This window comes from Lithobates pipiens, unplaced genomic scaffold (assembly GCF_037356315.1).
Source record: "Lithobates pipiens isolate NorthernLeopardFrog02 unplaced genomic scaffold, aLitPip1_a1.2 Scaffold_16, whole genome shotgun sequence".
In the NCBI taxonomy this organism is placed as follows: Eukaryota; Metazoa; Chordata; class Amphibia; order Anura; family Ranidae; genus Lithobates; species Lithobates pipiens.
In genome coordinates, this window is record NW_027507748.1 from 375355353 (window position 1) to 375643710 (window position 288358).

At 44.4% G+C, this 288358-nt stretch overlaps 3 protein-coding genes across 5 annotated transcripts; 1 reads left to right on the plus strand and 2 right to left on the minus strand.

Moving 5' to 3' along the window:
• Positions 1-19334: 19334 nt before the first annotated feature.
• LOC143982973 (multidrug and toxin extrusion protein 1-like) lies at positions 19335-151036 on the minus strand. The gene is made up of 17 exons (XM_077482157.1): positions 150731-151036; positions 148815-148916; positions 148555-148623; positions 124509-124657; positions 113029-113071; positions 95853-95897; positions 94847-94944; positions 81887-81984; positions 76995-77108; positions 76826-76893; positions 76630-76738; positions 45030-45105; positions 39945-40014; positions 33639-33771; positions 31960-32054; positions 26697-26760; positions 19335-20430 (listed from the first exon to the last, which is right to left on the minus strand). The coding sequence occupies exons 1-17, from the start codon at positions 150842-150844 to the stop codon at positions 20228-20230; spliced, it is 1650 nt and encodes a 549-aa protein (XP_077338283.1). The 5' UTR covers positions 150845-151036; the 3' UTR covers positions 19335-20227.
• A 16195-nt stretch (positions 151037-167231) lies between these two features.
• On the minus strand, positions 167232-228558 carry RAD51D (RAD51 paralog D). Of its 2 annotated transcripts, none has more exons than XM_077482161.1 (11): positions 228501-228558; positions 202042-202125; positions 199991-200052; positions 197812-197930; positions 192508-192589; positions 191105-191239; positions 189352-189447; positions 181019-181109; positions 180760-180830; positions 173448-173606; positions 167232-172134 (listed from the first exon to the last, which is right to left on the minus strand). In XM_077482161.1, the coding sequence occupies exons 2-11, from the start codon at positions 202121-202123 to the stop codon at positions 172051-172053; spliced, it is 981 nt and encodes a 326-aa protein (XP_077338287.1). In that variant the 5' UTR covers positions 202124-202125; positions 228501-228558; the 3' UTR covers positions 167232-172050. The 2 variants fall into 2 exon arrangements, with proteins under 2 accessions (XP_077338287.1, XP_077338286.1); XM_077482160.1 differs by lacking the exon at positions 228501-228558 and adding an exon at positions 206825-206977.
• A 3847-nt stretch (positions 228559-232405) lies between these two features.
• Positions 232406-277977, plus strand: LOC143982974 (uncharacterized). Of its 2 annotated transcripts, none has more exons than XM_077482159.1 (11): positions 232406-232506; positions 238558-238740; positions 247873-247934; positions 250471-250534; positions 250975-251149; positions 257273-257335; positions 268645-268716; positions 268835-268891; positions 273429-273488; positions 275450-275502; positions 276306-277977. In XM_077482159.1, the coding sequence occupies exons 3-11, from the start codon at positions 247889-247891 to the stop codon at positions 276403-276405; spliced, it is 690 nt and encodes a 229-aa protein (XP_077338285.1). In that variant the 5' UTR covers positions 232406-232506; positions 238558-238740; positions 247873-247888; the 3' UTR covers positions 276406-277977. The 2 variants fall into 2 exon arrangements, with proteins under 2 accessions (XP_077338285.1, XP_077338284.1); XM_077482158.1 differs by lacking the exon at positions 232406-232506 and adding an exon at positions 233680-233895.
• The last annotated feature ends 10381 nt before the right edge of the window (positions 277978-288358 follow it).

Here is a 288358-nt window from a genome sequence, read left to right on the forward strand (position 1 = left end):
AATGATAACTCCAGCAGGCAACCATGCTGCTGCTCAGCTAACCGGAAGTGACGACCTAGAAAACCCCAACCCTGGCCCTGACAGAGGAGGAGGGTTATTTAGTCTCCGACTCCTCCCACAAATACAGGCTGGCCTACAGCCAGCCTTCCAACATATTTGACCCAGACAGGCCAATAGGTTTATATAGCCAGGAACGACTCCACAAGCCCAGCCACAGATCCCGCGTTCAGCCGGTTCCGATGAACAAACCAACACAAATGTCTGGGGGTGGCATCTTCTCCAGGTGGTGGGAGACGGCAAATAGCCCTCCAAATATCATGTTCTCTGCTGGGCCATAGTCTGTGGGCAGGAGGCGAGCCCACAGCCCCCTCCAAAACACACAGTGACAGTGGGTTCTGTCACACTAACCATAGGAGAAGCGCTACCTAAAAAGCTCAGGCTGGACTTTTCCTTTAAAAAAAAGTGCCATTTGTTTTAAACACTATGTTGAGTTCTTATTCTCTTTGAGGAGTCAGTAGAAGTACTTGGATTGTTGTGGTCCGGATCAGCGTGAGAGGAGAAGGTGTCCAGGTGGTTATCCTTGGAGCATCATGAGAAGGTGGATTAGACCTCTTAAAGTGGAAAGTGCATGGTGACCTATTGTTGTGGTCCGGATCAGCGTGAGAGGAGTAGGTGTCCAGGTGGTTATCCTTGGAGCATCATGAGAAGGTGGATTAGACCTCTTAAAGCGGAAAGTGCATGGTGACCTATTTAGACACGATGGGTTTGATTTACTATCAAGGACTTTGATTTATGGATTTTTTTTGTTCAATAGAATCAGTGTAGCCATTGGTATTGATTGCATCTATCACATTGATGAATCATTTGTAGAAGAAGCATCAAATATTTCATGATCATTTAGTTTTAAGTTGTGCAATACTATTTAAAATATTGAATATTGAATATTGGTAAATATGGGAAACACATTACAGTGTGAGCAGCAACACTAACTACTTGAGTAAATGGGATTAATTATTGAAAGCACTAGTTGGGTTGCGCAAAGAATTTTGTGTTTGACATAACAATATGAGTAATGCCGCGCACACACGATAGGAATTCTCATCGGAAAAAGCTCTTATGGTTTTCCCGATATAATTCCGCTCAAGCTGTCTTGCCTACACACGGTCACACCAAATTCCGATAATTTATAACGTGGTGACGTACAACACGTACGACGGGACTAGAAAAAGGAAGTCTAAGCCCTTGTACACACGGTCGGAGATTCCGACAACCAAATCCGTCGGAGTAATTCCGACGGATTAATTCCAGAAGAGGTCCGTAAGTGATGTTGCATACACACGGTCGGACAAAGTTGTCGGAAAATCCGATTGTACATAACGTGATGACGTTATTTCGTTACGACGGGACTACGTTCAGGCTAGTAGCCAATAACTTTGGTCTAGGAATTTGATCTGAGCATGCGTGGCACTTTGTCCGTCAGAGTAGGGTACACATGATCGGAGTATGTCCGGTCGGAGCATTTTGTCGGAAGATTTTACCGGAAAGTTGGAAAAGTTGGTCCGTCGGATATTCCGACGGAAACAGTCCGATGGAGACCACACGCAGACGGAATATCCGACAAAACGGTCCGATAGGACACATTCCGTCTGAATCTCCGGCCATGTGTACAAGGGCTTATAGTCAGTTGAATCTGAGCATGCATGATTTTTGGCGTGTCGGAATTGCATATACATGATCGGAATTTCCAAAAGAAAGTTTTTCCGTTGGGAAAATTGAGAACATGCTATCAATTTTTAGCTGGCGGAAATTCGGACAGCTAAATTCCGATGGAGCATACACACGGTAGCATTTTCCGATGAAAAGCTTTCATTGGTCTATTTCTGGCTGGAATTCCAACAATCGTGTGTACGCGGCATAATTAAACCTTGAGAGTTATCTCACCAAAATGAAATTCTGTGCAGATGTCTGAGAAAATCAATTAGCCAATCACAAAAGCAAGAAATTACATTTCTGGGGATGTTGTATAGAACACCACAAGGTTGTTATCTTGTATAGATTTTTTGAGAGTTTTAGAAAATTATAGCAGCTTCCAAATGAAACGTAAAATACATTTTTGATAACATTAAGCTTTAAACTGGCTTTGGTGGACATTCCTTATGCTGTATTTTTTTTATATAAAGCATAATTTCCCTTTAAATATGTCACTGTGATTTGGTTGGTTGGTATGTTTGTGCACATGGCTTAGCAGAGTTTAGAGGTGACTTCATTGCCTTGAGCTAGAACAAGGCTGACCACATTTTTCTTTGACAAGGACTAGAACTGGACTGGAGCTAGAGCAAAGTTGAAATTAGAATGAAGGCAAGGAATTCAACAGCTGCTCTTTTCAGTGCTACTTTATGAGACCATCGTGTGGACCTGAACTAATTTATTGTCCTGTCACAGGGACAAAGACTGCTGTGGAATTTTATTATAGATTTTTTATATAATAACAAGTATTCACAGGGAGTCTAGTAAAGACTTTTAGTGATTAATTTGGAATATACAATGTCACAGCATTACTGGACTAATAAGTATCATAGTTCTTTCATCCTAACACTAAACTATTCTATAAAACATTTGTGCTAGTCACAGACACACTGTTCTGACATGGGGCACGAGACACTGACGATGTAGGGGATGAGGACAGGATGGCACAGTCAATCATATTTGGTGGACATTCCCACAGGTGAGGGGATTTTGGATTTGAGTCTATAATTCTATATACTCTCTGACCCAGACTGACCTTAAAAAGTCCACATGGCAAACCCTACTAGGCTGACCATTAGAGGAGGTCCCAAAACACACCAAGAAACTGATCTTCATATTTTTGGCTGCCAGGATAGCAATAGCTAGGTCTTGGAGGTCCCCTTATATACTACCTTTCAGGAGAACATTGACTGGCATAACTAATAGGACTTACATGACTTTGAGAGATAGGAAGCATCTCTTCATATATCTTTCCTTATCTTTTCATCTTTTCCTCTTCTCTCCTAATCTTTCATCTTCTTTTGTCCCTCCCATGTATATGGTATCTGCACATATGGGCTACAGTTTTCATTAGCACTGTCATCACAAGCTTTTTCACACCAGGGTTACCTTTATTATTACCTTTTTGCCCACTTTACCATTCTACCCTCTCTCAAGCACAACGACAAGGATTTGAAAATATGGTGATGACCCAGTTTGTGTGTTATACAAACGTACAAAACGTTTTGTAATTTCTGTTGAAAATATGGTGCATGAGCTTATATGACAAATTTTGTATAACTGTTTCAAAAACAAATAAAAATTTTTGGAAAATGAAAGCTGTGACAATAAACTAATAAGAAGCTTGCCCAGCAGAGTAGAGAAAGTTCAGTTCAGTAATCCTTAATCCCAGCCGAACTTAATTACCTTCCTACTGTTGCTTTGTAAAAACAAATTTTGGTGGGGTGGGTATCTATTTCTAGCGTGTCTTTTATAAAGGTGGCCAGTATGTAATGGTTTTGAATCAAGCCATCAAAAAACTGTTTAGTTCACAGACACAGTGTACAGAGCCGATCCGAGGAGCTCTAGTCATGTGGTCACTGATGACCAATCATAGTGATCACAAAATGTAAACAGTGCCAATGATTACATCTAAGACCCCCTTCTTCTAAATGGTGAAAGGGAAAGGGAGTAAAAGATCATTCATTAGTTCCACAGTGCAGGAAGCATTAGATTCAGGGGAGCAGGGGGTTTGTGGGATAGTTTTCTAACCCTTTCATCACCCCCTTCTCTACAGTATATCTCATCCCTATCCTGCAGTGACTGGTATATTAACCTCTTTTCTCCCTTATCCTGTACAGTATGTAACCTTCACATTAACCCCTTAGCCTACTCTTCCCTCTGTGTACATTATATGCCATATCTAGTGCACAACCAAGTCATGTTCTAACCACCATTTGAAAAAAAAACTGTGGCAAATAATAAGATCATGTTGCTTTTCAAAAAGGGGTCATTTCAGGAATGTACTGTCCTGGCATTTTGCTGTTTTTTTCTTAGAAAAACAAGGAAATATTTTTTTCATAAATTTGGGGGTTTTTATATAGTAAAAAAAAAAAAAAGAAAAGAAAAGAAAGAAAACAAGTGGTTATTAAATGCCACCAAAAAGTCCGGTTTCAAAAACAGATAAAAATTAATTTGGGTACAGTGTTGAAGGACCTATAATTTGCCTGGTAATGGAAGGGTATAAAACAGGCTGGTAATCAAGTGGTTAAGTAGGACGCCAATCTCCACCCCTTGGACAGGAATGGCCAATAGCATCCTCCTCCTTGGCCCCTTTCACACGGGCACCTCCGTTTTGTGGGGTCAGCTTGCTCTGCGGGGCTTATCCCCGCTGCCGGCGGATGACAGGTCCAGCTCTGCACACTGTGCAGAGCAGAGACGGACACAGTCCTGCTCTTTTCTGTGGGGAAATCAGGGGAAAATAGACCACCTGTCCATTTTTATATGATCATATCCGATCTGAACCACCAGATAGATGGAAAATAGGACCACCATCAGCCTGGACTTTGCGAACAGGATCGGATAGTGGCGTTGTCAGCTAACATGTCAGCGGTGACATCTGGGACTCCATAAGGATGAATTGAGGCTCTGATCAGGTCCGCCTGAAAAACTGACTGGCGGACCTGACAGGACAGCCCATGTGAAAAGGACATGAACTGAGCCCTAGAACTTAAATATATTTCTTTGGCATCTGTAGCTGAGCACATATGCTTTGAATAATTTGTGAGCTTAAGCAGTGATTTCTGGAGCTGTTTGGAGCGGTCAGCATGAGGGGAAAAAAAAGCTGATCAACGGCTTCTGTCAGAGGGACATCAGTCCCTCACACAGAAAGCTGCAGCTGCATTTTCTGTGCCCACTAGTGGCAGCTGCCAGTGCCCACTGTGCATCCTTCCAGTGCCACCTATCAGTACCCAATGCTACCTACTAGTGCCCACAGTGCCACCCATCAGTGATCAGTGCCCTTCAGTGCCACCCATCAGTGTCACCTATCAGCCCTCATCAGTGCCGCCTATCAGTGACCATCAGTGCAGCCTATTAGCGCCCATCAGTGAAGCCTCATCAGCATACATCAGTGAAGAAGAAAAATTACCTGTTTTCAAAATTTTATAACAAACTATGAAACTGTTTTGTTTTTCCCCCCAAATTTTTTGTCCTTTTGTTTTATTTAGTGAAAAATAAACCCAGCAGCGATTAAATACCACCAAAAGAAAGCTCTATCTGTGTGATGTGAATAAAATAACAATTTCATTTGGGTACACTGTAGCATGACAGCGCAATTGTCATTCAAATTGTGACAGCGCTGAAAGCTGAAAATTGGTCTTGGCAGGAAGAAGGGTTTAAGTGCCTCGTAAGCAAGTGGTTAATAAGTGATTACCGTATTTAAAACACACTTTTTTCCCCTTAAAAGCAGGGGAAAATTGTGGGTGCATGTTATACACCGATCCCCCACCGATTGCGAGCTCTTCTGCTTTTTCTGCCGGTCTCTGCAGCTTTCGGCTATTTTCGTCTGTTCTCGGTGGCTTTCGAAAGCCGCCAAGAACGGCCGAAAATAGCCGAAAATGGCCCAGTGTGGCCGAAAATAGCTGAGAACAGCCGAGAGCTACCGAGCGCCGCCGAGATACACAGGACATCCAACCTGTATCTCGGCGGCACCATTTTTAAACGGGAAGCCTGCAAAAGAAACTGACAAGGCTGCAAATTACTGACAAGGCTGCAAATGACTGGGAAGGCTGCTAATGACATGTAAGGCTGCAATGGAAGGCTGCTAATGACATGCAAGGCTGCAATGCAAGGCTGCAAATGACTGACAAGGCTGCAAATGACACTGACAAGGCTGCATTGATGGGCATTTAAATGTATGTTTTTTTTTCCTTAAACTTCCCTCCTAAAAGTTTTTTTCTTTAAAATTCCCTCCTAAACTTGGGGTGCGTGTTATACACCGATAAATACGGTACATTTCCTCTGTTCTCAGATGCATAAGAGCTGGGGGTAGGAGAAATTGCAGCACACTGGTCTTCCCAAAGGCTGTGCTTGGGGGGGTATCAGAACTAGTCTGATCATTGAAGCAGAGCAGGCTGAGTTCCCAGCTCAGCTAGAGAACTGACCATGCAGTGTTCTCCTGCTTAGTGTGGTCAGTTTTAACAGGAAAGCAGAGGGGTTGGCAGGATCACCAGGGATTTCACTCAAAGGAAACAATAGGAAGATAACAGGAAACTTTTTCGCACAAGTACATGGTATAGCAGGCACATATCAGGAATATGACATGTTGGGTTTACATATTCTTTAAATATAAGCAGAAAACTATGAAGGCCACCTTTTTCCTGGAATCTAAAAATTAAGAGTTTTGTTACCAATATGGCAGTAGCTTACCAAGCGGTGAGTGAATTCTTCCCTAAGTAAAGACACTGACAGGGTTTGTTTGTATAATTGCTATTGCTAAAGGCTCTATAGCTAATTCAAACAATAATGGAGATAACGGGCACCCTGCCTAGTGCCTCTAGATAAATTAAACAAATCTGATGTAGAGCCAATAATTTGTACACAGGCTCGTGGGGTACAATATAATAGTTTAAGCCATCTCACATATCCCTCCTCCAGGCCATCCATCTCTGGAACCTCCCATAAATATCGAGAGGCAATACAGTCCTATTCCCCCTACTATCTGATGCTATCTGTAAATTGAGAAACAATCTTCTCAAATTTGATGTCGTGGACCTACCTGGAATAAAACCCGATTGATCTGGGGGTATCAACTTTTCTATAACATTATTTAGTCGGATAGCCAAGACCCTTGAAAACAAATGTTCAACAATTAAATTGGCCAATAAGACTCCAGCAGTAATGAACATAGTAGTGCAGCGCTAAAATACCCTCTATTAAATAAATATAAAGTCTCTCAAAAATGAGACGCATAACAAGAGTCTTATTAAAGGAAACTTTGATAGCAGTGGTCAACAGTGATGTATTCCTCTGTAGTGATAGAGATACATGCAGTAGATCCTGGCCTGCTTGTAACTGATCCAAAGAGGAATCACCTGCAGAATTAAGAAGTGAAACAAGGCGGAGGATCTGGCTGACAAGCGCCTGGAGATTGAGATACTATATGCATGTAACCCCCTGGGGGTACAGGGATCTGGTGAGTGGGGACCTGAGGGGGCGAGCACAGAAGTCACCGATTTTTCTTTGAATGAGCACTAAAGTCACCTTATCGTCTAGTCGTATGAAGATGCACTACATATAGAACTTTCTCCTATGGAATTTTTTATGATATTTTGCAGATTTTGCACATTAGAATATAAGGAATTTTGAACACAGCTCCTACTGCACTTTGGTTTTGCACAGGTTTATCTATTTATTCATTCTTTATTTTTACTTTTATTCTTATGCACATATATACACTTTTTTCTTGTATTTTTTGCATTTTTGCACACTTTGGATCTTTTTGCAATTTTGCACATTTGTTGTGGACTCTATTCAGTATCCAATCATTCCAGTGGACTTGATTGAGACACCAGTTACACTTTTTTGGCGATTCCTAATGAAGATTGAATGAACCACACTGAATGCGGACTGAATGAACTATATAAAGACATTTAAGTGTGAAGTTACACTGATTTACAGAGGATAATACTGTCCCTTTAACCTTATTGGTTCTTTTTAATTTTTCAAAATGTTCTCTATGTTTTAATTATGCAGTAATGATGTAATATACCTCACCAGCCTAAATTATCCCTATTACATAGTACCCTCATATATTTAGTAGGTGCATATAGAAAATAGGGGGGTCTCTCAGATTACTCCCTGTGGTAATCACCATACACCTAAGTTACGGAAAAGTACATAGAATTTCCTAAGTCTCTTTTGGACTATATAGTCCTGTTCTAGATATCAATGTACTTCTTATAATGTGGAGGACTCTGTAACTTCTTCCTGTCTTAGGCGGGCCATTGGCCCAACATAGCAGAGAGACCTCAGAACACCTCTATATGATAAGGGTGTACCCTATAACACATATTTCTGAGGTAGTGTCTGGGTCCCTATTTATATAGCAGCTGTAAATTCACGGCCTCTTGGTGGGGGCCGAGAATCTGTGGGACGGCAGCAACCTATCATACTAAAACCTCAGCGTGGCTTTCTTTATTTGTATTTGTCTCTTGTCATGTGACTGTGTGTCCGCCCCTTGCTGCACTACGTTGCGTCATGTCCTTAGTGGCACTGATGGTGCAGTGAGGGCGGAAGTGATTCGCTGAAGGTTCCGTGACCGTCTCTTGTCAGGTGACTGTATTCTGGTCATGTGACCATGTCTAGTGACAGAATGTTGTTTGTTTGACTAGTACAGCGTTTGTGGATCGTGCAATACTATACCAAAGTTACAACAATGATAGTAAGTAAATCTATAATCCCACATTTTTAATAAATATGTTCCCGACCACTACACCATATTATCTGATTGCAGGTGATGGTAAAGATGATGTCATGATCAATAATGTTATTTATGGGATATTGACAGGAAGGATTTAAAGTGACCTCTGAGTTTCTGTCTTTTGATTGGTTAGTGAGTTCCAACTAAGGTCAACTCAGCAGGGGGTAACAATTAGTGGGTGGTTATGAATTAGCAAATGGTTGCGAGGGCCTCTATATCCGCTGATGAAGTCCCGTTCAGGACGATACGCGTGCGGGAGGACCCTGGAATGTCACTGCAACCACCTTACTGCATCTTATCTTGTGGAACGTTTTGTTCATGTTTACAATCCAGCACTAGGCTTTAGTGCTCTGTATGTGAGTACCTGCCCATTTGTAATAAATCTAGTTTTTTATCCATACGGTCTGCACTATATATATATATATATATATATATTTTTTTTTTTTTCCATTTTATGATATCTTACTTTGGGAATGCGAGTTATCCTCGATGACAGCACCATATTAATCAAGAAGCCGTGTCTTATCTATTTGGCCCACCTGAACTTTGGTGTGTGACCACTGGAAGTGGCGAATGTCTATTTGACCTATCTGTTCAGTCAGGGGTCTATACTTTAAGGTGAGCGGTTTGGCTGTCTGGTGTTGGAATCACTGAGTCGACACCATAAGGATATCTGCATGTATCTCTATCACTACAGAGGAATACATCACTGTTGACCACTGCTAACAAAGTTTCCTTTAATAAGACTCTTGTTATGCTTCTCATTTTTGAGACACTTTATATTTAATTAATAGAGGGTATTTTAGCGCTACACTACTATGTTCATTATGTCTATATGAGGTTTTTGTTATATTTGCCGTTAGTGTTCAGCAGCTGTTTTATTCATTTTTTTTAAAAAGAAGTCATTATTTTGCGCTGACTGACCTTACATTTGTTATAAGACTCCAGCAGTGAATTACCTTGATCTGGTTTAGGTATTACTATAATACTAGTATCATTCAAAGAGCTTGGGAGTTTAACCGCTTGCCGACCAGCCGCCATCATTATACCAAGGCAGATCGGCAGGATTCCGTGAGCTGACGTAGCTATACGTCGGCTCCTTTAAGTGGGGTAGCAGGGGTAATTTCCTCTAGGTCAGTCCCCTCCCCCTACAATTAGAAACACACACAGGGCACACCGTTAACCCCTTGATCTCCCCCTAGTGTTAACCCCTTCTCTGGCAGTGACATTTTTACAGTAATCAGTGCATTTTTAAAGCACTGATGTCTGTATAAATTCCAATGGTCCCAAAAATGTGTCAAAAGTGTCTGATGTGTCCGCCATAATGTCGCAGTCTTGATAAAAACCGCAGATCGGCGCCATTACTAGTAAAAAAAAAAAAATTATAGTAAAAATGCTATACATTTATCCCCTATTTTGTATTTTGCTATAACTTTTGTGCAAACCATTCAAGAACGCTTATTGTGATTTTTTTTTTTACCAACAAGATGTAGAAGAATACATATCGGCCTAAACTGAGAAAAAAATTGCTTTTTTTTTAAAAAAAAAATGGGGATATTTATTATAGCAAAAAGTACAAAATATTGTTTTTTTTTCAAAATTGTCGCAAATTTTTTGTTTATAGCGCAAAAAATAAAAACCGCAGAGATGATCAAACACCACTAAAAGAAAGCTCTATTTGTGAGAACAAAAGATTGTCAATTTTGTTTGGGTGCAGCGTTGCACGACCGCACAATTGTCAGTTAAAGCGGCGCAGTGCCGAATCGCAAAAAATGGCCTGGTCATTCAGCATTCAAATCTTCCGGGGCTGAAGTAGTTCAAGGAATCTAACACCTTCAACAATTCTGGCAATAATATATGTACATATATCCTAAATATTTCTGCTGGTAAACCATCGGTACCTGAGGCCTTCCCATTAGGAGATTCCGAGACTGCCTTAATTAAAAAATCTCTATGTTGTTTTATTTTAAAGGAGAACTTGCTCTGATATAAATTACTATATAAAGGTGCAGAAAGAGGATGAAATGTCCTCTTGATTATGTGAGACGTCTCATATTGACGTGTACAAAAGGGACCTAATTAGAGTGAGTCTGAGATTTGGCAATTACTGCCAGCATTTTCCTATTCCTTTGTCCTTCCTCAAAATACATACTCTTTGCAAAAAATGTAGCTTGTTCAGCTTTTTCCATAACTGTCCTTTTTATATATGTAGCAATGTCCCCTTTGGTCTAATGAGAACCTCCACAATTAGGGACAGTTGACATCCTTCTGTGTAGAGTGGGGTACAAGGAATGATGAGTGTAATGCAAGGTAGATTCATGGGCGCCAGACACTTTTTGAATGCAGAGAGATTTATTTTCTCTTGAACAGAATTGAACAGACACCGGGACTTCTATAGATAGACAGCCATGCGGGGAAAAAGCATCCAGCAGGACACCACATCTGCATTTGTAGAATCGCGGTCTCCTATGGCACAGTTTTATAACAGTTTCTAACACAAGTTGTAACAAACTTCTGTGCTTCCTCTTCAATCATTTATTGTAGATCTCCACTCCACTGAGCTCCCAGTTTCTCTCACTGGATCCCCCGAGCTCTTCCAACCTTCTCACTGAGTATCTTCCTCAAATGTCACCCCCGCTTCCCTACTGGGTCCCTAGATTGGCACTCGCAGATACTACTCAAGCGTCACCCCACTGACCTACTCGGTCCCTGGCTTAGCACACAAGGCTGCTCTGCAAGCGTCGTCTCCGCTGGCTGGGACCCTGGCTTGACACCTGCTGAAGTTTCCCAATTCTTCACCATCCCCGGTTGATGAGACAACTGTTCCGGTACTTGCTTTACCTACTCACTGTGGCCCCTGGTAATAACGGTGATTAGTCCCTTAGTGGGAACAGTTTCCCCTCTACCTCTGACCAAGACAGGTTCTCCGGCCGGGAGAACTGTCACTTCTGGTTGGACTGCAAGCCGCAGTCCCAACCCTGCACTGTTTTCTTGCTTCTGGATAGGCCCTCAGAAAGCCTAGCAACCAAATGTCCCGGGATAGGCCTCAGGCCCTGGCCTAGCAGCACAACACGTGTCCACCCAGACAGCCATCCAGGTGGCACAGAACCGCAATCACCTGACTTCACCCAAATATATAGGTTATCCCAGCAGGCAAAGGGATTTAAGAAACCCCTGCCCATTGGCTGAGATACCCCATATACCTCTATATAGGTCCTTGCATTGCCCTTGACCTATCTAATGTCACCAGGTACCCAGCCACCTAGCGACAGCAGAGGGAAGTGCAGCAATTACAGACTTAGGGTAAAATCAATTGATCCCTAACAATTAGCCAAGGCAACTATACCTGGCAGGTAAATTTAAGAGCAAACCATGCCTAAACATCAGGGTGCTACATATAATTATTGTGTGTCTTTCCAAACTGAATGATTTATTGGTGTAGGATTCTGAATATATTGGAATTCTTTTTTGTTGCACCTCTCCGGAAAGTCTTCTGTGGAAGACTTTCTTCCACATTTATAACGCTTTTTCAAAATCACACATGTCAGCAGTTGCGTGAGGGTGTCATTAACAAATAATGGAACTGCTGTATATCTGCTAAAGGGCAGTACGTTTCTGTCGTGTCAGGAAAGGGATTTTGCATGCATTCCTGACACACACAAATGTGAACGCAGGCTAAATGTCTCAGTTACATTGGTGGTCAGTGTAAATCTTCTCATTAGATTGCGGCTTGGTGTAGAATCTTTTCATTCATACTAGTGGCCAGTGTGAAGGTCCCCCTTACATTAGTGGTGTCATGGTTCTACCGTGCCATGCAGACAGCCAGGTGCAGTCGCACTCCAAGTGGCTCAGGGTGGTATTGAACTCATGACTGTCAGTTGTTGCTCCTGTTTCTTTACCTCTGAGCCACACCTCAGTTCTATTCAGCCTGCTTTCCAGACATGCCTAGTTTAGCATAAAGTACTGTGGGCAATTCTCTGTTTTGTACCTGTCACTCCTGGATCAGCTGAGGCAGGTTACCCAATTAGCTGGGTATAAAACCCTGTCTCAGTCTGAGAGCTTTGGCAGTTCATTTTGTCATGTTTGCCAAGTGTTCTTGTGCTCCTGTCTTCTGTTGCAGAGTTCCAGTGTTCCAAGACTGACCCCGGCTTCAGACCCTGGCTTTGTTTATCGTTATCCTGACTTCTGGAATCCCTGACTGCGGCTTTACCTTGACTATCCTTTGGCTATTCCTGTGAAGCCCCCGTGCACAGATTCACAGCCCAGGTAGCTTATCTCTTTGTTACCATAGGCTGTGTTTATTTGCAAGAGTGAGCGTACATCTCTGCGCCATGGACTCCAACCTAGGTAAGCTCTTACAAGCGGTTAGTATAAATCCCCTTTACATTGATGGTCAGTGTAAATCTTCTCATTACATTGGGGCTTGGTGTACAATCCTTTTATTCACACTAGTGGCCAGTGTTAAGGTCCCAGTCCTTACATTGGTGGTTACTGTGAATGCTTCTATTACAATAGTGGTCAATGTAAACACCTATTACATTGGTGGCCAGTGTTGAAAATCCTCTTTATATTGGTAGTCGGTAAAAAAATCATCAATGATGGGTCCTCTCACCACCCCAGACCATGGTGTGCAGGCAGGTGGATAGCAGTATTACATTGGGGGCCCCAAGAAAATGTTTTCCCTGGGTCCAATCAATAATAAAGACGGCCCTGATCATGTAACCCCAATTCCTGTAAGTTTCTAACAAAAGGAATTTCTACCCATGAGGCTGCTGGGAAACAATCCATACCCTGATTACAGATACTATTGAAATCACAATTGTCAGTAATGGTATACCAGTGTCTTCTGTCAAAAACATGCTAATCTTCCTCAAAACCTCTGAGCTATATGGCAGAGGGGTATACACTGAGCCCACAATATATACTGTGGAGAATAAGGTACACACTGATAAGACATACCTACTCTGTGGCTCTATCAATGCCTGCCTGCAAGAAAATTTAATCATTGAAGATATCAATATACTAGTGCCCAGTGGCGGCTGGTGGATTTTTTTTTTTGGAGGGGTGGCAAACAGTGCCCAGTGGCGGCTGGTGGATTTTTTTTTTTGGAGGGGTGGCAAACAGTATGCCCCCCCTCCCCTGTAGGTCAGTAGCATGCACCCCATCACTGGTGGCTACCTCCCATTCTCCTGTTGTTCTCCTGTGGACTTTTATTCCCACAGGTCATCACGGAGGCTTCTGTTTCCTCCCTCCTCAGCAGCCAATTGGGAGTCTTCTCTTTTTGGCCAATCAGAAAACAGGTCTCACAACCGATTCTCATTGGCCAGATTGAGGATCAGTGTTTCAACAGCAAATATTCATTCACTGTTGTAACACACCTGAGTGGAATCGGAGCGCATCCTCTGCGTCCCAAGACCACCCGACTTTGAAGCCTATTAGAGCCTTTGGTCTTTGGCTCTAATCAGGTGCTTAAAAAAAACAACTCTGCAGCTGTATTTCATGCACCCAGTGCCCTGAATGGGGCCAGACGCATGAATAGGGGGTGGCCACATCGGCCATGGATAGATCAGCTCCATTACCATATAGGGGGGTGGAGTGAAGAGAGGAGGCAGCGCCCACTGCTAGTGCCTCTAGCATATGTAGAATATACGGAATGATATTGAATAGGATTCCACCCATTCTGTAATATTGATGTAGTATCCCGAGTAAGATGCTTTCCTGCAGGCAGACAATTGACGGATTATATAGGGCTAAGGTAGAAAAAATGAATGCTATTTCAGTAGTAATTTTTTAAACATTAGTATACATAAAATAATAATTCCATAGTACTGTCTCAGAGGTCTCATGCTATAATCAATAAACCAGTCAATCTTATCCATATTATCAGGTATAGCAACATTATTATGACAATATTTATGTATAGGCCAAAAAAACAAAACAAAAATAAAACACTTTTTTTGTAGGAAAAAACAGGGGGTAAAACAAATCCAGGCTTGATCTAAACATCCCATTCAATTTAACAACACTTCAGTATGATACCAAAAGAAAAAGGAAACAAAAGAAGAATTATAAAAAAATAAAGGTTGCTTTTCAACTGCTTTTAGCTTATTATTACAAGAACATTCTGATTCTCACAATGTTAAAACACCATATCAACTAGGCACCCTATTATAATGAGAAGACAAATGTTGCTCATCTTTATCTAACCAAGTAGTAGACACTTTAGGATTATCATTCTTAGCGACAATCCTTTTTTGCTGGAATTTTGTCCGGATACAGCATCGCATATGACATTTGAAGATTGTGGAGTTGCTTTTTAACCTTTCATTGACCTCTCATTTTTTTGCAACCCCACTTAATAATCTGGATAGAAGAACATTTTTGAGCCATTTACTTCTATATTGCCCCTTGTTCTGGCCAAAGTCAGAATGTTCTCCTTGTCTCTGAAATGTACATCTACTCACGTTTTGTTTTTTAGAGAGTTGCATGCATCTGCCCCTGAAAAGTGGTATTATCCACGAAACGCATCAGGCTTTTAGGATGCATTCGCATGCCTACTGATAGGAACCTACATAAACTAATTATGTACAACCAAATAATCAGACTGTTTCTTACCATTCATTACACTGCATAGTGCCATCTAGATGACGTGTACATAGATGAATCTGCAATGATTCTTTTTAGCCATATTAAATCTCTTGTCAATTTTATATGTCGTCCCTTTGATATGTATATGTAATGTATTCATGAGGTCAATACCATGTATGTGTGTGTATACATGTTAAACCTTTTTTAATTTGTGCATCATTGTTATGTATTGTCAGACTCAATATGCCAATTAAATATACTTTTTTATTATCTCACCCCCACAAATCAATAGCTTCATTTAAAGTCTCACCTTCCTTTTTCTCATACATTTACAATGAGGGGGTATGGAAATTTTACCGGGGGGAGTTGGTCTAGACCAGTGATGGCAAACCTTGGCACCCCAGATGTTTTGGAACTACATTTCCCATGATGCTCCACTACACTGCAGAGTGCATGAGCATCATGGGAAATGTAGTTCCAAAACATCTGGAGTGCCAAGGTTGGCCATCACTGGTCTAGACAGTATCCTATGTGCACGCCCAACAGAAAAAAATGCGGAAAATAATTTTTTATCAAAAATCTTCAGCAGCAATTGCTCCATAAACTCAGTGGGGTTGCTCTCCTCTGTATGCTCTGGGAGGCCAAGAACCCTCACATTATTTCTACTGAGCCTATTTTCAAGATCATCTATATGATTAGTATGATGTTTTGACTGAAGGTCAAGCTGAATAAAAGCCAGTGTATCCTCAATATTACTAACTGTCCTCTACAGCAGATGTACACGCCTGCACCTTTTGCATACCATTACGTAGAATAGTAATCTCCTCAGGCATGTATTGAAACTGATTTGATACGGTGCATGAAGTAGTATTACATATCTGTTCTGCCTGAAACACATCCTTCAAAGGTTGGCTCTCCGGTCTGAATATACTGCGCATTTTTAACATTTTAAACATTAATTGTACTGACAGTTCTACCTCTTCCTCCAGGTCTGTATGCCCAACCCTCCCCTGATACTTATGGTTGCTGTAATCTGCACGGGGATATCCTGTTTCTCCATAGGGCATGCTGATGTTTGGGGTTGTATGGAGGGCGCAGAGATTTCTGAATTTGAATTCCATGCAAAGCTGTGTAATTTCTCTGCAACCCCTCCATCTTTCAAATAAGAGTGAAGAGAGGGTAGTCCAGCGCCATCTTGTGCTTCTAAGCCAGGCGTTGTTCCATCGCCAAGTCGTTGCTCTTGTGACAGAGCCCAGCTTCAGTGTTCTTCTGGAGAAAGTCCACTGCTGGCAACCTTATTTGGGGGCCCCAGCACTCACAGCTTTAGCACCAAAACAATTCCCAAAACGTATACCGGGCATGTACCTTGCGTTTTCTGGGAAATTTAAGGGTGCTTGAAGGTGCTCAGAGATGCTTACAATAGTCCAGTATAGGGCCCAGTAACAATGGATATTAACACCTCATCCACCTTCAACACAAGAAGCCAGCCATGCTGACTATCCAGGAGCGATGGATCCGTTTGCGCTCTGAATAGGCTAGAGCGTACTGCTCCAAGTAGGCCCGAGTGCCAGCCGCGCTGGCTCTCCAGGAGCGATGAATCCGAGCTGAGTAGGTGAACATGCCTGAGCATGAAGCTGAGTAGACCTGAGCATGTTTTCAAAGCCCAGCAAAGACCCAACACAAGTTCCACTCAGTCTCCAAGCATGGGGCACCCCAGCACAGCTTCCCACAGCAGTTCTCTTAGCTGTTTTTCAAGCTGGTAATCAGCAGGTGCAAAGCTAACAACGTCCGCTCACATGACCAACCTAGCCACGCCCCCCCCCCCCGAAAACCCCCTAAAACTATTAGAGGGTTTAAGAGGAGAAAGGGAGGATAAACTTTCCTTGTATGCAGATGATGCTCTACTGTTTTTGGGAGATACAGATCACTGACTTCTGTTATGACATTAATAGAAACTTTTGGTTCTTTTTTCAGGTTTTATTATAAACTGGCATAAATATGTATTAATCCCAGTAGATGAGACATCTCCAATCGTACAGCAGATGGCTAATCAGATTAAAATAGTGATGTCTTTTAAATACCTTGACATATGGACTCCCTTAAAATAGAAAGCAATGTTTCCCCCTGCGTATGGTACTTTAAAGGCACAAGAGTGTCACAAAGTCAAGCCTAAAATATAAATTTTTAATTGTATCAAAAATGTATCTCTCTCTCTCTCTCTATATATATATATATATATATAAATAATTATATTATAAAACAATACTGGGTTCACTGGAACTAAGGAGCCAAGACCAACTCCTGAAAAACAACCCCGAACCATAATACCCCCTCCACCAATTGATATGGACCAGTGCACAAAGCAAGGTCCATAAAGACATGGATGAGGAAGTTTAGGGTGGAGGAACTTGACTGGTCTCCATAGAGTCCTAACCTCAACCTGATAGAACACATTTGGGATGAATAAAGCGCGGAGTGTGAGACAAGCCTTCCCATCCACATCAGCACCTGACCTCACAAATGCACTTCTGGAGGAATGGTCAAACACTCCTATAGACACACTCCTAAACCTTGTGGACAGCATTCCACCTAAGAAGAGATAAATATCATTTTAGTTCTGAATGTAAAAGGTAGATGTAACATGTAACAGGCCTGGTCTTCTAAGTAAACCCTAATTAATGAAACAGGGAATACGTGGGTTTCAAGTTAACCTTGATTAAAGCATAAGGTCGCCTTTGTAATATGTTACATGTTCCACTCGTATTTCGGGTGGAACATTTAACATGCTCCAGCTCCTGCCTCCTCTCCCCCTGATCCTCCCTCCCCGTGACAGTGGGCACCCTCCCTGCACCTGCCACCACAATTTAAAAACGGCATGCCTGTACATGGCTCCTCCCACATGGCCACATCATATATTAACTAATTAATTATTAACTAATTCTACGAATTAATAAACCACATCTACAGTCAACCTCTGTCTGACGGTGTGTAGTTCTCAATGAACTGCGAGGGAGCTGGTGAGCGTCCTCATAGTTTTTATTGATTCTTCCTTCCTTTCAGTAACTGTCTGCCCATACGAGGTGCAATGCCTTATAGGCTGCAGAGTAAAAAATAATAAATGGCAAATTTTGTCATTTTTAAAAAGATGTGAATTTATTATTTCTTTGTAAAAGGTTAACTTAGCCTTTAACGCTGCACTCCAGCTAACCACTGTGTATATAGTACAGCTAAAACATACGAGGCGTGGCTATCCAGAGACACATTGAGAAGCGGCACCTAGCGTGGAGTACACATGACCATCAGTGTAAACGCGTTGCGGGCAGTCGAACATAGCGAGAGGTATGGTCACAGTTGAAATGGAGCTACAAATTTGGGAAAATGGAAACAGAGATGCAGGAAATGTTGGTGCAAGTGTACGGAATAGAAACTATGAGCAGAAAATTAGTTTACTACCTCAACAGCGCCCTTGTAGCTTACTGAGAACTACAAGCCAACAGCCGTAAAGATGGAGCCCCCCACAGACGCATTTTAAAAAAACATTGTGACAACAAGTCAGGGAGGAGGTTTCCCGCTTGCTGTCACAATGAGGGATCAAGGGATTTGGGGGGGGGGGGGCAGAGGCTGCTGCATCTGTAACATGGTACACCCGGAGTATAGGTGTACCATGTTACAAAAGGTGAACTTTTTCGTACCTCTGGGACATACAGCATCTTCAAATTCATAATGATAGGGTAATGCTGGCATCTTTTAGGCAAATTTAACACTACCAAAAGTAAAAAAAAAAGCAAATAAAGGAAAGCCCCCCTCCCCCCCGATATAACCCCTCCCTGTCAGTCAGACTCCAGTTTTTGCTAGTTTTTGAAGGTTATGTTCATGTCTGTACAGTGCTCTGCATGAAAGTGGCTAACTTCAAGGAAAATTTACACTTGAACCTGGAAAATATAGTTCTATTGGTGTGAGACTCAGATATATCACACTTGTAGGTATGTGATTAGTCCTATTCTGCCTTTCCTTCTATCAGAAGTAAATGAGGGAATGGCCTTGAGTATGGTCAAGAGTCAAAAATTGGCTTTGGCCGTGCTTTCAGAGACCGATTGCTTCACATTCGCCAGTGCAGACTTTCTGTTCAAGGTTGCTTTGGTATAGGTATGGGTAGTTGGTAAATACATAATCGCACTACATCCCAAGTAAATTTACTTCAGAAAAGTATAGGTTTGGGGACTTTAAAGGTGCTTTTAATGACATATAGACAAAACTGTTAAAATCATTACAATTTATTGAATAACATAAGTTAAATGTTCCACAGTAAAAACAAATATCTAATTTAGTATGGTCTCACTGTCGTCATTTCTTGGGCTTCTTCAGGGATGAACCCCCTGTCAATCTTCAACTACAGTTGATCAGCAGCATGAAGTGATGAGGTTATGCTAAGAGAGGGGGTCTCTAGTGATAACAGGAGGCACAAAAGGACCTAAAAGGTGTATTTTAGAAGAAAGCCACAAGAGAGCCCAGTCATATATAGCAAGGATATTCCAACAATATCGCTGACTGGCTTGCATGAACTGGGCTCACCACATGGCTCCTGCAACTTTTTTCAAATACCAAACCAAGAGAAGCACATGCACACCTCTGCATGTTTTATATTGCACTGCATTTTACATATATGACCCACCTCGATGGAATGTGCTCTTGCTGGAACTGCAACAAAAATCATCTTTAAGTAAAGAAGTACACAAGTTGCTGCAGTTAGTTTTACGAGGTTAACATTATTCTAAGTGTACAATTAATGGGGGGGGGGGGGGGGGTTAGATTAGCCGAGTTCATAGAGTAGGGGTATAGTAGCCATACCATAGTTTATCTAGAGCAGAAGTCAAATGTGTAAGGTTCCCAAACTTTTTTGAATTTGGCCATGGTTGCCTCAGAGTTTTGCTGGTTCTTCATTGGGTAGAGTCTAGTTTTGTTCCCAGACAAAGAATTTTAGACAGCTAAGCTTTAGCGGTTAGTTATCTCATGGCAAACAGTGTCTGTACATTATTATTATTATTATTATTATTATTTTTTTAATGCAAAGCAATAAAGTCCACTAGTATGAAAAGACCCTTACTATACAGTATGGCATGCATAACTGCACTGTTGCTGGTGGCATTGCAGCTAGTGCTGTTTAACAGTGAATTTTATAATAAGTCCAATAAACAAAGTTGAAATAACCACAAGTGCCTCTAAACTCCGTCGGATGATGAGCCACTTCAAAGCTTGCCGGTCCTCTTCTGCCACATCTGACGTATCTTTTTGTTGGAGCTCAGTTTCACTACTGCTGGAATGTAGGGCAGCATAGTTGGTCAGTTCCCTGTCATCTATCAGGAATAACAGAGACCATTAACTATATAATCTATGATAGTATTAAAGAATAAGCAGAAGGCAGAATTGCATACTTATTGTTTGCATGACTTCCACTACCAAGGCTGGACAGTGTATGCAGACCATGGATTTCTGTGACCTGGCAAATTTTCTATTGAATATCGTTGGACTGCAATCACATATTCAAACTGTTGAATTGCCAACATTTGGAAATGTAAAAGTAATTTTGAAACTTTGCTCCTAATCTACCAGAATATGTTTAAACTAGCACAAAAAAGTCCAAATTGGGTGCAAAACCACACTGAAATTTGCTCATCTTTACTTCAGAGGCAGTTTAAATTGGGTTTGTTTAAAGATTCTTAATATTGGAAAGGCATTATATATCATGTTCATTAGGATTAATTAAAAGGAAACAACAGTTTTTTTTTGTAACACCTTGATTAATTACCAATAGGCCAGGTAGGTGTGATGATGCTTCCTCAGGGGATGTGTCCTTGATAGCTTGGGCTAATTGAAAGAAAATCGAATGACACTGCATGCAAGGCCACATTTGCCAAGAAAATATAAAAGGATTGATCCCAACTTGGGATTGTTATGAAGGACAAAAATGTATGTGCCTTTAGGGTCCAGTGATGAAAATTCACCTTTGGCTGGGTGGCATTCAACCAGAAAGAGGAGTGGTGCTGGAGCTTGGAAGGGTGGGTCTGAAGAGGACAGCACCACCAAAAAAAAAAAAAAAAAAAAAAAGAGTATTCCAGTGAAAGCTGTATCTTTTTAAAGGTCAGATTCATCTTTATAAAAACAACAAAAAAGACAAAGCAATAAATGTACATGTTTTTGCAAGAAAACAAATGTGCATTTATTTATTTTCACAGGAGCCTGCAAAGCATTGTACCCACAATCAGTGGATCGTGGGTGCAATGTCAGGCTCCTGCAAACTTCCTCCTGCTTTCTGTCCATGCCTCTGTATAGGTTTCCAGTTGGAGAGCTGGAGGAAGTGTCAATGGACTGAGTGCAGTGATTATTGCACTTCAGTTGCATTGAGAACTATTCTGTCCCCCACTGTGGCAGATGGGACTTGAAATTCATTCATTCACTCTGAATGAGTGAACTGGGGGACTGCTTGGGATTGTTATTTTCTGCATGAAAGGGATAATTATTGAATGCCTTTTTTGTCGTTAATTAATCCTAATGAACATGATATATAGATTGCGCCTTGATTAACGCCAGGTCTGCAGTCAAACATAGACTGGAAGTACACGACTTCATCATCAAGAACAATGTAGACTGCCTCTTCATCACCGAAAGCTGGTTAACCTCTGACTGCAACACCATCCTCACCGAATTGGTGCCGGAAAACTACAGGATCCTAACCGAACACCGGATAGGGAAAAAAGGAGGAGGCCTAGCAGTGATCTTTAAAGGTCACCTGGATCTCACTAAACCATCATCTCAGAACCCAGTGCCTTTTATGGAAACCCTGACGCTAAATCTTCAACCAACACCCCATGACACCACTCATATTCTACTGTGCTACAGACCACCAAGACCAAAGTCCAATCTTCTTTCACCCCTCACAGAATCCTTTGCAATGCACACCCTAAAATTAAAAAATTTCCTGGCACTCTGAGATTTCAACCTTTGGGCAAATGAGCCTAAAGACCCCAATGCGACTTCCTGCATCAATCAACTAGAAGAACTGGGTCTCCAGCAACTGATCAAGACTCCCACGCATGGGTCAGGACACACCCTGGACCTCATTTTCAAACAGAACATTGACGTCAACATACTCCACAACATAACTCTGCCATGGACGGATCACCACCCCAATAAATTCAAAATAGCTACCAACATCACCAACGAAAAACGGAAACCTGTAACAACAACGCACTGGACCAGATCGCATAAAAAACTGTACTCCGAATCCTTCAAATCCACTCTGTCCAACAAGATAACTACAATAACATTAAACCACTCTACGGAGGAAACACTCAACTCCCTGAACAGGGCATTGCTGCAATCAGCAGACTCGGTAGCACCAAAACGCAGGGCTCTCATCAGGAAGAAAAACTCTGGATGGTTTAATAGGTCCCTCGCCGTACTAAAGCAAGAACGCAGAAGAGCGGAAAGAACATGGAGAAGAAATACCACAGAGGAAAACCACTTTAACTACAAAGGTCTCAGAGAATTATCGGAAAGCAATCTTCAAAGCCAAAAAGGACCACTTCTCATATACAATCTCAATGGCCGCAAACCAACCACGGGAACTGTTTAAACTGGTTAATCAATCAATTAATCCGGTGTGCCTAGAACCCCCAGAAAGTGAATCCCAGGATTACTGTGACAAACTGTCTTATTTTTTTATCGATAAAGTCAAAACCATCAGGGAAACAATTTGTCAGAAGAAAACATCCAACCTCAGCCAGCAAATACATAGAGGATGTCTGCACCAACATACCGCAACCGCCGAAATTTTCACTATCCCCAATTACCGTAGACACCGCAAAAAACATCATTAATAAACTGCGTGACAGTACCTCACCTATTGACATCTCCAAAACACTACTGAAAGAATGCTCCGACATCGTGGCTCCAACCATAACCCACCTCATAAACCGATCATTCCACGAAGGGATTGTTCCCAGCATCCTCAAACAAGGCATCGTCAAACCTCTACTCAAGAAACCAAACCTGGACCCTCAGGATCCAAACAACAGTAGGCCAATTACAAGCCTCAACACCATTTCTAAGATCATGGAAAAAGCTGTAGTACATCAGCTACAACTTCACCTGGATACTCACAAACTCCTGGACCCACTGCAATCAGGCTTCCGCCCGGGTCATGGAACAGAAACAGCTCTCCTCAAGATTTGGGATGACGCCCTCGAAGCAGCAGATGACGGAGAGCCGTGTCTCCTCGTACTGCTAGACCTAAGTGCAGCGTTTGATACAGTAGATCACAATACTCTACTCGTCCGACTCACAGAAGTAGCCGGAGTCCAAGACATAGATCTCCAATGGTTCGCGTCCTTCCTAGGAAATCGGTCACAGACAGTGAAACTAGGAAAATTCCTCTCCGAAACTCGGGCAGTCACCTGCGGAGTCCCTCAAGGCTCTCCTTTATCACCCGTTCTCTTCAACATTTACATTCGCCCACTTCTCCAAATCATCAGATGCTCAGATATCTGCTTCCACTCTTACGCTGACGACACGCAACTTTATTTCTGGATCAATGGAAAAAAAGATCACCAACAACAACTTGAAAACTGCCTCAATTCAATAGAGGACTGGATGACCACTAACTCCCTCCAGCTGAACGAATCAAAGACAGAGCTTCTTATCTTACATCCAAATCATAAGCCCGCAACCAAAACCTCCTGGTCTCCACCAACCGTCTTTGGGCAGACTATCTCCCCAAAGACCAAAGCGAAGAGTCTCAGGGTTATTTTAGACGCACAAATGTCAATGGATTCGCAAATAGGATCTGTAGTCAGTGGATCTCACCATCTGCTACGCATGCTTCGCAGACTCATCCCTTTTATCCCAAAGAATGACAAAGCAGTGGTAGTTGGAACAATCATTAATTCACGACTGGACTACGCAAACTCGCTTTACATAGGATTACCACAATATAAACTTGCGCGATTACAACTGATCCAAAACACGGCGGCAAGGCTGATAACAGGAAAAAAACCCTGGGAATCCATCTCTCCTTCGCTGAGGAGCTTACATTGGCTAACCGTAAAAAATCGGATCACGTTAAAGACCCTTTGCCTCACCCACAAATGCGTGCATAGAGAAGCTCCGCAATACCTAATGGAGAAAATAAATCATTACACACCAAACCGCAGTCTTCGATCAGCCAACAAAAACCTCCTCCTCATGCCCAAAGCCCGGTATAAATCCAAGGGGGATCGGAGATTCGCTGTCCAAGGGCCTCGGCTATGGAATGCTCTACCAATCAACATCCGCCTGGAAGAAAATCACCTGGCTTTTAGGAAAAAACTCAAGACCTTCCTCTTTTAGCAGATGATCAAAGCTCGCCACAGCGCCTAGAGGCGATTCAGTTCGCATTGTGCGCTATACAAGTATTTCATTCATTCATTCATTCATTCATAATTGTTACTAGTACCTGAACTCCATTTGCTGCTGTCTTAAAAAAAACACCTTGTAGAATTTCAGACAGGAGGCACTGCCATTTTACCACAAACAATACAATATTCTCTTTAAATTGACTTTTACATACAAAATCAATAATAAAGCAAGCAGGCTTGTACATATAGGGCCCACTGCTTGTGCTTTAACACAAATGTTTTCCTGTACAGTACTAAGGAGCACTACATGTTTTGACAATGCAATGCACCACAATCCACAGAGCATTTACATTTGTGTGTTGTGGACATTGTTTCTACAGTAAATGGGTGTTGCGGTTCCCTTTAAAATAAATTTAAAAAATGCACTTGGTGAACTGAAAAAATGTGACCAATAAAAATGTGACCAATAAACATACATGTGTATATGACCAATAAACATACATGTGTATATGGAACAAGATATAGCTCCCCATATCTCTATATAATAAACTCAGTAACAAAGCATTGATGTATATAAGATTGTTTACATTAGATTGATCAAGCTTGATATACAAAATTTTTTTAAAATTCTAAATCTGCAGTCAATCACGGGTTTGAAAGACATATCATACCAAGGAGCAGATTGTAATCTCTTGCTTATTTCTGCTTATTCAAATTTTCAATAAACATATTGAAACAGAAAGACATATCATACTGTCTTACATGTGTAGCGCAGGCTCCTGAAGAGCATGCGCTATGTGTTTTTCAAAGTTAAACTTTAACCAAACTGCAGTTTGGTTTGGGTCTATTTGTCTAAATTTGACTTCTGTGTCAGTCTGACTGGACTGTGAGATGTTCAGCCTGGCCACGGGGGGCACTGTCTCTGGTGGCAGGCGTGGAACTATGGTCTGGTCAGGAGCTTAAATGACTCTGTCTTGGAGTGGCCCTCTTGCTGTGCCTTCTGGGAGAGGGTATTTAGGATGCGGACGTCCCGTGGTTCGGTGTTCCGGTCCAGTATGAAGTGCTGATTACATGGTCCTGGTCCTCCTGACCAGCCCCCAGGAAGGCTATGGCCTGGGGTGCGGATCCACCCGACTGTAATGCCTTGGGGCTGGCTAGCCCAGGGCAGGGAGGCAAGGCGAGGATTCTGAGGTGGATGGGTGCCATCTCTGGATTGGGAGAGACCCAGTGTACTTCAGGCATTCCAGGGGAGGACTCTTTAGAAGAACACCACGTACAGGTTGGTTTTCTTGGCGGGAGCCTGGAGGGGTTGAAGCAGCCGAGAGAGTCTGGTCTTGTGGATATCGCCAAGCAGGCTGAAAGATCCAGGTATCCCACGAGTGTTCTACAGCTTGGTTTCCCTACGTGTTCTGCAACAACATCTGTGACAAAGACTTTGTTCCTGAGTGGGCACCTTGTTGGCTGTTGGGCCTTGTGAGGGAGGGACTGTCCAACCTGAGTGTTCATCCAGTTACGAATGGCTATTCTCTGGATGCAGTCAAAGTAAGCAAGTTCTTTAAAGTTTTTGGACTTTGACATTGAGAGTACCTGAACTTCCTTTCCCAACCCTCTGAAGTTGAAAGACTGTTCAATGGTTTGAGTTTTTGCAAATAAAATCCATTCAAGTGGATCTATTGTCAGTCTCAAGTTACTGGGTCATCTACCATGGGACATCCCCTAGACGTGCCACAAGGACAACAGAAGGTAACGGTAAGCCCAAAAATAACCAGCAGCTCCTTCGGGGGTTAGTGCTACACATGTCAAAAAGAATTGTAATTCTCCAACAGGGTTTCTGTTTCAGACACCCCTACCAGATAGCAATACTAGGCCCTGGATCCCTGATGCCTCTATGCAAACTGCATTGCAATTGAACAATATATATTGATTTAGGACCTGTCACAGCTTGTGATTGGACAATGACTGAGCAGGGACACACCAATGAGATCATCACTCTGCTCTCTTCCCCTCTCAGGAAGCTCTCGGTGTTGGATGGACAGCAGTGTGCAAACCGAACAAACTATGCATTCAGTATTCACAGTAAATTCTTAATAAATTAAACTTTCACAACTGATTTACCGCATGCTGTATTTATCGCATTTTATTTGTCGTTATTCAACTTTTAGTGAATTGACCAATTTGCTATGTATATTTTTGTTTGGCTAGTGCCAAAATATTACAAAATTACATACCTGTGGGATTAATACCATGCTCAAAAAATCCAAGGTTCTTTCTCAAGCCTACAAGTTCCTTAGCCTAAAAAGCAAAGAACGTATGCTATAGTAAAATATAAACTGACAATAATATTCTACATCTAGAAAGAAAGCAACAATGACAAGTCAGCCTTTAGAAATGTGTTGGTTGAACTGATATTAGTTCTGGACCATACCATACTCCATCATGAAGGACGGTAACACAACAAGTCAAAAGGTGGTTTGAATAAGCTGACATTTTAATTGGCAATATGTAATTAAAAGCATGTCTAAATATCCAAGAACAAAACGTTAAATACATTGTAGTTTACCAGTTGATTAATATGGTGGCTGCATTTATTTTATTTCTTCAGTTTTTTTATTTTCATCTGGTGATCCTGCTACATTAAGGTCGAACATGAGTTTGACCTGAACATTGGCTGTTCGCCTGTTCGCCGAATAGTGAACAATTTGGGGTGTTCACTGCAAATTTGAAAGCCGCGGTACACCCTTTAAAAGTCCATGGGCGAAATCGAAAGTGCTAATTTTAAAGGTTAATATGCAAGTTATTGTCATAAAAAGTGTTTGGGGGCATGAGTCCTGCCCCAGGGGCCATGCATCAATGCAAAAAAAAAGTTTTAAAACCGGCCGTTTTTCAGGAGCAGTGATTTTAATAATGCTTAAAGTGAAACAATAAAAGTATAATATTCTCTATAGTGGCGCATGTTTCCCGTGTTTAGAACGGTCTGAGAGCAAAATTACATTTCTAAAGGGGAAAAAAGTCATTTAAAACTACTCGCAGTCCCCCTACATAATTTTTTTTTAAATTTTGGTTTGGGGTTTCCCTGTGGGGGAATCCCATGCCCTTTTTTTTCCAATTACTTTTATGTGTATTGCCGGGACCGACAATTCATTATTCATTAGCCGTGAGTTTTAAATGACTTTTTTTCCTGTAATTTTGCTCTTAGACTGTTCTAAACACGGGAAACATGCACCACTTTACAGGCATACTATGGACACATCCCCAGGACGAAATTTAAAGGAATATTTAATTTTTATTGTTTCACTTTAAGCATTATTAAAATCACTGCTCCCGAAAAAACTTCAGTTTTTAAAACTTTGTTTTGCATTGATACATGTCCCCTAGGGCAGGACCCTGGTGCCCAAACACTTTTTATGACAATAACTTGCATATAAGCCTTTAAAATAAGCACTTTTGATTATTCATGTTCCTGTACCATAGACTTTAACGCGGTTTGCGTGTTCAAACTAATTTTTTGCCTGTTCTGGATGTGAACCAAACCGGGTGGTGTTCGGCTCATCCCTATTCCTGTCCTGTATCTTTCAAGGCACAGTGTTGTCACCCTAGGACATTACTACAGAACACCTTCTATTCCATCTCTAGGGGGTGTGGTTCTGTAGTCCTCAGAGATAGCTGGGAATAATGTAAAAGATGTGTAGCACCAGAGGTTATACGCTCACAAAATTTCTATATGGTATTTTTCTGCATTAGCAAGCAGAAATAAAACACTTTTCATAGTATAAACAGACCAATAAAAGGGGCAAACAAGAGAAGCTCATTGTTAGAATGTGCATTTAATTTTGAAATTGCAGTGTAACTTTTACCTTTTAGGACCACACTTGCATACAGTGCACTGTAAAATGCACTGCTGTTGTGACCTTGTGGTTAATATATTTACAGCACGGAAAATGGTCTGTTATGTCCATCTAGGCACTGGAATTCATAAAATACAGACAAAACCCAACATTAGTGGTTGTGAGATGTGTGAAGTGCATAGTGCTATAGTGTCGCTATGTGTATGTTTGTGTGTGTGTGTATATATATTTCACTCATGAAGTTCAATTACTTAGAACCCCATACATTATATTATATATATATATATATATATATATATATATATATATATATATATATATATATATATATATATATATATATATATATATATATTATTTAGCAGAGAATCTAGAGAATAAAATGGCGATTGTTGCAATATTTTGTGTCACATGGTATTTGTGCAGCGGTGTTTAAACACAACTTTTTGGGAAAAAAATTTCATGAATTAAAAAAAAACTAAAAAAAGTTAGCCCAATTTTTTTGTATGTGAAAGATGATGTTACACTAAGTAAATAGATACCAAACATGTCACGCTTTATAATTGCACTCGTGGAATGGCGACAAACTACGGTACCTAAAAATCTTCATAGGCGATTCTTTCATTTTTTTTTTACGGTTACCAGGTTAGAGTTACAGAGGAGATTGACTGCTAAAATTATTGCTCTTACAATCACGGCAATATCTCACATGTGTGATTTGACCACCGTTTACATATGCGGGCATGACTTCCATATTCGTTTTCTCTGCTGCGCGAGCTCACGGGGACGCTTTAAAAAAAAAAGTTTCTTATTTATTTTTACATTAATTGTGTTTTAAAATAAATTTGATCGCTTTTATTGCTGTCACAAGCAATGTAAGTATCCCTTGTGACAGTAATAGGTGGTGACAGGTACTCTTTATGGAGGGATCGGGGGTCTAAAAGACCCCCGATCCCTCCTTTACATTTCAAAGTATTCAGAGCTCTGAAAATGGCGATTCTGAATACTGTATATTTTTTTAATCCGGTGCCATTGGCAGCCGAGTAAACAGGAAGTGACATTGTGACGTCGCTTCTGTGTTTACATTCAGGAGGTTGTTATGCCTGGAAAGCCAATCGCCCGCTCTAAAAAATGGTAGCAGGACGATGCCTGCAGCTGAGGGCATCATCCCGGTATAACCCCGAAAGCCGAGGCCGCATATCTGTGTACGCTCGGTGGGAAGGGGTTAATAATTATTGAGCCTGTTTATTTGTAAAGAGCATTGATAGGAGAAATACAATGATGCTGGAGCAGTCTCATATATATGTATCTTATCGTACTCTACAAAAAATATATTTTTTTTTACAGTGCATGTATTTAAAGAATTCACCTTATATAGATTTATATATATTTTTTTTTTCTGCTTCTGGCTTTTCAAGATTTATATATTTTTTTTTTTTCTGCTTCTGGCTTTTCAGGCACAGTGCAGATGGTTACAGGTATAGGTTAGTTCTGGATGACAGAACATGCAGCAGCTGTCACTTTTTATGTTTTACTGAAAAATATAAAGGCACTGGTCCAAAAAGGATAAAGCAATAAAAGAATAAAGCAGAGGCCCCTAAAACTCCAGGATTAGCTATTTTATCTTTGGGCATTGACTTGTTCCCAAAAGTGACCAGGGGGATAGTGTCCCATGTCCAGGACCAGGAACCCCCCACACTGAAGGAAATAATAATGACAACTAACACGCACGTCACCTATGAAATTATGTTCACTTCATCCCAAGGCAGATTCCAAGCATCACACAAACAATGGAAACCGTGGACTGACTGGTACAAAGCAAAAAAGTTCTAAATACTATTGAGGATTTGCAAACAATTACAAGCTCTCGAGCTATGCACACATATGTTTTGTTTAACTTCAATTGTTTACTTTTCCCTTTTCCTTTTACTATTGTTCCACCCATAGTAAATTCTGTTCTAAACAGTTGTACTTTCTGACTCAAGCAATAGCTATATTCTTATAGATGTGGGTAAGCTAACAAGCAATACAAACTTTGAATTAGGCATAAGCACTGTGAGAGGAACACTGAGTCTTCCCTCCCAGGGCACTGCGAGTACCCAAAGGGGTGTCGGAAGGGGAGATTCACCCTCTCACAATACGATGACAATAAAGAAGTCACTTTTGAGCCTACAAAATGGCCCACTAAATATTGTAATGTATAAGTGACTACATATTGCTTGGCTATGTATAAAAAAACAGAATTACGTTCAAAATGTATGTACCATTTTGTTATTGTATTATACACTTTCATGATATATTCTGTACCTTACTCTTGGAAAAATTCAATAAAAATCTATTGAACATAAAATAAAGCAGATGCCAACAGACCATGGGTTTTGAGACATTCTAAACTGCAGTGTATATGATATACAGTCTGCATGAACGATTATCAGAACTAATAATAAAACTATTAAAGAAAAAAAAAATCTTTAAATTAACCAAACAAATGCCATCAAACCGGACATGGCAGATTCAGTAGCTGTGTTCTGATCCCCACAACAAAACTGTTAGTTTAAAGTTCACCTTTTGGAGCAAGTTACACCCGTATTCAAGGTATAACGTGTAAAATACTCCAGCGGTCCTCTCTGCACCCCCTGATCTCCTGCCCCCATCACAGTGAGTGAGAGTTCTTCTCCACTGTCACTATGACTTTTTAATTTTCTATGCAGGGGTGGCCCATCCATTAGGGGCACCCCGACACCACCTCCTCTCTCATGGCCACCCCCTATATGCAATGGATAGATTCTTGCATGGCATGAATCTATCCATGGCTGCCGCGGCCTCTCCCTATTAATGCATCCAGCCCCTTTCAGGTCACCAGGCGCATAAATTACAGTGGCCACGTTTTTTTTTTTTAAACACCTGATTAGAGCCAGAGGCTCCAATAGGCTAAGATAGGGTGGGCTCAGGACACAGAGGATGCGCCCGGAGCCCACCCAGGTGTGTTGCAACAGAGAATGGAATATTCGCTGTTGCAACACTGATCCTCCTCCTGGCCAATCAAGAAGCGGGTCTGATACCCATCACCCGATTGGCTGAAAGGACAGGCGACTCTATTGGATGCCTAGGAGGAGAAGAGGAGCTGCCCAGACCCACCGATGCCTGGATGCTCGATCCCGACCGTCGCTCCTCGGATGCCTGCCGCCTAGATGGAGCAAGTGCCAGTTGACCGACCGGCGGACATCGGGGGGTTTGTTTGTTCACCGCCCCCCAAACAAAAAAATCACCAGCCGTCACTGTTTATAAGGGTTTTTATTGTGTTTTTCCAAGTTGTTTAACAATGGTACAGAAAATGATACACAAGTAAGCACATTGGAAGTCTACTGTTACTTGTTAAAGAGAATTCCAAGTCCCGTTTGTTACCACAGCAGACAGCCTGTGGTTTTCACTGAACTATGAGGCCACTGATGAGTGCTTCCATAGTTCATTGACAAGCCCTGAAGCTTTCAAACAGACAGCCCATACAGAGTTACAGGCTTTTTTTCCTGCAAAAATACTGTATGTATTAATTTTTCCCAAAACGTGAACTTATCCTTTAGGAGACTGGATGGTCTCTGTTACAAAGCCTCTCTAAATACCATGTAAAGATATAAAATATAAATACCTTTTCTGTCACGAGGTTCCAGTTTACATTCCAGAAATATATAGAAAAGAAGAGATCAATACAAGCAAACCCAGAAAGCATTCCAATCCAAAAACCTGTTGAAGCAAATATTAACCTTTATTTTTCTAATTAAAAAAAAGGATTTTTCAATTACATTTCTGAATACATAACATATATAATAGACAAAATATACCAATACAACATGCATAACCTCTTCATTTGGACTACAAGTAAATCTCACATTTTCACAGTCCATTAAATGTCCATTTATCTTGTGCATAGTAAAAAATTATCCATCAATCATAGATTTTATTTTTATGAGCAATCTTTTGCTGATTTAATTTTCAATGATTGCTCAACACAGAGGAAAAAGACTGATTTGGTTGGATTCTAAAGCATTTTTCACCAAGACCAATTTGGGCTGAAAACAATAATTTACTGATCAAAAGGATCATCAGTGTAAAAAAATGTTGACGATAAGAAAGCACATTATGTGTATCCAATTAATGCAGTAAGGCACATTCTGTTGATGACTCATTTAGGAAAAGTACTGCATGTCCCAAGTCATGCATGATTTCCTCTCTTTGAAGTTAAACATGCTGTTCTTACACTACATCTAAATTCTTGACCAGTTCTTGGCTGGAAATAAACTTCAGAATTCCTATTGTCAATGTTGGATTCACAGTTTTATAGCTGTAAATACGTTAGTTGGTCTTTCTTGAAGCCAATAGCTCAATCTCCAATTTGCTATCCAAAACACTGGATTCATTTATATGGGTCTGAGAGCTATGGAACCTCTCTCAGTCATTTCTAGCCGCTAGTTCTTTTTACCTTTCTAATTGCATTATCCTCTTTTATTTTATGGGGGAATTTATCAAAACTGGGGCAATCAGAATCTGGAACAGCTGTGCTTGGCAACCATTTAGTTTCTATCTTCAGCTTGTTCAGTTAAGCTTTGAAAATGAAAGCTAGAAGTTGATTGGTTGCCATGTACTGTACAGCTGCTCCAGATTATGGCTGCTCCAGTTTGATAAATTCTGTGTCTTCCCTCTCAACACCACTTATAATTCACAAAATAACATAGGTCCAGTCATATCCCTGATTACTGAGACACAAGAGCTGTAGTAGACTTGTTTCTCAGTCTCTATTATAAAAGAGCACCTGAAGTTAAAATGGTTGTAAAACTCTAACATGAAAAAGGAACAAAGCATATTCCCCTATAGAGTGTGACTGCTGTCTGCCGCCTGCCTGCTGTGCTATCTGCCCTCCAATCAGTACTCAGGTTCCAGTCAGCTCCCTGCTATGTAGTCTGCAGTGTGTGATTTACCTGCCTGCTACAGCTCAGAAATCTACATAAAAAGGTGTGCTTTGGAAGGCCGTAGAGAAGAGACAGCAGCAGATAATCAGGTACAACTTAGGCAGTCACTTCACTGAGTAAATGCAAAGGTTTACAACCACTTTAATAAGCAATAAGAATACTCATTGTTGTTGGCCCGTATCCTTGCACTGCCATTCTACATTTACCAGGGAGTGACTTTAAAATGTTTTGTTTTGATCAATAAAACCAAATGTTAACAAAAGAACATAAGCAAAACCAGTTTAAAATTTCAAGTCACTAAAATACTGATGCAAGTTACAGTAAAATTAAAATATCATTCATAAAATTACTTTTTAATTACCTTTTATACCTAGTCCCAATGTAAGCATGAGGGGTACACCAACTGGAAAACTGATAAGGCAGTAACCTACAATAATTGCTAATGCCCCAATCTCTGGCTTCCCAATGCCTCTAAGCAGTCCATTGAAAACACCCTGTACAAAAGAGAACATACACAATTGAAGGAATGCTATATGTTTGGTCAGAGAATATTAAAATGTATTATGGTTTTGGCAGTGAGCCCTGAAATACATATACAAGTGGCACATTTCATGTGATACTAAACACACACTGTTTAATTTACACTGTCCCTTCTATTTCTGTATGTGAATGATGGCACTGTAGTTATTTTAATAATAACAAAATAAACTAGAAAATGCATTTCCCGGAGAAAATGCGTGGGAATGCTGAATAGCATCAAAACTTCCTCATCATATTGCCCCCATATTCCTCTATTACAAATCAGTACATGGTGTGTCTGTGCTCTCCCCCACTGCCCATCACTGAGTATAAGATGTGTTGGTAACCATGGAAACAAAACAGACAACAAAAGCCTGGCTGCCCTAAATTTAATGAAATTTTCTGAAATGATGACTAAACTTAAACTTTAAAATGTTGACAAAATATTCAGCTATCTGGCTATATCTTTTCAGTTTGATATCTTTTACAGTTTTTGTGAAAAAGCTGTTTAAGTTTAGTGATAATTTCAGAAAATTTCATTACATTTAGGGCAGCCAGGCTTTTGTTATCTGTTTTGTTTCCGTGGTTACCAAAGCTTCTTAACACACAGTGATGGGCAGTGGTGGAGAGCACAGACACACCATGTACTGATTTATAACAGAGGAATATGATGGGGCAGTTTTGATGCTATTCAGCATTCCCATGCATTTTCTCCAGGAAATGCATTTTCTAGTTAATCATAATCATTTTTTTAATTTTATTATTCCGTACATTTTTTGGCTCTGCGTAAGTTCTGCATACTTTCAGCTATTAAAGCCATTCAGCTTTTGAAATGTTAAGCTCTTTCAGCTGATGTGTGCTCTCCTTCAATTTTTTTACTACTATTTATACTTTTTAAAATATTAAGCTTTTTAACACTTTTGTTTAACATTGAAGTCAATGAGAGCATGCTTAAAATCCGTAAAATATTTTTCCGCTGCCAAAAGTTTCAGCTCCTTCATACTTTCACCTACAGACGCCAAACAAACTTTAAAATGTTCACAAAATATTCAGCTATCTGGTTATATCTTTTCAGTTTGATATCTTTTTCAGCTTTTTGTGAAAAAGCTGTTTAAGTTTAGTGATAATTTCAGAAAATTTCATTAAATTTAGGACAGCCAGGCTTTTGTTGTCTGTTTTGTTTCCATGGTTACTAACACTTCTTATACACAGTGATGGGCAGTGGGGGAGAGCCCAGACACACCATGTACTGATTTATAATAAAGGAATATGATGGGCAGTTTTGATGGGGCAATATGATGGGGCAGTTTTGATGCTATTCAGCATTCCCACGCATTTTCTCTAGGAAATGCATTTTCTAGTATTCTTCTATTCTAAATAAGTACATGGTGTGTCTGTGCTCCTCCCCACTGCCCATCACTGTGTATAAGAAGTGTTGGTAACCATGGAAACAAAACAGACAACAAAAGCCTGGCTGCCCTAAATTTAATGAAATTTTCAGAAAAAAAAATAATAATATATAAAAAAATAATAATAATATAAATATAGCCAGATAGCTGAATATTTTGTGAACATTTTAAAGTTTGTTTGGTGTCTGTAGGTGAAAGTATGAAGGAGCTGAAACTTCTGGCAGCAGAAGAAGATTTTATGGATTTTAAGCATGCTCTCATTGACTTCAATGTTAAAAAGCTTAATATTAAAAGTATAAATAGTAGAAAAAAATATGAAGATGAGCACACATCAGCAGAAAGAGCTGAACATTTTATCCAAATAACAATTTATTTATTTTTCGTAGACTCATGAAAAAGAAAGCAGTACAAGCATATAGTAGCAGCAGTATGGCTCCCAAAATGTGAGAGGTCAAAAGCAAACAGACAATGCAAAATGACACAGAATGGGGAGGTGCAGCAAAATTAAGCAGTCTGACCAGGGGTGTGCATCCGGACAGAAGACACCATAAGTCAGCTATCTGTGCTAGCAACCACGTGGCCACCCAAGGTCTGCTACTTAGCCTATACGCCAAATTCGGAACAAAGCAAAGACCATCAGCATTATAAACAAAGAGAATAAGAGAGAAAAGAATAGAAAGAAGTAAGGTAAAGGAAATAGAACGCCAGTGGTCTACATCACCATACCATCACTGGTTCGCCATCAGACCTCCAGCAGCCACCATCTCCCCCAGACCAGGTTGTGCTCCTCAAGCCTATCTCTCACCCTGGCAGTCATTTTCTAGAGCTAAACATTTAAAAAAATGAATGGCTTTAATAGCTGAAAGTATGCAGATGTTACGCAGAGTATACAGCTGTTACATCATTTCCCAGCTGGTCTGCTGGTAAACAAAAGCAAGAGGAGCTGCTAGTCCTTTGCTGTTGGTCACATGTTATATAAAAAAATAATAATAACAGTCTTTACAGAGTAAAAATAATTAGTATTAAACAGTTTTAAATTGTCATTACAAATATACTGTATATTTGAAATTAAATCTTTATTATTTTGTGGAAATAACATGGTGTAGGTGGATTTCTGCCAGTCACTGGCCGAGTCACGCCCCTCCAGCCTCTATCTTAATAAGAGGGAGGTGAAGCCACCATTAATCTAGATGTAATATCCTGCCCCTATTGTGTCTAGCTGGTTAGCGTGCATGGAGGAGGAGGAGGGAGGGAGTGGTCTGTCATTTACCACTGTGAATACACTCACATGCACATGTGTGACTCTATAGTCACATGGGCTGCTCAGATGTGATAAGGAGGAAATGTTCAGGATAGAAACTCCCTGAAAACTAAGCAAGTGCAGAGTTGCCACCACAGCTGCAAAACCCCTAGCTGAATTGGGGACATGAACAGAAGGTGAAGCTAGAGAATAGTAGGATCAATCAGGTTTTTTGCAGAATAAAGAAAACAAATCTCATAGTGACTGAGTGAATATGAAAAGCATGTAATACACCATTTATTCATAGTTTTTTTTTATGATGTGGGTATAGTGACACTTTAAGGGTAACTTCTGATTAGTAATAGCTGTTCTTCCTCTATAGCATTGCAATAATCTTTAAAGAGATTAAAAGAATTACATAAAGTGTGTAAAGACTACAACAAAACATCTTCATTTCCCTGTAGTTTATTACAGTATTCTCCAACCAGTGGTCCATGAATCACTGATTGTTCATGAGAAAAACTGTGGTAGTCCCCAGGGATTCTGCTGCAAATCAACATTTTGGTGGATATATACTGCCCAATGTTTTCAGTGTTAATACTGTCAGTGTGCATTGATTCCCGATGTCTCCTCTGTAGTTGCAGCTCCTGTGAAGGTGCCACACAGAGGGAGGTGCCAAGAGTAGTGCAGAGAGGGGGAGGTGAGAAAGGAGGGGACTTCCAATGGCAGCGCTGATCACAGACTGTGGTAGAGAGCACTGAGCTTGAGCACATGGCTGGATAAGGAGGTGAGAGCCAATGACGAGTCTGAGTAAGGCAGCAGTGTGATGCAGAGTGCAGGGGCCAGAGGGCAGCAGGAAGCCAAAGCATTGTGTGTATAAGGCAGCAGCGTGATCCAGGGAGAGAGGGGCAGAGAGCCAGAGCATTGTGTGTATAAGGCAGCAGCGTGATCCAGGGAGAGAGGGGCAGAGAGACAGAGCATTGTGTGTATAAGGCAGCAGTGTGATCCAGGGGAGGGGGGCAGAGAGTTGGAGCATTGTTTGTATAAGGCAGCAGTGTAATCCAGGGTGAGAGGGGAAGAGAGCCGGAGCATTGTGTGTATAAAGCAGCAGTGTGATACAGGGGGGAGAGGAGCAGAGAGCCGGAGCATTGTGTGTATAAAGCAGCAGTGTGATACAGGGGGGAGAGGGGCAGAGAGCCGGAGCATTGTGTATATAAGACAGCAGTGTGATCCAGGGGGAGAGGGGCAGAGTGTCAGAGCATTGCGTGTATAAGGCAGCAGTGTGATCAGGGGGAGGGCAGCAGAGAGCCAGAGCATTGTGTGAATAGGGCAGCAGTGTGATTCAGGGGGAGGGTGGAAGAGAGCCTGAACATTGTGTGTATAAGGCATGTAGAATTCATGTTAGTGGTCTGCAGGTTTCAAAATTGTGAGTTTAGTGGTCCGTGAGGTCTGAAAGGTTGGCGATCACTGGTCTCATTAAGCTTTCCAAAAACCTACTGTATATTTCAACATACTCAGATAAGTAAGACACTAAGTATGAAACGGGGAAACAGCAAAGCATGAACTTTGACTCAAAAAGCAGTCAAAGCAGCAGGTATTATTATACATATACAGTAGAAATATAGAAAAGGTCCCATCTGAACTGGACCTCTCTCCATTCTTTCTCTTCTTCTTCCCAAACAGAGTTCTGTTTTTTTTTAATAACATCCATGGAAGAACCATACAAATATTCTTACAGTAAATACACAACAGTATAATCAGTTTATCATCAGTATTACAGCAGTATACAGTGGCAGCCCATACATAGGGGGCTCACAGGTGCCGCCCCCCTAGTCACAAAAAAAAGGTCCTTTAAGTGCACCGTGTTCGGGTGCTGGACACAGTGCACTATGGGAAGTGTGATTCTAGGCAATCACATGATTGCAGACAAGATGCTTCATTTGCCTGGTTTTGACCTGCCTTGTGGTGCAATGGAGTGCGCCTGAATACTTCCTCCCGTACTGTTATTATGCTTGCCTTGTTTTTGATTGGCGGTGCTTTCCCTTGGCGTTACTTCCAGTTTCCCTGCTCAGAGTGGACTGAGAAGCAGTGCGATCAGCATCAGCCTGGTGAAGCTGTACCTAAAACAGGTGGCCTATCTAATGTGAACTGGAGCAGGTAGGGGGAGAGGAATACACAGCAGCACCGTGCTCGTGTTATACTTTGAGCTACGGATCGGATTGTAAATACATCTGATGTGAGAGGGAGCACAGACAGTATTTCATGTGATGGAACAGCAAGTTGGAAGTAAAGTGAAGTGAAAGTCAGAGGGAGTAAAGCTCTCTGCTCTGCTCTCTGTATTATGATCACTCTGACTTGCTGACATCCGTGGATGAGCTGTGAGTGTTAACCATTTCTTATCTGCTGCAAGGACATGCTAGACTGCTGCTTTCCTCTATCCTTGCAATAAATCTTATATAAAGTGAAATTCTATCCTCTGGAGTCTGCTCAGTCTCCATGATTTACTTACACTGGGCACAAAAATCTGACATGCCATATGCTTGCTGACAGAGGTGTAACTGACACCCATTCTGTTTGCAATGAGGTGTCAGTTTAATCCTCAGGATTCAAACTGAAAATTCACTTTCAACTTGCTAAGAAAAAAATAAATAATCAAGAGTATTAGTGACCACTTGCCAGGCCGGATGTCCTGGTCACTCACTGGATGAGGATAGTGATGACGTCAGCCGCCGGGTGTATTATACAAAACCACAATGATGGGGAGGCTGATGATCATCCTCCTCATCATTGTATAATACGCCATCGATGCGTCATCGATATCCTCATTATATAATACACCCGTCATCGCTATCCTCATTATTGTATAATATACCTGTCATCTGATGATGGGTATATTATACAATGAGGAGGATGATAATAATGAGTGTATTATACAATGATATGGATGATGATGGGTGTATTATACAATGAGGAGGATGGCAATGACGGGTGTATTATACAATGATGAGGATAGAAGTGACGGGTGTATTATACAATGATGAGGATGATGATGATGATGATGATGATGATAATAACCTGATCTGTGAGGCTGATCTGTAATGCTATATACCCTGATCTGTGAGGCTGAGCTATATACTCTGTGCTGTGATGCTGAGCTGTATACCCTGATCTGTGATGCTGAACTGTATACCCGATCTATGAGGCTGAAATATATAACCTGTCCTGTGATTCTGGGACTGTATACTCTGCCTTGAGCTGTATATTCCTGACACTATGGGTGGAAGCAAGTGGAATACAGGAGACAGAGTGGGTGGATAATATAAGGGGTGGAACTTATGAGAAGTGGGAGTGGTCAAAAAGGGAGGGCGGGGTCTGACGCCCCCCCATCCTAAAACTTCACCAGTTTATGTATATGTTACATATCTTAAATAGAGTAAATAGTGCATCTCACCCTTAAGTACCCTAGAGGTAAAAATATCAAAAATAAATATATACTTACAGCCGGTGAACTAACAACATAAAAAAAGGCACAGATAGGCATGGTTTGGGACACCAGAAATATAATAGCCCTAAAAAATAAATAATTTCAGGTCAATGCAGGACAGATTAATTGTAAAAAATTCTTAATTGTTATTTATAGGCAAAAAGTAAGAGTGGGCAACTGTTTTAGAAAGACAATGACCAGTATATAGAGACACAGCTTAATAAACAGTGCCCTAATGCAATCTAACAGAGTATGGTATCTATCTATAAATAGTATTTATAGTTACACAAAGTGCAGGTCGGAACTTTACAGACATAGAGACAAACTTTCCTTCAAGCTGAATCTACTGCAGTGTACTACGATACCGACCTGAGGTACAATGTCTTCATCCACCATATACAGTAGGTGAATAGAGGCTGTTTCTTATCTGCTAGCATGCACCTAAGCACTGATCATTGAGCTGTGTCAATTCACACAAATATTTTTTTTAACCCAACTTTAATATTTCTGATATGTGTCTGTTGTACCATGTACTTGTGTTAAAAAGTATCCCGCACTCTATCTATTGATTTCTTTACCTGAAATACCCGGTGATCCTGGCAGTCCCCCTGTTTTCCTATTTCAAACTCACCACACTAGGCATGACAGTATATTCATCTCAGCATGGTCAGTTTTTCTGGCTGTACATGGAGAACAGACTGCCTGTCCTCCAGTGATAACACTGGTTCTGACATGTGCCCCACCCCATACAGCCATTCACTCGGAAGATCAATGTACTGCTGTTTATCCACCCCCACCTCTCCAAGTCCCTTATGCAGCTACTTTTAGGCAGGTGTGAAGAAATGCTGTGAAGTGAGAGTGCTTAAAGCGGTTGTAAAGGCAGAAGGTTTCTTATCTTAATGCAGTCTATGCATTAAAATAAAAAACCTTGTGTGCAGCAGCCCCCTCAGCCCTCCTAATACCCATCTGAGCCCATCTCAACCCAGCGATGTTCCAGGAGTGTCGCAGCTGCCCAGGACTCTCCTCCTCATCGGTAGCATTGAGCCATTGGGTCCTGCTGCTGTCAATTAAAGTCAGTCAGCCAATGAGGAGAGAAAGGGGCAGGGCTGAGCCGCAACTATGTCTGAATGGACACACAGAGCTGTGGTTCAGCTTGGGTGCCCACATAGCATGCTGCTTGCTGTGTGGGCACTCAACAGGAATGAGGGCCTGAAGAGGGACCCAAGAAGAGGAGGATCTGGGCTGCTCTGAGCAAAACCACAACACAGAGGAGGGAAGTATAAAAAAAATTTAAGCTAAGAATAACAAGGGGACGTTACAATTGATTTGTTTTTTTTTTCGCAAAAATATATATTTTGTTTATCAATCTAGAAAAAGCGAAAATTAGCAAACAGAAGAATAATCTAAATCAAACCAATATTTGTCATGAATACTCTATAGCTTCAAACCAGCATCAATTCTTACACTTGCACACATTGTAAACTTGCACAAAATCAGAGATTTTTTAGGATTAGAGTCAGGTGCATGATTAACCAATTGTGCCAATCAAGTGCTAATGACCATCGATGTCATATGTTGGTTGAAACACATAGGTTTATTTACTAAAGCTGATTTGTGCAAAATTAGGCTCACTTCTAGATTCTAAAACAATCAGCTTTCGGGTTTTATTGCCAAAGCTTAATTGAACAAGCTGATTGGTTTCAGTGCAGAAGTGAGCCCAATTTTGTACTCTCCAGCTTTACTAAATTAACCCCACAGTCATTAACTGAAACAAAAAAAGTTGTGTAGGAGGCTTAAAACTGAGTGAGAAACTGACAAACTCTGCTACTAAGGTGAGGTTGTGGAAGACCGTTTCATGTCATAGGTCATACACCATGGCAAGACTGAGCACAACAACAAAACACTGCATCAGCATTTAAAAGCAGACTGGGGGTTTAAGATGTCTTCAAGCATAAAGAAATGGGCAATATTGAGGACGGTAGACACAGTGGTTGGCCAAGGAAACTTAATGGAGCAGAGGAAAAGCTGACTTCCCTTCAATATTGGAAGATGTTCTGCAGTTTTATCAATACAGAAGTGGTGCAAACCAGTGGGACCCAGGTACACCCATCTACAGTCCAGAGAAGTCTTGCCATAAGTGGTCTTCATGGAAGAATTTCAGCCAAAAGGCCATACCTCTGATGTGGAAACAACCTACAGTCGTGCCAGTAGTGTCACTACTGGCTGCCTCCACCTTATTTGAATTTCCTGTGTCCCCTACGCTCCGGCCGTCATGTTTAGTGTCCGCGCCCTGTGATTGGGTGTATGGGGGTCATGTGTGGTGTGGGGCTGGCCTGTCTGAGATCGCTCCTTAAGTCCCACGTCCGCACATGACGCCCAATCACAGTGCGCCAGGAAACACTGAACATGATGGCCAGAGCGTGGGGGAGACAAGCACTGTAAAGTGTGAGCCACCAGGGGGGCTGTTTTCTCCTCCTCCTCCTATCTTCCAGAGTCCGGACCTATGCAGGACATGAAGGTGAGGCATGGATAGGCATGGATAGGCATGGATGGACACGGGCTGGGGGGGGGGGGCGTAGGGGTGCCGTATATGTAGTGTCAGTATAGGAAGACTGTAGGCAGGACAATATAGTGGTCAGCGTAGTGTAGTGTACTGTGTAGTATAGTCAGTGTAGCAGTCAGTGTAGTGGTCGGTGTAGTGTAGTTGGCAGTGTCGTGGTGTGGACAGTATAGTGGTCAGTGTAGTGGTGTGGAAAGTATAGTGGTCAGTGTAGTGGACAGTATAATGGTCAGTGTAGTATAGTGGACAGTATAGTGAACAGTGTAGTGTAGTGGACAGTATAGTGGTCAGTGTAGTGTAGCAGTCAGTGTAGTGGACAATATAGTATAGTGGTCAGTGTAGTGGACAGTATAGTGTAGTGTAGTGGACAATATAGTATAGTGTAGTGTAGTGGACAGTATAGTGCACAGTATAGTGGACAGTATAGTGTAGTGGACAGTTTAGTGGTCAGTGTAGTTCTCAATGTAGTGGACAGTATAGTATAGTGATCAGTGTAGTGTGTAATGGTCAGTATAGTAATCAGGTAGGTCAGTGCTATTGTATTTGAAGGGACTCAGGGAAAGCTAAAAGTCTGCAGGTTAGGGGGCGCAAATTACTTGTCTTGGCCCGGATGCTGAAAACCCACGCTACGCCACTGCCTACAGTACCTGCAAAGTTCCTTCACAAATGTGCAACTTGTATGCAAGTGTACCTAGAACAACTGATACTGTTTTGAAGGCAAAGAGTGGTCACACCAAATGTTGATTTGATTTCTAATATGTTCATTTACTTTCCATTTCGCTAATTGATAAAAAAAATTGAATATTACCGTAAAACTTCTGAAGAATTATTTCTGAAAGCATTCTTAATTTACAGCATTTTTTCATAACTGCCAAAAAACATTTGTGTCTGCCTGTCTGTCTATCCATCTATCCTATAATTTTTTTCTAGTTTAAACTGAATGGATTTTTTTTTACAAGGCAAGGGTTCACATATACTTTAGGTCCAACATGATGATGAGATAGAAGACAATTCTTAAAAAAAAAAAAAAAAAGACAAAGGGTTCTTTTCTATCTAAGGTTTGATGGTGAATTTTGCCATTCAACCAAAATTCTTTGAGAAATGTTCTATTTGTGAAGCAAGATTTGGAACATTCGTTCAGTGAAAATTAAAATCTGCGACGTTTACCAACATCTGTCTGTCAACGAGAAAATGTCTCCAACATTCACCTTCAGCATGTTTGGACTATACCTGGTCAAGCTGCTGTATTGTGTCAATGGTTGTTTTCATATAAAAAATAAAAAGGATTTGATTTACCTGCTGCTGAAATATTTAATTTACTACTTATTGCTATAGGGTTACTAGCCTACATGTCTGGTGTATTAAACTGGTTAGACGTGGAAAGGGGGTCATGCTATAATTTATTTTTCGCTTACTTGATTTTTTTTTGTATGTATGTTTGCTTAAAAGACAACTGTCCTAGGATAAAAAAACTGCATAAAATCTACGTTACTGCATGTTGAAGAGTTACAATCAGCAAATTCATCTGCTGGCTTAAAAGCAGTGTGAATGTACTTATGAAATTTCGTGACCATTCACCAGCTGCACATTTTGTAAATAGAGTGCATTGAAAAAGTATTTATACCCCTTGAAAATTTTCCACAATGTATTTTATTGGGATTTTATGTGATAGACCAATACAAAGTGGCACATAGTTGTGCAGTGGAAGGAAAATGAGAAATGGTTTTCAAAGTGTGGGGTGCATTTGTATTCAGCCCCCGAGTCAATACTTTGTAGAACCACCTTTCACCACTTACAGCTGCAAGTCTTTTTGGGTATATCTAGACTCTAGAGAGTGGAATTTTTGCCCACTCTTCTAAAAAGTATTGACCCAAGGGGGCTGAATACAAATGCCCCCACACTTTTCAGATAATTGTAAGGAAAAACATTTATAACTTTCCTTCCACTTCACAATTATGTGCCGCTTTGTGTTGGTCTATCACATAAAATTCCAATAAAATACATTTATGTTTTTGGTTGCAATGTGACAAAATGTGTAAAATTTCAAGGGGTATGAATACTTTTTCAAGGCACTGTAGGATAAATGTGACGTGGTATGCCAAGTAAATACTGTTTGAATGTCACTTGGGTAAATAGCAGTAAAGAACTCACTGTGTGAATTTACCAGTAAATCCTTTATAAATATATCCCAAAAAACAAGGAACTTTTTGATACTTTTTTGATGTGGCTTGGCTGTTCAGATATGTAAAATGCTGAATAATAAACATTATTTCTGTGTGGACTTTAGTTGATATAACCGCCAACTCAGTGGGAGATCTCTCTGTTGATCTCTCTGTTGATCTCCGCTGAGCCGGTGGAGGACAGGTCCTTCTCTGATCACTGAGTGGGGAGGGGCTTGTCAAGCTCCGCTGGTGGCTATGGAGAGATCGGACGAAAACAGACAGCAAGGGACCAGAAGCAGTTGCAAAGAATTATAATTATCTTAAAAAAAAAACAAACAGCCTTGTTCATTTCTCTAAAACCATACCAGTATCACATACTTATCATTAGTAAATATTTCTCCAAGTGGTTTCTTCAGGACAAGGAGTAAAATGAAGATTATCGGTGTAAATAAAGCTGGAAGAAACAGAAATGATATATATACATGAAGATCTGGATTCTACATTCTACACAGTCAAACAAGGATGCACAAAACTCCAATATACTAACAGCGTTTGGGATGATCTTCCACAGCAGAACATTTATTTCAGCATTTGATACATTGCCAAATGTACAGTGTTTTTTTTATTTCTTACTCACATAAGACACATAAGGAATTGTTACTTGGTGGGACCAGAATTCAGCAGTTTAAAAAGGAGCAGAGCTACATTAAAGTGGTTGTAAACCCATTACAACCACTTTAAACTACTGGTAAGCCTAGATTAAGGCTTACCTGTAGGTGCAAGAAATATCTCCCAAACCTAAAAGGTTTGGGAGATATTTGCAGAAGTAGCGGCACCAACGTCTAGGGCGCAGGCGCACTGTGCAAGCCGTTTCTAACGGCGATCATGATGTTAGTGGCGGCATCAGCGCGCATGCGTGGGAGTGACATCATCGCAGCTCCGGCCAGTCACAGTGCTGGAGCCAAGATACCCGGAAGTCACTCCGGGATAGATGGCGGCACTGGAGGAAGCGAACGAGGGCTGAGGCGTGGGCTTCGAGCTCAGGTAAGTAATTCATAATGAGCTAGTATGCTATGCATACTAGCCCATTATGTGTTTGTCTTGCAGGGTGTATTTTTTTTTTTTAAGAGGCTTTACTTCCTCTTTAAGACTCCTTTCACACTGAGGCGCTCAAAAACTGCCCATAAATTGTCCGGCATTTTTGCGACATGCTTTTTTTTTTAAGGTCAGTTGTCACGTGACCTTAAAAAAAAAAAAATGAGCCAATTTGTGGCGCTTTTGCAGTGCTTTGGAAGCGCTTCCCACACATTTCAATGGACAAGGGGTGCTTTCTAAACATGCCCCAAAGATGCTGCTCCAGTGTGAAAGCACCTGAAAAGCCCCTCAGTGTGAAAGGGGTCTAAAACAAAGCTTTCATGTGTACCCCCCACCATTTATTTATTTATTATATTTAACAGGGTATATACAGTAGTAAGGTGGTCTTGATCATGTCATATACAACACAATATTCAGAATGGGGCAGTCAGAAATATGTAAAGTATAACACAGCGTACAGAGTCTGGCAATCAGGGCTATTTAAATCCCAAATCCAACTAAAACATTTTATTTCATTTTGGGAAGAAGAGGGTGGATTAGAGCCTCTGTTTGGTTTCTATTGCTGTCTGTGTCTCTGTTAAAGAGATTTCTCCTCACTTCCTGCCAGGACAGAATAAAATCTCAGACCCTGGGACACGCAAAAAAATAAAAGCTATTATTTAGCAAAGTGTAGTAGAGATACAAATTTCTGACAATGTTTAGTTGAGATATTTCTTAATTCATGTGTTTTTCCAGAGTACAGGGAAGTGAAAACAAGTGTTAGACAGCTATAATCTTAAAAAGTTTTCCATGCACAGCATTTAGCCCTAATGTGCATATAACATTTACAGAAACAAAAAGAAAGACAAATGGAGAAGAAAAGAAATGTTAAAATTAGGTAAAAGTAACAAGGGGGGGGGGGGGGGGGTGCATAGGGTGACCACATTTCCAAACTGGCATTCAGGGACAATTTTGCCAAGGACCGGGGGGGGGGGGGGGGCGCAAATGTAGTCTCAAGATTGACGGCGGATTCAGAAGTGGGGGGTATTTGTTGGGTAAATGGCTGGTGCTAGTACTGAAATTATTCTGACACCATGCTTAGTATGGTGTCAGGATGATCAAATCACATTATTTCTATTACTACATTGTAATATAAAATGAAATAGTTCAACTCACCATAACGCTGAGGGAACCCTGAGCTTGTCATTTGCCACCAGATGCTGCTTGTCACTTGCCACTGTCTCCTGCCACCAGATGTCACTTGCCACTGTCTCCTGCCACCAGATGATGCGTGTCACTTGTCACCTGCTGCCAGAGAGAGGGCAGGGAAAGAGAGGGGGGAGAGGGGACAGGGGAGAGGGGACAGGGGAGAGGAGACAGGGGAGAGGAGACAGGGGAGAGGAGACAGGGGAGAGGAGACAGGGGAGAGGAGACAGGGGAGAGGAGACAGGGGAGAGGAGACAGGGAGAGGGAGACAAGGACAGGGAGAGGGAGGGGGGACAGGGAGAGGGAGGGGGGAGAGGGGACAGGGAGAGGGAGGGGGGAGAGGGGACAGGGAGAGGGAGGGGGGAGAGGGGACAGGGAGAGGGAGGGGGGAGAGTGAGACAGAGGGGGGACAGGGAGAGAGAGGGGGGACGGAGAGGGAGGGGGCAGAGAGGGGGGACAGGGAGAGGGAGGGGGCAGGGAGGGGGGACAGGGAGAGGGAGAGAGAGGGAGCTCAGGGAGACAGAGGGGGGAACAGGGAGAGAGAGAGGGTAACAGGGAGCGGGAGAGGGTAACAGGGAGAGGGAGAGGGTAACAGGGAGAGGGAGGGGAGGGAGAGGGGGGACAGAGAGAGAGGGGGAGACAGAGTGGGGACAGGGAGATGAAGGGGGGACAGGGGGAGAGAGAGAGAGAGAGAGGGAGGGAGGGGAGAGAGAGGGAGGGGAGAGAGAGGGAGGGCAGAGAGAGGGAGGGGAGAGAGAGGGAGGGCAGGGAGAGGGAGGGCAGGGAGAGGGAGGGCAGGGAGAGGGAGGGCAGGGAGGGGAGAGAGAGGGAGGGGACAGGGAGATGAAGGGGGACAGGGAGATGAAGGGGGACAGGGGGAGGGGGAGAGGGAGGGCAGAGAGAGAGAGAGGGGACAGGGGGAGAGAGAGAGGGGACAGGGGGAGAGAGAGAGGGGACAGGGGGAGAGAGAGAGGGGACAGGGAGAGAGAGAGAGGGGACAGGGAGAGAGAGAGAGGGGACAGGGAGAGAGAGAGAGGGGACAGGGAGAGAGAGGGGGGACAGGGAGAGAGAGGGGGCAGGGAGAGAGAGGGGGCAGGGAAAGGGGGGACAGGGAGGGGGGGACAGGGAGAGGGAGGGGGGACAGGGAGAGAGAGAGAAATGGGGGACAGGGAGAGAGAGATGGGGGACAGGGAGAGAGAGATGGGGGACAGGGAGAGACAGGTAGGGGGGACAGAGAGAGAGAGGGGGGCAGGGAGAGAGAGAGGGAGGACAGGGAGACAGAGGGGGGGCAGTGAGACAGAGGGGTCAGGGAGAGAGAGGGGGGACAGGGAGACAGAGGGGGCAGGGAGAGGGAGAGGGGACTGAGACAGAGGGGGCAGGGAGAGGGAGGGGGACAGGGAGACAGAGGGGGCAGGTAGAGAGAGGGGGGAGGGAGAGGGAGGGGGGGAGGGAGAGGGAGGGGGGGCAGGGAGAGGGGGGGCAGGGAGAGGGAGGGAGGGGGCAGAGAGGGAGGTCAGGGTCTGGTTAGCGACAGTGCTCAGCTCACTCACTTGCATGGTCGGGGGGGGGGGGGGGCTCACAGTCAGCGGCTTCCCGGTGAGTGTCACAAGCTTGCCCAGGCAGGCATGCTGGATGGAACAGTGTGCGGATCTCCCCTCGGAGGATGGAACGGCAGCAGCCATTGGAGGACTTCTGTCCCCGCCCACCACCAGCGTGACCGTGACCTATCACAGTAGCCAAAGGAAGTTCTCCAAGGCTCTGTGCTACAGGTGGTGGGCGGGCCAACAACAGTAAAAAGCCGCCCTCAGGACTCAGGAGGAGGAGATTCAGAAGACGCTCTCTGGCTGCTCTCTCTCTCTCCCTGCTGCTGTGGCTGGAGGTGGAGGTGGGTGGACTCAGAGTGCTGTTGCTAGACGCGAGGCGGGGCGGCCCTAGCAACCAGTTAGGCAATGTTTATTGCCGCGGCTGTGTGTCTTTACTTCATTCCGGGACACTGTTTTGTCCCGGAATGAAGGTGCCCGGGACACGGGACACAGGTATCAATTAAGGGACAATCCCGGGCAATCCGGGACACGTGGGCACCCTAGGGGTGCATTAAGAATAATTGTAAGGTACTGGGATTATGTTCTCTTTTTGGTTTGCATGAACTTCTGACAATGTTTTATTCTGGTCTGTGCCTTCCTGTCCCTGTCTCCCTGTAACAGCACCGCCATTTCAATATCATTTGGACAGTAGGTGAAGAAATATGTTCTGCTGTATGGGATACTATGATTCTATTGTCAAGAGCTGCATAGAATATTTGTCTCTTACAGTTTAAAGTGGTTGTAAACCCTTACAAACCACTTTGACCTACAGGTAAGCCTAGATTAAGGCTTACCTGTAGGTCCAAGAAATATCTCCTAAACCTACACGGCTTAGGAGATATTTACCCGAAGACAGCATAGCGATGCATAGTAGTCCATTATGCTTTACCTTTGCAGGGAATCAAAGAGGAAGAAAGCCCATCAGGGTTTACTTCCTCTTTAAGTAAAAGGCATCAAAAAGTACTGTGCTTTGCATGTGCTCAGCAGGGAAGAGATAGGTGCTGAAGCAACTGGTTAGGTGGCTTTTAACAGTAGCAGCAAGCCCTATTATCCCACGTGTTTTGTGCATATGCTGCACAGGCAGTATATCCTCCACTTGGGCCCCGAGGTGACAGGCTCAGAGCAGTTGCTCTTTTTGTTCTCAATATTAAAGTAGAACTAAAGGCAAACTTTAAAAAAAATGGAATAGAACATTTGGAATAAACTTTTAGCATCCTTGTCCCATTGAGGAGATTTCTCTATACTCCCCGTCTTATAGCCAAAACAGGAAGTGAGTGAAAATCCCTCAGTGAGCGAATTCCTGGTTGCACCAGGGTCACCAGAACTAGTGGAAGATTTCCCCACTACTCCAGTTCTAGGCAATAATAGTAAACAACAGTGGCGGCTGGTGCTCCAACAGCAGTGGCGGCTGGTGCTCACCCTGCCAGGTCTGCACTTACCCCATTCAGGTCGCTGGTGGCTTCCTCATCTTCTCATTCTGGCCAATCTGGAGCAGCTTGACCAGGTATAGTCCAAACATGCTGAAGGTGAATGTTAGAGACATGCTCAATCGATTGGTCACCTGCTTGCCTGTCCGCCCGCCAGCCACGCACTTATCCTATCCAGTTTGCAGCTTCGACGGCTTCCCCCCCGCAGCTTCGACGGCTTCCCCCCCGCATCTTCTCCTGAGCCCCGGTGGTCGCTTCTCTTCCCAGCCAATCAGGTCTTAGGACTCCCAGCCAATCGGGTCTTAGGACTCCCAGCCAATCGGGTCTCAGGACCCGCTTCCTGAATGGCGGGGAGGAGAAGCAGGAAGACATTAGCGAATATTAATTTTCTAATGTCACATAAGTGGGTGGGCACACCCTTTTTGAAGCCAATTGGAGCCTCAGGCTCTAAGCATGTGCTTAAAAAAAACCCCCAATGAAATCCATGGATCCGACGACCTGTATGGAGATTAGGGGCCGGGTGCATGGATTAGGGGGCGGTGCCCCTGCGCCCCTTGTGATCAGCCACAGTTAAACAGGTAAAATAGAGAGGGTGAATCTCTCTTAAGCCTGGTACACACTATTAGTTTTTTATGTTCAACCCAGCGGATTGTAATAAAAAAACCTGTCAGCTCCGGTCAGAGCTGCTGTGCTAACGATCCGACGTTAGTACAGCAGTCTCCCCCACTGAGGGACTTTTTTTGTCGGCTGGCATTCGGGCCATGTGTACAGAGGCTTTACAAGAGCACAGACAGCAATACAAACCTTATAAATGTTCTAATCCCTCTCCACTCCAAAACTTAAAACACGGTTTGCCTTTAGTTATACTTTAAGTCGATTCTGCCTCCCATGACAGTGGCATTCTTTCTTCCATAAATACACAGAATTTTTGAGCCTATATTAACATGTACCTATAAGCAAAATATTATTATTTTTTCATTTTGGATAGTGCAATGGAGGTTTTTTATTTTTTTTGCTATCTCTGCACCATAGGGGAGACGTTTCCTCACTTCCTTTTCCATAGTCAAAACAGTACGTAGAGAAAATCTCTCCAAAGTATGGGAGCCCTGGGTTGCCACCACAGTCAACAGAACAAGTGTCCCCATTGTAATTATTTATTTTAAAAAATGAACTATATTATAGGTATCAAGTAAAAGAAGGAAGCCAAGGGTGGCTAAGTGAAGGTAAGAAGAGGGGAAAAAAAGGGGGGGGGGGGATAGGATGAAGAACAAATGGGAGCCGTTCTAACAACCAGTACCTAAACTGTGCAATTAGATAACATTACAAATAACCATAGGCCTGTTACTGAGAAGATGCCTGTGGAATGACTTCAGACATGTATGAAGCATAATCCCGTGAGCACTGGAAATCATGCCAATAAAAGTATGTTTTATTCAATTGCCCCTCTTTATGACTCATAGCCACCCTCAGGTGCTCCATGTTATTAATTTTATTTACCACTGCAAGCCACTGGCCAATAGTAGGGGGTCAGTACTTCTTCATGCTTTCCCCTCTATTACTGTTTTAGTGTCACCCCAAAATTTGAGACTTTTACATTCACTTTCAATGATAATGGTAAACAGGTCAAAGGGTAAGGGTGAAACCCACTAATGGGAGCACAGACTGCAATAAAAACTGAAAGCTGTCCAAAACTCTCTAAACTCTATCCAAAACGAAAAACATGTTTTACCTTTCGTTACATTGTAAGGTTATGGGTACTGTCTGTAGCACTGCCACTGGAGTATATATAGATACATAACATACACCAGTATTTTTAGGAGCAGCAATGCCAGCCTACACCTTCTTTCAAAACAGTTGTGCTGGACTGTTCCATGTGCATGCAGCACTCATGGTAACACACAGGTGTGGGGGTGTAATACTGTAATAAATGTATATTAATGCAGTTGGGACATGAGAACAATATGTCTTGTACAACAAAGCTTTGAAAGGACTTTGATGCGAAGCAATTACATTGTTTACAGCCAGCCTGCAGTAAACATGGCTAGAACAAGGCATACGGTCATCATTATCTAACCAGCGGGACTCCAGAGCATATTCAGTTTCCCCCTCACACCTGGCCAGCATGGTGCCTGAAGGGTGATGAATTGATTGGATGGACAACCTGTGATAATGTGCTTTGGGAGAGGAACAAACATTTCAACGCCCCCCCCCCCCCCCATTAGGGTGAGAGTTAGACCTGTAAGACCCCTTTCTTCCCTTGTTACCCCATCTTCCCTCTCCTTATTTATAACTGTAATCTATCCATATTGTAATAAATCCAACCCTTATTCTAAAAATTAGCCATCCTTTTATTGGAAACCAGACACCTCAAACAAAGCACATTTTACCTACAAGACAGAAGTGCTGAGATTCACGGTTCCGTAAGGACGAGCAGGACTTCTATGAATCTATGAATCTCTCATTGTAAAGTCAGCCAATAATGCCACAGAAACCGGTAGCGCTGCAAGTGTGGTGAGTCTTTTCTATGGATATGCGAAAGTTTTGAATGATATCAGGTAAAAGTGGTAATGAATGAACAATACCGAATGCTAGAAGAGCGATTTGTTTCTGAGTTGTAAGAGCTAAAGGCAATTGAGTTTGGTTTGTTGCTCAGTGCAGTCAGGGCTGTCTTTACCGTGGGGCAAAAAGGGCATTTGCCCAGGGCCCTGTCATTGTTGGGGGGCCCTACACTGCCCGCCCCTTGAGCCCCTTGCTGCCTGCTGGAGTAAAGCCACCTCCAGTGCTGGCCACATGCTGGCTGCTCACTACTGTCACTTGGAAATACACAAGTGGTCGCTCTCTCATCCCTCGGGTATACATATTGATCTATGAAAGCAGAGGATGAAGGGAGCAGGGACTCTGCACAGGGGAATCCGCTTCAGGGACTGGCAGGCTGCACGGACATTGGATCACAACATGCAGAGAGCAGCATTTGGGACAGAGGAAAACTCTGTACTGGAATTCGGGGGGGGGGGGGGGGGGGGTTTGTGGGAGGAGAGCCTTGAACTTAGGGGGAGTGGAGCTCTGTACTGGAATCTGGGTGGCAGGAGAGCCGTGCACCCCTGCACTCTGCACCCACCACACCCCTGCACTCTGCACACCTCCAAGCCTGCACTCTGTACATAGTACACCCCTCTATGCTAGTGCAGTTTGACCATACCCGCAATTTGCTGAGGTTGTGTAGTAAGCTCTAGCAACTAATCAGTGAGCAATAATGATTTGCAGTAACCTCTAGAATCCAATTAGTGAGCAGTAATGATGTTCTGTAACCTCTAGCAACTAATTCTGTGAGCTGTAATGATGTGTTGTAATCTCTGGCAGCCAATCACTATCTCTGCCTGATCTGCTGCAGTAAACTCATTTTGAGTCTAGCTGGGGGGGGGGGGGGGGGGGGCAAAAAAATCTTTGCCCAGGTTGTACAATCAATATTAAAGTGGCCCTGGGTGCAATGTTGGAATGTTAGTACTTTTAGAGTTGTGGATTCTGTGGATTGTATAGTTGTGAAATAGAACTTGTATATACATGCGTTAAAACATATGCCTCTGCCAGTTATCATTCATGTGCAGATGAACCTCTTAAAAGCCAGTGTAATGTACTATTGTGTCAGCAACATAATAGCAGAGGGGGGAGTGAGAAGTAGAGGGAAACATCTCAGGGAGGACATAGAGAAAATTAGTGAAAACCTTCTAAAGGTTGCAACAGCCTCCAGTATTGAGATGGATGAATTTTCGGCTACAGCAGGCAATTTGTCAGAAAGAAACAGTGAGCTACAAGAACAGCTTCAGAGGTGCAGCATGGACTGTGATGTGAAGAGCAAACTTTTATGCCGCGTACACATGATCAGATTATCCGGCAATCCTCCCGTGCGTGGGCTCCAGCGGACTTTTTCGTTACAAAAGTCCGGCAGACTTAGAAAGAAGCTTTGACTCAAAATTGTCCGCCGGACTCAGCAGTCCGGCGGACAATCCGGCCGTCTGTGTGCTAGTCCGCTGGACTTTTGAAATGAACGGACTTGACCACACACGGAGTAAAGTCCGTTCATTTTGAACGCAGCGCCAGGTAGACGGGACTAGCGCAGGAAGTCAATGTCACTGCCTCCATCAGCCAGATTGACAACTCGCTGGCCCCGTCACCTGGTATGGACTTAAAGGGGAAGCCCTACACCAAAAAAAATGGTGTACTGGTCCCCCCAAAAGTCCATATCAGACCCTTATCCGAGCACGCAGCCCGGCCGGTCAGGAAAGGGGGTGGGGACAAGTGAGCACCCCCCCGAGCCGTACCAGGCCATGTGCCCTCAACATGGGGGGGTGCTTTGGGGAAGGGGGGCACTGCGCCCCCCCACCCCAAAGCACCTTGTCCCCATGTTGATGAGGACAAGGGCCTCTCCCCGACAACCCTGGCCGTTGGTTGTTGGGGTCTGCAGGCATGGGGGCTTATCGGAATCCGGGAGCCCCCTTTAATAAGGGGGCCCCAGATACTAGCCCCCCACCCTATGTGAATGAGTATTGGGGTACCATGTACCCCTACCCATTCACCTGGTGAAAAAAAAGTGTAAATAAAAAAACACGTCTTACCTCCACTAGTAAAAGAGCTAGTAAAAGAGCAGAAGATAGCAGAGGAGTCTGGCGAGAAGACCCCTCACGACAGAAGACCACCGGAGCTGTCCAATAAATTATTTTAAAAACGTGTTGTTTTTTATGTACACTTTTTTTCACCAGGTGAATGGGTAGGGGTACATGGTCCCCACCCCCTTTCCTGACCGGCCAGGCTACGTGCTTGGATAAGGATCTGATATGGACTTATATGGACGGTTTTTCGGCGTAGGGCTTCCCCTTTAAGTTCATACCAGGTGACTGGGCTAGCGAGGTGTCAATCTCGCCGATGGAGGCTGCGAAATTTACATCCTTAACTAGTCCCGGCTACCTGGAGCCACATTCAAAATGAACGGACTTTTCTCCGTGTGTGGGCAACTCCGTTCATTTCAAAAGCCGGAAAAGTATGATCGTGTGTGGGCAGGTCCACACAGAAAAGTCCGGTAGACCTCCACTGCAAAGTCCGACGGGGTGTCCGCCGGACTAGGTCCACCGTACTAAGTCCCCCTGATAGTCCGATCGTGTGTACGCGGCATTAGAGTCATTGTGAATAAAGTTGTCAAAGATGAAAGTGTTGGTTATGTCTTTAGAAAGAAAAAAATTTGAAAATGCAGACTCCCAACTTCTTACTAAAGAGCACTGAATATTATCACACAATGAGCACAAACGAACATGTCAATTGGCCAATATCTGCACAGTCAACAAGAGGAAGGGCTGCAATAAAAGACAGTCAGCTATTGCACCTATAGCTTTGAATCAGAATAACAGTGTGATTACAATCCATGAGAGACTTACTTTGTGCCAGATTCTGGGTGAATTTAATACCCTGGAATCCCCAGTGAGTCTGTTCAATAAATTTGAGGCTCTAGAGTTTAAATTCCATTTGAGTAATGAGGATGCATGTTCTCTTCTGAAAGCATGGCTACCAGGATCTTTGGCAGGCCAGTTATCTGCACAGGTTAATGATAACTCAGCAGGTGCGGAGTAAAGAGTTCCTGTGTATTGTGGACAGTCGTGATAGCGGTATGAATGATTTACAACAAATGAAATTTAGGAGAGGAGATGACCCAATATTGTTCTGCAGTGAGAATCTTGCATTTTATATGAAAGTGTTCAACTGTCCTGACTTATTGGAGGATGAGGCAAGTTTCATATACTCAATGGCCAATACCAATAAGTGTTATGTAAGCTATCCCACTAGAATGGCTCTGAGGAATGCTAGGTCCTACCAAAATTCTGTCAATATCCTGCAAGACTTCTGTCAAGAGTCCATTACTAGGGAGTACGGGTCAAAGGCAGATGTATCCATAACAGACGCATAGGAAGGCAGAGAGCCTTCAGACATTATAAATGGAATAGACATGCACAGAGATTTTGTAAAGCTCCTAACATTGCTAGCATGGAGCAAGAAAACCCAGAAATACAGGTATCTGAAATGAAAACCCCCCACCCAGAACAGGGACAGCATAGCGCACAAGCCTGACATGAAAGACAGCACCCAGGACAGATCATACAGTTCTGAAGAAGAGATACCGTATTTTTCCGTGTATAAGACGCTACTTTATCCTTAAATTGTTAGGCTGAAATTCGAGCAGCGTCTTATACACGGTCAGTCAGCCTGGGAGAGAGCCGCGCGGGTGCATAGATGGTGCGTAGCTTACGAACGGCTTCCTCCAATCACGAGCTGTATGCTAGTGACGTCAGCTGGAGGTAGAGGCGGAGGTGGAGAGTGCGCAGATGCGATCCCGTTCGACGTGGAGACTGCGCAGATGCAGAGAGCGGAGCGTTTTGAGCCCAAGATGTCACAGAATACCGGTAATAAAAGTAAGAGACTGTCCTATTCTTCAAAATTCAAACTCAGTGTAGTTAGCTATGCAAAAGAGCATGGAAATAGAGCTGCAGAGAGACAGTTTGGACCTCCCCCCACTGAGAGTATGATCAGACAGTGGAGAAAACAGGAAGAGCAACTCCTTAAGATGCCAAAAAAGAAGAAGGCCTTAAGGGGAAAACCAGCAAAATGGCCAAATTTGGAGCAGAGGCTTAAAACTTGGATTTTGGAGCAGCGCCAGAGTGGCTTATGTGTGTCAACCAAACTTATTCAATGTCAGGCAAGAATGTTTGCAGGCGAAATGAACATTGTTGATTTTACAGGAAAGGCAAAATGGTGCTTCAATTTCATGAGGAGAGAAGGGCTGGCCATGAGAACACGAACAAAGTTAGCTCAGAAAATGCCACCAGTTTACGAGGATAAAATCCAACAGTTTCACTCCTATGTCATAAAACTTCGGAAAAAATATGATTTTGAACCAAGTCAGATTGCAAACATGGATGAGGTCCCTCTCAATTTTGATGTGCCTTCCAACAGAACTGTTGATGTGAAAGGAATCAAAACAGTGCCAATAAAAACAAGTGGCCATGAAAAGACACACTATACTGCTGTGCTTTCATGCTGTGCAGATGGTACTAAACTGCCTCCTATGCTTATTTTCAAGAGGAAAACCTATCCTAAAGAGACCATACCACCTGGCATTATTGTGCAAGTTCAAGAGAAGGGATGGATGAATGAAGACATTATGGCCATTTGGTTTGCAAAGGTTTGGTCCAGAAGACCTGGAGGGCTCTTAAAGAAGCCAGCTCTGCTTGTCTTTGATCAATTCCGAGCACATTTAACAGAAAAGACTAAAAGGGTTGCATCAGATTTGCGAACACACCTAGCAGTTATTCCTGGTGGACTTACAGGTCAGCTACAGCCACTAGATGTTTCAATCAACAAGCCATTTAAGGTCCTGATGAGAGAAGAATGGAGCAGATGGATGCAAAAAGCAGGTGATAACTTGACCCCGGCAGGAAGAGTGAAAAAACCAACCATTACCGAGGTCTGCAATTGGGTCCTAAACTCATGGCATGGCGTCAAACAAGAGGTGATTGTGAAGTCCTTCAAGAAATGTGGAATCAGCAATGAAATGGACGGAACTGAGGATGATCTCACATATTTAGACAGTGACTCAGAAGACAGCAGTGATGCAAAAGAAGTTGAAGAAATTCTGTCTGGAACTAGTGATGAAGAAGATGCAACAGAGGTTGAATAAAGTGATATGATGCATAATATACTGGTATGTAAACTTTAATTACTAAATAAAACTGTGTTCTGTTTTACCTGTTTAAAATATGGATTTCTTAATTCTGGGTTGCAAAAGTGGGGGGCGTCTTATACATGGGGGCGTCTTATACACGGAAAAATACGGTAATAAATGACAGCCCATCCCCTAAACACAGCCAGCAACATTCTGGCTTGTATGTAGTTTGATGCAAATTGCATTGCCATTTTTCCTATGGCAAAGTTTACCAATACTGCCTGCTTAGTATAGGAAAATATGGCAATTGTTTCCCTAGCAAAACAATGAGAAAAGGCTTGGGGGACTTCAAAATTCAATTGTTGTGATAATTGTGTGTAATAACTGTCTTTGTGTTCTTTTTCCAGAGACCATGGAAGAAGTTAAACTAGTTTGGATACTAATACTAATGTTTGTGTTTTGTATGCAGGTCCTTCAAAGTGAGAACAACAGTGGCCACATTTAGCAGAGCAGGGGTTAGGTTAATGTAAATGCATAATCGATCACATGGTACCATGAGCTCATTAATTAGTAATTGTTTGCAAACAATGAAAAAATTCAATAGTAGTCAGGCATTAATGGATTAACTGATTCCCGACCAGCCACTGCAGTTTTACTGCAGCTGAATGGCACCGTGGGTGAAACAATGTTACCTCACAACGATCGCAAAGAATGGATTTGTTTCAGAACCGATCAGTCTCCAGGCCCAGGCCAATGATTTCTGACCTGCACCTGCTGATCGGTTCCGATAAATGAAATGCTTCCCCTGCCTACTAGTGTAAACACAGGCAGGGGAAGTGATGTCATCTCCCACTCTGGAATTATTTTCCGTTACAGAGAGAGGAGAGAGGATATCCAAATGTTAGTTGCTACACTGACATGTAGGCACACACTTCACCCCCCCAGTTAACCCCTTCACTCCCTTTCACTGTGTCACCCAGTTCAGTGTTCATATTTTTCTTTGATCACTCTAGTGGTGTCATTTGTGACACTAATCAGCGTCAGGGTACTTAGTAGTAGGCCCAGATAGGTCTAGGGACCTCCCTAAATGCCTCTAATAAAGGTGTAACCCCTTGATCACCCCATCACCAGTAATCACCATATTAGTGTCACGGGTGACCCTGGTTAGTTGGTTATTTTTTATAGTGTCAGGGCACCCGCTGTACAATACCTAATAAAAGGATTAACCCCCTGATCACTCGGCAGGTGATATCAGTTAGGTTTTAGTGTCAGTTAGTGTCTGTGTCATCCCAGGCAGCGTCAGATTAGTGCCAGTAGCGCTAACACCCACGCACACACCATACATCTCTCTTAGTTGTATAGTGGCTGAAGGGATCGATATCTTTGATCTGATCAAGACTATATTAGCGTCCCCAATAGTTTAGGGTTCCCAAAAATGCAGTGTTAGCGGGATCAGTCCAATTGAGGGTACACTAGTGAAGTCGCCTACATGTTTCTAAGCATGACAGATGAGAGTGAAGGGAAACTCGCCCATCCGTCAGATTCAGACTTAGAATAATGTATGAACCTGGAGACAGCAGTGGCACCCTGACAGATGGCTCTGATGACGGAGTAGTGGTCCCTGCCAAGGTCAGGCATGCCCGACCCGGTTCTTCTGCTGTCGAGGTGCAAGAACCGCAGGGCTATCGTATGGAGCAGAGAGCCAGTACTATACAAAGAAGTCGTGGCAGCAACTGAATAGGGGGAAAGCATAAATCAGTGAGAACTCAAGTAGTCCACCTGCCAATCCTCTACTCCCGGAATGAAGACTGCTGATAGGCACGGAACATTCCTTTCTGCCCAAGTTATGGTTCACCTTTGACTGCGCTGCGAGACTCTTGTTGCCCCCTTGGCGATTGATATAGGCCACAGCTGTGGCATTGTTGGATTGGATCCTGACAGGACAATCCCGTAACCTGAAAGTCCAGGCCTTCAGAGCCAGACGCACTGCCCGATTCTCTAGGTTGTTGATGGGCAAGGCTCTTTCAGTTCTTGACCACTGTCCCTGGACAGTTGTCTTCTCTAGTACTGCTCCCCAGCCTGAAAGGCTGGCATTTGTCGTTACCACTTTCCAGATAACTAGTCTGAAGGATCTTCCTTTCAGCAGATTCTGGGTTAATAACCACCAACTGAGGCTTTGGGACACCCTTGGGGACTGCCGCATTGGCAAGTCTAAAACTTGACAAAGAAAAAGAAGAGAACTGCGCAATCCCTAATATTTCTATTAGGATTTAAGCCACTCTACCTTAAAAAAGTGTATCTAGTGATCTATAATTCTAACACACCAAACTTATGACTAAATAAACCATAAGACATTACTTATAACTAAATACAATAAACATATATATTGCCCCTCATAGGTTGTGAACCAAAAGGGAAAAGATGTACAATTCTAAATCAACGATTCAAAGAAAAAAAGCATGTAAAGTAAAATCAAACAGTACTGAAAATGTATGTGATAACATAAAGTCCATTAAAAGTCCAACTGGAGAAACACCCTGTGTGGAAGGGATCTATTCAATCGTAAAACTTTTCAATCAACGTGAAGTAAAACCAGGTGCACCTCCACCAGACAAGTAATAATAGCCCCTTACCAGATGTCCCGGTAGGGAGCGCTTAATCGCAAAATAGGTCTGAAGATGGATCAAACTTGAGCCCTCCAAATGGAACACTTCAACGTAAGACAGGTTAGGAGATACGCCAGTCATAAACCATCCAGCAGGGGGAAACGCTATTTGAAGCGGGACTTAGATGTGTAGCATTGTAGAATCAAGGAAGGTTCACCATAGGGAGGAAAAGATGCTCCAAATAGTGTAAAATCATTTATTAAAACGAAAATATAAAACAAGAGATGCACTTACAAACATGAAAGAACATCGGGCATATCATCAAACTGGGCAGGCGTCGGCCGATCGCGAACACCAATCGATATCCCTTCTGGTACCAGTTCACATGAGGCAAGTCAGCGTGTCACGCCACCCAACGCGTTTCGTGAAAAATTCACGTCGTCACCCCAGGTAACTGGTTGAAATGCATGCTTTGCTCCAAACGAGCCACCGACTGGTCTATTAGCAATAGATCCTCTAGGTACGCCAAGACTCTTATGTCCTGTGCCCTTCACCTGGCTAAAGGTGGGAGCCAGGACTTTTGTAAACACCCGGGGTGCTGTAGCTGGCATGAGGCAAGTCTACAAACAGGAAATGCTGCTGTTCTACCTCGAACCGCAGAAACCTTTGGTGAGCAGGAAATATAGGGACATGCAGATATGCATTCCTGATGTCGATAGACGCCAGAAATTCTCCTCCTAGTAGGATGGGCACCACTGACCTGATCGACTCCATGCGAAAGGAGTGGATCTTCAGGAACCAATTTACATTCTTTAGATCTAGAACTGGTCTGAAATCTCCATTTGGTTTTGGTACCATAAAGAGGTTTGAATAAAAACCCCAATCCTTGTACTTCTATGGGGATTTGTATGATCACCCTCTGAGCCAGTAATCAGTCTAGTGGTCGAAATAGAGATTGCCTTTTCCTTTGATCTTTGGCAACGTTTGACCTCAGAGAACGAGACAGTGGAAACCTCCGAAAATTCTAGGAACCCTAGGTACCCTAGGAACACTGTGGAGATGACCCATCTGTCCTGAATTTCCTCTTGCCAGACCTCTGAGTTATTGCAGAAGTCTTCCCCCCACTCTGGCAAGGGGGGGGGGGATGCCCCTTCATGATCAGGCTTTGAAATTCTGCTTTGCAAGACTCCACCCCAGGACTTCTTTTGTGCCTGGGCGTGACCCCTGAGTCTTTCCTCTAAAGTCAGATGGTGGAGGCCGTTGCCATTGCCTAGAGGCAGATGCCCCTGGCATAGGAGAAAGAGTGCAGGGTGTTTATACTTTCTTTTGACTGGCAAAAGAGTACTTTTCCCACTAGAAATCATTTGGATGTATTTGTTGAAATCATCTCCAAATAGCCGATCCCCATGAAAAGGAAAACCAGTCAGGAGCTTTTTGCATGGTGCTTCAGCTGACCAACTTTTTAACCACAGGATCCTTTGCATGTGTACTAGCACAAGTGCAAGGCGGGACGCCTAGCGAATAGAATCTTTGGCAGTTTGGTCAAATCCCTGGCTTGTTGTACAGGAACCTCTTTAAGTGCCAGTTTAAACTGGTCCTTTAGGGGCTGACAGATGCCTATTGCAGCGACTGCAGACTGAGTAACGGCACCTGCCAAGGAAAAAAAGAGGATTTTAGCAGGAATTCCAACTTTTTATCTGTTGTATCCTTAAGCATTTGTGCATTGTCTACTGGACAAGTTAGACTTTTATTCACATGGGATAGAGTGCTGTGAATCTCTTTGGAGGGAGAAAATGCTTATCCGGGTGATCCCATTCAGCATAAATAAGCTGTTCTAGTAATGCATGGACAGGAAACGCATGCAAAGGCTGTGAAGGTTTCAAGGAACCTAAAGAAATAGAACTTTCAGCTGACTTCCTTAGGGGTAGCTTGAAAGTGGCACGAACCATCTCCGTAAGACTGTATCGGCAATTTTTCAGATTGCAAGGCTGAAAAAGGTTCATCCACTGTTGTCTCCTCTGTAGAAGAATACTCGGTTTGCCTTTCCTCCTGATCAACTTCCTATCCTTTTCGATGAAGGATGTGATTAAAGCCGCTAATCTTCCTTCTAGGCCCTGCAGGACAGAGGAAATCCATCTTCAGTCACATATACAGTGGCTGAGATGTGAGAAGCAGCTGCACCACCAATTGGTTCCAATGACTCACCCTGGCTTGCTATATCTGGTATTTCAGGAGAGGATGACAGTGTAGAGGCACGGCTAGAATTCCCAGTGCCTGGGTGTGGGATTTTTGGTACCTTTGTGGTGTCTTTTTTAGGAGCCATAGTACCGAGCACAAAAAGCAGAGGCACTATGTAAATGCACAACTCGCAGAGCAATAGTCTAGCAAAAACAATGCTTCTAATAAAGTTCAGCTTTGGTGCCAAGTATAAATGTTATTTCCTGTACTGGAAATGCCTGTATGCATCCTTACATGCCATACCGCAGCTGTTAACTGAGAATCGTCTGTGCCTGTCTCTGTCCCCAGCGCCTGCACTGTGTGCTCTTCATGAACTTGCATCCTGCACATGGTGGCGCGCCTTAAGCCATGTCCCCTGTCATTCAACACGTCCTCTCCCCTCCACGTTACGATAACCTGAACCCGATCCCGGGATTTACCTGTTATTTTGGGGATCTCTATTTCTGTTGGTATTTCTCAGTGTTTGCATTGAAGGTTCCATTTACGTCCTATATTTTTTGTCTCTTGATGTTCTTGCTCACCGTAGCAGTGTACCATTTTAGTCCTTGCTTAACTCATATTAGGACACAGTTAGATCCCAGTTGGGGTGTCCTAGTGTGATGACCACAATACAGACCTAACACTGCTGTTAACCATTTCTATTTCAATCTGCTTTGTAATCAACTGTCTGTAACTACAGCTTGTATGCTTGTTCAGTTACTTGGTTATTTTCAACTTTATATGTTACTACTGTAATGTTTCCCGCTTTATATGATTTGTTCTGATCACAAAATCTTAATAAAGTGTTGTTTCAAAAAAAAAAAAAACTAGCCGCAGTTTAAGCGCGGAACTGCATCACTGCTTTGATCAGTGGAGACCCAGCGAGAGGGTAGGAAGGGAGGGCTGGGGAGGCGGGATTTAAAAAAAAATTATGAGATTCTGTGGGGATAAGCGAATATAGGGAAGCCACCCCCGGTGCACCCCCCCCTGGGGGGTACAAACTGCTGATGGGGGGGAAAGCAAACATGCTGTTCTCTAGATGAGGAATCCCCCTGGCTTGTTGAGACCACACAAATGCTGTTAGCTGGGACACTGAGCTGACTGAGAAGCGACATACTAAGGTATGTGCATTTACTCCCTCTAGTGGAGACTTTAAGGCATGACAACATTTTACTCATGGAAGAAACAACCATAGGTGGACTTTTTACAGTTCCTAGACTTATTCCCTTACCTTATCCTCATTGCAGGATACTGCAGAAGTCAGACAGATCCAAACTTCACCCATCATGGCGGGCTGCGTTTAGCAAAACCTTCAAGGACCGGGTCCCTTTTTATTGGGGTTCCACTCCCTTGGACCTGTATAGCACCCCTCAGGAAAACTTTAGGTAATATGAACATGACCAAAAAGCCCTGGGTCTTAGGGTCCAGCCCTGCAAAGAGAGGCGTTAAAGGCAAAACCTTGTGCTTCGTATACAAGGCCCGAGTACCATCCATCTTGGCCTCAGTGGCACTTTGGATGGATCTGGTCTGTGGAGGCTATTTAAATCCAACCTGGATCCCTCCTGGAGCTCTTCTGAGCACATCTTCTCTCATGACCAACACTTTTGACACTGGGAGAAAAAAACTGAGGTACCCCTTGATAGGAGGAGGGATTATATAGGGAGTGAACTTTCTGTATTGGGTATACCAGCGTCCATCACCTGAAGGAGCCTATATACCCACATAGTGATTACTATGGTGCTCTGTGCCCCATGATGTACGATAAAGAAATCTACATTTTGGGAACCTGGAGGAGGAACAGCAAGCCATACTCGGGGTGGCAATTGGAATATATGCAGAGCGTTATATGGATGGCATAAGTGGAATCCCACCACCCACTACACCTAGGTTGATACAGAGCTTTTAAATGGCCTAGCCCAAAGAAAAGAGATTCGGATTTTCCTCAGCCTCTAGCAGAAATGATGGAAAGAAATTATATATTGTGACGGTATGCGAGGTGAGATACATGACAATAGGTACATTTCACCTTGCATTTGTTCCGTTGTAAGGGACTGAACCGGAATCCGACCCGGTTTTTCCAGCCTTCGTGTCAGGCTGGGTCCCGGTCTGGATGTTTGGGTCCACTGGAGTCCATAGTCAGCTGGACCTTAAATATCCAGGAAGAGAGCACAGCAGGGCTCTGGTTTTGAGACTCAGAAAGGAACCTGAGTGAGAGGAGCTCTGGTTGTTAGACTAAAAAGGTTTGCTTTTCCGCCTGTTTTGTGGGTGACGGGGACCAGCCCCGCACTGTATAGAGAGGAGATTATTTGTTTAGTTAGCGCCGGACGGCAAGGATTTATTTTACTGTTTGTTTTATTTTGAAAACCTCCTGCAAATAAACTTGGCATCCGCTTGATTTTTAAGAAAGTGCCTGTTTGCTGACTGTCCTTCAGAAAAGGTGATCCCCACGACGGAATTCTCCCACACGTATTGGATTCAGCGGGCACTTTCTGAAGATGGAGGAAATGATAAAGGCCCTGCTACAGGCCAATGCAGCTCAGTGGAAAACCAACCGCCAACTCGCAGAGGCTGCTGCAGCACAATGGGTGGCCCAGCAGGAGCTGCACCGCCAAGTCGCAGAGGCCCAGCAGGAAATGAACCGGCAGTTCGCAGAGACTCTACTGGAACCGAAAAAAGGGCCCTCACGTCCTGTGCCAGTGGAACCAAAGATGGTAGTGCCTCCTACCACCTACAGAAAATGACACCTGCCGATGATGTTGAGGCATACCTTGCGAATTTTGAGAGTGTTTCTGTCCGCAAGGGATGGCCAAAAGAGCAGTGGGCGGGTCTGTTGCCCCCATTTCTAACGGGAAAACCCTAAATGGCCTATTTTGATCTAGAACCAGATAACGCCCAGGACTATGAGACGCTAAAGAGAGAGATACTCGTACGCTTGGGTGTCACCATAGCAGTCCCAGCCCAGCTCATGCATCAGTGGCCCTACTCCAGCAACAAGCCACCCCATTCACAAATGTTTGACCTGGTCCACCTCACCAGGAAGTGCTTGCAGGCAGAGACCTTGACAGGCCCTCAGATCGTGGAGTGTGTGCTAATGGATCGGTACCTGCATTCGCTCCCTGCTGCCCTGAGGAAGTGGGTCCGACAGGGGGACCCCAAAACTGCAAACCAGTTGGTGGACCTAGTGGAAAGGTACTTGTGAACCCATCTACGCCCCACTTCGGTGTCTCTAGGCATGCAAGATCGCCCAGCGGTTCTGGTAACACTGTTCAGGGGTTCAAGAGCATGGGGAAGGTGGATAAGACTGTTCTTACAACTGATGAGACTGTGGGTCCTTGACCTGGAGATTGGCCAAAGAAGCCAGGAAGGTCTTTGGGGCCGTTAAGAGGACCGGGGGTAGGCCACATACAGCGTTTCCGTTGCCATGCATTAGGGCATATTGCTGCAAACTGTCCTATAGATGATGAACCTAGGCAGTGTGATTATGCTTTTATGAAAAGACGCATTTTTCTGTTTTTGCACAGGGCGCATGTACTGCATCACTTCAGAGTCGCATTGGAAAACAGATTTGTGTTATTTCAGTGGATGGAAAAAAACTCACAGCCTTGCTAGACTCTGGTAGTGTGGTGACCCTAGTCAGCAATGATTGCGTGAACCCCACAAAACTACACCCCAGTACTATTGGCGTAATTTGCATCCATGGGGACACACGGGACTACCAGACAGCGGTGGTTGAGGTTGATACCCCCTGGGGCAGTGTAACACATTCAGTGGGGGTGGTACCTTCACTGCTTCATAAAGCTTTAGAGGGGAGGGATTTTCCCAATTTTTGGAAGCTATGGGAGAGCAAAGAGAGGCTGGTAGATGGAGCTCCCCCTGCTGGGGAAGCGCCGGAACTCTCACCAGAACCTTTTTGCCAAAGGGAAGGGGATGCTGTTGGTGGAATTGAGGAAGCCGGAGATCCTCTTCCTTTCTCTGTCATGGCTAGGGAGCCAGAGGACCTAGAAGCTAGCTCTCAGCCTGAGGGTAACGAACAGGAGACCCCCTCTGACCCTGACATTGAGAGTAGCCAGATTGTGGTACCCGAGGTCAGGAGAGAGGATTTCTGTACCGAGCAACTGCGAGATGCCACCCTCATGAGAGCCAGGGAAAATGTTAAGATGTTGGATGGGGAACCCGTAGATCCTAACTGGGGGGTGTCTTTCCCCTACAAGGCCCTTAAAAACAATTTATTGCATCAAGTGGTAAAACGTGGAGAGGAAGAGATAGAACAGCTACTGGTTCCCAAACCCTTCTGTAGGCTGGTGCTAGACCTGGCCCGTGGTCATGTAATGGGGGGACATCTCGGTATTGAAAAAAACAGGGAGAGAATCGCCTAGAGATTTTTCTGGCCCGGGTTGCATGCAGATGTCAAGGGGTACTGCGAATCATGCGCCGAGTGCCAAATGTCGGCACTGTTGCCCTATTTTCGCAGCCCTCTTTTCCCTCTACCAATAATCGAGGTTCCCTTTGAGAGGATTGGCATGGACCTGGTGGAGCCGGTTGTGAAATCTGCCCGGGGTCACCAGCATATTCTGGTGATCCTAGACGATGCAACGCGCTATCCTGAGGCCATACCCTTGCGCAACACCTCTGCTAAGGCTATCGCCAAGGAATTGGTTCAGGTGTTTAGTTAAGTGGGGATTCCAAAAGAGATCAGTGTACCCCATTTATGTCCAGGGTTACCAAGGAATTGTGTAAATTATACAAAATTTTCCATCTCCGTACTTCTGTCTACCACCCCCAAATGGATGGTGTGGTCGAAAGATTTAATAAAACTTTGAAAAGTATGCTGAAAAAGGTGTTTAAGATGGGAGAAACCGATTTTTTTCTACCATATCTCATGGTCGCCATACGAGAGGTTTTGCAGGCATCCACAGGCTCTTCCCCCTTTGAGCTTTTGTATGGTAGACATCCCAGGGGGCTTCTAGATGTCGCCAAAGAAATGTGGGAAGGAGAGGCCATCCCATATAGAAGCATCATAGAGCATGTCTCCTTGATGCAGGATCAAATCGCAGCTGTCCTGCCCTTGGTGCGAGAACATATGGTGCGAGCCCAGGAGGCCCAGAGAAGGGTCTATGACCAGGGTGCAAAGGTCCGTACTTTCAGCCCCAGGGACAGAGTCTTAGTACTGGTTCCCACGGTGAAAAGTAAGTTCCTAGCCAAGTGGCAGGGTCACTTTGAGGTTGTCGAAAGGGTGGGGGAAGTAAACTACAAAGTCTACCAGCCAGGGAAAAGGAAACCACACACCAAATTTACCATCTCTTAAAGCCCTGGAAGGACAGAGAGACTTTATGGTGTTTGTGCATAAAAATAGAGACTTTCTCCCCCTTAATCGGACTGACCAACATGATCCAACATGACATTGTGACAGAACCAGGGGTTCACGTAAATGTAAAACCGTATAGAATCCCAGAGGCCAGGCGAGAGGCAGTTTCGAAGGAAATAAAAAATATGTTAGAGTTGGACGTGATAGAAGAATCCCACAGTGAGTTGTTGAGCCCCATAGTGCTGGTCCCAAAACCTGATGGCACTATCAGGTTTTTTAACGACTTTAGGAAACTCCAAGTTCGCTGCGTACCTGATGCCCCGGGTTGACAAACTCGTGGACAGGTTAGGACAGGCTTGCTACATAATGACCCTAGACCTAACGAAAGGCTATTGGCACATACCGATAACTGAATCGGCCAAGGAGAAGACTGCCTTTTCCACTTCTGAGGGCTCGTTTCAGTATAAGTGGATGCCTTTTGGTCTGCACGGAGCCCCTGCATCATTCCAGCGAATGATGGACAAAGCCTTGAGACCACATCGCCCGTATGCAGCTGCGTATTTGGACGATGTTGTCATCCACAGCCCAGATTGGGAATCACACCTACCCTGTGTACAAGCGGTGATAGATTCCCTTAGGAAAGCAGGTCTCACGGCTAACCCCAAAAAATGTGCCATAGGCCTGGAGGAGGCCAAATACCTTGGGTACATTATTGGCCGGGGAGTGGTCAAGCCACAGACCAATAAGGTTGAGGCAATTCAAAAATGGCCCAAACCGATCAATAAAAAACAAGTGAGGGCCTTCCTGGGCATTACAGACGGTTTATACCCAACTTTGCCACCATGGACGCCCCTCTGACTGACCTGACAAAGGGTAGAGGGTCGGTCATGGTTAAGTGCAATCCCGAAACCAAGGAGGCATTTCAGAATTTAAAGCAGGCCCTTTGTGGGTTACCAGTACTAGTGGCCCCCCAACTTCAGCAAGCAATTTGTTGTACAGATGGACGCTTCTGAGGTGGGCCTAGGGGCTGTACTGTCACAGAACAGGGATGGTGAGGAGCACCCAGTTGTTTACCTGAGCCGGAAGCTGAACAAGCATGAAAAGAACTATGCCATTGTAGAAAAGGAGTGTCTTGCCATTAAGTGGGCCTTAGACTTCCTTAGGTATTACCTACTAGGGAGGTTGTTTAAACTGGTCACCGACCATGCTCCCCTAAAGTGGATGTGTGACAACAGGGAGCAAAATGCCCGTGTGACAAGGTGGTTCCTGGCTTTACAGCCCTTTCGGTTTACGGTGCAGCACAGGCTGGGAAAATTCCGAAATAACGTAGATGCCCTCTCTCGCATGCACTGTATGGTTGGGTCACGTGCTCAGCCACAGGGGCTTGAGCAGAGGGGGAGGATATGTGAAGGTATGCGAGGTGAGATACAGGACAATAGGTACATTTCACCTCGCATTTATTCTGTTGTAAGGGACTGAACCGGAGTCCGGCCCGGTTTTTCTAGCCTTTATGTCAGGCTGGGTTCCAGTCCAGATGTTTGGGTCCACTGGAGTCCATAGTCAGCTGGACTTTAAATATCCAGGAAGAGAGCACAGCAGGGCTCTGGTTTTGAGACTCAGAAAGGAACCTGAGTGAGAGGAGCTCTGGCTGTTAGACTAAAAAGGTTTGCTTTTCTGCCTGTTTTGTGGGTGACAGGGCCAAGACCCGCACTGTATAGAGAGGAGATTATTTGTTTAGTTGGCGCCGGACGGCAAGGATTTATTTTACGGTTTGTTTTATTTTGCAAACCTCCTTCAAATAAACCTGGCATCCGCCATATTTTTAAGAAAGTGCCTGTTTGCTGACTGTCCTTCAGAAAAGGAGATCCCCACAAGCTAATTCTCCCACAATATATATATTAAATAAATTCCTTAGGTGTGTAAGGACATCCTGGAAATGGAAACTTTAATGAGGTAGTGAATAGGATGAACACCACTATGACGCAAGCCAAAATGGCAGCTCTTGAAGCTGACACGCTTATCAAATTTGAAAAAGTATGGCATCCGTGGATAAAAAATTAGTTACCATCAAATTTTAACAAAGAAGTTCTATTACCATGGTAGCTGACCCGATGGGTAAGTGATTGCAGTATATGGATTCTGAGTGATATGGCATCCCTCGACTGGATCCTGCGGAATCTCTCTTCTTCCCTTCCTAGTTTCTTCTCTTCCTATTTTTCCTTTCTTCTCTATCTAATCCTATTATGATTTTGAAGCTCTTTCCTACTTAAGAAGCTAATTCCTCTAATAAACCATACCATTAATACACGTTATTGTTATAGTAGTAATTATAGTTGAATACATCATTTACATTGTATTGAATATATAACTCTGAGCTTCATTACTTCTGTTGGATATTATGTACTTAACCTATTGTCAAATACTCTATTGTATGTTCAATAAAATCTTTTTGACAAGGAAATGGACACTTTAAATGACCGATATGGACAATAGGCTATTAAAAGTGACTGGTAAAGGAGATTAATAGGCACTATTATCAGAATGATGCTAGTAAGTGAAAGTGTGGGAACTGTAAATAATGGTTGTAAAGGGTTAGATGCTTGAATAATTGTGCTAATGGAATGTAGTCAGGTGCTAGCATTGTTATCAATTGAAAAGCGTTTAACATAACTTTTGGGGTACTTGAGAGGGCCATGACAAAAGCTTATATTCTTCTCTATCTTACTTACACCATTCAGTAAATTTAGGGGTGAAAGTGAGAGAAAAGAGAAGAGATTTCATATACATATATAGAAGCCTTAAATTAAGAACTTATTGCTAGTTGTCATTACTTTGGCCTGTGCACGCACAGCTGGTTTTTGGGTACCTCCTGAGTGTTTTAATGACCACACTATGTGTCTCTTGCAGTCTTGCTTTACTTTTTGGCAATGAAGGGTGCACAAAAGCAAGTCGCAAAATTCTCCAGTTTGCTGGAACGTTTTTTGACATATGCACCAGACATATGTAGCTATTGTGTGGTTGGTGGCATACACAACGATTTGTGCTGAAATGTCATAAGTGACACCTTGATGTTTTTCCCATCTCTTGAGAGAATTATACCAGTATAGCTGGTAATGGTACCCATCTGTAATTTCCTCTCTTTGTCTGATAATATCATTTGGGAGTATATTAGGTTTACTGTTGTTATGTATATTATTTAACTTTGCACTGAGGAGGTTAGCATATTGCATGGTGAATGTATATATAATGTTGGTGTGATTTTTATGAGGGCAATGGGGACATGTTATTTACATCCATGTAGAACTGTGAGTGAATGTGGAATGTATGATTTCCTGATAAGAAAAACGCTCTTGGTCCACCATCAACTATATTGACAAAGAGGTTATCATCAACTAAATGCTTTCATACCAGAACATCACAAGGAATGGAGATAGACCAATATCAACTTTTTTTTGCATCTTGTGGCAAACGTTAGTGTGCCAATCAGGCACAATAGGAGGAGATGTAATACTGGAAAAAATTTATATTAATGCAGTTGGTACAGGAGAACAATATGTCTTGTACATCAAAGCTTTTAAAGGACTTTGATGTGAAGCAATTACAGTGTTTACAGCCAGCCTACAGTAAACATGGCATAATGTCATTATCTAACCAGCGGGACTCCTCAGGATAGTCAACTGGCCCCTCACACCTGCCCAGCATGGTGCCTGAAGGGTGATGAATTAGATGGACAACCTGTGATAATCTGCTTAAAGGAACGGAAAGTTGAGCCTGGGAGAGGAAGAAACTTTTCAATGGCCGTGATGACCAACAGCCCTCCAGCTGGGGTGTGGGTCTCATTTTTCGATAAAAAGGACCCTGGCCTGAGAGATTCATAGAGAATAGGTGTGTGTTAGACCTGTACGACCCCTTTGTTCCTGTTACCCCAACTTCCCTCTCCTTATTTATAACTGTAATGTATTGATATCCCTATTGCAAGTAAATCCAACTCTTAGGCCCCTTTCACACTGGGGCGGGAGATGCGGCGGCATTAAAGCTTTACCGTCGGATTTGCAGCGCTATTCGGCCGCCAGAGGGGACGGTTTTACCCCTGCTAGCGGCCCAGAAAGGGTTAAAAACAACCGCAAATTGCCTCTGCAGAGGCGGTATAGCCGCCGTGCCCCATTGATTTCAATGGGCAGGAGCGGTGTGTATACCTTCACTGCTCCAAAAATGCTGCTAGCAGGACTTTTTACCATCCTGCCAGTGCACTGCTCCAGTGTGAAAGCCCTCGGGGCTTTCACATTGAAAAACACAGCAGCGGCTGTTTCAGGCCGGTTTGCAGACGCTATTTTTAGCGCAACAGTGCCTGCAAAATGACCCAGTGTAAAGGGGTCTTATTCTAAAAAGTAGTCAACCTTTTATTGAAAACTTGACACCCCAAACAGAGCACAGGGGCTGAATGGACCCATATGGTTTCTCTTAATCTTTCACACTAAACTGCAGTACATAGATGTGAACCAGCCAGGAAAGAATAACATCTCTACCTAACATGCATTTCCTTGCAGCAAGAGACAAATGTAAACAGACCCTTCAGGAGAAGTTAAGGCACCAGAATAAAGACAGCATTTAGTAGAAAAACCCTGGTACATGCAATAAAATCCACACTTTGTAGGCATGACACAGGGTGTACAATAAATTTTAGTGCACAAACATGTCAAGATTCAAAACTACTTCCACCCGACAAATGGCAAACTACAGTACGTACAGTGCCTTGAAAAAGTATTCATGCCCCTTGAAATTTTCCATATTTTGTCATGTTACAACCAAGAAACTTAAATGTATTTTATTGGGATTTTATCTGATAGACCAACACAAAGTGGCACATAATTCTGAAGTGGAAGGAAAATGATAAATGGTTTTACAAATGAATATGTGAAAAGAGTTGGCATGCATTTGTATTCAGCCCCCTTTTACTCTGATACTCCTAACTAAAATGTGGAACCAATTGTCTTCAGAAGTCACCTAATTAGTAAATAGTGTCCACCTGTGTGCAATTTAAACTCAGTATAAATGCAGCTGTTCTGTAAAGCCCTCCGAGGTTTGTTAGATAACCTTAGCGAACAAACAGCACATAAAGGCCAAGGAACACACAACACAGGTCAGGAATAAAGTTGTGGAGAAGTTTAAAGCAGGGTTAGGTTATAAAAAAATATCCCAAGCTTTGAACATCTCACGGAACAGTGTTCAATCCATCATTGAAAAATGGAAAGAGTATGGCACAACTGCAAACCTACCAAGAGATGGGCGTCCACCTAAACTGACAGGCCAGGCAAGGAGGGCAGAGAATCAGAGAAGCAGCCAAGAGGCCCATGGTAACTCTGGAGGAGCTGCAGAAAGCCACACCTCAGGTGGGAGAATCTGTCCATAGGACAACAATTAGTCGTGCACTCCACAAATTTGATCTTTATGGAAGAATGGCAAGAAGAAAGCCATTGTTGAAATAAAGCCATAAGAAGTCCCATTTGCTGTTTGGGAAAAAGCCATGTGGGGGACACAGCAAACATGTGGAACAAGGTTCTCTGGTCAGATGATGCCAAAATGTAACTTTTAGCCTAAACGCAAAATGCTATGTGTGGCAGAGAACTAACACTGCGCATCAACCTGAACACACCACCCCCACCGTGAAACATAGTGGTGGCATCAGTATGTCGTGGGGATGCTTTTCTTCAGCAGGGACATGGAAGCTGGCCAGAGTTGATGGGAACGCCTCACAGTTGGCCCACATGCACTGGTGGTTTTATCCTGAAACCAACAATGCGGCCACTGCCCTGGAGGCATCTGTGCTCACCTCCTATGAGTCCCTTCAAAACTTGATTCATCGTATGTCCCTTAGAGGGAGGGAGGGCATGGCTATACTAGCGATGACACTATAGATTTTTAGGCTCACTAAAATGCTGTCATTCAACGAACGCAATACCTACTCACCAAATACCCCGCTATTGGGGAAATCCAAATTTGCAGAAATTTTACCGTAGAACTGATGGGGGGTTTTGGTCTAAACGGGGAGTGAAAACGATCATGCACCTATTTTCAAATAATGTGTTCCACCCTTTTGAGGAATTTCGTCTGGAATATAATCTACCCAATACGGCCTATTTTCTATATTTACAGATACGTCACACTGCTGCAACGCAGTTTGGCCTTCGTAACATAGTTGTTCAACTCACTCCACTAGAACGACTGCTGACAGATTCTTCTCACACTAAACTGGTTTCAGCATATTATAGATCCCTCCTACATTCTACAACTCATAGGCTTAGCAGTACGGCTGATAAATTGAGTGCTGACATCCCTGAATTGACGGAGGACATCTGGCAGGAAGTTCTTCCCCTCCAGGTCCCCTCAGTTATTTAAGGTGATACAGACAAAATTGTTATATAGATCCTACTTTACACCATGTTTACTATACCAATTAAACAGATTGCCCTCTGCAGTATGCCTTCGATGTGGTACGACAGATGGCACATTCTTCCATCTGATATGGGAGTGCACCCCGATTAGGAAGTTCTGGTCGGAGGTCACGGCCTTCATCAGCTCCTTGACCCAGATACCCAATATCTGCAACCCTCTGTGGATGGTGCTTACTGGGATATATTGATGATGAAGGTATATCTAAAAATGTACAAACCTTTCTGCGCATAGTATTGTTCTATGCCAAGAAATCAATAGCTATCCACTGGAAGTCTCAATCCTCACCCACCTTAGCCTTTAGGATCACTACCATTAATCGTGCAATACCATTATATAAGTTGACGTATGAGGCCAGAGGATGCCCAAAAAAATTTCTTAAGATTTGGGGCTCTTGGGTCAGCTCCAAAAGTACCATACCACCGACTCCTTGTAAGAATAAATGAAGCCCCTTGCTCATTCCTTGACTCCAATTAAGCAGAATGGACATTGAACCTTTAGGTTGTCACATATTCAATAAATGTATGCCAGTTTACCAGATTAGGTAATGGTTTAAGCGATGTTCACTTTATCTCTAGTTTGTTTTCTGTATTGTTTGTTGTGTATGAAAATAAATAAAATTATACTTAAAAAAAAAGAAGATGGATGGAGCCAAATATAGGGCAATCTTAGAAGAAAACCTGTTAGGCCGCGTACACACGGGCGGACTGTCTGTCCAACTTAGTCCGCTGAAACGTGTTTCAGCGGACAGTCCGCTCGTGTGTGGGCTTCAGCTGACTTTTTCAGCGGACAGTCTGGCGGACTAAGTCTTTCGGAATTTCCGTAATACAGTCCGTCCAACTTTGGTTTCAGCGGACAGTGCGCTCGTGAGTAGGCAAGTTGGACGGACTAAGTATGGCGCATGCTCAGAAAGGATTTACACGGCTGAAGGTTACATTGCAGTGTATTGGACGTCGTATTTCTAGTCCCGTCGTACGTGCTGTACACGTCATCGCGCAAGCTTTCAGCGGACTGTCTGTTTATCGTGTGTGGTCAAGTCCGTTCATTCAAAAGTAGGACGGACTGTCTGCCGGATTGTCTGACGGACTTAGTTGGCCAGACAGTCCGCCCGTGTGTACGCGGCCTTAGAGTCTGCAAAAGACTTGAGACTGGGGAGGTGGTTCACCTTCCAGCAGGACAACGACTCTAAACATACAGCCAGAGCTACAATGGAATGGTTTAGATCAAAGCATATTCATGTGTTAGAATGGCCCGAAATCCAGACCTTAATCCAATTGAGAATCTGTGGCAAGACTTTAAAATTGCTGTTCCCAGATGCTCTCCATCCAATCTGACAGAGCTTGAGCTATTTTGCAAAGAATGGGCAAAAATGTTACTCTCTAGATGTGCAAAGCTGGTAGAGATATCCTCAAAAAGACATGCAGCTGTAACTGCAGCAAAAGGTGGTTCTACAAAGTATTGACTCAGGGGGGCTGAATACAAATGCCCCCCCACACTTTTCAGATATTTATTTGTAAACATTTTTAAAAACAATTTATAATTTTCCTTCCAATTATGTGCCACTTTGTGCTGGTCCATCACATACAATCCCAATAAAATACACTTACGTTTTTGGTTGTAACATTACAAAATGTGGAAAATTTTAAGGTGTAATACTTTTTCAAGGCACTGTAAAATGTTTAAAAGTGATGCTTTAAAATTCTTTACAGATCATCAGTGTAGATTTAATCATGAATGATGGCCCTAGAATTCATCACTTGTTCGTGGTGATACCTCGCATGTGTCGCGCAATCATTATTTACATATGCATGCTAGACCTATGCTGCATTTGAATTTTCTTGTATATGCAAGGACTGGGGTGCTTTTAATGTTCCTAATTTTTTTATTTTATTACAAATTTTTATTTACACTTATTTTTCTTTAAACTTTTCCATATGTAACAGAGGAGATCAGGAAACACATGTTCCTCCTCCTCCTCTGTGTGAAGGGATCCCAGCCATTTACTTCTTTCCCAGACTCCCTAGGGGAAGGGGAGAGCCAGTAACCACAATGACTGTTAGCGTAGGAGGGAGAGGGTGTTGCTTCTTAGCACTGTAAAAGTGATTGGGTGGCTGTAGAGCTGTCTGGATCCCTTTTACTAAACAGACGCTTGCTGGCTGTAAAAAATGACACCAAGATCATGGCTACAACTACAGCTATGATCTTGGTATAATAACTTGTTGAAAGGCTTTATTATATAGATATCGCAGTAAGAAAGTGGTTAAAGCCCAGTCTATGAAGATGACTGTTTATTGATTACTCCACCCATTTACTGCAACAAGTGATTCGTAGAAATGATTATTATATATAAATGCATCACTACATATAGTGTATGGTCAATATAAGGATTATCATAAAAAACATACCTACTAAAACCATGCTTAATTTAGCAGATCTCTTTGCTTGATCAGTTTCTCCAGCTCCTAAGAAAATGCCAACCCTGATGCTTGCAGCCATGCCAACAGAAAAGGGAATCTGAAAAGTGCTATATATTTATATATAGGTACAAATAGGCAATATGAACACAGACTTCACAGTTTAGATTTAAATGTAGGTATTTACCTTCTGGATTAGGCATATTAACTGATACAGAATGGATTGTCCTCCAAGTTCCACCAAGTTAATAAGACCTAGATGTATATAGAAAATAAGGATAACGTATCTTCATCTCTGTAAGGGATTGTGTTATCTGCATCACAATGTGTGCAATTGAACAAAACTGTTTGGTTACCTGCTAATATCATTGCAATTTGATAAGCCCAGAATTCAAAGCTCATTATCAGAATGCCAGGAATGCCCAATGCTAGGAAAGGCCACCAGTCTTTCAAACATTCTGTTGTCCAACCTGTAAATAAAAATAAAACACGGAAATTTAAACCCTGCTTGTAAAGAAATGATGATGAGATTTGAAATCTTGAATACAAAATGAACTCTGTGTATGATTAAATATATAGGTTAATATCAGTTGAAACATTGAAAATTGATATTTGGTGGAATCACACAGGTACCAAACCACCCCCCTTGTTACATCATTGTTACAAGATTTAGCTTTTGGCAGAACATGGATAGTTCATCCTGCATTCTGAACTGTTCAATCTAAAATTGTAGTTTCTTTACATTTTTTTTTAATATGGAAAAGCTAATGTGTCACGTATACAGTCAGGTCCATAAATATTGGCACAGACACAATTCTAATATTTTTGGCTCTATACACCGTCACAATGAATTTGAAATGAAACAAACAAGATGTGCTTTAACTGCAGACTTTCAGTTTTAATTTGAGGGTATTTACATCCAAATCAAGTGAACGGTGTAGGTATTACAACAAATTGTATATGTGCCTCACACTTTTTAAAGGACCAAAAGTAATTGGACAGATTAACAATCATCCATCAAACTTTCACTCTTTAATACTTGGACGCTGGGTTTCATCCCTGGTGATACTCTGCCAGGCCTCTACTGCAACTGTCTTCAGTTCCAGCTTGTTCTTGCGGCATTTTCCCTTCAGTTTTGTCTTCAGCAAGTGAAATGCATGCTCAATCGGATTCAGGTCAGATGATTGACTTGGCCCGTGCATAGCATTCCATTTCTTTCCCTTAAAACAACTCTTTGGTTGCTTTTGTAGTATGCTTCGGGTCATTGTCCATCTGCACAGTGAAGCGCCGTCCAATGCGTTCTGAAGCATTTTGTTGAATATGAGCAGATAATATTGCCCGAAACACTTCAGAATTCATCCTGCTGCTTTTGTCAGCAGTCACATCATCAATAAATACCAGAGAACCAGTTCCATTGGCAGCCATACATGCCCACGCCATGACACTACCACCACCATGCTTCACTGATGAGGTGGTATGCTTTGGATCATGAGCAGTTCCTTTCCTTCTCCATACTCTTTTCTCTTCCCATCACTCTGGTACAAGTTGATCTTGGCCTCATCTGTCCATAGGATGTTGTTCCAGAACTGTGAAGGCTTTTTTAGAAGTTGTTTGGCAAACTCTAATCTGGCCATCCTGTTTTTGAGGCTCACCAATGGATTACATCTTGTGGAGTCTTCTCTTGATTGTTGACTTTAACACACATACACCTACCTCCTGGAGAGGGTTCTTGATCTGGCCAACTGTTGTGAAGGGTGTTTTCTTCACCAGGGAAAGAATTCTTCGGTCATCCACCATAGTTGTTTTCTGTGGTGTTCCGAGTCTTTTGGTGTTGCTCACCGATGCATTCTTTCTTTTTAAGGATGTTCCAAACAGTTGATTTGGCCACACCTAATGTTTTTGCTATCTTTCTGACTGGTTTGTTTTGTTTTTTCAGCCTAATGATGGCTTGCTTCACTGATAGTGACAGCTCTTTGGATCTCATATTGAGAGTTGACAGCAACAGATTCCAAATGCAAATAGCACACTTGAAATTAACTCTGGACCTTTTATCTGCTCCTTGTAAATGGGATAATGAGGGAATAACCCAAACCTGGCCATGGAACAGCTGAGCAGCCAAATGTCCCATTACTTTTGGTTCCTTAAAAAGTGCGAGGCACATATACAAACTGTTGTAATTCCTACACTGTTCACCTGATTTGGATGTAAATACCCTCAAATTAAAGCTGAAAGTCTGCAGTTAAAGCACATCTTGTTTGTTTCATTTCAAATCCACTGTGTTGGTGTATAGAGCCAAAAAGTCTATAATTGTGTTGATGTCTCAATATTTATGGACCTGACTGTAGATTTGCTCAAATGGCTGGTGTTAAGTAAATTGTACACTATATTACCAAGTATTCGGGCGTCTGTCTTTACACGCACATGATCTTAAATGGCATCCCAGTCTTACTCCTAAGGTTCAATATTGAGTTGCCCCACCCTTTGTAGCTATAACAGGTTCAACTTTTCTGGGAAGGCTGTCCACAAGGTTTAGGAATGTGTCTATAGGAATGTTTGACCATTCTTCCAGAAGCACATTTGTGAGGTCAGGCAATGATGTGCACAAAGCAAGGTCCAAAAAGATATGGATGAGCAAGTTTGGGGAAGGAACTGGCCTGCACAGAGTCCTGACCTCAACCCAATAGAACACCTTTGGGATGAATTGGAGTGGAGACAGTGAGCTAGGCCTTCTCATCCACATCAGTGCCTGGTCCTCACAAATGCGCTTCTGGATAGCCATGGATAGCCTTCCAAGAAGAGTTGAAGCTGGTATAGCTACAAAGGGTGGGCCAACTCCATATTGAACCCTACAGACTAAGACTGGGATGCCATTAAAGTTCATGTGCATGTAAAGGCAGGCGTCCCAATACTTTTGATGATACAGTGTAATTGTTTTATATAGCAGCTTTGCCAGTTATGTGGTGGCTGCATTCAAATTTCTATTATTTTTCAATACTGAATCCATCAGATCAGCATTTTTGGGAGCCTACTCGTTTTTCTTGGCACAGGTTTAAAGTATTAGTTCACCTTTACTGACTGCTAGTATTTGCCAAAAACCTCCTCATAAATTCTTAATACATTAACAGAACTCCTTGAAGTTTGGAATTGGGGACACTTTGGGAGAAAAGCGATCACCAGCATGTGCTTACTATGCGTCAGTTATAAATGAATACAGGACTAATCGATACCAATCGCTCACTGTATTCATTCAGGAAAGGAAGGGGCTTGTAAATATGGGGGGCTGGCCCTAACTCTCCATCTTGAAACAGATCCTTCCTTGCCCCACCACAGTTTTATCCAGTAGGAGGAAGAGGAGGAGAGCCGGCAGAGCCGCCGAGGGGAGCACACAAGGGGTTCATTGCTTCAAGTGGGGGATCAGAAAATGAAGAAGGTTAAAGCCAGGATGGGATGGGTGGCACAACTGAAACCAATCCCCCATGGCTCTCCCTGCAGCAGCTGTAGTGGGTGGGAGGGAGAGGAGAAGCCGGCAGCATTGCAGGGGGGCCACACAGGGGGATCGGTGCAGCAGGAGGGTGGTGGTAAATAGAGCAGAATACAAAGAAGGGGAAGGCGCACTGACCTAGTGCATTACCATAAAACAGCTTTATTTAAAATTGAATCAAATAGCAAAATGGCTACTCACAAACGAGTATTGATCACAGGCAAAATCAATACAAATAAATCCATCGCACCAAACGTTTGGCGACTCCAGACCAGATGTCCGAGGAATTTGATGAGTACCTCTACGGAAATGGCTAACGCGTTTCGGGAGTGACCCCCTTTCTTCAGAGCCAAAGAGGGCTATGGTCTCTCGCTGGAGGCTGCCAGTAAATATATATAAAAAGGCCTCTAAGCCCATGAGGTAGAAAAGGTCAGAAAACTCCACCCCAGGTCAGACAGGTCAGAAAGCTCCACCCCCCCCAAAAAAAAAAGGGAGGGAGAGAGGCGACTACAAGTGTCGCATCTTATGCGGAAACGCACGCGTGTGCTCATGCACACGTGTGTGGATATACATATGTACTCCTGTTCAATAGAATAATACTAACCGCCACATACGATAGAGATTTTTTGTGTTAATATCTGCCACATAGAAATTACTGATGATCTTAGTGGTACACTCGAGGGGGAAGGTGCTACACCGAATTTCATTTTATTTTATTTTATTGAAATACATTTAGTGCTGTACACAACCTAACAGGAGGGAGAGGAGAAGCTAGCACTCGAGGGAAATTGGAGCAGGTGGATTAGTGAGACCCAGTGCCATAACCGATTTGAAAACTGGTCTCCAGGATTCAGCCTGGATTTTCAATTAAATCTCTGGACAGCCCAGCCCATTCTGGGATGGTTGGGAGGTATGCATTAACATGCTGTACTTTTTTTTTTTACCACTTTTTGCAATATTTTTTACTTTTTGCTATAATAAATATCCCCCAAAAATATATAAAAAAATGTTTTTTCCTCAGTTTAGGCCGATACGTATTCTTCTACATATTTTTGGTAAAAAAAAAAAAAAAAAAAAATCGCAATAAGCGTTTATTGATTGGTTTCCACAAAAGTTATAACGTCTACAAAATAGGGGATAGTTTTATGGTATTTTTATTAATATTTTTTTTTTTTTACTAGTAATGGCGGCAATCAGCGATTTTTATTGTGACTGCGACATTATGGCGGACACGTCGGACAATTTTGACACATTTTGGGACCATTGGCATTAATACACAAATAATGCATTGATTACTGTAAAAATGTCACTAGCAGTGAAGGGGTTAAAACTAGGGGGCAGCGTAGGGGTTAAGTGTGACCTAATCTGTGTTTTTTTACTGTAGGGGGTGTGGCTTGGTGTGTGACATCACTGATTGTCATTTCCTATGACAGGGAACAGATGATCAGTGACAAGATCACTAGGGGAGCACCCGTTCTTCAGCTCTGTGACCCGATCGTGGGACACCAGCGGGTACGGTCACGGGGCTCAGGACTGGGTCGTGAGTGCCATTCTGCTGACGTATATCAGCGTGAGGTGGTCCTTAAGTGGTTAAAGAATGCTTACTTTTTCTGATGCTCATCAGAAGTTTTCAGGCTGCAGAGTACAGCATGTTAATTTATTGAGGATGCTGTAATGTATAGGGGAGTTTTGGGCAACAGTCAGAAGAACTAAACCTTAATTTCATTAATATAATATAACAGTACACATAAATGAGACATGTCTTACCTGGCCAGGATGCAACATGCAACTTTGTCACTTGAATATAGATGAACAACAAGATGAATTCAAAAACTGATCCTATAGTTATTGCCAAAGCACCACCCCTAAAGGATTGGAATCAAACAGGAAGTAAGCATTCTCTACAAAAAATAATTTTATAATTGAATATATTGTTAAATACGTGTCAAGCCTTTTAGTTGTACTAGCCTGTGCATGTATAGCCAACAAATTATATTTGATTGTTTACAATCTTCTTTACAAAAATGTGACAGGGAGTCTAGTTGCTTTTTTAGTGTACTTGCCCCACCCAGAAAGCCCAAGAACTGTGCTAATAGATATGAATGGCTGTGAGCACCTGAACTTGGGTATATGCCAGTGTTTGTGTAAATGTAGCACTGCCCCCTTGGGAACTGCTTGGATTTACTGCCTCATCTGCACTTTCATGACCCTGGGAAAATTCCAACCCACCTGACACTCTGGGTTCAGACATCTTTGCACCATCTTAAAGTAATAAGTCAAACCACTCAATGAGTTTATATTCTATTAACATTTACTGAATAACTCAAGGAAGATTTTGTTGCACAAAGGAGGTAATAGATCCACTGAACTTCGGAATAACAGTTCAGGAGAAGATTCTCTCTGATGAGAACATTCTCTCTGATGATAGCAAAGATCCTTGAAATATGTAGTCCGGGTGCATAGTCATACAGAGTAATTGCCATTCTGAGAAACTACTAATCCCACAATCCCTGGGTTGGCTCACAGATATGATGTTAGTTAGTGATGCTGGGAACTAGAGGGACAATATAGTAGATAGAAATGATGGGTAATCGCTATGCCCTGCAATTGTAGTCCACATTGCCACATAAACATGAATACAGTATACAGACATATGCAAACAATAGAACATTTTATATTTTTTGCATACTCTTCTATGCTATACTTGAGTTTACATGAGCACTGGCATATACCAGAATACAGCCATACACAGTATTTTATATTCATGATGTGTGTGCATAGCACCTGGGATTTCTGAGAGGGAAATGCTTTGGCATTTTTGTTGCGCAGGCTCACTCGCCCATGTGCAAGAAGCTTAAAGAAACAGTAGCATACTGTTAATCTTCTAATCATGTCATCATGTGCAGCACCCCACACGTTAGTACAGGGTGTGTTAGAATTTAGAGTAGGTAAAATATAGTTTGGTTTAGAGCCAAGTCTGAGCCATGGAATCTGGGTCAGGGTTCAGTAAGGTTCAGGGCTGGATGACTCATCCTGGTCAGCTCTCTGGTGCCTCCCCCTGGTATAGGAGGTTGGAGAATCTTCTAGAATTAGGTGGTGGAGGTTAGGAGAAGCTGCCTTAAATATTTATGGAGCCTCAACAAATCCTCAGAGGTAGGCTGGTGGGGGGCTAAGACCACGCTATAAATAGACATGGGCCATGCCAACAGGGCAGGCGGTTGGAAGATGGAGGCTGTTGGTGGCCCTCAGGGGTACCCCCTAGTCTGGGGGGAGGTGTACTGCCTTGGGCCAGGGCTCAAGTGCTGGAAGGATCCTTCAAAAAATACACAGGACAAGGCTTTCCCAGATGCACAGGAGCAAGAAATGACAGAGTAGCAACACTGTTGGGGACTAACACGGGGGGGGGGGGGGACTGCCTCATTTAGCCAGCCTCCCTGAAGACAGCGGTGCTCTTAAGTAGGGATGAGCCGAACACCCCCCGGTTCGGTTCGCACCAGAACTTGCGAACGACCCCCGCGTTCGGTACGAACGTTAGAACCCCATTGAAGTCTATGGGACTCGAACGTTCGAATTGGAAAGTGCTAATTTTAACGGCTAATATGCAAGATACTGTCCTAAAAAGGGTTTGGCGACCTGCCTCCTGCCTCAGGGGACATGGGTCACTGCAAAAAAAAGTTTTAAAAACTACCGTTTTGGCGGGAGCACTGATTTTAATGACGATTAAAGTGAAAAAAAAAAGTGAAATATTCCTTTAAATATGGTGCCTGGGGGGTGTCTGTAGTATGCCTGTGAAGTGCCACGTGTTTCCCATCTTTAGAACAGTCCCTGCACAAAATGACATTAAACGGAAATAACACCATTTAAAACTGCTTGCGGTTTTAATGTTATATCTGGTTCCTGCAATATGGTTGAAAATCATTCAGAAAAATGGCATGGGTAGCCCTCCCTGCCCATTACCAGCCCCTTTGGGTTTCGTACGCATATTAAGGGAAACCCCGTACCCATATTAAAAAAAAAGGAAATGCGTGTGGCCCCCAGGCCCTATATACTCAGAACAGCAGTATACAGGCGGTGCAAACAAGACAGGGACTGTGTAGGTTTGTTGTGTTAAGTTGAATCTGTTTGTAATTTTCAACTGGTACATTTTTAAAGTGTAGCTCCAGTCAAAAAAACTATTTTTAAGCTTTTTGGAAAACATAGGGAAGGGTTATCACCCCTGTATAATTTGTTTTGTCGTCCATCTTTTTTCATCTCACTTGCTGTTGTCTCCTTCCGTTTGCAAGTAGGAGATGTTTGTAAATTGGATGTTTGAAAGTAGGGGCCTGCCCTATATGCTCTGCAGAAATGGCGGAACAAGGTGTTGGTTTTGCAACAACATTGTAAGCCCTCAAAGTGACTCTTGGTGGGCGCTGGAGCGCCCTGCTGTGAACGATTATATCAAGAATTGTAATTACATGTCATTGTTGAACAGTAGTAGAAAAATTGACCTTTGGTGGTTGTGGTGCTGGTGCCACAACACTATAAGTCCTCACCGTTACTCTGGGTGGGCACAGGAAGGGGCCCTCCTGTGAAATATTATATCAAGAATTGTAATTACATGTCCCTGTTAAACAGGGGCAGAAAAATTGGGCCTTAGGCACTGGTGCCATCACACTGCAACCTCTGCCATATACTCTAGTTTTATTGCAGGAATTAGCCCTGCTGCAAAGCATTGCATCAAAAATTGTACTTAAACGCCCCTGTTAAACAGGGGCAGAAAAATTGGGCCTTAGGCACTGGTGCCATCACACTGCAACCTCTGCCATACACTCTAGTTTTATTGCAGGAATTAGCCCTGCTGCAAAGCATTGCATCAAAAATTGTACTTAAACGCCCCTGTTAAACAGGGGCAGAAAAATTGGGCCTTAGACACTGGTGCCATCACACTGCAACCTCTGCCATATACTCTAGTTTTATTGCAGGAATTAGCCCTGCTGCAAAGCATTGCATCAAAAATTGTACTTAAACGCCCCTGTTAAACAGGGGCAGAAAAATTGGGCCTTAGGCACTGGTGCCATCACACTGCAACCTCTGCCATATACTCTAGTTTTATTGCAGGAATTAGCCCTGCTGCAAAGCATTGCATCAAAAATTGTACTTAAACGCCCCTGTTAAACAGGGGCAGAAAAATTGGGCCTTAGGCACTGGTGCCATCACACTGCAACCTCTGCCATACACTCTAGTTTTATTGCAGGAATTAGCCCTGCTGCAAAGCATTGCATCAAAAATTGTACTTAAACGCCCCTGTTAAACAGGGGCAGAAAAATTGGGCTGCTGGCATCACCCAGAACCAAAAATGTTCTTCCAACATATCAGCGGAGGAGGAAAAGGATAGACAATCAACATAACAGGACAGTCACTCAGCATCAGCATAGGCAGTCTTGAAGGGATGTGGTATTTCAAAAAAAATTATTCGGTTACATCAGCTTCAGGTGCTTGGTAGCTGTGGGTGATCCAAGACTGATTCATCTTGATGAAGGTCAGTCGATCAACTGATTCGGTGGACAGGCGCACCCTGTGATCGGTAACGAAGCCACCAGCAGCACTGAAGGTGCGTTCCGAAAGAACGCTGGATGCAGGACAGGCCAGTAGCTCAATTGCATACTGTGCAAGCTCTGGCCAGTGATCCATCCTCAAGACCCAGTAAGCCAGAGGATTTTCAGTGGGAAAGGTGTCCAAGTCTGACCTTGCCCCTAGGTATTCCTGCACCATGTAAATTAGACACTGGCGATGGGTGCTGGAACCAATCATACCTTGGGGCCTGCGGACTAAAAAATTGTCTGAAAGCATCAGTCAGACGGCCACCTTCTCCACCGCTCCTTCTGACTGATGCCTCAGCAACACGTTGTCCAGGACCAGGAGTTTGTGACCTCCCAGTCTCTGGGAACGCGTTGCACAGAGCTTTCTGCAAGGCCTCCCGGAGATGTCTCATCCTCTGCTCCCTCTGCGATGGCAAGATAAGGTCGGCAACCTTACCCTTGTACCGTGGATCAAGGAGAGTGGCCAGCCAGTAATGGTCCCTCTCCTTGATCCGAAGAATACGAGGATCCTTCCGCAGGCTTTGCAGGATCAGGGAGGCCATGCAGCGTAGGTTAGCTGAGGCATTCGGTCCGGAGTCCTCTGGGTCACTAAGGACAACATGATCCGCAGCTACCTCCTCCCAGCCACGTACAAGTCCACGTGTTTCTTGGGACTGTAAATCATCCCTATAAGACTGCTGCTGCTGATGCTGATGCTGAGTGCCAGCCTCCACCTCCATGCTGACACAATCATCCTCCTCCTCCTCTTCCTCCTCCTCACCCTCTTCCTGTGTGATGGGTGGCACAGCAGGAACACTGTCTGGATAAAGGGGGCCTTGAGAGGCAAGGAAGTCCTCCTCTTCCTGCCTCAAGTGCCCTGTCCATTATTCCACGCAGCGTATGCTCCAAGAGGTGGACAAGAGGTACAGTGTCACTGATGCATGCACTGTCACTGCTCACCATCCTTGTGGCCTCCTCAAACGGTGACAGGACAGTGCATGCATCCCTGATCATGCCCCACTGGCGTGGTGAGAAAAAACCAAGCTCCCCTGACCCTGTCCTGGTGCCGTAGTCGCACAGGTACTCATTGATGGCCCTCTGCTGCGTGTGCAGCCGCTGCAGCATGGCCAATGTTGAGTTCCATCTGGTGGGCATGTCACATATAAGGCGGTTCTTGGGCAGGTTCAACTCCTTTTGGAGCTCAGCCAGCCGAGCACAGGCATTAAATGATCGGCGGAAATGCACACAGACTCTCCTGGCCTGTTTCAGGACATCCTGTAAGCCGGGGTACCTGCCCAAGAACCGCTGCACCACCAGGTTAAGGACGTGAGCTACACAGGGCACATGGGTCAGTTGTCCCTGTCGGAGGGCGGAGAGGAGGTTGGTGCCATTGTCGCAAACCCCCATTCCTGGCTTAAGCTGGCGTGGCGTCAACCACCTCTCGGCCTGCCCCTGCAGAGCTGACAAAACATCCGCCCCAGTGTGGCTCCTGTCCCCCAAACAAACCAGCGCAAGCACGGCATGGCATCGTTTTGCCTGCGTACTTGCGTAGCCCCTGCAACGCCTACGGAGCACCGCTGGTTCTGAGGACAGAGCACTGGAAGAGGCCATGGAGGAAGAAGAAGAGGAGGGGGTGGAGGAGAGAGGTGTGTCACAACCAATAGTAGCATTTTGGAGGCGTGGTGGCGGAACAACCTCCAACACTACTGCACCTTGTCCTGCATCCTTCCCAGCAGCCAGAAGGGTGACCCAATGGGCCGTGAAAGACAGGTAACGTCCCTGTCCATGCCTGCTGGACCATGAGTCAGCGGTAATATGCACCTTACCGCTGACCGCCCTGTCCAGCGAGGCAAGGACATTGCCTTCCACATGCCGGTAGAGAGCCGGAATCGCCTTCCGTGAGAAAAAGTGGCGTTTGGGGACCTGCCACTGAGGAACCGCACATTGTACAAACTCACGGAAGGGGGCCGAGTCTACCAACTGAAAAGGCAGCAGTTGAAGTGCTAGCAATTTAGCCAAGCTAGCATTCAACCGCTGGGCATGTGGATTGCTGGGAGTAAACTTCTTCCGCCGGTCCAGCAGCTGGGGCAGGGACATTTGCCTGCTATAATCGGATGTGGATGTACCACTAGCAGAGTTCCCGGAAGCACTTGGCTGTGACACACCTAATTCTACACCTTCATTCCTCTCAGAGCAGGTTTCAGAGAGGACTGAAGGTCTAGTGGGGTTAGAGATGCCAGCTGATGAGGAGCAAGGAGAGGTCCGCTTTGTTCTTTGGTGTGGGTCTTTCAGGTACGCTTGCCAACGAGCTGCATGGCAGGTCAACATATGTCTGGTCAAGCATGTGGTGCCCAAGCGGCTGATGTTTTGGCCACGTGAGATACCCTTGAGACATATGTTGCAAATAGCAGCGGTGCGATCTGATGCACTCGTCTCAAAAAAGGCCCACACCAAAGAACTTTTAGAATAACGCGCAGAGGAAGCGCTCTGCGCAGGCGGAGCTCTGCGGTGTGATTCCGTCGGTGTGCTGCCCCTAAGCTGGCCCCCGGAGGGCATCCTGCCTCGTTGGACATGTGCCTCCTCCTCCTCCCTCCTTCCAGGCACCCACGTGGAGTCAGTGCCCTCATCATCCCCTCCCTCTTCATCGCTGTAGCAAACCTGGCAGTATGCTGCAGCTTGTGGAACATGACTGCCAGATTGCTGTGCTTCTTGAGCATCCTCTCTCTCTGCGCTCACGCTACTGCCTTCCTCTAGCTGAGTGTCATCATCAGAGCCCACCAAACACTGGGCATCCTCCTGGAGCATGTACCCAACACTGTGCTCAAAGAGTTCAGGAGACTCCTCAGGAGGACGTGGTGGGTCTAGGGAAGGAGTCACTGATGATGACATTGAGAGGAGGGACGACGATGTGTTGGCAGCTGCTTTTCTACTACCCTGAGACTGGGTGAGAGAGGATGAGGAGGATGAAGAGGGCTTGGTCATCCACTCTACCAAGTCGTTGGCATGTTGCGGTTCAACATGTCCAGCTGCAGAAAAGAAGGACAAGCATGTCCCATGGCCACGTGCTGATGACAATGCACCGCGTCCACGACCAGCACTGTTGTCTCTAGACACAGAGCCTGCTTGCCCTCTTTTATCGGCTCGCGCCTGTCTGCCTCTCCTTGCTGGCCTTCCAGACATGGTAATGGCCTGAAGGGAGTTGGGTAAAACAGTGGTTGGGTAGTTTATATTGTGCTGGAGGCACACAACACCCACTAACTCCTGCAGATGCCTTTTTTATAGAACAGCAGAGTTAAAGGGGTATATACAGATGTATACTGTGCTGTGCTGGAGGCACACACAACTTCCAATAACTCCCGCAGATGACAATCGGGCCCAAATAGAGAACAGCTATGTAGGTGGATAATAGCGGTATGTACTGGGTACAGAGCACGCACACAGCACGCACTATCTCCTGAGTGACACTACTGACTGCAAGCTCTATTGTTAAAGATGGACCACTAGCTATATAGGTGAGGTGAATATCACGGTGTATACTGCGGTCAGGGCACGCAGACAATAACCAGAAAACAGCAGAGTTAAAGGGGTATATACAGATGTATACTGTGCTGTGCTGGAGGCACACACAACTTCCAATAACTCCCGCAGATGACAATCGGGCCCAAATAGAGAACAGCTATGTAGGTGGATAATAGCGGTATGTACTGGGTACAGAGCACGCACACAGCACGCACTATCTCCTGAGTGACACTACTGACTGCAAGCTCTATTGTTAAAGATGGACCACTAGCTATATAGGTGAGGTGAATATCACGGTGTATACTGCGGTCAGGGCACGCAGACAATAACCAGAAAACAGCAGAGTTAAAGGGGTATATACAGATGTATACTGTGCTGTGCTGGAGGCACACACAACTTCCAATAACTCCCGCAGATGACAATCGGGCCCAAATAGAGAACAGCTATGTAGGTGGATAATAGCGGTATGTACTGGGTACAGAGCACGCACACAGCACGCACTATCTCCTGAGTGACACTACTGACTGCAAGCTCTATTGTTAAAGATGGACCACTAGCTATATAGGTGAGGGGAATATCACGGTGTATACTGCGGTCAGGGCACGCAGACAATAACCAGAAAACAGCAGAGTTAAAGGGGTATATACAGATGTATACTGTGCTGTGCTGGAAGCACAGCACAACTTCCAATAACTCCTGCAGATGGCAAGTGGGCTCAAATAGAGAACAGCTATGTAGGTGTATATAGTGGTATGTACTGGGTACAGAGCACGCAGACAGCACGCACTAACACTACTGACTGCAAGCTCTATTATTAAAGCTAGATCACTAGCTATATAGGTGAGGTGAATATAGTGGTGTATACTGCGGTCAGGGCACAGACAGTAACCACTACACAAGAGCAAAATAGTAAATCAGCCAAAAACGATTGGTGTGTAACTGTGTTGAAGGTACACAGAACACCCACTGCTTCAGATGCTAACAAACACTACACGAGGCCGCCTGAAAGGCGGCTTTATATATTGTGGGGCGTGCACTACACAGGCTGAGCTATGATTGGCCACAGGCAGGATGCCTGTGTCCAACCATTGCTCTCCTCGCTGCTGGCGCTGCGATTGGCCAAGCATGCGGGGTCACAGTGCATGCTTGGCCAATCGTGAGACAGCAATGCATTGCGCCATCGCAGTGCATTGTGGGCCACATGAATTTTGCTGCGAACGGCCCAAACGTTCGGAATTCGGCGAACGCACGAACGACCGATGTTCGAGTCGAACATGCGTTCGACTCGAACACGAAGCTCATCCCTACTCTTAAGTCTTCATTCCTTCCCTAAGAGATCTCCTGAGATTTAGCCAGGTGGACTGGTAAAGAGTCAGTCACTACAGGGGTTTGCTACAAATGTTTAGACAGTGCTAAGCTAGGCAACAGAGTCCTGATTGGCTAAGACTGCTAACCCTTCATTTTCCACTCTGATGCCCTGTACACACGATAGGATTTGTGATAGGACCTTGTTGTCGGAAATTCTGACCGTGTGTAGGCTCTAACACACATTTTCCATAGAAATCTCTGTCACACAAAATTTGAGATTCTGATCGTGTGTACACAATTCCGACGCCCAAAGTGCCACGCATGCTCGGAATCAAGCCGAAGGGCAGCTATTGAACTTCATTTTTCTCGAGTCCCCCCTTTGTATGGCACACTCACAGATGGGTGCATTTTTAGGAATTAATTCTCCCTCAACAATCCTGAAGAAGTGGATTATCCTGTTTGGATTTGTATAACAGTATAGGTGTGACCAGGCCTAAATTTTGAGGTGGTATGTTTGTATTCCTTGTTATACGATTATACAGTGCATCCGGAAAGTATTCACATTGCTTCACTTTTTCCACATTTTGTTATGTTACAGTTTTTTTGCCAAAATTGGTTAAATTAATTATTTTCCTCATAATTCTACGAACAACACACAGCCAAGATAACAAAGTAGTGGCTACGGGACTCTATGAATGTCCTTGAGTGGCCCAGACTTGAACCCGATTGAACATCTCTGGAGAGATCTGAAAATGTCTGTGCACTGAGATTCCCCATCCAACCTTATGGAGCTTGAGAGGTCCTGCAAAGAAGAATGGGAGAAACTGCCCAAAAGTAGGTGTGCCAAACTTGTAGCATCATACACAAAAAGACTTGAGTCTGTAATTGGTGTCAAAGGTGCTTCAACAAAGTATTGAGCAAGGGCTGAGAATACTTATGTAAATGGGATTTTTTCCTGTTTTATTTTTAATAAATTTGCAAAGATTTCAAACTTCTTTCACATTGTCATTATGGGGTATTGTTTGTAGAGGAAAATAATGAATTTAATCCATTTTGGAATAAGACTGCAACATAACAAAATGTGAAAAAAGTGAAGCGCTGTGAATACTTTCCGAATGCACTGTATACAGTGCCTTGAAAAAGTATTCATACACCTTAAAATTTTTCACATTTTGTCATGTTACAATCACAATTGTAAATGTATTTTATTGTGATTTTATGTGATAGATCAACACACAATGGCACATAATTGTGAAGTGGAAGGAAAATAATAAGTGGTTTTCAATTTTTAGTTTTACACATAAATATCTGAAAAGTGTGATGTGCATTTGTATTCAGCCCCTCTTACTCTGATACACCTAACTAAAATCTAGTGGAACCAATGGCCTAAATAGCCACCTAAAAAGTAAATAGAATCCACCTGTGTGTAATTTAATCTAAGTAGAAATACAACTGTTCTGTGAATCCCTCAGAGGTTTGTTAGAGAACCTTAGTGAACAAACAGCATCACAAAGGCCAAGAAACACATCAGACAGGTCAGGGATAAAGTTGTGGAGAAGTTTAAAGCAGGGCTAGGTTATAAAAAAAATATCCCAAGCTTTGAACATCTCACAGAGCACTGTTCAATCCTGTCAGAAACCATGAAATCAGACCAAGACAGAAGTACAGTTAAATCACACTTGTTTAATAATAAAAGTAAAAAGAAAAAATTTAGTCAAAACATAGCCAAAGTTCAGTAACCGGAACGGATAGTCAGCCAAGCCAAAAGTCAGGGATCAATGTATTGGAAACAGCAAGCAGGATCCGGAGCCGAAGGGATGTCAGCAAAGCCAGTCTTTAAACAGGAACAATGTCTCTGCGATGTTGGCCAAATCAAAGGCAGAAATCCTCTGGACTGGATGGCTTAAGTAGGCAGAACTGATGAGCAGGAAACCATCAACAGCTGAGTAACTGTGGAGAGATAGGAGCTGGCAATTAGCCGACAGCTGAGCAGCCACCTCTGAGAAGGAAGGGCTGAGCCCAGCCCTGACAAATCCATCGTCTGAAAATGGAAAGAATATGGCACAACTGCAAACCCACCAAGACATGGCCGTTCATCTAAACTGAAGGGCCAGGCAAGGAGGAGAGCATTAATCAGAGAAGCAGCCAAGAGGCCCATGGTAACTCTGGAGGAGCTGCAGCGCTCCACAGCTCAGGTGGGAGAATCTGTCTACATGGAAAACTATTAGTCGTGCACTCCACAAATCTGAGTGACAGGAAGAAAGCCATTGTTAAAAGAAAGCCAAAAGAAGTCAGTTTGCAGTTTTCAAAAAGCCATGTGGGGGACAGAGCAAACATGGAAGGTGGTGTTCTGGTCAGATGAAGCCTGTTGGCCTAAAAGCAAAACGCTATGCGTGGCAGAAAACTAACACTGCACATCAACCTAAACACCATCCCCACCGTGAAACATGGTGGTGGCAGCATCATGCTGCGGGGATGCTTTTCTTCAGCAGGGACAGGGAAGCTGGTCAGAATTGATGGGAAGATATATGGAGCCAAATACAGGGCAATCTTAGAAGAAAACCTGTTAAGAGTCTGTAAAAGACTTGAGATTGGGGCAGAGGTTCACCTTCCAGCAGGACAACGACCCTAAACATACAGCCAGAGTTACAATTGAATGGTTTAGATCAAATCATATTCATGTGTTAGAATGACCCAGTCAAAGTCCAAACATAAATCCAATTGAGAATCTGTGGCAAGACTTGGAAATTGCTGTTCACAGACGCTCTCCATCCAATCTGACAGAGCTTGAGATATTTTGCTAAGAATAATGGGCAAAAATGTCTCTCTCTAGATGTGCAAAGCTGGTAGAGACATCCCCAAAAGATTTGCAGCTGTAATTGCAGCGACAGTATTGACAAAGTACTGAAAAAAATTGAAAACCATTTATCATTTTATTTCCACTTCACAATTATGTGCCACTTTATGTTGCTCTATCACATAAAATCTCAATAAAATACATTTACGTTTTTGGTTGTAACATGACAAAATGTCGAAAGTTTCAAGGAGTATGAATACTTTTTCAAGGCACTGTAGGTATAATGCACTGTTTTTTTTTAACCCCTTGAGATCCACGATATAGCCGAATTACGGCTACAGAGCAGATCTGCTTTGCTGGGAGGCCGTCAATAAACGTCCTCCCCTTTGCATGCTCGCCAAGCCCCTCTGAAGGATGTGCATGATGTGCGCTGTGATCACAGGTTAATGAGACTCGGGTGATCACAGATCGGAGTAAGGGTCGACCCCGGTCCCTTACCATGTGATCAGCTGTCAGCCAATGACAGCTGATCACGTGATGTAAACAGAAGAGCGGTAATTGTTTTTTTTTTCTTCTCACGCTGATAGGTGCGTGAGGAGAAAAAAAAATGCTGATCACCAGCTTCTGTTGAAGGGAAGAGGCAAAGCCACCTCATATGTGCCCACCAGTACCGCCTGCCAGTGCCAGGAATCATTGCCCACAGTGCTACAAATCAGTGCCCATCAGTACATAAGTGCCAGTAATCAGTGCCACCTATCAATGCCCACAAGTTCCACCTATCAATGCCCACCAGTGGTGCCAATCAGTGCCTTATCAGTGCCACCTAGCAGTGCTGCCCAGTGCCATCTACCAGTGCCCATTACTGTCACCCATCAGTGCCCATCATTGCCACCCAGTGATACCTATTAGTGCCACCTATCAATGCCCTTCAGTGCCACCCATCTGTGCCACCTCTCAGTGCTAACCAATGCCCCCTATTAGTGCCCATCAGTGCAGCCTATCTGTGCCCATCAGTGCAGCCTCATCAACCTACATCAATGGAGAAAAATTTACGGTTTGCAAAATGTATTAACAAAATATAAAACGATTTTGTATTTTTTATTTTTTTTATTTGGTCTTTTAATTTTTTTAACAAAAAATAAAAAAGCCAGAGGTGATCAAATATCACCAAAAGAAAGATCTATTTGTGGGAAAAAAAAATTATAAAAATGTAATTTGGGTACAGTGTTGTATGACTGTGCACTTATTCAAAGAGTGACAGCTCTAAAAGCTGAAAATTGGTCTGAGCAGAAGGGGGGGGGGGGGGGGGGTAGGTGCCCAGTAAGCAAGTGGTTAACATTCAAACAGTTGTTTTTATATATGTACCTAAAAAGGCTGACTGACTGGTTATTTTTTTCTGTTAAGAATACATTTACAACCAGTATGATGTATTGCAATATTTCATTACATAACTATACAAACCAGTGTGTTTTTCTGGCCATGTAAGCCTCACATTTTGGTATATTATAATGATGAACTGCAGAAAACAGTAGTAAAAGCACTTACATGACTCCAATCTTTAGAACAAAAAGCATCAGGTAATTCACAATGGCATTGACAATACTTCCCAATAAGCTTATTAGGATTTGAGGCCACATTATCTCCTATTAAAAAAAAAAAAAGTAAGCAAAACAGAATCATAAACATTAGAAATAATCCTAGTGCAAGCAATACTACAATACCAAATAGGGGAACTTATCTGTATTTAGAACAAAGCCAAATTGTGTAGTACATAGCAATCCTTTTAGCATAAAAATACTTGACTGTGCAATGACTGCAGTGATATCACCTTATTAAAGGATAGGTCCTGGTTGCTACCTAAATGCCTCACCCCCTAGTATAATAACACTACATATGATCAGCCCATCCCTGGGTCGTATGCTGTCCCTCTCTTTTAGGTCTGTGCAGATGGGCTCTCTATGGAAGTCCAAATTACAGACTCAAACATGCACAGTACAGTGACTATAGAAAGAGATGACCAAAACTGGACCGAGTAGTAGATCACAGCATTGGGACCCAAAGATCAAATGACTTGAGGAAAACAGAGTTGCTCAGAAAGATGGGGGGCTTGCATAACAGTTGCAAGAAAGTATACTGTAACTATCAATGTTTTCTCAATTTACAACTTGCTATTTCACATTCTTGTCTTTGACTAGAACATCAGATGGAGCCTTTCAGAGGTAGAAGGAGGACTTGGGTGCCCAAGTCTCAGTTTCAGCTATTGATCTCTGTAAACAAGCCTTTTACAACAGCCCGTAAAGAGATACAGTAAAACATGTTCTCACAACCTAAAAGCAATAGTTCACGTTTACATAACACAAAAAAAAAAAGCTAAAATTAATTTGCAGTCCTGACCTTAGTAAAGTAAGAAAATAATATAGGCAATTCTTTACACATTCCATTTGAATTGCAGTGGAATTATTTTTTTTGTACTCGGTTAAGATGCAAACTGTACTTAGTGGCATTAGGAAAAAATAAAGCTACTTTATACAGCATTTGAAGCAAGAGGTACCTGGTTTTGCAAGTAACGTAGCTCAAGTTGGAAAAAGAAGAATGCCTACATAAAAAAAAAAGGTAAGTGCTGTTATTTAAAATTGCCACTTGTCTAAACATACAGTATTCTTACAAAAGGTAAAGTCAAAATCAATGGTTCTCAACTTTATTGAGACTAGGGCCCAGTTCTTCCAAAATCTTCCATGCCCCAATAGTAAAAAAAATAAATAAATAAAATAAAAGCTGATACTATTATACCATGTATTGAAATGCTTGAAGGCTCTGGATGCGACTATGGGGGGATGGAGGATCTGGAGGGGTTAGGGGACACTGCCGCAGACTTCGTAGTCCTGTAGGGGGGTAATCATTCTGGGGGTAGCTGGGGGCAACTGTGGGGAACATGGGTTCCCTCCAGGAAGCTGTGGGATTGGCAGGTGCAATGTGAGATACTAGAAGGCACACTGGGGCACTATAGTGGCTCTGCAGTCAGCTAGGGAGCACTGAGGGGGACACTGTGGGACATTGGCCGGCACTGTGAGAAATCAATGACAAAAACACATTTTTAGTAGAGGAAGAGTTAACCCTTGTACACATGGTCGGACATTCAGACAACCAAATCCGTTGGATTTTGTTCGACGGATTTTGTCCGAAACTGTTGCATGCACACGGTCGGACAAAGTTGTCGTAAAATCCGATTGTACATAACATGATGACGTTATTTCGTTACGACGGGACTACGTTCAGGCTAGTAGCCAATAGCTTTGGTCTCGGAATTTGATCTGAGCATGCATGGCACTTTGTCCGTCGGAGTAGGCTACACATGATTGGAGTATGTCCGATCAGAGCATGTTGTCGTAAAATTTTATAGACAAGTTGGAAAACTTGGTCCGTCGGATATTCCGACGGAAAGAGTCCGATGGAGACCACACACAGTCGGATTATACGACAAAACGGTCCGATAGGACACATTCCATAGGAATCTCCGACCGTGTGTACAAGGGCTTAGAGTTTTTTTTATTGATACCTGTGCCTTCTCATCCCAGTAACTATTAAAGCCCCAATTCACTGTACAGACCTCACAGGGACTGAAGCTAAGGAACAATGGAGTCACTTGCAGGTAGGGATGAGCCGAACACCCCCCGGTTCGGTTCGCACCAGAACTTGCGAACGACCCCCGCGTTCGGTACGAACGTTAGAACCCCATTGAAGTCTATGGGACTCGAACGTTCGAATTGGAAAGTGCTAATTTTAACGGCTAATATGCAAGATAGTGTCCTAAAAAGGGTTTGGGGACCTGCCTCCTGCCTCAGGGGACATGGGTCACTGCAAAAAAAAGTTTTAAAAACTGCCGTTTTGGCGGGAACACTGATTTTAATGACGATTAAAGTGAAAAAAAAAAAGTGAAATATTCCTTTAAATATGGTGCCTGGGGGGTGTCTGTAGTATGCCTGTGAAGTGCCACGTGTTTCCCGTGTTTAGAACAGTCCCTGCACAAAATGACATTAAACGGAAATAACACCATTTAACCACTTGCCGACCGCCGCACGCCGATGTACGTCGGCAGAATGGCACGGGCAGGCATAAGGGCTTACATGTACGTCCCTTGCCTCCCGCGGGTCGGGGGCCCGATCGGGCCCCCGCCCGGTGCCTGCGGCGGTCGGTATTCGTTCGGGAGCGATCCCGGACGAGGGGACGGCCATTCATTCATGGCCACCCCCTCGCGATCGCTCCCGGCGAATGAAATTGTCCGGTGACATCACTTCCTCTCCTGTAATGTAAACACAGGAGAGGAAGTGATGTATTCTCTCCTCCGTGTCGGTAGTTTTCGTTCCGGCACCGAGGAGAGAGCATCGGTGAGTTGCACAAGCACTACACTACACAGTAGAACATGCCAGGCACACTCACACCCCCCCTTTACCCCCCGATCACCCCCCAATTACCCCTGCCCCCCCAGTCACAGTGACACCAATTGCTTTTTTTTTTTTTTTTTTGCATTGGTGTCATTTGTGACTGTAATAACTGTTAGGGCAGTTAGGGTTAGCCCCCTTTAGTTCTAATGTGCCCCCCTAACCCCCCCAATAAAGGTTTAACCCCGTGATCACCCCCCGTCGCCAGTGTCACTAAGGCAGGGTTCACATTGCAGCGGTTTATGAGAACGAATGTGATTCGCACCGCACTGCAGTGCAAATCACATCCGATCTCTGTGCGATTCGAGTTCAGCCATTCGCCGCACCCGCCGCACCCGCCGCAAATTCGCACGGGACCCTTTTTTTGGCCCGCAGCAGAATCGGATCGCATGGGTGTTCACACCATGCGATCCGAGTTTGCAGATCGCACTGCGATATGCGAACTGATCTGGGGGTGTCAGTAACATTTCACTGACACTCCCAGCAGTTCGCATAGGGCAGTGTGAACTGCCGCCGGGAGGCATGCGATGCGGAAACCCTGCCGCGGATTCGTGGCGTTTCCGCATCGCTCCAGTGTGAACCCAGCATAATAAGCGATAATTTTTCTGATCGCCGTATTAGTGTCACAGGTGACGCTAGTTAGACAGGTAGGTATTTAGGTTCGCCGCAGCTTTTTATAGCGCCAGGGACCCCCATATACTACCGCATAAAGCCCCCTGATTGCCCCCTAGTTAACCCTTTCACCAGTGATCACCATATAACTGTTACAGGTGACGCTGGTTGGTTAGTTATTTTTTTATAGTTTCAGGGCACCCGCCATTTATTACCTAATAAAGGTTTAACCCCCTGATCACCCGGCGGGTGTCATTTGTGACTGTAATAACTGTTAGGGCAGTTAGGGTTAGCCCCCTTTAGTTCTAAGGTACCCCCCTAACCCCCCCAATAAAGGTTTAACCCCGTGATCACCCCCCGTCGCCAGTGTCACTAAGGCTGGGTTCACATTGCAGCGGTTTATGAGAACGGATGTGATTCGCACCGCACTGCAGTGCAAATCACATCCGATCTCTGTGCGATTCGAGTTCAGCCATACAGATAGTATGGCTGAATTCGTGTCGCACCCGCCGCACCCGCCGCAAACTCGCACGGGACCCTTTTTTTGGTCCGCAGCAGAATCGGATCGCATGGGTGTTCACACCATGCGATCCGAGTTTGCAGATCGCACTGCGATATGCGAACTGATCTGGGGGTGTCATTAACATTTCACTGACACTCCCAGCAGTTCGCATAGGGCAGTGTGAACTGCCGCCGGGAGGCATGCGATGCGGGAACCCGCCGCGGATTCGTGGCGTTCCCGCATCGCTCCAGTGTGAACCCAGCCTAATAAGCGATCGTTTTTTTGATCGCTGTATTAGTGTCACAGGTGACGCTAGTTAGGCAGGTAGGTATTTAGGTTCGCCGCAGCTTTTTATAGCGCCAGGGACCCCCATATACTACCGCATAAAGCCCCCTGATTGCCCCCTAGTTAACCCTTTCACCAGTGATCACCATATAACTGTTACAGGTGACGCTGATTGGTTAGTTATTTTTTTTATAGTTTCAGGGCACCCGCCATTTATTACCTAGTCTCACTAGTGTACCCCTAAATTTAGGGGTGTCTACTTTCCAAAATGGGGTCATTTGGGGGGGGTTTGTGCCATCTTGGCATTTTATGGCCTTCAAAACTGTAACGCCCTTAGAAAGCCTGAAGGCGGTGCTTGGTTTTCGGGGCCCCGTACGCGGCTAGGCTCCCAAAAAGTCCAACATATGTGGTATCCCCGTACTCAGGAGAAGCAGCAGAATTTATTTTGGGGTGTCATTTCACATATGCCCATAGCATGTGTGAGCAATATATCATTTAGTGACAACTTTGTGAAAAAAAAATAAAAAAAAATTAAAGTTTGTAATTTTCCCGCAACTTGTGGCAAAATATAAAATATTCCATGGACTCAAAATGCCTCTCAGCAAATAGCTTGGGGTGTCTACTTTCTAAAATGGGGTAATTTGTGGGGGTTTTGTGCCATCTTGGCATTTTATGGCCTTCAAAACTGTAATAGGTAGTGAGGCGTGAAATCAAAAATTTACGCCCTTAGAAAGCCTGAAGGCGGTGCTTGGTTTTCGGGGCCCCGTACGCGGCTAGGCTCCCAAAAAGTCCCACATATGTGGTATCTCCGTACTCAGGAGAAGCAGCAGAATTTATTTTGGGGTGTCATTTCACATATGCCCATAGCATGTGTGAGCAATATATCATTTAGTGACAACTTTGTGTAAAAAAAAAAAAAATAATTTTTTTTTGTCATTATTCAATCGCTTGAGGCAAAAAAATAAAATATTCAATGGGCTCAACATGCCACTTATCAATTTCCTCAGGGTGTCTACTTTCCAAAATGGGGTCATTTGGGGGGGTTTTGTACTGCCCTGCCATTTTAGCACCTCAAGAAATGAGATAGGCAGTCGTAAACTAAAAGCTGCGTAAATTCCAGAAAACGTACCTTAGTTTGTAGATGTGACAACTTTTGCGCAAACCAATAAATATACAATTATTGACTTTTTTTTTTACCAAAGACATGTGGCTGAATACATTTTGGCCTAAATGTATGACTAAAATTGAGTTTATTGGATTTTTCTAATAACAAAAAGTAGAAAATATCATTTTTTTTCAAAATTTGCGGTCTTTTTACGTTTATATCGCAAAAAATAAAAATCGCAGAGGCAATCAAATACCATCAAAAGAAAGCTCTATTTGTGGGAAGAAAAGGACGCAAATTTTGTTTGGGTACAACATTGCATGACCGCGCAATTACCAGTTAAAGCAGCGCAGTGCCAAATTGTAAAAAGACCTCGGGTCATTTACCAGCAAAATGGTCCGGTCTGAAGGTGGTTAAAACTGCTTGCGGTTTTAATGTTATATCTGGTTCCTGCAATATGGTTGAAAATCATTGAGAAACATGGCATGGGTAGCCCTCCCTGCCCATTACCAGCCTATTTGGGTCTTGTACGCATATTAAGGGGAACCCTGTACCCATATTAAAAAAAGGAAATGCGTGTGGCCCCCAGGCCCTATATACTCAGAACAGCAGTATACAGGCGGTGCAAACAAGACAGGGACTGTGTAGGTTTGTTGTGTTAAGTTGAATCTGTTTGTCATTTTCAACCGGTACATTTTTAAAGTGTAGCTCCAGTCAAAAAAACTATCTTTAAGCTTTTTGGAAAACATAGGGAAGGGTTATCAGCCCTGTATAATTTGTTTTGTCGTCCATCTTTTTTCATCTCACTTGCTGCTGTCTCCTTGCGTTTGCAAGTAGGAGATGTTTGTAAGTTGGATGTTTGAAAGTAGGGGCCTGCCCTATATTATAGCGGTATGTACTGGGTACAGAGCACGCAGACAGCACGCACTATCTCCTAACACTACTGACTGCAAGCTCTATTATTAACCACTTGTTAGCCCAATGTTTGCATAAAGTGAAAGATGAAGTTATGCTGAGTAAATAGATATCAAACATGTCACTCTTCAAAATTGCACATGCCCGTGGAATGGCGCCAAACGTCGCTACTTAAAAAATCCCCATAGGCTACGCTTTAATTTTTTTTTTACTGGTTACATGTTTTGAGTTGCAGAGGAGGTCTAGGACTAGAATTATTGCTCTCGTTCTAACATTCTCGGCGATACCTCACATGTGTGGCACATGCGAGCACATGGGGACATGGGCGCTTTAATTTTTATTTTATTTTTTTATTGTTCATTTTACTTTATTTATTTTAGTTTGACATTTTTTTTCCCCAAAAATATATTTTTGATCACTTTTATTCCTATTACAAGAAATGTAAACATCCCTTGTAATAGGAATATGGGGTGACAGGTCCTCTTTACAGTGAAATCTGGGGGGTCAATATGACCCCACATCTCACCTCTAGGCTGGGAAGCCTGAAATAAAAAATAAAAAAAAGATTCTGGCTTTGATCGTACTGGCGAGTTGGTAGAAGCACCGGAGGGCGGTGAGGGGTGGGGGGCGTCTATGGCTGGGTATTTCAGGGTATCACCGAGTATGGCTGGGTATCTCTGAGTATGGCTGGGTATGGCAATTTATGGCAGGGTATTACAGAGTATTGGCGGGGTACTACAGAGTAATAGCAGGGTACTGCAGAGTATTGGGGGGTACTACAGAGTAATGGCAGGGTACTGCAGAGTATTGGGGGGTTACTGCAGAGTAATGGGGGGTACTGCAGAGTAATGGGGGGTACTGCAGAGTAATGGGGGTTACTGCAGAGTAATGGGGGTTACTGCAGAGTAATGGCGGGGTACTGCAGAGTATTGGGGGGTACTGCAGAGTAATGGGGGTTACTGCAGAGTAATGGGGGTTACTGCAGAGTAATGGGGGGTACTGCAGAGTAATGGGGGGTACTGCAGAGTAATGGCAGGGTACTGCAGAGTAATGGGGGTTACTGCAGAGTAATGGGGGTTACTGCAGAGTAATGGGGGGTACTGCAGAGTAATGGGGGGTACTGCAGAGTAATGGCAGGGTACTGCAGAGTAATGGCAGGGTACTGCACTGCAGAGTAATGGCGGGGTACTGCAGAGTAATGGCAGGGTACTGCAGAGTATGCACTGGTATTGCAGAGTATTGGCAGGGAATTGAGGGGTTAAATTCGGTGAGCAGCGATGTGGGCACTGCAGATGCAGCCCACATCGCTGCTGACACCGATCTCTTTCCCCTCCGCTGTACCGATCGGTACAGAGAGGGGAGGGAGGAACCGGCGTCATAACATGACGCCGGTTTGTTTCCAAGTGATCACTCCGTCATTTGACGGAGCAATCACGTGGTAAACGGCCGCTATGAGCGGCCGTTTACCGTGATCCGTGATGCGCCGGGTCCTGTGGACCCGGCGGTCACGGATGTTCTCGAGTGCGCACACCTCGGGGCACGCGAGAGCAGAATTCTGGGAGGCCGTTAATTAACGGCCTCTCAGAGTTAAACAACCGCCCTGAAGCCGTTAATCGGCAATGGGCAGTTGTTAAGTGGTTAAAGCTAGATCACTAGCTATATAGGTGAGGTGAATATAGTGGTGTATACTGCAGTCAGGGCACAGACAACAACCACTACACAGCAGCAAGATAGGAAATCAGCCAAAAACTATTGGTGTGTACTGTGTTGAAGGTACAAAGAACACCCACTGCTTCAGATGCTAAGTAACACACTACACGAAGCCGCCTCAAAGGCGGCCTTATATAGTGTGGGGCGTGCACTACACAGCCTGAGCTATGATTGGCCACAGGCAGGATGCCTGTGGCCAATCATGGCCCTCCTCGCTGCCGGCGCTGCGATTGGCCAAGCATGCGGGGTCACAGTGCATGCTTGGCCAATCATCGGGCAGCAATGCACTGCGCCAACGCAGTGCATTATGGTCCGCGCGCGCGTCACTCGAATTTTGACGCGAACGGCCAAAACGTTCGGAATTCGCCGAACGCACGAACAGCCAATGTTCGAGTCGAATGTACATTCGACTCGAACACGAAGCTCATCCCTACTTGCAGGAATGAAAAAGTTTACATAAATGTTAACTATTTCTCATACTACCTAAAATAAAAAAAATACATGTAGATAGGCTTTAACGCAAACTTAAAGTTGAATATTGAGCCCAAGTCTGATCCTTCAACCAGACCCTTTTTGCAAAGAAAACAAAGTCCATGAATATGACCTGTTTAAAACAATAGGTTTATTCAACAAGTGCATTCATCATCAGCTACCTTGACACGTTTGGTAGAGTAGCCTGCTGCTCATGCTTGTATGTGTTGTGCCGTACACTTATTGAATCACATGAGACAAGTCATATTCACTCCTGTTTGTTATAACGATGAATGGTTGTAGTGGGCCAGGAAAGGTCCAGGGACCATCAGTACACATGGTTGAGCAAGAATTGAGGCCGATCTCCCTAGTGACAGCTGACTTTTAAAAACTCTCTTTAGGAAATGGCAGCCAATTAACCACTTCAGCCCCGGAAGGATCTACTACCCACATCCTGACAAGGCCATTTTTTTGCGATATGGCACTGCGCTGCTTTTACTGACAATTGCACGGTTGTGCAACGTTGTACCCAAACAAAATCGAAGTCCTTTTTTTCCCCACAATTAGAGCTTTTTTTTGGTGATAATTGATGACTTTTTTTTATTTTTTTGCACTTTAACCGATTCCCGACCAGCGCACGCCGATGTACGTCGACAGAATGGCACGGGCAGGCATATTGGCGTACAGGTACGTCCAATCTTCAATGCTGCCCTGCCATCGGGAGTGCGCAGCCGGCGGCACGCTCCCGCTCTGGTCGGGACCCCTGTGAGTCCGGTCGCGAGACTTGCGGACTCACGGGACGGCTGAATGGAGGAAATGCAGTGTAAACAGCATTTCTCCATTCTGCCTAGCAACTAGTGACGCTGATCTCTGCTCCATGTGATTGGAGCAGAGATCGGTGTTCACTAAATGAAAGCCCAACCCCCCCACAGTTAGTAACACACCCCTAGGAACACTTAACCCCTACACTGCCACCCACTGGTTAACCCCTTCACTGCCAGTGTCATTTACACAGGAATCACTGCATTTATATAGCAGTGATTACTGTATAAATGACAATGGTCCCAAAAATGTGTCAAAAATGTCCGATGGGTCCCCCAGAATGTCGCAGTCACAATAAAAATCGCTGATCGCCGCCATTACTAGTAAAAAAAGAAATAATAAAAAATTATTAATAAATATTTTTGTTTATAGTGCAAAAAAAAAAAACGCAGGGGTGATCAAATACCACCAAAAGAAAGCTCTATTTGTGGGAAAAAAAGGACGTCAATTTTGTTTGGGAGCCACGTCGCACGACCGTGCAATTGTCAGTTAAAGCGACGCAGTGCCGAATCGCAAAAAGTGGTCTGGTCTTTGACCAGCAAAATGGTCCGGTCTGTAAGTGGTTAAACAAAAAAATAAAAAAGAGCGACAATTTTGAAAAAAGAACAAACAATATTTTTTACTTTTTGCTATAATAAATATCACCAAAAAAATGTACAAAAAAATTAAATTTCTTCCTCAGTTTAGGACAATATGTATTCGTCTACATATTTTTGGTAAAAAAAACAAGCTGGGTTCACACTGGTACGACAAACGCTCCGACATTGAGAGCTCATGTCGCATGACATCTCCAAATCAATGATTCCCTATGAGTGCCGTCTTAACTGGTCCGACTTTGAAAATGTTTCCTACACTACTTTGGTCCAACTTTGGTCCTACTTCAGCCCACTGAATATCATTGAAGTAGGATCAAAGTAGGCTCCTTGTCCTATCCAACTGCCACTGTGCCCCATCAATTTCTGCCACTGTGCCCCATCAAATGCTGCCACTGTGCCCCATCAAATGCTGCCACTGTGCCCAATCAATTGCCACTACCGTGCCCCATCGAATGGTGCCAGTGTGCCCATCAATTGCTGCTACTGTGCCCCATCAATTGCTGTCAGTGTGCATCGCCTGGGAGTCGGGACTTGCCTGTCTCGCAGCGGGTCTAATCAGGGCACCTATTAGAGCCTATGGGCTGAGCACCTGAATAGGGGGCGGCAGCGGTGACGTTATAGATAGATTCATGCTATACGTGAATCTATCTATGGTGAGAGAGAGGGGGCAGTTCTCCTGCGTCCTTTATGGACGCACAGCCAATGTCCGACACAGTGATTACAGCAACAGTAAAAGTAATTTATGTCACGCTGGAATTGTTTTGATTGTCCTTTGACAAAAGTCAGAGCAAAATCTTGTTATCTTGTTCATTCAAGTCAGATGGAAGTAGGTCTAAACTACCTGGAATCTCTGGGTTGAATACTCGACCTAGAAAAATCCTCCTTAAAACCATCAAGGAGATTACAGTACTTGGGGCTGGTCATAGATACCGTACAGAAGAAGGTATTCTTACCCCAGACAAGAATCAGTTCCCTTTTAGGACTAATTCAACTTGTCAAAACAAAGAAAAATCCTTCCATTCGGCTGTGCATGACATTGTTGGGGAAAATGGTGGCCACCTTCGAGCCTTTCCCTTACACGCAGTTTCACTCAAGACTGCTAGATGAAGACCTCCGCAGCATGCTGCGAGCCCTGCCCACACGAGCGGACATAGAAGCTCTGCCCATGAGAGCTTACATACAGGCTCTGATTCTTCGTATTGAGGAGGCCCACAGCAAGGACATACAGGAGGTAAGGGCAGAACTGCACACGATCACAGACCATGTTACCTCCGGCGAGTCCCTCCTTAACTCGCTGGAATCTAGGGTGCGGATACTGGAACATGCCCAGGATACCCACTCAAGTGTAGCCCAGGAGATGCAACTCCATTTGGAGTAAATGGAGGACCGCCGCAATAACTTGCTGCGGGGACTCTCGGAGGCCACAGGACCGGAAGATTTGCCAAAGACTAACGGCTATTTTCCATAGGCTCTTAGATGATCCGCCTCTTACCCTGGAAATTGACAGGGTGCACCGCACTCTGGGCCCAGAGTCTGCGGACCCTGAGAGGCTCCGAGGCGTCCTTTGCTGCCTACACCGTTATACCCAAAAGGAAGTTCTACTCCGCAAGGCCTGGGACCATGGTGACATCGAACTTGACGGGGCACACATTCAGATACTCCCGGATCTGTCCAGGGCTACGCTACAGCGGCGCGCTATATTGAAACCGGCTCTAGAAGTGGCAAGGAGGCATGGCTGCACATACAGGTTATTTCCATTACGACCGCTCCTCATTCACTCTGCGCACACCAGCGGATCTCCCAGCGTTTTTACATTTCTGGGGGCAGAGCCGATCCAAGTGCCAAACTGGCTGCAGAGGCTCCCGGGTCCCACCGGTCGAGCGGGTCCATCTCGGAATGGGTCCAACATCCGGCTTGCCTGCAGAGATCCAGAGGTATATCCCGTCCTGTATCTAACGGCGGTCCACGTGAGTCATAAGAGCATCACATAGCCCACCATACATGCCCTGTTTGCCAAGATGCTCCCCGGCGGATAGGCTCCGCGTGTTCGTCTCCCCCCCTTCTTTGCCTGGTGCCCGGCCGTCTCCAATCCCACACCGGGTGGCCGCCCTATTACCAGTGTTCAGCCGGCGTTATCAAGGCCAAGTACACCAATTCCACTGCTGCAGCGGAGTCTGGGGACGATCCGCCTTCTTGGTCATGATTGGCCCTCTGACCCCGCAACTCCTGGCACGGGGCCCCAGGCTGCCTCTGGACCCTCTACACCCGCACACCTGTATGACCGCCTGCTGCACAGGGAGCAGTCCGTTCTGGAGCTGGTCTGTCGGGGGCCTTCATGGGTGCTCGGGGTGTCTCTCCCCTCCTTTGTTTTATGCTTCCCTGTGGTCAACATCTCTTGTTGTGGGGGGGGGGGGGGGGGGTTAGAGCCCACTTTACCTCCCCACAGACCAGGATCTCCTTTCATGGCCACAACTTTCTCCTGGCCAATGCAGGTTGGGCGGACACGCTTTACCAGATGACATTGGACTGCCAGGATCCCCCTGCGGTGAGTGGTCATGTGAGTGGTGACTTTGGTGGTCCCGGTCAGCTGGCAGGGGGGGGGGGCGGGCTGGGTTGCATACCAGTACTGGTTCCTGTCTGCTAAGGACCCGACATGTTTCTGCTTTAATGCACTGGGTCCAATGGGGGGATGTTATATGCTCCCCTTGGGGTGCGGTTGCGGTCCGCGGGCGCGGATTCACTGTAGGGGGTGCTGTCGGGAGGGGGGTTGGGGTGTGGTACGGTGGTCTCCCCTTTTCCCCTGACTCCTTGGCTGTCTCCCCTGGACCACTTGACAACACCCGTGGATATACTTACCCCAGGGGGCCGTGGCCTCGGGGGGGAGGGGGAGCCACATCAGTAATCTTGGGAACTTAAACCATTTTAGTTTAATTATGTTATAGCCAGCTGGGATAGTTATCAGATTTGACATAACGTCACCGATTGGTATGTTTTGCATGTAATTGTGATCCGCTTGCGCCTAGGGGATTCTCTCTTTTCATGAATATTGTTCCTGTTCACACAGACATCTATTACAAGTTCACACTTTCACACACAACAAAGGTCTGGAGGTCTGGGAAGGGTGGGGGCTCCCCATGTGGTCCCTTGCTAGACACTCCTCCACTTAGGCAGACGTTCTTCCAGCTAGTCCTGGTGGAGGTTAGTGCAGCAGTTTTGCTGAAATCTTGCTGGACAGTGTCCACTGAGAGCATATCCGCTCTTAGACCACCTACGGTCACTCTCGAGAGCCCACCCTTGCTCTTCTCTCTCTTACTCTCATTTCTTCCTGCTCTCTGCTTTTCCTTCCCCCCAACACTCCCCTTTCCCACCCCTTCTACCTCTTTGTCCCTCCCTCCCCTCCACCCTCCCACGAACATGGATGCGATCCAAGTGGTTACCTTAAAAGCCAAGGGGCTTAACGTCCCAGAAAAGAGAAGAATGCTGTTACATGATATGAAATGTTTAAAAGCTAAACAATTTTTGATACAGGAGACGCACTTCCAGGAAAACAAGTTCCCAATCTTAAAAAACAGGTTTTATCCGATAGTGTATCACGCCACCCACTCAGAAGCTAAATCCCGAGGGGTCTCTATTCAGATTGCGGCAGGGATCCCGTGGTCTCTGGTCGAGGTGAAAGCAGATCCAGCGGGGCGATTCCATTTCCTCAAAGGGTTGATTGGGGAGGTGAAGGTGACTATTGCGAACCTCTACACCCCAAACAGCCAACAAGACTCTTTTGTTAAAAAACACCTGGAAATACTTCAGAACTTCTCTGAGAGCCAACTTATTATAGGAGGCGACCTAAACATTCCACTGATCCCCACAGAAGACACCTCCACGGGTACATCCTCAACTCCCCGAGGGACACGTAAAGTAATACACACGGCACTTCACGCCGCAAGGCTAGTGGACGTATGTCGTATTTTTCACCCCGGCGAACAGGATTATACTTTTTTTCTCCCGTACACACCAGGCATACTCACCCATAGACCATTTCCTGATACTGCACAATCAGCTCAAGGCAGTGAGGGACACAACCATAGGGTCCGTTACCTGGTCAGACCATGCCCTGGTTACAATGCAATATGCTTTGACTGATTATCCGGGAGGACAGAGAAAGCCGTGGAGACTTAATGAGAGCCTCCTCCAAGACCCAGAAGTACTAGTGGATGTCAAAAAAGAAATTACCAACTATTTTCACACCAACACTACAGCAGACTGTGACTTGGGACTGGTCTGGGAGGTGCATAAAGCTGTGATTTGTGAGGTGCTGATAAAGCATGGCATGAAGATCAAAAGACAGAGGACTGCCCAAACAACGCTTTTACTCGACAAACTCCAAAAACTAGAGGCTATACACAAGCAGACTCCGACCAGGACCTTAGGGGGCGAACTAGACACAGCGCGTACACGGTTGACTGATCTACTCCATTTCAAAGCCAAGGCGGCATTACAGATCTCCCGTAAAAAGATATATGAATCAGGGAATAAATGTGGCAGACTTCTGGCACAATCTCTACAGACTCAGACATCGGCATCCACATATACACACCCCAACAGGGCAGAAAAAATCCCTACCCCAACAAATAACACAAGAATTTAAATCTTACTATGAGACCCTATACAACCTGAATACAACCCGACCAACTCCGGGTCGTATAATGAGATATGTAGCTGACTACGCAATGCCCACCTTATCGTCCGAGACACGGAATCTCATGGACAAGCACATAACTCTGTCGGAAATACAGACTGTAATAGGAAGCACTAAAAAAGGCAAGGCTCTGGGGCCAGATGGCCTCTCGGTTCAATACTACAAGACTCTTCTCCCATCACTAGGTAATCACTTGGTAAAGCTTCTGAACGATCTCCGTAAAGGGAGCAGGTTCCACGACACTACGCTTCAAGCCCAAATAGTGGTAATCCCCAAGGAAGGTAAAGACCCAGCTCATTGCGGAAGTTACCACACAATATCTTTGCTGAACATGGATCTTAAGTTGTTCATGAAGATTTTCAGCTCCATATACCCTACATCATAAACCTAGACCAAGTAGGCTTTGTTCCATCTAAAGAAGCAAGGGACAATACCACCAAGGTCTTGAACCTGCTACATCAAGCCACCCCAACCAACACACCAAGTGTCTTTCTCAGCACTGATGCTGAGAAAGCCTTCGATAGGGTAAACTGGGATTTCATATTTGCCACACTGAAACATTTGGGCCTGGGAGGTACCATGCTGAAATGGATCTCAGCAATATACACAACACCGTAAGCGTGGGTTAGAGCAAATGGGGTTCTATCAGACCTGAATGATAGAATGACAGAATCTTTCATAGCATCCACTATGAAACATAGTGCGTCTGATATGCTAGCCCATTGCTGGGCCTGCTGATCAGGCAGAATCTTAAGTATCTCCACAAACTGTTCCTTAATGGACTGAGATACACCAATTGCTGCAAGAACCGTCTGCGATACTGAACTTGCTAAAGACATATTGCTTTTGGAAAGAAGTTCCAACTTTTTATCTGTTGGATCCTTTAACATTAGCGCATTATCCATTGGACATGTGAGACTCTTGTTCACTGAGGCAATCGCAGCATCAATTGCTGGAACCCCCCATTTGGTATAGAAATCCTCTTCCATAGGATAAAGTGTGGAGAATCTCTTAGGAGGATAATATTGTTTATCCGGATGTTCCCATTCAGAATACATACGCTTTTTTAGCCATGAATGAATAGGAAAAGCATCCCCAGATGGGGAAGGTTTTAGTGATCCCAAACCAGAGGTGGGTTCATCAAGAGCCTGCGCTGCAGTCAGCAAAAAGGTTGAACGAACCAATTTAGTAAGAGAGTGCACAAGCAACCTGTCTTGTGATGCTACTCCTTCTATATTAGGATCCTCAGAAGAGGATATATTAGTATCTTCCAAATCTCTTGGAAGATCTTCCTGATCCCCTGCCCCTTGCACCTCAATAAGAGGGTCCTGAGCACTAGATGGGGATCTGCTACTTTTGGCCCCACTATGGAGGGGTATCATAGCATCAATCTTCTTTTCCAAATTACAAATGCTAGAAGAGAAAACCTCCTGTGTGATATATGCAGGGACAGAAGTGTCCAGTGCAACAACAGTCTCCCCTGACGGCTCAATCTGACCGGCCGCATCACTCTCAGTGGAGGATGACATTCTTTTGGAAATGGATTTAGTGAAACCATTGACCCTTTAGAACCCTTAGAGGAGTTCCTGGTCCCTCTTCCACTCATAGCCTGAAGCACAAAAGCAGAGACACTACCAAAAAGAATGTACTTCCAGGTACCCATCCAGGTACTAACGAGGCCCGACAATGCTTAGCCTCCGAGATCATACGAGATTGGGCGCTTTCAGACACACAGCTGTTTCCAGCATCAGGCGATGAGTGCTCAATACAGCCCCCAGTGGTGACACATAGACATGACAACATTATAACTTAAAAGGAGAAATTCATAAGAAAATCTCCACTTACCTTTCCGCTGCAGGGTTATCAGAGATAAACCCAATCTTCACCCTTCACTGTGGGCTCCAAAACCTTCAGGAACAGGGGAACCTAGAGGTTACCCACAATCCTGGACCTACAACAGTACCCTGCCAGTAAAAACTTTATGGCCTTACAACCAAAAAGTACTGGATCCCAGGGTCCAGCTCTCTAAAAAGAGAAGGATTCGCAAGCAAAACCTTGTTTCTTCGGACACGAGGCCCGGGTACCATTCCTTAGGCCCATGAAAGGACACTCTGAACGGATCTGGTCAGCATGACTAGCCCCAGCAAGGATTTCTCCAGTGGAGCTCAGCACAGCACATCTTTACTCGCGACCAACACCTTAGACACTGGTGAAAAAACTAAGGATTCTCAGTAGTGGGAGGGGTTATATAGGAAGTGCACTTCTTGCCTTAGGGCGGGCCAGTGTCCATCACCTTTCAGTGGCCCTATAACCCACATAGTAACTACTATGGCTCTGTGTCCCCTGATGTATGAAAAGAAAATGCACTGATTATTGTATAAATGACACTGGCAGGGAAGAGGTTAACACCTGGGGCGATTAAAGGGTTACATTTTCCCCAAGGAGGTGCTATCCAACTGTGGGGGGAGTGGACTGATGGGGAGTAGAGAGAGATCGCTGTTCCTAATCACTAGAAACAGACGATCTCATTCTACTCCCCTGACAAAACGGGGATGTGCTTTGTTTACACTGGCATAACCCCATTCTGCCTCTCTGTGGAGTGATCATGGGTGGCCGGTAAACATGGACCCCCTGATTGGCTCCCCTGCTAGCGAATGGCCATGCGTGCGTGCCGCCTCCACAGATCGCCATGTACGCGCTCGATGTATAATGACAGCGTTTCACGTAGCCGAGCCAACCTGCCGCAGTATAACGCAGTTGGTCAGCAAGCGGTTAAAGTCTTTACCTCACAAGGATATAACGTTTAACAAAGTGAAAAGGAGGTGACGTTGTTGCTTAGGCTGCAGGGGAGTCCTACAGTGGCACAGAAGTAGGCATTTAGGGTTTGAGGGTATTGGGACACTTGTTTTAATGGCAGCTCTAAAAGGATTAGTAGACCAAAACTTAACTATTTACAGTTTGGCTATAAAGAATATATGAGTAACTAACAATCTACAAAGTGGTGAGTCTAAAGCTCATGCCTTGAATATGGCCTAGAAATCGAGCTGAAAACAATGGTTAAGAACAGTAGAAGAATTAAAAGGCTAAAGGAAAGTTATTGTGAAGGCCATCCCAATTGTCCCATATGAATAAAAGTCCTGATTTTTAAGCATCAAGAGCAGATCAAAAATGCATCGAAATATATCTATAAAGTAGTGAATGTGACGTTCATCAAATATTTATTGCAGGTATATCTTCCTGGTTTTCTCCTACACTCCAAAGACATTGAGGTTAATTGCCTTCTGTCTAACTTAGTCCTAGCATATGTGTATGTACATTGTAAGCATGTGAGATAGGGACCTTGATTGTCCTTGAGGGCAGGGACTGATGTGAATGTCCAGTATTATATAAAAGTGCTGCATCAATTGTCAATGCCAAAAAATGCCAGTAATAAATGTTTATCACATTCACTGCTTTATAAATATGCCCCCAGGTCTTGCTGAAACATAAAAATGTGGGCCAAGTCTTGGAAAGAGTTTGGAAGGTGTAATTGTAAACAGTCAGTATTTTAATATAAATGATATCAATTGATACTTACTGGAAGGGCTGGAATTAGGACCAAAACACACAATTCAGTCTCCCTGTTAGGATAAAGATGTATTAAATAGTTTATATTCAAATATTCAAGCAGTTTAGTTTCAAGAGCAAAAACTAACCCTAGCAGAAGTAATTAAGAACATAGAAATCCCACCGTCAACTTTCAAATGTGTTAAAGAAAAAAAACTACTGAGTATTCTATTTGGCTGATGTCACATGTTTGGCTAACCCTAGTTAAAGGCTAAGTTCAACTTTTCCAGAAATAGCCTATGCAGTCAAGGGGCCCCAGTAAATAATACAAATCTGTGCAGCTTTGTAATATGATCATTCATTCATTGTTTTATCTGTAGGCCATTTGGGTCCCCTCAAAATCGTGGCTTATTAAGTCCTAGATATTAACCGGCACATCTTGTCTCATTGCTAGGACGTGAAAACTGTTGGTTCTCAGTTCTGCAATCATAGGAGCGAGCATCCAACAGTTTTCACATCCTAGCAACTAGTCGGGACACAAAGGTTGGCAATAAGGAGTTTATTAGCTAGGCTTCTGAGGGGATCAAAATGACCTGCAGGTAAACCAATGAAATTGAAGAGGAAGCCCAGCCCTCCGCCCATGAAAAATTTAAAGTGACTTTAAATATATGGAAACTTACCTGTGCAGGGACCCAGCGATGTCGGCACCCCATCCGATCTTTGGATGGGCTGTCAGGTGCAGCTGCCGCCATTCCTGGTAAGGGAACCCGGCAATGAAGCCTTTTGGCTTCACAGCCGGTTCTCTACTGCACATGTGAAAAGCGCGATGAACTTTCTAATTGGTCCGGCGGCAAAGGAAGGAGGAGGGGGGCCAAACCTTGCAGAGACCGGGCCCCATCTCCTGGAAGTGGGGAATGGTACCTGTTAAAAACCAGGTACCTTTTCCCTCCTCCCTCCTGAAAGGTGCCAAAATGTGGCACCAAAGTGGGGGGAGGAAACGGATAAGCGGAAGTTCCACTTTTGAGGAATGGCAGCTAGCTGCTGTCATAACAACGATATTCCTCTTCAAAGTTAGGACGTATATCGGTGTGCGGCGGTCTGGAAGTGGTTAATGATTAGTTTAATCAATTTACTTAAGTACTGGAACATTTTCATGCTAGAATAGGTCAATTTATTTTTTTTGAATTATAGGAAATATTACAACAAGCCTTGTTTCATGGGGCTAGTTGACATTTTCAGATATCTACTCTTAATAATTCACTCAAAAGCATGCCAGATTGATATGCTCACCTCTATTACTCTAAGCTGTTATTAACCTACAACATATTTAAGCTGAATACCAGACAAATATAAAATAGGCAAATAAATTCAGCTCTGACATTAATACATCATTATTTTTTTATTTTTTTATTGTAAGCAGGTATACATACCTTATTTTGACCTGGTATAAAACACTACTGATTGTCGGAACGAGAGCAAAAATTATAGGGTCATCATTTACTCTTACCTCTAAACCTATAACCTGTAAAGGCTTTTAAAGAGACAGTTTTGGGCAGCAAAGTTTATTTCTGTTTCATGGGTGTGTGTGCAATTGTAAGGCTTAACATGTATTTTATATTTTACAAAAAATATGGGTAATATATTGTAGAGGAAAGAAGAAACGGGATATATTCATGTTAGGATGTTGGCAGTCCAAAACATACAAAAGGTTTGTACAACCTACACCGTAGTGCAGGATTAGAGCACCCCCCTTGGACTTTTTAGGCAGAAATGGTCATAAAGATAATTTTATAGTAAAAGGCAATATAATGCCACTTTTATTAATACAAAACATAAAAACTTGTTTATATATAGACATAGACAACAAGGCAAATAATGCAAAACACACAGTAAAAAATTAGAAAAAATGGTGGTTGTTGTGGAAATATTGAAATTCATATATCAAGAAGCTTTAAGGAAACCATTGTGAGGACTTTCTAATTAAATTACGGTGCCCCGTGTATATATATATATATATATATATATAGTTACAGGAACATGTGTACTTAATATATTTTGGGGTTTAATCCTGAGAGGTGGGCCTAGTTACCGTTTTCTGTATCTCAAAAGATCAACGTCTTTTGTCTGCATAGTAACTAAGTTACACTATTGTCTTTAGAGTGAGGAGCAGACATTGGGGCTGATTTACTAAGAAGAATGCGTTGCTCTAGTTCATACCTTAATTTTTGTGCTGGAAAAGTCATTAACCGAACGTGAGAACTGCCGCACTTTAAAATGTAAAATGATAATAAATATATAAACTGCAACTGGTGCTAGGGTAATTGTGGTTTTCTCATTGATAATAGTGCACACCCAATTCATTTGGTTCATTTCATCTTATTGGATGTGTCTTGTTAGGCAATTAGTAGGTGTTCTCAGTTAATTAACCCTTTTGATGCTTATCTCATTCCCATTACGTCTAATATATCTTTAAAATTAGTTTTTTTCTATTTTTAACTAAATCTTTCAATACATTACAAAGAACAAGTGTTTCTAAACCCAATAAATTTATATTTTCAGATCTTGATCTTTAAAGGTGACCATACACTGCAATCGGTTAGATCTTAAAAAAATTAGATTTAGTGGAAGAGCCTGTTTGATTTCCTAGAATTTGAAATAATTGTTGTGCGTCTTCCTATTACCTATTTTGACGAAATATCGAGTTGTACAGAGATTGGCCAATCAGATTGCATAGTGCATGACCATCGTAAGTGCCAAATTTGGAATGTAGATGTGCCATGATCCACTTGTATTTTCCTAACAATATTGTGTTTCAATATCTTGCATTATACAAGGCACATGAGAAACCACCTTTTTTCAAGACATGCTAGAGTGATCAGGAATCTTCAAACTACAGCTCTCCAGCCGTTGCGGAACTACACATCCCAACTCTGACATTTACAGACATGACTAGGCATGATGGGAATTGTAGTTCCTGAACAACTGGAGGGCTTTAGTTTGAAGACCCCTGTGCTAGACTATTATTATGCCTCCAGAATTGGGAGTGAGGCATCTACCCAACTTCTCTCTGCTGGTGGACACAATTACCTACATCTATAGATATATATTTGGGCAGCACAGTGGTGTAGTGGTGTGCACTTTCACCTAGTAGCAAAAAGGGTCGCCGGTTTGAATCCTGCCCACGACACCATCTGCCTGGAATTTGCATGTACTCCCTGTGCCTGCGTGGGTTTCCTCCAGTTTCCTCCCATACTCTAAAAACAAGCTGGTAGGTAAATCGGATTCTGTCTAAATCGGCCCTAATATGTATGAATGTGTGTTAGAGACCCACACCATGTTAAAAAAAATAATAATAATTTTCTTAATTTTCAAATAAGGATCATCACTTCCTTAGAGAACAGTGAGCGGGGCATGGTGGTGGAAAGAAATTAACAGCAGTACAAGCAACTTCCTGTAGGTGCGTGATGTCATTCTTGTGTGCTGGCCACTGGAACCAGACATGCGCCACGGGTACATACCTACGTGTGCAAAGTAGTTGCGCATCTCAAATACACAGCGGTCGCGCATCTAGATGCATTTGGCGCATCATTTACATTGCAACATCCTTTTTTTGTATTACTTACTTACTTTGTAATTTATTAATAACATCATTGCTTTAAGAGTTTTATCAGCTACGTTATATTTGGTAATATCTGATTAGTCTAACGTTTCTCTTCTGTATAAATAAATTAGATTGTTATCCTTTTTGCGAGTTATCATTCGTTACTGATTTTTCTGGCTGCAACTGCATTGGTTGATTCTTATATAGACAAGGTTGTACTCACTTATTTGATGTATCATTAAGCATATAAGTGAGGTAGGCAAACATTGCCATGTCATTGTACATCAAAATATATTTGTCAAACCCAACAAAAGGTAAGTATGCCCTGTGCTACCAGAGACGAGCTGTGGTCAGTCAATAGGGATTTCTTGCATATAACCCAACATGTTTCAGAATGAACAATGTGTATTCCTTCATCAGGGAAGATTATGTCTGAGTGACTTTAATTCTCATTGTCTGAAATGTAAACATAGTCGCATGATAATCACACTGTAAACCATGATGTGAACATAGAAAGCAATACAAGAGTATAAATTTGGTATATAATACATGTGACCATTCTAATATTCATACGATGATTGTACAATAAACAAAAAAGGAAACACAAGGAATAAAATTAATGGGAACTCCCAAAGTGACTGAAGCAGTCCGCAGAGCAGAAGATGGGTGGGCGTGCATCCCAGAATGAGCAAGCTGCAAACATCCACAAGAAATGCCTTGTAGGCTACACCAGCCAAAAGGGTATCAATATCTAAAGCAAAAAAAGCAATTGGAAGAGCGTATTAACACATACTTCCTAAACTTAAAATATCAGCAGACAGGATGAGTGTTGCATAGAAATAAGATAGGAGAATCAGGTATCTCATCACCCTCACTATGAGTACAGTACCTTTTAACACACCAATGCAGATAACCACACCATGGCAGCATTGCTCAATCAGAGACATGCGTGTCAGGTGTGTCCACTTATATATGGAGTGAAGCCTACCCACCTGGTGGTGTAAGCAGAAGACTCCACAGGGGACACGTACATCGCCATCTAGTAGACCACGACAGTCACAGTGGGCAATAAATGATTCAAAAACCTCAATGGAGAAACATACAAGAACAAAAAACAGTGATCGATTAAACAAAAATGATATACATAGGAAAAAGCAAACGGAGAGGAAGAAAAAATATAAAATATAATGGGAAAGAAAATAGCCAAGGATATGGAATACCAGGGACACCCAGATCTAAAATTAAAGATTAACTTATAAAGAATTCTGTATATGGTATTATATTTAGCATGCGGTTCTCAGGATGTCATGGCATAGGGGCACACAGCAATGTCTCAAAGAATTAATTCCTCTGGAGTTCAAGACTCTCAATATCGGAAATTAGAGGTTTAAGTCGCATCCCTCTGACACAAAACCAGGGAGGAAGGGCTTGAAGTTAAATGCCTCATTCAAGCCTGGTGGCAGGGTGGCTTTGAGGTTGTAGTAGTTGCTTATAGAGGTTGCCACCTCTGTGGCTAGGATGTAGGCAATCCAAGGCCAGAAAATTTACCTTAGGGATAGACACAGCATGGACTGAGGCCATGTGTCGAACAATGGGTACATCATGATCACCTTTGTGTATACTTGATATAGGTTAATATATGCGTTTCCAAAATGAATTTATAGTTTTCCTGACATAGTAACATCCACAGTCTCAAGAGAGTAGCTATACCATGGCGGGGGTCCTGCAATTTACATAATGTTTAGGGTGAAAAGTGTGACCATTGGGTAACCGAATATTTTAGCATCTGTTCATATATTGACAGTAGGTACATCCCCCGCAAGTATTAACTTGATACCAGTTTGTCGCCCACAGAGGGCCCCTCCTGTAGGCGACAGCTGGTACCTCCGACACAAAAGGAGCAAGCAAAGGATGACAATGAGAATTAATAATCTTCCCAGATGAAGGAATACACATTGTTCATTCCGAAACATGTTGGGCTATACGCAAGAAATCCCTATTGACTGACCACAGGTCATCTCTGGCAGCACAAGGCATACTTGCCTTTTCTTGTGTTTGACAAATATGTTTTGATGTACCACCATTTTTTCTAATTTTGTACTGTGTGTTGTACATTATTTGCCTTGTTGGCTAGGTCTATATATAAACAAGTTTTTATGCTTTGTATTAATAATACCATACCAACCATAACCCACCTCATAAACCGATCATTCCACGAAGGGATTGTTCCCAGCATCCTCAAACAAGGCATCGTCAAACCTCTACTCAAGAAACCAAACCTGGACCCTCAGGATCCAAACAACCGTAGGCCAATTACGAGCCTCAACACCATTTCGAAGATCATGGAGAAAGCTGTAGAACATCAGCTACAACTTCACCTGGATACTCACAAACTCCTGGACCCGCTGCAATCAGGCTTCCGCCCGGGTCATGGAACAGAAACAGCTCTCCTCAAGATTTGGGATGACGCCCTTGAAGCAGCAGATGACGGAGAGCCGTGTCTCCTCGTACTGCTAGACTTAAGTGCAGCGTTTGATACAGTAGATCACAATACTCTACTCGTCCGCCTCACAGAAGTAGCTGGAGTCCAAGACATAGATCTCCAATGGTTCGCATCCTTCCTAGGAAATCGGTCACAGACAGTGAAACTAGGAAAATTCCTCTCCGAAACTCGGGCAGTCACCTGCGGAGTCCCTCAAGGCTCTCCTTTGTCACCCGTTCTCTTCAACATTTACATTCGCCCACTCCTTCAAATCATCAGATGCTCAGATCTCTGCTTCCACTCTTACGCTGATGACACGCAACTTTATTTCCGGATCAATGGAAAAAAAGATCACCAACAACAACTTGAAAACTGCCTCAAATCAATAGAGGACTGGATGACCACTAACTCCCTCCAGCTAAACGAATCAAAGACAGAGCTTATTATCTTACACCCAAATCATAAGCCCGCAACCAAAACCTCCTGGTCTCCACCAACCGTCTTTGGGCAGACTATCTTCCCAAAGACCAAAGAGAAGAGTCTCTGGGTTATTTTAGATGCACAAATGTCAATGGATGCGCAAATAGGATCTGTAGTCAGTGGATCTCACCATCTGCTGCGCATGCTTCGCAGACTCATCCCTTTTATCCCAAAGAATGACAAAGCAGTGGTAGTTGGAACAATCATTAATTCACGTCTGGACTACGCAAATTCGCTTTACATAGGATTACCACAATATCAACTTGCGCGATTACAACTGGTCCAAAACACGGCAGCAAGGCCAATAACAGGAAAAAAACCCTGGGAATCCATCTCTCCTTCGCTGAGGAGCTTACATTGGCTAACCGTAAAAAATCGGATCACGTTCAAGACCCTTTGCCTCACCCACAAATGCGTGCATAGAGAAGCTCCGCAATACCTAATGGAGAAAATAAATCATTATACACCAAACCGCAGGCTTCGATCAGCCAACAAAAACCTCCTCCTCGTGCCCAAAGGCCGGTATAAATCCAAGGGGGATCGGAGATTCGCTGTCCAAGGGCCTCGGCTATGGAATGCTCTACCAATCAACATCCGCCTGGAAGAAAATCACCTGGCTTTTAGGAAAAAACTCAAGACCTTCCTCTTTTAGCAGATGATCAAAGCTCTCCACAGCGCCTAGAGGCGATTCAGTTCGCATTGTGCGCTATACAAGTATTTCATTCATTCATTCAATAAAAGTGGCATTATATTGCCCTTTACTATAAAATTATCCTTATGACCATTTCTGCCTAAAAAGTCCAAGGGGGCTGCTCCAATCCTGCACTACGGTGTAGGTGTACAAACCCTTTGGTAATATATTGTGTGTTCGCACTAGAATTAACTTAAGTGTACAGTATTTTTACAAATACATGTGTTTGATAAAAGTTCATTGGGAACTACAAGTTCAGGAACAGATGGGACCTGTTTATTGATTCACAGATCACTGTGAAGGATGCGGCTGTGTGGATCTGAACTTGTGGTTCTCAATAGACTATGAGGGTAATGATCAGCACTCTTGTGGGCCATTGACACTTCCTGTAGCAGAGTAACTGAAACACATAAGGAGGTATGGGTGGAGAGCTGTAACGAGTGTCTGCAGGAGCCTGACATTGCAACCACAATCCACTGATTGTGGGTGCAATGTTTAAGTTGAATGGGGAATTTGTCTTTAACATTCAGCTCTGTTGCATAGCAGAACTAAAACATACATAAGCAATATTTTTTAATGTTTTGTTTCTCATTTCCATTCAACCAAACCTCACAGATGGACCAGTATCTGGGTTGATACTATGATTGTTACAGCATTAATGCCTAGGTCTAAGTTTCAGGCTTTCACATTGGTCCCTTCTGTACTTTATTCAACATGTAAAGGTTAGAAAAATATATCAATATTAGAAATATACTTTATTCAGTCTGTACATTTTATACACTGGGCAGAAGGGTTGTGCCCAGCCCTTGAGCCATCTGAAGAAATTTATTGGTTTGGATTAGAATGCTAAACTGTCTTCACTAAAAGTAATATTCTCTTCTCTTGTCTATTGCTACATGTAAAATGCTGTGTGGCACCTGGGAATGCTTCATGAGAATACACCTTAAGACCTAGGATCATTATTTATAGCATAGGGAAGGGTGAAAACCCTGTATTTGCTCTCTGTGTCCCGTCTGTGCAAAATTCTCTGAAGTGTTACCTTTACATACTCTTTTAGCTATTGATTGTACTTCCTGCTTTGACTTCCTAAAAGGACAGGTTCAACTTTAGCAACATGTTACATGTTACACACATATTTAGGGTGTAACATATATAATGTTGCAAAGCTCCATCACCCCTTACCCTCTATCCCCCCATGACAGCAGGCGGAGGTTTCTTTCTCCTAAAGTATGCACCACTTTACAGGCAGCGTAAGAGCACCTCCAGGCATTATATTTGAAGGAATTTTTCATTTTTATTGTTTCAGATTAAGTGGGGTTCACACTTTAAGTGAAACAATAAAAATGAAAAATTCCTTTAAATATAGTGCCTGGGGGGTCCCCTTAGTCTGCCTGTAGAGTGGCACATCTGTAGCATGTATAGAAAATGCTGCAGCAAAAATTATATTTCTTAAGAAAAAAATTTAGTCAAATCGCATTTAAATTGACTCATGGTTGCAATTGTTGGCACCCGGGTATTTAAAAAAAAGAAAAGAAAAGAAAAAAAAAAAAGGCGTGGTGTCACCCCCTCCCCCCAGCCCAAATCCATACCAGACCCTTAGCCGAGCACGCAGCCTGGCAGACCAGGAAAGTGGGGGGGGGGGGGTGAGGGCCTCTTCCTGACAACCCTGGGTGGTGGTTGTGGGAGTCTGCAGACAGGGGGCTTATCTGAATCTGGAAGCCCTCTTTAACAAGGCCCAGCCCCCCCCCCATGCGAATGAGTATGGAGTATATTGCACTCCTACTCATTCCCCCAAAAAAGTGTAAAAAAAAAAGAAAAAAAAAGGAGTAGACAGTTTTTGACAAGTCGTTTTTTTTTTACGTTTTGGTGCGGGGGTTCCCTTTAGAATCCATACCAGACCTGTAGATCTATCTCACGCCGCCCGCCGCACCACCAAACCCCCAAAAAAACCTCTGGCCTCGTTGAGCGCTGGGACTGCCTGCTCCTCCATCTGACATTTGTTAAATAGCTCAGGGGTGGCATCACCCTGCTGACCCCACCTCCTTGTGAAATCATCGACCCAGCATGCCCCAGAGGGTGACGGGGGCTCATAAAAAGGTCGGGTATGGATTTTGGGGGGGGGGGCACGTCGTTTTTTTTTGTTTTGTTTTTTACGTTTTGGTGTGGGGGTTCCCTTTAGAATCCATACCAGACCTGAAGGAATTTTTGGAAATTTCTATTGCCGGCATTGTTTTGTTTACATTTCAGCTGTCAGTGGAGAAGCCCGTGCTGTGTCCCGATATCTCAGTGTGAAGTGCTGGTACTAATGCTGCCCAGCTCTGCCCTATTGTTTTGTACAGATGACTCACCTGCAGACCTTGTGTTTACATGTAAATAACCGGCATTCATATGTAAATAGCTGCGGCTGGTGGCATTGATATGTAAATAAAGGCAGCATTCATATATATATCATGCCCCCCCTGCAGTGAGGAGATGATGTGCTGTAACCTCTAGCAACCAATCAGTGAGCAGTATTACTGTACAGTAATCTATAGCAACCAACTTACAAGCAGAAATCATTTGCTGTAACCTCTAGCAACTAATCAGTGAGCCGTAATGTGTGCTGTAATCTCTAGCAACCAATCAGTAAGTAGTAATTATATGCTGTAACCGCTGGCAACCAATCGCAATTGCTGCCTGATCTGATACAGTAAACTGATTTTAAGTCTAGCTGCCATTTATTGTATGTCTCAGAGCAGGTGGAGAGTAAAATTACATGAGGGGGGGCCCAAGAAAATTTTTGCCCAGGGTCCAATCAATATTAAAGATGGCCCTGGCCATGACAACTGATCAGTGATAGGGAGCGTGGTCAAGTACAGCATGTGAGCAGCTGCTTTTTACAGAGCTCCCAACATATATTCTAATTTGACCTGGTTACCAGCATCGTAGGCTACCTGCTTTAGCTCCGAGCAATCTAGGACACCCGCAGCAACTCCCGGACCGATTTGCCTTTGTTAGATTAACATGATGGCCCGTAGAAAAAAAGAAGAGGGTACACGGCAGGATCAACAACATGGCGCCACAGAGGCCCTTCCACAGCACACTCATGGTGTGTAGAAGAACAAGGAGGCTGCAAGTAAACCACCTAAAACCCCTAAAGATCCGGCTGGGGAGCCTCCCAAAGACATGGAATATTATGCTCAGAAGCTGACAGAGTTGTTTGAACAGGATGGCTAGTCAGCGGATGATAATGTTTCAGATGCGCTGGATAAAGAAATGGCAGAGGTGGAAGAAGGGCAGGGAGATGCCACCATTACAGTCCTGACAACTGTCTTGCTGAGCTGGAGGAGGATGAGGAGAATGGAGAGGAGGAGGGAGAACAACCGACTTTAGCAGACATTCTGAGGGCTGTTAAACATAACAAGTGCACTGCCTCTGTTAATAACCTGCAAGAATGATTTGGAGGATTAAAAGAGGAGGTCATTCTGATAAGGCAGTATCTGCAAAAGATAAGGGAAAGGACAACGGCTGCAAAAAGCAGAATTAGTGAGACAGAGGACAAGCTTCCCCCTCTTCTCAAGGAGACTTAATCTACTACCTGCCTAGCCAAAGCTACTGATATGCGGGCCGCAGACTTTGAAAATCGTCTAAAGCGAAATAATTTACGCAGTAGCAATTCTCAGTGAATTTAAGGTGTTCATGAGATATTTTGTTCTAGTTTTGCCCTTTGCATGCTTTATCCTTGGAAATAGTTGCTCAAAAATATAAGTGCTGCTGCCGAAAAACAGATGACAAATGATTGTGAAGAGTGGGATTTTTTTGGGAATGATAAAACGTATAAAAGTCCAGGAAAAAGATACTTCAGCCACATGTGTTTGCTAAATGTAAATGCATCCCCCCCCCCAAAAAAAAAATCAACAATTTTAAGTTTACAATTTTGTGTTGCGACACATTTTTAGCTGTCTTGAGCCATAGGTTGGACACCCCTGTTCTAAATGAATGCCAGCTAAGGCTTATAGTGTATACAGTAACATCAGAAGATGTTTCAGGACTCTCACTTTTATTCTACATCTAGAACATTTTTGTATATGAACACTAATGGATCTTCTTATATAAAGCTAATTTATACAACATTTAAAATAATTTAAATAAGCCTATGGAGGACACATACATTTTCCAACAAACTTATGCTATATTGGAGATGTTTTTAAAGAAATAAAGCATGTATTATTATATTTGTAATACTCTACCATGCCCTTCTAAAGTAAACAACAGTACCTTGCTAAGTATTTGTCCAGTCCACAAAGCAGAAGGATGTTCTCGGTATTGATATAGAAGGCCCAGCATGGGAAACATGCCAGAGACAAGATGAGGATTGCTCGCTGGACAACGACCCCAATGTATTTCAAATTTTTCCCTCCATAAATCTTAAAGACGGTTAAAAGGTTAGTTGTATAAAAATGTTATGCACAAATACTTCATGTTTTAATTTAAAACACAAGATGAGCATATTGAGATCTGTTATATGCATTTATTTTTTATATGAATGCAAAGGGTACCCGTATTGTATGAAGAGAGACAGCACACACAACGGGGAACTCCCAGTCCAATTTTCAAGATCCTTTTTCAGGTGATCAGGCTCAGTGTTATCCTTACACACTACAGCAGAAACAAGTAAATGGTTTGAGCCGATAACTCTGTAATCCATATAGTGATTTTAATAGTTGGTTACAAAAAGTGACAGGCAAAACACTGACGCATTTCGACAGCCTTAGTCGTAGCATGTTGAAAATAAAAATGACAATATATTTAAACTCATATAAGCTCCACCCCAAAATCAATTTGCATGGTACATTGAAGCAATTAACTGAATCTATGATTTATCATTATTGATATGTTTTTTCTTTGTGACTCGTGTATGTAGGATGATCATGTATAGTACTCCACTGTGCTTTTATATAATTTGAAACATGTCATGTGATACAGTGCCTTGAAAAAGTATTCACACACCGTGAAATTTTCCACATTTTGTCATATTACAACCAGAAAACGTAAATGTATTTTATTTGGATTTTATGTGATAGATGGTAAAAAATGATTACGAATAAATATCTGAAAAGTGTGGCGTACATTTCTATTCAATCCCTTTTACTCTGATAACCCTAAATAAAATCGAATGAAGCCAATTGCCTTCAGAAGTCACCTAATTAGTAAATAGAGTCCACCTGTGTGTAATTTAATCTTAGTATAAATACAACTGCTCTGTGAAGCCCTCAGAGGTTTGTTAGAGAGCCTTGGTGAACAAACAGAATCATGAATGCCAAGGAACACACCAGACAGGTCAGGGATAAAGTTGTGGAAATGTTTAAAGCAGGGTTGGGTTATAAAAAAATATTCCAATCTCCAAACTGTTTCCGTGGCTGTAGCGAGAGGGGCACGCACTTGCATATTTGGTGGACCTGTCCAGTGGCACAGTGCTTCTGGACTGAAATATTTTTGGTTTTGTCCACTCTGTTCACCAGTTCATTGGATCCTGATCCAGCATTAGCCCTTCTCAATTTTTACCAGGGCCCAGATACGCCTTGCTTTGCAGGTCACCACCGCTGCTAAACAAACAATAGCTAAAGCATGGAAGACATCTACTCTGCGTTTGACTGAAGTTAAGAATAGAGTTACGCAAGGAATGATACATAGTAAAATTGAAGCTACTGTTAAAGATACTGTCCCTAGACATACCAAGATTTGGCAACCGTGGGTCGATCACTACTTACCCCCACATTTTGACCATCGGTTACTAGTACCATAAATCCCAGCCCCCCCTGAATAACAACCTATTCCTGATCCTTGGTAGCTGTTTAGGAACCGGCCGGCCGACTTACCCACCCTTCTGATCCCTCTTTTTTCACTTCCTCTACGATCCCATCCTGCCATCTCTCTCCCCCTCTTCCACTTTTCTTCTCTCATCTCTTCCCTTCTATTTGCCTTCTTTTTCCTATTTCTCCCTTTCTTCATCTACTCTTTTCGCCTTGTACTTTGATTTCTGTCTTAAGGATGTACCCAACTGTGATAAAGGTTCACCCTAGTGATGACCCTGGGTATAACCAGTTATGATTTGTATGTTTAGTATTTGTTTGCAAACACGAAATTAGATGTTCTGCTTTCCTTTTGAATATTAACATCCTGGCCTTTGTTTAAGATGTTCACGTTTTCTATACACTTTAAAGGTCAGACCATGAGAATATTTGTTCTCAAGAAGCTGTATATTATATTACATGGCTTTTATGTCACCACTATTACAACTTGATGCAGATCTAGGTACTATCTGTTATTATTTTTTCTTAATGTTGTGCAAGACGAATTGTAAACTTCTCTGCGTTGTATGTACCTTGCATTAATAAAAATTTTTGAAAAGAGAAAAAATATTCCAAGCTTTGAATATCTCGTGGAGCACTATTCAATCCATTATCCAAAAATGGAAAGAGCATGGCACAATTGCAAACCTACCAAGACATGGCCATCCACCTAAACTGACAGGCTGAGCAAGGAGAGCATTAATCAGAGAAGCAGCCAAGAGGCCCATGGTAACTCTAGAAGAGCTGCAGAGATTCACAGCTCAGGTGGGAGAATCTGTCCACAGGACAACTGTCAGTCATGTACGCCACAAATCTGGCCTTTATGGAAGAGTGGCAAGAAGAAAGCCATTGTTAAGGAAAGCCATAAGAAGTCCTGTTTGCGAGACGCCATGTGGGGGACATAGCAAACATGTGGAAGAAGGTGCTCTGGTCAAATGAGACCAAAATTAAACTTTTTGGCCTAAAAACAAAACGATATGTGTGGCAGAAAACTAACACTGCACATCACCCTGAACACACCCCCACGTGAAACATGGTGGTGGCAGCATCATGTTGTGGAGATGCTTTTCTTCAGCAGGGATAGGGAAGCTGGTCAGAGTTGATAGGTGATAGATGAATTGAGCCAAATACAGGGCAATCTTAGAAGAAAACCTGTTAAAGTCTGCTAAAGACTTGAGACGGAGGCGGAGGTTCACCTTCCAGCAAGACAACGACCCTAAACATACAGCCAGAGCTACAATGTAATGGTTTAGATCAAAGAATATTCATGTGTTAGAATGGCCCAATCAAAGTCCAGACCTAAATCCAATTGAGAATCTGTGACAAGATTTGGAAATTGCTGTTCACAGATGCTCTACATCCAATCTGACAGAGCTTGAGCTATTTTGCAAAGAACAATGGGCAAAAAATTCAATCTCTAGATGTGCAAAGCTGGTAAAGACATAACCAAAAAGACTTGCAGCTGTAATTGCAACAAAAGATGGTTCTACAAAGTATTCACTCAGGGGGGCCAAATACAAATGCACGCCACACTTTTCACATATTTATTTGTAAAAAAAAACAAATTTGAAAACCATTTACCGTATTTTTCGCTCCATAAGACGCACCTAGGTTTTAGAGGTTGAAAACAAGAAAAAAAAATATTCTGAACCAAATGGTGTACTAAAATATTTTCCAGTGCCCATGAAATGCAGAGTGACCATTACCATAGAAAGTAATGGCAGGGTATTGCAGAGTATTTGCAGAGTATTGTCAGAGTATTGGCAGGGTATTGGCAGGGTATTTGCAGGGTATTGGCAGAGTATTGGCAGAGTATTGGCAGAGTATTGGCAGAGTATTGGCAGGGTATTGCAGAGTATTGGCAGGGTACGGAAGAGTATCGGCAGGGTACGGAAGAGTATCGGCAGGGTATGGAGGGATTGCTGTGACTGCACTTGTCACAGAGCAGCGCTGTGGGCACTACACATGCAGCCCACAGCGCTGCTGCCATCCGGTCTCTCCTCTCCTCATTTGACAGAGCGATCACATTGCAAACGGCGGGTGCACCAAGATGGCCGCTGCTCCGGAGCTAGGCCGAAGCCGCGGCCTTTCCTAAGGCCGAGGCTGTGGAGTGCTGCGGAGCGCTCCGGAGCGCGGCGCCAATCGTATATGCGCACCATAAGACGCAGGCACATTTTCCCCCATATTTCTGGGGGAAAAAAGTGTGTCTTATGGTCCGAAAAAGAAGGTATCTTATTCCTTCCACTTCACAATTATGTGCCACTTTGTGTTGGTCTATCACATAAGATCCTAATAAAATACATTTATGTTTTTGGTTGTAACATGACACAATTTCAAGGGGTATGTATCGTTACATAGTTACATAGTAGGTGAGATTGAAAAAAGACACAATTCCATCAAGTCCAACCTATGTGTGTGATTATATGTCAGTATTACATTGTATATCCCTGTATGTTGTGGTCATTCTGGTGCTTATCTAATAGTTTTTTGAAACGATCAATGCCAACCGCTGAGACCACCACCTGTGGAAGGGAATTCCACATCCTTGCCGCTCTTACAGTAAAGAACCCTCTACAGAGTTGGCCATGTGTCTTGCTAAACTCCCTTCCGGGAAAAAGTTTTATCCCTATTGTGGGGTCACTAGTACGTACTTTTCAAGGCACTGTGTATATCTTTTGTCTCCATCCTTTTCCTGCATTTTGGAACCTTGATATTAACCTCTTAATAGCTCAGTTAACTGCTTCAATTTACCATGAAAATTGATTTTGGGGTGGAGCTTAAAAGAGTTTAAATGTATTGCCATTTTTATATTCAACATGCTATGACTAAGGTTGTTGCCGAAATGCGTCAGTTGTTTTGCTTGTCACTTTTTGTAACCAACCATTAAAATCTCTATATGGACTACAGAGTTGCCAGCTCAATCCTTTTATTTGTACCTGTATTGTACTTTAACCATCTCTGGCCCACCGTATAGACAAATGACAGCGGGCGGGTGGCTCTCTCATTCTGGGATACGGCGCATTCCCCAGTCTCAGTAAAGAGCCAATGACAAGGCTCTTTACCCATGTGATCCGCTGTTTCCAATCACAGCTGATCACATGGGGAAAAAGGGAAATGCAGTTTATCGGCTTTCCTCTCCTCACAATGACAGTGTGTGAGGAGAGGAGATCCGATCAGCAGCATTTTCACATAGGTGAGACCTGCACAGATAATCAAAGCCCTGATTATCAGTGAGGCCCCAACAGTGCCCAGCAGCAATGCTGCTTTTCAGTGCCCATCAGTGGCGCCCATCAGTGTCACCTATCAGTGCTCATTAGTGCTGCATATCAGTGCCACCTATGAGTGATCATAAGTACTGCAAATTAGTGCCTCCTCATCCGTGGCCTTCAGTACCAGCCTATCAGTGCCCATCAGTGCAGCCTGATCAGCACACATCAGTGAAGGAGAAAAATGACTGATTTACAAACTTTTCTAGCAGAAACAAAAAACCCTTTTTTGTTCTTTAAATGTTTGGTATTTATTTTATTTTTAGCAAAAACACCAACAAAAGAAAGTGCTACCTGTCTCAATAAAAAAAAATGATAAAAGTTTAATTTGGTTACATCGTTGCATGACCGCGCAATTGTCATTCAAAGTGCCTCAGCGCTGAAAATTGGCCTAGGCAGGAAGAGGTGAAAGTGCCCAGTATTGAAGCTGTTATTATCAGGCCTGCAAAGATTCATAAAAAGCAAAGTGATGAGATGGGAATGACCTGGTAAACTGTATTATTCAGTTTGAAATTATTTATTCATGGTCCACAGGAAACTGCTATCAGTAAAAAAGCATTTCTCTCCGTTGACGCCGATCCTGGGTAACCCTAGCTTTGCACCAGGTCTGTCCAATACACAATTTCAACCGTTATGGAACTCTAATCTCACTATGGCCGCTCAGTTCGTCATACGGGGTAAATGGCCTTCCATCCCGGACCTTATGGACCCTTCTGGGCCGTATCGCCTGGCTTTCTGGAACGCCGCACGTCTACACCACTTTCTTCACTCTATTCCGAACCCTTCAGACCACGCCAGGCCACTTACGGCATTCGAGGAATACTGTTCCGACACTGAACCGGTCTCTCGAACCCTTTCTAAAATGTATGTCCTGCTTATTACACCTACACAGCCACCGCATATTGCAGGACTTACAAAATGGGAGGCGGATCTGGGCCGCACCTTTACACAACCACAAATTGATAATATACTGCGATTCGCTCTGCGGTCCTCGATATGCACCAAAACTCAAGAGACGAACTATAAAATCCTTGTCAGATGGTACTTGACACCTAGTCGCCTACACCGTATCTACCCTGACGCATCTGAGTGCTGCTGGCGCTGTGGCGAGGAAAGGGGCACTATTTTTCATATTTTCTGGTCCTGCCCTAGGCTCTCAGAGTTTTGGGCGGCGGTCCGGACCATCTCTCAAAAATTTACCGAGTGGCGAATCCCTAATGACCCAGCCTTCTTTTTACTGCATGTTTCAGACATTCCCCCTAGGAAATACACACGATCGATACTACGTCACCTAACGAATGCAGCCAAGTCCTGCATCCCCTTGCTTTGGAAACAACAGACACCGCCTTCCGCGGCGATGTGGATGCGGAAGGTGGAAGATATAAACAAGATGGAGGATCTGGTGCTTACAGCCCAAGATCGTCAGGAGGCGTATCGCAAGACTTGGTCTCTTTGGAATGCGTTTATATACTCAGATGAGGGCAAACTCCTGTTTGGCAACTAATTGACTTACTATTTCTAGGAGGCATGCCGTGTGGGCGACGCTGATCCCACCCCTTCCTTCCACCCCCCTTCCACGCCCACTACCGCCTTCCTTTGCCTCTCCGCCCCCCCCCCACCCCTCTTCCCCATCCCTCCTTCTTTTCTATTACTCTTTTGCTTTTATCTCTGTCCTCACTCCCTTTCTGGGCCGCGGTCCCAAACCTGCTCGTGAGGTTCTTATGCCAAGGCGCGAAATGAGGCTTTGGCGTATCTGACTTATGGAGCATGGCACAGATGTCAGTACCGGTACTGACCAGATGGGTTTTACCTACGAAGCCAGCGGACAGGGCATGTTAGATTGATGGATTATATGTTGCCATGCCTGTACACGTATAGTGAGTTTGTGAGGCTGCGACCTCTTTCCTCTTCTTTTTGTTTTATTTCTTGTTGTCTGTTTGGGGGTCTTCCCCATATGTGTGTTCTTATTTTTCAAAAACCTAATAAAGTTGATATTTGCAAAAAAAAAAAAAAAAAGCATTTCTCTGACAGGGCAGACCTTTTTCTTTAGAGGGTCTAACCAGTGCGCAGGTGAAGGAGTAAAGTAAAAGCGAGGATAAATTAGTATACTGTAAGTAAGGTTAAGTGCAGTAAAACTGTTCAAGTTTTTTTAAACACTTCAGCCCTGGAAGGATTTGCCCCCTTCCTGACCAGGCCATTATTTGCGATATGGCACTGTGTCGTTTTAACTGACAATTGCGTGGGCGTGCGATGTTGTACCCAGACAAAATTTATGTAATTTTTTTCCCACAAATAGAGATTTCTTTTGGTGTTTTTTGATCACCTCTACGGTTTTTATTTTTTGCATTATAACAAAATGCGACAATTTTGAAAAAAACACAATATTTTGTAGTATTTTGCAATAATAAATATCCCCACAGAAATAAAAAAAATTAGGATTTTTACGTCATACTTCCCTATAAAATCATTTTCTTGGGTACATCACGGGACACAGAGCAACCATAATAATGTCTATATGGGTTATACGCCACCTACTGGTGAATGGACACTGGCAGATAGTCAAACAGGAAGTCCACCCCTATAAAACCCCTCCTACACAGGAAGGACCTCAGTTTTGTAGCAAAGCAATGAATATCCCAAAAAAGATGGGAGGGACCTCTGTGTCTCGTGATATACTCCAAGAAAAGGATTTTACAGGTAAGTATGATGGAAAAATCCTCTGCTCCCTCTGCGATGGCAAGATAAGGTCGGCAACCTTACCCTTGTACCGTGGATCAAGGAGAGTGGCCAGCCAGTAATGGTCCCTCTCCTTGGTCCGAAGAATACGAGGATCCTTCCGCAGGCTTTGCAGGATCAGGGAGGCCATGCAGTGTAGGTTAGCTGAGGCATTCGGTCCGGAGTCCTCTGGGTCACTAAGGACAACATGATCCGCAGCTACCTCCTCCCAGCCACGTACAAGTCCACGGGTTTCTTGGGACTGTAAATCATCCCTACAAGACTGCTGCTGCTGCTGCTGATGCTGAGTGCCAGCCTCCACCTCCATGCTGACACAATCATCCTCCTCCTCCTCCTCCTCATCCTCTTCCTGTGTGATGGGTGGCACAGCAGGAACACTGTCTGCATAAAGGGGCAAGGAAGTCCTCCTCTTCCTGCCTCTGTTCTGCCTCAACTGCCCTGTCCATTATTCCACGCAGCGTATGCTCCAAGAGGTGGACAAGAGGTACAGGACAGTGCATGCATCCCTGATCATGCCCCACTGGCGTGGTGAGAAAAAAACCAAGCTCCCCTGACCCTGTCCTGGTGCGGTAGTCGCACAGGTACTCATTGATGGCTCTCTGCTGCGTGTACAGCCGCTGCAGCATGGCCAACGTTGAGTTCCACCTGGTGGGCATGTCACATATAAGGCTGTTCTTGGGCAGGTTCAACTCCTTTTGGAGCTCAGCCAGCCGAGCACAGGCATTAAATGATCGGCGGAAATGCACACAGACTTTCCTGGCCTGCTTCAGGACATCCTGTAAGCCCGGGTACCTGCCCAAGAACTGCTACACCACCAGGTTAAGGACGTGAGCTACACAGGGCACATGGGTCAGTTGTCCCTGTCGGAGGGCAGAGAGGAGGTTGGTGCCGTTGTCGCAAACCACCATTCCTGGCTTAAGCTGGCGTGGCGTCAACCACCTCTCGGCCTGCCCCTGCAGAGCTGACAAAACATCCACCCCAGTGTGGCTCCTGTCCCCCAAACAAACCAGCGCAAGCATCGTTTTGCCTGCGTACTTGCGTAGCCCCTGGAACGCCTACGGAGCACCGCTGGTTCTGAGGACAGAGCACTGGAAGAGACCATGGAGGAAGAAGAAGAGGAGGGGGTGGAGGAGAGAGGTGTGTCACAACCAATAGTAGCATTTTGGAGGCGTGGCGGCGGAACAACCTCCAACACTACTGCACCTTGTCCTGCATCCTTCCCAGCTGCCAGAAGAGTGACCCAATGGGCCATGAAAGACAGGTAACGTCCCTGTCCATGCCTGCTGGACCATGAGTCAGCGGTAATATGCACCTTACCTCTGACCGCCCTGTCCAGCGAGGCAAGGACATTGCCTTCCACATGCCGGTAGAGAGCCGGAATCGCCTTCCGTGAGAAAAAGTGGCGTTTGGGGACCTGCCACTGAGGAACCGCACATTGTACAAACTCACGGAAGGGGGCCAAGTCTACCAACTGAAAAGGCAGCAGTTGAAGTGCTAGCAATTTAGCCAAGCTAGCATTCAACCGCTGGGCATGTGGATGGCTGGGAGTGAACTTCTTTCGCCGGTCCAGCAGCTGGGGCAGGGACATTTGCCTGCTATAATCGGACGTGGGTGTACTGCTAGCAGAGTGCCCGGAAGCACTTGGCTGTCACACACCTAATTCTACACCTTCATTCCTCTCAGAGCAGGTTTCAGAGAGGACTGAAGGTCTAGTGGGGTTGGAGATCCCAGCTGATGAGGAGCAAGGAGAGGTCCGCTTTGTTCTTAGGTGTTGGTCTTTGAGGTACGCTTGCCAACGAGCTGCATGGCAGGTCAACATATGTCTGGTCAAGCATGTGGTGCCCAAGCGGCTGATGTTTTGGCCACGCGAGATACGCTTGAGACATATGTTGCAAATAGCAGCGGTGCGATCTGATGCACTCTTCTCAAAAAAGGCCCACACCAAAGAACTTTTAGAATAACGCGCAGAGGCAGCGCCCTGCACAGGCGGAGCTCTGCGGTGTGATTCAGTCGGTGTGCTGCCCCTAAGCTGGCCCCCGGAGGGCATCCTGCCTCGTTGGACATGTGCCTCCTCCACCTCCTCCTCCTCTCTCCTACCAGGCACCCACGTGGAGTCAGTGCCCTCATCATCCCCTCCCTCTTCATCGCTGGAGCAAACCTGGCAGTATGCTGCAGCTTGTGGAACATGACTGCCAGATTGCTGTCCTTCTTGTGCATCCCCTCTCTCTGCATTCACGCTACTGCCTTCCTCTAGCTGAGTATCATCATCAGAGCCTACAAAACACTGGGCATCCTCCTGGAGCATGTACCCAACACTGTGCTCAAAGAGTTCAGGAGCCTCCTCAGGAGGACGTGGTGGGTCTAGGGAAGGAGTCACTGATGATGACATTGAGAGGAGGGAAGACGATGCGTTGGCAGCTGCTTTGCTAGTACCCTGAGCCTGGGTGAGAGCGGATGAGGGGGATGAAGAGGGCTTGGTCATCCACTCTACCAAGTCGTTGGCATGTTGCGGCTCAACATGTCCAGCTGCCGAAAAGAAGGACAAGCGTGTCCCATGGCCACGTGCTGATGACGACGATGCACCGCGTTCACGACCAGCACTGTTGTCTCTAGACACAGAGCCTGCTTGCCCTCTTTTATCGGCTCGCGCCTGTCTGCCTCTCCTTGCTGGCCTTCCAGACATGGTAATGGCCTGAAGGGAGTTGGGAAAACCAGCAATTGGGTAGTGTATATTGTGCTGGAGGCACACACAACTTCCACTAACTCCTGCAGATGGCAGATGGCTCAAATAGAGAAGAGCTATGTAGGTGGATATAGCGGTGTATACTGGGTTCAGAGCACGCAGACAGCACGCACAATCTCCTACCGCTGACTGCAAGCTCTATTTAAAACGAGCAAGATTGTTTGCTATATAGGTGGATATAGCGGTGTATACTGGGTTCAGAGCATGCAGACAGCACGCACAAGCTCCTACCGCTGACTGCAAGCTCTATTTAAAACGAGCAAGATAGTTTGCTATATAGGTGGATATAGCGGTGTGTACTGGGTTCAGAGCACGCAGACAGCACGCACAAGCTCCTACCGCTGACTGCAAGCTCCATTTAAAACGAGCAAGATAGTTAGCTTTATAGGTGGATATAGTGGTGTATACTGGCTTCAGAGCACGCAGACAGCACGCACAATCTCCTAACACTGACTGAAAGCTCTATTTAAAACGAGCAAGATAGTTAGCTATATAGGTGGATATAGCGGTGTGTACTGGGTTCAGAGCACGCAGACAGCACGCACAAGCTTCTAACACTGACTGCAAGCTCTATTATAAAAGATAGATATATCGCTAGCTACATAGGTGAATATAGCGGTGTATACTGCGGTCAGGGCACGCAGACAACAACCACTGCAGAAGAGCAAGAACGTAAAAAGGGGCGATAACGATCGTGTATACTGTGTTGAAGGTACACAGAACACCCACTAACTGCTACAGACGCCAACACACTACACAAGGCCGCCGCGCTGGCGGCCTTATATAGTGTGGGGCGTGTACTACACAGCCTGAGCTATGATTGGCCACAGGCATCCTGCCTGTGGCCAATCATGGCTCTCCTCACTGCCGGCGCTGTGATTGGCCATGCATGCGGGGTCACAGTGCATGCTTGGCCAATCATGAGCCAGCAATGCACTGTGCCATCGCAGTGCATTGTGGGCCGTGAGTGCCACATGAATTTGGCGCGAACGGCCCATAACGTTTGGAATTCGCCGAACGGGCGAACAGCCGATGTTCGAGTCGAACATATGTTCGACTCGAACACGAAGCTCATCCCTACCCAGGAGCGACTCCCGCAAGACTCGCTATGTCAGTGTACCAAGCCCTCCTGGTCTAATTCGGCTAACATTATTATCAGTGTTACCCCCTTCTGGATTCTTCGCAAAAGAAGTGTCAGAAGTCAAAACAGAGGGAAAGTGTAAAATAAGGGAGAACTGGTCCCTAAGGTGTTACCAGTGCATCTACCCCTATTGCCAGTGGGACCCTCAACCCAGATACAACCAGTCCCAGAACTTGGAATCTAGTAGCTTCACCTGCAGAGTTCCTTTTGCCACTATTATATGCCTGAAATATGCATGGATGATAGAGACAGTCCGTGTGCTGTCCCAGACAGAATGTGGTTCAGCTTCCTGAGCCGCATGACTCCTGGTGCTGCCCTGGTGGTTGATATAAATGCCCCTGCAGAGGCTTTCCCAGATAGAATCTACAACTGTTTTTTACCATAATCCAGAACATACTGGCCAAAAGTTCCAAGATATTTAATTCAACCTTTCTAGATTCCAAACCATCAATCGTTAGCTGTGCAACACCCTGGGAACAGAGCCCTCCGGCAATCCAATGCCTGGATCTTCAAGTTCCAGACAGAGAGAATAATCCTCTCCAAGACCTGGAGTAGGACTGTACATAAGGAATGTGCTTCAACCTAGATACAGCTTCCTACTGAAAAATGTATTGAAGGAAAATCTGGACCTGCTTCCCTGAGCAAAGGTTATTGAGGTATACTGAGATTGACACCCCCTTGTGCCTTTAGCAAATCCAGCACCAGAGCTAGGAGCTTTGTGAACCTCAAAAGCTGTGGCCAGCCTTAAGGATGGTCACAAAAAAGAAAACAGATGACTTTCTACTGCAATTTCAGAAATCTTTGATGAGGCTGGAAACAACCCGGTACATAAAGCTGTGTTACCTGATGATTATGGGCCCTGACATCTACCTCTTGCAGAGAGGTCATCACTGAACAGACCGAGCCTATCTGAAGCAGAAGGATGCTCAGCGGATTGAGATCTAAAGATAGACCTCAAGCCCCTATTCAGTTTTGAAGCTGCTACCATTTATTTGTTTTGCAATAATGAGCCCATAACTTTTGCTCCAACTCAAGGCAAAGACTGACCGGCTAAGGAAGGAGCAACTACCTCAGAGGCTGCTCAGAAATCTTATGGTCTGAGATACTCTCAAACACAGCAACGACGGGATGCCTCCCTCACTTAGCAGGGAAACCTGGGCAGTCTCCCATCCAAGTACTAATCAGGCTTGATCCGAGATCAGGTGCCTACCGTTATACGACCCTGTAAGTATGCAGGTACCCAAGCATGCATATACATGCGTGTGCGTATACAAGTATTCTTGCCATTCATGCATCTATGTATGCAGCTCAAGGCAATAAACACATTTGTATGTGTTCCTAGGCAAAAAAAAAACAAATATGTATGTAGTCCTAGGCAAATAAGCACAAATTGGATACAATTTAATGTAAATAAGCACAATGTATACAGTTTAATGCAACTAAGCACATATGTATACAGTTTAATGTGACTAAGCATATACGTATGCAGTACAAAGGAAAACATGCCAGCTTACGTTTAAGCAATATGCATTTATGGAAGCATGTAGGTATGTGCTTAAGCAAATTTGTGTTTAGGCAAAACACGAAGCACGTCCATTCCAACATGCACTTACACAATACGTGCTCATGGAGACATGCATTTATGGAATAAGCAGGCATGCATTTATGAAACGTGTTTATGCAACATATTTTACGCAACATGTATCCACGAAAACACATATCTATGCAGCACGCATACACACTTATGCCCACACGTATCCAACATATGCTTATAAAAACTGCATGCTGAGCACTGCACGCTTGTGGGCGCAGGGGCCACGAGGCGGGGCCTCTGCGAATATATGCCTATGCAGGCTTGTGTTCTATGCAAGTATGTGTACTAAGCTGCACATGTTAAACTGCACCTGGGACCATAATAGTTTTAGTCAGGATTAGCCAAGTACACAGGCATACAATGCAGCCTCTATGCTGCTTCAACAGCCTAAGGCCTCTTCCACACCTGTGCGACCCATCCTGCGACTTGGGAATGCAACGCCGCTTAAGAAGTCGCACCCCATGATTTCCAATGCGTAACCTTCACATTCGTGCGTCCTCAAGAAGCACCAAAGTTGCGGTCAAAATGCGCGACTTTCAAATTGCACAAGTGTGAAAAGGGAGCCCAAAACTAAGCTCCTGCAGACACAATGTATGCTATTCTGAAAACACAACTCCTTCAAGCGCACTGATGCCCATGTTCTTCCAAACATGTGCTTATGTCACATGTATGTATGCAACATCTATGCAAAACATGTGTTTATTCAAAAATGCGTTTATGCAACAAGTTTGCAAGCATGTATACTATGCTGCACCTGCCCAACTACACTTGGCCCCATACTAGTTTTTACTAGCTTAGCACCTATGCATGCTACGCAGCCTTTTCCTGCTTCAGCCTAAAAGTAAGCACCAGACCCCATACTATTTTTGTGCCAAATGCAGAGTATTCTGGAAACCCAACACTTTAAAGTGCACTGCTAGGGGTGTATCGACTTACAATTGTACAGGCCCCCCGAATTAAGCAGTAAGTATGCAGTATATAATCACGAGTTCTCTGGCCACACATTTCTCCCATAGTAAGTACTCACACTTCACTAGTACCCACGGGCTGCTGTAATGTCTCAAGAGGCCCTGCGGAAGCTGTCTACCACATGGCTTTCTTAACATGGCCGTCCTTCCACTTCATGCCTGTATAAAAATAGTGTCCAATTTTCACCCATCACGGTGAGCTTTGTCATAAAAGACCTTCAGGGACTGGGTTCCCCTTAATGTGGGGGCCACTTTCCTGCACCTGTATAGCACCCTGCAGGAAAGCACCTTGGTCAGAACAAACACTGCACAGGGTTCCATTACGCAGGGTTCAGCGCCGTAAGGCTGCATTACAGGCAAACCTTGAGGAATCTTCTCTCCTTCCAATGGGCTCAGGTACCATCCAATTTGGCCGATAGCTTTTTCAAATAGATCCGAATGAAGTCCATGATTGTAAATAGAACCGTCCAGACCTCCAAGTATGCTCCAAGAGCACAGGTATCATATCAGTGACCATTCCATCTTACAGGCACTGGCAAAAAAAACTTAGGTCCTTCTTGTGTAGGAGAGGTTATATAGGGGTGGACTTAGTGTTTGACTATCTGCCAGTGTCCATCAACCCATATAGTCATTATTATGGTTGCTCTGTGTCCTGTGATGTACGATAAAGGAAAAAAATGTTTCCTCAGTTTAGACCGATATGTATTCTTCTACTTATTTTTGTTTTAAAAAAAAATAAAAAATAAAAGAATCGCAATAAGCGTGTACAAAATAGGGGATAGATTTATGTCATTTTTATTATTATGATTTTTTTTTACTAGTAATGGCGGCGATCTGCAATTTTTATCAGGACTGCGACATTGCGGCGGACAGATTGCACACTTGACATTATTTTGGGAGCATTGATGGTTATACAGCAATCAGAGCTAAAAATAGCCATTGATTAATGTATAAATGTCCCTGGCAGGGAAAGGGTTAACACGAGGGGGCGATCAAGGGGTTAACCGTCTTCCCAAGGTGTGTTCTAACCATAGGGGGGTGGGACTGACTAGAAGAGGAGAGAGATTTTTGTTCGTACTCCGTATGAACACACGATCTGTCTCCTTTCCCCTGAGAGAACCGTGATTTGTGTGTTTACACACACACAGATCCCCATTCTTGCTCTGTCGTGAGCGATCGTGGGTGCCTGTTGGCCATCTCGCCCACCCAGAACACGCATCAGCTCCAGGGGCGGGCCCGCACGCCTGCTGTGGCATCTTAAAGGAACAGCGTACAGCTACGGCTATTTGCACAGCTGTGCCAACCTGCCGCAGTATAACTGCGGCGGCTGGTCGGCTAGTGGTTAAAGCTCGACTGCAACTACATTTTTTTTAGATAGGATTGAGTGGATAAACTTAAGAGTCCAATTTAAAGCCTAATTCCAGCTTTGCCATCACTTTAAATAGTTTATTTAGGTCAACTTTTTTCTTTACCAAGTTATGTGACCTTGCCAGCGCTATATAAACTGTATATAGCATCCACTACATACAATATACATTGCTGTGTTTTGGCAGCAAAACAGGAACTTCCCATCTGCTGCTGGAGCAAAATCAAGTCAGGCTAAGCACTGCTCAGTCATTTACAGAGATTATTGTATTTTTTTTATCAGTGAATGCAATTAAACTCTAATTGTTTGGGGCGTGGCCTGGATATGGCGGAGTAGAGACGTGCATCGCTTGAGCTCCCGGCCGTCTCCCACCTTTTCTGACGACGTCTGCCAGATTACCGCATTATGCCCTCCTCGAAAAAGCGGGCCACGCAAAGGAAGAGCATACCTGCCAAACCGGCTCTTCCCACGCCGCAAACAGGTGATATCGAGCGACTTTTCCATCTCTCCCAGCTCCGCTCCCCGGGCCCTGTCATGGCGGCGCCACGTGACCGCGGAAGCGGAGGCCGCGCTGCCTGCGCCTCCCCGGACCTCGACCCAGAGGACTCAACATCGGATCCCCTGCTGGGCACCCCATCGGATTTCCACCGGGAGATTACTGACACTCCGCAGGTAGCGGTACCGACGCTTCAGTTGGACGAGGAGCTCCGCTCGCTATTACACTCCCTCCCTACCAAATCGGACATCACCACGCTTATCGGAGAGGTGGAAGCTGCCCACCGAAAGGAGATAGCTCTCGTCCGGGAAGAGGTGAAAGTCCTCGCCACCAGAGTGACTGGCGGCGAGACGTCCTTGGCGGCCCTGGAAGACCGAGTGTCGGCTTTGGAGGACGTTCGGAACGCCCAGGCGGACGCATTGCTGGTGCAGCAGCTGAGGCTGGAGGAAATGGAGGACCGCAGTCGTAGAAACAATCTGCGACTGCGGGGTCTTCCGGAGGCGACGGGACCGGAGGACCTGGCGGACACGGTGGCGGCGATATTCCGGAGCATTCCTGGGGTGGATCTGCCGCCTCGCCTGGAATTCGATAGGGTTCATAGAGCCCTTGGCCCACGATCGACAGATCCTGACAGGCCACGCGATGTAGTCTGCCGACTACACCACTACCTACACAAGGAGGAAGTCCTGCGGAGGTCCTGGGAAGCCCCTGCCGTGGAGTTTGATGGGGTAGAACTGAAAATCTTGCCGGATAGATCACGTGCGACGCTGCAGAGGCGAGCCCTGTTAAAACCTCTACTGGAGCTGGCTCGTTGCAGGGGAGCGACCTACCGATGGGGCTACCCCTTATCGGTCACGTTCCGCAAGGACCAACGTTTTTTTACTCTCCGCCACCCTGGCTCCCTACCGGACTTATTTGCTTTTCTAGCGGCGGACCCCATTACCCTTCTGAATTGGCTGGCTCCTCTGCCCCGTGCTCAGGGTACAGATGCAGGTCCTGGCCGTCGGGGAGGCCTGCCGCCCAGACAACAGAGGAACCGTCGGAGACCCAGGGCACCCTCACCGGAGATCTCCAGGGAAATGTGAGGTAACTTCTCTTTGGATTTTCCTCCCTCCCCCCTCCCACCTGCCGCGGCTGATGCCGCTGACACCCTGGGCGGCCTGTTTACCCCTGTTTCCCCGGTGTCTGGCTGCGTTCGGACGGCTCTTCCCTGTTCACTGGTTGCAACCGTGATGGCTGATACGGCTCCCCCCCGCTGACCAGGACCACGCGTTGTGGCGGTGGTCCACCACCTCTGCCCAAACTGCTATGCAGCTCCCCCTCCACTGATGTACTTATTTCTGCACGCAACCTGTTCTGGGGTATTAGTTGACACTGCAGAGACCTTCCTGCCTCCAGCTCTGAATCTTAGGGTCCCCTGGGTGAACCGGACTCTGCTGTTATCTGGACTCCGGGGGGTCCTTCCCCCGTACCGCACGACATCCCACTGTCCCTGGACTGTTTTTGGTTTCCCCCGCCCCCCCCCCTGCTCTGCCCTCTGCTTCCCACTCACACCTGTCCCGTATGGCTTGCAGTGGAGATGTCTGCCCACCTGCCTGAGAGACTCGAATGAACTGTTTTCTGTGTAGCAGTTTGGAGGTCATGCGGAGCTGTCGTTCCGAAGAGGATTGAGTATTATGTGGGTGGGGGCTCTGGGCCTTGTGGGGGGTGGGTGGGGTGCTGGTGGATCTCCCCCTGGTGTGACTATGGGGACACCCTACCGGAGGTGCTTAGTGGGCAATGATACACCCTGATCTACTGGTTGTGGGGCTGGGGCTTGGTAGGGGAGGAAGTTATTTGCGAGGGCAGGGAGGACTGGGGCTGTGTCTCTTGTGTTGGGGCGAGACGGCCGGTACACGGCCCCATACCTAGGTCCAGATTGGCACAGATGGGGCCCTGTATCGCCCAGGTCAGCTACACGTTGTGGGCCCCCATGTTTTGTTTTGTTTTATCTTACTGGGTGTGGATGCGGGTGGGGGAGGTTGGGAGGGTGCCCATTTATGGGCGCTCTGCAGACGATGCACGGTTTTAGTACTTGGCTGCGTGTGTGTATAGACTGGGCCGTGTATCGTCTGGGTTCAGTATACCTTTATAGCCAATGTGGTTCCTTGCCTGTTTTTTGCCCTCATTATCTGTTCACTGGTTACATGTGGGATGTTTGCTATATTGCCATTTTTTGTTTATCTATTTTAATGTGTATAATTTTACCTGGAGTCATGCATTATGCTATGGTGATGCTACGAGGTGGGAGGCGGGTTTAGGGAACTGGTTATTGCATTCCCTACCCGGTTCACTCCCCCCCATAGGCTAGCATGTTTTGCTAGAGGGTATGTTTTGCCCTCGAAGCACTGTGTGCACATAACTAATTTAGTCTTCTCTGGAGACGTAGGGCGTTAGGCCCGGTTTCCGATAACAGTTCTCCTTCTTTGCATACTTGTCTTTTCTTTCTTTCTTTTCCGCTCCTCCCCCCCCCCTCCCCCACTTCCCCTCTGTCTTTCCCTCACCCACTTTTACCCCCCCTTCCTGCCGACCCCGGTCCCCCCCTACGCCCCCTTCTGTTCCCCTTACCTAGTTATGGCCTCACCTCGCCTCCGCCTTTTATCGCTTAACGCGAAGGGCCTCAATACACCCGAAAAACGGCGTATTCTGCTGGCGGATCTGAAAAGGCTGCACACGGATATTGCCTTTATACAAGAAACGCATTTTAAATCCCGTGCGCTACCATACCTCCGCAATAGGTACTACCCGTTCTCATACCACTCTATCAATCCGATGGCCAAGTCGAAAGGGGTCTCCATACTTCTCTCCCACAAACTTCCGTGGAGATGTCAGGATTCCCTGATAGACACTGCTGGCCGTTATGTTTTCCTGAAAGGACTCATTGGCACGGTTCAAGTGACTCTGGCAACCATATATGCACCTAATGAACTTCAGGCCACTTTTGTGGAGGGAATTATGGAGAAACTACAGGGCTTTAGAGCCGGTCAATTATTGTTGGGTGGGGACTTTAATGTACCCTTATTACCGTCTGTAGACACCTCGGCTGGTCGTACCTCCTTGCCGGTGAGTCAGCTTAAACGGGTTGCGAAGGCGCTCCATAACTCCCAACTGATTGATGTCTGGAGACTCCAGCACTCTAGCGAGCGGGACTATACATTTTACTCTTCTGTACATAGGGTCTACACCCGTATTGACTATTTCATGATCCCTCACTCCCAACTACATGCAGTAGAGCACTCCTCCATCGGGAACAGGACTTGGTCGGACCATGCACCGATCTTTTTGACTTATCGACTATCTGACACCCCGCCTTTGGCGACCAGATTTTGGCGCCTCAATGAAAGTTTGTTGCAGATCCCTGAGGTTCTGGAAGAAGTGACCACGACACTGCGTCATTATCTCCGGGAGAATGCTCTCCCGGATTGTGATCCAGGTGTGCTCTGGGAAGCCCACAAGACTGTGGTTAGAGGTGTGCTTATTAAACATGGGGCACGGATTAAACGAGAGCGCACTAGACTCCTTGACCAACTTTTAGAGAAACTACATAAAGCAGAGGCCCGGCATAAACATGCCCCTACGCACTCCTCTGATACCGATGTACAATTTTTACGGAAACAAATTACAGACATTCTGTACTACAGGGCTAAAGCGGCCATGCAATCCTGTCGTAAAATGACCTACGAGGCGGGTGACAAATGTGGGAAGCTGCTGGCACGGATGATAAGAGATCGTAAACTCCTGAGATATATTCCCCACGTTGTTGCGCCAGGGGGGCGGAGGGTTACTTTGCCTCAGGATATCACTCAGGAATTCCGCGGTTTTTATTCTGATCTCTATAATCTCCAGGCTGACCCACAATCGCAATCAGACATGGTAGATTATATTGTAGCGTCCCATATGCCCTCTATTTCGCCAGAAGCCAGAGCAGAGTTGGAGTCCCCAATAACTTTGGTGGAGATTCATAGAGTCCTGAAGTCCATGAAGCCTGGGAAGGCCCCGGGCCCAGACGGCTATACCCTGCAGTACTATAGGAAATTATTAGATCTGCTGGGTCCGCCCATGCTCACGCTATTCAATGCAATAGGCTCGGGCGGGTGCTTTCCTAGAGACTTCCTGAGTGCCCATATCTCGGTGATACCCAAGGAAGGGAAGGATCCTGCGTCCTGTGGTAGTTACAGGCCGATATCTCTTCTGAACATAGATTTAAAAATGTATACTAAGATCCTGGCCACTAGGATAGCTGCCCATCTTCAACACTTAATCCACCTAAATCAGGTTGGCTTTATCCCCTCTAGAGAAGCCCGTGATAGTACCACGAAAGTCTTAAACCTGCTCCATTTGGCGACAACCGCGAGAACCCCATGTGTTCTGCTGAACATGGACGCCGAAAAGGCTTTTGACCGTGTGAACTGGTCATTTATGTTCGCAGTGCTCCGACATGTGGGGCTGGGGGAACGAATGCTCAGCAGGATAGCTGGAGTGTACTCTACACCCACGGGCCAAGTTAAAATTAATGGGACTCTCTCGACCCCTTTTACGATAACCAATGGGACGCGACAGGGCTGCCCCTTATCCCCTCTTCTGTTTGCGTTATCCCTGGAACCCTTTCTAGCCATGATCAGACTTAACCCTGATATACAAGGGGTGCGAGTTGGACGGTCACAGCATAAGATTTCAGCTTATGCTGATGACATGCTTTTTACGCTGACTAACCCAGGGATATCGCTACCAAACTTGCTGCGGGAATTTGAGAGGTATGGGAGGTTTTCCAACATGAAAATAAATTTCACCAAATCGGAAGCTATGGGTCTCATGTTATCACCCCGATTACTGCCTGCTCTGCAATCCACTTTCCAATTTAAATGGACGTCCACCACCCTGACATATCTCGGGACTAACATCCCCTCGGACCTAGCGGACCTCTATGAACAAAATTTCCCCCCTCTCCTTACTAGGGTGAGGCTGCTTTTGGACTCATGGCGAAACGGGATCCATTCCTGGTTCGGTAGGTGCAATCTGCTGAAAATGTGCATTTTGCCCAAATTTTTGTACCTCTTTCAGGCACTACCGATTAAAATTCCGCCCACGTACTTTAAGCAGGTACAGGCCTTGTTTACCCGTTTCGTCTGGGCACAGAAGCGGCCTCGGATACCTCGATCCCAACTCTCCCTGCCGAAACCTTATGGGGGGTTGGCACTCCCTGACGTTAAACAGTACTACTCTGCTGTACACTTGGGTAGGATTTTGGACTGGGGTCGTAATCTCGATACTAAACTATGGGCACAAATTGAACAACAACAGTGCCCCTTCCCATTGAGGACGGCTCTCTGGTGCCACGAGGCACTACCACGAGCGGTGAAATCCCACCCCCTCATAGGCACCACGATTTCTCAAGGCGCAAAGGCGGCGCTGCAACAGTCTCTGACGACCACGGCATCCCCGTTGACTCCGATCCTAGGTAACCCCTGCTTTACACCAGGTCTATCACAGGCACAATTTCGACCACTACGGGACTCCAATCTCTCTATGGCCTCTCAGTTTGTCGTGCGGGATAACTGGACTTCCATCCCGGATCTTATGGACCCTTTAGGTCCGTATTGTCTGGATTTTTGGAACGCCAATCGCCTACATCACTTTCTCCATTCTCTCCCGAACCCCCTAGACTATACCAGACCACTTACTACTTTTGAAGAATACTGCTCTGACACTGAACCGCTCTCCCGAACCCTTTCTAAAATGTACGTTCTACTCAACACACCTGCACAACCACCACACATCGCGGGTCTTACTAAATGGGAAACGGACCTGGGCCGCACCTTTACGCAGCAACAAATTAACAACATACTGCGGTTCGCTCTGCGGTCCTCGATTTGTACCAAAATACAAGAGACGAACTATAAAATTCTTGTCCGGTGGTACCTGACACCTAGTCGCCTTCACGTTATCTACCCTGACGCATCTGAGTGCTGCTGGCGCTGTTGCGAAGGACGGGGCACAATTTTCCATGTTTTTTGGTCCTGCCCTAAGCTTTCGGAGTTCTGGGCCGCGGTCCGGACCATATCTCAGAAATTTACCGAATGGCGAATCCCTAATGACCCAGCCTTTTTCTTACTGCATGTTTCAGACATACCCCCTAGGACATACGCACGATCGATACTACGTCACTTAACGAATGCGGCCAAGTCCTGTATCCCCTTGCTTTGGAAGCAGCAGACGCCGCCTTCAGCGGCGATGTGGGCTAGGAAGGTGGAGGATATAAATAAAATGGAGGACCTGGTGCTTACAGCCCAGGATCGGCAGGAGACATATCGAAAGACTTGGTCTCTCTGGAACATGTTTGTATACTCAGATGAGGGCAAAGCTCTGTTTGGCCGTTGATTTATTTACTACTGGGGCCTGACGGGCCGCATAGGTGAAGCCGATCCCGCCCTGCCCCTCCCTTCCCCCCCCCTTACCCATCACCTCTTCCCCTTGACTCTTCCTTTTCCCCTCCCCCCCCCGCCCCTCTCTTCCTTTTTTCTCTTCTCTCTGTTACTCTTCCATTTTCATCTCAGTCTTTATTCTTTCTTTTGGCCGTGACTCCGAACATACTCCCGATGACCTTATGCCGAAGCGCTAGGTTAGGCTTCGGCATGATTGCTTTCTATAGAGAGGCGGGGGCATCTTTGCCGGTCCTGGCCAGGAGGGTTTGGCCCCCAAGGCCAGTGGGTAGGACATGTTTTGCTGATAATCCATATGTTCCCATGCCAATACCTGTACAGCATGTTTGTGAGGCTGCGACCTCTTCTGTCTTTCTTGTTTTACTTATTATTGTTTGTTTTGGGGCTCTCCCAATGTGTGTTTTCGATGTTCAAAACAATAAAAATAATATTTGCAAAAAAAAAAAACTCTAATTGTTTGAGGTGGAGATCGTGGCGTCATCTGCCCACCTCTCCACCTCTGCCAATCAGAGGAAGTCTTGCTTCATTGATACATTACAAGGTTTCCTGTAAATGACAGCAAGGGTGCTCAGCTTGACTCAATACTTTCTCCAGGGAATGGAATGCACTGTTGCAGGAACACACCACTGTATACGGTATATAGCTGATGCTACATACTGTTTATACAGCACTGTCAAGGAGTGCAACACTTACTAAAGGAAGTGGAAGTTGTTTGGGCCAGCTTGGCTCAAATTAACTTTTTAAATAACAAACTGGAGCTTGGCTTTACATTGTTGGTGTCTGTGTCTTTATTGAAGAGATTTCTTTTCACTTCCTGTCCAAGTAACAGCAACAAAATAAATAAGATAGTGCTGGTGTCACCAAGAAGGAAAAAACAAAGAGCAATAAAAACCTGACAAAAGCTCTAAACTTTCTCCACCCTATTATATAAATGTGCTTTTGTTGCTAGCTGTCCCTATCAGATATCCCATAAATTCCTGTCCTTATGATACCCTGCAATTCTGACAAAAAGTGAGGGTAAATTATTACATTAGAGATACAGAGGGAATTAAAACATGGAAACGTTTCTAACCCTTTCCTTTAAAAAAATAAATAAAATAAGTTGCATTTTGAGAGTAGCACAGATTCAATTCACTGCAATTTATAGAGCAGACATCCAGCATAATATATATGGCCTACATAGCCAGCATGTCAGTTTGTATTGAATCAGTTATAGAGAAAAAAAAACTCATGTTTGACATGTTGACATGGAGTGACTGTACTAAGATCAGCAAATATTATAAATTATTAGTATGTTTTGTTTGCCACCATTTCATTTAAAGGGAACTTTTGTTTCTATGTTAATAAATATAAAAGAAAATGGCATACTTGCAAACAATGCAGTGAGTTCTTGGCTACCCCACTGCCTGTGCTTTGTTGAAGATCTAGGCTTACTAAAGAAGGTTCTGCATTGCATTCTTCCTGGAGTGTCATATGCAGGCAGTCCCTGCACTGTTCTGTGATTTCCTCTGCTGTCACTGCAGGTAATGACATAGGGGCAGGTGGTGCCGGTAATGGGACAGGCAACTATTACTATTATTTTTTGCAGGTAAGCCTTATTTTTTCTCCATTTTAAAATAGAGACAAAATTGCTTTAAATTGTTAGTCACTCATCTTCATAAGTTACACTATATTTCCATTTACCTGGGAAAGGAGTGTATCGCAGGCTGCATTTAAACCAAGTCCCACCGCAACTCCAAAAACCGAGGTATACTAATAGGGATGAGAAAAAGATTTGTAGAACAGGGATTCGTTTCCATAAGACAATGTCATATATCCTTACTTAAAGAATTTTCATATACTGTATAAAATAATATGAAAAAAGCTAAAACACAGATTAAAAGCCAATTTTGTTGCCAATCTTCTTACTAAAGAGAAAGGCATACATAGTAGGTTAAACTTACCGCTACTGCTAGCATGATGGCATCCAGCTGGAATTTTCCAATATGGCCAACAAACATGGCAGTTACCATGATTGGTACAAAATCCAAAAAATTCATCATGGCCTTTAAAATAAATAGCAGCATTGTGATTAAAATAAATTACATATAGCAGCTTCTAATGGAAACTTACTGTATATTCTTAAGTTTTCAGGTTTGTACTATGCACTAAACACGTAGGCGTTTATATATATATGTCTGTATACTGTAGCTCATACAAGTTATTCATATCTTTCAGTTGTACCTTTTTTCCGACTCCCATATAAGTGTCAAGCCATCAATTGGCATTTTTTTTTTGTTATTAAATGGACTTCTTACTTTTCCATGAGATAAGAACAGTGACAGAGCGGTCTGCGGACACTCTGCCAACTGCCTGCCCCATGTTGTCTGATATTTAAAGTATTTCTAAAGAAAAAACATTTCTTTAATATTGTTTTTTTTTTCTTTGTTTTTTTTACAAAACAGTTGCACATGTAATATATGTAATATATAATCAAATATAGTACAGTTTTCACTCAATTTGAATGAACAATGAAACTAAAGATAAACAGTTGTTTCCGAATGGAGAATTTGTGTTGTCACTACACAACCAATGAACAAACTGTGATATTTCAAGGGATCAAGTAAACAAATTCATTATTACAGTGAGAGATAGGGAAGGGGGTTAAGATTCTGTGAGTGACTTCTATATTACAAATCAAGAAACCACTCAAAGCCTGGGAGGAAAAAAACACTAAGCCACTAAAACACTAGGAGATTCCGACAACCAAATACGTCGGATTTTGTCTGTCGGAATTTGTCTAACGGATTTTGTCCGAAACTGTTGCATAAACACGGTCGGACAAAGTTGTTTGGAAAATCCGACGTGATGACATTATTTTGTTACGACGGGACTACGTTCAGGCTAGTAGCCAATAGCTTTGGTGTAGGAATTTGATCTGAGCATGCGTGGCACTTTGTCCGATCGGAGTTCTCTACACATGATGGGAGTATGTCCGATCGGAGCATTTTGTTGGAAAATTTTACCAACAAGTTGGAAAACTTGGTCTGTCGGATACTCCGAGGGAAACAGTCCGAGACGACACGCAGTCGGAATATCCGACAAAACGGTCCGATCGGACACATTCCGTCGGAATCTCCAACCGTGTGTACAAGGGCTTAGTCCAGGGTGACATATTGCTAAGTATTTATGAATCACATGTGAAATCTTGACCTTGATTTGTTCATGCAGCATTACCTGAATGATTCTAGATCTAGTCATGGCAATAAGGAGAGTTGTGCTCTTCCATGCTTTGCCTATCGTTTTTTCACTGTCTAGCCACAGGTTGGGGGCAAAACAGCAGCTAGGACTTTTTTAACTAGGATATTTGCTTATCTGCAGTAGGAAAAAATCAGGTCACGAGGCTGGCATTGCTTACTGGCAGGGCTGTGTGACTCTCAGACCTATGTATTTTTATTGAGCTTGAAAGAGAATGGTGTAAAAAATATGAGCAGTTCCGATACTACAGTGAAAAAAAAAAAAGGCCATCATGCATTCATACTGTATTCAGAGGAGTTTTACATTGCATGGTTATATACTTCAAAAAGAAAGAAGAAAATTGACCATAAGAGGTAAGGCCAATAAGTTGTTGCAAGAAAGTTTAGCATTATCTTTTTTTTTTTTTTTTTTTTTAACAAGCATAGGACACAAAGAACTAAAAAGGAAAAAAATAAGGTGTATGTATCTTATATTCATCTGATATTACCAAATGTGGTCAAAGTGATGGGTAGGACAACTTAACAGTCAAAGGAAATATAATAGTAAGGTTATTAGAAAAAAACAAAATCGCTATGATAAAATATCAGTATCTAAAGAAGTCAATCATATGGGGTTGACTTACCAAAGGCCCTGCAAATGATAACAGCATCTTGAGCTCAAAGCCATTTTCATGAAAATAATGCTTTACCCTCTGTGAGATGGTACTACAACAACCAAAGCACCAGCGTTTGAACATGTTGGCCAGAGATGGTATTTACTTCACCGCTTCATCCCTTGGATTATACAGCCTTCTCAGTCCTAAAATCCAGAATGATGGAAATAAGCAGTACAGTTCCCAGAATGATATCACCTCCTGCACAGCATTGTTGGCGAGGCACGTCAGCACACTGTGCAAGTGACACAGCAGCAAAGAGGAAGAGACTGTAAATTTTTCTGAAACAAGCCTGGTTTATTTGCAGTTGCACTCCCACTGCATTGTTCAACAAGAACACAAGTTTTCCGTTTGGACACTGGCCAAGTACAAAAAACTTGATTTTCTGGCTCACTTATTTATAATAATAAAGCGACAAAAGTATATATGTTTTCATACTGAAGAGATTACCACATGAAATCAGATTTGTAACACCCTGTTTTATGTCAGGGTCTTCGCTAAAAAATGTTCAGCGTTTACAACCCTGCAGAGATATACAGACATTCGAGCTAGTTAAAAGCCCAACCAAGCTCTTGCTATGTATTACTGTAACTTAATCAGGCTGCATGTACAGTAATATAAATAGGAGATTTTTACATTTTTTTAAATTGCTGAATGCTGCAGTTTAAATTCTGGCAGCGTGTAGGAAAGTTGGACCATTGCTCTCATCTCAAACACAAGCAGTGGGCCAGCTTTACAGCGGTCTGATACACAGGGGGCTCAGACCTCTTGTGTCAAAGAGCTGTGGTTGAACTCTCCTGCATGCTAATAGCACAGGATGTCCCTTGCATAGAGGAAACACGTAGGGAGGGGCTAACGGCCTATGACATCATCACACACAAATAAGTATCTTCCAATATTTGGGGAAAATCTACCTGATCCCCAGCCTCCTGCACCTCAAGAAAAGGGTCCCGAGGACTAGATGGGAATCTGCTATGTTTAGTCCCACTATGGAGAGACATCATAGCATTAATCTTCTTTTCAATTTAGAAACGGTAGAAGAAAAAACCCGTTTGTATGATATATACAGGGACTGAAGTGTTCTATGCAACAACAATTTCCCCTGATGGCTCAATATGACTAGCCGTATCCCTCTCAGAGGAGGATGACATTCTTTTGGAAATGGATTTAATTTACAGTGCAAAACTAATGACCCTTTAGAGAAGTTCCTGGTCCCATTACCATTCATAGCCTGAAGCATAAAGCAGAGGCACTATGCAAAAAATGTATATTGCTAGGCTATAGTTCAGCGCCATTAGCTGCTATTAACCCTAGCTTCAGTAAAGTATAATGTGCCAAGGAATAAACCTATGTTCACTAACCTGACCAAGCCATCTATCTGCCCCAGCCCTCCACAGCCAGCAGCAGCTTTCACATACATAGCGCTAAAACCAGCTGCATGTGTGGCCGGCGTCTGACGCAGTTAGCCATGCCCCCGTGAATTACACCCCCCTCCTTTCCTTTCAAAGGGAACGGCGTCCTGTGGACATGCAGGCATGGCGGGGGGGGATTTAAATCCTCCGCTGATGCGGACTGTACCTTTTTTTTTTTTTTAAAGGCAACTGCTTTGCATCCTGTCCCCTGAAGGGGAAAAAAACTAATGTTTGGGGCACAGGAGGAGACCAGACTCCCCCTTCTTACCGGAGGATCTGTTGCGGCTGGAGGAGAGGAGAGTGAAGGCTTCCTTGATGTTTCCAGCGTCAGGAAGGTGAGTGCTCAATAAATACAGCCCTCAGTGGTGACACCATTATACATAGAAGGAGAACTTAGTGAGAACATCTCCCTTACCTTATCCTCACAGCAGGGTTTTATCAGCGATAAAGGCCCAATCTTCACCCTTCACGGTGGGCTCTGAGACCTTTTAGGAAACCTTCAGGAATCAGGGAACCTCGGGATAGCCACAATCCTGGACCTGCGACAGCACCCTGCCAGTAAAAAAACTTTATGGCCTCACTACCAAAAAGTACTGGATCCCAGGACCCAGCTCTCTAAAGATAAGCATTCGCAAGCAAAACCTTGTTTCTTCAGATACAAGGCCCGGGTACCCTTCATTTAGCCCATGAAAAGACATCATAACGGATCCGGTCAACATGGCTAGCCCCAGCAAGGATTACTTCCAGTGGAGCTCAGCACAGCACATCTTTACTCGTGACCAACACCTTAGACACTGGCGAAAAAACTGAGGACTCCTAGTAGTTGGAGGAGTTATATAGGGGAGTACACACCTTAGGGGCGTGCCAGTCTCCATCACCTGTCGGTCCGATATAACCCACATAGTAACTACTATGGCTCTGTGTACCCTGATGTAAGAAAATACATTTTAATTGCAATACAGTGCAGCCATAGTGCAGTTGCTACTACTTTCCTGGTGGTTTACACAGTACACAATACAGTGCAGTTTTGCAAAACAAAATATACATCATGTCCGAAATGCCACCAAGGAGAGGCAGATGCTCACAAGCCAATAAAAGAGGGCAAGCAGGCTCTGTGTCTACAGCCAACAGTACTTGGCATGAACATGGTGCATCCTCTGTAGGTGGCTTTGGGGCACGCTTGTCCTATTTCTCTGCTGCTGGCCATGTTATTGAGCCACAATATTCAGAAGAGTTGGTGGAGTTGATAACAAAGCTGTCCTCATCCTCTGTCCCCCAGGCTCAGGAGTAGTTTGTGTTCCTATGCAGCTGCCAAAGTAGCCTATTCCACCGGCTCCTTGTCCACAGTCACTCCTTCCATGGCCCCACCATCATGCACGGAGGAGTCCCCTGAACTATTCGACCACAGTGTCGGGTACATGCTGCTGGAGGATGTGCAGCGATTTGAAGACTCCGATTTTGGTTCCCAGGTTGAGGAAGGAAGTAAAGCGAGCCTAGAGAGAGGAGGTGCCCAAGAAGTCTTGCCCATACAGTAACACTAAGTATATTTTAACGTAACCATATCTAAGATGGCCGAATCTATACTTCCGGTTTCCATTTTTCTGTTTACTTTCCTAAATGACCATGACCAAGATGGCCGTGCGGGTACTTCCGGTTATGGTGTATTTAAGGAAGGGGTTTACGACCAATCACGATCCCCTGAAGAAGTCACGTGATTGACGTAACGCGTAGGGAGTGGTCATGACACGATACCGGAAGTGAAGTAAGACTGGGGGAAGACACCAGTACACCATTTTTCTTTATGCGCTGTCTCATTCTTTTAAAGCAGAGGTCCACCCTAAAGTGGACCTTCCGCTCTTTGGAATCCTCCCCCCTCCGGCGCCACAATTGGCACCTTTCAGGGGGGAGGGGGTGCAGGTACCTGTACAGTACAGGTATCAGCACCCACTTCCGGGATAGCTCTCTGCGGAAAGGGGCGTAGATTACGCCCCTTTCCGAAAGTCTCCCGCTGCCTGCTGGGAAACACACAGATCCCCAGAGGCAGCAGGTCCATCCTTATTGCGCAGCACGACTCGCGTATGCGCAGTAGGGAACCGGGAAATGAAGCCGAAAGGCTCCACTTCCTGATTCCCATACCCAAGATGGCGGCGGCAGCACCCGAGAGACGATCGGGAGATCGGCTTCGGGTGCCGACATTGCGGGCGCGCTGGACAGGTAAGTGTCACTATTTTAAAAGTCAGCAGCTGCAGTATTTGTAGCTGCTGGCTTTAAAAAAAAAAAAAAAACGCGGACTCCCGCTTTAAATGCGAGAGTCTGATTTTATCTGTAATTGATTGAACTTCGTTTTTAAATAAATACTACACTATCAGAGCCCCTCTTCTCTCCCTATGTTTCTCCTTTGAGCGGCACCTATCAGCAGAAATCGCCACCGCAGACATTATCTACCAATACAGGGATGATTGGCCCTCTGGTGGCCTAGCATGGATATACATGTCATTCCAGTCAGCTATTACTGAAGATCCTCTGGTGGCTAAGAACAAAACAGAAGCTGTTTGGTATACTTGATGTGCCTGTTTTTAAAAAGTTCTGAGGTGAGAGTTCTGGGAGCATAGAGTTTCCCGTGCTTATAGGAGCACCTTTGCCTGCTGTTTTCTTTGCACCATTTTCTGAACGCATTTGACGCCATTGAACCAATATTTTGGGATCTTTATGGACTGTTTTTTGTGCCTGTTTTCTATTTATTTATATAAAAAAAAATTTTAAGCACGTAGCACTTTTCATTAACATTTGGGTTGCGCAGGACCATTTTATATTTATAATTGTTATTTTGGTATTGTGTGTAATATCATCAGGTCCAGCTGCAATGCACTAGCACTTTATTGCATATTTACACATATAATATCTGTTTGAAAATATTGGTTAAATGCATTTTTTGCTTATTCACATATTTACGCACCGTTCTATAAGAGGAATATTACCCCCCTTTTTTTTCTTTCATATACATTTTTTCACCTTGAAATAGCAGCGCAAAGGCTTTATTCACTTTCTCATTGAAACTATCGATGCCCCCCGCTGAGACCACCATCTGTGGAAGGCAATTCCCCATCCTTGCAGCTCTTACAGTAAAGAACCCTCTACATAGTTCAAAGTTAAACTACTGCTTAGGGAACAGGAGCCACACTGGGGCAGAGATTCTGTCAGCTCTGCAGGGGCAGGCTCAGTGGTGTTTGATGCCATGACAGCTTCAGCCAGGAATGGTTGCATGTGAAAAGGGCACCAACCTTCTCTCCACCCTACACTTGACACCATGTTTGGCACATGTCCTGAATTTGGTAGTGCAACGGTTCTTAAGCAGGTACCCAGGCTTACAAGATCTCCTGAGGCAGGCCAGAAAAGTCTATGGTCATTTCTGCTGGTCATACAATGCCAGTGCTTGGCTGGCTGACATTCAAAGGGAATGAAACCTGCCCACCAACCGCCTCATTTTTGACATGTTCACCATGTGGAAAGTTGGCAATGCTGCAGAGGCTGCACATGCAGCAGAGGGCCATCAATGAGTACCTGTGTGAGTATGGCACCAGGACAGGGGAGCTTGGCTTCTTTTTGCCGCGCCAGTGGCTGCTGATCATGGATGCAGGCACTGTCCTGTCACCATTTGAGGAGGCCACGAGGATGTGAGCACCTAAAATGCATGCATCAGTGATACTGTCCCTCTTGTTTTCCACGCTTCATAGAATAATGGACAGGGCACTTGAGGCAGAACAGTGGGAGGAAGAGATGGACTTCCTTACCTCTCAAGGCCCCCTTTATCCAGATATTATTCCTGTGGGCCCACCAAACACACAGGAAGAATAGGAGGAGGATTATTGTGGCAGCATGGACGTGGAGGATAAAACTCATTCTTCAAGGGATGGTCTTCAGTCCCCAGAAACCCAAGGAGTTGCACGTGGCTAGGAGGAGGTTGTTACGGACCATAGTGACCCAGAGGAATCGAATGCTTCTGCAAACTTTTTCAGGCTTTGCAGAATCAGGGAGGCCATAAAGTGCAAGGACCCTAGGATTCGTGGTATCAAAGAGAGGGATCATTACTGGCTGACAACCCTACTTGATCCACGTTGCAAGGGTAAGGTTGCAGAACTCACCCTGCCTTCCCAGAGGGAGCAGAGGATGAAACATCTTCAGGAGGCCTTGAAGAAAGGTTTGTGCAATGCATTTCCAGACCCTGGGAGGTTACAATTTCCTGGTACCGGACAACATGTTGCTGAGGCTTCTTTCAGTCAGAGGAAGAGCGGTGGAGAAGGTGGCCGGCTTAACGACGCCTTTAGGCAATATTTCAGTCCCCAGCACCAAGATCTGATCGGTTCAAGCATCGCCAGTGTCTGCATTACATGGTGCAGGAATATCTAGGGGCAAGAGCAAACTTGGAGACCTTTCCAACAAAGCATCCACTGGGTTACTGGGTCTTGAGGATGGACCACTGGCCAGAACTTGCTCAATATGCAATTGAGCTACTGGCCTGTCCTGCATCCAGCATGCTTTCTGCTTTCAGTGCTGCTGAATGGTTTGTAACGGATCAAAGTGTGTGCCTGTCCACAGATTCTGATGATTGCTTCATTTTTATGAATGTGAGCCTATCTTGGATCAGCACCTATCAAGCACCTGATGCTGATGTAACTGATTGAATTTGCTTTTGATCTGCTTTTGCACAGGCGGAGCTTGGGGTGTGATTCAGTCGGTGTGCTGCCCCTAAGCTGGCCCACGGAGGGCATCCTGCCTCATTGGAGATGTGCCTCCTCCTCCTCTCTCCTACCAGGCACCCACGGGGAGTCAGTGCCTTCATCATCCCCTCCCTCTTCATCACTGGAGCAAACCTGGCAGTATGCTGCAGCTGGTGGAACATGACTGCCAGATTTCTGTGCTTCTTGAGCATCCCCTCTCTCTGCGCTCACGCTACTGCCTTCCTCTAGCTGAGTATCATCAGAGCCTTCAAAACACTGGGCATCCTCCTGAAGCATGTACCCAACACTGTGCTCAAACAGTTGGGGGGACTCCTCAGGAGGACATGGTGGGTCTAGGGAAGGAGTGACTGATGATGACATTGAGACGAGGGAAGAAGATGCATTGGCAGCTGCTTTGCTAGTACCTTGAGCCTGGGTGAGAGAGGATGAGGAGGATGAAGAGGGCTTGGTCATCCACTCTACCAAGTCTTCGGCATAATGTGGCTCAACAGGTCCAACTGCCGAAAATAAGGACAAGCGTGTCCCATGGCCACGTGCTGATGACTATGCACCGCGTCCACGACCAGCACTGTTGTCTCTAGACACAGAGCCTGCTTGCCCTCTTTTATTGGGTCGTGACTGTCTGCCTCTCCTTGTTGGCCTTCCAGACATAGTAATGGCCTGCAGGGAGATGGGAAAACCAGCAATTGGGTAGTGTATATTGTGCTGGAGGAACACAACACCCACTAACTCCTGCAGGTGCCTGTATGAGAGAACACCAGCAATAAAGGGTAGATACGGGTGTATACTTTGCTGTGCTGGAGGCACACAACACCCACTAACTCCTGCAGATGGCTGTATTAGAGAACACCAGCAATAAAGGGTAGATACAAGTGTATACTGTGCTGCGCTGGAGGCACACAACACCCACTAACTCCTGCAGATGGTTCTATTGGAGAACAGCAGCAGTAAAGGGTAGATACAGGTGTATACTGCGCTGGAGGCACACAACACCCACTAACTCCTGCAGATGGTTCTATTAGAGAACAGCAGTGTGATTGGCCAAGCATGTGGGGTCACAGTGCATGCTTGGCCAATCATGAGCCAGCAATGCACTGCGATGGCACAGTGCATTGTGGGCCGTGAGCGCCACACGAATTTGGCGCGAACGGCCCACGGAGTTCTGGCTTCGCCGAATGGGCGAACAGCCGGTATTCGAGTCGAACATGCATTCGACTCGAACACCAAGCTCATCCCTACAAGAGATGGTCGGAGACTGCAGACATACTGCAAGAGATGGTCAGAGACTGCAGACATACTACAAGAGATGACCAGAGACTGCAGACCTAGTACAGGAGATGGTCAGAGACTGCAGACATAGTACAGGAGAGCCATTAGAGCCCCCCACAGCAGGTGTCCCACATCAGAGCCCCCCCCCACAGCAGGTGTCCCCCATCAGAGCCCCCCACAGCAGGTTCCCCCCACAGCAGGTGTCCCCATAGATCAGTACATGTCCAATAGATCACTGTAACTTGGGTGTACTGGGAGCAGAAGCACCGTGCACGTTGCAGGGGTGGGGGCATCAGTGGCATCTTTGGTTACTAGGAGGGCGGCACTTGAACAGCATTTCTGGAAGTGCACTGGATGATTGGCAGCAGCTCCGGCCAACTCAGAAGAGAAGAGCTGACACACGCAGAGGGGGCGGGGCAGACAGTAGACTGCTCCACGCGCACCGCACAGAAAGATTAGTGGAGTCTAGTACTGGAATGGGTTCTGTTACTAGGCTCCACAGTGGTACTCAGACAGCATGGATTCTGGGGACAGCGGGAGCGGTATGCGCTCTTGTCAGTTTCTGGTGGGATGGGGAACCGCAGCACCTGCTACGCTTGCGCTCCACCTCTGGACGCAGACGAGGGAGGGAGGGAGGGGAGCAGCACTCTGGCGCTTCGGCGCCCCCACCTCTGTGGCGCCCGGGTACGGAGCACCCCGCGCACCCTGCCTAGGATCGGCCCTGGCAATCGGCATGCTAGGTAAACACGTCCACACTCCTCTCCCCGCGCAGTCCATCTGCCGCTCAGCCAGCCTGTGCTGAGAAGTTATAGTCTGGTCAACCAATCACAGAAAGGAACAGCCAAATCGCCCTTTAACGTCACTGGTTGCCGTAGTAACAGCTGCAAATCTAGTTAACAAGTCACGTGTTCTGTCACACGAGACAACGGCTGATTGTAAACTCAGCTGTTAGGGTTGCCACCTATCCGAGATTCACCCAGACAGTACGGGTTTTGAAACATGTGCCCCGGTCTCTGCCCACCTAAGACCCGGGCACATTATTCATTTCAGACCCGCCAGTGGCTCCCTGTGCTGAACTGTGCCATGTCTCCTCAAGTTCGAGTCTGCAGCGCCATAGCGCTGGTTGATTTCTGCTGCTCAGCTGTCTGAGTGCAGGATGGGAGTCGAGACACAGAGGCAGAGGCGGAGCCTCCATGGTGCTCTCCTCGAATCCTCTGGCTACCTACAGAAGGGATAAGGGGGTGGGTGGAGCCTCCCCATTCCCTGCTGCTCTGGAATGTGTGCAGAGATGGAGCTGAGACTGGAGCCCAGCTTGTAAAGGTACGTTTTTGCCATGTCAGGATTTCAAAGTACTCTCACCTCTCCTCCCCTTACCATACACTATACATACACCCCCTCCCCCCACCATACGCTATGCATACATACACCCCCCCCCCCCATCATACACTATGCATACATACACTCCTTTTTTACTTTAGTGTTAGTTTAGTGTGTTAGGGGAGGTTAACCGCAGTATATTGAAGCATGTCAGTGTAGAGCTTCAGGGCACTTTTACTGCAGTATATTGAAGTGTATCATTGTAGAGTGTCAGGGTACTTTTACTGCAGTATATTGAAGTGCGTCAGTGCAATGTTACTGCAGTATATTGAAATGTGTTAGTGCACTTTTAGTGCAGTATATTGCAGTGTAGTAAGTTCTCAAGGTAAAGTGCACCTAGCACCACTTTCCATTGGTTAAAGTCCATCCAAGTACACATTTCCCTGTCTCTATTACATTTTGGTAATAAGCCCCCCAATTATGTTTGGGAGGCCAACAAAGAGAGGTGGACATGCCCTCGGCACTGTGAGGGGGCCAAAAGCGCCTGTGTCCAAGGTGGACGTAGTCCGTCCTCAGGCAGGGCACATTTTCCTCTGTTTAGTGATGTTGCTTGTGCTATCAAGCCACAGCATGCAGAGGAGGTGGTGGACTAGCTTACTAAACCATACTCCTCCTCCTCTATCACCCAAGCAGAGACTGGTACACAGTCCACCGCAGCTGCCAGAGCGGCTTAATCTGCCTGCTTGTCCACAGCTACTCCTGGCATAGCCCCAGGATTATGGATGAGCCGAACACCCCCCAGTTCGGTTCGCACCAGAACTTTCGAATGGACCCCAAATTCGTACGAACGTTAGAACCCCATTGAAGTCTATGGGACTCGAACGTTCAAAATTAAAAGTGCTAATTTTAACTGCTAATATGCAAGATACTGTCCTAAAAAAGGTTTGGGGACCTGGCTCCTGCCCCAGGAGACCGTTTTGGCGGGAGCACTGATTTTAATGACGATTAAAGTGAAAAAAAAAAGTGAAATATTCCTTTAAATATCGTGCCTGGGGGGTGTCTATAGTATGCCTGTGAAGTGCCACGTGTTTCCCATGTTTAGAACAGTCCCTGCACAAAATGACATTTAACGGAAATAACGTCATTTAAAACTGCTTGCGGTTTTAATGTTATATCTGGTTCCTGCAATATGGTTGAAAATCATTGAGAAAAATGGCATGGGTAGCCCTCCCTGCCCATTACCAGCCCCTTTGGGTCTTGTACGGATATTAAGGGGAACCCCGTACCCATATTAAAAAAAGGAAATACGTGTGGCCCCCAGGCCCTATATACTCAGAACAGCAGTATACAGGTGGTGCAAACAAGACAGGGACTGTGTAAATTTGTTGTGTTAAGTTGAATCTGTTTGTAGTTTTCAACTGGTACATTTTTAAAGTGTAGCTCCAGTCAAAAAAAAAACCTATTTTTAAGCTTTTTGGAAAACATAGGGAAGGGTTATCACACCTGTATAATTTGTTTTGTCGTACATCTTTTTTCATCTCACTTGCTGTTGTCTCCTTCCGTTTGCAAGTAGGAGATGTTTGTAAGTTGGATGTTTGAAAGTAGGGGCCTACCCTATATGCTCTGCAGAAATGGCGGAACAAGGTGTTGGTTTTGCCACAACATTGTAAGCCCTCAAAGTGACTCTTGGTGGGCGCTGGAGCGCCCTGCTGTGAACGATTATATCAAGAATTGTAATTACATGTCATTGTTGAACAGTGGTAGAAAAATTGACCCTTGGTGATTGTGGTGCTGGTGCCACAACACTATAAGTCCTCACAGTTACTCTGGGTGGGCACAGGAACGGGCCCTCCTGTGAAATATTATATCACGAATTGTAATTACATGTCCCTGTTAAACAGGGGCAGAAAAATTGGACCTTAGGCACTGGTGCTGGTGCCACGACACTACAACCTCTTCCATATACTCTAGTTGTAGTGCAGGAATGAGCCCTGCTGCAAAGCATTGCATCAAAAATTGTAATTAAACGCCTCTGTGAAACAGGGGCAGAAAAATTGGGCTGATGGCATCACCCAGAACCAAAAATGTTCTTCCAACATATCAGCGGAGGAGGAAGAGGATAGACAATCAACATAACAGGACAGTCACTCAGCATCAGCATAGGCAGTCTTGAAGGGATGTGATAGTTCAAAAAAAATTATTCGGTTACATCAGCTTCAGGTGCTTGGTAGCTGGTGGTGATCCAAGACTGATTCATCTTGATGAAGGTCAGTCGATAAACTGATTTGGTGGACAGGCGCACCCTGTGATTGGTAACAAAGCCACCAGCAGCACTGAAGGTGCATTCCGAAAGAACGCTGGATACAGGACAGGCCAGTAGCTCAATTGCATACTGTGCAAGCTCTGGCCAGTGATCCATCCTCAAGACCCAGTAAGCCAGAGGATTTTCGGTGGGAAAGGTGTCCAAGTCTGACCTTGCCCCTAGGTATTCCTGCACCATTTAAATCAGACGCTGGCGATGGTTGCTGGAACCAATCATACCTTGGGGCTGCGGACTAAAAAATTGTCTAAAAGCATCGGTCAGACGGCCACCTTCTCCACCGCTCCCTCTGACCGATGCCTCAGCAACACGTTGTCCAGGACCAGGAGTTTGTAACCTCCCAGTCTCTGGGAACGCGTTGCACAGACCTTTCTGCAAGGCCTCCCGGAGATGTCTCATCCTCTGCTCCCTCTGCGACGGCAAGATAAGGTTGGCAACCTTACCCTTGTACCGTGGATCAAGGAGAGTGGCCAGCCAGTAATGGTCCCTCTCCTTGATCCGAAGAATACGAGGATCCTTCCGCAGGCTTTGCACGATCAGGGAGGCCATGCAGCGTAGGTTAGCTGAGGCATTCGGTCCGGAGTCCTCTGGGTCACTAAGGACAACATGAACGGCAGCTACCTCCTCCCAGCCACGTACAAGTCCACGGGTTTCTTGGGACTGTAAATCATCCCTACAAGACTGCTGCTGCTGAGTGCCAGCCTTCACCTCCATGCTGACACAATCATCCTCCTCCTCCTCTTCCTGTGTGATGGGTGGCACAACAGGAACACTGTCTGGATAAAGGGGGCCTTGAGAGGCAAGGAAGTCCTCCTCTTCCTGCCTCAAGTGCCCTGTCCATTATTCCACGCAGCGTATGCTCCAAGAGGTGGACAAGAGGTACAGTGTCACTGATGCATGCACTGTCACTGCTCACCATCCTTGTGGCCTCCTCAAACGGTGACAGAACAGTGCATGTATCCCTGATCATGCCCCACTGGCGCGGTGAGAAAAAACCGAGCTCCCCTGACCCTGTCCTGGTGCCGTAGTCGCACAGGTACTCATTGATGGCCCTCTGCTGCGTGTGCAGCCGCTGCAGCATGGCCAATGTTGAGTTCCACCTGGTGGGCATGTCACATATAAGGCGGTTCTTGGGCAGGTTCAACTCCTTTTGGAGCTCAGCCAGCCGAGCACAGGCATTAAATAATCGGCGGAAATGCACACAGACTTTCCTGGCCTGCTTCAGGACATCCTGTAAGCCGGGGTACCTGCCCAAGAACCGCTGCACCACCAGGTTAAGGACGTGAGCTACACAGGGCACATGGGTCAGTTGTCCCTGTCGGAGGGCGGAGAGGAGGTTGGTGCCATTGTCGCAAACCACCATTCCTGGCTTAAGCTGGCATGGCGTCAACCACCTCTCGGCCTGCCCCTGCAGAGCTGACAAAACATCCGCCCCAGTGTGGCTCCTGTCCCCCAAACAAACCAGCGCAAGCACGGCATGACATCGTTTTGTAGCCCCTGGAACGCCTACGGAGCACCGATGGTTCTGAGGACAGAGCACTGGAAGAGGCCATAGAGGAAGAAGAAGAGGAGGGGGTGGAGGAGAGAGGTGTGTCACAACCAATAGTAGCATTTTGGAGGCGTGGTGGTGGAACAACCTGCAACACTACTGCACCTTGTCCTGCATCCTTCCCAGCTGCCAGAAGAGTGACCCAATGGGCCGTGAAAGACAGGTAACGTCCCTGTCCATGCCTGCTGGACCATGAGTCAGCGGAAATATGCACCTTACCGCTGACCACCCTATCCAGCGAGGCAAGGACATTGCCTTCCACATGCCAGTAGAGAGCCGGAGTCGCCTTCCGTGAGAAAAAGTGGCGTTTGGGGACCTGCCACTGAAGAACCGCACATTGTACAAACTCACGGAAGGGGGCCGAGTCTACCAACTGAAAAGGCAGCAGTTGAAGTGCTAGCAATTTAGCCAAGCTAGCATTCAACCGCTGGGCATGTGGATGGCTGGGAGTGAACTTCTTTCGCCGGTCCAGCAGCTGGGGCAGGGATATTTGCCTGCTATAAATCGGACGTGGGTGTACTGCTAGCAGAGTGCCTGGAAGCACTCGGCTGTGACACACCTAATTGTACACCTTCATTCCTCTCAGAGCAGGTTTCAGAGAGGACTGAAGGTCTAGTGGGGTTGGAGATCCCAGCTGATGAGGAGCAAGGAGAGGTCCGCTTTGTTCTTTGGTGTGGGTCTTTGGAGGTATGCTTGCCAACGAGCTGCATGGCAGGTCAACATATGTCTGGTCAAGCATGTGGTGCCCAAGCGGCTGATGTTTTGGCCACGTGAGATACGCTTGAGACATATGTTGAAAATAGCAGTGGTGCGATCTGATGCACTCGTCTCAAAAAAGGCCCACACCAAAGAACTTTTAGAATAACGCGCAGAGGCAGCGCCCTGCACAGGCGGAGCTCTGCAGTGTGATTCAGTCGGTGTGCTGCCCCTAAGCTGGCCCCCGGAGGGCATCCTGCCTCGTTGGACATGTGCCTCCTCCCTCCTACCAGGCACCCACGTGGAGTCAGTGCCCTCATCATCCCTTCCCTCTTCATCGCTGGAGCAAACCTGGCAGTATGCTGCAGCTTGTGGAACATGACTGCCAGATTGCTGTCCTTCTTGAGCATCCCTTCTCTCTGCATTCACGCTACTGCCTTCCTCTAGCTGAGTATCATTATCAGAGCCTACAAAACACTGGGCATCCTCCTGGAGCATGTACCCAACACTGTGCTCAAAGAGTTCAGGAGACTCCTCAGGAGGATGTGGTGGGTCTAGGGAAGGAGTCACTGATGATGACATTGAGAGGAGGGAAGACGATGCGTTGGCAGCTGCTTTGCTAGTACCCTGAGCCTGGGTGAGAGACAATGAGGAGGATGAAGAGGGCTTGGTCATCCACTCTTCCAAGTCATTGGCATGTTGCGGCTCAACATGTCCAGCTGCCGAAAAGAAGGACAACCGTGTCCCATGGCCACGTGCTGATGACGACGATGCACCGCGTCCACGACCAGCACTGTTGTCTCTAGACACAGAGCCTGCTTGCCCTCTTTTATCGGCTCGCGCCTATCTGCCTCTCCTTGCTGGCCTTCCAGACATGGTAATGGCCTGAAGGGAGTTGGGAAAACCAGCAATTGGGTAGTGTATATTGTGCTGGAGGCACACACAACTTCCACTAACTCCGGCAGATGGCTCAATTAGAGAAGAGCTATGTAGGTGGATATAGCGGTGTATACTGGGTTCAGAGAACGCACAATCTCCTACCACTGACTGCAAGCTCTATTTAAAACGAGCAAGATAGTTAGCTATATAGGTGGATATAGCGGTGTATACTGGGTTCAGAGCACGCAGACAGCACGCACAATCTCCTACCACTGACTGCAAGCTCTATTAAAAAAGAGAAATATAGGTGAATATAGCGGTGTATACTGCGGTCAGGGCATGCAGGCAACAACCACTACAGAAGAGCAAGAACGAAAAATCGTCCGATAACGATCGGTGTATACTGTGTTGAAGGTACACAGAACACCCACTAACTCCTACAGACGCCAACACACTACACAAGGCCGCCGCGCTGGCGGCCTTATATAGTGTGGGGCGTGTACTACACAGCCTGAGCTATGATTGGCCACAGGCATCCTGCCTGTGACCAATCATGGCTCTCCTCGCTGCCGGCACTGTGATTGGCCAAGCATGCGGGGTCACAGTGCATGGTTGGCCAATCATGAGCCAGCAATGCACTGCGATGGCGCAGTGCATTGTGGGCCGTAAGCGCCACACGAATTTGCTAAGTTAGAGCCAGTGATGAGGAGGAGGGGAGGGGATAAGGACGATGAGGTCACTGATGCAACTTTGGCGCCGGATAGAGCAGAGGAGGAGGAAAGTTAGGCTGAGGCACAACTCCAACAAGACAGCCATCATAGACGAGTAGAGAGTAACCACTCTATTCCATCAGATTGTGGAGCTGTTAACTCCCAGCCCACTTCCCATATCTCAGCTGTGTGGGCTTTTTTAGCACATGTGCAGCTGATCGCACTATTGTAATTTGCAAAACTTTGCCTCAGAGATCAAGCTGGGCAAAAACACCAGCTTGACAAGGCATTTGTGGAAAGGGGTACTTAAGATGTGTGGGTCACGTGTTTGGGTAGAAGAGTTTGTGAGACCCGTGTGGTCTGTTCTGGTTCCAGGACCGGGGTAGCCTCGTGAGGTGCCCCGGTCACGGGGTGTTCGACATCCCGCAACATGTTCCTGTTAGAGGCCCCTAATAGACCTGCCTGGTCTGGGGTAGGGATCCGTCCGTTCCCGAGTCTCGGAACCTGCTGGTCCGAGGCGCAGTAACTGAGGGAGGATTCAAGGTGTCCGGGTGTACTCTCAGCTTGGAGAGGCACCACAGCGCATGGAAGTGACCGGGGGAGGACTCTTCAGAGGAGGATCGGCAAGTGGCATCCTGAGAAGTGCCTGGTTACTGATTTGGGAAGGACATTGACAAATTTAAGTTTTTCCAGTACCATTGAGGAGACAGAGAACATTCCAGGTACTGAGGAAAAAGGTTCCTGTTCACCCTTCCTTACAACTTGTACACGTTCATGGGATTGTTTCAAGTTTTGAGTCAACGGGCTGACTGCCATGATCTCTGGCTAGAGATCTGTTCAGCCTTGAAGTACCCAGCCGGGAGTGGCTACTCTCTGGGTGGAATTAGAGACTTAGCTAGACTTGCAGTTCAAGGTGCCCGAGTTGTTTACCCGTGCCCTCTGTTCCCATGAAAGACTGTCATTGGATGTTACTACTGCAAAATAAAACCTTTTATAAAAAGGACTTTATCCATGTCAGCGTCCAAGTCATTGGGTATCAACCCTGGGAACCCCTAGACGTGGAAGCACAGGCCAAGAGGAGGTAACCGGTAAGCCCAATAAGTCAAGGCTGCCCTGCAAGGGTTATGGCCGCTACATGTGCAAGACTGTCTAGGCTGCCTAGCTTTGTGGGTGTTGATTTTATTGTTTGGTATAGGTTTCATGGGCACAATTAACACCCAAGGACCATATTTTTCTGCACATTTTTGACAGGTGCATATAAATTTCAATTTTTGACAGCAAGGCCAATTCTTACTTTTATCAAGAGTACCTCTATAGGGTTACGGTGTGAAGGCACCACCAACACCCAATTTTTCTGCACCGGTTACGTCTATCCAAAATCTGTGAAACAGACACCAGAATTTATCCAAAAAAACTCTAATCTTGTTCTAAGTGTACTAACTCGTGGCTTCATCATACAGACTAGCTGTTGTTTATAAACTAAAGAAAGCTTGCAGGAAAAATGTAATTTTTGGGCTTTACAAATGATATTTGTGCTGCAGCAGGTCTATATACACAGTACAGATGCTCCCCAGGCACTATTTTTAAAGGAAGTTTTCATTTTTATTGTTTCACTTTAAGCATCAGTAAATCATAGCTCATTTAAAAATGATCTTTTTTACAAACTTTGTTTTCATTCATACATGTCCCCCAGAGCAGTACCTGGACCCCCAAACACTTTGTATGCCCAATAACTTGCATGCAATTTTTATTTTTCCAGTTGAAATCCCATACACTTCAATGGGGTACGTTGTTTGGCTCTGAACTTTTGCAATGTTCGAAAGTTCTGGCAAGAACCGAACCGGGGGTGTTCAGCCCATCTGTACTTCTTTCATCATAACACTAAACAATATTACATTTTGAGCAAAAGTCTGTGCTAGTCACAGACACACTGTTCTGATGGGTCTGTCTTCAGCACAGGCTCCTAACAAACATCCTGTAGAAGAGCAGGTTAAGTTCCCAGATCAGCTAAAGAACTAACCATGCTGTGTTCTTCTGCTTAGTATGGTCAGCTTTAAATAGGAAAGCAGAGTGACTGGCAGGGATATCACACAAAGTAATACAAAAAGAACAGGATACTTTTTCATACAAGTAAATGGTACAGCAGGCACATATCAGGAATATAAAATGTTGGGTTTACATATTTTTTGTAAATATAAGCAGAAAATTATGTAGACCATATTTTTTCCTTGAATCTATAAATGAGGAGTTTCGTTACCAATATGGCAGTAGTTTACCAAGTGGTGAGTGCATTCTGCCACAAGTAAAGACACTGACAGTGTGCCATCTCAAAAGAGATAACCAGTCTGACAATCTTTGCATCCAACACCATCATCAGTTGGTAAAGTCTGTGGGGCCAGTACACAGTATAAAGTATATAATACTGTCACAATGATTTTTTTTTTTTTTTTTTTAGTTGTCTATAGGCTCGAATCACAAACCTTTCAAACAATAAGGATTCTTCAGCCATAAAACACTGTCATTTTCAAATATGACTGGCTGAAAATACCTCACTTGGGATCCTTATCCTGTGTTCACTTTGTAAACAAAACCCTATGCAAATGAATTCCCTTACTGAGCATTACTGTAAGAAATTCTCCTTACATGAGTGACCAGTAATGGGATGGATTTCTGTCTGATTGGTAGTCAATGGGAATACTGCAAAAACCTTCCAAGGACCACACCTGTAACTTGTAACTGGCCAGTAATGCAAGGGGAATTTTTGCTCTAACTAGCCGCCATTATTAAACCACTTGCTGACCGGCGCACGCCGATGTACGTCGGCAGAATGGCATGGACAGGCAAATGGTTGTACAGGTATGTCCCTTTAAATTTGCCGCCATGCCATAACGGCGCGCACTGGTCGGGACCTCCACGTGTCCGATCACAGGTCCTGCGGACTCAATCGCCACGGCGATACCTGCAATCGTCTCATGGGGAGGAAGAACGGGGAGATGCTAATGAAAAGAAGCATCTCCCCATTCTGCCTAGTGACAGTGTCGCTGATCTCTGCTCCCTGTGATCGGAGCAGAGATCAGTGACGTGTCATACACAGCCACGCCCCCACACAGTTAGAAACACTCCCCAGGGCTCACTTAATCCCTACACTGCTACCTAGTGGTTAACCCCTTCACTGCCAGTGTCATTTACACAGGAATGACAATGGTCCCAAAAATGTGTCAAAAATGTCTGATGTATCCGCCATACTGTTGCAGTCACGATAAAATAAGAAAAAAATAAAAAATGTATTAATAAAAATGCCATAAATCTATCCCCTATTTTGTAGCTATAACTTTTGCGCAAACCAAACGCTTTTTGCGATTTTTTTACCAAGAATATGTAGAAGAATACGTATTGGTCTAAACTGAGGGAAATTTTTTTTTCTTTTTATATATATTTTTTGGGGATATTTATTATAGCAAAATGTAAAAAATATATTTTTTCAAAATTGTTGCTCTTTTTTTGTTTATAGCGCAAAAAATAAAAATCGCAGAGGTGATCAAATACCACCAAAAGAAAGCTCTAGTTGTGGGGAAAAAAAAAAGGACATCAATTTTGTTTGGGAGCCACGTTCGCACGACCGTGCAATTGTCAGTTAAAGCGACGCAGTGCCGAATCAAAAAGTGCTCTGGTCTTTGGCCTGCAAAATGGTCCAGGGCTTATGTGGTTAAAGGGCGTTGTTAGGGAAATGGCCGTAGAAGTACTGGCAATTTTACCAATACCAGAGATTGATGTCAGAGGCGCATTCCTGAATTGGCGCATGCATTATGTGACAGATGGAACCTCTTGCTGGCCTCTAAAAGGCCGCTGCTGTAGTGCCATTTCCCCCAAATTGCTGGATTATCGTCAGCTTCCCTGTGCTCTTGAACCTCTGTGTCTATTCCTTGGATTTCTAATTGTAACCCAGCTTGTTCCAGACCTGTTTGACTTTTTCTCCTGGCATTTCCCTTGACTTGTTCTACTAACCTTCCTCCTGCCTGTGTATGACCCCAGCTTGTCTTACAGACTTTGCTGCTGCTTACTGGCTTGATCACCTGTGTATGACCCCGGCTTTCCTTCCAGACTTTGCTACCTTTTACCGGCTTGCCCACCTGTGTATGACCCTTGGCCTGGCTTCTACTTCTGTATCCTGAGTGCATGGATTGCCCAATGCACAGCTGGAGTTCCCAAATGAACATATACCTTGCTACCGGCTCTGCAATCCTCTGCAGTCTCCAGGTGATCAACAGCTCTGCTCATCCAGAGCTTGCCAGCAACCTGTGCTTCTTTGGGCACTATACCTCCTGTCCCACTTTCGGCGGTATAATGCACTTAGCCTCGGATCAGGTACGTGACAGGTGTTCTTCCTCCAACTGATGGACAATATAAGGGGTGTTCCTCCAACTGGCTGCCATTATAAGCGGCTGTGTTCCTCCAACTGTCTTCCATTATAATTGGCTATTTTCCTCCAACTGACCACCATTGTAAGTGGCATTCTTCCTCGAACTGACCACCATCATAAGGGGCATGTTTCCTCCAACTGGCCACCAATATAAAGGGCGTTCTTCCTTCAACTGGCCATCAATATAAAGGGCGTTCTTCCTTCAACTGGCCACCAATATAAAGGGCGTTCTTCCTCCAACTGACCATCAAAATAAGGGGTATTCCTCCAACAGGCTGCCATTATAAGGGGTTATCCTCCTCCACTTTACAGTTACCGTATAAAGGGGCATTCTTCCTCCAACTGACAGCCAAAATAAGGGGCATTCTTCCACTAACTGAACGCCAGCCTAAAGGGTATTCTTCAGTGTAAGGGGAATTCTTCCTCCCAACCGATGAGAGGTTAGGCCATTCTTCCCATTGACTAGCAATGTATGGGGCATTTTTCATTCAACTGGCCACCATTATAAAAGGGGCATTCTTCCACCAACTGGCCACCATTATAAAGGGGCATTCTTTCTCCAACCGGCCACCATTATAGTGGGTTACCTTCTTCCAGTTTACCATTATAAGGGGCATTCTTCATCCATCTGAAAACCAAAATAGGGGGCATTCTTCCTTCTAAACACCAGTGTAAGGGCCATTCTTCCCATTGACCAGCAATAAAAGGGGCATTTTTTTCTCCAACTGACCACCAGTGTAAGGGGCACTTTGCTCCAATTGACCAAAATATACAAGACATTGTTCTTACTGACCACCAATGGTAAGGACATTTTTCCTACAGACCCCCAAAGGAAGAGGTATTCTTCTTTATTCCTTTGACTAATCATCAATATAAAGGGCAATTCTAAAAGAAAAAAGCCCCTTTCATTGATGATCAATGGTCATGCAATTAACATTGGAAGGGGAAGGAAGAAAGCCCCAAACCGGCATAGTGTAGCACAATTTATTAAGTAAAATACCATATTAAAAAAAATGACACGCACAAGCGGGTGAGGGGGAGAGAGAGGATGATAGTCCGCAGTGCCGGTTTGGTGCTTTCTTCCCATCCTATTTTACAGATTGTGGATTTCCAGCCCACATATGAAAGCAGCCTTGCCAGCACGTCAAAGTCAGCCATTTTCTACCAATTTACATTTTTATTCCTATACCTCCGGGAATTAGTATCTTTCAATACTACAATACTTTAACCTGGCATATGACATCTTATCACTATAGGATGGGCACAGTGTCATTGATTTAGTGTTTTTTAGTCATGCCTTTAACATTGACGGTCTTACTTTTCACTGGAATATTTATGTATTCTGCTTGCAATATCAAAAAATATACTGTTGCCATTTATTTTCTGCTAATAATTATTAGCTTAATTACACTATTACTGAAAATAATTTTGATGTATAGGGGAGGGGTGTGTTACAAAATGATCTGCGCCATCTAATACGCTAGATACACCACTGATATACGGTTCTCTGTAAATTGCATGCCAGTTTAATTTTTACCCCAACTTTCTTACAAGTTAGGCCATACAAGGCAATAACATGCTCTGGTCACACAAAACAAAACAAAAAAAAAAAAAAAAAACACAACAAGCTGAAGCAGGCAGTGTGATGCAAGTTCTTCATCCAACTTGTTACGTCCCAAATGCTCTCCTTCAAATGCATCCCTATTATAAAAAGCTATTACTTGCTTATGGAAGTGGGTGACTATTCAATTCCACTCAGAATCTCCAGAAAGCCACACAGCAATTATATACAAAAAAAATGAAATGATACAATTTTGGCATAAGGCAACATTTCTTTTTCCCACAAATAAAGCAGCCAATCTCCACTTCCACTTGCAACTTTGAAGACTGGGAATACAAACAATATTCAAAAGGTATTTCAGTGGTTTTTGTAAAAAATTCTAAAAAAAAAAAAAAAGTCAATTTTTCTGACTGGCATATCATGATCTAGAAGTTGTGCTTGTACTGCTTCCTTCTAGCGTCCCAAAGCAGCCAATCTCCACTTCCACTTGCAAGTTTGAAGGCTGGGAATATAAACAAACAATCAGAAATACAATGACAATGGACCATGATGAGAATACAACTGCATAAGTTCTTTAACCACTTACCACAAACCAACATGCTGTACGTTGGTACATTGATGTAGCGTACTGGGGGTTATGGCAGCAGATAGCTGCCATAACCCCGGTATTTTCAGAAACCGCAGGCGGTCCTCTCTAAGATAAAAGTGGTCTCTGCGGTGGACTTTTATCTGCGCCAGGAGAGGTGCCCCCATCCTGCTGCGATACGGTCTTCTCTGCCACTTACCGGAGCCGCCGGTAGCAGTGGAGATGATCCTATCCTTTCCCCTGAGAGGCCTGGAGTAGAGTGAAGGAAAGATGGCCCCCACTCGGCTCCATAACATTGGATGACGGATGACTCGGCTCCATAACATTGGATGCCGTGCCGTTATGGGCACGGCTGTGTGAAAGGGGTCTAAAGCACTTGGGCTTTCACATTTGGATTGCAGATGAGGCTTCTTTCAAGCGCTTTACATGCGCTTTTTTTAAACGCTAAAGCGCCTGAAAAACGCCCCAGTGTGAAAGGGGTCTTAAGTGTAAATGTGAGATCTGAGGACTTTTTGACCCCAGATCTCACATTAAGGAGGTCCTGTCATGCTTTTTATCTTTCTATTACAAGGGATGTTTACATCCCTTGTAATAGGAATAAAAGTGATCCCCAATTTTCTTTAAAGGGACAGTGTAAAACAACAAAAACATTTAAAGCACCTCGTCCCATCATGCTCGCGCGTAAAAGTGAACGCACGCGCAAATCACTCTCACATACGTAAACAATGATCAAAGCACACATGTGAGGTATCGTCACGATCGTTAGAGCGAGAGCAATAGTTCTAGCAAAAGAACTCTTCTGTAACTCAAAACTGGTAACCTGTAGAAATTTTTAAACAGCGCCTATGGAGATTTTTTTTAAGGGTCAAATTTGTCTCCATTCCACGAGCAATTTTGAAGCACGACATGTTGGGTATCAATTTATTCGGCGTAACATGATCTTTCACAACATAAAAATTAATTAGGCTAACTTTACTGTTTTCTTATTTTAATTAAAAAAGTGTATTTTTTTCCAAAGAAATTACGTTTGTAAGACTAATATATATATATATATATATATATATATATATATATATATATATATATATATATATATATATATTTTTTTTTTTTTTTTTGGGGGGGGGGGGCTCTAAGTAATTTCCTAGCAAAACAAAATTTTAAACTTGTAAACAACAAGTTTTAAAAAATAGGCCTGGTCTAAGTGGTTAAAATAACAAAAAGCTTACTTGTCGAGGTGACTTTACAAGTGACGCTGTACGAAATCCACTTTGGGCATTTCCTTCTGGTCTATAAAGCAGAATACGTGTACTGGGCACAAAACTCCATGAACGACCCAGGGCTGGACGAATCCTACTTGCACTGTCTTTAGTAATGTGGTTAGTTACCTGGAGAGATGCACCAAGCAATCCATTAAATCAACAACAGCAGAAAAGTTATTTGAAGTATCTTGAGCTATACAACAGATCATAAAGTAGCCACCATTTTGAAAGATAATGTACGATATAATTACAGTATTATTACAAATGAACACAATAGAGTAACATAAAGCTGGGTACACACTGTCCGAAAATCAGCAAGAACAGGACAACTTTCGGTCAGTGTGTACAGCAGTCTGTCTGACAAAAGCGTAATGACTGGCATTTGTCGAAAAGACATGCTGGAAAACTAGACCATCGGCGCTCGCAGCCAATGGCACAGCGGGGGAGAATGCCACACCAACATCGCTTGTGTTGGTAGATCTGTTAAACCACTGGGTTGAATAAAAAAGATTTAGCAGTGCAGTGTGTCCGTGCTATAGCCAAATGATGTCCACAGCACAGATCTGAATTCCCGGTAGACCGTCATATGACGGCTTCCCCTTTGCACACGCCCTGCACGCGCCCTACAGGGTGTGCACAGAGAACGCTGTGATCACTGAGTCACTGAGACTCGGGTGATCACCGATCCGAGTAAAAGGCCCCTTACGATGTGATAAGCTTTCAGCCAATGACAGCTGATCACATGATCAAAACAAAAGCTTGTGATTTTTTTTTTCTCCTCACGCTGACAGCGGAGAAAAAAAAAAAAAAAAATAAAAAAAAAAAAAAAAAAAAAAAAAAAAAGGTTGATCACCAACTCATCTGAAAGGGACATCGGACAAAGGAAGAGGCAATTGTGCCTCATTTATGCCGCCTGACAGTGCTAACAAGCACCACCTATCAATGCCCACCAGTGGTGCCAGTCAGTGCCACTTAGAAGTGCTGCCTATCAGTGTAACGGGTCAGTGCCAATTACTACCACCCATCAATGCCACCTCTCAGTGCCACCTCATCAGCGTACATCAATGACAGACAAAAATTACCCGTTTTAACCTTTTATAACAAAATAAAAGTTAAAAAAATATATATATATATTTTTTTTTAAATGTAAAAAAACACAGGTGGTGATCAAATACCCCCCCAAAAAAAAAAAACTATTTGTGGGGAAAAAAAAAAAAAAAGATAAAAAAATTAAATCTGGGTACAGTGTTGTATGACTGCAGAATTGTCAAAGTGAATCAGCGCTGAAAGCTGAAAATTCGTCTGGATAGGAGGGGGGGGGGGGGGTTTTAAGTGCCCTATAAGCAAGTGGTAAACAACATCGGCAGCAAATTCTGTTATCGGAACGTGGAAGTGTTATACTACAGTAAGGCAAAAAAAAAAAACTTCTTTCTTTCCAAGTAAGGCCCATTTCACACTGGTGCGACATACACTCTGACTTTGGGAGCACATGTCGCATGGCATGTATAAATCAATGGTTCCCTAAGAGAGCCATCTTAACTGGTCCACCACAAGGCAGTCTGACTTTGAAAAAGGTTCCTGCACTACTTTTATCTGACTTCAGCCCAGTCAAGATCACTGAAGGTGGATCAAAGTTGGATAAACATTTTAACGGATTCGACTTTGGCATGCGACTTGTGCTCTGGAGGATCTTGAAGGGGAACCCACGGAAAAAAAAAAAAGAAGAAGAAGGAAGGCCTGTGGATTCCCTCCCCCCCCCCCCCCCCCCATTCCATATGAGGCCCTTCAGGTTGGGAAAGGAAAGATACCTTCGGTCTAGTATGGATTTTAAGTGGAACCCTCATACCAAAATAAAAATAAAAAAAAAGAAACGGAGTGGGATCCCCCCTAAAGATTCATACAAGACCCTTATCTGAGCATGCAACCCAGCAGGTCAGAAAAGGGGGAAGGGATCAGCGAGGGGATGGGTGGCACCATACCAGGCCACATGCCCTCAACATGGGGACAAGGGCTTTTCCCCGTCAACCTTGGGCGGTGGTTGTGGGGGGGGGGGGGGTCTGAAGGCAGGGGGCTTATCGGAATCTGTAAAGCCCCCCACCCCAAGATCCTGCCCCCCCCCACTTTATGTCAATAAGTATGGGGTACTTTGTAGCCCTACTCATTTACCCCATTAAAAAAAGTGTCAAATAGTACACAGGTGTTTGAAAAAGTCTGTTAATTAACCAGTTTCATACTCGGCATACTAGACACGCCCAAAAACATGTCATCAGGGCATGTCTAGTACGTCCAGTCCTTCTGCCGCGATCCTTTCCTGTCCCAGTCCCTGACAATTCAGCTCCGTTAAACACAGCTGCATTGCCGAGTACACAGAGAAGATCGGCAACAGTAGCTGTAAAAAAAAAAGAAAAAAAAAAGGCTTAGTTAGACTTACCGGTGACTGTATTTCTAAGAGCCTTTTAGGACAACCTTGGAGAGGGTGCAGCTCCACCCATTTTCCTGGAAAAACATGACATGTCTTTAAATCCTTCCTCTCCCACATTGGCCTCACTTATTGTGTGGTCTCTGACAAACTGGAAAACAAAGCACAGAAAACCGCCAAACAACCATGATGGATAAAAAGGAGGGAAACGACGATTGTCCTGAAAGGCTCTTAGAAATACCAGCAGCGGTAACTAACTAAGCCTTTCTCAAATCGCCTTTCAGGACAACCTTGGAGAGGATAACAGAGAAACTTACCCTAGGGTGGGACTACTGCCTGCAGTACCTTCCTGCCGAAGGCTTGATCTGCGGCGGACAGTTGGTCCAACCTATAATGTCGGAGAAATGTCGAGTAGCTGGACCAAGTGGAAGCCTTGCAAATTAGTTCAGGCGTAGCACTGGCCCTTTCAGCCCAGGAAACTGCCATTGATCTCATAGAATGAGCAGCAATACCTGAGGGGTTATTTCTCCCTTAGCTTTGAAGGTCTACAAGGTTGCCCATTAAAGCCATCTGCCCAGAGTGCTTTTTCCCCCCTTTACGAGCACCTGAGAATATGACAAAGAGAGCATTTGATTTTCTAAACTCTTCAGTGACTGTTAGAAAGTGCAGCAGGCATCTCCTACCATCCAGTGTGTGGAAAGCTTCTTCTCCTGGATTGGCAGCAGCAGAGGAAAAAAGTGGGCAGGACTAATTTCTTGTGAATGGTAAAAAGTTGAAGAAACCTTAATTGAAAAGGCTGGATCTGTTTGAAGGATTACCCGGTCTGAAAAAACGTTTAGAAAGGGTTCTGTTACCGCCAGGGCCTGAAGCTTGCTGACTCTTCTTGCTGAACTGAAGCTTGCCGACGTAATGGCTACCAGAAAAATTGTTTTCACACTTGTAAAAACTACGTTTTTTAACCACTTGCTTACTGGGCACTTAAACCCCCCTCCTGCCCAGACCAATTTTCAGCTTTCAGCGCTGATGCACTTTGAATGACAATTGCGCGGCCATACAACACTGTACCCAAATGAAATTTTTAGCATTTTTTTCCCCACAAATAGAGCTTTCTTTTGGTGGTATTTAATTACAGCTGGGAGTTTTATTTTTTGCTAAACAAAAAAAAAAATCATGTTTAATAGTTTGTTATAAAATTTTGCAAACAGGTCATTTTTCTCCTTCATTGAAGTGCGCTGATGAGGCGGCACTGATAGGCTGCTCTGGTGGGCACTGATAGGCACAGATAAGGTGACACCGATAGGCACAGATAAGGCAGTACTGATGGGCACAGATAAGATAGCACTGGTAGGTGACACTGATGGGCACGGATATGTGGCACTGGGGTGCAGCACCGTTGTTGAGGAAGATTGTGGGCACTGATGGGTGGCACTGTGGGCACTGATGGGTGGCAATGATGGGGGGCACTTTTTTATTACTGAGGTGGCACTGGCAGGGGGCAGGTGGGCACTGGTAAGCTGGCCGTGATCGGGACTGATGTGACGATCACGGCCGCCGATGATTGGCTCTTTTTTTCTCCTCGCGCTGTCAGAGCGAGGAGGAAAAATAGCCGATTACCGGCTCCGTTGTATCACATGATCAGCTGTCATTGGCTGACAGCTGATCACGTGGTAAGGGGTCGGGATCGACCCCTTGCGTCGATCCGTGATCAGGCGGGTCTCATAGACTCGCTGATCACAGAGCGCGCCGCGCGTGCCCCTCAGGGGGCGTGCAGGCCGCTCGTGCACGGGACGACGTCAATAGACGTAGTCCCGGCAAAGGAGGTCCGCGCTGTAGCAGTCATTTGGCTATAGCGCGGATCCCTAGTGGTTAAGGATGCTTCCTGTAAGGGTTCAAACGGAGCTCCTGTGGGACCCTGTAAAACAACAGACAGATCCCAACTGGGAAAAACTGGCCACCTGCCTTTTCAGGGTGCTGGCTGCCAGCCCCTTCTCAGACTTCAGGCTCCACTGTGCTTCCACCACTCTCCTCCTGCTTGCTAGAAGATTCTGGGATCCATTTAGGTGGACTGCAGACAAATGAGGCCACATTCTGTTCTGCCCAGGTAAGTAGCTGACTGGCTAGTTCCAAGAGTTCTCTGCTTCTGGTTCCTCCTTGTTTCAATACATAAGCTACTGCAGTCGCATTGTCCGAAAGAACCTTAACATGTCCCTTTACCACTTGTTGAAGGACTAGGAGACCGAGAAAAATGGCCTTTAGTTCCAGCCAATTTGAGTACTTACGGGCTTCCACTTTGGACCAGGCCCCCTGAGAGGTTTGGCTGTCCAGGTGGGCTCCCCAACCCCAGGAACTCATGTCTGTTGTTAGACGCTTGTCTAAGGGAAAGACCCAGGAGAGACCTCTTTCCAGGTTGGTTGAATCCCTCCACCACCAGAGCGCCCGATTTACGTTTGAGGCAAGTTTAATCTGTTTTTCTAACTACTCCTGGTGCGACCATCTTTCTAAGATATTCATCTGGAGAGGCCTGGAATGTAATCTGGCCCACTGTATACCTGGGATCAACACCATAAGGAGTCTCAAAACTGCCATGGCTGATCGGACTGAAACTGGGAGGTTGGTTTGAATCTGTCTCACCGCAGATTGGATCTTCGCAATCTTCTCTTGTGGCAGAAAAACTTTTTGGAGCACTGAGTTTATCGTATAGCCCAGAAACCTCATCTCCTGCATTGGTTCTAGATTTGATTTTTCTAGATTCATGAGCCACCCCAAGTTCTTGAGGTGAGCCTGAGACACCTGAAGATTTGTCAAGACCTGTTCTGTGGAGTCTGCAAAAAAACAGCAGATCGCCCAGGTATGGGATGACCGAAATCCCTCTTAATGGCAGAAGCCCTGGAGCCTCTGAAGCTATCTTTGTAAAGATCCTGGAGGAGGATGAAAGTCCGAACAGCAGAGCTCTGAATTGTAGATGCCAAACTGAAGTCCCCAGGTTGAGGGCTAGACGGAGTAAGCCAGGACCCGGAACTGACATGTGGGACACGCCGCTGACCCCTCGGCCACCTGGACCATGCCAGTGAACCCCGGTGCACAGATGCCAACACCTCCTGCGGGCCATTGAGCTGGAGAGACTGGGGACACCGGAACACCCCCTGCCCATACTGGGGGGGGGGGGGGTGCTGGGACGACCACTACACACCAGACAGATACACAACAAGGTAAGCCTTATCCCTCCAGCCTGGAGAGAGTGCAGCTCCCTGGCTCCAGCATGCGCATCCCCAGTGGCGGAGGAAACACAATAACTGAGGCCACGGTGGAAAAGGAGGGATTTAAAGACGGCATGTTTTTCCTGGAAAATGGGCAGAGCTGCGCTCTTTCAAAGGTTGTCCTGAAAGGCGATTTGAGAAAAAAGAAGCAATCTTGCAAAGTTTATAAAACAAAATTGCTCAACCACAATCACAGAAGGTTACAATTGAAACATTCTATTAACATCATTAAAATGTTCCTCTGTTGAACCCCTTATTTTACTCTAATCAGCACTAATTAACTCTACATTTTCCTTCTCTATTCAATTGTAATTTTCCTGGTGATTTTTTTTTTATTAATTAGTCTATTTTATTAACTAATAGACTTTTTTGTTTGCTTATTATTTTTACACCTTTTACATATATTTACACTGAAAATAGAGCAAAAAAAAAAAAAAAAAAAAAAAAAAAAAAAAAACACACTTTACTTCATTTGTAAATAACTTTGCATTGTTTTGTACCAAAATCATAATTTTAGTGTTGTTTTACACAGGACAAATGACAGAATAAAATGCATGCTTCTTATGTGCATTAACACTATGTTTAAACTAACTCTGCTCAAAAAAAAAATAAAAAAGAAAAAAAAATGCCTTTTGTTTAGTTTTATTACATTTAATTGTCTAAGGATTGCAAAAAAATAAAAAATAAAATTGTTGCAGGACAATATTCACCAAAAGAAAGCCTTGTTTTTCCTTAAAAAAAAATAAAAAAATGCACAAAATGCAAAAAAAAAAAATAATATGAATGTATTACATTATCTTAAGGAATGACAAAATTAATTGCAGAATAAACAAACTCATAGCAGAAAATGTAAAAAATTGCTCTGGTCCATACGGGGTAAACAGGTGGGTAAAAGCATCTTCTTCCTACGGTTCTTCTCACTGCCTTGATGTCTCTCCACTGTCTTCCGCCAACAGTTCTTCCGCTGTTGTGTTAGCGCCAGCATGTCATTACTTATATAGCCATGTGACATCACCGTATGGCCACACCCCATGGCTATATAAGTAATGGCACACGCCGGAGCTAACAACAGCGGAGATAGCATCAGAAGAAGAACTAGAGGAGGAAACAGAGGAAGAAGACATTGGAGAGAGAACCAGAGGAAGTACTACAGGAAGAAGACAGTGGAGGGAGAAGAACCACAGGAAGAAGACAGTGGAGGGAGAAGAACCACAGGAAGAAGACATCACCAGAGAGAGAAGACATGTTGGAGCTACTTTAATAAAAAGGACTTTGTCAAAAACCTGTGTACAGGTTTCATTTATTTCTGTACACTTTTTTGGGTGAATGAGTAGGGGTATAATGTACCCCTACTCATTAACATAGGGTGGGGTGCCCCCCCACAGACCCTCACAACCACAGGCCAGGGTTGTCGGGAAGAGGCCCTTGTCCCCATCAACATGTTGTCCCCCCCATTAATATCCGTACCAGACTCAAAGGGCCTGGTATTGTCAGATCAAAATCGGATCCCATTCAATGAAGTCGGACATAAAGTCGTAGGGCAAAGTCGGAGCGGAAGTCTACCATCTTAGTGCAAAGTTGAAAAACATTTTGGGAAACTCACAAAAACAGCGAGGCTGTAATCACGAGCAAGGGTTTGTAGTTCCCGTGCCAGGTGCATCATGGCAGCCATTCCTGAAAAGGGTAAGAGAGATTGGTGTCAATAAAATTAACATATGACAACATATAGAAGGCTGATTCACAGGAAAATTATAGCTGTAGAATGAAAGTTGAATCAAATATAAATAGATATTTATAGAATAAAAGTCTTTTTTTTTTTTTCTTTTTTTTTTTTTTTTTTACATATTTTGTTCATTTCCCACCTTCTGTCTGCTTTCCTCCTAACAGTGGGTAGATAACAGCACATACTGAATCAATGATTATAAGTTTCAAAGCTTCTCCTGATCGTACCACCTAAAAAAAAAAGAGAAATATAAAATTTTAATTCTGAATGTAAAAAGGTAGGACGTATAATGTAACGGGCCTGGTCTTCTAGGTAAACCCTAATTAGGGAAACAGGGCATACATGGGTTTCAAGTTAACCTTGATTAAAGCATAAGTTCTTTGGTGAAATATCAGGGGCCTAACCAGCAAGCACAAGGGACTGAGGCAGAGATTCCCCAGTTCCTTTCTCTGCAGCCTCAGCTGCATTGGACAGTGAATGAAAGGGAATCACTCTGAGGCTCCCTGTTCCTTCACAGACTGAAGCATTTTAAACACAATTTAGTATGCTTCAGTGAAGAATGGAGACAGTGCCAATCACTTACTGTGTTCATTTAGGAAAGGAAGGGGCTGGTATACAAGACATATTTACTGCACCCCCCCACACACAGGAAGGCCCAGACAGGTGGGGGCTTAGATAACTATCCCCCTGCAGTGCAGCTGGAGGAAGAAAAAAAAAAAAAAAAGGGAAGGAGAAGCCAGCAGAGGAAGCCACATGAGTTGGCAATAAGACTGTCCCTCCAGTACAGCAGGGCTGGCTGTACTGCCTTGTCTGTGACAGTGGGCAGGGGATCTTCTCCCTGCACCCGCCATCACGATTTAAAAAAAAAAAATAGCACGGCCGTGCAGGGCTCCTCCTACACCGCAGCATCATGCATTCACAGGGTTCAAAGAATGAACTACATCTACCACCAAGCTCTGTGACTGGCAGCTTGTAGTTATCAATGAATTGCGACGATAGCTGATGAGCAGATAAAGTCGGGCAGATCACAAGTTAATGATCACCGATACACAGTAGATAACGTACCCGAGTAAAAAAAAAAAAAAAAAAAAGTTAATTTTTGGTAATATTTTTCATTATAAGTGTAAAAGAGGGCAACACAAAACTAGTGCAATATTTGACACGTTTTTTGATAATCTAACACATCGATATCTTGTTTGATGGATGTAGTAGCGATTCGTGTGGTTCATCAGAGAAAACAGTTGCTCATATTATATATATCTATATATCACACAAGTTGGGATCTGTTTTTAAAACATTAGTTGCACTCATTTGTGCAAGCGGAAAGAAAATTCCCCTATATTTTTTCTAATAAATTAATACAGTATCTGTGTCATCAGTACCATCTAGTGGCCAAAATGCAGTATGGTTTTCCAAAATACCTCAGAGTAGAAAGTATACTGTATTTTAAACTAGATTGATATAGAAATATGCCATCAGAAAAAAAAAAATACGGGACTAATTTGTTTAGCTTGCATGAATGCTTCGGACATCATCCAACACAGACCCCTTTGTGCGCCCCGTGAGACTTCCAAAATAGGTCAAAAATAGGCCAAATTTGAGGCAGTGGCTGCAGCATTGGGAACATGTTACACTGTAAAAATGAGTGGAAAATAGAACAAGTTGGGGAATAAAGGTGAATAAGGGGGTCACAAAAAAAAATCTGGTGAGTATATCACCTGGTGGGGAATTCCGGGAGCGCTATTTGAAATATAGAGGAGGTGTAATATCGATCAGCACTTAGGAGCACAAGAATTCTGTATTTGAGTTTGTTTTGCTGGTGAACATTGTACTGAAATTAGAGAAATTTTCACAATACAGACATGGACAGTATATATTGTGTTTGCACACAATATGTTGTTTTTTTGGGCTTTTTGTTAATACATGTTGGTTTTTTTATGTTTACTTGAGGACACTTTAAAAAAAAAAAAGAAAAAAAATTGTCAGAATAGTTTATAACATCACAGGGGTATTAATCATATATTTTCTGTTGTATATATGATAGTCTCAACTCAACAATTTTGCAGAGGTCATCATATCAGTGTGTAAAGCAACAGTAAACGGTACACTATGTTAATGCTGTAGAAACATAATGCCTGTCTTCCTATATTGCCATCCAGCTCTGTTCACTCATGCACCGATGTCATATAGACTCATCCAATTTAAACACCATCCGCATAGAAAACTTTGCACCTTTGTAAAAAAAAAAAAAAAAAAAACCCTAGTTAGACTTACCGGTAACGGTATTTCTACAAGTCTTTCAAGACAGCACCTGGAGAGAGCGCAGCTCCACCCACTTTCCCAGGAAACACTGCAGATCACTTTAAAGACCGGACACTTCCACCATGGCCTCAGTTGTTCATAGAGTACCTCCAGCCATGCTGAAATTAAATAAGCAGAACATAGCAATAACACCACATTTTTCAAATACAATCTAGGGTGGGTCATCGGCGCTGTCCTGAAAGACTCGTAGAAATACCGTTACCGGTAAGTCTAACTAGGGTTTTCTCCCTTCTTCTTTCAGGACAGGACCTGGAGATGATAAGAGTACTTACTCTAGGGTGGGACCACTGCCTGCAGAACCTTTCTGCCAAACGCTTGGTCTGAAGCTGAAAGCAGGTCCAACCTGTAGTGGTGGGTGAAGGTGGAGAAGCTTGTCCACGTAGCCCCTTTACAGATCCGATTCGGAGAGGCCCCTGCTCTTTCCGCCCAGGATGTTGCTACTGCCCGAGTGGAATGGACAACAACCCCTGCGGGGGGCTCTACTCCGGATGCACTATAGGCTTCCCTAATAGCCATTCGTAGCCACCTAGCTATAGTATTTTTGGACGCATTATAGCCCTTCCGTGGTCCTGAGAATGTGACGAAGAGACAGTTTGACTTCCTGAACTCACTTGTGATCTCTAGATAGTGTAATAGGCACCTTCTTACATCTAGGCTATGAAAAGATTTCTCCTTAGCATTTGAAGGTGAAGGACAAAAGGTAGGTAGAACTATTTCCTGCGTCCTATGGAAGGCTGTTGAGACTTTTGGTAGGAAACCCGGGTCAGTTTTAAGAACCACCCGGTCCGGGAATATGTAACAGAAAGGCTCCAATATTGATAAGGCTTGTAACTCGCTTACTCTTCTAGCAGATGTAATAGCCACTAAAAGAACTAACTTAAGCGACCACAACCTGATAGTCGCTTCTACTGGGGGTTCAAAAGGTTCCTTGGTCAATGCCTGTAGAACCAAAGACAGGTCCCATTTTGGGAAAAACTTAAATGGTACAGGCCTAGCTCTGGCCAATGCCTTAAAAAAATTTTAAAAGTGGTTCTTGAGATAACCGTCTCTCAACAAAAAACGATAAAGCAGCCACCTGTGTCTTCAGGGTACTGGCTGTCAACCCTAGTTCCATGCCCTCATGGAGAAATTCAAGAACCGAAAGTATCTCCTGGGGAGGGAATTCCTTTGATAGGCACCAGGAGTTAAAACGTTTCCACGTTTTTAAATAAATTGACCTAGTAGTATCTTCTCTACTTCCTAAGAGGGTTGTGACGAGCTTATCAGATAACCATTTTTCTTTAAGATTTGCTCCTCAGTAACCACCCGGTTAGGTTGAGTTGCCCGATGTTCGGATGCTGAAGAGGTCCCTGGGTTAGGAGATCCCTTCGAAGCGGAAGAACCCAGTGGGGTCCCACCGCCATCCTCTGTATGGTAGCAAACCATGTCCTTTTGGGCCAAAAGGGGGCCACTAGAATCAGACTTGTGGATTCCCCCTGCAATTTCTTTAGAACCAAAGGGATCATCTGAAAAGGGGGGAAAGCGTAGCACAAGCGGAAATCCCACGGGTGTGCTAGGGAATCCAGTCCCCTTGCCTAATCTTGCCTGTTTAAAGAGAAGAAGGCCCTCACTTTGGTGTTGCTCCGTGACGCAAATAGATCTATCTGAGGCAGACCCCATCTCGCTGTCAGATCTTGAAAAACCTCGGGGTTCAGACTCCATTCTGATCACCGAATTTTTTCCCTGCTCAGAAAATCCGCTACAACATTCAGGTCTCCCTTTAGGTGTACTGCTGATATGGACCTCAGGTTGCTTTCTGCCCATGACATAATCTGGCTGGCCAAGGATAGCAGCACCCTGCTCCTTGTGCCCCCCTGTCTTGTTATATAGGATACAGCTGTGGCATTGTCGGATAAGACCTGGATATGGAGACCTTGAACCACTTCCCTGAAGGCCCATAGTCCGAGCAGGATGGCCCTGAGTTCCCTCCAATTGGAGGATCTCCTGGCCTCCCTGACTGTCCAGCTCCCCTGGGCCATCTGTCCTTCCAGGTGGGCACCCCACCCCCAGGAGCTTGCATCTGTAGTCAACCTCCGGTCTACCGGAAAACACCAAAGTAGACCCCTGTCTAGATTTGAGTGATTCCTCCACCACCAGAGCTTTCTCTGGACCTGAGGGGGCATCCTGAATTGTTTCTCCAGGGACTCCCCGTAGGATCAATTCGTCAATATTGCCTGGTGGAGCTCCCTTGCATGAAGGCGTGCCCACTGTACTGAAGGGATGGATGCTGTGAGGAGGCCCAAGACGGACATGGCTGCCCTGACAGAAATAGGCAGGTTTGTCTGGGTCCTCTTCATGGCACTCTGAACTTTTTCTATTTTCTCTACTGGGAGAAAAATCTTTTCCTGTCTGGAGTCGATGGTGTACCCCAGGAACTTTATCGACTGGGATGCAATCATGCTTGATTTTTCCCTGTTTATCAGACATCCGAGACCCTCTAAGTATCTTACTGTCCTTCCCAGGTCCCTCTCCAATAGATGTTTTGTATTGGCAAAAATTAAAAGGTCGTCCAAGTATGGAACGATTGATATACCTTCTACCCTGAGGGGGGCTAGGGCCTCTGCTACGGTCTTTGTAAATATCCTCGGAGATGAGGATAGACCGAACAGGAGAGCTCTGAACTGGAGATGTAGCACCGAGCCTCCCGTCCTGACCGCAAACCTCAGATATTTCTGTGAAGATATGGCCATAGGCACATGGAGAGTTTGGCATCAGAAGACTCTTCACCGAGAAAATTGTATCCATCCTGAATCTCTTGTATCTGATCGATTTGTTTAAAATCTTCAGATTCAGAATCAATCTGAATTTGCCCGATGGTTTCCTTACAAGGAAAATGTGTGAGTAACAGCCCAGCCCTATCTCCTCGGGGGGGGGGGGGGGGAACGTACATGATCACCCTTTGCTGCATCAGTTCCTGCAGAATAGAGATCATGGCTACTGATTTTTCTGGGTCTTGAGGAGCCTGGGTTACATAAAACCGTGCGGGGGGGGGGGGGGGGGGGGGAATGAGCGACTTCCAGTCTGTAACCCTCTTCTATTGTTTTGAGGATGAACAGACTGTTTGTCACGGACTTCCACTGCGGAAAAAAGGCCTGTAACCTTGCTCCCACAGTTGGAAGACCGTCACTGGCTTTTTGGGTTCGGGGTAGGGGGGCGGAATAACACTCCCGACTTGCCCCTTCCCCTCTGAGGCTTCCAGGGCCTTCTATATCCTGTCTCTTTGGTTTCTGAGGTTTTTCGAAAAGCACGAAAATTTTTAGTGCTCTGGGGAATCACCTTCTTTTTAACAGGAAAACCCTTTTTCTTGTCAGCCGTTCTGTCCAGAATGGCTTCAAGGTCAGGGCCGAACACCAAATCTCCCTCGAACGGAAGACCGCATAATTTGGCTTTTGAGGCAGCATCCCCTGTCCATGTCTTCACCCAAAAGGCCCTACGGGCTGAGATTATCAGGGCTGAGGTCCTGGCTGACATCTTAATTGACTCCGCCAAGGCATCCGCCATATACCCCACTGCTTTTAAGAGAACAGGCAAGGTATCGAGCAGGTCCTTTCTAGGCGTTCCTGCCTCGATATGGTCTTTTAACTGTTCTAGCCAGTGCTCCAGATTTCTGGCTACTACAGTTGAAGCCATTGCTGGCTTGAGGTTTGCCAATGTTGAGTCCCAAGCCTTCCTTAGGAGGGAATCAGCCCTTTTGTCCATGGGATCCTTGAGGATACCCATGTCCTCAAACGCAAGATCCGTATTCCTTGAGACCTGAGAAAAGGCAGCGTCGAGCTTAGGTTTCTTGTTCCATACCTGCAAGCTATCCTCCTCAAAGGGAAACCTGCGTTTGAGGGACCTGGAAAAGAAAGGAGCCCTCTCAGGGTCTCTCCATTCCTTTTTGACAGTTTCGGATAGAAACTTATGCACCGGGAACACTCTGTTTCACCTTGCCCAAACCCTGAAACATTTTGTCATGTAGTGACAGTTGGGCCTTATCCTCTGTGATATTCAGAGTAGTGTGGATATTTTTAAGCAGGTCATCCACCTCCTCTAGGGATAATTTATACCGGGATGATGAAGCAGAAACCTCCTTTACTTCCTCTGCCTCCTCCTCTGAAGCAGAGAACCTACTATGTTCCTCCTCCTCCAAGTCACTGCCCCCCCTGGATGCAGATGCTGGGGAGTGAGAACGGGGCGCTGAGCTACTACCTGCAGCTGGGCGTCTGTCTAAATAAGACCGGAAAGATTCAAAGGTATCTGACAATTCTTTCCTGAAAGAACTTAGTAGCTCTCCCTGCTGAGACGCAGGGGTATTGGAAGCTGCTTCTTCTTTGACCAAGTCGCTTATGCAGGACCTGCATAACACCTTAGTCCAAGAATCTCTCAGTACGTTTTTACATGATGGACACCTCCTCTTGCTAGGAGGGGACACATGATTGGTCTTTTCTTTCGCTTTCTGAAATATACCAAGGAAAAAACCCCAAAACCTCAGTTACAATACACATGAACATAGAAAAAAAGATATGCTGCAAAATAGAACAGATTAACAATTTTCAAATTCTATTTGCTCTTCAGCCAGTGAATCCCCCCACAGACTCACTAAACAACTATTGAAAAGCATTATTCCTAAATAGCATCATAGGAAAACAATGCTGCAGGCTTCCCAATGCAAGGAAGGGAGGAAACAACATGGCTCAAACAGTAAGGACAGAGACCACTGCCCCTGCTTACCTGAGCCTGGCTGACAATCGTGGCTCCTGCTCCTGCCACCGCCGATTGATCCTCCTCCATCGTTCAGCAAGGATCAATGGCGTCTGGGCGCTTTTATCAGTTTAAATTCCGCGCCAATCCCGGAAGTGATGTCAGCCGAAGAGACTGCCCCCTCTCCCTGCATTCCAGCGGCCGGAACCGGAAGCCGCGCCGCACCGTCGGAAGTCCCGCCCCCGGCCGGAATGACGGGCTCGTCATCCGGACCCGGAAGGCATGAGCCTGAACGAACGGCGCGAGATATGAATCTCATCCGTGTCCCAGACCCAGCCGCCGGTCTAGAAGAGGGGGAACCTCCACGGCCTGACCCCCCTGGGTATGAAGGAGAGCGGACACTGGAGCGACCCCCACACGTGAAGGGAGGAAGCTGGGCCAGGTCTGTACAAAAAAGCAAACAATGGTATGCCTCCAACTCTCCCCACCTGGAGAGAGCGCAGCACCCCTTGGTTCCCTGCAGCGCTTCCACCATGGCCGGGGGAAACACTACAACTGAGGCCATGGTGGAAGTATCCAGTCTTTAAAGTGATCTGCAGTGTTTCCTGGGAAAGTGGGTGGAGCTGCGCTCTCTCCAGGTGCTGTCCTGAAAGACGAAGGGAGAAAAAAAAGGGAAGGACAGAAGAAGAATAAATGCACATTAGTTTGCAGGTTAAAAGGAAAAAAAAAAAAAAATGAAATAAAAAAATTACATTTGCATTTTTTTTTTTAACTAGAAGCCTGCAAAGCATTGCAGGGCTCTTGCAGACCGTCTTGCGTAAGCTGTCTGCTAGTACCTTATATGAGCAGGCAGTTACACACTGACAGGAAGCATCAATGAACTACCTAGAGTGCTCAACAGTGCCCTGGTAGTTTATTGAGAACTACAAGCAAACAGCTGCAAACGGTGGAGCCCTGCACGGACACATTTAAAAAAAAAAAAAATAAATTGTGACACCAAGTACGGGGAGAAGATCCCCTGCTCACTGTCACTATGGAAGATTGGGGGGAGGGGCTGCTGGGTCTATAACTTGTTACAACCGGATTACGGGTGTAACTTGTTACAAAAGGTGAATGTATCCTTTAAGCAGGTGTGATCAAGAATAATAGCAGAAAGTAATGAAAATCACAATAAGTTAGATTTGAGCTTTTTACCTACATTTATAGTTTGATCACAATAAATCATCAATAGCATAAGGTGATCAGCAGGAGATAATGTGAGATTTGTAGTTACCCAGAGATGGGCTTTTAAATATTTACAGTAATATATATATACACACACACGTGTGTGTGTGTGTGTGTGTGTGTGTGTGTGTGTGTGTGTGTGTGTGTGTGTGTGTGTGTATTACAGATATATATAAAAAAAAATGCTTATTTTGGCTTTCATACCTGTCGGGATAAACTGTGCCGCAGATCCTGTAGTACATCTAATAATTTATATATATCAAACACATGGAACACTTCAATCCTCTGAAGAGATGCAATCTAGAAGGCAATGCAGAAATCAGGACAGGAGTCTTTTTCATTTACACATGGAGTAGAAAGCATATGTTCCTATATTGAAGTGATTTCCAAATAAAAAAAAAAAAAAAAATGTAAGCATTATTGTTATGCTTATGGGTATGCCATATGTGCCGCATGTTTTTTTGTTTTCAAAGAGAGAAAGTGCAATGGGCCATGGGCAGAAATTTGAGGGGGCTATGGAATTTTTAGTTACTGGAAGAAAGCAGAGCAAAACAGATTCAGGGGAGAGAAAAAAAAAAAAAAAAACTCCGTAGAGGTGTTGACTTGGGCCTCATGTCCACTGGACGTTTTGTTATCTCTCCTAGACAGCCTTCCTACTAGCAGCAACGGTTTGGCAGAAAAAAAAAGAAAATGCTTGACGTTTGCAATTGTATGTAACGCGTTTAAGCGCATCAAGCGCTTGGACATCATATCATTTCATTGGCAAGAATAATAATTTAGATGTGTTAACATGCTTCAATTTTTTTTTTCTGCTCATGGATGCACTGGCAGTGGAGGTTTTTCCTGACTAAAACTCCTCTAAATGACTATATGTGCATGGACACATAGGCTAACCTACAGGGCATTTAGAGACAGGAAAAAATAAAAATAAAAAAAAGTGCCAGATGCCCCAAACATCCATGATAAAAAAAAAAATAAAAAAAAAGGAAGAGAAGTGTACATGAAGCCCAACATACAGAAAGGAGCAAACAATGTAATGTCCTGCGAGCCACCACTTGCTATAAGCCCAAAATAGGGTCTCTCAGAAGATACTATAATTTTGAATCAGCAGCCAGCGTTGCACGTCTCATAAATCATGCAAAGATCATCCAATATTCAAAAATACGCCGCGCTTTCAAAAAACTTAAAATCCAAATAGTGAAATGAAAAACAATGTGCTATATAACAGCAATAAAGTGATAACGTGTTAAAATACATACAATATTCCAAATAAAGTGCTTTCATGCAGGATATGATAAAACGTCCATATGGTGAGAAAAAAAGCAATCAATCAAATCCTTAAACCAAACTATAAGAATCCATATACAGTGCCTTGTGAAAGTATTCGGCCCCCTTGAACTTTTCAAACTTTTGCCACATTTCAGGCTTCAAACATAAAGATATAACATTTTTATTTTTTGTGAAGAATCACCAACAAGTGGGACACAATTGTGAAGTGGAACGAAATCGGGTGTGTGTGTGTAATATATATATATATATATACACACATACATACATACACACACACACACACACACACACACGATAACAGCATATTAAAAAAACAAAAAATAAATAAACACACCATACAAAAATAAAGGTCTGAAAACATTTGCGTATCAATGTGCGTTATTAGCAGCACTTCACATGCTTACATACAATGAGCTATCAATATTTTGCTGATGTACAGTGTATATATAGAAAAATGCATAAGATGTGTGTCCAGTAAACTAGTCATAGCAAGGGTTTTCTGAAAAAGGAACACTGGTGTTGCAATTAAAAGGTTGCCCTGTGAAAAACCCATATGCTGAAAGCTGGTAGTAGGCCTCTTTGTTTGTTGCATGGTGTGCACTCATGGGGTATGCCTAGGCCATCAAACATCACCTGTGATTTTTATGAGTGCAAAACCACTACTTACCTGTTCATCCTCCTGTTCTGTCCTGGATTGTATTAATTGCAGAAGACGAGAGCCAGTCAGGCCTCCTGTGGTGTCTATATAACAAACTCTCTGCTTTATGCTGCTAGCCACATTTACAGCGATGCTTTGACATATCTAAAACAAAGCAAATTTCGGAATAAGGTTCCCTATAGCAAACCGTAACAGGTCTTTGAAGACATGCAAACTTGGTACAAAGTAACATCTACACTGAAACATGCTAACGATAATCAGATCAACATAAATAACATCATTTGTAACAATAATAGAATAAAAATATTGCCATCTATTAGAGCTGCACGATTCTGGCTAAAATGAGAATCACAATTTTTTTGCTTAGAAGATAGATCATGATTCTCTCGCGATTCTTGCGGCGTAACATCATCTTTCACATTAAAACAAAAAAAATTGTGCTAACTTTACTGTTTAGTTTTTTTATTTATTGAACAGTATTTTCCCCCCCCCCCCAAAAAAATAAAAAAAAATTATATATATATATAATGTTTGGGGGTTCCAAGTAATTTTCTAGCAAAAAATATTGATTTTAAACTTAAAGAGGAGTTCTCCTGAAAAAAAAAATAATTAAAAGTCAGCAGCTAAAAATACTGCAGCTGCTGACTTTTAATAATCAGACACTTACCTGTCCCAAGGTCCAGCGATGCAGGAAAACGAAGCCCTGCTCATATCCCCCCACCTCTCGGTGGTGCCAGCATTATAACTGTGCATCCGCGAGCGGCGCCATGATTGGCCCCACAGTCATCTGGGACCTGTCACGTGTCCCAGATGACTGACAGGAGGGAGGGGGTGGAGCTGAGCCCTTCCCGTGCTGAAGGAGTGACGTCAGGATCCCAGGCACTGAAGGAGGTAGACTACGAGGGATCCCCTTGCAACAGGCATTTAGAGACGAGTTAAAAAAAGAAGTTCAAATTTTTTCTCTCTCTTTTTTTTTTTTTTTTTTTAGGAATTTTAAGCATTATTTTTGAGTGGAACACCACTTTAAGAAAGAAGGGTCAGAAAAAGATTTAGACTTTAATTGGTTAAACTTCCTGCATTTACAGTTGTTGAAAGCTTGGCAGACTGCGCAGATTATTTGTTTACAGAAGAAGCTCTATCCCTTTGATCTAAGAAGTAAGCGTTAGTTAAAATGTTGCAAGTTCTAAACTTGGCCACTGCCCAGGATGCTTTCAGCTGAGTGAGCAGATAATCTCTCCACTTGTTTATATTAAAGCATCGCCTACTCTCAGGTAGGAGAGATCATCAGGGGGGGTGAATCGAGATTGCGATTTTTTAACGATTAATTGTGCAACTCTACCATCTATCCATATTTACAAGATCTAGTCATTCTAAATCACTAATTTACACCAGATAGGTTACATCGTTCAAACCTGTGTTTTGCCACATCCTGCTATTCCTGCAATCTCTGTGACTTCTCCAGTGTATAAACCTGAATCCAATAGGAGGTCCAGTCTAGAAGCAAAGATAGAATAAAAAAAAAAAAATAGTATACTGTACAAATCAAATCAGTTACTTTTGGTGATGACCATTCAGTGCTGTTTGCAATTTTACCATCACATCAAACATTTATAAAAAAGGAAGGTTTTGCTTTACTGCAGAAGAGACATAATACAGTACTATATTTTTCTAATGCAATATAAAGCTTCTAATGTTTCTGTTCTCAAGATGCTTTAAAATATACACCAAGCTGTGCAGCTCAGCATATAATCTCAGCATGGCTTGGTGTTGGTAATAATGAATGTACAAGAGATACATTGCTGGCCAATCAAGAGAACAAAAAAGGTGCTGAACCCAAAAGAGGATCCAGAGAAAATGGCAGTGAGGGAGTTTACAGCCATCGCATTACTGAAGGTAAGGAGTTCAGTTCCGCTTTCAGTAGAGGAGGGTTGACACTGTGTTAGGAGTAGGGATGAGCCGAACACCCCCCGGTTCGGTTCGCACCAGAACTTTCGAACGGACCCCAAATTCGAACGAACTTTAGAACCCCATTGAAGTCTATGGGACTCGAACGTTCGAAATGAAAAGTGCTAATTTTAACAGCTAATATGCAAGATACTGTCCTAAAAAAGGTTTGGGGACCTGGCTCCTGCCCCAGGGGACATGGGTCAATGCCTAAAATGTTTTTAAAAATGGCAGTTTTGGCGGGAGCACTGATTTTAATGACGATTAAAGTGAAAAAAAAAGTGAAATATTCCTTTAAATATGGTGCCTGGGGGGTGTCTGTAGTATGCCTGTGAAGTATGACTGCATAGGCAGTCTTGAAGGGATGTGATATTTCAAAAACAATTATTCTGTTAGATCAGCTTCAGGTGCTTGGTAGCTGTGGGTGATCCAAGACTGATTCATCTTGATGAAGGTCAGTCGATCAACTGATTCGGTGGACAGGCGCACCCTGTGATCGGTAACAAAGCCACCAGCAGCACTGAAGGTGCGTTCCGAAATAAAGCTGGATGCAGGACAGGCCAGTAGCTCAATTGCATACTGTGCAAGCTCTGGCCAGTGATCCATCCTCAAGACCCAGTAAGCCAGAGGATTTTCGGTGGGAAAGGTGTCCAAGTCTGACCTTGCCCCTAGGTATTCCTGCACCATGTAAATTAGACGCTGGCGATGGGTGCTGGAACCGATCATACCTTGGGGCTGCGGACTAAAAAATTGTCTGAAAGCATCAGTCAGACGGCCACCTTCTCCACCGCTCCTTCTGACTGATGCCTCAGCAACACGTTGTCCAGGACCAGGAGTTTGTAACCTCCCAGTCTCTGGGAACGCGTTGCACAGACCTTTCTGCAAGGCCTCCCGGAGATGTCTCATCCTCTGCTCCCTCTGCGATGGCAAGATAAGGTCGGCAACCTTACCCTTGTACCGTGGATCAAGGAGAGTGGCCAGCCAGTAATGGTCCCACTTCTTGATCCGAAGAATACGAGGATCCTTCCGCAGGCTTTGCAGGATCAGGGAGGCCATGCAGCGTAGGTTAGCTGAGGCATTCGGTCCAGAGTCCTCTGGGTCACTAAGGACAACATGATCCGCAGCTACCTCCTCCCAGCCACGCACAAGTCCACGTGTTTCTTGGGACTGTAAATCATCCCTACAAGACTGCTGCTGCTGATGATGCTGAGTGCCAGCCTCCCCCTCCATGCTGACACAATCATCCTCCTCCTCCTCATCCTCTTCCTATGTGATGGGTGGCACAGCAGGAACACTGTCTGGATAAAGGGGACCTTGAGAGGCAAGGAAGTCCTCCTCTTCCTGCCTCAAGTGCCCTGTCCATTATTCCACGCAGCGTATGCTCCAAGAGGTGGACAAGAGGTACAGTGTCACTGATGCATGCACTGTCACTGCTCACCATCCTTGTGGCCTCCTCAAACGGTGACAGGACAGTGCATGCATCCCTGATCATGCCCCACTGGCGTGGTGAGAAAAAACGGAGCTCCCCTGACTCTGTCCTGGTGCCGTAGTCGCACAGTTACTCATTGATGGCCCTCTGCTGCGTGTGCAGCCGCTGCAGCATGGCCAATGTTGAGTTCCATCTGGTGGGCATGTCACATATAAGGCGGTTCTTGGGCAGGTTCAACTCCTTTTGGAGCTCAGCCAGCCGAGCACAGGCATTAAATGATCGGCGGAAATGCACACAGACTTTCTTGGCCTGCTTCAGGACATCCTGTAAGCCGGGGTACCTGCCCAAGAACCGCTGCACCACCAGGTTAAGGACGTGAGCTACACAGGGCACATGGGTCAGTTGTCCCTGTCGGAGGGCGGAGAGGAGGTTGGTGCCATTGTCGCAAACCACCATTCCTGGCTTAAGCTGGCGTGGCGTCAACCACCTCTCGGCCTGCCCCTGCAGAGCTGACAAAACATCCGCCCCAGTGTGGCTCCTGTCCCCCAAACAAACCAGCGCAAGCACGGCATGGCATCGTTTTGCCTGCGTACTTGCGTAGCCCCTGGAACGCCTACGGAGCACCGCTGGTTCTGAGGACAGAGCACTGGAAGAGGCCATGGAGGAAGAAGAAGAGGAGGGGGTGGAGGAGAGAGGTGTGTCACAACCAATAGTAGCATTTTGGAGGCGTGGTGGCGGAACAACCTCCAACGCTATTGCACCTTGTCCTGCATCCTTCCCAGCTGCCAGAAGAGTGACCCAATGGGCCGTGAAAGACAGGTAACGTCCCTGTCCATGCCTGCTGGACCATGAGTAAGCGGTAATATGCACCTTACCGCTGACCGCCCTGTCCAGCGAGGCAAGGACATTGCCTTCCACATGCCGGTAGAGAGCCGGAATCGCCTTCCGTGAGAAAAAGTGGCGTTTGGGGACCTGCCACTGAGGAACCGCACATTGTACAAACTCACGGAAGGGGGCCGAGTCTACCAACTGAAAAGGCAGCAGTTGAAGTGCTAGCAATTTAGCCAAGCTAGCATTCAACCGCTGGGCATGTGGATGGCTGGGAGTGAACTTCTTCCGCCGGTCCAGCAGCTGGGGCAGGGACATTTGCCTGCTATAATCGGACGTGGGTGTACTGCTAGCAGAGTTCCCGGAAGCACTTGGCTGTGACACACCTAATTCTACACCTTCATTCCTCTCAGAGCAGGTTTCAGAGAGGACTGAAGGTCTAGTGGGGTTGGAGATGCCAGCTGATGAGGAGCAAGGAGAGGTCCGCTTTGTTCTTTGGTGTGGGTCTTTGAGGTACGCTTGCCAACGAGCTGCATGGCAGGTCAACATATGTCTTGTCAAGCATGTGGTGCCCAAGCGGCTGATGTTTTGGCCACGTGAGATACGCTTGAGACATATGTTGCAAATAGCAGCGGTGCGATCTGATGCACTCGTCTCAAAAAAGGCCCACACCAAAGAACTTTTAAAATAACGCGCAGAGGCAGCGCTCTGCACAGGCGGAGCTCTGCGGTGTGATTCAGTCGGTGTGCTGCCCCTAAGCTGGCCCCCGGAGGGCATCCTGCCTCGTTGGACATGTGCCTCCTCCTCCTCTCTCCTTCCAGGCACCCACTTGGAGTCAGTGCCCTCATCATCCCCTCCCTCTTCATCGCTGTAGCAAACCTGGCAGTATGCTGCAGCTTGTGGAACATGACTGCCAGATTGCTGTCCTTCTTGAGCATCCCCTCTCTCTACGCTCACGCTACTGCCTTCCTCTAGCTGAGTGTCCTCATCAGAGCCCACAAAACACTGGGCATCCTCCTGGAGCATGTACCCAACACTGTGCTCAAAGAATTCAGGAGACTCCTCAGGAGGACGTGGTGGGTCTAGGGAAGGAGTCACTGATGATGACATTGAGAGGAGGGAAGACGATGCGTTGGCAGCTACTTTGCTAGTACCCTGAGCCTGGGTGAGAGAGGATGAGAAGGATGAAGAGGGCTTGGTCATCCACTCTACCAAGTCGTTGGCATGTTGCGGCTCAACATGTCCAGCTGCCGAAAAGAAGGACAAGCGTGTCCCATGGCCACGTGCTGATGACAATGCACTGCGTCCACGACCAGCACTGTTGTCTCTAGACACAGAGCCTGCTTGCCCTCTTTTATCGGCTCGCGCCTGTCTGCCTCTCCTTGCTCGCCTTCCAGACATGGTAATGGCCTGAAGGGAGTTGGGTAAAAAAGCAGTTGGGTAGTGTATATTGTGCTAGAGGCACACAACACCCACTAACTCCTGCAGATGCCTTTATTATAGAACACCAGAGATAAAGGGGTATATACAGATGTATACTGTGCTGTGCTGGAGGCACACACAACTTCCAATAACTCCTGCAGATGGCAAGTGGTCTCAAATAGAGAAGAGCTATGTAGGTGGATATAGCGGTATGTACTGGGTACAGAGCACGCAGACAGCACGCACTATCTCCTAACACTACTGACTGCAAGCTCTATTATAAAAGATAGATCACTAGCTATATAGGTGAGGTGAATATAGCGGTGTATACTGCGGTCAGGGCACGCAGACAACCACTACACAACAGCAAGATCGAAAAATCGGCCAAAAACGATCGGTGTGTACTGTGTTGAAGGTACACAGAACACCCACTGCTTCAGACGCCAACACACTACACAAGGCCGCCGCGCTGGCAGCCTTATATAGTGTGGGGCGTGCACTACACAGCCTGAGCTATGATTGGCCACAGGCATCCTGCCTGTGGCCAATCATGGCTCTCCTCGCTGCTGGCGCTGCGATTGGCCAAGCATGCGGGTTCACAGTGCATGCTTGGCCAATCATGAGCCAGCAATGCACTGCGCCATCGCAGTGCATTGTGGGCCGTGAGCGCCACCCGAATTTGGCGCGAACGGACCAAAATGTTCGGACTTCGCCGAACGGACGAACAGCCATTGTTCGAGTCGAACGTATGTTCGAGTCGAACACGAAGCTCATCCCTAGTTAGGAGTAAAGGGTAAGGGTCAGTGATAGGGTTACGCCAATATCATTTTAAGACCAAGTACCGATACTTTTTTCCCCAAGTAATTGCCGATACCTATACTGATATGCAGCACTGATGATGCGTCAGTTTTTTTAATCTTATTTTTTTTTACATTTTAATTTTTTAAAATTTTTTTACAATGCTTTCTTTTTTTTTGGGGGGGGGGGGGGGGGGGTTGGGTAGGAGGGAGTGGATAGCGTCCAAATTTGAGCAAAAAAGCAAAAAAAAAAAAATAATAAAAAAAACCTCATATTCAGGTGTGTGAATTCTTACTTGCTATTGCCCGTGGGAAGGATTGCTGTAGTAATCTTCAGCTCTTCATATAAGTCTGCACCATTTGAAGGGAATGCAGAGTACTGAGCAAGCAGAACACGTCTAACTGCCACAAGTGCCTGAAATACAACAGCCACTATTACACACAAACATCAGTTACTCATGTTTTGCATAACCTAAATTAGTGGAAAGAATTTTTTTTTTTTATATACATTTTAAATGTTTTTATTTTTTTTTAATTGAAAAGACATAATACAGGGTGGGTGCATTGTACAAATTTACATTCAAGTGCATCTATGGTGTTAAAGTGTAACTAAAGGCAAAACTGTTTTGGATAGAGTAACAGAGGGTAATAAATCACGTCAGTTTTTTTGTTTAACCATTTGTGTCCTACTTGGAGAGAATTCCCCTCACTTCCTGTTCCATGGCCAAAACAGGGAGTGAGAGGAAATCCCTCCAAAGTGAGGGAATCTCAGTGTGTCACCAGGAATAGTGTCCCCATTGGAAGATTTCCCTTTATTAGTGTTCTGATGTTAACCCAAAAATGTGGATATTTCCAAATTTGGCCTTTAATCCATCTCCACTCTGTCCAAAACTAAAAAAAAAAAAAAAAAAAAAAAAAAAAAAAAATTTGAAAGCTGCCTTTAGTTATGCTTTAATGTAACGGATCATGGATAAGTATGCAATAGAAGCCAGCAAACAAACAATTATACTGTATAAGAATGTGCTGTCTGTGCATATATACTAGTGAGATTAGGAGGGAAAAGGGGGAAATAGTTGGAGAGGGGAAGGGGAGATTTGGGGTGCGAAATGGCAGGAAATATGCTGTCCATGCTATGCCAACCAGCGTTTCAATCCCATGTGAAGGACTAAGCTGGCCACTAATAGTAGGTTAAAAGATGAGAGAAAAAGGAGTAACAAGTCCTAGGTTAGGTTGATATCAATAGGGCTCTTTATTCTGTTTTGGTGGTGAAATGAATCCACTGTTTTCCTGAATTGATCACCCTAATTCTTAAGGGGAAAGGCAAGATCTTCCAAGGTTCACATATTGTATTTTTTGGTGCACCAAAGTCCTATTGTGTGAAATGATGTCTGTGTGGAAAGAATAATTTAGCCACAGTCCCTAGCATAAAACTGGTCATACCAGGGTATCACATTTTGGCAAAGGATCCAATTGGCCATCACTGACAGCAATGACCAAAGTCCCCATTTATTCCCATCTTAGCTTTTTTGGAGAATTCTCCAACTTTACCACTTCCTAATTTATATTTATTTCCTATTTATATGTATTTCCTACTCCACCACAAGTAATACAAAGGCCCTCTTATCAGCACCCTAGTGAATACCACAAGATCTTGTATCAGAGCACTTTGGTGTAAGCAAGAACCCCCCTTCCATGCTATATTGGTTTGCAGAATAAAGACATAGGATCTCTTTTCCACTATCAAGGGAAAAGAAGAAGCAAAGAAGCCTTTCATCAGAAGTGGAATTGCTAGAATTCTTACATTCACAGCTAAAGACATTGAGGTCTTTACCTCTGATAAGTCAGACCCAACTAATTAAACCTGGGATGTCCGCCAGCTATAGGGACGCAGTCGAGGGCTCCTCTCCCCTGATTTTCCTGTCTGCTTCTCCCCCCCCCCCCCTCTTAATCCTACCATCCCCCCTCTAGCCATCTACCCCCTCACACTCCTCTGTGTTTCCTCTAAGAATGTCACCCATGTGTAGGGCAAGAAGTAGTGTCAAGCTTGGACATTACCTCCTGCTCTAATGGGAGACATTTTAGGATGCTGCTGGTATATACAAGCATTTCAAAATGGCTGCACTTTATATCTGCAGCATTTCTTCTTTACAATTTTACAGTCTGTGGGAACAGAATATTAGACTGCAAAATATAACTTACCCCTCCAAAAATGCTTGTTTATCATGTTGTTCAAGTGCTTTCAGTACTTCTAGGGGTACTGATGTCAAACATGTTTGCAGAATTTCTGACTTCTCTCTAATCTCCATACTTATCCAAAACAAGGACTACAAAATATTGAAGGCAAAAACAGTCAGGAAAAGTATTTCTAGAGGGGCAGCAATGGCGTTTGTGTAGTTTTCAAAACTACTTTTTTAATTTTTTTTAAAGATGTCACTGGTGAACATAGGATGTGCAAAGTCTCTGATAAAGCATTACCTTGTATGATAAAGAGCATTTCCGAGCAAGTTCCTCTAAATCTGAAGCCACCAAATCAACCACTATAAACAAAGAAAAATGTAAAATATTTATAGGAAACAGACAACTAGAACATTTGACGTATAGGTCTCATGCAAACAGCCGAGTAGAGCTGTACACCACTCCAAATTAGTGTTTTTGCAGTCAGTAAGGTCAGGTGTTTCCAATCAGCCATGGAGAAAAAGCCTGTATAAATGAATTACAGGCTGGCATTATCTACATGTAATTGCACAATGGGTGTATACCTGTTGGTAGGAATGGATGTGTGCCCCTGGACGTGACTGGTATGCATGCAGTGGCGCACATTCATCACTAAAGGTAGGTGTTATGTGCAATAAAATGCACACAGTGCCAGACTATCATTGATTTATACATGCTTCCTGTCTGTGACTAAGTGGAAACCCCTGGCTATACCTGCTGCAGAAATAGTCCAATCACTGAACAGTAAGAAATGAACAGATAATAAACCGCATCATTAAAGAGGACCTTGAGTCATTTTTTTCATCTTTCCATCTATTAAATCTTCTGCCCTTTTTTCTGCCAGTAAATACCTTATACAGCCCACTTCCTCTTTCTTGTCTGGACATTAGCCTAGGCTTATGACATCATGCACAGCTCTCTCTCTCCCCAACTCTCCTGAGAGTTTGCCAGCAAGGGAGGGGGATGAGTCATAAGAGGGCCAAGGAGCGCTGCAGGGCTGTAGAGTTGGAGGTGTGCCTCTGTGTGTCTGTGTAAATCCAGGAAGTGAACAGGCAGCAGCTTCAGCTGCATTCAGTTAAAATGGATGCAGCCAGACTTAGTGGAGCGAGATTTCTGCAGAATATTTGTCAAGAACAGAATCATAGTATATATAAAATAATATGCAAAGTGGATGGAGGGAAGCTTCAGAAAGGCAAAGATGTTTTTATTACAAATTATCTGAGTAGACTACAGTTCCTCTTTAATAGCACATCATATTAGCACTATATTTATGCACATAGCATTTCGTACAGTTGTCCTTTAAATTATGCCCCCACTCTCTTGACTGCAGCCATCCTGGTTATATACCCAGCCCTACTAAATGTACAGTTGACTTTAAGTGAAGTTCCATCCAAAAGTGGAACTTCCACTCACTGTACTCCTCCCCTCCGGTGCCACATTTGTCTTTTACAGGTATGCTTTCCCCACGTCCGGGAGTCTCAGCCGCTGGTATTGACGCCATGGTACGGGCTCGCTCGAGCTCCCTCCTCCTCCTCCCCCTATCGCCGGCCAGTAGGAGAGAGAAGCGGAGCCTCGCGCACACGCAGTAGGGTTCCCGGCGTGAAGCCGAACGGCTACACTGCCGGTTTCCCTTACTCGCAATGGAGGGGGCAGCACCCGACATCCCTGTCTTTTACAGGTAGGCTTGCTTTCCCCACTTCCGGGAGCCTCAGCAGCTGGTATTGACGTCACGGTTCGGGCTCGCTTGGGCTCCTCTCCCTATCGCCGGCCAGTAGGAGAGAGGAGCGGAGCATCTCACATGCGCAGTAGGATTCCTGGCGTGAAGCCAAACGGCTACACAGCCAGGTTCCCTTAGGGCCGGTTCACACAGCGAGGCGCGGCGAGGCGTCTCCGACTTACCTCGCCGCGACCTGCGGGGAGCTCAGCGGCGACTTGCAGAGGACTTCTGTATAGAAGTCAATGCAAGTCGCCCCCGAAGTCGCCCCGAAGTAGTACAGGAACCTTTTTTCTGAGTCGGAGCGACTCGAGTCGCTCCTCTCAGAACGGTTCCATTGTACAGAACGGGGGCGACTTGCGGGAGCGAGGCGAGGCGAGGCGAGCCGTGTCGCCTCGCCTCGCTGTGTGTACCGGCCCTTACTTACGCAGTGGTAGGGGGCAGCACCTGATATCGCTGGACTCCAGGACAGACAAGTGTCCAATTATTAAACGTCAGCAGCTGCAGTATGTGCAGCTACTGGCTTTTACATTTTTGCAGCGGTGGGCAGACCTCTGCTTTAAGTGAAACCTGAAACTGGAAAAAAAAGAAAAAATACCTGTTTTCACGTTATTTCTTTTAAGTGTGGCAATTATCTCAGAAGTCAATCCAGGACAAAGCCCCTCTCGCAAAATCACCATGTCTGTAGAGAAACGCATCAAAAATCACTAGACAGATGGGATAGATGCAGTTGGTAAAAATCCTTATTGTAAATCATTATTGCACAGAAATATATTTGTAAACATTGAATTGTTATACACGTATAAAGTAGAACATAGTTTAAAGTGGAGCTCCACCCAAAAGGCATTACTGTGCATGAAATAAGATTAAAAAAAACATTTTTTTTTTGTACTCACCTCTTAATGCCTGTAGCTATGTGGTCCCTTGAAATCTTCTTCCTTCTTCTCCTAGGCTACTTACATCACTTCCCTCTGCGCCTCCACTTGCTACTGCTTCCGGTAGATGTGTGTCATCATTTCCCAGGAGTCAGTGGGCAGCACCAAGGGCTTCATTGTCATCACAATGGGGCAGGCACTTCTGCCGCCGCCACCCATTGTGATGGCACCCTAGTAGTTGACGCCGCTGCAAGAATGACTCAATGCGCATGTGCGAGATCAGGGAGAGAACGGGTGGTGCATGCTGGTGGCTCAGCAGCACCATATCCTGGAACAGGATGCTTGTGGGCTTCACATGCCCACAAGCAAAATGAAAATGGCCACCACTGCATTATCAAAGTTCTTTTAACAGATGAAACCGGACATGAATGAATGAATGAATGAATGACTTATATAGCGCTACCTATACGAACTGAATCGCCTCTGGGCGCTTTTTCTTGCCACCGGTGTCCATCTGCAGCTATTTATGTGGTCCTTTAACCTGTAGAGTCCCGACACACTTACAACATTGGACATACACATACACATATTATGGCCAATTCTTTTTTGGACAGGGTCTAATTAACCTACCAGCATGTCTTTGGAGTGTGGGAGGAAACCGGAGTACCCGGAGGAAACCCACGCAGGCACAGGGAGAACATGCAAACTCCAGGCAGATAGTGTTGTGGTCGGGATTTGAACCAGCAACCCTATTGCTGCTAGGTGAAAGTGCTAACCACTACACCACTGTGCTGCCCTACATCAGGGAACACATTATACAGAAGATGCGAGTGTTACAATGCCACTGTAAACACTTGTGAAAGATTGTAGTTGGAACTCTGCTTTAAGATACAATGGAATAGAATTGTCCATTTACTGTCCTGTACTTAAAGCGGAGGTCCACCCTAAAGTGGACCTTCCGCTCATTGGATTCCTCCCCCCCTCCGGCACCACAATTGGCACCTTTCAGGGGGAGGGGGGTGCAGGTACCTGTACAGTACAGGTATCTGCACCCACTTCCGGGATAGCTCTCTGCGGAAAGGGGCGTCGATTACGCCCCTTTCCGAAAGTCCCCCGCTGCCTGCTGGGAAACACACATATCCCAGAGGCAGCGGGTCCATCCTTATTGCGCATGCGCAGTAGGGAACCGGGAAATGAAGCCGAAAGGCTCCACTTCCTGATTCCCATACCCAAGATGGCGGCGGCAGCACCCGAGAGACGATCGAGAGATCGGCTTCGGGTGCCGACATCGCGGGCGCGCTGGACAGGTAAGTGTCACTATTTTAAAAGTCAGCAGCTGTAGTATTTGTAGCTGCTGGCTTTAAAAAAAAAAAAAAACGCGGACTCCCGCTTTAAAGATGATATGAATACAGTATATACACTTTATACGTATATTATTTTTATTTGAACTAATTAACAGGCATACTACAGGAGGCGGTCAGAGCCTGCAGGCATGATACAGGAGATGGACAGAGCCTGCAGGCATGATACAGGAGATGGACAAAGACAGTGAGCATGCCTAAGCAGTTGTTGGACTCAATACTAAAACATGGCAATAGGGAAATACAGACTAGTGTCTGCAGAGGCCCCAAGGGCTGAAAAAGTCCAGAAGGGCCTCAGGTTGGGCACCAAGGTCTTAGACAGTTGTCACTGTAACAAGCACTCCCCCACTGGAAGGCTGCCCCTTATTGCCAGGATTGTCACCTGGCCAGAAAAAAACATGCCTTGTCCCTGTTATTAATAGGAAAGAGACCAGAACGGTGGGGCTTCTTCCCAGAAAAGTTGGCTTCATACTTGCTTCCTACCTGACAAATCAAAATGCTGGATTTTCCCCTCACATCATCATCAGTTGTCCTGGTGACAATGGTCATCAGTAGGGTTGCAACAATACCGTTTTTTTTTTTTATCAGAAAGTACGATTACAGATACCAAGTACTGATAATTTGCGGTGTGATTTGCATCAATACAAAATAAAAATTGCATACGATTTCCCACACCACTCCCATGTGTGTGTATAGAAAGGGAAGTGCCATCTAGTGGGCAGTTCACTAAAAATTTTATAACTCACATTAAAGCAGAGTTCCGGCCTAACCCTCCAAAAATTAAAAGTCAGCAGCTACACATACCATAGCTGCTGACTTTTAATATTAGGACACTTACCTGTCCTGGAATCCAGCGACGTTTCCATTCGCTGTCAGGTGCTGCCGCTGCCATTTCCGATAAGGGAACCCAGCCGTGAAGCCTTGCAGCTTCACGACCGGGTCCCTACTGCGCATGCACATAGCATGCTGCGCTCTCTTACTGGCCCAGCACGGAAAGGAGGAGGGAGGAGAAGGGGCCGAACTTCTGACATACCTCTCTGCGGCAAGGTCCAATGGAAGTGAGGAGACAGATAAGCGCAAGTTCCACTTTTGGGTGGAACTCCGCTTTAAGTACATATCTGGTCAAATGCATGTATAGTGTCCTGGTCCCGCCAATGATAAAAAAAAAAAAAAATCACGGCCACTGGAGGTGCTCACAGGGCTGGAGGAGAAGTTTCAAGACCCCTGTGGGTATAGGGCAAAAGTTATGTCAGCTTGGGGGCAGATGCCTCTACATCTCTTCTAGCGCTGTGTGCACCTCCAGTGTCCGTGATTTGCTATTATTGGCTGGACCGGGACACTATGCAGATTTTGCATTTGACCAGATATCCACTTAAAGCGGTTGTAAAGGCAGAAGGTTTCTTATGTTAATGCATTAAGATAAAAAGCCTTCTGTGTGCAGCAGCACCCCCAACACTTATCTGAGGCCCCTTTCTGTCCAGCAATGTCCACGAAATGTCTCAGTCGTCCGAGATCCTCCTTCCTGATTGGCTTAGACACAGCAGCGGTACCATTGGCTCCCACTGCTGTCAAAATCAGCTAGCCAATAAGGGGAGAGAGGGGGAAGGCCGTGTCAAGGCTCCGTGTCTGAACGGACACAGGGAGCTGCGACTTAGCTTGGGTGCCCCCATAGCAAGCTTCTTGCTGTGGGGGCACTCGGCAGGAGGAAGGGGTCAGGAGCACAGAAAAGGGACCTGAGAAGAGGAGGATCCGGGCTGCTCTGTGCAAATCCAACTGCAACAGAACAGGTAAGTATGGCATGTTTATTATTTTTATAGGGGGAAAAAAAAACAAGCCTTTACAATCGCTTTGGCGAGAGTTAAAACTTTTGTAATAAAATGTCCACTAGATGGCACTTTTCTGTTTCTACACACACACACACACACACACACACACACACACAGGATCAGTGGGGAAGAAATTGCATAAGATTCAGACAGGATTTGCACTGCATTCCTGTTCAAATCGCATAAGATTATTTGCAGTGCGATTTGCTCCCATTCATTTTGTATTGATTTTCACAAATAAATGCTCGGTGTCAGCACAATATTGGTGCATCCCTAGTCATCAGCACAAACAGAGGGAGTGACACAAAGGCACAGCAATAAAAAGCTAACGGGTTTTAACCCTTCCCCACTCTATCCAAAGTTGCATAAAAATAGCATTTAGACCAGGGGTCTCAAACTGGCAGCCCTCCAGCTGTTGTGAAACTACAAGTCCCACGAGGCATTGCAAGGCTGCCAGTTACAAGCATGACTCCCACAAGCAGAGGCATGATGGGATATGTAGTTTCACAACAGCTGAAGGACCACCAGCTTGAGGTCTCTACTCTAGACACACTTAAAATTAATTTTAAACCCAAAACTGTAGTATATTGCAGCTTACCAGCCATTAGATGTGGTGGCTGTATTTGTTTTCATCTTTTAGGCTTTTCCCCCCTCTGTTTTCACCTTGTGATCTGGCCAGTAACACTCCTCCAGTATTAGGGTGCCTCCACTCTGGATGAAGGAGCATAGAAAGCACAGCAGACAACTGCATTCTCAGTCTGGGGGGATGGGGAGTGTTAGATGTACTAGTACATTTAGCTACACTAACAAACTGAAGCCAAACTCCAGCTCATACTTTATAAGCAGCTACCGAAAACATTTTTTTTTTCCCTTTGGGATAAAGGTTTTACATGAATAAATGCTGTTTATTGTAAGCACCCCTGCCAATGGTTTGTCTCATCCCTGCAACTGATACATCTGGAAGAAAGCGTGTTCTTTTGAAAGACTACAGACTTACTGGCTGGATCACCAGATGAAAATAGAATAAAAAATAAAAAAAAGGAAGGATAAAAGAGGAAACGAATACAGACATCACATCTAAGAATTGTAGACTGTGATATAACAAATGTTTACTTTTAGGTGTAATACTGCTTTAAGCATGGCACTGTGATCTGCATTGGGCAACAAACCTTCCCAGTGTTTACATAGAAGAGAGAAATCATTCTCAGTGCACACAGAGCTAGAATTACACACTATACACAAGGACTGCCATAGACAGCAGTCTTCCTCCTACCATTCTGCCTTCCTGTAGTTCTAGCTCTGAAATCCCTTTCTATTACCTTGCAGTGTAGAGCCCAGCACAGTCCATTTACATCACACTGCCCAAGCCCAAGTACAAGCAGACATGCCTTCTCCTACTACAGCACAACACTGCACGCTTCCACTCCTCGGTGCTCACACTTCCTGGATGGGATACTGCCTGTCATGTGACACGGCTTCTTCCAATCAGCATCCTCGCTCTGTGTCCTTGTCTCTATCTTCTTCCAGCTGTCCCTCGTCTGAGCATGCAGTTCAGTGTTTGTGTACAATCTAGATCCGTATCTATCATACAATAAATCCATTTTCCTAGTGTAGCAAATTTTACACGTGAAAACACAGAGGGAGTGGAAAACCAAACAGCATCTAGAAGGAGGAGTATATGTGTAGCTTGCAAGCTGTTTTTGGAAGCAGTTGCACACAAAATCTTTTCAATATTTATGTATTATACCTTTAGGACCCTTTCACACTGAGGCACTTTCAGGCTAAAACAAGATCGCAAAAACCTATTTCCATTAAAATCAATGAATGCTTTCACACTGGGGCAGAGTGCTGGCAGGGCGGTGAAAAAATGCCCCTCTCCATTGAAATTAATGGAAAGCTCTTCAAAAGCGCTCAAATGTTTTACTGGCAGCTAAGAAGCGCCTCAGTGTGAAAGGGGCCTTACAGTCCTTCTTTGGGGAATCCATGGGACAGCAGACAGGACACAAATAATAACTTACAATATTTATAAATAAGAAAGAATATGCAGACAAGTGTTGGAATTATAAAGGCCGCGGCTGTTTATTATTGGTTTCAAAATAAATTTATTAATTCACAAACCAAGAACTTTAAAATATACAAACTCAAAACAACCTAGCCACTACGACTCAGGCTGCATAATAAATTACTGACTTTCATCACTTTCAAAAAGACAAGTGATCCTAAGATCACCTATCACCAAAACCCCCGAACCGCGGCCATCTCAACACATGTACTAAGGTCTGCATTAAAGATATCCAAACCAATATCAGATAAATGTATTTCATCCTGTCTATATAGGCCCTGAATTCCACCCTATAATTCCAAATGCCTAAAGGATAGCACTCCTAAAGGTGTAAGTAGTTTGGATACGGCTCTATTAATTTTCTTTCTAATCTTTTCCAAAGGACTCATGGAAGGAAAAGAGAGCCAACTAAATCTTTGCACTACCTCAGAGAAAACAATAACCGTGTTGGGCAAAGATAGTTGAATCCTATGCAAATCGTCTCTGATACCAAATATGATGTTCAGAGTTTTTTGTTTACCAATATAATTTCCCCCCAGATGTACAATCAAGACATCTGGTGGGGGATATTTATGCAAAAGTTCACTTACTTTCCCTACTAAATCAGACCACACCATACCCCTCTGACCAAACCAAAGAACTTTAAATTGCCAAACGTAAATGAACTGAATAAACTCTCTCCATAGCTCTCAGATGTGCCCAAAAAACGAAGGAATGTCCAACAATCCAAATTACCTTTCTTTTTTTCGGAATATACCTGAAATGAATCAAATAGAATGATTAGGACGAATATAATATAAATACCGTATATACTCGAGTATAAGCCGAGATTTTCAGCCTCTTTTTTGAGGCTGAAAGTGCCCCCCTCGGCTTATACTCGAGTCATCGCTGTCTGCCCGCTCGATCAGCGTGTCGAGCAGACAGACAGCGGCCATTCTATGATTCAAAAGCCGCGCCTCCGGCTCCGCCTTCGCCTGTGATAGGCGGAACACTGAATTTCCCAGCAGCCTGTGTTCCGCCTATCACGGGCGTCGTCTCATCCTCGTACTACGGACGAGGATGATACGACGTCCGTGATAGGCGGAACACAGCCTGCTGGGAAATTCAGTGTTCCGCCTATCACAGGCGAAGGAGGAGGCGCGGCTTTTGAATTTTACAATGGCCGCCGACGAAGAGGGCACGGGACGGAGGCAAGGCAAGGCACGGCACGGGACGGGACGGGACGGGACGGGACGAAGGCAAGGCACGACACGGGACGGAGGCTCGGGACAAAGGCTCGGGACACAGGTAGGCTGGACACACACACACACACACACAACACACACACACACACACGGATGGAGACACACACACACGGATGGATGGAGACACACACACACACACACACACACACACAGGGATGGATGGATACACACACACACAGGGATGGATGGATGGATGGATGGAGACACACACACACAGGGATGGATGGATGGATGGATGGAGACACACACACACAGGGATGGATGGATGGAGACACACACACACAGGGATGGATGGATGGATGGACACACACACACACAGGGATGGATGGACGGACACACAGGGATGGACGGACACACAGGGATGGACGGACACACAGGGATGGACGGACACACACACAGGGATGGACAGGCATGTCTCACCCTCGGCTTATACACGAGTCAATAAGTTTGCCAGTTTTTTTGGGGGTAAATTGGGGGCCTCGGCTTATATTCGGGTCGGCCTATACTCGAGTATATACGGTAAGCGTTATATTTCCATCTACCCACTTTTTTGATTATGCTAGCATCTAAACCTAACCTAGACACTTCAGTAGCCGCTCCATTTATAAAGGAATGCAACATCAGGTGAGAATTTTCTAACTTCAATATTTTCAAGCATTTCTTAAAGACGCGAATAAATTGATATCTAGTAAGAGGAGAGCCAGACTCATGTAAGAAAAAACTGGGACCTCCTGTTGGTCTAATACTTAAATAGCTTTGCAATAATTTCACTGAACAAATTGGGGAGCTAAAACTGGCATATAAATTGATCCAACAACCTTTGCCTAATTGATCAGTTTTTGATCTTGGGATAAATATACTCAAAGACGTATCTGAGACTATAATATCCGAGAATTGTATAGCTTGTAGCTCAGAAACTCTAAGCCCTTGTACACACGGTTGGACATTCCGACGGAAAATGTCCGATTGGAACATGTTGTTGGATAATCTGACCGTGTGTGGGCTTCATCTGACTTTTTCCGTCGGAATGTCCGACCAACAAAGTTTGAGAGCTGGATATAAAAAATTTCTGACAACATGATCCAATCGGACTTTGTCCGATCGTTTGTAGAGAATTCCGATCGGACAAAGTGCCATGCATGCTCAGATCAAATTCCTAGACCAAAGCTATTGGCTACTAGCCTGAATGTAGTCCCGTCGTAACTAAATAACGTCATCACTTTAAGAACGATATGATTTTACGACAACTTTGTCCGCCCGTGTGTATGCAACACCAGTTTCGGATAAAATCCGATGGATTTTGTTGTCGGAAGGTCCGACTGTGTGTACAAGGGCTAAGAGCTGCAAAAAAGTGACCGAAAATACTGCTTTAAACAGTACCGTTTCAAAAGAAGAAAAACAAACTTGTTCAGTAACTGAACAAATTTTATCTAAAATATCTGGAGTAATAGGGAAACGTGAATCTGATCTAAACGTATCTTTTTTATAGCCCTTCAATGCTTGTTTAACTGAAAAATATGTTAGGCATGAAGACAAATTATTAAGTTTAAGAAAAAAGTACACACCAGCCAATGTTTTATTTACATACGACCAAGAATAGTAACACTAGACCCTCTGAAAAGGAACCCACAGACACGTGGATCGTATTCAAAAAAGAAATCCAGAGCAGCCAGGCCGATTGATATCCAGCCCAGGTTGAAGGTGCTACAGAATTTTTTATAAACTCAGATATGGGTTTCAAACAAGGTCCCATAACTTGTACGGACACTGTATTCCTACTCGATCTGCAGCCGGAAACAGCTGGAACAAACGGTCCATCTGTAGGCGAGACAATGCATCCGCCACATCATTGTCTTTTCCCGCCACATGAATCGCTTTTATCCATATATTCCAACTTAAACATTGAAAAATCATATGGCACAACAACACAATGGCTGGCTCAGATTTTGACGTTAAACAATTAATCGCATACATGACTTCCTTATTATCTGTTCTAACTAATATTCTTTTATTTTTAAAATAAGGTCCCCAAATTTCTAAAGCAACAATTATTGGAAATAATTCTAAAAAGACTATATTTCTTAAATAACCCTTTTTTTTGCCAACTGGGGTTCCAACGATCTGCACACCAATGTGATTGCCAAATTGCTGCAAAACCACAGGAGCCTGCAGCATCAGTAAAGAGAAAAAATTCCTTGTCTAATATAAATTCGTTCTGCCACATAGTCCTACCATTAAAGAATGTAAGATATCGTAACCAAACTAAAAGGTCCTCCCTCATATCATGGATCATTTTAATATGATAAAATGGTGATTTTAAACCAGAAATTGAAATATACAGCCTTCTAGAAAAAACCTTGCCAATTGGCATAATTCTGGAAGCAAATGCTAATAGCCCTGAAAGGCATTGCAAATCTTTTAAACATACTTTCTTTTTCCGAATAATAGCCAATAATTGGACCTTGAGTTTTGTCACCTTTTCATCCGGAAGTCGAAATTCCATTAATTCAGTATCAATAGTGATACCCAAGAAATCCAAACAAGTTGAGGGCCAAGCGTCTTCTCAAAAGCCAAAGGTATACCAAAGTGAGAACAAATATTAAAAAATGTTTCTAACAAACATGAACAATCTGGAGAAAGAGATGGACCTAAAAATAAAAAATCATCTAAATAATGAATTATAAATACAGAACCGGATATGGAGCTAACCACCCATTCTAAAAAGGAAGAAAATGTTTCAAAGTAAAAACATGACCAAGAGCAACCCATTGGTAAACATTTGTCAAAATAAAATTTATTGTTAAAGAAAAAAACCTAAGGAATTAAAACAGGAGGGGTGAATAGGAAGAAGACGAAAATCCGATTGTACATCTGCTTTTGCCAAAAGCGCACCCTTACCCAAGTATCGAAGCTTCTTTAATAGGTCTTCAAAAGTAGCATAAGTTACCAACGAAAGGCTGTCCTCAATTTGATCATTTAGTGAATGACCTTTAGGAAAAGATAAGTGATAAATCAATCGAAAAGAGTGTTTTTCTTTTTTTGGGACGATGCACAAAAGGGAAATCCTAAAATTCTTAAATGGAGGGTGCAGAAACGGACCCGCTATCCTACCTGCCCCTAGTTCTTTAGAAATCTTTTCTTCTACCAGATCTGGAAACTAATCTACTGATTTTAAATTATTTACTACATTACAACCTACTACAGAAAAACTAGGCAATAAGAACCCTTCTCGAAATCCGTCAATGAGGAGCTGGGCCCTCAACTTGTCCGGGTATGCTCTGAGCCACGGGAGCATATTTATTAGCTTCACTGGTGTTAAAGCCCTTTGAAATATTTCCTGATTGCTGATTTGCTGCAGACATTCTTTTAAAACACTTGGACACTGGGTGAGTCCCTGCACAAAATGCACATTTGTGCCTATATTTGCAGGAATTCGGCCATCTGCACTGGGAATCGTTGAAATTAAAGCAGATACCTTTCTTGTAAACATTTGTAATTACTGAGGGTTAAGAATTCGGGAGTTGCTTGATATAGTTCCGTTGAGGGAGAAAAAGACTAAGCCAAAGACTCACGTCCTTAACTCCCCATTTTAAAGTAGGGTATACTGATAATTGTTGACGAAAGGCTTCATCATAAGTATACCAAGCAGTACCTCCAAAATTTTTATATGCTTCCAGAATGATATCCAAATGTTGAAAAAGACCAGAACTTTTTTCCGGAAATTTCTCACATAAAATACCAGAAAAAATACAAAAGGCTTGTAACCAGTTATTAAAAGACTTGGACACAGGCCTACATCTATCTTCATCCTCTTTTTTTATCAGATTTACTAATGAATTGTTTGGCAGAAGGCAACAAAGATAAAAGATCCAAAAATTCTCCTATCCAGATTTTTTGCTTTATTGTCATGGATAAATGGAAACCTAACGGGGATACTTCACAAGCAATAGATTGCTTTGAGCAAGTTTCAGGTAAATTTTGAGATTTTGCTGCCTGATATGACAAAGAATTATCAGATAAATTAGTAGTAAAATGTTGAGTGTGATTAGGAGAAACACCACTAGGTGGCGCCCATACTCCCAAAGCTGTATCTGTAGCTGATGTAAGCCTTGTTTGATTACCTAAGGAATATCTTTAATTAATTTATATAAAAGTTCAGATAAGTTACTAGTAATGTTAGGCAACTCACCAACCCTTTGTGAATCATTCTGCAATATGGAAGGTTCTGCCTCACTCCCCACACCAGCTGCTACAATGGGAGCTGCGCCAATAGCCATGTCTATCACAGACCCTGACCTGACCTCTGCAAGATGTTGCCATGGAGACGCTTCATTCTGTGGTAGAAGTGGCGGTCTCTCTCCATTAGTTTCCCCTCTGCCTGAGATCCCTGGAACACCTCCTGCCCCGCCTGCCGATCCGCCTGATGATGTAGCTCCCCTTCTGGATCCACTGGCAGCCATGCCTCCGTCCACGCCCCTATCCCCGCCTCCCACTCCGCTGTTCTGAGAAGATATACCTGGTCTTCCGGCTGACGTCTTTAGGAGCGGCGATGGGGAGAACCTACGGCGCAGGATACGCCTTCTTCTTGGTGACTCACTCACGGCAGTATCAGCGACTCCGCCTCTTCCTGTTAGGATTAAGTTTGCCTGCTGGTGGCACTATCCTGCTCTGGGCTGTTTGCTGCAGTTCTAGTGTCCACCAGCAGGTGTCACCCAGGAGCCAGCAGACTGGTGTAATCAGGCTAATTAATGTTCAGCTGCCTGGGGGCTATTTAAGGCTTTTCCTCCCTTCCCCCAGTGCGTCACAATTCTGGTCCCTTCCTTGCCTGCTGTGCCTATCTTGAGCCAGTCTGTACCGCTCTGCCTTGTTCCTATTCGAGTACCCTGTTGAGATCCCCCTTCCTTGCATTCCCTTATCTTTTAGAGGGTTTTGTATATAGTTAATAGTTAGGTTCATTTGTTATTTGTCTTTTGGGGTTTGTTTATGTTCACATTTACTGTTTGCTGTGTGTGCTGTGTTAATGGTCTGCTGTGTTTCACTATAAATAAATATCACTTTAATATATATATATATCCTTTGTTTGGTCTCGGTTCCCTTGTGTCGCTACGTGTCTGGTCTCCCTAGCCTCTGATCCTGACATAATCGTGACGCCCACCAATGACCAGATCAGCTACACTTGGGAACTGGGAGCCAGTTGCTTTGGATTTTTGCTTTTACTTTCACAATGCTGAGAGTGCAGGTTATTTGCTGTGTGCAACTTGCAGTAGAGGATAAGGATTTGTGTCATTCACTTTGGCAGGATCTTACTGAGGAAGAGCTGCTTGAAGGGATTTTGACTGCACATGCCTTAGCCGTTGAGGGTAGATTTTCCCTTTGTGAAGTACAACCTTTCATTCAGGTCTGTTCTGAGCTACTATTTCAGGTTACCCCTCAGGGCCGTGAAATTTTCTCTCCTCCATTCACTTTGTACCAGGCTGGATTTTTGGGATGATTGCTAAAACATTGTGCAGGTGTGTTTCTCCAGCAATATTCAGCCTATCCACAACAGGTGGTGTTGGAATGTATTGCTTCAGTGCACTGTTTAATTGAGCAATGTGAGCAAGGGAGAGACAAACTAACTTTAGTTCAACCTCTACTACAAGCTTGGTCAGAGATCATATACCCAGTGCAACATGAGTCACATAAGTACCCTGCCACCAGTAAGCACACTTCCCCTGTATGCAATCCATCAAAAGCTCCCCCTGCAGTGCCGTTACCCATAGTCAGGCCCCTTCCTGCATTTATTAATACTCTTCCCTCTATTCTTCCTATTACTACCTTCCCATCAGCAGTACAGTCTGCTCAGCATAAGGCAACCACGTGCAGGACTCCAATATCTAAGCCTAAGAAAAAGAAACAAAACTTGTCTGCTGCTCTTATACCTGTGCCGCTATCCATGTTGCCTGCTGATCCTGTTCTCACCGATCCAGTGCCTGGTGTGATCCAGTCCTCCTCCATGCAGACGACTGCTGATGCGATCCAGTCCTCCTCCATGCAGACGACTGCTGATGCGATCCAGTCCTCCTCCATGCAGGCGACTGCTGATGCGATCCAGTCCTCCTCCATGCAGGCGACTGCTGATGCGATCCAGTCCTCCTCCATGCAGACGACTGCTGATGCGATCCAGTCCTCCTCCATGCAGACGACTGCTGATGCGATCCAGTCCTCCTCCATGCAGACGACTGCTGATGCGATCCAGTCCTCCTCCATGCAGACGACTGCTGATGCGATCCAGTCCTCCTCCATGCAGACGACTGCTGATGCGATCCAGTCCTCCTCCATGCAGACGACTGCTGATGCGATCCAGTCCTCCTCCATGTTGCCGCCTGCTGCTGATGTCCATGCCTCTTCCATGTTGCCGCCTGCTGCTGATGTCCATGCCTCTTCCATGTTGATGCCTGCTGCTGATGTCCATGCCTCCTTCATGTTGACGCCTGCTGCTGATGTTCATGCCTCCTCCATGTTGACGCCTGCTGCTGATGTCCATGCCTCTTCCATGTTGCCGCCTGCTGCTGATGTCCATGCCTCTTCCATGTTGCCGCCTGCTGCTGATGTCCATGCCTCTTCCATGTTGCCGCCTGCTGCTGATGTTCATACCTCCTCCATGTTGCCGCCTGCTGCTGATGTCCATACCTCCTCCATGTTGCCGCCTGCTGATGGGGTCCATGCCTCCTCCATGTTGCTGCCTGCTGATGGGGTCCATGCCTCCTCCATGTTGTTGCCTGCTGATGGGGTCCATGCCTCCTCCATGTTGCCGCCTGCTGGTGGGGTCCATGCCTCCTCCATGTTGCCGCCTGCTGGTGGGGTCCATGCCTCCTCCATGTTACCACTTGCCGATGGGGTCCATGCCTCCTCCATGTTGCCACCTGCCGATGGGGTCCATGCCTCCTCCATGCTGATGTCGCCTGCCGATGGGGTCCATGCCTCTTCCATGCTGCTGCTTGCCGATGGTGTACATTCCTTCTTCATGCTGCCGACTGTTGCCAAGCTTGCCACGGTGGGTTCCCGGGCTGCCGCTGCCCAGCTTGACTATGCTGGTTCCCAGGCTGCTACACAGTCTGATGTGCCCGCTGCCCAGCCTGTTGATCTGGTGCCTGTTGCCCCTCTGGACTATGCTGATTCCGGAGCTGCCACCCCTCTGGACTATGCTGATTCTGGGGGGGCTGCCGCCCCTCTGGACTATGCTGATTCCCACTTACTGATGTGTTTGAGTCTTCTAAAAATCCAGTGTTATGTGGCCTAAAGGGGTTGTCTGGGAGGGTCAAGATCCCTACATTTGCTCATCCTGAGTTCTTTTTGCAGCCAGGGGAGCCTGTTGTGCCAAGGCCAGGAGGTCCAGATCTCCACTTTGAACTAGAGAGCCACATCTGCTGTTACAGCTCCGGTAGTAGAGGTCCTATGGGAAAGGACAGTGTTCCATTTGAGCTTTGTCCTGACCCAGGCGTCATCTCTGCGATCCCTGGTGCATTTGGGGACCCGAGTGGGGTAGCCTATGCACTGGGTAGACCCGAGGGACAGGTACCGTGCAGAGTGGCCACTAGCAACAAAGGGAGAGAAGGTCCAGTCGTGAAGGAATGCCCTGGTATCAGGGTACCTGCACGGACCGGGGACTCTGGCATTGGGCGGCCAGGTGTCCTTTGGTGTCCCAGAATTGGGACATAGGCTGCTTTTGAGAATAAGCCTTTGGTGTTGCGCCTCCTTGGGAATCTAACCAGCAAAAAACCCAGCCAGTATTGGGACCCCAGCGGCGGGGTTCTAACAAGGCCTTCACACATGGGCAGTGGAGTGCTCAGTCAGCTTGCAGACCCTGGTGGTGGGGCCCTATGGAGCGTCCAGAGGCCGCTCCTTAAGGGGGGGAAATCTGTTAGTTAGTTAATTAGTAAGTTCGCCTGCTGGTGGCACTATCCTGCTCTGGGCTGTTTGCTACAGTTCTAGTGTCCACCAGCAGGTGTCACCCTGCAGACTTGTGTAATCAGGCTAATTAATGTTCAGCTGCCTGGGGGCTACTTTAGGCTTTTCCTCCCTTCCCCCGGTGCCAGAGGCGGCTCTCTAATTGGGCAAAGTAGGCGGTGGCCTAAGGCCTCGCCCTTCTAGGGGCCTTGCTCCCGCCTACTTTGCCTAAAGAGCCGCATCTGGCTATCATCATACATCAGTCCCAGGTGCCTCCTCGTTCAGAGTACAGTCAGCCCACCTCCTCTCTTCTCTGTAACACCCCGCCCCACTCCTGTCAAGAAAACTTCACTGGAAGTGGAACTGCATTGCAGGTGTCCTTCCAGTCAGAACACCAGCAGACACATAGAGACCGTCAACTGGTGTCGGTGTGCTCTGTCTCAGCTCTGGTGTCGGTGTGCTCTGTCTCAGCTCTGGTGTCGGTGTGCTCTGTCTCAGCTCTGGTGTCGGTGTGCTCTGTCTCAGCTCTGGTGTCGGTGTGCTCTGTCTCAGCTCTGGTGTCGGTGTGCTCTGTCTCAGCTCTGGTGTCGGTGTGCTCTGTCTCAGCTCTGGTGTCGGTGTGCTCTGTCTCAGCTCTGGTGTCGGTGTGCTCTGTCTCAGCTCTGGTGTCGGTGTGCTCTGTCTCAGCTCTGGTGTCGGTGTGCTCTGTCTCAGCTCTGGTGTCGGTGTGCTCTGTCTCAGCTCTGGTGTCGGTGTGCTCTGTCTCAGCTCTGGTGTCGGTGTGCTCTGTCTCAGCTCTGGTGTCGGTGTGCTCTGTCTCAGCTCTGGTGTCGGTGTGCTCTGTCTCAGCTCTGGTGTCGGTGTGCTCTGTCTCCGCTCTGGTGTCGGTGTGCTCTGTCTCCGCTCTGGTGTCGGTGTGCTCTGTCTCCGCTCTGGTGTCGGTGTGCTCTGTCTCCGCTCTGGTGTCGGTGTGCTCTGTCTCCGCTCTGGTGTCGGTGTGCTCTGTCTCCGCTCTGGTGTCGGTGTGCTCTGTCTCCGCTCTGGTGTCGGTGTGCTCTGTCTCCGCTCTGGTGTCGGTGTGCTCTGTCTCCGCTCTGGTGTCGGTGTGCTCTGTCTCCGCTCTGGTGTCGGTGTGCTCTGTCTCCGCTCTGGTGTCGGTGTGCTCTGTCTCCGCTCTGGTGTCGGTGTGCTCTGTCTCCGCTCTGGTGTCGGTGTGCTCTGTCTCAGCTCTGGTGTCGGTGTGCTCTGTCTCAGCTCTGGTGTCGGTGTGCTCTGTCTCAGCTCTGGTGTCGGTGTGCTCTGTCTCAGCTCTGGTGTCGGTGTGCTCTGTCTCCGCTCTGGTGTCGGTGTGCTCTGTCTCCGCTCTGGTGTCGGTGTGCTCTGTCTCCGCTCTGGTGTCGGTGTGCTCTGTCTCCGCTCTGGTGTCGGTGTGCTCTGTCTCCGCTCTGGTGTCGGTGTGCTCTGTCTCCGCTCTGGTGTCGGTGTGCTCTGTCTCCGCTCTGGTGTCGGTGTGCTCTGTCTCCGCTCTGGTGTCGGTGTGCTCTGTCTCCGCTCTGGTGTCGGTGTGCTCTGTCTCCGCTCTGGTGTCGGTGTGCTCTGTCTCCGCTCTGGTGTCGGTGTGCTCTGTCTCCGCTCTGGTGTCGGTGTGCTCTGTCTCAGCTCTGGTGTCGGTGTGCTCTGTCTCAGAGCTGGTGTCAGTGTGCGTCACGATTCTGGTCCCTTCCTTGCCCGCTGTGCCTAGCTTGATCCAGTCTGCAAAAGCTCTGCCTTGTTCCTATTCGAGTACCCTGTTGAGATCCCCCTTCCTTGCATTCCCTTATCCTTGGCCTTTTTAGAGGGTTTTGTATATAGTTAGTAGTTAAGTTCCTTTGTTATTTGTCTTTTGGGGTTTGTTTATGTTCACATTTACTGTTTGCTGTGTGTGCTGTGTAAATGGTTTGCTGTGTTTCATTATAAATAAATATATTATATATATATATAATCTCCTTTGTTTGGTCTCAGTGTAGCTACGTGTCTGGTCTCCCTAGCCGCTGATCCTGATACTTCGCCTTCGCCTCGGAAATTCTTCCGTTCTCTCTGCTTCTTCCTCCTCCATACGTGACCCGGGCCTGGATCGGGATGGTTCTTCGGCCAACCCTGCGATCTCGGCTGCCGAATTCCAGGGGCCAGTGGGCACTGTTGTGGCTCCCACCGGAGCCTCTTGACCCAACGTCCATGGTAGGTTCAGGCATCTTCGGATCCACTCTTCTCCGCCGTCTTCGCCCGCCCGCTCAATCAGCTGGCTCATCTTCAGAAGACGCTGTTTGCTCAATGGGAATAATCCCTAGAACACCACAGTTCAGTCTTCTGAGGCGAATTGAGCCTGACTGGACGGAACCCCCTTTTATAGCCTTAAAGGGGGGCCAGCTGAAGCCAGTTTGAACTGGATTTTCCCGGGCTTAACCATGAGACACAGGAGAGGTCACCTGTACTCCTCTCCCAAGCAATGTGCGCCCTATAAGTTTCCCCAGGGGACCTGAGTCCCCGGGGGAACTTGAAACTGCCTGCCCCTACCGCTCTCCCATGAGGAAAAGGGGAATTGAAACGGCTTCCCCTTTTCCTCTCATTACATACAGTGGTGGTGCGTCCATAAAGGGCACAGGAGCGCCGCCCCCCTCTCCTGTCACTCTCTAATCATCATAGATTTATGCATTGCATGAATCCATCTATGGGCGCTGCTGACACCCCCTATTTAGGTGCCTGGCCCATTTTCAGGCGCTGGGCATCTGAATTACTCAGGCAGGTTTTTTTTTTTGGAAGCACCTGATTAGAGTCATAGGCTCTAATAGGCGCTCAACATACAGCACTCTGTATGTTAGCAAAGCGAAGGAATTTGCTTTGCTAACATTGAACCGCCTCTCAGCCAATCAGGTTGCCGGATCTGTGTTACCTGTCACCTGATTGGCTGAAATGACAGGCGCTGTGATTGAATGCCATAAGCAGAGGACGAGAGGAGGAGCGGGTGGGACAAGACATCGGGGTCGGGGAACAAATGGAGGACACTGGACACCACTCGCTGCCTGCTGCCCACCCGAGACAAAGTGAGTGCCGGGCAGACGGTGGGCACAGTGGCAGCACTTGGGGCACAGTGGCAACATTTGGGGCACAGCGGCTGCGTTTGATGGCACAGCGGCTGCGTTTGATGGCATAGCGGCTGCGTTTGATGGCACAGCGGCTGCGTTTGATGGCACAGCGGCTGCGTTTGAGCGGCACAGCGGCTGTGTTTGATCGGCACAGTGAGGCTGCAATTGATGGGGGGGGGGTGTTTCAGAACTTTTCAGTTTGTTTGCTCCCCCCCCCCCCCCCAAAAAAAAATTTGAGCACCAGCCACCACTGATTTATTTAACCTTTTTTTTTTGGTTAATTCTCCTTTAAGGGGTGTGGCAGGGGGGCGTGTCCTATGCCTACATGAATTTGCTAGTAGGTGTCCCTCATTCCCATCTCAAAATGTTGGGAGGTATGGTAACGTGCAGTTAAAAGCTATCAGATACTCATCTACCCCAACTCCAACTTCATCACGGCTGTTAGAAATTAGAATAGAGCTGGAGGTTCACATTGGAAGTGTTATGAGGCTAGAAATGTAATCAGGCAGTGGTCATGTGAACAGCCCCTTCACCATAGCTAGTCAAAACTCTATTCCAGCAGCCACTGAGAGAACAAGCGTGAATTAGGGGTGAGTGTCTTTTTTATTTTATTTTTTATTTTTTTTTTTTATGTTAACACCATGGTAATGTAAGACAACACGTACTGTAATTAAAGTGGAAGTAAACTCCCCTATCGTTTTAAGCCAAGGAAGCTGGCATCTTTGCCTTTGTTTAATCTTCTACTGCTATGGTGCTGCACATGTGATTCGTTATGACACCAGCCATTGGATGGTTTGATAGTTTGACTGAGAGCACAGCCAATGTGCAGTTAGCATTCCCGGCATGCCTTTTTTTTTTAACTGTTTAAATCGATGGGTTTACTTCCACTTTAAATCCTGTTTCCTGGCAAATTCGTGTCTTTTAACAAATATTGACAGTTCTCTTGGTTTACTGCACATTGTTATTCTACTTGTCATTATCTTTACTACATTTGTAACATTGCAGTACACAGATTCACAGTCCTATATGTATACATTGTTGTCCTTGATTTGGCAGTTTGTTAAATAATTACCATTTAATTTGGACAGCAATTTACAGTATATGGCTCCATGCACACTGAGCGTAACCACTTAAGCCCCGGACCAATTTGCAGCCAAAGGACCAAGCCGCTTTTTGCGATTCGGCACTGCATTGCTTTAACTGACAATTGCGCAGTCGTGTGACGTGGCTCCCAAACAAAATTGTGTCCTTTTTTTTTCCCACAAATAGAGCTTTCTTTTGATGGTATTTGATCACCTCTGAGGTTTTTATTTTTTGCGCTATAAACAAAAATAGAGCGACAATTTTTGAAAAAAATTCAATATTTTTTACTTTTTGCTATAATAAATATCCCCAAAAAATATATAAAAAAAATGTTTTCCCTCAGTTTAGGCCGATACATATTCTTCTACATATTTTTGGTAAAAAAAAGCGCAAAAAGCGATTTATTGATTGTTTTGCACAAAAGTTATAGCGTTTACAAAATAAGAAATAGTTTTATAGCATTTTTATTACATTTTTTTTACTAGTAATGGCGGCGATCAGCGCTTTTTTTTTTTATTTTTATATTTTTTTATTGTGACTGCGACATTATGTACATCAGACATTTTTGACACATTTTTGGGACCATTGTCATTTATACAGCAATCAGTGCTATTTAAATGCACTGATTCCTGTGTAAATTGACACAGGCAGTGAAGGAGTTAACCATTAGGGGGCAGCGTAGGTGTTATGTATGACGTTATGTGTTTTTTTTTTTTATTGTAGGGGGGCGTGGCCTGGCATGTGACGTCACTGATCGTCCTTCCCTATAAAAGGGAACAGACGATCGGTGACAGCCACACAGGAAAGCACGGGGAGAGGTTTGTTTACTCAGACCTCTCCTCATTCTTCAGCTCTGTGACCCGATTGCGGGACACCAGCGGCGATCGGGTCCGCTGGTCCCGTGGTCACGGAGCTCCCAACCCACGGCTGGGCACTTAAAAAAACAACCTACAGGTACGTGCTTGTGCCCAGCCATGTCATTCTGCTGACGTACATCGGCCTGAGGTGGTCCTTAAGTGGTTAAAAAAAGTTTCTTGGCAGTAAGACGTACTACGAGCCGATAAAGATGAAGTTCAATTGTCAGGTGCCTTTGGGATCCTTCTGCTAATTTTGTGATTAGTAGAAGTTTGCTGAGTGTTGATTTGCGCTTTTCATTTCGTGCATTCGTTTCTGAACGGCCGTTCTTCTTCAACCAGACATTGTCAGAGGAACAACCCTTCCAACCGCATCCATCGTGTCCCTGTGCGCATGCACGGCGGAACGATGCACGCACATGCGCACTGGTGTACACCCAACGTGACCCCTGGGCTGGCCTATAAAAGTTGCCATTGTGCTCAGACAAATTGCTGGTTTGTCTTCAGCTTCCTGTACGTTTTTGATCCTGCTTCCTGTACCTGATTGCCTGTTGTGACCCGGATTGTTCCTGACTTCTCTGCTCTTCTCCTGGCCTCTGGCTTGTTTAATGGATTCCGCCTTGTCTCCTGTGTTTGACCCTTTTGCCTGTGACCCGGATCTGCCGCCTGTCTCCTTGCCTTGACCCTCTGCTTGTGACCTGGACTTGCCTTGTGTCTCCCAGACACCTTACCTCAGCCTGTGATCAAGTTTGCTGATCTCCTGTGTTTGACCCTCAGCCCAGTTTGGGACTTTCTGTTTGCTCTCCTTCAGCAAGCCTTCCCGTCTGCCAGTCTCCGCACAGCTGCTCAACTCTGCAAAGACCATCGCGCAAGTTTACTCCTGCCTACTGGGTAGCCTGTGCCTCTTTGGGCCATTCACTCCCTGTATCACCTCACAGGGGGCGGACTGCTCTTAGGGTGAACCGCTCTCGGCATCTAGGTAAGTACTTCTCTGACAGACATGTTGCGGAATCAGAGGAGATAACGTGTCATTTATTATTGGCATTGGAGTTATTGCTTTGACCCAAGTCTAGTCCAGGAACAGGAGGAGGAGGATTTCTTGGACCAAAAAATGATTGCTTTGTTAATGGTGACCAATTATGTCATAGGCCTTTGCTGTGGGAGCTCCAGGAGAATAATCCAGTTGATTTTCGAAATTATCTTTGGATGACGGACCCCTGCTTTCACCAACTCTTGGCATTGTTGACCCCCTATAATAAGCAGCAGAACACATGCATGAGGCTTTTGTTTTATTTTTTTTGTTGAATAATAATGATTTGATTTGGTATCATTTCTATATTTTTGGATGCATAGAATGCACTTTTTGGTTAAGTTCTATTGGCAGATAGCATGTCTAATTTTATTTGTTTTCTTTTTTTAATGCATAATAAAAAAAATTGTGGAGAATAATACTTGGCTATGTGTTTTACTTCAAATGACAGTTTGGGAGTCGGCAGTTACATTTTAAAAAATACAATGGAAAATTAACAAGGGACACCAACATAGTTGTATCTTTGAACTTAAAAACGGTTTTGTGGTAACTTGACCAAAAAAAAAAAAGCATAATATTATTCTTGATATCACTAGAGAATAGAAGCCTTTTAAATACGTTTGGCAGAACTCCATCGGTATCACCAGCAAAGCAGCTTAATTATTATCCCATTATCCACTTTGCATCCAGGCCAATTCTGACATTTCTCTCCTACATGTAAAATTCATATTTTTTTTGCTAGAAAATTACATAGAGCCCCCAAACATTATATATGTTTTTTTAGCAAAGACCCTAGAGAATACAATGGCGGTCGTTACAACTTTTTATCTCGCACGGTATTTGCGCAGCATTTTATCGAACACGTTTTTTTCAGAAAAATTTTTTTGCATAATGTGAAAGGTGAAGATACGCTGAGTAAATAGATACACAACATGTCACGCTTCAAAATTGCACACGCTCGTGGAATGGCGCCAAACTTTGGTATTTAAAAATCCCCATAGGCGACACTTAAAATTTTTTTTACTGGTTACATGTTTTGAGTTACAGAGGAGGTATGCGTTCGCTTCTGCGTACGAGCTCACGGGGACAGGGGCACTTAACATTTTTTCTTTTTTTTTATTGTTTGACACTTAAAAATAAAAATAAAAATAAATTTTGATTACTTTTATTCCTATTACAAGGAATGTAAACCTCCCTTGTAATAGGAATATGGCATGATCAGACCTACAGTTCTTATAGTGAGATATGGTGTCAATAAGACCCCACATCTCACCTCTAGGCTGGGAAGCCTAAAATAAAAAAAATAAAAATAAAAATAAAACCATCAAGGCGGCACCGTTATTTGAATGCAGAGGCCGGGCGTGACATCATAACATCGCGCCCGGCCTCTGAACGATCACAGAGACTCTGGCGACCATCTGGTCTACTTGAAATCTCTATGATCACCATCCGGGAGCCGGCGGATCCTGTGTCCGACTCACCGATGCAAGCGGTGAGTCGGTAGAAGCACCGGAGGGCGGCGGGAGGGGGGGACGTCCCCTCCCACCGCCTGTAAGAACGATCAAGCGGCGGAACAGCCGCTATGATTGTTCTTATGGAGCAGGGAATCGCTGAAAATGCCGATATCTGAATGATGTCTGTAGCCTCAGGCATCATTCAGATATAAGCCCGGAAAGTCGAGGCCTTCATATGACGTACCTTGGGCGTCAAGCGGTTAAAGAAGAAGACAATATGCATTGCATTTTGAGATTTCATTATTTGGTGCATCACGAATGTGAATTCTCATTATTAATTACGAACGCTAGTTTACAAGACCGGCCACTTCTGGCCCGGTCTGGTGTTTGTATATTGGACTTTTGTCCAATGGACTTGTGTACACACGCTCAGAAAATCTGACAATAGACCGTTGTCTGCAGAAAATTTTGAAGCCTGCCATCCAACATTTGTCCGCGGAAAATCCGAAAACAATTGACCGACCATTGTCAGATGGAGTGTACAAACGGTCGGATCTTCCGCCAATGAAAAGACTAAAAATAGGACTAAAACTAAAATGCCATTTTAGTCAAAAGACTAAAACTAAATTGAAATTTGACTTCAAAATTAAGACTGGTCTGTAATGCATGTTCATACCTCAATAACATAAATAATAACATATTCGATTTTTCACTCCAGCAGTATATAAGTTTAGAAATTGTAGAGAAATTTTAAATAATGCATTACAATTTAATCACACCCATTAGATTTTAGAGGACTAAAATTTGTTTTCGTCAACTAAAATGTACGGGAGATTTTAGTCGACTAAAATGTAGGACATTTTAGTCAACTAAAATTTACTGGCGATTTCGTCGACTAAATACAACTAAAATTAAAACAATTGCAAAAGACTAAAATGGGACTAAAACGAAAATTCCATTTTAGTCCTAAGGCCGCGTACACACGGGCGGATTGTCTGGCCAACTTAGTCCGCTGAAACGTGTTTCAGCGGACAATCCGCTCGTGTGTGGGCTTCAGCTGACTTTTTCAGCGGACAGTCTGGCGGACTAAGTCTTTCGGAATTTCCGTAATACAGTCCGTCCAAACTTGGTTTCAGCGGACAGTCCGCTCGTGAGTAGGCAAGTTGGACGGACTAAGTATGGCGCATGCTCAGAAAGGATTTACACGGCCGAAGGTTGCATTGCAGTGTATTGGACATCGAATTTCTAGTCCCGTCGTACGTGCCGTACACGTCATCGCGCAAGCTTTCAGCGGACTGTCTGTTCGTCGTGTGTGGTCAAGTCCGTTCATTCAAAAGTAGGACGGACTGTCTGTCGGATTGTCTGACGAACTTAGTTGGCCAGACAATCCGCCCGTGTGTACGCAGCCTCAGACTTATGCCTTGTGCACATGGTCAGAAATTTTGTCGGAAAAGGTCCGATCTGCTTATATTGTCGGAAAATCGATCGTGTGTGGGCTCTATCGGACTTTTTTTTTAATTGGATCTGACAGAAAAATCAGATCTGACTTTTTCCGACCGTTTGTAGAGAATTCCGATCGGACAAAGTGTCACGAATGTGCAGATCAAATTACTAACCAAAGCTACTAGCCACAACGTAGTCCCGTCACAACAAACGAATGTCATCACATTCCGAACGATCAGATTTTCCGACAGCTTTGTCCGACCGTGTGTATGCAACACCAGTTTAGGACAAAATCCGTCGGGAAAAATCAGACGGATTTTGTTGTCGGAATGTCCGACCGTGTGTACAAGGCATAAGACTAAAACTAAATGGAAATTCGCTGGCAAAATTAACAGTGCTGGAAAACCAGCACTCAACCAACTCCCGACCTGCGCTCTCAGCCAATTGCAGAAAGTGCTGATTGGAGTGATCTGGCGGGGGGGCCGTCCCGTCCCCTTGTCAGAACACAGCAGCTCAGCAGCGGAGATTGCTGTATAATGTCGGATGATAAGTACAGCGTCTCCGACCGGAGCTGACAGTTTTTTCATCCAAGCTGTTGTATGGAAAAAAAACTTGTAGTGTGTACCCGGCTCTAGACAGGAGGTGTGTTGGATTACCAGGTGAAATAAAGGAAATAAGTAAAAAACAAAAAAAAAACAAAAAAACAATGCAGCTACAGGATTGGCAAGTTGTAATTTATATTATTATATTTTTGTTTATGATTTTATTACTGCTTGACCATTTGCAATTCTGGTGTATATGTGGGTCACATATTTTCATTTTATAGTAAAATGATCACCTACATCATAACAATAGCATAATAAAATGCAAGGCCATTGTAATAGATTTGTTAGTGGTTTGTTTGGAAGGTCATTTGTAAATGGTAAAGAAAACTTGAAACTCAAATACTAAATGCACAAATAATCCCATTGTAATAGAAACTCTAGAAAGAGCTCCTAATTTACATGACATGGGTCGCTGCCATTAGCTTCAGCCCCCCCCGTTCGGTTTGCACCAGAACATGCAAACAGGCAAAAAAATTGTTCGAAAAGGTAAACACCGTTAAAGTCTATGGGACACGGCCATGAATAATCAAAAGTGCTAATTTTAAAGGCTTATATGCATGGTATTGTCATAAAAAGGGTTTAGGGACCTGAGTCCTTCCCCAGGGGATATGTATCAATGCAAAAAAAGTTTTAAAAACTGTGTTTTTTCGGGAGCAGTGATTTTAATAATGCTTAAAGTGAAACAATAAAAGTGTAATATTCCTTTAAATTTCGTACCTGGGGGGGTGTCTATAGTATGCCTGTAAAGGGGCGCCTGTTTCCCGTGTTTAGAACAGTCTGACAGCAAAATTACATTTCTAAAGGAAAAAAAGTAATTTAAAACTACTCGCGGCTACAATGAATTGTCGGTCCGTAATACACATAAAAGTTAATTGATAAAAACGGCATTGGGATTTCCCCACAGGGGAACCCCACACCAAAATTTTTCCAAAAAATGCGTGGGGGTCCCCCTAAATGCCATACCAGGCCCTTCAGGTCTGGTATGGATATTAAGGGGAACCCCGCACCAAAATGTTTAAAAAAATGGTGTTGGGGTTCCACCTCATAATCCATACCAGACCTGAAAGGTCTGGTATGGATTTTAAGGGGAACCCCGCACCAATTTTTTTTTAAAAAATGGTGTGGGGTCCCCCCAAAAATCCATACCAGACCCTTATCCGAGCATGCAACCTGGCAGGCTGTAGGAAAAGATTGATACATGTACCCTGAGGCAGGACCCAGGTCCCCAAACACTTTTTATGACAATACCATGCATATAAGCCTTTAAAATTAGCACTTTTGATTTCTCCCGTAGACTTTTAAAGGGTGTTACGTGGCTTTTGAATTTGCCAGGAACACCCAAACATGAGTTTGACTCAAACATAAAGCTCATCCCTGGTTACAGCTATGTGTCTGTAGACTGGGCACCCCCATTGTTGCTCTAATCATTGAATGTGGGTACAATAGGTTATCATCTAATCATTTCTATATTGTTAATTTTATAATAGACTTCCTGCTTTATCCCACTGACACCCCGATTCTCATTTTCCCATACTAAAATCTTAGGTATCCTGTAATGGCCACCTGAGAGATGTGAAAGGATTTAAAGTACAGGTAAAGGCAAAACTTTTTTGGGGTTTTGGACAGAGTGGAGATGGATTAGAAGATTTGTCAGATTTTATCGCTGTCTGTGGCCCCAATTAGGGAGATCCATTCTCCCTCTTTGTCCTGTTTACCGTTATCATTGAAAGTAAAAGAAAATCACAAAGTTTGGGTTGTCTCCAGAACAGTAATAGAGGGGAAATCTTACAATGGGGCCACTAATTCTGGTGGCCTGGGGGTCCTCCAAGGGACTACCGTCATTTGGAGGGATGTCCCCTCACTTCCTGTTTTGGCTCTAGACAGGAAGGGAAAGGGACATTTCCCCAATTGAACACAGGTGGAAAAAAAGATAAACTGACAGGGGTTATGACCTTCCATTACTCCAAAATTTTTGAAAAACTTCCTGTAGTTCTACTTTAATTTTTGACAGTTGCAGGTACCTGCAATCCATATGACTTTGCAGAGGAACATATTTAAGTACCCAAGATCGTTCTGAGACGGTTCTTGTTGTTTAGTAGCAAGATCAGGGAATGATATGAGTAGAAAATCCCTAAAACAAGTAAGCAAGATAAAAGTGTGTTCAGTTACCAGTGTTGTTGACCACCGAAGATCAAAGTCTGCACTGTCTGCACTACTTCACAGTTCGTAAGAGGTGTAAGTATTCAAGGTGTTGAAGTCAAAGAACAAAGATCACAACAGTAAAAGGGAGCAATACTATTGGACAACATATAAATGATTAATCCACACTTCTGCTTTTTATTGGTTATTTACTGGCAAGAACAATTTCTTTCTACAACAATTAAACTAAAAATAGTTTCTAAGGCTCCCTACATAAATCAATTAGTCATCATCTGAGGACATTGCAGCCAAGACGGTGAATTATGTCAGAGTTGATACTTATTCATTAGGTGTAATTACATGCCATTACAACATATATGATGATGTTTATTATCTTGGCTCTACAGTGTTATGCTGCACACTGTTTGCCCCTTAAAATAGTTTTTATATACAGTCCTTCCTATTAAATCCCACCAAACACCATATAACACCAAAAATTCATCTTAAGGCACCTCACTACCTATTTTACAAGATGCAATTCAATGCAATTAAATTCAATAACATTTTTGCTTTTACAGATGAAAGTAATTTTTGCTGGGTGGAATAAAAAGAACATATACAGTATAAAATATTAAGGAGATATACCTATTATAGTTTTTAAGACTGGAGTTTTTGTTTTTTTTACACACAGGACATATATCTTTCTAAAGCTGTCAATGATTTTAACCACTTCAGCCCCAGAAGATTTCCCCCCTTAATGACCAGGCCATTTTTTGCGATACGGCACTGTGTCCCTTTAACTGACAATTGCGTGGTCATGCGACTTTGTACCCAAACAAAATCAATGTCCTTTTATTCCCCACAAATAGAGCTTCCTTTGGTAATATTTGATCATCTCTGCATTTTTTTTGCGCTATAAACAAAAAAAGACTGACAATTAAAAAAAAAAAAACAGTATGTTTTACTTTTTGCTATAATAAATATCCCCCAAATTTTTCTAAAAAACTAATTTCTTTATCAGTTTAGGCCAATATATATTCTTCTACATATTTTTGGTAAAAAATATCGCAATAAGCGCATATGGATTGGTTTGCGCAAAAGTTATAGTGTCTACAAAATAGGGGATATATATATTTTTTTTAAATCAACCAGGTTTATTTCGATTTACAGTGCATACATGTTACAGATTACATTTACAAAAATGGTACATATCGTACAGATCCCCAAATAACAATTGTATAACCATCTCAAATCTTCAATGTCACATCACATTTTATGCATAAAATAAATAAAGCAAAAAGGTACCTTGTGTCAGTGTTTTGGCTTACTTCACTACCCATGGGCCGGAGGATGTACTTGTCATTTACATTACTATGTATTGTGCATAAACAGGCTATGATCAAGTTCTAGACTCCTGCAGCCACCTGTCCCAGATTTTGTAGTATTTCTCAGGACATCCCCTATTGGTGTATATAAATTTTTTGTAGGGGAGGGTGTTGTTTATTTCTGCTTTCCATTCTGCAATGCTCGGGGGACAAGTCCTCATCCATTTCCTAGCTAATGTCTTTCGTGCTGTGAATAACGTCTCGTGTAGAAATGTCTTCATGTACCTGTCGGTCGAGTCTGGCAAGAGTCCTAAAAGGCACATTTTTGGGTCCAGCGTGGCCGGAGAGCCCATTTCGTCATGTAGGAATCTTACTATCTGTGTCCATAGTCCCTGTACTTTGGGGCATGACCACAGTAAGTGAATGAATGTTCCTGTCTCCCTTCCACACATTTGGCACAAAGTGGACTGGGAGCCTCTGTACCTGGCAACCCTGAGGGGGGTAAGGTACGCTTGATGGAGTATGTAAATTTGGGTTAGCCTGTCCGACAGTTTTGGCAAAACTGCCTTACAGAATTCCAGAGCTTCCTCCCATTCCCCGTCTTCGATAGGTCCCACCGCCCTTTCCCAGCGAGGTTTAAGTCCATAAGCTATTTTAGTTGCTACTGGGGTGGAGAGTAGGTTGTAGAAGGTTGAAATTAGTTTTTGAGGATCAGTGTTTTTGATGATTGCCATAGCGACATTTGAAGTGGGCTTAGGGGGGGACAATGGGAATTGAGTGCGAATTGCATGCTTGACTTGCAGATATCGAAAGAACATATGATTGGGAAGATTGTACTACAAAATAGGGGATATATTTATGCCATTTTTATTATTAATTGTTTTTTTTCTTACTAGTAATGGCGGTGATCAGGGATTTTTAGCTGTTTGCGACATTGTGGTGCACAGATTGGACACTTTTTTGGGACCAGTGACATTTATACAGCGATTAGTGCTATAAAATGCACTGATTACTGTATAAATGACACTGCCAGGGAAGGGGTTTACACTAGGAGGCGATCAAGGGGTTAAATGTTTTTCCTAGGAGGTGTTTTTAACTGTGGGGGAAGTGGACTGACTGGCAGTACAGAGAGATCGCTGTTCCTAATCACCAGGAACAGACAATCTCTCTCTCCTTCCTGGTCAGAATGGGGATCTGTTTGTTTACATTGACAGATCCCCATTCTGGCTGTCTGTGGAGTGATCGCGGGTGGCCAGCATACATCGGGGAGCGCTGGACACGCGCATCAGCTCCTCTGCATGTGTGCCTTCTAGCTATTAAATTAACTGAATGCTGTGGTAAGGGGCACTCCCAATGCAATCATTAGAATGCAAAAAGTGATTTATACAAATAGTACGTGTACATTCAAACCCGTGTATAAACGTGTATTAGTGAATGGCTTCACTTTATACACGTGTACAAATGTCTCCGAAATTTATATATTTGTGATTGCTCAAACAAATATATCATGAAAAGTTCAAAACAGCTCCAAAATTCTTTCTAAATGATTCCACTCCAACACCATGTGAGAAATAAAATCTGTGTTCCAAATAATATTTGTGACACCCAAAGTGACAACAAATTGCGCTCACCGGATGGCCCTGGCCAGCAAGTGACCATAAAACATGAAGTACCTCCTTGAATCTTAGAAACCATTCAACGATCTTTTTCCAAGCGATCATTTATTGATCATTTTTTAAGTATCATTTATTTATGAAACTAATATGGTATACCTGCACAATAGGGCAAAGATCAATGTGCAAGTTGACCTCATTCATTGTTTATTGCAGTCTTACTAAAGTGAAGGAGAAGACTACTCACCTGAGCAGAGCAATAAAAGCCAGGCAGAGGTTCTAATGATTCCCAACCCTATGAAAACTGGAAAATCAACAATGGATTGCAATTTGCATACAGGAAATTGCTCAAAAACCTTAAAGGCTTTAAGGCACATCTAAAGCCAAATCTTTTTGCATTTAGATGGAAAAGATGAAGATTAAAATGGCTGTCTTTATTTTTGGCCAACTGTGTCTCATCAGGGAGATTTCCCTTTACTTCCAGACGTGTAGGCTCAACGTGAATTGAGAGGATACTTTCCTATTGTAACGGAAACCCCTTCTTGGACAGTTGTCACAGGAACAAGTGTCCCGAATGGAAGTTTTCTTTTCTATTCCTTTTGTGGTGGAAACTCGAAATTATGGATTCACCCTCACTTTCATTCCTGGTGACACTGGGGATCAAGACAGTTGAACAGAGTGAATCTCCATAAGGGTAACACAGATGGCAATAAAAACCCGACAGTGATTCTAAAACATCACCGCTTTTTTCAAATCTTAAAAAATCCTTTAGTTTCATTTTTTTTTTTTTTACACAATGCACATGTTCTACACAACGACTAAAATCTGGGGAAATGTAATGTACAAATGTTTATAAAGCTGTTGAGCCTACAATAATTTTTCCATAATTAGAATACATTTCTTTGTATGGCACTTGCTGAGACATCCTTTCTGTAGCTTGTCTGTGAGCTGTGGATACGTTGTGGGGGCGGGTTTTGTATCCCTTGTATTTACATAGAATTCAGCCTGGTTTTGCAAGTTATCTTAAAGAGCTTTTAACAATCATTAGTTGACTGTGGGAAGGATATGGTGAGGATCAGTTACCTCTTTTTTGGTTGTGTAAGTAACAAGCTTTATCTTGGGTTTTGCAAGCCAACACAGTCAAACTTGTTTGCTGTATTGAGCATTGTGCATGATTTTTACTTAAATTTGGATATTTAAATGTGAAAAACATAATGGCATGGCATTTAAAAATTCAGTATTTACAATGCACTCAATTTGAATGTTGCATTCCTGAATTTTTGCAGTAGGAACACATTTGATGAAATTCATATTATTCATGTTTTCTTTTCAGATGAGTTTGATCAATACACTTATTATTATGTTATTATTTAGGCAATGTTGGTGGGTTTACAATATACCTAAATTCCAGTTTATAACTAGGTAATTGACTCATTTTGGTGTTTTTGATAAATTGGCTTTGGTGTGATTATTTTAGACAAGCTAAATTCTTGATTTCCTTATCCCACAGAAGCAAAATAATCAATATGTGTTTTTGTTCATATATATTAGCATGTTAAATGTATCTAAGGGCTTGTGATTTTTGCTTTCTACATATGTTGCAGATGCAATTATAAACTTGTTTTGCTTTTTTGTTTATCTTTGCTGTTGCTGGGCATCCTGTTCACTAGAGTTTTGTAATCTGAGCCTATTTGCAAGTCAATGGGACCAGAAACAAAAGCATCTCATGTGCGTCTCAAAAGCAAGGTAGTTTTCCTTGAAAGCACATAAAAGAATATTGCATTTGATTAGCTTCTGAGCTTACACTAAAATAAAGTGATACAAAGAGCAATGATGTGCAAAGTGTTCATGGTAACCAGCTATCACCTTTCTTCTGTCAAAACAATTAAACTTGATTGGTTGCTAGGGTTACTGTAATTTGCACATTTGCTAAGCTAGGTAGGGGCTTAACGAATATGTATTAAGGACTGTTAAATGTAACACATGGTTTAACCCTGGCCAGACATTCCTTTGGCTATATTAAAGCATATACTGTATATTCTAGTTAGTAGACATATAAAATGATGACATACTTTGAATACACTTCTTTTCCTTTAACAAACAGGAAAGACACTCCACAGTGAAATCTTAATTTCCATTTTTGTTTACCCCCGGTGATGTCAGTTATGACGAAACTAGTAGGGTGAAGTCTTTGCTCATTCTCACCACGCTAGTTCCTATGTGATCTGCAGATCTTTTTTTACCTTGGAAACTTTTTTTATACTTGAATGATTGGACTTATGCTACCTCTCTAAACCATAGCAGTTTTATGCTATGTTGGCATTTTTCTTCTCCTTTTTTTTTATCATACTTGGGAGTGAGAAACAAAGAGAGAAGCTACCTGTGTTGATACTTCCATCATCCTGTTTGTATCCAAAAGGACAGATCACATGTATTACACCAACCCATGCTTTGCTAGGCTCCTATAATGTGGAGTCTAGCCATCTGGTAAGAGCACAGCCTTTCTTTTTTCATGGTAGAAGGTGCAGTTTTAGTGTTCAATTCGTTTATCATCACCGAGACACAAATATTTAAGAACTTTATGTTGAATTTCTTCACGGATTTGAACATTAATATTTTAGATGATTTCATGGACTTATCACTGTTTAGATCATTTGTATTTTTGTTTCATCACCTCCTTTTTAGTGCAGCAATTCTGGGTTTTTTATTTTTTATGCAAGAATGTTCTGTTGTGTAATTGCCAGCTGCTGTTTTTATTTACTATTTCACCTGTGCAATTTCTATCCACATTATTACACATCATACAAACATTGCCATAGTCATTTTTAATAATTTAATTCATTTACATGCATCAGTATATTTTCTATTCAAAGATCCAGTACCAGTCATTTTTCATGAGTCAAAGGCACCTTTCTTTCTTTTACAATATCAATACTTTATTAGCGATAGCACATTTGTAGTTTTTCTCTATGTCTGCATATTAGGCATAGTCCCTACTGAGCAGATTGCCACATAGAAATCCATGTATAAAGCTGGCCATACACCATACAATTTTCTTATTCAATTTCCTTTAGATTTACCTTCAACTGTGTAGTACAAGGGCCTGCCTGATTGCACACAAACTGAAAGTGTTCAGATTTGACTTCATATTATATGGTTTTGGTAAATCTAAAGGAAATCTATAGAAGAACATTTTATAATGTATGGCCAGCCTAAGCCAGAATCAGAGCAAAATGAAAAACCTGCACTGTTGTGAATGTTGCATTGTGAATGAACCTTAAATGCTTTGTGCAAAACTAAGATTTGATATGCAAAAGAAAAATGTGTGTGTGTATATATATATATATATATATATATATATTATCAGTTTAAAAGCTTATAATGTAAAAATAAAAAAATATATAAATGTTTAACATTTGTTGATGCGATGTGATGCCAATCACAGATGCGAACTGCAACGGTGTGCTGTGGCCAATGCTTCAAACTTAATCTTTGATCTATTGTGGTGCATTGGACGACCCATTAAAATAATTAGACTGCAGTAAAACAACATATGTTAACACATGGCACAAAATGTGTGCATTTAAATCATTACGGCTGACCTTGCAGGTTTGGAAGGATCTTTAATAAAGAGTACACCCATGGCACAGTATTCACAAAGCACAGCAGCAGCTGTGTACATTTAGACAATTTTTCTCTGATTACGCCCTTGTTCGCGGCTTCGAAACCATGCGACTTCATCTGAAATCTCATGATTTCAAAGCCGCATTTCGGGTGCAACTTGAAAGACATCTGTGCAGCTTCATGCACAGATGTATACTTACTGAAGTTGCAACCGAAATCTCCACAATTTGTGCAGGAACTACTTTTGCAAATTGGTGTGGTGCCACAAAGTTGGCATCGCACAGATTGGAACGGTGGCAGCAGTAGGCTGCGACTTGTCATGCAATTTGACCTGTCAAATCACATGACAAATCAGTCCAATGTGAATGAGGGCAAAACGAGGGAAAGAGAGCAGGCAGGGAGGGATAGGCATGGCTTAATTAACTACATCTGAGTAAATTTGAGCCTGAACTGTGAACATTGTAAACAACATGATTTTTCTTTAATTTAATGGCTAAGATTAGACAGGTAAAGACATGAAAAAAAAAAAGCTTCTGGTTTTAATGTGAATCAACACGAATAATATGTGAAAATACAAACAGTAGTTAATAATTGTTTAGATCATGGCAAGTATACTTAAAACTGGACTTTGGTCACAGAGGAAAACTATCCCCTGGATGACACCCCTCCCCACACCTAGAAGGTGAAATTAGAATTTAAAGCGGGAGTCCACCAGGACTCCGCGTTTTTTTTTTTTTTTTTTTAAAGCCAGCAGCTACAAATACTGCAGCTGCTGACTTTTAAAATAGTGACACTTACCTGTCCAGCGCGCCCGCGATGTCGGCACCCGAAGCCGATCTCTAGGTCGCCTGTCGGGTCCTGCCGCCGCCATCTTGGGTATGGGAATCAGGAAATGGAGCCTTTCGGCTTCATTTCCCGGTTCCCTACTGCGCATGCGCGAATCGCGCTGCGCAATAAGGACGTTCCCCGCTGCCTCTGGGATCTGTGTGTTTCCCAGCAGGCAGCGGGGCACTTGCGGGAAGGGGCGGGCACTTGTGGAAAGGGGCGTAAGTTACGCCCCTTTCCGCAGAGAGATATCCCGGAAGTGGGTGCAGTTACCTGGATTATCCAGGTAACTGCACCCCCCTCCCCCCTGAAAGGTGCCGATTGTGGCACCGGAGGGGGGGAGGGTTCCGATGAGCGGAAGGTCCACTTTAGGGTGGACCTCCGCTTTAAGTAAACATATTCTGATTCTTTTTTCTATCTCTCTCTATTTCTGTTTTAACTATGCCACTTAATGGAGGGTGCTGGTAGCATCATCACACAGAAAAACAAAGTTTATTGGTGATCTTTGTGTGACTAGTCTGATGGCACATATGAAAATACCAGTAGAGATGGGTCTATCTTCTTAAAGTGGAAGTAAACTCCCCTATCCTTTTCAGCCAAGGAAGCTGCCATCTTTGCCTCTGTTTAATCTTCAACTGCTATGGTGCTGCACATGTGATTCGTTATGACACCAGCCATTGGATGGTTTGATAGTTTGGCTGAGAGCACAGCCAATGTGCAGTTAGCATTCCCGACATGCCTTTTTTTTTTTAACTGTTTAAATCGATGGGTTTACTTCCACTTTAAAGTGTATATCAAGGCAAAATAAAAATAGGCAATATATCTCATCAAAACATGCACATTTACCCATGTTTTGTTCCTTAAGACTATTGCAAATGCAGAAAAATATACAATTTGACCTGGTAAAAATGCACCCAGCTTTTGATTTCCAATTGTGGGCTGACAAAGCACAGCATTTTTGTGGACTTAATGGTATCAACCCTGCCTGTTGTCATTTGCTAAACTATTTAAAGCGGAGGTCCACCCTAAAGTGGACCTTCCGCTCATCGGAACCCTCCCCCCCTCCGGTGCCACAATCGGCACCTTTCAGGGGGGAGGGGGGTGCAGTTACCTGGATAATCCAGGTAACTGCACCCACTTCCGGGATAGCTCTCTGCGGAAAGGGGCGTAACGTACGCCCCTTTCCGCAAGTGCCCGCCCCTTCCCGCAAGTGCCCCGCTGCCTGCTGGGAAACACACAGATCCCAGAGGCAGCGGGGAGCGTCCTTATTGCGCAGCGCGATTCGCGCATGCGCAGTAGGGAACCGGGAAATGAAGCCGAAAGGCTCCATTTCCTGATTCCCATACCCAAGATGGCGGCGGCAGGACCCGACAGGCGACCTAGAGATCGGCTTCGGGTGCCGACATCGCGGGCGCGCTGGACAGGTAAGTGTCACTATTTTAAAAGTCAGCAGCTGCAGTATTTGTAGCTGCTGGCTTTTAAAAAAAAAAAAACGCGGAGTCCCGGTGGACTCCCGCTTTAACCACTTCAACTGTCGTCTTATGCACAGCATAGAATCTAATAGGCTTGCAGTCCAAGAAAAGAATGGGGGGATGTGGGGTCTCCTAGGAAGGGAGTACAGGACACATGACAAAAAATTCTTCCAGGTCTTCTTAATCTCAATGTAGGCTAAGGCCAGCAATAGACTGTTCAAATCTCAGCCTGTTCAGCAGGAACCTTATATTGGCAGGCTGAATGCACCAACTTAATCGATCGATCACCTTGAGTACAATCAGCCTGCCAGATTTTATTTGCGATTATCACTAGCGGCTGCCATAGCCGCTAGCAATAATCACTGTGTTCTTCCGGCAGGGACGGCTTCTCCTGCCCCCCGGTCTGCATAAGACTCAACAGAAGTAGAAAGCAGGCAGTTTTTAATTTGTATGTTTAGTGATTAGCATTAGTTTTACAACAGAAAATTCACATTAAAAAAAAAAAGTATTTTGCTTTAAGAAATAATGCTATTGTCCAATAAGACCAATAAGTAAAAGTAAAGCTGGGCATAGATGGATAGATTTTTAACAAAAATTCTTAGGAAAAGTCTTAAGAAAATTCTCAGAACATTCTCAGAACACTTGAATGTCGTTTAAAAGATTTTGCTTGCTTTAAATATTTGATTTTGGAATTAATGTTTTTTTACAGAACAAAAACCTCATACACTGTTAGAAATTTGCTTGTTCAAAAAAATAAATAAATAATAATTCCATCCTTCCATCCTGTTCCTTCAAATTTTCTCATCACTGTGGTCAAAAACAAACATGGATTTTGAAATGATTAGAAAAATAAACAAACTTTCTTTAAATATTCTTTTCCTAAGAATTTTTGTTCGAAATTCTACCGGATCTATGGTCAGCTTAATGCATAATGGAACATTTTTTCCAATCTCATTGTACATGGTCAATATGTAAAGCCTTAATTTTATGTTTGCAATAACAATGGATATGGAAATGAGAAACCATTGTAGGATCTAAGGTCACTTTTAAAACTCCACACAGATTTTACATACATATATATATATATATATATATATATATGCTTGGGTGGTTCCTATTTTCTCAGCTGATCTTTTCATAAGGCATTTATTTCCTATAAGCATTTTTACCCTACCCTGTTATTAGAGCATTTTAAAGACTTTCTCATTCTGTTTCTCCCTGGCTGTAGAGTGACCTATTATAGTGGGACATTGTTCAGGATCCTTTTACAAAAGGCATTCCTAAGACGTCACTAATGAGGAAAAAAACCTCTTTCACTTTGCTGCACTGTTGAGTGTTGTCCAAGAGCCCAGACCTTACAGTGCCAGTTTTGTAGACAACTGCTGGATTTCCTCCTCACACATACAACATAGTAAGTTATTTTTGTTATTATTATTATTTATACACCTTTGTGCTGTGTTACTAAATGTGCTATAGTTCTGTATACTAACTTACCATTTATTGATTAATTGATGCTTTGACTTATTTTGAATGCAGAGTTAGGCCTCATTTATATGAGCAGCGCATGAGTTATAAGTTATTATAAGGGCTATTTATAACAGACAATTTATTTGCCTAATGCTGTAGAGAACATTGCATGATAGGAGGAGAACTCAGTAACATGACTTTGACAGGTCATATGACCAAGCTCTCCTTCTCATGACACTTCCCCCCACTTCCTCCTTCCCATTTATTAAAATGATAGTACCATTGCTGTAGTCCCAGTGCAACAAAGTAGAAGACCTTTAGGGCATACCTGATGTGTCTGTGTTTTGAATTTTTTGTTAAGCAGTGGAATGGCTGTTATAAGGTCATAATGATGCTCTATAAATAAATTATCCATGTTGTTCATTGAAGCAAATGCATTTTTTTGGTCAGACTGTTAGAAATGCATAGTAACTAAAGTTATCATTCCATGTAAATGCTTTAAACACACATAAACTGATACTGATGCGTGCTAACACATCTAGTGTACATACATTGCAAAAATTTAAAACACAAAAAACTGAAAATAATCGAAATGCTTCTATAGATTTAATAGAAAAAAAACTTTGTGGCTCCTTTTTCACGTTCTGGCCTGGTGTGTCTGTGGTAATGTGCAGTGTAATAGCGTAAATGGTAATATAGTCATACGGCTAAGAACTTTATGCTTCTATGTGCATTGCATATTACCTGCAATTGACAAAAAGCAAATGCGTGTTGATGTAAACTAATTGTAAGCCCCCATTCACACTAGTGTGTTTTCTCCTGTGCTTGTTGTCAAACTACACTGCATGACAATGGAATTTGTATTATTTTCTATGGTGCCTATTTATATCAATGCAGCACAGCTGCAGCATGTTTTTGAAAAAGTGCAGACACTTTAATGGGAGTACAGGTAAACTGCAAGTATACTGCATGTAGTGTGTTTTTGGCAGAGTTATGTGTATAAAACCCAGTCTTCTCCTCCTACAAAAAAAAGCATGAAAAACGTGTGACATCACACTAAAACCACATTCTATTAACATAAAAATAAAAATGAAAAATCACTTACTTATCAAGGCAGATCTAAAAAAAAAAGCCAAAGTCTTTTTCAGCTCTATTAAACATTACTGGTAGCCAGTAAAGCCTGATTCACACCTACGCAGTTTTAGTGCTTTTGCATTTTGCATATTTGCACTGCAGTCCATTCACCATGGTTTCCTATGGAACACGTTCTGTAGTGCAAATCTGCAAAATGCAAAAAGCACAAAAAATGCATAGGTGTGAATCAGGCCTAAAGGCTTCTGTAAGCAAAATAGCCATGTCAATGGGAATATCTTCAAAACACCTTGGCCTCCCGAATGTGACCTTTTTACTAATAGGTCTGTGAAGGTAATGTAGCATGTTCCCTGGAAGAAAGTAGTCTAGTCTCCATACCACGGGTCATTTTTAAAACACACTCAGTAAAGCCAAAATTGGTCCTCTGAACAACTCTTTGTTTACAAACATTTTTATTAACATGTTTGAGCAAGTACAAAAATATAAATGCATGGAGAGAATAGAGTGCACATACAAAAAAACCTATGATTGTACAGGTGAATAGCTCTCCAAATATCTGTGCAGTGGCGTAGCTAGAACCCTCAGGGCCCCGATGCAAGAAACCATGGAGGCCCCCCCCCCGACCTCCGGACAAAGCTCTTTACTCGGAGCCCCGTGGGGGAACACCAGGGCCCGGTCACAAGTGGGTGGTGGCATATAAAGGAACCGATTTCTCCATTTCCCCCCGCTTCTCCTCCTCTCCCACCCACAGGCATTCAGCGGCTGCAGGAGGAAAATGGAGAGACCGGTTCCTCTATGCCGGTGTTTCACAATCTTTTTCCAGTCAGGGCTCCCTTGAAGTATACCCCTCGGTGAATGGGGCTGCACTGCAACCCCCCTGCAACTGTGTGCATTGCATGCAGTTGCAGCATAGTGATGATGCATTTAAGGGGTTAAAACAGGTGGTCAGTATGCAACATATTGCCTCTCTACCGGCTGTCAAATCTGAGCATGGATTGCTTTTCGGAAAAACAGCATTTTACATAAAATGTGCATACATACATGTAAACACACATATAAACACACACACATTATATATATATATATATATATATATATATATATATATATATACACACACATACACACACACACACACACACACACATAAAAACACACACACACATATATATATAAATGCACATATGCACGCACATATAAACCAGTGGCAGCTGGTGCTCAAAATTTTTAAGCAAACTGAAAAAAAAAACATCAATTGCAGCCACTGTGCCCATGAAATGCTGCCACTGTGCCCATCAAACTCTGCCGCTGTGCCATCAAATGCCGCCAGTGTACCCATCAAATGCTGCCAGTGTACCCATCAAATGCTGCCACTGTGCCATCAAATGCCACCACTGTGCCCATCAAATTCTGCCACTGTGTCCATTAAATGCTGCCGGTGTGCCCATTAAATGCTGCCAGTGTGCCATCAAATGCTGCCACTGTGAATCCCCACTGCCCGCTCGCCGTCTGCCCGGCAATTACCCTGTCTTGGTGGGGCAGCGGGTGACGGCCGCGAGCAGGGTCCTCCATGCGTCTCCTGCCATCCTCATCTCCCGTCCTCTCCTCCTGATAGGCGTCCATTAGCTGCACCTATCATTTCAGCCAATCAGGTGACAGGTAACAGACCCGCACGCCTGATTGGTGGAGAGGCAGTTCATTGTTAGGAAAGTGAATATTGATTCACTTTTCTAACACACCTGGGTGGACTGTGAGCGTCAAGCATGGCGCTCGCAGTTCACCTATTTTGAAGCCTATTAGAGCCTATGGCTCTAATTAGGTGCTTCAAAAACACCCCCCCCCCCCCCCCCCCCCGCCGCTATAATTCAGGCGCCCGGTGCCCCAAAAGGGACCGGACACCTAAATATGGGGGTGGCAACGGTGGCCATGGATAGATTCATGCTATGCTATGCATGAATCTATCCATTGGTCATAGAGGGAGTGGCTGGAGAGAAGGGGCGGCACCTGTGCGCCCTTTTGGACTCACCACCACTGATAAACACATTCACATACATACATATGCATACATACATGCATACATACACATACATATATGAACACACATACATGCATGCATGCACACACACACACACACCCACACATACATGCACACACACATACACACATGCACACCCATACACACATGCATGCACACACCCACACCCACACCCAAAAAATAATAAAATAACAACATTCAGAATAGAAAAGAATCTAGATAAGGTAACAAGGTAGTTTCTGCATTATAATTAGACAGGGTACATAGAAGGTAAGCTCTAGATGGGAATCTTTCTATATACCTGAAACAACAGTACTAGGTGTGTTATCTTCCGGGGTTACCCTAAAGGGGGTAAAATACCAATGGGTATGCAGCTTGACAACAATAACCTTATGGCGATGGAACGTGTGCATTTGTGCATGTTGATGACCATGTCATGCCAATCCTCCTCCGAGATCTCCTGGCCAGTCTCTGCCTCACATCACAGCATAGCTGGTGATTTGGCTGTACTATTGTAGTCATTAAGGTACTGATATAAAGTTGAGATAGCCCCCTTGTCTATAGAGGCCTCCCCACAGAGGTTCTCAAATGGTGTTACAGCCCCTTCAACCGTTTGAGGTAACATACTGTATTAGAGAAGGAATGACAAATTTGTAGATATTTATAGAATTCAGAGCTGTGAAGGGCATAATTCTGTTGGAGATATTCAAATGAGCAAAATGTAGCAAAGAGACTAGGGTCACAAGGCCCTGTGATATCCAATTTGAGAACTCTTTACCCCTATTAAAGGCCGGGGAATTGGGGATTACCTAGGAAGGAGGCTAGGTGTAGGGGACTAGAGTGTAATTTAAATTTTACCCTGTAAAGGGATCAGAGGTACAGGGACTGGCCCACTATGCTATTGAGTGATGCAACATCCTTAGGGGAAATGGAGCCTGACCAAAGGAGACCCGGGAGAAAGAAGGGGACAACTGAGGTCCTTTCAAACTGTAACCAAGGAATAGAGAATGAAAAGGCCTGCCATTGTGCTAATTGAATGAGGTGTGAAGCCAAGAAGTATTTCCATAGATCAGGGTAGCCAAGGCCGCCTCTAGACTGGGCCCCATACATCATCTGTCACGCTCATATGGGGTTTCTTGTTTTGCCAGATAAATTTAAACAGATCGGATTGTACAGCCATTATCGTAGAGTGGGGAACATAAAGGGGTAGGGCTCTAAAGAAAAATAACAGCTCAGGGAGGATCAACATTTTTACTGCTTGAATTCTTCCTAGAAAGGATATGTGGTATGAGGACCACTGGCTGAGTAAGGATCTAACATTGGCGAAGGCTTGGGGATAGTTATGTGTGTACATCAGTTTGAGGGAGGGGGCTAAGCAGATCCCTAGGTATTGTAGGGTGCCCGAGCTCCAGGAAAATTTACATTTATCTTTGAGATTGGCTATTAAGGGTTGAGGGAGGTTAATAGGTAGGGCTACATATTTAGATGGATTTACTCCCATACCTGTAAGTTGGTGAAATGTGGCTAAGGTAGAACGTAGATTGGGGAGGAGGGTCCAAAAGGAATAGGAGGACATCGTCCACGTACAAGCTGAGTTTATTTTCTTGGCTATTCTTCATGTATCCTTTGATGTTGGGGTTAGAGGCAATTGAATGGGCCAGTGGTTCAATAGCCAAGGTGAACATGGGGGAGAGGGTACAGCCCTGCCTAGTGCCTCTACCTAAGGTGAAGTGTTCCAAATTGCACCCAGGGAGCTTGATAAGGGTTCAGGGATTGTGCTACAGAGCCTTAAAGCCATGGATGAACTCCCCATTAAAGCTGAATTTGGCTAAAATGGAGTCTAAATAAGGCCATAGGATGCTGTTGAAGGCCTTATTAATGTCCAAGCTACGGTAAGTAACTAGACCTTACGGGAGTTAATGTTTGCATCCTGTATCACATTAGTGGCAAACCATATGTTATCAGTGATTTACCAAGTGGGAATGAAACCTGTTTGGTCCGGGGGGAGACCAGGGAAGTAATAACAGATGCCAGACGATCCGCTAGTAAACGGCCAAAAATCTTTAAATCATTATTAATGACCGAAATGGGGCGGGGGGGGTGTAGCTAAGGAGTTCATAGGAGTCCAGGATGAGGAGTAGGCCCATAAAACAGCTGACAGTACATTTCTAAAGAGATCAGACTGAGAACATAAGTGGTGAGTAGAACCATCCATTGAGCGTAACATGTAGAGCGACCATATATGTAGTAACTAATAATAAAAATAATAAGAAAAAAATAAAAAGTCCATGAACCAGAAAAACAAGCCAAAAAATGGCTAAAGTTAGCTAGTGGGGTCAGGGGAAAAGCTCTCGCCCTGACCAAAAGAACAGTGTCAATTCAGACCAAAGGGCCCATTACTCTAATAAAGTATAGCTGTGGATAAAATTGTTCCAAGGAACTGAGTTTTCCAGGTACCTGTAGAGGTCCTTTGGGACAGGATCTCCTATTCTGTGGTGGAGCCAACAGGTAGGGACTGAATTAGAGTAGGGGGATGGGCGCAACTGACCTCAGCACAGCCAGGAGAGTGTCCAGTGGTTAATGAGCATGACTGCTTTGTTCAGTCATCCGTAAGCTTAAAAGAAAGAGAAAGGGGGAAATAAAAACACAAAGGAGGGGGAGAAGCAGGTGTTAATGTTGACTCCGATGATTCTGTCTTGGAGATGGAGTAGCCCAGATGGGAGCTAAACGTGGAGTGAAAGGTAGCCTAGGAAGCACAGCTGCGTTGAGGAGGCCCAACTTCACCAAGAGCTCTTTACCCTCTGGAACCACGGTGACTGTGTATGTTGTGCCTTTGTGGGGAACCTGCAGCTTAAATGGAAATCCCCAGCAATACTGAATTCTGGCGGACTGAAGAACAGAAGTGACCTCTTTCATCCTCCTGCGTTTATTCAGGGTGGTAGGCGAAATGTCAGGGTATATTTGGATATAAATGCCCTCATATTGTATATTCAGAGTATTGCAGGAGGCCCTGAGGATTTCTTCCTTAATCAGAAAATCTTTAAGGCAGAGCACAATATCCCTCAGGGTTTTTTCAGGAGGGGGTTTAGGATGCAGGGTTCTGTGAATCCTGTCGCAAGTAAATGCAAACAAGGGAAAATCAGAGAGAAGAGAATTCAACAGTTTTTGTACCGCAGGAAGCAGATCCATTACGGTCTCTGGTAAGGTTGCACCGATACTAGTATCGGTATTGGTGTCGATACCGAGCATTTACACAAGTATCGGTACTCGTGTAAATGCACCGATACCTGAAAACATTACTTTCAGGCTCGCTTCTTTGAGCTGTCAGTGGGTCTCCCCAGCGTTAAAGAAGTCCAGTAGTTGGAGCTGTCAAAAAAAACCCAGCTGGCAATGTTTATTAACAACATTGCTCAGCCCTGAAACACTAAACTAAAAAGAAATATCGTTTCTTTTTGTATATTTCTGTTTCTTCATCTGCAGATCAAAGGGATGAACAAATGTTCCTCTGTTTAACTCCTTAATAACCCTTAATTTACTCTAATCAGCCTTAATTAACCCCCTATTCCCCTCCATTTAATTATTATTTTCCTACTTTTATCTTTTGTTCACGTCTATTTTTTAAACGTTAAACAATTAAAACTTTTTTTTGTTTGCTTTATAAGTATAATATATATTTTCACATTAAAGAAGCGCTTAATTAAAAAAAATCTATTTATTTAATTTCACTTTTCAATGCTTTGTACCATTGCTGACAGCTGAAGTTAAAACAAAACAGTTGCGTAGGTATCGGTAATTGGTATTGGCGAGTACTAAAAAAAAGTATAGGTATTTGTACTCATTGTAAATAAAATGGTATTGGTGTTGGTGCATCCCTAGTCTCTGGGACCTCTTGCACCCTGAGGTTGTTACGTCTGTTCCTGTTGCCCAGGTCCTTCAGGTGGGCTTGGAGCTGTATCACAGTTTCAGAAAGGGATTAGTGGTATTTCCTGAGATAAGTGTAGGCTAGGCTGAGCTCATCATTTTTTGTTTCTAATAAGTCCTGGTGCCTAATGCTACTATCTCCAGGGATAGGGTGTTAGTGGATTTGTGCAGCTCTGATTGAAACTTCTGTGCTATCTTGTCCTACATGACAGTAAGATTTTCATCCAGATCAGCTTTTGTGAGTTGTACAGCATACTCACTGTCACCCATGGAGTGTGTTGGGGATGCCCCTGCAGACTGAGAACGTGGCTGTGTCTCTTCTGGCTGGGTGCCATCTTTGGACATGTTGCTCTGCTCCCTCACCCAAAGCAAAGTAGTTATGGACCTTTGAGACGGTTTATTGCGGGGATTTCTGGATTCAGGCATGCGCTGATCGTTCCGCTGGGGATGCGGGCTGCAGCTGTGAAAGGGTATCTGTTTAGCCCCGGGGAAGCACTGACAGTCTCTGCCGTTCACGGAGCTCCTAGCCTCTGCTTCCTTCCTGCATCACACCGCACATCCCCCTCCCCCCACCCCCCGAACAACTCTTTAAATAAATCATCAGCTATGATATGAAAGAAACCAGATATGACCTAATATCTGCTAAAAAAACTTTAAACATGGAATTTAGGTTAATGTCTTTCTGGCATGTGTTGTATATATTAAAGAAAAATTGTGTTAATAATAAAAATACATAGGTCGTCATTGTTGACCTCTTTAAAATGTGATAGTTATTTGACTGTTGGCGTGACCCAATGGCTTTGATACTTTCTTGGTCACAGATTCAGAACAAGGATGCAGCCAGCTAGGTCATAATAAAGTCAGAAATCCTTGTAGGCCTTTAAGACCTGGTTGACCATAGAAAATCTTTTAATGTCCGGCACTGAGGGCCACACCTAAAGTAAAGAGAGAGAAATGTAAAACACACAGCTAAAAACACTTCTGTAGCATTGGAAGCCTCCAGAGTTGCCCAAGCTACATCCTGCAGCACCCATTGGTTTAGCGATACACCAATGCCGTCTCTTTACACTGCACCCACTGGCCAGTCTTCTATTTCCCTTAACCAACACTCACTTCACTTCCCACTTCATAGGTTCTTTTTAGAGGCTTTGGAAACAATGGAAACTCATTGATCTGCATGCCGAGGAACTTTTACCCAATACTTCAAGTGTGGAACAAAATAACAACTTAATTCGCAGAAAACGCACTCACTTCAACAGCAATAAAGTTATTAAGTGCTGCCTGATACTTTTCTTGTTATTTAACAGTCTCACCCATCAGTTTACTGCTTGCTTCCACAGTGTCTGGAATTCTCTGGGGAACGCAGTCCCAACCTTGTGCTCCTCCAGGACAGGGGAACGCTGGTGCTCACAAGGTTGGGCTGGCTTCTCATCTGACCATGAAAAGAGGACATTGCCTCTTTCACTGTCAAAGCGAGAATGACCTTCACACCCTGGCAACAAGCACTGTTTCCCCTGTTTGGGAAAGACTTTCCACTAATCAAAGTGCTGGAGCTCTGTTACCATACTACAGTGGAAACGTATAATCAACCCTATTAAGGACAGGCATTTGCACTGCAAGTGATAGACCTATAGGATATTAAACAACCAAACCAAAACATCTATGGTCAGAAAGTTAGTATTGAAGCATTTGCACTGACTTGGCAGGCAACTAGCATTTTCAGAAGGTGAGCAATGGCAGCCTATGTATTGTTTTCAGAGCGTTTTTCTTTTTTAAGGTTTTTTTTTTTTTTCTCACTCACTGTTTTTGGATTTGAAGTTTACATTATAGAAATTAAAACAGGAGTCAGTAATTGTGGCAGGGAGATCTCAATGTCAGATCATTCATGAATAAATATAAAAATCCAGGGGTTAATTCAGCCTGCCAGGCTCCATATATAACTTAAATATCTCTTTTGGAAAGACCGACTTATTTAAAAACTAGATATATCTGTCTGAGCTTACTCCATTGCTTTGTTTCTTTAAACAGGACATTGGAGCCTTTCATGGAGTGTACTATGTCTGTAGACATCTCAGACTGCTCACCGAGTGGTAAGTCATTTTATGTTGACGTGTACACTTTTTCAGTATTTACAGTTCCTTCAAAAAGTATTCATACCCCTTGGAATTTTCTACATTTTGTAATGTTACAACCAAAAACTTAAATGGATATTATGTGATAGACCAACGCCAAGTGGCACATAATTGTGAAGTGGAAGGAAACTAATAAATGGTTTTCAATTTTTTTTACAAATAAATATGTGAAAAGTGTGGTGTGCATTTGTATCCAACCACCTTTCATTGCAATTATACCTGCAAGTCTTTTTGGGGATGTCTCTACCAGCTTTGCACATCTAGAGAGTGACATTTTTGTCCATTCTTCTTTGCAAAGTAGCTCAAGCTCAAGATTGGATGGAGAGCATCTGTGAACAACAATTTTCAAGTCTTTCCACAGATTCTCAATTGTATTTAGGTCTGGACTTTGGGCTATTCTAACACATGAATATACTTTGATCTAAACCATTCCATTGTAGTTCTGGCTGTATTTATATAGTTGTTGTCCTGCTGGAGGGTGAACCTCCCCCCAGTCTCAAGTCTTTTGCAGACTCTAACAGGTTTTCTTCTAAGATTGCCCTGTATTTGGCTACATCCATCTTCTCATCAACTCTGACCAGCTTCCCTGGCCCTGCTGAAGAAAAGCATCCCCACAACATGATGCTGCCACCACCATGTTTCACGGTGGGGATGGTATGTTCAGGGTGATGTGCAGTGTTAGTTTTCCGCCACACTTAGCGTTTTGCTTTTTAGGCCAATATGTTTAATTTTGGCCTCATCTGACCAGAGCATCTTCTTCCACGTTTGCTTTATCCCCCACATGACTTCTTGCAAACTGCAAATGAAACTTCTTATGGCTTTCTTTCAACAATGGCTTTCTTCTTGCTACTCTTCCATAAAGGCTAGATTTGTGGAGTGCACAACTAAGAGTTGTCCAGTGGCCATATTCTCTCACCTGAACTGTGGATCTCTGCAGCTCCTCCAGAGTTACCATGAGCCTCTTGGCTGTTTCTCTGATTAATGCTCTCCTAGTCTGGCTTGTTAGGTTAGACAGATGGCCATGTCTTGGTAGGTTTGCAGTTGTGCCATGCTCTTTCCATTTCCAGATGATGGATTGAACAGTACGTGGTGTGATGTTCAAAGCTTGGGATATTGTTTTTATAACCTAACCCTGTAATAAACTTCTCCACAACTTTATCCCTGACCTGTCTGGTGTGATCCTTGGCCTTTATGATGCTGTTTGTTCACTAAGGTTCTCTAACAAACCTCTGAGGGCTTCACAGAACTGCTGTATTTAAACAGAGATTAAATTACAAACAGGTGGACTCTATTTACTAATTAGGTGACTTCTGAAAGTAATTGGCTCCATTAGATTTTAGTGCCACACTTTTCAGATATTTATGTGTCAAAAATTTTGAAAACCATTTATCATTTTCCTTCCACTTCACAATTATGTGCCACTTTATGTTGATCTTTTACATAAAATCTCAATAAAATACATTTATCTTTTTGGTTGTAACATGACAAAAAATTTCAAGGGGTATGAATATGCATATAGACCCAAAGCAGATAGAGTCACAGCCTCAAATAAACCCAGAGCCGTAAACAGGAGTGCCACCATGCTGCCTACATTTCGGATATGATAATAAAGAATCCAATATTAATTGTTCACATGGTCAAAAAGGTTTGCACCTGTGGACTTTCTATCTTATCCCCAAGTAAATGCACAACTATTTAAGACATGCTTAAAGTGGAGGGCCGCCCTAAAAAAAAAAAAAAAAAAAAAAAAATCATTAATATTCTTTAAAAAATCTAAAAAAGATTTTTTTTTATTCACCAGAAACCCCTGTTGCTAGGCAGTCTTCCTTATCTGCCTCTTCCTATTCTGCAGCACTGTTTCTTCAATTCTTCCTCCTCAGCGAGCGGCCCCGTTGTCTTCTGGGACATGTGTGTGTCCCAGTAAACAATGGGGCCATTCACAAAGCGCAGTGCGATTCACGCATGCACAGTAGGAAACGGGCAGTGAAGCTGCAATGCTCCACTACCTGTTTCCCTTAGTTAGGATGGCAGCGCTGGCAGCCGATCCAATGGACGGATCGGCCTTGGGGAGGCCGACATTGCGGGCTCGATGGACAGGTAAGTGTCCTTATTAAAAGTCAGCTGCTATCGTGTTCTCCCGGCAGGGGGGCGGGGGGAGCCATCCCCGATGGGAGAACACAGTGATTACTGCTAGAGGCTATAATAGCAACAATCACATATAAATTCTAACAGGCTGGTTGTACCCAATTTGATCGATCAATTAACTTGTATACAATCGGCCTTTCCATACATGGTTCAAATCTTGGCCAGTCCCTGCTGAACTGCCCGAGATTTGAACCGCCTATGGTCGGCTTAAAGTGGCCATACCTGATGTGTCAATCCACTGGCCACATATTTTATCATAATTCTAGAACAGATCTCCTGTAAATAAACTCATCTTATTGGTGCTCATGCTTAACTACACTTTTCATTTTATGAATTTCTCTTATTTCAGTGTACTTCTATATTGGAGCAAATGACAGTGATGAAGAAGATGAAGGATTTGAAAATGACTACATGTAAGATGCATTTGTAAAACACACACACACACACACACACACACACACACACACACACACACACACACACACACACACACACACACACACACACACTAAAATGATCTATATATAATACGAAGGGGGATACACAGCACAGTGAGCATAAATGTATAAGCTGCATCAAACATGATCCTTGGAGGAGAGCATGCTGAGTTTCCAGCATAGTTAGAAAACTGACCACGGTGTGTTTTCCTGCTTAGTGTGGCCAGTTTTTAATAGAAAAGAAGAGAGACTGACAGGAAATCCAGGAATTCCACACAAAGGAAGCAATACAAAGAGAACAGGACACTTTCTCATACAAGTACATGGTACAGCAGGAACATATCAGGAATATGAAATACTGGGGGTAACAAACACTTTAAGTAATTGTAAAGATAATTTTGATTTTGTGTCCCCAGGCCTCATTCTACACCATGTATACCACTTTTTACCCAGCTATGGAATGATATAAGCATTTGGGAAGAAGGACAAGATCCACCACTTAAACTTGCAATTGAAATACTGAGAATTCTGCAAGGACTCGAATTGAGTCCTCAGGAAAGCAAGCAATCTCGGGTTTACAATACTTATCTGGTAAGTTTTGAAGATGTATAGTACAATACTGTTCTCAGTGTCAAAATCTTTTCGTCCAGGCATTTCTGTATTTTACCCCAGTGCATTTATCTGTAATCTGGCGATCCTGGAACACACCTGCTGGCAGTGTGAGAAGACCCACTCAATGTTTCTAAAGCTGGCCATATAAAGCTTTTTCCAGTCAGCCTGCACAACATAGATGAACGAATCTTCAGTTGCGGTTATTGTATTTTGACAGACAGTCCCGGCAGCTATCAAAACAGCCAAAGAGGGCCTGCATCCGATTGGATGTCTGTGCTATTTGGCTAACAAATTCGCTCTCTGGTTCCTTCTATTTTGCAATCAAGGGATGTTGGTAGTATGCAGTTGACAGGGAAACCTACCAAGCAAGTTTCATCCAGAACTGGCCAAAATTCACTCCTTGCATGGCCAGCTTTATTCACACAAACAGAAAGTCTAATGTGAAATATTTCTGTATTAAAGAGGAGTTTCCCTGAAGAATGAAATATTAAAAGTCAGCAGCTACAAATACTGCAGCTGCTGACTTTTAATAATAGGACACTTACCTGTCCCAGGGTCCAGTGATGCGGGGGAACAAAGCCCCACTCGTGTCCCCCTCCTCTCGGCGGCGCCGGCATTGCAGCTGTGGGCACCCGGCTTCACAGCCGGGCACCCACTGCGCATGCGTGAGTGGTGCCGTGTGCTGTGATTAACCGTGCAGTCATCTGGGACCTGTCACATGTCCCAGATGACTGACAGGAGGGAGGGGGCGGAGATGAGCCCTTCCTGCGCCGAGGGGAAGTGACGTCAGGTGCCCAGGCACTGAAGGAGGCAGACTACGAGGGACCTCTAGCAACAGGCATTTAGAGGCGAGTTAAAAAAAAAATCCAAATGTTTTTTGTTTGTTTAGTTTTTTAGGAATTTTAAGCCTTTTTTTTTGGTGTGTGGAACACCACTTTAAGAAGTTTCTTATAGCTACCAATCCGATTCAAACCTGCTTTGGAAATTTTGGGATAGGTAATGCGGAGGAAGAGGAAGCTATTGCCTTCAGGGAGTCTTTTCCTTCTGAACACATACCGATGTTGTTTAGATATGTGTGTTCTTATTATCGTGGCAATTATGAAGAACAAACACCAAAGTAGAGTGAGCGAACTTTACCATTTTAATAAGTTGCTTCATTCAGTGGCATCACTAGGGCTGGTGCAGTAAAACATGGTGTAACCCCCCTCCCCCAATATATTTTTTCCCATTTAACAGATGCTGGGCAGACTAGTTTCGGGCTGTCAGGGTGCACACCCTAAGCCGGCTTCTGTAAATTATGCTGTTGGTGCTAGCACACTGATCTGTGCTAGAGGTTACTACACATTACCGCTCACCATTTGGTTACTAAAGGTTACTTCTCACTGATTGCCGCACTTTGATTGGTTGCTAGAGGTTACTACATATTCAGTGATTGCAGGTTACTATACATTACTGCTCACCATACGGTTGCTAGATGTTACTACACATTACCGCTCAACATTCGGTTGGTAGAGGTTACTGCTCACTGATTGCCACTCATTGATTGGTTGCTAGAGGTTACTACACCTTATTGCTCACCATTTGGTTGCTAGAGATTATTGCTCACTGCCACTCATTGATTGGTTGCTAGAGGTTACTACACATTACCACTCACTGATTGGTTGCTAGAGAATACCACACTTTACCACTCAGTGATTGCTTGCTAGAGGTTACTATAGATTACATTACCGCTCACCTGTCTGCAACTTTGTGTCCCCCTTTGCAAGCTGCTCAGTCCTGCTGTTGCTTTATTAATCACCACCTCCCCACCCTCTGCTGCTGACAGAAGATGGGGAAGAAGAAGAATGCACACACAGCCCACTCTTTATGTTTTTGATCTCCATGCTCGTGCTGCTGATCGGCGAAGGGGGGCTAGCGGGGGAACACAGAGAGCCGGCTCTGCCTCACTCCCTGTCACAAACTCACAGCTGCTCTGGTCTCGACAGAGGGAGAAGCAGGCTCTCTAGAACATGCAGCCCTCAGCTGTGCCTCTCCTCTGTTACAGAGTTTCCGCAGGAGAACAAGCTGGGGTGATCGGCTGCATCCTCTACAGAAAACATTTGCGGGACTTGGTGTCACCCATCTAGCGGATGTCATCCGGGTGCCAGCCGCACCCACCATACCCCATAGCGACGCCACTGGCTTCATTTACTGTAAAGCATTATTAGTTTAAAGTATATGTAAAGCCAAAACATTTTTCATTTTGGATAGAGTAAGGGAAGATGAAATCCCATGTCAATTTTTTTTTTTTCACCACCCATGTCCTATTGGGGAGATTTACCCTCACATCCTGTCCTGTAGACACAACAGGAAGTGAGTGAAAATCTCTCCAATATGAGGAAAATCCCATATTAGATAATTGTCGACACTTCAAGTCTCCCCATTGGACATACTTTCAACTTTATTTCTGCTTGGTGGCAACGTAAACTTTGGAATTTTTCATTTTCTTCTCTGCTAACAATGGTCACCAGAACAAACAGAGAGGGTAAATTTGCTCTGTGGAGACACTTTTGTTCCCCTGATGAATTACAGCATCTCTGAATAAGATACTGCTTGGTGTGTGCACTAGAGTGGAAAATCTTGTGACATCACTCAATTCTCTCCAATTCTCTGCAACTAGATAATTGTGGTAGCCAGCTAAGTATAATGTAGGAGAAACACTCAGTCTCTACCTGCCTGTGGCCTACTCCCTACAAAACTGATAGACCTACTCACTTGCACTGCATCCATAAAGTCATAGTTGCCAACTGTCCCAAATTTCCCGGGACATTCCCGGGATTAGGACCTTTGTCCCAATTTAATTTTGTCCCTGGGAATGCCCCGGGAAATTCGTTTTTTCGCCGCCGGCCGCTAGACGTCCGCGGCCGGCGGAGACAATGTCTCCGCCAGCCACCATTTTAAAGAAGACCAGAAGCTGGTCTTCAATAAAGATGCTGCAGCACCGCCCACCCCCGCTGCCAGTGTCTGTGAGGTGCATGGAAGGTGGGCGGCGCCGCAGTTCAAAGTCTTTCCGCATGGCAACGATGTCGTCTGGAGGATGTAGGGGGCCAGTCTGGATGTCGGGGGCCAGTGAGTCTGAATGTCGGGTGCCAGTCTGGATGTCGGGGGCCAGTCTGGATGTCGGGGGCCAGTGAGTCTGGATGTCGGGGGCCAGTCTGGATGTTGGGGGCCAGTGAGTCTGGATGTGGGGGGGCTAGTATGGATGTCGGGGGGCAGTCTGGATGTCAGAGGGGGGCCAGTCTGGATGTCAGAGCAGGCAGTCTGGATGTCAGAGGGGGGCCAGTCTGGAAGTCAGAGGGGGCAGTCTGGTTGTAGGGGGCCAGTCTGGATGTCGGGAGCCAGTCTGGATGTCAGAGGGGCCAGTCTGGATGTCAGAGGGGCCAGTCTGGATGTCAGAGGAGGCCAGTCTGGATGTCAGAGGAGGCCAGTCTGGATGTCAGAGGAGGCCAGTCTGGATGTCAGAGGAGGCCAGTCTGGATGTCAGAGGAGGCCAGTCTGGATGTCAGAGGAGGCCAGTCTGGATGTCAGAGGAGGCCAGTCTGGATGTCAGAGGGGGCCAGTCTGGATGTCAGAGGGGGCCAGTCTGGATGTCAGAGGGGGCCAGTCTGGATGTCAGAGGGGCCAGTCTGGATGTCGGGGGCCAGTCTGGATGTCAGAGGGGCCAGTCTGAGGGTGCAATCTGGATGTCAGAGGGGCCAGTCTAGATGTCAGTGGAGCCAGTCTGGATGTCAGAGGGGCCCAGTCTGGATGTAAGAGGGGGCCATTCTGGATGTCAGAGGGGCCCAGTCTGGATGTCAGAGGGGCCCAGTCTGGATGTCAGAGGGGCCCAGTCTGGATGTCAGAGGGGCCCAGTCTGGATGTCAGAGGGGGCCAGTCTGGATGTCAGAGGGGGCCAGTCTGGATGTCAGAGGGGGCCAGTCTGGATGTCAGAGGGGGCCAGTCTGGATGTCAGAGGGGGCCAGTCTGGATGTCAGAGGGGGCCAGTCTGGATGTCAGAGGGGGCCAGTCTGGATGTCAGAGGGGGCCAGTCTGGATGTCAGAGGGGGCCAGTCTGGATGTCAGAGGGGGCCAGTCTGGATGTCAGAGGGGGCCAGTTTGGATGTCAGAGGGGGCCAGTTTGGATGTCAGAGGGTTCCAGTCTGGATGTCAGAGGGTTCCAGTCTGGATGTCAGAGGGGCCAGTCTGATTGTCTGGATGTCAGAGGGGGCCAGTCTGGATGTCAGAGGGGCATCAGATGTTAGGAGGACTGATGGGGACACCAGATGTAAGGAGGGGCTCCGCTGATGGAGACAGATGTGAGGAAGGCTGCTCTGATGGGGCACCTGATGTAAGGAGGGACTCTGCTGGGGGCACCTGATGGCATCTGGTGGCAGGCAACGTGGCTAGTGGCGCACTCAGGGCTCCCACTGATTCTGCATTATGGTGAGCTGAATGATTTCATTTTATATTACAATGTAATAATAGAAATAATGTGCTTCAATCATCCTGACACCATAACAATCATGGCGCCGGGATGATTGAAGCGCTAACACCAGGTATTTGGAGTATCTTTATCTGCTGATTGTCAAACTCTGGAAAGCACATATTGCTATTGTGGTGTAGGATCGGGGGCTGTTGTCCCTCCACCCCGCCCCCCTTTCCCTCTCCATCCCGCATTCATCTCAGACTCTGGCCACACCCCTTTGAGCCACGCCCATGTAAGCCATGCCCACTGTTTTACATAAACCACGCCCATATTTTGCTGTGGCGCACTGCATTTTCACCTTTTCCTATGCCACACCTATAACCGCATTCCCCGCCCCCTAATTATAATTCAACTCCGCCTACTGCCAAAAAAGGGTCCCGGTTTTTTTTTTTTTACAATGTTGGCAACTATGTAAAGTTACTGGTTTAAACCATGACTATTAGTCATATGCCCCAACCCAGCCCTTTGAATTTTATTGCACCTTAAGCTTGCAGCCCTGCCTGATGGTCTCCTGCTATCAAGGAAATGGCAGACTGGGGACCAAGCTACTAAAGCTAAAGGAGCATATGTCTATAAATTAGGAGCAAAGATTTACTGTCTTCTTAGATTAGGAACACACCAGTCATGTGATTACAACATATGTCACAAGACTGGTGCATAGGGGATAAGGGGGGATTTTCACTTTGCTGTAGTTCCACAAATCTCTATCCTTCCTATTTTTGGTATTACCATACTTTTATTGTGTTGGGGGAATGAATTTATGAAATTCGGGCTCACTCATGGGATGTTTGGCTCGGGGCCAGAGGGGGACAAAAGTAGCAGCTGTGCTAGATGCAGTGTTTTTATACGGGGGAGGGGGCGCCAGCTGGTTAGCATTAGCATTATCACTGGTCTAAAGCACAGTCCTGTGGGCCATACATAATTCAACAGTGGGTTGAACGAAAACAAAAGTGGGCCGATTCCCCCATCCACACATTCGATGTGGATGGGGGAATCTTACCTGCTGTATTCTGCTGGTGGGAAGCCTTTGATCAGTGGCGCCAGCTATAGCAGGCAGCACTGATCCTTGGGAGAACAAACCAGACAGGCTGGTTGTACACAAGTTAATTGATAGTTCAACTTGTGTACAACCAGCTAGCCCATACATGGATTGAAACTCAACCAGCCCCTGTGGAACCGGCTGAATTTTGATCCATATATGGCTGGTTTAAGGCAATTGAGCCACGGCTCCTGATTCTCATCACCAGCTTCCCTGCAATGATAAAACCAGACAACCCATGAAATAAAAGTTTCTACCCACCTTCCCATCTTGAGAAATGGATCATTCAACTTCTAAGCACAAATTGAAGGTGTCTGGGCTTGAAGAAAAGACGAATGATGGACATATCTTCTCATTAATTAGCATAAATAGCAGCAGGAAGGTCCCATGACATCAACTGAGTGCTTCCAGGTCTACATGAAACCCAAACGATACTAAAACAAGTGTAATTACAGCTGGGAATGGGATCTGCTGAGGTGGGAGGTCCCCATGTAAGAAGTGTAGAACATTTGTTAAGAATGAAAAAACTTCTCATTTGGTTTAACTGTTTAAATTTCAGAATAGACGGGTCGCTAAAGTCTCAGAAGCTCTGCAGGAATACAAAGATCAACTTTGTGCACAGGTAAGTGTATTTTCATTCCAGCATTCAACGTCATTAAAAAATATGTATTCTGCTAATGAAGTTAAAGTTAAATATTTTTCCTGGTATGTATATTTTAAGTGCTTTATTTTTTTAAGATGTTCTCATTGCAAGAGATGAGTAAACATTTTACAAATGTATTTGTCGTTGATTTGCGCACATAAAAGACATGGTAGATTTTTAAAGCTCTGCACAGCTAGTAACAGATCCCACTTTCCACGCAGCTGTAGAGGGAGTTGTACTATAGGCTGAGGCCGCGTACACACGGGCGGATTGTCTGGCCAACTAAGTTCGTCAGACAATCCGACAGACAGTCCGTTCAAAATTTGCATGAACGGACTTGACCACACACGATGAGCAGACAGTCCGCTGAAAGCTTGCGCGATGACGTGTACGGCACGTACGACGGGACGAAAAATTCGACGTCCAATACACTGCAATGCAACCTTCGCCGTGTAAATCCTTTCTGAGCATGCGCCAAACTTAGTCTGTCGAACTAGCCTACTCACGAGCGGACTGTCCGCTGAAACCAAGTTTGGACGGACTGTCTTACGGAAATTACAGACAATTACAGACAATCCGCTGAAAAAGTCCGCTGAAGCCCACACACGAGCGGATTGTCCGCTGAAACACTGTTCAGCGGACTAAGTTGGGCAGACAATCCGCCCGTGTGTACGCGGCCTTAGCCGCCTGATTGGGGCTTGAGTAATAAGTTAGTGTAACGGCCATCTACACATGCTGGTACCTTTTACATTGTTGCTCTGCAGCCAGCATTTATATCATATATATATATATATATATATATATATATATATATATATATATATATATATATATATATATATATATATAGTGCCTTGAAAAGTTACATAGTTACACAGTAGGTGATGTTGAAAAAAGACACAAGTCCATCAAGTCTAAACGATGTGTGTGATTATATGTCAGTATTAAATTGTATATCACTGTGTGTTGCAGTCGTTCAGGTGCTTTTTTTAAAACTATTGATGCTTCCCGCAGAAGCCACCGCCTGTGGAAGGGAATTCCACATCCTTGCTGCTCTTACAGAACCCTCTACGCAGTTTAAGGTCAAACCTCTTTTTCTTCTAATTTTAATGAGTGGCCACGTGTCTTATTAAGCTCACTTCTGTGAAAAAGTTTTATCCCTATTGTGGGGTCACCATTATGGGATTTGTACATTGAAATCATATCCTCTCTCAAACGTCTCTTCTCCAAAGAGAATAAGTTCAGTGCTCACAACCTTTCTTCATAACTAATATCCTCCAGACCCTTTATTAGCTTTGTTGCCCTTCTTTGTACTCGCTCCATTTCCAGTACATCCTCCCTGAGGACTGGTGCCCAGAACTGGACAGCATACTCTAGGTGCGGCCAGACCAGAGTCTTGTAGAGTGGGAGAATTATCGTTTTATCTTTGGAGTTGATCCCCTTTTTAATGCATGCCAATATGGCTTTTCTCCAATCAGCTGGTACCATTCCAGTCAGTAGACTGTCAGAAAAAATTAGGAACAATGGTCTGGCAATTACTGAGTTCCCTAAGTACCCTCCGGTGCAAGCCATCTGGTCCCGATGATTTATTGATGTTAAGTTTCCCAAGTCTATTTCTAATTCTGTCCTCTGTTAGCCATGAGGGTGCATCCTGTGATGTGCCATGAGGATAAACACTGCAGTTTTGGTTACTTAAGGCCCCCCAATTCCCTCTTGAAGACTAAGGAGAAGAATAAATTCAATACCTTCGCCATCTCCCTGTCCTTTGTAACCAGATGTGCTTCCTTATTCTTTATGGTACACGACAAGTAGAGGCGCAAAAGATCAGAAAATAATATACTCCAGAGGGCTGTCTGTATAAAGTTATATTGGATGATGATATGAATGAGAACTTTTAGTTCTCAAGTCCCGTGAAAGTGTCTTTCGTTCTTTGAGTGGGTCTTTGGAATGCAGGGCTGCCACCACAGGGAGCTGAAACCAGGCTCCTAGACTGTTGCAGAAAAAGAGAAGAAGGGGGCGCCTCTGGGTGTAGATTTTTAAAAGGCAATTTATTCACAGGTAAAACAAACAGATGATGCACTCACATTTTCCAAGGCATAAAAAGGCATGTAGAATACAAGGGGGGCGGTTTTTTCATCTGATTCGTCCGTCACATAGGATCCGGTCCGCGGGTGTCATGTTGTCCGCCGTGACGTCACAACCCCGCGACCCGTGTGTCACCGATAACCAAGCCTCGCTTTGGAAACACATCCTCTGTGTCCACCAAGCCGGCATTTTTTAACAACAAACTCGTGGTAACGCCAGGAGAGGACAACATGACACCCGCGGACCGGATCCTATGTGACGGACGAATCAGATGAAAAAACCGCCCCCCTTGTATTCTACATGCCTTTTTATGCCTTGGAAAATTCTTCTTCTTCTCTTATTCTTTATGGGGCCAATATGGTCTGTCCTCCCTTTTTTACTGTTTATATACTTAGAATTTCTTGGGTTTTTGTTTGCTCTCCTCCACTATGTGTCTTTCGTGTTCTATCTTAGCTGCCCTAATTTCACCCTTACATTTCTTGTTGCATTCTTTGTAAAGTCTGAATGCTGATGATGATCCCTCAGCCTTCTCCTTTGCTTTTATATGCATTTTTACATTGGAGTGATTCACACCCCTTGAAATGTTCCACATTTTGTCATGTTACAACCAGTGGCGGTGCATCCATTAAGGGCGCATGGGCGCTGCCCCCTCTGTCACGCCGCTCCCTTTGTTACGCCACCCTCTATATGACTAATGGATAGATTTGTGCATTGCATGAATCTTTCCATGGCCACTGGCGTCTGGCCGCTTTTTCGGACACTGGTTGCCTGAAAATACAGCAAATATTCATTTTGGGTGGGCTCCAAGCATAATGCTCTGGGCTCTGAGCCCACCTTTTTTGAAGCCTATGGCTCTAATCAGTTGTTTCAAAAAAACACCCCCTGCCACTGTATTTTCAGGCTCCTGGTGTCTGAAAAGGGGCAGAATGCCTGAATAGGGGGTGGCAGCGGTGACTATGGATAGATTCATGCAATGCATGAATCTATCCATTAGTCATGTCCACTGAAACGCCTCTCTGCCAATCAAGAAGCGCTGGTCTAATACCCGTCACCTGATTGGCTGAAGGCAAAGTGATCCTATTGGATGCCTAGTGGAACGGAAGAAGAGACGCAGGGATTCATAAAGGATAGCATGGAGGACCCACAGCTCTTCCCACACAGCTCGCCGTGGTCACCCACTGCCTGACCCGCCACCAAGATGGGGTAAGTGCCGGTCAGACAGTAGACAGCAGGGGGGGGGGGTCAATGTGGCTGTATATCAGGGGTATTAAATTAAAATTCATAGAGGTTCAATTAGTAAAATTTTCTTCCAGCCGAGGTCCGAATCAGTTTTGTGTGATGACTCAGATTCTTTACATCACAGCCCAGGTGTGCAGACACGACAGTTCATTCATTTGAATGGGCTGTTTTGCCTGCATTTTCTGCTGGGAAAAGGTCCTGACACCTTTTTAAAAATGTAGCCGCATTGGAAACTGCATGGTGCCTTTGTACCATGCAATTTGCATGTGCAGGAAATTGCACCTTGTATTTCAGTGCATTTAAGAGCCAATGGTACCCCTGCATGTTTTCTGTGCAGCACCTCATTTTGTGTTCAGCTGCTTGTCCCCTTCACATCTTTCCCACCACAGCACCGTCCCCCTTCACATATCCCCCCACAGCATTCCCCCCCTACACACATCCCCCACAGCATTGTCCCTTCACATAGACCCCCCAAAGCACAGTCCCCTTCACATATCCCCCCACAGCACTGCCCCCTTCACATATCCCCCCCACAGCACTGCCCCCTTCACATACACCTCCCCACATTACTACCCCTTCACATATCCCACCACAGCATTGCCCCCTTCACATATCCCCTCACAGCGCTGTCCCTTCACATAGACCCCCAAAGCACAGCCCCTTCACATATCCCCCTACAGAACAACCCCCTTCACATATCCCCCCCCCATTGCACCGCCCCTTCACATAACCCCAGCCCACAGCACTGCCCCTTTACATATCCCCCCACAGCACTACCCCCTTCACATACATCCCCCACAGCCCTCCCCCATCACATATCCCCCACAGTATTGCCCCCTTTACATATCCCCCCCCCCCACAGCATTGCCCGCTTCACATATCCCCCCACAGCATTGCTCCCTTCACATATCCCCCCACACAGTACTGTTCCCCTTTACATGAACCCCCACACACAGCACCGCCCCCCCTACTGCCCATCCTTCACAGTTCTGTGTCTTTTTCCTCTCTTCACTCTTCTACGTTTCAAAGAGCGTAGAACAGGAGAGGGGACAATCCTAAACTAAAGGCACAGCAGCACTGGGTGGGGTGTGGGAGCTGGCAGATTAACTTTTCCTATTAGCAAACTGGTGATTGACTGCTTGTACACACGGTCGGAGATTTCCACAACCAAATCCGTCAGATTTTGCCCGTCGAATTTTGTCCATCGGATCTTGTCAGAAACTGTTGCATACACACGGTCGGACAAAGTTGGCGAAAAATCCGATCTTTCAGAACGTGATGACGTAATTTTGTTACGATGGCACTATATTCAGGCTAGTAGCCAATAGCTTTGATGTAGGAATTTGATCTGAGCATGCGTGGCACTTGGTCCGATCAAAATTCTCTACACATGTATGTCCGATCGGCCCAGTTGGTCGGGAAATATTTCCAACGTGTTGGAAAATTGGGTCCGACGGATATTCCGACGGAATCAGTCCGATGCATACCACACATAGTCGGATTATCCGACGACACGGTCCGATAGGACACATTCCGACGGATTCTCCGACCGTGTGTACAAGGGCTAAGATTGCCCTGTATTCTATCTTCCCATCAACTGTGACCAGCCCACAACATGATGCTGCCACCACCATGTTTCATGATGGGAATGGTGTGTTCAAGTTACTGTTCAGTGTTAGGCCGCGTACACACGCGGGGACTGTTCGCCCAACTTTGTCCGTCAAACAGTTTCGGCAAACAGTCCGCTCAAAATTAGCATGGACGGACATGGCCACACACGACGTACAAACAGTTTGCTGAAACCGTGCGCGATGACGTGAACGGCACGTACGACGGGACGAAAAATACGACGTCCTATACACTGCATTATAACTTTCGGCGTGTAAAGCCTTTCTGAGCATGCGCGGAACTTAGTTTGTCGAACAAGCCTACACACGAGGGAACTGTTCGCTGAAACAAGGTTTCAGCGGACAGTTTTTCGGAATTTCCGAAAAACCTTGTTCAGCGGACTGTTCGCTGAAACTGTCCGCTGAAAGCCCACACACGAGCGGACTGTTTGCCGAAACACTGTTCAGCGGACAAAGTTGGGCGAACAGTCCCCGCGTGTGTACGCGGCCTAAGTTTAGTAAAAGTAAAATTTTAGTCTCATCTGACCAGAGCACATTCTGGCACATGTTTGCTGTGTCCCCCACATGCAAATAGGACTTATTATGTCTTTCTTTCAACAATGGCTTTCCTCTTGCCACTCTTCCATATAGGCCAGTTTTGTGGAGTGCATGATGACTAATAGTTGTGGACAGATTCTCCCACCTGAGCTGTGGGTTTCTGCAGCTCTTCCAGAGTTATCTTGGCTGCTTCTCTGATTAATGCTTTAATTTCCCAGCCTGTCAGTTTAAGTGGACAGCCATGTCTTGGTAGATTTGCAATTGTGCCATACTCTTTCCATTTTCAGATGATGGATTGAACAGTGCTCTATGAGATGTTCAAAACCTGGGGTATTTTTTCTAACCTAAATCTGCTTTAAACTTCTTCACAACTTTATCTCTGACCTGTTCCTTGGTCTTCATGATGCTGTTTGTTCACTACGGTTCTCTAACAAACCTCAGGGGGCTTCACAGAACAGCAGTGTTTATACTGGGATTAAATGATACACATTTACTAATTAGATGACTTCTGAAAGCAAATGGTTCCACTAGATTTTAGTTAGGGGTATCAGATTAAAGGGGGTTGAATACAAATGCATGCCACACTTTTTTTAAATGTATTTGTAAAAAACTTAGAAAACTATTTATAATTTTCCTTCAACTTCACAATTATGTGCCACTTTGTGTTGGTCTATCGCATAAAATCACCAAAAAATAAATAAAATGTAATTTTTCTTGGTGGGAACATGACAAAATGTGGAAAATTTCAAGGGATATGAATACTTTTTTCAAGGCACTACACACACACACATATTATATATATATATACAGTGGTGTGAAAAAGTGTTTGCCCCCTTCCTCATTTCCTGTTCCTTTGCATGTTTGTCACACTTAAGTGTTTCGGAACATCAAACCAATTTAAACAATAGTCAAGGACAACACAAGTGAACACAAAATGCAATTTGTAAGTGAAGGTGTTTATTATTAAAGGTGAAAAAAAATCCAAACCATCATGGCCCTGTGTGAAAAAGTGATTGCCCACCTTGTTAAAACATACTATAACTGTGGTTGTCCACACCTGAGTTCAATTTCTCTAGCCACACCCAGGCCTGATTATTGCCACACCTGTTCACAATCAAGGCATCACTTAAATAGGAGCTGCTTGACACAGTAAGGTCCACCAGAAGATCCTTAAAAGCTACACATCATGCCGAGACCCAAAGAAATTCAGGAACAATTGAGAAAGAAAGTAATTGAGATCTATCAGTCTGGAAAGGGTTATAAAGCCATTTCCAAAGCTTTGGGAATCCAGCGAACCACAGTGAGAGCCATTATCCACAAATGGCGAAGACATGGAACAGTGGTGAACCTTCCCAGGAGTGGCCGGCCGCCCAAAATTACCCCAAGAGCGCAGCAACGACTCATCCAAGAGGTCACAAAAGACCCCACAACAACGTCCAAGGAACTGCAGGCCTCACTTGCCTCAGTTAAGGTCAGCGTTCATGCCTCCACCATCAGGAAAAGACTGGGCAAAAATGGCCTGCATGGCAGAGTTCCAAGGAGAAAACCACTGCTGAGCAAAAAGAACATCAAAGCTCGTCTCAATTTCTCCACAACACATCTTGATGATCCCCAAGACTTTTGGGACAACATTCTGTGGACCGATGAGACAAAAGTGGAACTCTTTGGAAGGTGTGTGTCCAAGTATATCTGGCGTAGAAGGAACACTGCATTTCATAAAAAGAACATTATACCAACAGTAAAATATGGTGGTGGTAGTGTGATGGTCTGGGGCTGTTTTGCTGCTTCAGGACCTGGAAGACTTGCCGTGATAAAAGGAACTATGAATTCTGCTGTCTACCAAGAGATCCTGAAGGAGAATGTCCGACCATCTGTTCGTGTACTCAAGCTGAAACCAACTTGGGTTCTGCAGCAGGACAATGATCCTAAACACACCAGCAAGTCCACCACCGAATGGCTGAAGAAAAACAAAATGAAGACTTTGGAGTGGCCTAGCCAAAGTCCTGACCTGAATCCTATTGAGATGTTGTGGTATGACCTTAAAAAGGCCGTTCATGCTCGAAAACCCTCTAATGTAACTGAATTAGGACAATTCTGCAAAGATGAGTGGGCCAAAATTCCTCCAGGACGCTGTAAAAGCCTCATTGCACGTTATCGCAAACGCTTGGTTGCAGTTGTTGCTGCTAAGGGTGGCCCAACCAGTTATTAGGTTTAGGGGGCAATCACTTTTTCACACAGGGCCATGATGGTTTGGATTTTTTTTCACCTTTAATAATAAACACCTTCATTTACAAATTGCATTTTGTGTTTACTTGTGTTGTCCTTGACTATTGTTTAAATTGGTTTGATGTTCCGAAACACTTAAGTGTGACAAACATGCAAAGGAACAGGAAATGAGGAAGGGGGCAAACACTTTTTCACACCACTGTATATATATATATATATATATATCTATATATGTATATATATATATATGTATGTATGTATACAATTGTGCTCATAAGTTTACATACCCTGGCAGAATTTATGATTTCTTGGACATTTTTCATAGCATATGAATGATAACACAAAAACTTATTTATTATCAGTCAACTGTGTTTTCTCTTTTTAAATCATAATGGCAACAGAATCTACCCAAATGACCCTGACCAAAAGTTTACACACCCTGTTGATTTTGGCCTGATAACATGCACACAAGTTGACACAAAGTGGTTTGAATGGCTATTAAAGATAACCATCCTCCCCTGTGATCTGTTTGCCTGTAATTAGTGTGTTTGTATAAAAGGTCAATGAGTTTCTGGACTCCTGACAGACCCTTGTATCTTTCATCCAGTGCTGCACTGACATTTCTGGATTCTGAGTCATGGGGAAAGCAAAAGAATTGTGAAAGGATCTGCGGGACAAGGTAGTTGAACTGTATAAAACAGGAAAGGGATATAGAAAGATATCCAAGGAATTGAGAATGCCAATCAGCAGTGTTCAAACTCTAATCAAGAAGTGGAAAATGAGGGGGTTCTGTTGAAACCAAACCACGGTCAGGAAACCTGCCTCCACTTTGCATAGATGTGAACCCAGCCTGGAGAAATTACACTTTGCTACAATGTAAAGTAGGGAGTGTACAGCTTGTATAACAGTGTACATTTGCTGTCCCCTCAAAATAACTCAACACGCAGCCATTAATGTCTAAACCGTTGGCAACAAAAGTGAGTACACCCCTAAGGGAAAATGTCCAAATTGGGCCCAATTAGCCATTTTCCCTCCCCAGGCTTATGTGACTCGTTAGTGTTACAAGGTCTCAGATGTGAATGGGGATCAGGTGTGTTAAATCTGGTGTTATCGCTTTCACTCTTTTATATTGGTCACTGGAAGTTCAACATGACACCTCATGGCAAATAACTCTCTGATTATCTGAAAAAAAAAGATTGCTCTACATAAAGATGCCCTAGGCTATAAGAAGATTGTCAAGACCCTGAAACTGAGCTGCAGCACGGTGACCAAGCTGTTTACCAGGACAGGTTCCACTCAGAACAGGCCTCGCCTTGATCGACCAAAGAAGTTGAGTGTCATATCCAGAGGTTGTCTTTGGGAAATAGGCGTATGAGTTCTGCCAGCATTGCTGCAGAGATTGAAGGGGTGGAAGGTCAGCCTGTCAGTGCTCAGACCATATGCCGCACACTGCATCAAATTATTCGACATGGTTGTCGCTTCTAAAGATTATGCACAAGAAAGCCCCAAACTGGAACCATGTCCTGTGGTCTGATGAGACCAAGGTAAACTTGTTTGGTTCAGATGGTGTCAAGCGTGTGTGGCGGTAACCAGGTGAGGTGTACAAAGACAAGTGTGTCTTGCCTACAGTCAAGCATGGTGGTGGGAGTGTCATGGTTTGCAGCTGCATGAGTGCTGCCAACACTGGTGAGCTACAGTTCACTGAGCGAACCATGAATGCCAACATGTACTGTGACATACAGTATTCTAACATAACGACCCCAAACACACCTCCAAGACGATCACTGCCTTGCTAAAGAAGCTGAGGGTAAAGATGATGGACTGGCCAAGCATGTCTCCAGACCTAAACCCTATTGAGCATCTGTGGGACATCCTCAAATGGAAGGTGGGGGAGTGCAAGGTCTCTAACATCCACCAGCCCTGTGATGTCGTCATGGAAGAGTTGAAGAGGACTCCAAAGGCAACCTGTGAAGCTCTGGTGAATTCCATGCCCAAGAGGGTTAAGGCAGTGCTTGAAGATTATGGTGGCCACACAAAATATTGACACTTTGGGACCAATTTGGACATTTTCACTTAGGGGTGTACTCACTGCACTCGCTGTTGCCAGCGGTTTAGACATTAATGGCTGTGTGTTGAGTTATTTTGAGGGGACAGCAAATTTACACAGTTATACAAGCAAGCAAGTGACTCTTGCCTACAGTCAAGCGGTTCTTGCCTACAGTCAATCATAGTTGTGGGAGTGTCATGGTCTGGGTCTGCATGAGTGCTCCTGGCACTGGTGAGCTACAGTTCATTGATGGAACCATAAATGCCAACATGCCCTGTGACATACTCAAGCAGAGCATGGATCCCTCCTTTCGGAGACTGGGCTGCAGGGCAGTATTCCAACATGATAACAACCCCAAACACACCTCCAAGATTACCATTGCCTTGCTAAAGTGTGTCTTGCCTACAGTCAAGCATGGTGGTGGGAGTGTCATGGTTTGCGGCTGCATGAGTGCTGCCAACACTGGTGAGCTACAGTTCACTGAGCGAACCATGAATGCCAACATGTACTGTGACATACAGTATTCTAACATAACGACCCCAAACACACCTCCAAGACGATCACTGCCTTGCTAAAGAAGCTGAGAGTAAAGGTGATGGACTGGCCAAGCATATCTCCAGACCTAAACCCTATTGAGCATCTGTGGGGCATCCTCAAATGGAAGGTGGAGGAGCACAAGGCCTCTAACATCCACCAGTGATGTCATCATGGAGGAGTGGAAGAGGACTCCAGTGTCAACCTGTGAAGCTCTGGTGAACTCCACGCGCAAGAGGGTTAAGGCAGTGCTGGGAAATAATGGTGGTAACACAAAATATTGACACTTTGGCCCCAATTTGGACATTCTCACTTAGGGGTGAAATTTTGTTGCCAGCAGTTTAGACATTAATGGCTGTGTGTTGAGTTATTTTGAGGGGGCAGCAAATTGACTCTGTTATACAAGCTGTACACTCACTACTTTACATTGTAGCAAAGTGTCATTTCTTCAGTGTTGTCACATGAAAAGATATATTAAAATATTTACAAAAATGTAAAATGTGAGGGGTGTACTCACTTTTGAGAGATACTGTGTATATGTATAATGAGTTGCGGAGGGGGCAACACAATAAAATTGTAACAATTTTGCCACTCCTGGTGCCACCACAACTCACTTAGCCCTTCGGCGACTTTAATCTGGTCCTCCTCCCTGATTTACATTGTATTACATCCCTGTGCTATGACTGCCAAATGATCAAATCTCTTCCCAATGTCATGTGACTACATCACAAGTTGCCAAGTGCACAGATCTGGAAGAAATATGCAAAGCACATCAAGTGTAAAAAATCCAGAGACTCACAATGCTGCATCAACAATATTCTCTAAAACAAAATGCAATGCAGTTGGGAAATGTGAGATCTTTCTATAACATTACCTAAAGATAAAGCAACTGGGTAGTTGCACTTGCCAAGTGGGCAAACAGTTATCATTCATTTGCTTTCCTAATGCTTTACACACAATCAATCTATAACACTGAAATACTTTTTTTAAAGGTATTTTGCATTCTTGAAGAATGTGAACAGCATGAACATACTGCTTTAAAGGAAGAAATACAGCAAATTAAGGTAAAACAATTATGCAATTACTTTTTTGGCACCTGTCTTATCTATAAATTAATATTTGTATTAGTATTTATATTATAGTATCGTAATATTGTACCTTGACAAAATGTTTATTTTCCAGAAACAAATTGAACAGGCAAAGTTAATATCGTTTCAAAAGAGGCACAGAATGCGCAAGGTGAGAGAAATATTTGTTGTATAAGACTGCTAACTATATTATTTTATGCCTATATTTTCGTTCCTTGGCAAGTAGTCTACAATTAACCACTTGCTTACTGGGCACTTAAACCCCCCTCAGTCCCAGACCAATTTTCAGCTTTCAGCGCTGATGCACTTTGAATGACAATTGCGCGGGCATACAACACTGTACCCAAATGAAATTTTTATCATTTTTTTCCCACAAATAGAGCTTTCTTTTGGTGGTATTTAGTTACAGCTCGGAGTTTTATTTTTTGCTAAACAAACAAAAAAAGATGCAAAAAAAAAAAAAAAATAATCATGTTTTAATAGTTTGTTATAAAATTTAGCAAACGGGTCATTTTTCTCCTTCATTGAAGTGCGCTGATAAGGCGGCACTGATAGGCTGCATTGGTGGGCACTGATGGGCTGCATTGGTGGGCACTGATAGGCTGCATTGGTGGGCACTGATAGGCTGCACTGGTGGGCACTGATAGGCATAGTTAAGGCGGCACTAATAGGCACAGATAAGGCGGCACCGATGGGCACAGATAAGGCGGCACTGATGGGCAAAGATGGGCACAGATAAGATGGCACGGATGGGTGGCACGGATAAGTGGCACGGATGGGTGGCACGGATGGGCACTGATAGGTACCACAGATAGATGGGACTGATGGGCACTGATAGGTGGCACTGATAGGTGGCTCTGATAGGTGGCACTGCTGGGCACTGATGGGCGGCACTGCTGGGCACTGATGGGCGGCACTGCTGGGCACTGATGGGCGGCACTGGGGTGCAGCACCTTTGAGGCAGATTGGGTGGCACTGTGGGTGGCACTGTGGGTGGCACTGTGGGGTGGCACTGTGGGGTGGCACTGTGGGGTGGCACTGTGGGTGGCACTGTGGGTGGCACTGTGGGCACTATGGGCACAGACGGGGGGCACTTACTTTTACTTTTAGTTATTCTTCAGGATGGCACTGCGGGAGGCAGGTGGGCACTGGCAGGTGGCATGTGGTGCCTTGCATTGCTGGCCGTGATCGGGACTGATGTCCCGATCACGGCCGCCGGTGATCGGCTTTTTTTTTTTCTCCTCGCGCTGTCAGCGCGAGGAGGAATAATAGCCGATTACCGGCTCCGTTCTATCACATGATCAGCTGTCATTGGCTGACAGCTGATCACGTGATAAGGGGTCGGGATCGACCCCTTACACGGATCGGTGATCAGGCGAGTCTCACGGACTCGCCGATCACAGAGCGCGCCGCGCGCGCCCCTCAGGGGGCGCGCAGGCCGCTCGTAACCGGGATGACGTCAATAGACGTAGTCCCGGAAATCTAGGTCCGCGCTAATGCCGTCATTCGGCAATAGCGCGGTACCCAAGTGGTTAAAGTGGTGTTAAAGGCTGAAGGATTTTCTTTTATCTTAAAGTCTCTCTTTTTTTTTTAAATAACAAACATGTCATACTTACCTGCTCTGTGCGTTGGATTTGCACAGAGCAGCCCAGATCCTCTTCTCGGGTGCCTCTTATGTGATCCTGGCCCCTCCCTCCTGTTGTGTGCCCCCACAGCAGGCAGCTTGCTATGGGGGCACCCAAGCAAAGCTGCAATGCCGTGTGTCCGTCAGACATGGAGCTGTGGTTTAGCCCCATCCCTCTCTCTCTTCTGATTGGCTAACTAACTTTGAGTGACAGCTGTGGGAGTCAATGGCACCACTGCTGTGTCTCAGCCAATCAGGAGGCAGAGTCCCGGACAGCCGAGACACTCGTGGACATTGCTTGAAAGAGATGGGGCTCCGGTAAATATTAGGGGGGCTGAGGGGGGCTTCTGCACACAGAAATTATTTTTATCTTAATGCATAGAATGCATTAAGATAAAAAAAAACTTCCGACTTTGCAACCACTTTAATGCATTCTATGCATTAAAAGAGAAGTAAGGCATTTTGGGTTTTTTGCAGCTTGATACTTACCTAGGTAAATGCAGCATTGGCCAGATGCTGCATCTGTCCCTTGCCGGCTCAAACACTGAGAACCGAGCAATCTAACACCACAGATCACTTGGTTCTCACAGTCAGTCACCGCTGTCTGCTCTGCCCCTTCCCCGCTCACTGGAGTGCTGGGCTGTGGAGGGGGTGGGAGTGGCTGGCTCAGGCTCTCAGCAGCTCCCCGAGAGGCTGAGCCAGGTGCCGGATCAGGCATTTGAGCAGATCCGGACCTCAGGGTCGCAATCTTGTGATCTTGCCAAGCTTGGACCAGCTCTGTGATGTCAGCAGACAGTGGACTTCAGTCTGCTGAAACCAGGTCACAGGGGTGCAAAACGAACTGCACTCCTGTGATCCACAGAAGACGTACAGCCAAACAAGCTCCTTTAAAAAACCTTCTGTGCCAAAGGATCCCCCCAGCCTTCCCCTATACTTACCCAAGCACGATCTTGATCCAGAGATGTGCATATGAACAGTGGCTCTCGCCACTCGCTCCTTTCTCACTGGGCAGATTGATTGAAGTGGGATCCAATGGCTTCTGCTGCTGTCAAACAAATTCTGTTACAAATTAGCGGGGGCAGGATAGAGCCACCTTATCTGTGTCTATAGACGCAGACAGGGTGGCTCAGGAGTGAGCCCGCACAAGTACCCACATAGAAAAAAAAAAGCTTTAGTATCACTTTAAAGGTAAACTGACAGATACTAAAACCATCAGTTGTGTATTCCTTATAATAACCAGATTTATTTTTCATATATAGTTAGCGTAAGTAAACTGAGTGTGCGCTGATCAGCCTTCGGTCATTTTCTGCACAGCGACACTCAGAGAGAGGCAGGGGGAGCAGCAAAAACAACAATTCGATTCTGCTGCATGTGCATAGGCTGACAGTAGGAGAGTAAATAGATATTATGATATATCAGTGTGTTTCTGCTCCTTCATGGTCTAGCAGCAGGCTGGCAGTGGGAGGTCTAAGGCCCCATGTACACTGCTGCTGGTAAATGGTTCAGAGGCAGTTGGATGCTTTTTTCAACTGCCCCTGAACTCATCCAATGTTATCTTATGTTTACATGTACACAATTTCGTTTAATGGCTTTTTTTAGGCAGTTGCGTTTATAGGCTTTTCTTTGAAGGCAAAAAAATTAGTTCAGACGCCAAAGTTTCAGACGCCAAATGCAGCTAAACGCGGTAAACCATCTAGAGTTCCTAACAACCCATAGTTCTTTTTTTTAATCTCTTTTTCCTGCCAATTTGTTCTGAAATATGTTTTTTCTTGTGTTCCTAAGTATCCTTATAACTATCCAGTAGTCATCAGTGGTGTTGATCTTTCTTTGAGTGTGTTTAAAGCACTTCCTACAGCTGGCCATGAACTTTAGCGAATACACGCATGATGTGTGCACAGCTTCTATCCTAAACAAGAATTCTCGTATCACATGAGAACACATACATTTTATTTTAGGTTCAGAATTTCACAGATTTGGGGGTTGCTTCTTGTGTGACCTTCACTGGTTTTCCTGGTCTATACTTGGACCATCAGCTCATGACATGAAGCTAATTTGAGGAAACTACAGCAAATTGTTAGCAACCAATATTGTTTCAGCTAGCTATTTTAAAATGGTAAATAAATACAGCCCCTCGCCTTTCTACATGAATTTGAGATTGGCAGATTCAGCCGTATTTGAGATAATATTCTCCTTGAAATGCAGAGAAACTAGAAATATTTAAAATATACCATTCATACATAGGGTTAGGCAATTTTTTTTTTAAAACAGGGCAGAAATATAGAACATAGAATTTACAATCCTAATATATAAGCACTTAAAAAATGTTTTATGACTCATTTGTGACAAAGGCATACTTCTCTCTCTTCTCACTTTGCCTTTACTAAATATCGAGGTCAGCACTTATGAATTTCTTTTGCCTTTGTTGCTTGTAAAAATATTTTATGGTATTTCTTGTAAGGGTCATTTCAACCAAAATTGAAATTTTTTTGTAGTTGTAATTTGTAGTTTTTTGTAATTGATTTTTTTTTGTAGTTTTGCAAGCTGCTTATCAGTTCATTTGCTCATCAGTTTCATACATAAATGTCTTTGAGACTCACTAGTACCAATGTATAAACATGAGTTCTCAGTTTTACCTCTATTACAATGGCCATACCAAGGAGTGTCATATTTTACATTAATGTTACATTACTGAAACTGTGCCTGAAGACTTTGTGGCTTTGGTAAGGAAGGGTTCATCAATAGGAACATTTCAACATTGGGGACAATAAAAATATTAGAAGTGAATACATGTTTAAACATACAAAGACCTATGGGTGGACTGCCCCTTTAAGTGCCCCTTTAAGTACCTAGCATCAAACTTTTTTGTAAAATCACTTGTACTGGAAATATACTGTAATATGTATATATATATATATATATATATATATATATATATATATATATATAATAGCATTTTTCAGTATACATGCATTTACTTCCCAGGCAGGTTGTTTATCACCATTGTGGAGGAACGCTAGCTGTGTAGACACCAACAAGAATATAATGAACTATTTTTTATTTTCAGAAGCATTCATTATTACGAGATATTAAAGAAGCTTTGATTGGATCTCAGCAGCTGAAAACGGTAAGGATTATTTTAATGGATACGACAAGATAAATGATGGTAAAATAAATTATTCCAGTTCCAGTTAGGGAATATCATTCTCTCTCCTTCTCTCTCACTTCCTCCCTTCCCCTCCACCTTGTCTTGTCCAAATTTTCTCTACTGTTCTTTTGCTTTACTTATCATCTTTTAATACCTACCGTAATTTTTGCTTCCTTTTTACTCACTTTGCTTTATCAACTGACGAGAAATATTTGTTTACATTACAACCTCATTACAAACTCTTTCCTTACCATTTCCATGACCACCTAAACGAAAAAGAAGAGATATTATAGCATTGACAAGTGGCAGCAACATATCAAAATTGACCTCAACCCACCTTTATGCACTGCCTTAGTCAGGCCATAGTCAGTTCGAATCTTGGCCGGTTGAGCAGGATCAATCAATCAACTCGGGTACAACCAGCCTGCCAGATTCATTTTCAATTATCGCTAGGGGCTGCTATAGCTGGTAGCAACAATCACTGCCTTCTCCTGGCGTGGATGGTTTTCCCCATCTACCAACTACCCCCCCCCCCCCCCCCCCCCATGGCCGGCCTTAAAGCTGAGTTTCACCCATTTAAAAGTCAGCAGCTACAAAAAGTGTAGCTGCTGACTTTTAATAAACAGACACTCACCTGTCCCACAGTCCAGCGATGCAGGCGCACAAATCCTCGATCCTCTCCCCCTCCTCTCCGTGGCGTCGCTATGTAACTGTGGGTGCCCAGCTGTGGATTCACAGCTGGGCACGCACTGTGCATTCATGAGCCGTGCTGTGCGTTGTGAATGGCTGGGCAATCTTTTGGGACCTGTGACATGTCCCAGAAGATTACAGGGAGGGAGGGGGAGAGGTGGACTTCCTTCCAGCGCAGTAGCACCAGGGAAGGAAGTGGGAGCTGGGTGCCTGTCAGAACTAGGTACCCGCTCCCCCCCCCCCCACCAAAAAAAATTACATGCCAAATGTGGCATGTCAGGGGGTCACCGGTACTTAAAGTGGAAGTTCCATTTTTGGGTGGAACTCCACTTTAACCTACTTCTCCTGCTGAACTCAAGAGAGTAAAACAGTTGTAAAACAGTTGTCCCTGTCAGAGAATCTCCTTTCAAGATGCCTGATTTTTTTAGGTTTTGGCTTACACAACGCACATGGTTTTTTATGCTACAAGCCAATCAGTTCACAAAGCTTTAACACAAGAAGAAGCCCCTTGAAATTTTGTCTTTTGTCTGTAATGTTTAAATCTTATTGGCCTCAACTAAAAACAGCTGTCATTTCTTAAATAAGTGCACTTATCCTGTTACATTAATTGAGCCTTATGTACGGTATGGTTTTTGAGTGCTGTTCTTAACACTAATTCCCCTGTGTGAGGAATAGAGAGTAATTTCTCCTTCCAAAAACTAACAAAGACTTAAATAAATAAAAAAAAGCCAATATTCACAATCATACTCCAAATTCTGAAAAATCCTAAATTAAGTCACCCATTATTCATAGTGATGATAAATAACTATTAGAATCACCCAAGACATTTGTTGATTTTATTTAACAAACTGAAAAAAAAGGTTGAGTTATCTCACACCCATATATGCTCCTGCCAGGACCCACTGCCAAGCTACTACTGTTTGCAACCTAAAAGTGTATGGTCAGCCAAAAAACATTTTTTTAAATTTCATTCTGGTGCTGTTGGAGTGTTTCTCCACCACACCCTGTCTGGTAAAATGGAGTCCCAGATAGCAGTAAAAAACAGACAAATGTTATAACCCTGACCCAAAATGTGGTTGGGCATATATTTTAAATATCTGTGGCTTCTGTCAGTGTAGAGCTTATTTTGTGATATATACTGTATATAAAAGGGTAGTCCACAGAGAAAACATTGCCTAGAGCCAAAAAGGGAGTCCTGTTTCGTCTTTCATTTACCTTTTTTTGTTTTCTTTTTATGTTCTTTACCGCAGGGTCTTGATTTTGTCAATGAAGACTTATGTATTTTCATCCCACAAGAAAAAGAGTAAGCAATATTATAAAATAAACTTGCATCTTTATCTTCCCAGAGCACTCAAAAAAACAATACTTAATGAGTTGTACAATATAAAGCAGGGGTCTCCAAACTTTCTAAACAAAGGGCCAGTTTGCTGTCCCTCAGACTTTAGGGGGCAGAACTGTGGCCAGTGGGAGTAAAAAATTCCCTTGTGTCAGTGGGAGTAAACAGTGCTCCATTGTTGTCATCAAGGAGGACTAGTGCCCCATCCTTGGTGTCAGTGGGAGGAATAGCGCCCCATCCTTGGTGTCAGTGGGAGAAATAGCACCCCATCCTTGGTGTCAGTGGGAGAAATAGCACCCCATCATTGGTGCCAGTGGGAGGAGTAATGCCCCATCCTTGGTGTCAGTGGCTGCCTATCAATGGTAGTAGTGGGAGGACTCCATTGTTGGTGTCAGTGGCAAGAATTATGCCCCCATTGTTAGTGTCAGTTGGAGGAATAATGCCCCAAGGGCCAGATAAACGAATGCAAAGGGCCGCACTTTGGCGACCACTGGTATGCAGAAATATTAAGAATGTATGAATTATTTCATGATCATACAGACCCTATTATGCTAAATATTTGTAGTGAAATGCCTAAAGAGAATGGGCTATGTAAAAAAAACTGCTGCAGGTATAAGGAACAGACATCTAGGGATGCATGCACATATCCACACAATGAATATAACTAATAAAGTTAATGTTGTATCTTCAAAATATGTATATGTGGTACAGTTGTGTGGTACTGCTCATCAGTGATCTGCTAATTGATGTTTTGCTATCTTCATTTTTAGAATGAACCGAAGAGACTCAAAAAAGGAGAATAAGAAAGAAGAGGAAGAGGAGTCCACTGGAAGATGTCTGAAATTGCTTAGGCTTAGCTGGAAGAAATAGATGTTCTAAAAATTTAAGTATTGATATTCCATCCAACATTGCTGGTGGTTATGAACTAATTTACCAGTCACAGTACAGAAGACATTAAAGAATACCAACAGCTAAAAACTACCTAAGATGGCTTAAAGTGTTTCTAAAGGCTCAAGTTATTTTTACCTTCATGCATTTTATGCATGAAGGTAAAAAAAAAACTTCTCTGTGCAGCAGCCCCCTGCCCCCCCCCCCCCCTAATACTTACCTGAGCCCTTTCTCAATTCAGCGATGTGCCTCAGTTCTGTGGGGACTCTCACTCCTCATTAGCTGAGGCAGCAACTGGAGCCTTTGGCTCCCACTGCTTCAATCACAGCCAGTGAGCCAATGAGGTGAAAGAGCTCTGTGTGTGAATAGACACGCAGAGCAGTGGCTCAGGAGTGAGCCTGTTTGGGTGCCCCCACAGCAAGCTACTTGCTGTGGGGGCACACGGCACAGTGTGCCAGCGGAGGACCCAAGAAAAGGAGGATCCAGGCTACTCTATGCACAACCACTGCGCAGAGCAGTTGGCCTGACAGTTCAGAGAGCACAAACAAATGTGACAAGATTTCACGGATGCCTTGAATTTTTTTTTTATTGAGTTTTTTTTTTTTTTTTTTGAGAAAAAGGTACAAAATAAAAATGACAACACTAATACAAAAGTAACCAAAGCTTGGCAGTGGGAGAATGTTGTCATCATCATCTTCCCCCGAGGAATGTAACTGTTTTTTGAGACCAATAAATTGAGGGGTTTATCTCCTTTTCAACACAAGGATAAGGATCTTCATTTTAGCTATTTGACTGTATTTAAAATCTCATTGGACTCCTCTTAAAAATGACTGTTATTTTTTTAAATGAAGTATACTTATTCTGTTAGATTTGTTACTGTATAGTTCACATACTAAAGTAAATGAACAGTTATTTTCTAGTTTGGCAGAAATGTTTGAAACATTTTGTTTCATTGTTGTAAAGATGAGGCCTCTTGCACACAGCAACTGAGCCCATGCAATGTAAATTTTCAATGTCTCTCATGAAGCTGAAGTGCAGCATACTCCCTTAGACATTAATGGCTGTGCTTGGCTGTACTCAGATATATGTTGTGCTAATGTACAGCCACACACAGCTATTGATGCCTAAGGGAGGTTATACTCTGCATTGAGGCTCAGCTGTCTGTGTGCATGAGGCCTTATGTGACTGAAGCAGGCATAGCAAATGCATTCTGAGTGCACTTAGGTGTACTTAATATCTCAGGAAAATTAACAATGATGAGATGCCAAGTGCAGTAACCACCAGCAACCAGAATTCCCCTTTACTAAGTTGTCAGAATAACAAAACATAAATGCTGACTGATTGGTTGTTACAATTTACATACAAATTGCTTTTTGGTATATTAAATACTTGGTATTATACCATGAGAAAAAAAATTTACATTTTAAATGTTCAAAATCGTTGCGGATTTACCATTTGAATATGCTTTGAAATGTCAGATTTTTTCTTTCTAATGACCGAAACTTGCTATGTATGGCAACCTTAAATAAATTTTAGATCTACTGAATAACCTTTCCCTGTTGTAACACATTGTGTTATTCTCCTCATAATGACTTCTTTAAATATGCAGTGCTCAAAAGAAAGTTAATAGTGTTATCTATTCTTGGCTATAAATTACCCCCTAAGTTTTCATACATAAACATATCCTTTACTGAGTTTAAAGTTGTGCCAAGATTATAGACATTTAAGTATTACATATCCTTAACAACCACCAGCTTTAAAATAATCCCCAATGACCTTTGTAGTTGCAGGCACTGTGGAACAATTCAGCATCAAAGTTCACAGCAGAGGTATTGAAGTCCTTCAAGAGATTCTTTCAGCAACTCAGCTCACCCTGCTCTTCCCTCTCAGGGCACTTACACTGGGAGGGGAAGAAAGGGGGACTGAGCTGCTGATCGAAGAACCTCAGTGTTGTAAACATTGATGCTGAATTGGACCACAGTGCCTGCAGCTACTGAGGTTAGTGAGGGCCTGTTAATTTTAATAGGAGATAATAGTACTGTATGTCTTTGTCATAATTTGTCTCATTGCCAGAGGTGTAATCACAAAAAGGTGACAGAGCTAGAAAAATGGAAACAACAAAGGTGTGTCATGTGAAAGTGGGTATGGCTTAGAAAGGAATGAAAGGATGTTTGACTTGATCACAATGGGGCTGCTATACTGAACCACTACTTGCCACATCCATAATTTAAACCGCCTGCTCTTCACACAGCCATGTAATGATAGTCATGCAAATGTAGACACAGAGTGTTCAGTGGCTTGACCTGAATTATAATATGTACAAAACAGAGGACTACAGGTAAAGCTGTTATTCATGTTTAAGTTCTCACAGTATACAGCTGTTAGTACATCTAAGGGTCACCATACAAGTTACAATCTGACTGTACAATCCCTGTCCATCAACTTTAAATTTAGGCAGGGTTCACACTATGTGGGGCACAGCAGGGGGTCCGGTGCGTCCTCGTGCTGTGCGCTCTGTGGCCACTCCAGAGGTGTGTGAACCGGCTCCATTGAGAACCAGTCACAGTCTCCTGTCTGGCAGATTGGATGCAGGGAAACCTCCAAATTGCATAAGTGTGAACCCAGCTTTACCAAAATTATGTAACAATGAGGACCTACCACATCTATCCAATCCATTTTAATCCAATCAGGCAGGCCCTTGCACTAAATAATTGTTAGTAGATGTAAAGGAGATTGTTTCAAATTTCTCTTTATTTTATATTTTAAAACATACATTCAACATTTACCTCATTACAACATTTCCCCATACACAGCAAAAAAACCACACATCCAAATATCAAAACCACCCCATTCAACACCCCTTCCCCTCTCTTACATGAATTCCCACAAATTTCCCGAGGTACTCAATTCCTCCCATATTTTCCAAAATTTTGAGATTTGTTTCTCTACATATCCCTCTTGTCTAATTTGTTTCTCCATGAAAAACATGAAAGGAGATTGTACAATCAGATTAAGGGCTCATGCAGATGGCTGCCAGAGGACTGTACAGCATCCAGAGTCTCCGTAGAAACTTTCCCATGACCCGCACTTGCTGTGTACTGCCACCCATAGATAAAAATTTGAAAGATGCAGCTGTACACAGTTATGTGCCAGGGGTGTGTAAAGCACACCCTGGCACACAGACGTATTCTCCATGAAATCTGTCTGTATACGTGCTTTACACAACCCCAAGCAGATAATTGCATCCTCTTTCTTCTAATTGCTGCCTATAGGTGGCGGTACAGGTCCTAGGAAAGTTTTTATGGAGACCGTAAAGCCCTCCTACAGCCGTGTGCATATTCCCTAAAAAATCCTGCAGAGAGAGACCATCAAAATATAACCATAAACATTTTTTCCTCTCTATGATAAATACAGCTTGCAGATCCAAAATCATCAGATGTCATTCATCATTAGGGGCGCTCCTGTCAAATTTATAATGATCAGGCTAAAAATTAAAATAATAATGATGTTTAATCAAACTTATAAAAAAAACTTCTCAAATTTAAAACAAGTTTAAAACAAACAGCTGCACGATCAACACTTAATAGCAATATCAGATGGTGATTTATAGAAAGAGAGAGTCCAGACAGAGATTGTGATATCAATACTTGTCTGTTGAATGTGCACCCTTCCACCAGATTACTCCACATGTGGGCCACACTCCCCTCTGGGGTTCAAACTCACCACAATTCCAAGATAAATGGGCCTTGCTTAATCATCCCAGAGCTCTGCTTCCTTGTGCCTGTTTCACATTGGGGTTCATAAAAGGATTCAGTCAGAATAACCATATGAGGAAAAGAAAAGTTCCACATAGTCCAGTTCCGCTTTAAAACTTTTATTGAAACTCCACAATTTAAAACAGCTTGTCCTCTTTAAATAATGCAACCGACCTTGTTCTATTTAGGCAAAATAACTGGTTGTCATGCGTTATTTGGTAAAGCCTAAATGCTGAGGAGATAGGGGATGGTTTCTTGAGATGCTAACCCACACCTCACCGCAACTCTCCTCACCCAATGCCCCTTCTGGTTTCTCCACTCTGTCTTTTGGAACGCAAGGAGCCTGTGCATCACTTCTGGACGTCGCTAGATCACGCCCTTTTTTTTACATCCATTGCAAGCCAGAGTAAAAAAATATAAACAATATTATGAAAAAGGAGAGCAAAAAACAGGCGCAACAGATGTCACTATCTCCTTATCTCAGTACAATGGTGTAAAAAGATTTAAATAGACAAAGAAAATAAACAGGTATAGAAATCTAGGTAAACCAAAATGATATATGCGGGTATTATAAACTTACAACAGAGCTAAGCAAATTTTTTTATGCAATGGAACATTGACCACATACAGCTCTGAATACATAATAGCAGATAAACACCAACAAAAATACACAAAAAAGGGATCAAAGTCTTTACCAAGTAACTGGAGACCTGTTAGTTTAATTTCTAGAGTCGGGAAGATACTGGAGAGTTTAATAAAAGACCACATAGATGAGTTCTTGCTAGAAAAAAATATTTTAAGCAACAGACAGCACGGATTCATAAAAGACAGAAGTTGTCAAACAAACCTGATTTATTTTTATGAGGAGGTAAGTAAAACCTTGGACAGAGGGGCGGCTGTGGACGTGGTATACTTGGATTTTGCAAAAGCGTTTGACACAGTTCCCCACACACGGCTCATGTGTAAGGTAAAGTCTACAGGCTTGGAAAGATCAGTTTGTAAATGGATAGAAAACTGGCTAAAAAACAGAATTCAGAGAGTAGCAGTTAATGATTCTTACTCTGAATGGTCTAAGGTTATCAGTGGTGTACCCCAAGGTTCAGTGTTGGGACCCTTACTTTGTAATATCTTTTTAAATGATATTGGGTCTGGGATTAAAAGTACCATTTTAGTCTTTGCAGATGACGCCAAACTTTGCAGTGGAGTAACATCCTTATAGGATGTCTCCAATTTACAAGCCAACCTCAATGCACTGTTTCATTGGGCAACTATGTGGCAAATGAGGTTTAATGTTAATAAATGTAAAGTTATGCACTTGGAGGCTAAGACTATACGTGCATCTTATATACTAGGGAGAGTACAACGTGGGAAATCCGTAGTGGAGAAGGACCTGGTTGTTTTGGAAGATCATTAGCTAAATAATAGCATGCAATGCCAAGCTGCGGTTTCCAAAGCAAGCAAAGTCCTTTCTTGTTTTATGAGAGGTATGGACTCCACAGAGAGAGATATTATTTTACACCATTTTTTAAAAAGGATATTGGGGAACTGGAGAAAGTGCAGAGAAGGGCAACCAAATTGATAAGAGGCAAGGAGGAGCTCAACTATGGGGAAAGATTAGAGAAACTGAATTTATTCTCTCTTGAGAAGAGGAGATTAAGGGGGATATGATCAACATGTAGAAATACAAAAGGGGTCCTTATAGTGAACTTGGTGTTGAGTTATTCACTTTCAGATCATTACAAAGGACAAGGGGGCACTCTTTATGTTTAGAGGAAAAGAGATTTCATCTCCAAATATGTAAATAGGTTTCTTCACAGTAAGAACAGTAAAAATGTGGAATAGACTCCTTCCAGAGGTGGTTCTGGCCAGCTCAGTAGATTGCTTCAAAAAAGGCCTGGATTCTTTCCTAGGTGTACATACAGTCATGCTCAAAAGTTTGCATACCCTGGCAGATATTGTGACATTTTGGCATTAATATTAAAAATATGACTGATCATGCCAAAAAACTGTCTGTCTTTCTTTTTCATACATCATCGGACACAGCCATCTCTATCTGAATGGACACTGGTAGACAAAGTCTTAGACAGGAAGTAATCCCCTATATAACCCCTCCCATACAGGAAGCACTTCAGTTTTTTTTTTACCAGTGTCTGCAAGGTAGATGGGCACATTTGTTTGAGCTCTCTGAGCTCCAGGTCTCTAGTCCAACAAACGGTTCTTAACCACTTCAGCCCCGGAAGGATTTGCCCCCTTCCTGACCAGGCCATTGTTTGCGACACGGCACTGAGTCACTTTAACTGACAATTTGCTCGGTCGTGCAACATTGTACACAAACAAAATTTATGTACTTTTTCCCTCACAAATAGAGCTTTCTTTTGGTGGTATTTGATCACCTTTGCAGTTTTTATTTTTTGCTCTATAAACAAAAAAAGAGTGACAATTTTGCAAAAAACACAATATTTTGTAGTTTTTGCTATAATACATATCCCAATTTTTTTTTTTTATGTTTTTCCTCAGTTTAGGCCGAAATGTATTCATTTACATATTTTTGGTAAAAAAAATCGCAATAAGGGTATATTGACTGGTTTGCACAAAAGTTATAGCGTCTACAAAATAGCGGATAGATTATGGCATTTTTATTATTATTTTATTTTACTAGTAATGGCGGCGTTCTGCGATTTTTATCAGGACTGTGACATTGCGGCAAACAGATTGGACACTTTCTACACTATTTTGGGACCATTGACATTTATACAGCAATAAGAGCTTAAAACAGCCATTGATTACTCTATAAATTACACTGGCAGGGAAGGGGTTAACTGTGTTCCCTGGGTGTGTTCTAACTGTAAGGGGGATGGGACTGACTAGGGGAGGAGAGAGATCAGTGTTCATTAAGGATGAGCTTTGGCATGTTCACACAGCCCACATGCAGAGCCCGCCAGGAAGTCGGCACTGCACACTGCTAATCACAGGCAGTGAGACATTGTCCTGGTGCACGGCTGCAGAGATCGGGAAATGTCTCACTGCCTGTGATTAGCGCAGTGCCGACTTCCTGGTGGGCTCTACACGTGGGCTGTGCGAACATGCCGGAGCTCATCCTTAGTCTTCATACTTAGTATGAACACACGATCTGTCTCCTCTCCCCTGAGAGAACCGGGATTTGTGTGTTTACATACACATATCCGGGTTCCCGCTCTGTTACGAGCGATCGCGGGTGCCATCAGTCGTTGGGCCTGCCGGGCACGTGTCGGGCGCATGCCTCCAGTGGTTGCAACGTCTTAAAGCAGAGATGTACAGCCGAGCAACCTGCTGCAGTATAACTGTGGCGGCTGGTCGGCTAGTGGTTAAATAAATAAAGGGATTGACTGATCGGATCCATTTGACACAGGCTCTATATGCTTAGATAAATGGTACCCGAGCCTCACAAAGAAGACACAAGATCCTGCAAGGTTTTGCCTGTAATGTGACCTCCGGGTGCTGGACCCTGCAAAGTGGAATTCTGGACACCACATAAGGCATTCCTGCAGGGTCCTGTACAGGTCCAAGGGAGTGGACCCTAAACATGAAAAGGGTACCCAGTCCTTGAAGGCAAGGAACCTGCCGTGATGGGTGAAGATTTGGCTCTTTGTTTTTAAGCTGCCCTGCACCTGTACAGGCAAGTGAAACCCCTTTATTTACTTATTGTGGAATATCCCAGTGATTGTAACAATCAGTCAAGCTAGCTAGAGGCTGGACACCTGTCACCACACCTGTGTGTGGTGACCATACGGGCTAGCTGTGGGTGTTTGCAAAGTGTACCTTTTTTGCCTGTGTCTGGCTGTTTTTTACCTGTATGATGGCGCACGATGGTGTGTCATTTTGCCTCTTGGTTTCGCCATGGAGCATATGCATTCGCAAGAGCGGCCATGGCGCACGCGGCAGAGCCACACATGTGCCATAACCTTTATCTGGGCGCACGAAGATTCACATCATATGCCAATACAGCCGCGCCTGTTAGATTGGACCACGCACGTGCATGATGGAGCATGGCAGTGCACCATTTTGGATATTGGTTCACCATGGCGCATGTGCATTCGCAAGAGCACTGCTGTGCACAGCAGTTTGTTTGTTTGTCATTGCACACAATAGAAGAGCCACACGAAGATTTGTGTCATACGGGAATACAGCTGCGCCCTTTCACCGCGACCGTGCACGTGCAGTGCACACGCATGCGCAGAACTTACCGGTGCACAGCCAGCTTGTTTAAGCTGTGTATGCCAAGCATGCAGTGCTTCTATAAGGCAGCTCTGGAACACAAGCAGGCTCTGAACCAGGCATTTGCAGCGGTTCATTTCCCCTTACCCAGGTCACATGAGTCACCAAGTGTTGCTTGGCAGGCTAAAGGTGCTTGGCAGGATTGTTGCATAGGGGCTTGGTGAGCCCTATTAAAGGGTCTCCCTTCTGAGGTGTGTTAATACTACACCCAGGTACTCTCTTTTTGTTGCTTGCAAATGTCTTCAAAAAAGAGGAGCGGGACTAAACACTATAGGGAAGGGCACGTCTGTGTCGTCAGTAGTTCCTGATGAACCTAGTCGTAGCCCTAGTGTTGTATCCCCTTGAAAGACCAGAGGCTTCTGGGCAATCCGAGCCGCTGCTCCTATCTGGAATTGTGCCTACAGTCAATGCTACTACTTCACCCTTTATCACAAAGTATGAACTGATTGCCTCCATCCCGCAGGGAGGCAAGAAGCGTGACAGATGCCCCTCCCCAGATCCTCCTAGTTTGGAGCAGGAATGGGTTGAGGATGGGGAAGAGCCAACAGCTTAGGATTCTGTGGAAGGCCTGGCGGATGAGTCTGGACAAAAAGATATCCATCTGCCTCTCAGTCGCAGAGGCTTTTGATCCAGACTCTTACAGAGATGATTCATTCTGCCTTTAAGTTGCCTCTTGCAAAGGTTACTGAGCCCCCCTGGTCCTCCTTGGGGTCCCTGAGGTCGCACAGGCTTTCCCCTTACACCCTCTGTTGGAACAGGCGGTGTATGCTGATTGGGAACATCCTGACAGGATTTTTGTTCCTCCTAATGCCGCATACACACGATCAAAATTCTGGCCAGAAAAAGATCGATGAGAGATTTTCATCGGAAAATGCGACCGTGTGTATGCTCCATCGGAATTTAGCTGTCCGAATTTCCGCCAGCCAAAAATTGATAGCATGTTCTCAATTTTCCCAACAGAAAAACTTTCCAAACGGAAATTCCGATCGTGTGTATGCAATTCCGACACGCCAAAAATCACGCATGAGCAGATTCAACTACGAGACAGAACCTATTGGCTGCTCACTATTAAACTTCCTTTTTCTAGTCCCGTCGTATGTGTTGTACGTCACCACGTTATAAACGATTTGGTGTGACCGTGTGCAGGCAAGACAGCCTGAGCGGAATTCCGTCGAGAAAACCAGCAGAGCTTTTTCTCACGAGAATTCCGATCATGTGTACGCGGCATTAGAGGTTTTCCCTTTTCTAGGATGAAAAGTTTGTTAAGAAGTGGAGCATGCCAGCTGTAGATGCAGCAGTCTCTTCCTTAAACAAGAACTTAATTTGTCCGGTAGATAATGCACAGGGCTTGAAGACACTAATGACAAGAAATTGGATTCATTATTAAAGGCCTCCTTTTCTTTGGCCAGTTCAGTTATTCAGCCAGCTGTTGCAGCAATTGGTATCTGCCAGCCCGTAAAGGATCAGGTCAGATGGTCTGACAGACCTAACCAGGAGAATGATCTGGCTGAAAATAAGACAGCTATTCCTTGAGTGCTGTGTTTTGCTGTTGACTCCTTAAAGGATTCAATACAGAAGGTTTCTCGTTTGGCTCTCTTGTCTGTACATGTATGCAGACTTTTGTGGCTTAAAGCAGTGTTCCGCCCGAAAAAAAAAAATATGAAAAACCAGCAGCCACACATACTGCAGCTGCTAGCTTTTAAAAATGGGACACTTACCTGTCCTGGAGTCCAGCGATGTTGGCACCGCAGCTGATGTTTCTATGTTCCGTGTGCTGCCGCAGCCATTGCGGTTAAGGGTACCCGGCAGTGCAGCCTTGCGGCTTCACGCCGGCAACCCTACTGCACATGCGCGAGGTCCCACTCCTCTCTCCTTCTGGCCCTGCGACAGAGAGAGGAGGAGGGGGGAGTAGGAGGGAACCCACTGGTGATGTCACAGGCCGCGGTATCCTGTTCCCCCTCCCCTTCGAAAGATGCACCGAAATTGTGGCACCGGAGGAGGAGAGGAGACAAATGAGCGGAAGTTCCACTTTTAGGTGAAACTCCGCTTTAATAACTGGTCAACCGAGCTTCCTTGTAAAAATGTATTGTCAGGTTTCCCCTTCATGGGGAATGTTTGTTTGGTGATCATTTAGACAAGTATATCCAAAAGATTTCCAGAGGGAAGAGTTCTTTACTTCCTGTGAAGAAAAACACCAGACGTCCCTCGTTTAAAACCTCAGGGGCTGCTTCCTCAGGTGTCTCAGCGCCATGGCAGTTCCACCGCCAACAGGGCGCTAGAGCTAGGGGCAAGCTGCAAGGCCTGGGCCAGAAAAAGCCTTGGGTCCAAAACCCTTCTAAACCCAGCACCAAGCTGCTGCACTTTGCGGACATTTGGAAAACAATGGTTCAGGACGAGTGGGTCACCTCAACTAGCTGGTTACAAGCTGGAGTTGCGAGGAGTCCCCCTCAAAGGTTATTAAGATCCAGCGTTCCCTCGGATCCTCCAAAAAGAAACTTATTGTTTCAGGCACTACATCATTTAGTGCATCGTGGATGATTGTACAGGTTCCTGTATCCAAAAGGGGCACAGGGTTTTACTAAACCTATTTACGGTTCAAAAACCAAACGGGGACACAAGGCCCATTTTGGCTCAAAGATCCCTGAACCAGTATCTACTAAACTAGTCCTTTTGAATGGAGTCTGTCCACTCAGTACTAGCCTCACTCCAGATGGGAGACTTTCTAGCCTCCATTGATATAAAGGACGTGTATTTACACGTACCTATCTTTCAGCCTCATCAGAGGTTCCTGCGATTTGCAGTATAGGAACGTCATTTCCAGTTTGTGACTCTACCCTTTGGGCTTGCCACAGCTCCCCGGGTGCTGCACAGCCTAGATGGTCACTCTTACTGCATAAACCTGAGAGGAATATCACTTAAGACTTGCTCCCTTTGTGCACGCCTCCCCCCTGATTTTTTGGTGGTTCCTGTGAGCTCTGACATGCCGCCCTGTGGGGATGGAGTGTATTCCTGGCCCCCTACATGGATCCATTTTATATCTGACCCTTGATACATTTAATGAGCAGTACGAACCTAGCGAATAAGGCAGCACTTCATCTGTCCCCTGATTATCATATAGCTCAGTGGATCTTTGGACCTGGGATGCCATCCTTCAACAATGATGCTGTGTATCATCTCTCTTAACCAGTTGCCGACCGCCGCACGCCGATGTACGTCGGTACAATGGCACGGGCAGGCATAAGGACATACATGTACGTCCCTTGCCTCCCGCGGGTCGGGGTCCCGATCGGGCCCCCGCCCGGTGCCTGCGGCGGTCGGTATTCGTACGGGAGCGATCCCGGACGAGGGGACGGCCATTCATTCATGGCCACCCCCTCGCGATCGCTCCCGACGAATAGAAATCCCCGGTGACATCACTTCCTCTCCTGTAATGTAAACACAGGAGAGGAAGTGATGTATTCTCTCCTCCGTGTCGGTATTTTTCGTTCCGACACGGAGGAGAGCGGATCAGTAAGTTGCACCAACACTCACACACACAGTAGAACATGCCAGGCACACTCACACCCCCCCTTTACCCCCCGATCACCCCCCCAATTACCCCTGCCCCCCAGTCACAGTGACACCAATGTCATTTTTTTTTTTTTTTTTTTTTTTTTTGCATTGGTGTCATTTGTGACTGTAATAACTGTTAGGGCAGTTAGAGTTAGCCCCCTTTAGTTCTAATGTACCCCCCTAACCCCCCCAATAAAGGTTTAACCCCGTGATCACCCCCCGTCGCCAGTGTCACTAAGGCTGGGTTCACATTGCAGCGGTTTATGAGAACGAATGTGATTCGCACCGCACTGCAGTGCAAATCACATCCGATCTCTGTGCGATTCGAGTTCAGCCATTCGCCGCACCCGCCGCACCCGCCACACCCGCCGCAC

What these genes read in the sequence shown, in the direction of transcription:
- LOC143982973 (XM_077482157.1), bottom strand. Translation starts at nt 150,844, where the DNA reads ATGTTCAAACGCTGGTGCTTTGGTTGTTGTAGTACCATCTCACAGAGG. An exon ending in GTTCTAAAGATTGGAGTCAT is followed by an intron (nt 81,985 to 94,846) that starts GTAAGTGCTTTT and finishes CCAATCCTTTAG; the next exon opens with GGGTGGTGCTTTGGCAATAA. An exon ending in ATGTTGTTAGTTCACCGGCT is followed by an intron (nt 33,772 to 39,944) that starts GTAAGTATATAT and finishes TCTTTTGTACAG; the next exon opens with GGTGTTTTCAATGGACTGCT.
- LOC143982974 (XM_077482159.1), top strand. Translation starts at nt 247,889, where the DNA reads ATGGAGTGTACTATGTCTGTAGACATCTCAGACTGCTCACCGAGTG. An exon ending in AAGATCAACTTTGTGCACAG is followed by an intron (nt 257,336 to 268,644) that starts GTAAGTGTATTT and finishes CTTTTTTTAAAG; the next exon opens with GTATTTTGCATTCTTGAAGA. An exon ending in GATCTCAGCAGCTGAAAACG is followed by an intron (nt 273,489 to 275,449) that starts GTAAGGATTATT and finishes TCTTTACCGCAG; the next exon opens with GGTCTTGATTTTGTCAATGA.
- RAD51D (XM_077482161.1), bottom strand. Translation starts at nt 202,123, where the DNA reads ATGGTGATTTTGCGAGAGGGGCTTTGTCCTGGATTGACTTCTGAGATA. An exon ending in ATTACAGCCTCGCTGTTTTT is followed by an intron (nt 173,607 to 180,759) that starts GTGAGTTTCCCA and finishes GCATCTCTCCAG; the next exon opens with GTAACTAACCACATTACTAA. An exon ending in TTGTAAAGTCACCTCGACAA is followed by an intron (nt 172,135 to 173,447) that starts GTAAGCTTTTTG and finishes TTATATTCCCAG; the next exon opens with CCTTCAAACTTGCAAGTGGA.